Raw genomic sequence first — 288,358 nt, 5'->3', positions numbered from 1 at the left:
TTTTTATTTGAATATAAAGTGATTCTAATAAATTTTAATTTAAAGTTTTTATCTTTAAAAAAATGTTTATGATTTTTTAAGACATTAACAACTAACAATCATGTTCAATGTTCCATGCACAACAATAATAAATAAACTGTAATATTAAATGATAATCTATAAATTTTTAAATTAAAATAAAAATTATAAAAAATTATCGTAAAAATACAAATTTAAAATATATATTAAAATTATTAAACATTCATATTCTATCATTTTAGTTATTTTTAAATGTCATAAATATTCTATAATAACATATACTTAAATTACTTATAATATTTTTTACAACCAATTTTTCATAATTGACATAGCACCAAAGATAGCTTTAGTCTTGACTTCAAATCCAAAATCCATATTTATTATTACTTTAAATTAAAATTTTGATTTTTTCTATTTCAATTATGTAAAATTAAGAAAAAATTAAATTAGTTAATTAGTGAATGTAAAATGAAATAGATATTTAAATTATAGAAAACTAATAAATAAATAAATGATGTGAATCTATTTTTTAGAAAATATAGTTAGAATATGTTTGATGACAAGAATGTGTCACCTCAATAAATATATTAGTTATTTTTATATGGTAAGGTTCACTACACTCAACCATGCCTTTTCACATGACAAAACAAAATTTAAATTCATAAGACTTTATAACATATAATCTAAATTTTTATATAATTATTTTAAATTAAGTAAATGAATTGATTTACCTAATAAACAAAAATAAATCTTTAACAATTCAATTAAAAATTATAATACTATATAGGTGAAACCTAAATGGCAATATTCGATAATCTATAAATAAAAATGAAATAATCTTAACATAACAAAAATAAAAAATGGCTAAGTTTTTTCAATTTTTTATTTACAAATTAAATAAGTTATTTTTTCTAATAGTTTATAATTAAAATAGTTAATTTTCATTGTTTAATTAAATAAATTATTTTTTGATTATTTTAATTAAGATAATATTGATTGAAAAAATTAATCATTATATTTACATCAAACAAATAAAAATATTTGATGACCACATGGGTTTGGATCTGCACTCAAAAGCTATATGTCCATACTTCTGATAGTTATGACAATATCCTTCAAATCTTTGAGTGTTCATGGTCTTATTTTTGCATTCATGTGCTTGATGACCTTGTTTGTTGCACTTATGACAGTGACCCATGCTCTTTTGCTTAACATTCTGATTTACTGTCTTGCTCCTACATACATTTGCAGTGTGTCCTTTCTTACCACAATTATGACAAGTAGGTTTGGAATTCTTACCTTTGTTACTCCTTTCTTCAACACTTTTGGATGACTTTACTTCTTCAGTACTTGTGTATCCCAGTCTAGATGTATCATTGTTGGATCTAGGGGTTCTCAATAATTGTTCAAAGTGTTTGGTGGCTTCACTAGGTTTATTAAAACTTTCAGCAAATTCCTTCTCCCTTTTTACGTCATTATTCAATTACTCATTTTGCAACTTCAATGTTGTTATCTCAATGTCCTTGACATTCAATTCATAGTTGGCATTCATCATTTGACCAAAAGTATCCAATTTCATGTTAGCAATCCTAGTTAGCTCTGATGTTTTTTCTTCTAGTTTGCTAGTCAAAACACTTTTGTCATCTTCATCATGGCTTTTTCTTCTAGACCTTTCTTTTTTTATCTAGTTACCTCACATAGTAGTATGGCTTGTGATTCTTGCTCTAACTTGAGATTTCTGATTTCTTCAGCTTGGACTTTGTTCTTTTCCATTAGATATGCAATTGTTTCATCAAATTCATTAGAGTCTCCATTAGCAAATAGCTTAGTAGTGTCTATCTCTCTGTATTATGTTTCATGCTCCTCAATAGAAATTTCCTTCCTTCTCTTTAAAGATTTCTTTAAGTCTTCTCTTGCTTCATTTAGTTGATGTAGAATGAGTTGTTTTTCAATTCCCTGATTCTCAATGATCTTTTGCAACTTGTAGACTTCCATTTCCAAGATCTTCCCTCAAAGCTACAAAGCTTCACTTTCAGAGAACAAGGCTCTGATGCCAATTTTTGGAATTTACAATAGGAAAGGTAAATTTCTAGGGGGGGGGGGGGGGGGGGGGGGGGTTGAATCAGTGCTTCAAACTTTGACCCATAAAATATTCACCACACATCCATCTCACATGTTCAATAAGTAAATTGAAATACCATGTAAAGCATATACATCTAAATCATGTAAACAAGTAAGCATTCCCACATATATGACACCAGATATGATTACCTAAAAACCCTCCAATGAGAAGGTAAAATAGGGGTGGGGATGACACCCACAAATCTTCACTACCGCAGTAATAAAGTGTATCCAGTGAAGGTTACAATGTTTGATCATGAGACATGATCTACCTTGTGAAAGGCTTGCCCTATTAAAAGCTTATAAAGACTATTAGGTCTTACCCTATTAAAGGATTTTAGAACCCTATTAAAAGTGTGCCTTGGTAAAGGACTTCAACTCATAATAAAGTAAGCATCTTGTTAGAAGATTTCAATACAGCCTGTTAGGACTACTCTGTTAAGAGATTTAACTGATTCACCTGTTAGAATGTCTCATCATTGATCTTGTGGTTAGCACTTTGTTGCTTGATGGCAGATCACCTCTAAACTGATGTATTCTTGATCATTCTTGATCAAATGTCTCTTTGTTGTTCACTATTTCCTTCCTTTGTTCCCCTTTAATTGATTCTGTAATGCAATTTTAATTCATAGCTCCTTAGCCACCATGAATAGTCTACTTGCACATGCAAAATTCTCTCTTCATTCCTTTCATATACTCTAGAAAGTTTAGGGTTTGTCCTCCTTAAGAATACCTAGGTGACTTAGGGTTAGGTATGAATCAATGGTTGTGATTCATCCATTTTTCTGCTTAAACCTTCCCTTTACCTAATTAGATGCATATAATTCATAGGGATTCCAACTTAAGATTCATCCTTATCACCAAAATATCATAATTCAATTTGTAAATTGGTTCAAAAATGGTTTATATAGTAGTTTGTGCCAATACAAACAACTATGACAAAATTGTGTTACTTAACAATTGAAGTCCTTGGTGCTCGACACATACTGACTTCAATACTAACACTCAGCATCTGAATGACTCAACATGAATTGCTTGCTCAACTCCTAAATCACTTGGCATATATTATCTGCTTGACACTTAAGTGACTCGACACTCACTATTGACTCGACATGCTCTAACGTATACATGTTTTTCTTGGCATATACTACTTGTTCCGCATGAACTAAGTAAATGACTTAAGTGTATAAACACTCACTAGTCAAAATCATTATGAGATCAACAAGATTTATGTAGACTATTAAGTTCGTCAATGATTGTTAGGTCAAGCTTTGATTAAAAAGATTTTTATTACAAATTGTTTACAATGATTAGGAAGAAAATAGTAGGGTTTGATCTATATGATTACAACTCACTTTTGTAGGTTTAGATAATTGTTCAGTTCATGTGTTGGTCCTCTAATAAGTTCCCCTTTGTCATTTTCATCCTTAACTTGCTTGGAAACCCTTCAAGTAGTCAATCTTCTCTTCACAACAAACTTAAGCCTTCTGCTCAGATTCACTTATCAACTTCAACAGTATCTGCACAAGCATTCCTTTCTCTTACTTTGCTCTCATACTCTCTTTCTCTTTTCCTCTAGGCCTCCTTAAATAGGTAATTTTGGCTTTTCCATTTTTTAGGATCATCATATATCTTAGGGTTTATGATCTGATTCATCAGGTTCATTGTATCTGTCCATCTTCCTCCTTTTCTAAAAACTTCTCATCCATCAAATTTGATCATAGGTAAGCTGCCTAATCCTCTCCTTGAATTAAATGATCAGACTCATCAATCTTATCTTCAATATGCTTTCCATATCCCAATAAATCAACTGAGTTGGCTAGAAATCATGATTCGTCATATGCATTCAACATACTGTCACTCAACTAGCACTAAGGTCTGACACTCGGTCATCGCTAAATTACTTGGTCATTGTTGAATTCTTAGCTTGACATCAACTATCTTGCTTGGTCAATACCAATGCTTGATCAACACTAAATTTTCTCATCTTGTACTATGGTTTGGTTAACACTGACATCACTCAGCATTCCTTACAATTTTACTCAATTTCTTTGTTAAGATTTACATCAATGATATATCTTGACTTATACTATAAAGACTTGAGAATCAACGTGATATAAACAATCACTTTGTCTCATCAAAGTCTAACTAATCAAATTACCATTGTAGCTTCCTCTTAATAACTCAACCTTTTCTCTAGGTACTTTATTATAAATAACTTCTCAAATCCTTTTCATCAATCAAACATATATGACATTTAGATAAGATAGAAACATGTCTCATCACTAGATTTGACATGAATGACAAAACAACAATTATTCCAATTATGGTTTCCAATAGGTTGAACCAATTTTATTTCAACCAGGACTTCTTCAACTTCCAAATTTTGGATGGTAGGAAATCAATCATGGTTACCCCCTACTCCCTCTCTGATAATCACCCTATCTGTATCCCACTTCAAGAGAATTTTTCTCTAAAAATCAGTGGATAAACACAACAGTAACTTGTATCTTAATGTTTCCTTGTTGAACGATGATGATGTTCAATCAACTATTGAAATTATTAGATGGTTTAATTGTGATATTTCCAAAATTGAAGATCCAATCAAGAAGTGGAATCAAAATGTTAAAACTTAGATCATGGAAAAAAGGAAAGCTAAAGATGCTAGAACACAAGAAGAGGAGTTCCTTACCTCCTTGCAAATTGAGGAGTAGACACTTTAAAATGACCCTAAGAATAATTCCTTACTAGAAAGAAAAACTTGTACTAGGGATGAGTTAAGAAGGTTGCAAAAAAATAGGATTCAAAGCACCAAGGTAAGGTCTAGGGTCAATTGGCTTAACCTAGGGGATTAGGGTTATAAATTCTTTTTCCAAGTGCTCAAAAGTAAAGAAGACAAAATATTTATTGATCACATTTTAGATGAAGGAAATATAATTAGTTTCTAGGAGGAGATATTAAAAGCTTTTGCCTCTTTCTATAGTAACCTTTTTACCTCTCAAGGTAGAGGGAAGAATTATGAAGAGTCTAGAAAGAGCATTAGACTAATCATCCCTAAGAAATTTGACAAGAATGATCCATTGCTATTAGAACTAAGACTAACCACTAATGAGATTATAAATGCCATTAATAAGATGATTTGTGACAAATCCCTTGGGTAGATGGACTACCTATTGAATTCTTCAAGAAAAAACATTGGTCATATTTATGAAGAATTATTGTAGGTGTATGAAGTAGCCATTAGGGACTCCTCTCTTTGATCCATTATTAACACAAGGGTTACCAAACTCATTCCAAATGAGGGAAACAAGACAATGATTAAAAAATGGAGTCCTCTTACCTTACTTAATGTCTCCTACAAAATTTTGGACAAGGTTCTAGCTATTAGAATTGAACAAATTCTCCCTAAGATCATTAACTCCACTCAAACAGGTTTTGTTACAAGAAGATGGATACTTGAAAAATTTATCACTTGTTGGGAGTCCTTGGATTGGGTCTAGATGTCTAGTCAAAACATAGGAATATTTTTAATTGAATATGAAAAGGCCTATGATAGGATTGAATGGAATTTTATCACTCTTATGCTAGATGAACTAGGACTTCCTCTATGTTATATAACATGGTATAGGCATTAATGAATGGAGTAGTTTCTTTGGTGGAAATTAATGGCAAAAGATATGAACAATTTCCTCTATCTAGGTCCATTAGGCAGGATTGTTCCTTAGAACCTTCCTTGTTTGTGATTGCAACAAATTCTCTTCATTATTTTCCTACGGATTCTACCCTATCTCCCAACGTTAGTGGAATCATTATGCTTGATAACAATGAGGTAATTAACATATAATTTGTTGATGACACTAATATTCTCTTTTCCCTAGAAGAAAGGAATATGAACTATCTTATGGATAAGTTGGATAATTTTTTTTAGGCTTCAGGAAGTAGGATCTCCTTATCTAAATCCATTTTTCTAGATTGGGATGAGGAACCTCCTTAGTGGTGTGAAAATTACTTAGTTACTTGGAGTGGTTGTGGTCATATTGTGAGATATCTTGGTGTCCTATTTACTATTAATCTCAACCTTAAAGAGATGTGGGAATGAGTGAAAATCAAAATTGAAAAGAAACTTAATAAATAGAATAACATATATCTTTCACTTGCTGGGAGATTTAAAATATGTGAGAAGGTTCTATCTTCTTACTTAGCCTATTACTCTACTTCCTAGCTTTTCAATTAGAGCCAATTCAACTTTTTGCAAAAAAATATTAGAGACTTTCTTTGGTTTGATGCCAGAGGGAATAAGAAGATGCATGCGATGAACTGGAATTGTTGTGTGAAGAGAAGAGATATTAGGGGTCTTGGGCTTAAAGATCTAAGGATCCAAGGTATTGCCTTGGCTACCAAATGGATTGCCAAAGCCACCAATGTATCTAAACCTTGGAAGGGTATGATTAGGAATAGCTTGTTATAGGCTTTACTAAGGAAAGATAAGGCTTGGAAGGGGCTTAGTCTCTTGGATGTTTTGACTATGGATATTGACTTTAAGGTTGATGTCTCTAATGTCTTTAAGGTGATCTGGAAGAGTTGGAACCACATCAGACCCCTCATCAAGGGAGGATATTTTAGTTTTAGCAACACTCAGGTTTGTGGAAATAGATTCATTTGGTGGAATCTAGAATGCAATGGTAAACCCTTAGCCCTAGTTCAAGGGTGCACTACCAAGAAGTGGGTGAAATTAGGGGCTACAATACTTCAAAGATATCTTTTGCAATGAGAAGATAGTTGAGTGGGAATATATTTGTAACCATTTTAGCCTTCCTATCACCTAAAAGAGAACCCTTTCTCTTATCCAATCCTCTACCTGAAATCTTGATCCTAAGCCTAGCCATTATGATTGTTGCTCTTGTTACCTGGATCTTAAGTGGCTTGATGGATCAATGATTTTCAATGTTCAAACCAATAAATCTAATTCCTTCCTACCTCCTACTTTAATATTCTTAACACCTTAACTCTATTTGGATTATGGAGTTGGACTTTAATAATTGGAGGAATCTTTGGTCCAATTTTTGAAGGAGACCCTTTCAATCAAAGATCCTTTGTTTCTTATGGCATTTCTTTTTGCATAGGCTCCCCTTTAAGAAACTGGATAGTACCCCTAATAATTTCTCTATTTTTCTTGAACTAAAATATGTGAACCATGATTTTTCTTGAATGTGTCTTTGTGAGAGAAATCTGAAATTTATTTGGCCTTACCTTTGGCAACAACATCAATTTTGTGCATATTATTTCTAGACATATTGTTGAAAATAGCAAGTTCTTTAATACTTTTTGGTCTATCTTATCTTCTCATCTTCTTTGGCTCATTTATAAATATAGGAATGATGATTTATTCAATAACAAGGTTAGGTGCCTTACCAAGTCTCTGAGGAGGCTCATTTTCTTGTTGTTGTCTATATAGGGGCCAAAATGCACTTTTACTAATTAATTTAAAAATTATGTATAACAATTTAATGATATTTAATTTATTGAAAAAAACAAACAAATTTTTTATGCATGTGCATTTTGGCCCCTCTATAGCCAAAACCCATTTTCTCTATTATTTTCTTATAGGTTATAACTATATTCAAAATGTCAAAGCACACGTTTCTCAAGTTGTTGAGAGAAGGAAAGGTTGATTGCCTCAAGAAGGAACTTACTAATAGATATACGTCTATGCTAAATAAGGATGAATTTGATATCACTCTAGATGAATTAATCCAGAGACTAAAAAGGGATGGTTTTTGGAGACAAAAAGATGAGACTCATTCCTAGAAGAGAGTTTTTATAATTGATGTACCACTAAACCAGAACTAGGACAAGATAGGTATATTTATAGGAGGCAAAAAGAAACCCCTCCATCCTATTGGGTTGACCTTCAATAGTGGCCCTGGTACCTCATACAACTCTAAACACAACAACAACAATAATCATCAGGGACTTGAACAAGCCCAAGACATAGGTTTTGATTCAGATGATTACCTGGTTGAGTATGATTCTGATGAGGAATGGAAGGGAATCTAGTTGAAACCTATAATAGTTGTTAAATATTTTTGGTTAGGGATGTTTATATTCGACCTTGTTAGAGTAATTAGTTGTTCACACTTATTAATTAAATCACTTTGGTTTAATTAATTAAGTTGCATATTGCTCTTGTTTTCTTAAGCTATCTTGTAGGTGCATATAATTAATATTTTATTAATTATATTGTGCAACCTAGCTTTCTTAGGATTTAGTTTCCCTTTTCGGGTTTTGTGATTCCTTTATAAGGATTCACCTCTTTGTGTTTTTGCATCCTCTTAATGCTATTTTGCTTCTAGCATTTGCATTACTCTCTTGGAGACTAACTCTATGATGCTATTTTGATTTTGTATCATTTGCATTCATAGTTTAGATATTTATTCTTTGCACTAGTTTTTTGGGTTATTAATCTTATCAGAACTCGGCCGCCACTCCGTCGGCGGTGCGAGGGTGGTGGGTTTTTTAATTTTTTGAAAAATTTTTTTATTAAAAAGAAATAATTTTTTCTTGCATCCGGAGGCCCTGGAGGTTTTTTCTCCGTAACTTGAGCATACGGACGTATTTTTTCGATCCGAAAAATGCGTCGGAAAGCTGGTTCTAAGATGGAGATGATGGTATAGCTATTTTTAGTTTTTGGTGTAGTTTAGTTTCCTATTTTGGTAGTCAAAGCCAGATGTTCTATTTTGCCTTCTGGGAGCCATATCTCACTCATTCAGATTCTTATCTAGGCTTGCCAGATATCGTTGGAAAGCTGGTTTTGTGAGTTATTCAGTTGTAGAGGTATTTTATCTAGATTCTACTCCAGGTTCTTTCTCCTTTGATTTTTTCACTTTCGCACTCTGTCGAATTACTTGGATTCTATAGGTCCTGGAATCTCTTCTTCTGTTCTTTTGGCTCACTCTTCTTTCTGACTTCTGAGCATTGTATGCTTCTATTCTGTTGCATTCTTTTTTCTATAAACACACTGAGATAAAGTGCCTACTTTTGCATATCTGGGATTTTGTACACCTTGTGTTTGTTTGTACTCGCACTCAGTTATAAAGTGCCATGGGGGGTCATGATGTTTTTCCATGTTGTGCTCATCCACCTTTGTCAAGTGAATTTTTCTTCCACAACATTAGCCCATGCAGTGTGTCAGTGACACCGCCCTTTATCCTATGTTTGTACTTCTATTGCACTGTTGGTGTTCCTGATTCTTCTTCTTGCAGATGTTTTTGGCATTGCATTTCAGTGTTCCTGTCACCCCTCTCCCTGTTCAGCATTATGGGGGGGTTCACCTGTTGGCTCTATTGCTTCCTTGGTTTGGTTGAGTGATCTACGTATTCAGTTTTTTTTCCTATGTACTAGGCGAATGCAGTGGCTAGGCACCTATGCATTTCGGTGAGATGGTTCATCTACTATATAGACACTCATTCATTCCTACTTTTGGAGGTCACCTCTTCAATTGATCAGCTCTTCAGACTTTGTCTTCTCTACCTAGTCATGCATTATTTCAGTGGGGGTTCCAACAGTTTATTCTGATAGTGTTTGCAGCTTCATGCTTCAGAGATGCTTCATGCTCTTTCTTATTCCTTTCTTTGGGACATTTCCTAGATTGGAGGCTTAGTTTCCTTCATCTAGTTCTTTTTCTTGTATTTGGGTACCTAATCAGGCCTTGTTGCCGGAACCCATCTTTTCTTGCTTTCTTAGTTGTGCTAGGTTAGCTTACCTCCTGAGCTTCGCTTAAGGGGGGGGTGTTAGAGTAATTAGTTGTTCACACTTATTAATTAAATCACTTTGGTTTAATTAATTAAGTTGCCTATTACTCTTGTTTTCTTAAGCTATCTTGTAGGTGCATATAATTAATATTTTATTAATTATATTATGCAACCTAGCTTTTTTAGGATTTAGTTTCCCTTTTTGGGTTTTGTGATTCCTTTATAAGGATTCACCTCTTTGTATTTTATTCATTCACTTATTGGATTATATGAGATATTTCTCTTTTCATGTCCATAAGATGTCTCTGGCTTTTTGGCCTCCATGATTTTTCCTTGCCTCTGTTCTTTGCTTCATCCATGTGACAGGTTTATGCATGCAGGTGTTCTTGGGAGATTAGTTTTTCACCTAATCTAACATACCCGGCTATTGTTCAATAAGTTATTTTTTCTTAGCTTGTAGTGGCAAATTCTAAAAGGCTCCTAGCTCTCTTCATACATTATCTGATGTCTCTTTTTGTTCCCTAGGTAATTAATAGAACAAAAAACTTTCATGTTCAAATTTTAAGTTTTAAAATAGATATTTCAAAAATCTTTCTTTTTAATACATTCCATCTTAAGTAGAAAATTGTAACAATTCTTTTTAATAAGAATATATTTAAAATAAAGAAAAATACAATTTTGTAAAATTTATAATAGAAATATCTATTTCAAAATTAGAAATCTTAGTTATCTTATGAATTCTTTTTAATTTTATTATAAGTTTTAGAAAATTGTAACACTTCCTTTATTGAGAATATAGCAATTATGAAGAAAAATAAATTTTTTAATATTTATTATAGAAATGTGTATTTCAAATTAGAAATTTTAGTTATTTTATGAAATCTTTTTAATTTTATTATAAATTTTGTAAAATTGTATCATGGAAAAAGATTAGTTTGGCTTTGAAGAATGTGAAGATTGTGCATATTTCAAAATGGAAATGATGCATATGACATCACTATTAGAAATCTACTTTGTAATCATTTTCTTTGATCTTGTAAGAATTGTTTATACCTCATCAAAAATTAAGAAAGCATAAGAATAATACATTTAAACAAATCATAATAACATGCCCTATATAAATTGTATTCATTCATTATAATTTAAAATAAAATAAAAACGATGAAAAAAGTAAACCGAGCAAAAACGTAGGAACCACGAAAAAAGTAGTCATTCTCGATAACACATACCAAGCAAAAAAAATTTAAAACCTAGATCTCAGATCCTTATGTTCCTTTCAAACAATCATCAAAATGATTGGTAGCATTGCTCATCTCTCCCTACTAGTAACAAATATGTCATTTTGGTAAACAAAAAGGAGGAAGATATTGCCCAGAAAGAGGTTGCTTTCAACACCCTTGTCAAGATGCATGAAGCCTGAAATAGAGAGATTATCAAAGAGCAAGGAAAAATGAATTTAAACAAGGAAGAAGGATGGCATCAAGTAAGAACTAGAAGGAGTAGGAGGGGAAAGATGAACCTAAAAATGAAAAATGCTTGGCATAAATCAATTAGAGGTAGAGGGAAACATTAGAAAACAAGAGGTTTTTTTTCTTCAATAAAACACTATATGCAAAGAGACAAATTAGGGCTGATGAACATATTGTAACCATAGTAAAACTCGATAAGATGGTATTTCAAGGATACAAATCTATGTTACAATCTTAGAAGTAAAATGTATTCTATTAAGTTATAGGAAACAACAATCTTTACTTGGCATTGACATTAGGGCTCCCACAATAAAATCACATAATTGAAGCATATATATTCCCCCACACAAAATATTAGTTGGTAGGAAGGACATTACTGATAGAGGATCACCTCCATCTAAAGAGAAATTATCTAACTGTAAATTATTTTTTGATATACTAATCATTAGTGATAGGTATGTAGAAGAAAAATAGATAGAATTCTCAGAGCTAGGTGTATATGCATGTTGGAGTGGACCAAGTAAGTATCAAGAAAACTTGTTAAAGAAATTATAAAAGATTTGCAAGTAACAAGTATGTCTAAGTATTTTTTCAAAATCTTCACTGTATATTCATTGTAAAAATAATGAAATTAGGAATAAATTAATTTCAATTTTGAATTTCTTTTTTAAAGGATTCTTAGTTAATTCTCTAGTATAGGAACCAAACTGGAATAATGAAAAAGAAAATCAAGTACCCATCTGGTTTTAATGCAAAAATTTTCCACCAAAAATTAAACATCTCCAAACCCTTGTCAAAATTGGTAAATCTCTTGGTAACTTATTAGGCATTGGTTCAAAATATAATCAAACTAGGAACATCAAATTTTTAATAGAAACAAGGCCAGATCAGGAAAAATTGAAGACTAAATAGTTAATTACAAATAGATCCATATATTAGATAGAATTGACAAACTATGAAGGAGAAATTAAAGGAATCATTAAATCTAATCTAAAGATAGACCATAACATATCTAACATAAAAGAAGCACTAAGCAGTATAAGAAAAAAGAAAAGGAAGGTGGAAGTTCAATTCCATCACCAAATTCAACTCATTGGAGTAATATAACAATTCAGAAAAACAAAAAAAAAAGAGTTATAAATTTTGGCAGACACCAGCAGATGGGAAAGACATCTTTGAAAGAGAAACAAGTAAAGAAAAAAATGGAATAGAGGGATATGTAATCCCCTTAGAAGTAGCAACATTCATAGAAGAACAAGAACAATAAAATAAATCAACACATGAGGAGGAAAGCACAATAGCATAGCATGTTGGGTATAGCTAGAATTGGGAAGAACTTGGGATATTAACATTATAACAATGAAGAGGATAATGAATTAGAAGAGTTGATAATTAAATATTTAATAGAGGAGAGTGAAGATAAGGGAGATTAAACAATTTCAAATAATAACTAGTACTTTATGGATAATCAAGAAGGCTTTAGAACTCCAGAATGTGGCAAAGGAAAAATGAAAATAGGAAGGAAATCTCTAAAGGAATTAGGAGAAGTTGATGGACAAGAAAAGGAGAAAAAAAAGATATTTGAAGTCCTAAAGGTAGGGAAGGGGAAGATCCTTCCTAGTGATCAATGAGGATCACAACATGGAATGCTAAGGGCTAAATGCCCCTAGCAAAATATGGTTGTTAAAACACAACCTTAGCTTATTCGAATTAGATATAACATTGATACAAGAAACTAAATTAAATAAAAAAGAAGCAGATAGATTAGGGAAGAGATTGGGTAGATGGAAAAAGAAATTAAGAGAATCCAATGGGGCTTCAGGAGGAATGGAAATTATCTGGAATATGCGGATAGTAGACATCAAAACTATAAAATCTAATAACAATTGGATGGGAAGTATAGCAACCAACTAAAGACATAACCTCTAGTTAGTGGTTATTAATGTATATGGTGTTGACATTAAGGTCAATCTGTCTATTAGTGACTCAACACTTAATCAAAATGGTTACATTAGTATCAAGCTCTATAGTTACTATCGAGCTTATCACTCACTCTATAGTGTTAACCAAGTGTTTCAGATACTCCTAAGATAATGAGTTAGTTTCTAGTAGTTACCGAGCTACACAATGTTTACTGAGCTTCATAAACCATTTACAGTGCAAACTAAGTGTAGTAGAGGCTACTAAGCTATTCAGTGGAAGTGAAGAAGATCATAGTGTTAACCAAGATATGGTATGTTAACCAAGTTATACTATATCTACTAAGATCGTTGTGTTAACAATATGAATCTAGTGTTGACTGAGTCATGCAGTGTCAATTGAGTGATTCAACAACCACCAAGTTTCTTAGTGTTCACCAAATTACATAGTGTTGATCGAGTTTGAGCTACTTGGAAGTGATTAGTATGGATTGAGCTTCAAATTCAACCATGTGTCAAAGATTTTCGAGCATTGATAGTGTTTGTTGTGTATCAAAACATCATTGAGTTTGTCTTCAAAACTCAAGTTACAATAGTTGGGTCAACTTTGTGAATTATGATGAATTTGGTATTGTAGTTGACTCTAGTAAGTTGTGATTTGGATTGGTATATATATAATGCATTGTATCATATCCAAAGAGAAGAGAAAAAGAATATATGATGAGAAAAAGTGTGAATTAAAGGAGGCTACAAGTAGTATAAGGGACAACAGAGATTTATCTATCACAGTCAAGTGATCATTTCAATACAAGGAATCTCAACCAAAAAATCAAAGTTGTAGATCATAGATCAACCATAGGTTCATCCTAATAGGTGCATCAGTCAAATCCTTTAATAGGATAGACTTAACAATCTTTGTTAGATCTCCTAACTGAGTGCATACTTCATTATATGTTTGTAAATCCTTTAACAAAGTGGACCTCGTAGTCCTTATTGCTCCTAATAGAGAAGATCACTAAAAGTGGTCAATTGTAAGCCTTACCAAGTTAACTTTATACTAAAGTACTAAATCTTGTGGGTTTCATCCTGACCCTAGTTTTACTTTCTATTTGGAAGGTTTCTGGGTCACCATATCTTGAGTCAAAGTGTTATGAATGTTTTATTGCTTTCATTCTTTCATGTATGCAATTAGATCAAAACATTATATGAAGGATTAATTGGTGAAATAAGATAAATTTTTGTTGGTTATTGATTCACCCCTCCCCTCTCAGTAACCTTTCCTACCTTATATTTCCAACAATTGGTATTAGAGAAGTCTGGTTCTCACATCAAAAGTTTAACAACTTTAGATAAAGATTAGAGGCCATGGAGGTATACAAGCTAGATAAAGTTATTATTGACAATGAAAATTTGGATCTAGAATTGGCCATTGGAAAACTCAAGAAAGAAAAGGAGCAACTCTCTCAATCATTTAAAATAAGGAAATATCTTGTAGTATAAATAAATGACAATCTCTATACTAAAGAAAGAATTGAAGACATATGTCTAGAAATAAATTCACATGAAGTTGAAGCATCAATCAGAGACCTATTAGAAAAAAAATTCCAATCTTCAAGAAGAAGTTAGAAAGCTAAAAAGAGAACAAGAAATCCAATCAATCAAATTATGTGAAGTCATGGAAGAAAAAGACAAAGCCAAAGAAGAGATAGAAGAAAAGAATAATGAAATTCAACAACTATCCCTTCAACAAGAAAACTTTATTGATCAACTCACCAATGTAAATTAAGAGCTTATGAATCTAAGATCAGAGAATGAAAAACTAGAGAATCATCTCAGCATGAAAGAATGATGAAATCTCTAGAAATCATGAATCAATGGAATGAACAAAGTTAGTACAGACACAAGGGAAAAGCTGGAGTAGGATACATTGAAGAAGGTGAATTATCTTAGCAAGGAGCTCAAAAGAATAAAAGATAAACTTGCAATTATTGGGGTAAGATAGGTCATACATCAAACAAATGTTGGAGTAATGGTAAAGAAAAATTCAATGGAAAGTGTTATTGTTGCAACAAGCATGGTCATAGAGAAAATGAATTTAAAGAGAAACCTAAGTTTGAAGGTAAATGTCACAATTGTAAGAAACAAGGACACAAATCTTCAAAGTGCAAAACCAAGCAGTGGAACCTTGTAGAACAAATTGTGAAAGCAATATTTGGATTGGATTATAATACATGGTGTAGATGTCATTACTGTGGTGAATATGGGCACATTGGAGCAAATATTGTGAAACATCACATGAGGAAAAGAGATACTACAAAAAGATGTTTTATTTTTGCAAAACTTGGACATCTTCCAAGAATCATATGAACATAGGTAGAATTAAAGATGAAAAGAAAGCCAAATATGACAATATCAAAAAACAAATGAGGCAACAATGGGTACCAAAATCTCTAGAGAATGCAAACTAAGATCATGAAGTGAATGAAACCCAAGTCAATGAGTTGGGTGGCTCAATCATTTAAACTTAGTTCCTTATGGAGATCACTAGAAATATGATTTAGAAGAAGTAATCTAACATTAGTTCCAACCAGCAAGAAGAAATATCCAAATCAGCATTCAAGATGCAAAGGGATCATTGAGAATGATGGAAAGTAGAAGGCCTTACCAAGCTAGGTCAGGTCACAAGACCTTACTGAGCAAGTTTGGGTTACATTTTGTTTTAGGTTACAAACACAGAGTTAGTAGTTCCTACAGTGATGGTGACTCTACTGAGTTGTAGATGTCTCCCAAGCATTAAAGACTAAGTCAAGTGGAGGACAAGCTATCATCAAGAAAGTATGAAGTACAAAACATTAATGGCAATTGGAAAGAGGAAATTCATTAAAAGGAAGAAATCAAATGCATTATCTCACAGTGAATTTCCAGAGCTATTTGTGAAGAGCGAATTCAGAGCCCCCAAGTGATTTAAGTGTTTTTTGTTGAAGAATCCTTGAGTTTTCAAAAACCCTATTGAGAATGGCATCTTCAAGCAGAAAAAAAAAATGTTTTAAAATGTTGGTTCGTGGAGTCAACTACAAGGCACCTAATTTGAAAGTTGAGTCCAACAATTGTAGAGGTGCTCAACCCAACTAGCACATAGTCTCAAATTCCACCAAAGGTATTACTCATGCATGACATCCATTCATTTTACCATTGTTCTATTCAAGAACTTAGAACCTAGAGATGAATGAATTGTATAAAGAATTGTGTGTGGATGGTGCATTAAAACCCCAGCATCAACATTTGGAAACCAAGGGTTTGACCCACATTTCACATATGCCAAGAGATTTCTAGGTCAAATGGATTAGATTTATTCTAATTTGTGTTCATAATGGGCAGTTGTCATTGGACCACCACATTTAGATTACGTAGAAAATGATTCACACAATCATTGGGCTTCTAATGCTAAACAAAGTTAAGACAACCAAAACCCTAGGTTGGGTTGAATTGGCTAAGAGGACTCTTGTCAAGTGGATTGAAAGAGGCATGAAGATGAATGGTGTCACAGATATGGAGATAAAATTTGGTATAACACAAAATATATAGTTCTAGTTGGTTAAACAACATGTTATGTGAAGTTGTCGATCGTGAATACAAGGTTGTGAAGAATAACCTATCCTTCAACAAGAACATGGAGTGAATCAGAGGATCAAAGAATAACCCATGTAAGTTTGGATCTCTTTTGACATGTTTAGTCTTCATTTTTTAGAATTTTTTCCCTTCCAAAGGTACAATAGTATGGAGGAAGGATGTTCCTATTTTATATCAGATCAATGAGTATATAGTAGAAATGGGTGAAGATTTTGATAGCATAATGGATAACTATTTTGAATCATTCAAAGGAAAGATGCATAATAGATTTAGGATCCCTAAGAAAATTTTAGAAGATTACAAGGATGATATCTATTTAATGGTGGACTGTGACAAAGTATATATTCAGGTAGTCAGACCTAGAGTGGCATTGGTTAAGCTTCTAGAGTATGAGGTTAACATTGATAACACTAAGTATATCATAGAGGATTTTTTGAATGAGCTTATGGATCCAAAAGCTACCTATTTTGGTATATATGATGAGGAAAATTAAAGAATTGAGCTTGAGATCAAGCTACCTCAATCGGTGAATAAATGAAAGAAAAGAGTAGAGAAACTACTGAAAGGTACAAAGCAAGAAAATTCACCTCTAATTCTTACCAAGGGAAAAGGTGATGATATAAAATATGATGATGAAGAGGATGAAGCAAAGGATGCCAAATTTAAGGAAGAAGAGCCTCTTGGGTGTATATAAGCAATGTTAGTATGCTAATAGAAACCAAATTTAAATAAAGCTTCTACAAACTAAACAAAATTCATAAACTTCAAGATAGACTAAGATGAGCTCTCAATTGAGAATATGATCCATTAATGGGCTCTCTCAATGAGAAGCTCTCTTGTTGAGTAGCTTTGTCTAAATAGATAGGATGTATGCTCAAGCTTTATGCTTCAAAAAGGGCTTCAAATGGAGTTGGAATTTGGGTGTGAGTGTATGGTTTTGATGTAAAATGGCTTCTTAAAATGGCATTATGACTTTACTTCATGGATTGTGTTGTTTTGAAAAGGGGAAGGATCCAATTTATAGGCAAGAGGCTTGAGGGATTGAGGGCTAAGATGCAAGGATGGGAAAAAGCTCATGGACGGCTCAGATTGCATGAGAGGAGAGCACATGGATTGTGCTTCCTTACAGCCAATCAGGGAGTGACACATGTCATAGGGTGAGAGGATGGAGGAAAGGGGAAGGATGAGTCAACAAAGGAGGATCAAGGGATAAAATCTTCATAAAGACCTCATAATGGCTTGTAAGAGCAATAAAAGGGCTTTGGAAGAGTCATTTATGGCCTAGTGGACTTCATAAAGTTTTATGGTTGGGATATTTTGAAGGAGATGAGAGGAATTTCGACTTGGGCTTGATTAGGAAGATTTTAAGCTTGCTTAGGCTTGTGCAAATGATTAGAGGATGGATTAGGATGGTTTAGGATTAGCTTAGGGATAGGCAAGTGGATGGCATTTAATGAGGGTGGGTGAAGGAGGAGATATTTGTTAACTTTGGCTTGGGTTAGTAAGTCTTAACCCATGTTTAGAGAATGTGACAAGGTTAGGAGGGGATTAGGATTACGTTTAAAGACATCTTCTAGAAGAGTCTAGACTTTGGATGAGGATAAAGACTTTCTAGAATAGTCTAGAACTTCCTAGGATGAGGATGAAGACTTTCTAGAAGAGTCTAGAACTTCTTAGGATGAGGATAAATTAGATTTTTAGGAAATAAATAAAGTTTTATTTATTTCAAGGGTTTGGGTTGAGGAGATATTTATTAAAACTTTCTTAATAAACATGAGGATTAATATTTAATCTTAATTAAATATTTTGAGTTGGGATTAGGGGTAGGAGATGATGGGATTAGCCTTTAATCAAAATTAAAGAAGGATTAGAAGATTTTGGAAGAGGTTAGTGGTCTTAAGGAAATTGGCCAAGTTTTGGGGCAAAAAATAAATTTTTTATTTATTTTGGGTTTTTTGGTCAATTTATTAATTAAATAATTAATAAATAAGGAAATAATGTTTGAATAAGATTTAAATATTTTCGGGAGGGATTCCTTAATTAAATATTTTTAATTAAGATAAAGGGATTTAATGGCATAAAAATAAATTAATTAAATAATTAATTAATTAATTAATAAATGATGATGTCATCAGGGACTTTTCAGAAAATAAAAATACTTTATTTTCTAAAGGTTTTTAGGTGTCTACATTGGGAAGAAAGGTAAGATTATAATAACTAGAGCTGACAAATCCTCTCTTGTTGTATTCACAAGAAGGGAAATCAAGTCCAGGAAGTAGTTGAAGTTAGGTGAAGATGAAGCTAAGCAGATTATCTTCAAAAGAGATGTACCTAAACTTCAAGAAAAACTAAAAAGAATGGAAGATGGATTTGGCATGGAAAATCTCAAATCCCTTAAGTATGAGACCAAGAATGTAGAAGAGAAAAAGAGGATTGAGGATATGCTTATGACAAAATTGGGCAAATGGAAGTACTCACCAGATGAGCTTGCACAACAAATTCCTAATGAACTTCTACAAGTAATTAAAACTAGATGGGAAAGTTCAAAAAATACTTTCAAGGACATCTTTGAAAAAACCTTGAGGCAACTCATGCCAAGTCTTAGCGGGAAGGAAGTGAAGGAATCCTTGAAGAAAAATGAGAAGAAGTTCACTCTCAAATTAAATGCATGTATGATATTGATTAAAGACATTGAATATGTGGTGAAGATAGATACTACTAAGTGGAAAAACATCTATAAGCTGCACCAACCCATTGAATTTGTTGTACATGTTGATGAAAAGGATGAGGAAGATGAGGAAGAAGATGTAGAAATAAAAGATGATGATGCCAATCTAGATTATGCCAATCTAGATGATGAGGAGGAAGAACATGCCAAGCTACTGGAGGAAGCCTTCTAGAGATACAAAGCATTGAGGAAACTGATGTAGAGAAAATTGTAGTAGCAGTCATGGCCTCATTTCCTCACCTTATTTGTGGAAACCACTACTACACCAAGCACCCAACCAAGCTCTGAATTTTTCAACTGAGTGTTATATTGACTAAAGTGTCCAACACTTCATCTATTGAGTAGCAAGGTCCTCCATCATCAGGCTTGACTGAGTAGCATCAAGTTAGTCCTGTTGTTAGTGTCATGTCTACATTTGTTTCTAGTCCATCAATTTCCACAAATGTTTCTATTCCAAGTGCATCCATAGTTAGTACAATGATAGTTGAGAACCACTCAACTTAATACTAAAGTCTTAGAGAAGGGTAAACAAATTGTTCCTACCATTCTGAAAGAAATGGGTAAAAAAAGAAATAGAAGCAATTAATCTAGATGAGGATATAGTTATTCCAAATTGGGACATCTCTACCCTCACCCTTCATCAAATGGATACCATGTGAAAATTACTAAAGAAGAGAGCTAAGTAGCAGAAGCTTAGAGAAGAAAAGAAGAAATAAAATCTAGTTCTTGAAGAAATAAAGAGCATATTTATTGATGCTCTAAGTATTGAGGTTGACACAAAACAACCCATTCTGGACTTGTTAGTAGAAATTATTTAGAAATACAATGAATACTTAAGTGGATAGGATAACCAACTGCAAAGAGCTGAAAGAAAGTTTGAGAATAGAGCATTGGAACAAGTTGCATAAAGAATTGCAATAGATCAAGTAGATTTAGCTACTATTCTTAGTTCATTGGAAACCTCTATTAATAATGTTGTGTCATTATTTGTCAAACTAAGAGATAAATCTATCTTCACAAAAGATATCAAGGATAAACTATCCAAGATAGATGAAGATATGAAGGCAAGTGCACACCAACTATCACTTGGCCCAAGCCATAGTTCTACACATTAAATAAAGATCAAACATTTGAAATATCTGCAGGAAAAATTATTGAAGGAAGAAGCTAGGATCCATGCCATACTTGTAGAAATCTAGGGCATGATTCTTCCAAACATTGATGCATTGCAAAAACACATTGTACATGTAAACACACTCATCCATGATAAAAACTTCACCATAGCTGATCACATGATGGAATTATTAGTAGAAGTTCAAATTGCATTAAATGCAAGTAAGGTATTATAGAAGAATTGGGACAAGACAATGGTACTTATTTTGAAGGTACATTCTGATTTCTTGTCACATTTTGGTATTAACATATAGATATTATATACACCTTTGGCATTTATGTCAAAAAGGGGAGTAGTAATATGTAAAGAGGAAAAAATTATATTATACTCTAGTTGTATGCATATAGGAGAGATATATGTATGGGAGAGTAATATAGTATTATGCAGACACTTGTATGGTTAAGCAAAAAATATCTTTACAAAAGCAATTTTAGAAATTAGAAAAATAGAGTATGTTACTAAGCTATAACTTCAAGAAGTCAAACTGAGTTGAAGACACAAAATGATGGTAAAGGAAGTTTTTGATTTATAGTTTTGAAGTTCAAATTTTTGGTTTGATAAGTGTTTTTGTCACTAATGCCAAAGGGGGAGATTGTTGACATTAAGGTCAATTTATCTATCAGTGACTCAAAACTTAGTCAAAATGGTTACATTGCTACCAAGCTCTACAGTTACTACCAAGCTTATTATTCACTTTGTAGTATTAACTAAGTGTTTCAGATACTCCCGAGCCAAGGAGTCAATTTGCAGTAGTTGCTGAGCTACACAATGTTTACTGAGCGTTAAAAACCATGTACAATGCAAACTGAGTGTAGAAGAGGCTACCAAGATATTTAGTGGAAGTGAAGAAGATCGTAGTGTTAACTAAGCTATGGTATGTTAACCAAGTTATCTTATATCTACTGAGCTCATTGTGTTAACAATATGAATCTAGTGTTGACCAAGCCATGTAGTGTCAACTGAATGATTCAACGACCATCGAGTTTCTTAGTTTTCACCAAGTCACACAGTGCTTCCTAATTTTGAGCTACTTGGAAGTGATTATTATGGGACAAGCTTCAAATTCAAATGAGTGCCAAAGATTACCGAGTGTTGACAATGTTTGTCATGTATCAGAACATCACTGAGTTTGTCTTCAAAATTGAGTTACAACAATTGGGCCGACTTGGTACATTATGATAAAATTGGTATTGTATCTAACTCCAATAGGTTGTGATTTGGATTGGTATATATGTAATGCATTGATTCATATCCAAAGAGAAGAGAAAATTAATATATGATGAGAAGAAGTGTGAATTAAAGAAGGCTACAAGTAGTATAAGGGACAACAAAGATTTATCTATCACATTTAGGTGATCATTGCAATACAAGGAATCTCAACCAACAAATCAAAGTTACAAAGATCAAAGATCAACCACTGGTTCATCCTAATAGGTGCATCAATCAAATTTTTTAACAAGGTAGACTTAACAATCTTTACTAAATCTCCTAACTAAGTGCATACTCCATTGTATGTTTGTAAATACTTTAACAAGATGGACTTCAAAATCCTTATTTCTCCAAATAGAGAAGATCACCATAAGTGGTTAGTTGTAAGCCTTAACAGGTTAACTTTATACTGTAGTACTAAAGCTCGAGGGTATCCTCCCCACCCAAATTTTACTTTTTATCTGGAAGGTTTCTAGGTTACCACATCTTGTGTCAAAGTGTAATGAATGTTTTATTGCTTGCATTCTTTCATACATGCAATTAGATCATAATATTATATGAAGGATTAATTGGTGAAATAAGTTAAAGTTTTATTGTTTCTTGATTCACCCCCTCCCCTCTCAGAAACCTTGACTACCTTATAGTTCCAACATATGGACCTACACAAACAATAGATAAGAAGAAATTATGGGATGAAATTACTATATTCTTGACAAAAAACCCTGGCAATGAAAATATAGTCATTGGAGGAGATTTTAGACATCAATGATAAAATTGGAGGAACCCAAATGATTATTAAAGCAACTATTGATTTTAGGAATTGGGTTGGGGAAAATAAGCTATTAGAGATTCCAACCAACAATGGAATATTTACTTGGAATAACAAAACGTAAGACTTTAACTACATAGCAGAGAAACTAAAAATATTTTTCTTTAAAGGAGATTTAGCAAAGTTGGAGTTAGCAATTTAACCAAATATCCAACATATAGAAGGTTTTGATCACTTTTTAGTTAGAATAGATCTTATTAAATCAAGAAATCAAATAGGAATCCTTTTATGTGTGAAAAATGTGGTTTCTAGATAAAAACCTTTATGGATAACATCTAACAATGGTGGCAAGAATGGAATTTTATAGGATAAAAAATGTATTGCTTTGTTTCAAAACTAAAAATGATCAAAGTTTTTTTTTTAAAATGGAACAAAACACATTTCAGTAACATCTTCAAATAAAAATTGGATATTGAAGAAGAACTTTAAAACTCAAATAAAGAAGTTATTAAAAATGGGATGGATTTAATGGAAAATTTACCAAAGAAAAAGAACTGCTAGCCAAACATGAAGAAATATTAGCAAAAGAAGAGATATTTTGGTGGTATAAATTGAGGGGGAAATGGCTTGTAGAAGGATATAGAAATAACATTTCTTTTCACAATAGCACTTTGCATAACAAAACTATCAATACAATAACTAAAATGAAAGATGGGCCTAGAAATATGGAAGATAACCAATCTAAAATAGCGGAAATATTTATAACTTTTTATGAAAACATACTTAACAATTACAACTCCTCCAACCAAACTTCTTGAGAAAAGATGCTAAGGGTTATCCCCAAAGTGGTTTCAAAAGCTGACAACATAGCTCTTAACAAACCTTTCACCAAAGAGGAAATTAAGACAACCCTCTTCAATCTTAACTCATACAAATCTTTGGGGCTGAATGAGTTTTAGGCATTCTTCTTTCAAAAATGTTGGGATATCCCAAGAGAAGAACTATGGAGGGAAATTGAGGCCTCCATAAATAGAGGATCAATTCTAACTAAAATTAATCATACTTTTCTTGCTTTGATTCCTAAAAAATTAGTAGCAGATTCACCATGTGGCTTTAGACACATTGTGCTTTGTAACACTATCTACAAAATCTATTCAAAAGCATTAGTAAATCCTACTAAAACTATTCTTCCAAGAATTATCTTAGAAGAACAAACTGGTTTTGTGCCAAGAAGATCTATCAAGGATGAGATATCAATATTAAGGAAACTATCCATTCAATAGTCAACAACAAGGAAGCATGCATGTTTATAAAACTAGATATCCACAAAACATATGATGTAGTGGATTGGAGATTCCTATGAAAATCACTAGAAGTGTTTGGTTTTTCTCACCAATGGATTAATGTAATTATCAATTGTATATCAACACCCAAGATTTCTCTTTTAATAAATGGAACCCCTAAAGGATACTTTAATATCTCAAGAGGGATCCAAAAAGCTGATCCAATTTTTCCCTTCGTTTTGATAATTATGGCTGAAGCATTTGGGAGATCAATAAAAAAGGCTCAAGAAGTAGGTAAAATTAGAGGAATCATGGTGGTAGATAAAATTCCAATTATAACTCATTAAAAATTTATGGATGACACCATTCTCCCTGGTGTCAGCTCTAAGGAAGAAACACAATATTTCAAAAAAATCATACTAGAATATACTGTAGCTTGTGGACAGGAAGTAAATGTAGAGAAATTAGAAATCTTCTTCTTGAACACACCAAGAGAAATGGAAGAGTATATATGCAATTAGATGGGTTATAAGAAAGGTACTTCCCCCTGCAAATACCTTGGGATTCACTTAGAAAAAGGTGTAAGGAAGCATAAAGGATGGGACAATATCTTAGACAAAATTGATACATAGACAAAGACATGGAAAGAAAAATGGCTAACTAAAGTGGGTAGAGCTACTAAAATTAAATTGGTTCTATAAGCTATTCCTACTTAGCAATTGTCCCACCTTCCTTTATGTAAAAAGGTAAATACAAAATTGGAAGGTAAACTTAGAAATTTCTTCTAGAGTGGAACAGAAGAAAAAAAGAAACTAGCATTAATAAATTGGGATAAGATTTTTCATTCGAAAGACCAAGGGGGATTAGGAATTAAGAACTTTAGTTGGAAAAATGAGGCATTGGGAGAAAAACTAGTATGGCTCAAAATGTATCAAGAAAGGGAAAACAAATGGGCTAAAATTTTGTATAAAAAATACTTAAATCTGAATGATCCAACATTTTTATTTAGAATCAGGAACCTACCAGTTGGATCATAAACTTGGAATTTCATGGTAGGATGCCAATCGATGAATAGTAAATTTTTCACTTGGGATTTTGGAAGAGGATATGATGCTCTCTTCTAGGAAGATTCTTGGGATGGTCGACCCCCTCTAACTAACACCAATATAACTAAAGAGGTAAAAAATGTGCTTATCAATCTATGGGGTTCAAAGGTTTTAGATAACAAATATCTAAAAAAGGTTAATGGGGTTGACACTTGGGCCTAGAAAATCCTAGAGAATGTAGACATTTCTCCTATAGACAAACAAAATGTGGAAAACATGCTAAAGGATTGATAGGTGAATCATAAAAATAGGGAACATAAACTTATATGGGGAGCTTCCAAAGATGGAATATACAAAGTTAAGTTAGGATATAATATAATTATTAATTCATAGATATAGGAAAACGTCAACTTACCTTTGAAGTTATGCTAGGATGTAGCATGCCTACCTAAGGAAAGCATCTTTCTATGGGTTGCAATGCAAAAAGATTCCTAATAGTGGATAGATTTACAAAAGTGGGATTTGAAGGACCATCTAGATGTTGTCTTTGTAAAGAAAATTCTGAGATAGCTAACCACCTTCTCTATAATTGACCATTCACTCAAGAATGTTGGCATTGGATTTGACATAAACTTTTGTGTTCTTCTCCTCTCCTAGAGGATTTATTTGGCCACCTATTAGGGTGGCCTACTAAGAACAGTGCTAGTGTATATGATAATCTTTGGAATATATCCCTTACAATACTAATGTGGGAAATTTGGAAAGAGATAAATAGGCACATCTTTAATAATTCAGAACTCATATATGTAATCCCTTTTAAACAAGGTTGAAGCAAGTATTACTGAAGTTATGAATAGCTATCTAAGGAAAACAATAAAAGTTGAAGGAACATTCTCTGAATGGGATGTGAATATGAAAAAAAACTGGGATCATCTTATTAACCCCTCATTAATATATGAGAAAAAAGATCAAATAAATAGGAAATTTGTAAATGGGAAGCTCCACTAATAGGATGTATGAAACTGAATTTAAATGGTACATCTAGAGGTAATCTAGGAAAATTAGGAATAAGATGTATTATTAGATGAGAAATAGGAGAGTGGATCCTCAAAAGATCCAAACCTTTGGGGATTGCCACTAACAACATAGAAGAATTAGAAGCCCCTTTGGGAAGGATTACAATTAAATTTAAGTAATAGGATTAAAAAACTAATTATGGAAGGAGATTCCCAAATTATTATTAATGCTATTAGAAAACGTCAAACTTTGAATTGGAGAATTGAAGACGTTTTCAGTTTAATAGACCTATTTGAAGAAATTAGATTTCAACACATATATATCGTGAAGGCAATATAGAGAGTAGATAAGTTAGCAAGTAGAGGAGTTGAAGGTGAGTATTTTATCCTCCAATCTACATGATAAGTTTCTAGTATTAATCAGGTGATGTTAACCCTTTTCTTTTATCAATTATGTCTATCTCTCATAATAAAATAGTCATTAGTGGTCTTTATTTATTAATGAATTATCATTTCTAGGTGACCCCTTACTTAAAAGTACTTTAACATTTATTAAATTTTGATGTGATAGTTATGAGTTGTTAAGCTTGTGAATCTTGAGGTCATTATCTTTTGATGGGAAACATGTTTTAGCCCTTTTCTTTGATTTTGTTTCTAGACTATTATCCAGATCTAGTGTTTATTTATAAGGGTCTCTTAGGCTCTGTAGTTTGGTTCATCTTGTCTTATTTTTTTTAATCTCCCTTTGAGTCTTGATGGAGTTAGACATTTCACTATTTCACTCACTAGAGGTCAAAACTATGGCATTTAGGGTGTATGTTAAGCTTGAACATTAGAATAGGATTCTAAACCCTCTTGATGATTTTTTGAGGTTTACAATTAGCTAGATTATAGGTGAGAAGGCTTTCAACTATGATTACACTTGGCATACCAATAGTTCTATAATTGGTTCCTTTATAGGATTTCTTGCTAGGGAAAACATAGGCAGTGGGGAGATCATTCAACTCTACCATGTGTTTTTGACCTAGCTTGGTTAGTAGGCCTAGAGGAAGTAGTGCTTAACATTGATTAGAAACTAAAAATCTCACTTCTTGAAGTCTATATGGATCATCCTCCTAGTAGCCTTAGGCTTTCCATTGTGGCTACGAGACCTTCTCTATATATTTAGGATAACATCCAATTTTTCTCTGCTTGGCCAAAAATGGAGGCTAGCATTTAGTTCCTACTTCACTAGAGGGGGATTTTAGCAGACCAAGGTAAGGAGTGGTTAATCCATTTTCGCCAGGTGTTTGAGGCCTACATTGAGCTTGGAGTATCTTTTGATGATCTTAACAAATTGAAATTTATATTTCCTAATATGATAAAATCTAGCCAAGAGCAACTAGAATATGTGTTCCCTCTAGGGTCTAAGGCAGATGAATTGGGCAAAGTCACATACATCATTATGGTTTGCTAGAAGAAATTGGAGAAGGCCTATATCTTTTTTCTACTGGAGGCTTCCTATTTTTTGGTCTTCATTTGGTTGTTTTATTGCATCTTTAGGGTTTTGACTATTAACTTTAATGTTGTTCATGTTAATCTTCTGGTTGTCTAGCTAGTTCCTCCCTTTTGTTTCATAGTGGTCATCTTCTTTTTCATTCAGATATATATATATATATAAATCTTACACTTTCAAGGTATTACTCATCTCTTTCCCTCATGAGTTTTTAAGTTTCATGAAATAATTTGCTATAGAAATTACATCTTTAGTTCAGTTTGTAGTAATTATAAATCTTGAAGGAATTCATGTCATACTAAGTTTCTTATACTAAAAAAATTATGATGATCATAGCTTCAAACATTTTAGGTTTAGTTGGTATTCTAGTATGGCTTTTGGCTTTGTCTTTCATTTCCTCTGTTTTAGTTTAGGTTTGGTTTTTTGTGGTCTCTCATTTATCATTTAGGTCTATTTCTTTCTGGTAGGTTCCACTCTCATTTTTCTTTTTGCGTATGTTTCTTCCACTTTCATTTTTTCTTTTCCATTTAGAGAGGTGGTAGCTCTTAGATGCTCACTCTGGGGGCTCTATCTCTTTAGCTAGGTTCAATTGTTTTCCTTTGTTTTTTCTTCTTTTGACCTTTCTTTTTCATCCTTGTTTTGCAGTATAATTAGTTTGTATGTCAATGAATGTAGGTAAGTAGATTTGTATTAGAGTCTATTAGCTAGCTGTAATGAATATCTAGACAAATTTAATTTAATCTAAGCAGTATTCCAAATTTAATCAAACAAATTTAGAATTAGAACAAACACACCTTTAATAAGGTCTTTTAAAGAAAAATTAACTCAATACTAATATAAAGTATAGATTAAACTTTTAGTAGAACGGATTTCAATTTATACCCAAACTTATTTTAGGTCTCTTAAATCTCAAATTTTAAGATATGTTTCTGTACTTTTTAGGATTTAGCAAGAATTGAGCATCTCAGCTTGCCTCTCTACTTTATCTGTATATGTTGTTCTCTAGTTAAATTTAATATCTACTAGAAGAATATTAGTCTTGAAGTAATATAGTGTCTAAATTTTTACATAAAATATACTAACTCTTAAAACAAGTATGTAGTGATTGTGATTACAAAACTTTTGTTTTTTGTCCCTGATCAAAACGCCTAGATTTTCTAAAAGAAGAGTGGAGGATCTAGTCTTCGATATAAGTTCCTATAAACACTAAGGATGAATGGCCTCCTAGAAAAAATATATCAAGCTCTAAAGCATAAAAATAGTTAAAGTAGTTAAAATAATTGTAATATTTTTAAGAACTGGGCTATGCCCCATTGATATTTGTATTTTATATAGGACTTTGGTCTTGGGCTAGACTAGAGGTTTTCTTCTTCATTCTTTCCTACTAGTGCTTGTTTGAATGGAGGTACTCAATATTGTAATTTCTCTAATTTATTAATATAATCTAAAGGCTTTGGTCATTTATCGATAATTTAAAAAAAAAACATACCCTATATAAAATAGGGCAAATCAATCATTATAATATGAATAGAAAGATTTGATACTATCATAATTAGATTTAACAATATAGAATGCTTGAAAGTCTCACTAAATTTGGGTAAATATAAAAGATACATGCACGTTGAAAGTAAGTTTCTCTTAGTGTTGCATGATCTTAACATACCTTTAGTTATCTTTTATGTTATTTAATATTAGTGCATTGTTAATTTTGAGTTGTTTGGATACATTTAGACTATAGTTTTATAATACACAACACTCTTATTTTATTAATATCACAATAAAGTATAATAAAACACGATAATATAATTATATCTTAATAAAAATTTAATATTAATTAGATTATAATAACTTTTTAATTAGAAAGAAAAATACTTATGTTTGTTGGAAATATTCAAGACTATGTTGGGTTACTAAGAGGGGAGGGGTGAATCAATAACCAAAAAAAAACTTTATCAATTACATATCTTAATTGCAGTAATCTAATTACCATTTAGCTCATCATATCTGATTTAAGTGCATGCATGACAAACTGGAAACATAAAACATTCATAACACTTGAACACAATGATTTGGTGACCCAAAAACCTTCCAAATAGAAACTAAGACTGGGGTGGGGATGATACCCAAAAAACTTCAATACTGCAACATAGAGTTGGCCTATTAAGGCTTACATTGATCACTTCTGATGATCTACCTTATTAGGAGCAATTAGGACTGCTAGGTCCACCTTGTTAAAGATTTTACAAACACACAATGAATTATGCATTCTATTCAGAGATTTAAGAAAGACTATTAATTCTACCTTGTGAAAGGATTTTGACTGGTTAACTTGTTAGGATGAAACAATAGATCTCTAACTTACAACTGGATTGCTAATAGAGATTCCTTGATTGTACTGATCACCTTTCTGTGATGAATATGTCTCTACTGCTCCTCTTTTGATATTGTCTTTACAATTCACTCTTTATCTACTACTTAGCTTCAACTATTCACCTTCACATTCTTACATGCTCATTACCTTATATATGGATGTGATACAATACATTATAATATATATATATATATATACATATATATATATATATACATATATATATATATACATATATATACATATATATATATATACATATATATATATATATACCATTCCAAAATTACATAGTTACAAAGTTGGCCATCATACACATTAACACATATATCAAAAAGTCGGCCCAAATGAAGACACTTGGGTTCTGAAGACTAACTTGGTGAAGTTCTGATACTCGATGCCCACTCATGCACTCAGTAGACACAGAAGTTCAATCCATACTGATCACTTCAAAGTAGTCTTGAACTCAGTCTGCACTAGTGACTCAGTAGATACTATGTAACTTGGCATACATTGAATCACTCGGTAAACACATAAGCTCAGTTTACACTAGCTTCACATTATATGAACTACGAACTCAATAGAAACTGCAATGTTTGGTAACAACTGAAATGCTCGAGTTGAACTACTAGACTGAATATGCTCGATTTGAATTATTGGGCTTCACACTAACTAAATACACTTGGTAACCACTGAAATACTTGGTAGCTACTGGTATTAGTCCAAAAAACTCAGTAGCAACTCTAGAGCTTAGTGACTATTGAATTACATGGAAAACACTATAGACTATTCAATGAGCTCGATAGCCATACAAAATCTAAATAAGTGTGTGTCATTAATAAAAAATTTGATTGATATGTCAACAATCTCCCCCTTTGGCATTAGTGACAAAAACACTTATCAGCCAAAATCTTACATACATCACCATGTGATACTAGCTCAGCAGAATATACTATTTTGAGATTTTTTAAAATTTATCATTGTAAGGTATACTATACATTATCTATTATATACATTCTCCTCATAGCATGTTTCTCCCCAATACTATGTGTCTCTTTATATATAGTGTACCATGTGTCTCAATAATAATCTATCCCTATTTGACAGTAATGCCAAATATTTATCTAGAACTTATCTACATGGAGACACCAAAATGAGATAAAAAATTAAAATATACCTTAAGAATAAGTGCCAAGGTTTTATCCCAATTTTCTTGTAAAATATTGCATGCATGTAGAGTAATTTGTACTTCTATAGAGAGTTCTATCATGTGATCTGCAGTAGAGAAGTTGTTGCCATAGATCAAGGTTTTTGAGTAAACAATATATTTCTACATTTTATCCATGATAGAAAGGATCATATTTTGAATATCAGTCAGTGTTGACTAGATCCTTGCTTCTTCTCTTAACAACTTTGCCTACATGTCTGACAAAAAATGATATTCATGTGATGTATAGAGCTTGAACTATGGTCAAGTTGCAACTGTTGAGCACTGGCTTTCAAATCCTCATCGATTTTTGATAGTTTGCGCTTTATTTCCTTTGTGAACTCGAAAACATTGCACAACTTCGCAAAAAGTGATGTCACATTGGTGCAGGAGGTCTCAAGATTGATCAAAATTGATTAAACCTCAACTTGATGAATAGCAATTTGCTAAGCAATGTGCTCCAACACTTTACCATCAAATTTCTTTTCAGCTTTCTCAATTAGCTTGTCTTGTCCACTAGTGTCCTCATTGAACTTTTGGACTACTTTTTCTAATTGAAAAAAAATAGGTTGAGAAGTATCAACCTCAATTCCTATAGCCTTAGATAAAATATTTTTAGCATCATCTATAATCTTATACTCTATCTCTTTCTTCTCTTAATTTTTGTTGATTTTCCTTTTTCTGACGAATTTCACCAAATCATGCATTTGATCTATAAAAAGATTATGATTATCCCATTTGGGGATTTCTATTTCCTCATCTAAGTCTATTTCATCCTCTATGTCCTTTCCTTTACTTAAAAATTTTGTACTCGGTTGAGCCTTAGGTTCAACTGCCCTTGTACTTAATGCTTTTGTGTCTCGAATGGAAACAATAGTTGATATAATAGGACTTATAATGAAAATTGGTATAGTACTAACCAATGGAATACTAATAGGAATTCTTGTTGAATCCAAAAGTGAAGAAGTCATAATTGAAGTATTCAAAATTGTAGTGGACAAAACTGTAGTATCCAAAATTGAAGTACTTATTGTTGAACTCAAAATTGTAGAAGACATTGTATTCATGACTGATGAAATCAACCTGGTAGTTGAAGAAGAGAGAGGTTGTAGCTCAGTAGATGAAGTTGAAGTCACTTTTGTTAATGATACATTGAGCTGAGAGGAGGCAAAGAGTGATCGGACATTTCAAGTGTCTATGGTTATCACAATCAAACTTGCTAAAGCCATGCTTGATATAGCTACTAGTTTTCTTGGAGAGTGAGGAAGTGAGGCAATGACTACTGCAACTATCTTAACTAGGTTAGTCTCCTCATCATCTTGCTTTGCTTCCTTAGTAGCTTCCTCCTCTTTATCTTCTTCATCTTCCTCATTGTCAATATGTGTAGGCTCAGTATAAGTTTCTTCTTCATCATTATCACTGTCATCATCATCATCTTTTATTTCCACTAGTTGTTCACTTGTCTTGTGAAGATGATAGACATTTCTCCAACTGTTTGTGGCATTCTTCACAACATATTCAATGTCCTTCATCAAAACCAAACAAGTATTGAATTTGAGAGTCATTTTGCTTTTATTATCCTTCAATGACTTATTCACCTCAGCATCTGCCATGCTCAGTACCAACTGTCTCAATGTTTGTGCATATATATCCTTGATAGTTTTCTTGGTATTTTCCCATCTTATCCTAATTTTATCTAATAAGATACTGGGAATCTGTGATGCTAGCTGATCAGGTGAGTACTTCCATTGGCCCATTTTATCCATGATGAGGTCTTCAATCTGTTTCTACTCTGCCTCTATTATGGTCTCATATTTGAGAGCTTTGAAGTTGGTTACACTAGCTCCTTTTCTCAATTCCTTCTATCTATGCTCAAATGTGGGTGGAGGTTGGCTAAATATTATATCACCACATTCTTTATCTGCCTTCTTCCTTGTTCTTCTAGTGAAAACTACAATGGATGGCTTAGGTGGCTTAGTGATAATCACCTTGCCTTTCTTCTTCATAGGTTCTTCTTCCTTTTTAGATTCTCGTCATCCTCTAATTCTTCTACATCTTCTCCTTTTCCTTCAGTTAACATGAGAGGTGTGCTAGATTTTAGTTTAGCTATCCTCCTCTTTCCTTTGTTAACTACCTGAGGGAGCTTTATTTCTAGTTCTATGCTTGCCTTCGCTTCATCATAGGTTCCAAAGTATGGTGCCTTTGGATCAACAGGTTCATTAACTAGAGCTTCAATAATATCCTTTGCTTCATCAATATTCACCTCATAAGGAAGAGGTTTTACCCACACAATTCTGGGCTTCACTGCCTAGATGTAAACTCTATCACAATCTATCATAAAGCACACATCATCTTTGTAATCCTCAACTAACTTCTTAGGTATCCTAAACCTATTGTTCATTTTCTCTTTGAACACATCAAAGTAGTTGTCCATAATGCTAATATAGTTCTCTCCCATTTTTGCAATGTATTCATTTATCTAGTATAATATAGGCATATCTTTTCTCCATACTACCGTGCCTTTGGAAGGGAAGAACTTCTCAACATTAAAGAAAAAAAAAGTCAAAAGTGAACTGAATTTACAAGGGTTGTTCTTGGTTGTCTTAATACTTTCCATTTTCTTGTTGAATTGCTTCAACAATAGTTCTGCCAAGTGTTTATCACAACTTTATAAGCTAAGTCCACAACTTCACACAATACACTATTAAGATGGCCTAAACTATATATCTTATGTGCTATAACATGAATCCAAAATTTTAGCTTTTCATCTATCACACTGCTAATTTTCATGCCTCTACCATCCCACTCTACTAGGATTTTCTTTTCCAACTTAACCTGACCTAGGGTTTTAGTCATTTTAGCTTTGGTGAGCATGGGGAGGCCAGTTATCCAATGAATCATTTTCTTTGTAATCACAACTAGTTTTTCAAGCCATAGTTTACCATTATGCACTCAACTTAGAATGCATCTAATCCATTTAAATTGAAAACCTAGAGGCATGTGAGGAATATGTGTTAAACCTTTGTCTTCCAAATGCTTATGCTCAAGTTTAAGAATTCCATTAACACACAATTCACTTAAGGCATCATCCATTTCTAGGGTACCAATTTCTTGAATAGAACACTTGAAATGAGTATGAATATTGTTAATAAGGAGTACCTTGGGAGGGATTTATGATTGAGCTCCGCTTGAGTCAAGGGTTTTTACAATCACGGGCACAAGTTTGAAATCTAACGCTTTCCACTCGACTCCTCAAACCAACATCTCAGACCCTCTCTTCACTTTGATACTACTTGATGCCATTTTACTCAATAAACTATGAGAACCTTGATAACTTGTTGCAAATTTTATTAAAGTCACTTGATCGCACTATAAATCACTTCTTTGTAATAGCACTTAGATTTCATGGTGAGAAATGAATTTGATTTCATGCCTTTTGTTAAATCTTCACCATTAATGCTTGGTACGAAGGTAGCTGAGTTGACATCATGCTTGATAGGCTATCATCCACTATTCTATTGATTACTCAGTGAAGGCTTGGTGACTCAGTAACCATGTTTGTCTTGTTACTCCCGACCTTGCTTCTAACCTTGCTTGGTACAGTCCATAACCTAACCTTACTAGGTAGAGAAGATAACTCAATGATAAATGATACAATTATTCCTTAGTGATCCTTTTGTATCTTGAATACTAATTTGGATCTTTTTCACCTTTCAATTGGAACTATTTGAATGTGATCTTGATAACGTAGTTCTAGTTCTCCTTTGGAAACCTAATTTAAAATGGTGGAATCACCCACTTCTTGAGTGACATGACCATCATTACTTAAACTAGCATCCTTTGTAGATTTAGAAATCCATTGCTACTTCATCTGCTTTTGAATGTTATTAGCTTTTGCCTTCTTTAATCTTCAATTTTACCTATATTCATGCAATTTTTGGCTAGATGACCAAGTTTGGTACAAGTGAAACATCTTATGGTGGTATCTCTTCTCCTCATGTGATGTTTAACACAATTCATGCCAATGTGTCCAAATTCTCCACAATAATGACATCTACACCAAGTGTTGGTCCCAACCGAATATTGCTTTCACAATTTGCTCTACTGGATTGAATGACTTAGTTTTGCATTCTGATGCCTTATGACCTTGTTTCTTGCACTTGTGACACTTGCCTTCAAATTTTGGTTTCTCTTTGCATTCATTAGCCCTGTGACCTTGTTAACTGCAATTGTAGCATTTTCCATTAAATTTTACTTTACCATTACTCCAACATTTGTTTGATGTAAGACCTAACTTACCATAGTGATTGCAAGTAGGTTTTTGATTCTTTTGAGCACCTTGTTTGGAGGACTCACCTTCCTCTTTGTATCCAATTCCTGCTTTTCCTTTTTGCCTATAGAGGTTTTTCTCATTTAGTTGAACCATGTATGTTTGAGATTTCATCATTCTTTCATTGATTTTCTTCTCAGTTAGGTCATTTCTCAATCTTTCACTAATTTTCTTTTCAGATCTCAGCTCATTTCTTATTCTTTCATTGATTTGTCTTTCTAAATTTGGATCATTCCTTAATCTTTCATTGATCTATCTTTGGCTTATGATTTCCTCATTTGCATTAGAGATTTGATCCATAAGATCTGCATGTTGAAGGGATTGATTCTAGATCTCATTGTTCCTTCCATCCATTTCTTCTTTTATTTTGTTCCTTAGTTCCAAGATTTCACACAACCTTACTAATTGCACTTCTTGTTCTCCTTTCAACTTTCTTACTTCTTCTTGCAGGAAACCATTCTTCTCTAGGAGTTCTTTGATTGCACCATTTGCTTCATCTGAACTGCTTGAAGGGAAAAAGTCTTCAATTCTCTCTTCAATGTAGAGATGGTCATTCATTTGATTTGCAAGTTCCTTTCTTCTTTTCAGGGATTGGGAAAGTTGTTCCTTAACTTTCTTGAGTTGTGTAATGGCCATTTCTAGATCCAACTTTTCATTGTCAATTACCTTATCAAGTTTGAATATTTCCATATCCTTGATCCTTTGATCAAGTTGTTAAAATTTCTCCTAAGAACCACAAAGCTTTGATATCTATTGTTAGAAATATTCAAGACTATGTAGGATTACTGAGAGGGGAGGGGCGAATTAGTAACCAAAAATACTTTATCAATTATAGATCTTAATTGTAGCAATCCAATTACCATTTAGCTCATCATATCTGAGCTAATTGAATGCATGACAAACTAGAATCATAAAACATTCATAACACTTGAACACAATGAATTGATGACCCAAAAACCTTCCAAATAGAAAGCAAAAATGGGGTGGGGATGATACCCACAAAACTTCAATACTGTAGCATAAAGTTGGCCTGTTAAGGCTTACATTGATCACTTCTAATGATCTGCCCTGTTAGGAGCAATTAGGACTGCTAGGTCCACCTTGTTAGAGGTTTTTCAAAAATGCAATGAAGTATGCACTCTATTAAGAGATTTAAGAAAAATTGTTAAGTCTACCTTGTGAAAGGATTTTGACTGGTTCACCTGTTAGGATGAAACAGTAGATCTTTGACTTACAACTGGATCATTGATAGAGATTCCTTGACTATACTGATCACCTTTCTATGATGAATATGTCTCTACTACTACTCTTTTGATATGGTCTTTACAATTCACTCTTTATCGACTGCTTAGCTTCAACTATTCACATTCACATTCTTACACGCTCATTACCTTACATATAGATGTGATACAATACATTACATATATATACCAATCCAAATTACATAGTTACAAAGTCAGCCATCATACAGTTAACACATATATCACAAAGTCAGCCCAAATGAAGACACTTAGGCTCTGAAGACTAGCTTGGTGAAGTTCTAACACTCGGTGCCCACTGTCATTATTCGACATCGTCATGCATTTGGTAGACATAGAAGCTCGGTCCATACTGATCACTTCAAAGTAGTCTTAAACTCGATCTACACTGGTGACTTGGTAGATATTGTGTAACTTGGCATACACTAAATACTTAGTAAACACATAAGCTCGGTTTACACTAGCTTCACATTATATGAACTATGAACTCAGTAGGAACTACAATGCTCGATAACTACTGAAATGTTTGGGTTGAATTGCTAGACTGAATCTGCTCGGTTTGAACTATTGGGCTTCACACTAACTGAATACACTTGATAACCACTTAAATGCTCGATAGCTACTAGAATTAGTCCAAAAAACTTGGTAGCAATTGTAGAGCTCGATGGCTACTGAAATGTTTGGGTTGAATTGCTAGACTGAATCTGCTCGGTTTGAACTATTGGGCTTCACACTAACTGAATACACTTGATAACCACTTAAATGCTCGATAGCTACTAGAATTAGTCCAAAAAACTTGGTAGCAATTGTAGAGCTCGGTGGCTACTGAATTAAATGGAAAACACTGTAGACTATTTAATGAGCTTGGTAGCCATACAAAATATGAATGTGTGTGTCACTAATAACAAACTTGATTGATATGTCAACAATGTTATCTTTCCCATATCCTATCTTGATAAGTATGAGATATTTTTCACATCAAGTCAAATTGTGATATTTCTATAAGGATTTAACTATGTGATTTTTGAGTCAAATTCATTGACTTATATTCATGAGTAGTGGTTTGTTGAACCCCTCTCTCATGTGAATAAATGGAACACTTAGCACTCATTAGATCTAGGTGATTCTCATAAAGGTGAAGCACTAGGACTCCCCAGAAGGTCACCCATCCTAGTACTACTCTACTTTGAGTGTGCTTAATAGCAAAGTTTCCTCAATGGTTAAACCCACTTTGCTTGGAACATGGAGGAAACTCTGTAATTAAGCACACTCGAGCTAGAGTAGTACTGTGATGGGTGGCCTCTCGAGAAGTCCTTGCACTTCACCTTTATGAGCATCACCTAGATCAAATGAGTGCTAAATGTTCCATTCATTCTCATGAAAGATGGTTTCACTCAATCATTATTAATGAAATATGAGTCAATGAATTTGACTCAAAAATCACACACTTAAATCCTTATAGCAATATCATAATATCCTATCTTATTTTTAAAATAATTATATGAATAACTTTAATGAATATAATTGAATTTGTATATTTTTAAAATTAAAACATTAATTTACATTGAGAAAAAATGTTGTGTATCACATCAACAAAAACAAACTATAATTAACTAATTATGGATGACAAAAAAATTATTTCGTGTCTTGTGAAAATCACGTCAATCATAAAAACTAAATAAATCTCATCAACCATGAAAAAATATAAATAAATTATGAACAACAGAATGTTTCGTGTTTTGTAAAGATTATGTCAACCCTTAAAAAATAATGAAATAAATAAATCCTTTGTGTATATATATTTGCAAACTCAAGCTGATGGAGAGCAGCGAAAATCACAAGGAGAAAGAAGGAATCTGTCCAATATTTTCAACATCTGTATTTTTCTTTAGTTAACTTCTTCATTTCTTGATTCTTGCATTACGTAGTAGAAAAGAAAAACAATTTCTTTGAGCTCTGTAGTGCTGAGTTTAATGAATCATTTAAAAGGTTTGATACTTCTAATGTTTGGTTCTAATATAGATTGATTCAGGCTCATTTTAATTATAATTAAGAAATTGGTAAATATTGTTTATATTTATTGGAACTTTGATAAAAGATTTAAACAATTTATTTTATAATAATTTTATGAAGTATATTTAGTAATTGAAAAAACCATTTGTCACATCTTTTTGAGGCCCGCATAGACATTAATTCCATGTATCTTTTCGAGATCAATGATTCAAATCACCACTACATTTTAAATGTTGATTAAAGATATTTCACGTCTCGTTCTACATTTTTTTTGGATTGTGTGATGCTTCCACGGCTTCTTGACTTATAATTTGATGGGGGAATATTGATTACAACAAGTTGAAGCGGAGAAGGCAGCCACTATGCCCACCAGAAGCGTTTAACATATCAAGGGAAAATACTTATTCTATTCTCTAAAAGTTGGGTTCATAGTTGGATAACTATTAGGGGAAGAGATCTAGCAGTCATGTATCTAATTTGGTGTATCTAGATTTCATAGGTTGTATGTTGAATTATGTCAATTTTTTGGGTGTATCTCTTTAGGTGACTTAAGAGTTTAAAGTTAAGGTTTTCACATTTGGACATTTACGGATCTATCTATAGAGATTGCGGTCAAAAAATGTGATTTTAAAACACTTGCCTGACACCCATTGTGTTCAACCCCCAATATTTTCTCACCAAAAAAACATTAAAAACATAACTACTTGTGGTAAAATGTCCTAGTAGGCATTATGAAATGTCTCAACAAGGGAAACGAACCAATAGTTGTTCACGCTAACTTTGTGCACCTACAGTTTGTAATCTGTATGTTCAAATTTGCTAGGTTTTTTTGGTGAACCTCCATAGGTGAGTGAAGAGTTTAAAGCTAACCTTTTAGTTTTCATGCATTTATGGCCCTCTCTATAGAACTTGTAGGCTACTAGGTGGTCTAAAAGTGTCATTTTAAAACGTTTGCCTGGAACCTATTATGTTCACCCCCTAATAGCCACTCACCAAAAAAATTAATACTCTTTGCACAAATGGACCAAGTAACAACCAAGAAAACTAAGAAATGAACAACTATTAGTACACGTGTGATCAACTATCAATACATGTGCTATCATTTTTTGGAGCTTTTTACAAGTGATAACTAGGATTTTTGACATGGCAATCATTCAAACATGGGCGACCATCAACTAAATAAGTTTAGGTTGGTTGAAATGTTAAGGAAAAAATGTCTTTTTTTTACATGTAAGCCCTGTGTTGGTCAAAATTTTGACCAACATAGAGCTTACATGGTAAAAAAAGAAACATTTTTTGATTGTATGTTTTTTGCATGCGTGGGTTCATTTGGGTTTTGTGTGTTTTCACATGGTTTTTTGCAATGCATTGAGGCAAGTTTATCTCTGGTTGGTTTTTGCATTGTTTTCCAGCACGTGTTTTGGGAAGTTTGGACTCTCTAGTAATTTTTGCAATTTTATGTGGTCTATTGGATTTGTTACACTAGAGGCAGGGGCGACAGACATGAATTCTTTGAGCAGGGAACTGGTGTTCCTAATCTTACAGTTTGTGGATGCGGAGAAGTTCAAGTAAACTATACACAAGTAAGCTTATAGAAAACAAAAGATACCCATCTTTCTTTTAATGGATGTTCTTGTGTTTTTATTTTTTGAATCCAATTTTGTTGGCTTCTAATGTTTTGGGTTTGTGGATATTTGTAGATTGGAGCAAGAATTTGGGAATTTTTTCAACATGAAGTACTTTGAGGATCAAGTGCAAATAGGGGATTGGGATGAGGTAGAAAGTTACCTTTCTGGGTTCACCAAGGTGGATGATAATCGATACTCCATGAAAATTTTCTTTGAGATCAGAAAATAGAAATATCTAGAGGCACTTGACAAGTAAGTTTTTTAAGTTCCTTTGTAGATAATTATAGTTTGCATTTGTTTATTAAAATTAATAGTATTAGAACGATGACCTTAATTTTAGTCTTGTAGAAATCTATGCTCCTTGTAAACAATAAATAATTTAGGTGCATAAAAAAAAGTTTGGAAATGTTGTATATTTTTCTAGATGTCTTTGTGGGAACCATATTAAGGATTGCTTAAATTTTGTTTAGTTAGGATTTAGATATCCAAGAATTTTTGAAAGACAACAGTTATGATTGGTTATGGAAAACTAATTCGAGATTGTGTGTGTTTAGACAAGATCGGACTAAGGCTATGGACATACTAGTGAAGGATCTCAAAGTATTTTCTTCTTTCAATGAAGAGCTATTCAAGGAGATTATATAGCTTCTTACTCTAGAGAACTTCAGGTCCCATGTCATTTTTTCAATATTTAATTCTTCATTTTCTCACCTATACTTTAAAATTTTCCATTCCTATAATAAGTTTGAGAAATTGATTGTTTCCTCATAAATACAAATTATGATAGATTATTATGTATTATTGGGAACTAAAATTCTCGTGTAGGGATATACAACTGCATTTTTTTGAAGCCCTTTTTTGACAAAGGCATTCATATTGGAATGATTGACAAGCAAAGTTTAATTTTCTATTTATTTTTTTGGGAGCTTGTATAGGAGTTGTGTTATGTTGAGCACAACATTTAAAGACTGAGATTTGGATTCATCCAGGGAAAATGAGAAGCTATCTAAATATGGGGAGTCCAAGTCTGCAAGAAACGTTATGCTAATGGAACTTAAGAAATTGATAGAGGCCAATCCTCACTTTCATGACAAGCTCCAATTTCATGGCCTCAAAACATCTCGTCTTAGAACTCTCATAAATCAAAGGTATGTTGTAGCTAGCTAACTTGGTTTAGGAATTTGCAATGTTTAAGTTAATGAAAGTGGTGTGAGAAGGTTGAGTAATACTTGTTGAATGTCATATAATATTAAAGTGTTAATGTAAAAAAGGGTTTAGTTAAGGTTATTATATTCTGAAGTTTGGTATTGGATTTTCTATGTTCAGTCTTAATTGGCAGCATCAACTTTGTAAGAACCCTCAACCCAATCCCGATAGAAAGACATTATTTGTAGATCATACATGTGCACCTACTAATGGAACTTGAGCACCAACTCCTTCAAATAACCCTCTTGTTGGGGCACTCCCAAAAGGAGCAACCTTTCCTATTGCTCCCCATGATGTGAATTAGCTGGTACATCACTCATTTAAGTCTTGTATTTTATCAATTCTTTTATAACTTTTTATTTAGTGATTTTTTCATTTTGGTGTTACTGTTAACAAGACAAGTTCCTTTCAATATGATTTCAGTCATTTCAACCCATGGGTGCTTCTTCTGCTAGTTCTTTGGGATGGATGGTGAGTCAAAATCCTTCTGCTCCACACCATGTAGTAGCTCGTGGGCCTGCATCTCTTACACCATCTCAAAATATAGGTGAATTTATTTGACCATATCTTGAGACATGGCTGTTGGAAGCATAAAATATATATACTTTTTAATAAGGAGACACATTTCACAAGCTCAGTGGCATGTGAAAGAATTTTTATTTCTTATGAGTTGTATTGGATAACATTGTCTTTTTTAGATCTTGTAAGAAGTGTAAGATTATTCAATTTTTTTTATTGGATATTCCAATACATAGAAAATTCCATTTTCTAATTTATTTAATTGCATTAGTTGCTATCCTTAAACGGCCTAGAACTCCACATTCAAATGGTCCTATAGTTGATTATCAATCTATTGATTCTGAGCATCTTATGAAACCTCTTCGAATGGGACAATCTGATGAGGTGTGTGTAGAGTATCTTTTCCAGGTTATTCTTTTGCTCTAGCATGTTCACTGATAGTGATACAAAGAATTTCTCTTCTAAATACTGAAACTTAGCATTACTATTTTCTTTTAAGGTGAGCTATCTGGGTGCTCATACCATGTACTCTCAAGATAATCTTCCCAAAACGGTAGCAAAAACCCTCAATCAAGTTTCAAATGTCATGAGCATGGATTTTCATCGTTATCAACAAACAATCTTATTAGGTAATTCCACATGAAGTACAATTCTTCCTTCAATTACGAAGATGTGGCTTTTGTTTTGTAAGTAAAGAATATTTTTTGGTTTTTTTTGGAGATTTTGATTTTTGATTTGATCTATCAATTGGAACAAATGTTGGTGACATTTCAATTTGGGAGGTAGCATCTAGGGAAAAGTTAGCTCAAAGGACCTTTAAAGTTTGGGACATTTCTACCTACTCAATGCCACTGCAGGTAGGCATAGTTTAATAAGCTTGAATTTTGATTTTAATTTTTTAATAAGGAACATGCAAATATATTTAGTATTTACTCAAGAGGATAGTGTTGTGTTTATTTAGGTAATAATTATATATGTTCTTTCTATTATGTTGTCTTAGGTAGCCCTATTAAAAGATCTAGTTGTATTAATGAACCACTGTATCTGGAGCCCAGATGGGCAAGTACTTGGTAAGTGAATTTTTTATTTGTATTCTCAAGGGAAGTGCATAGAAAATATGACCTTAGTGCATATTCACTAAATACCCTTTGTAAATATTATTATGTTTGCTTGGGTCAAGATTCTTTCCATTGATTTATTAATACACTTGCATTAGTCTTGTAGGTGTTGCCTTTTCCAAGCATATTGTCCATATATATTTTTATCAAATCTCAATTACTTATAGTCATTCAGTTTATGTGAGATCAGAGGTAACCTTGCTCTCTATGCTGTAGGTATGGGATGCAATAGCTAGTCGAAAACAATATACATTTGAAGGCCATGAAGCACTTGTACATTCAGTTTGTCCTCACCACAAAGAAAGTATCCAGGTACTTCATTTCTCAAAACATGATGTATTGACATTGCAATTGAATATTTAAGAATATTTGCACCACTACTTGTTTTGGTGTTTGATTTCCACCCAATGTCAATTCATTCGCCATTGCTTTCAGTACTTGATAATGTGGAAGGTAGGATGGTTGTAATTATTTTCTTTGCATACAGTTCATTTTCTATACAACCATTGATGGAAAGATCAAAGCTTGGATGTATGATCTTTTGGGATCTAGGGTTGATTATGATGCCCCTGGGCTATGGTGCACAACAATGGCTTACAAAATATATTGTCACATAAATATATATCTCTCTTAAAGCTGACTCGGAGAAGTGTGCACAAAAAAAGCATTTAGTTCACTAAAAATCCTCTATATTTCATGGTTTCTTCAATCTGCCAAGTGTCTGCCAAATCAAGGTGTTGACACCAAGTCTGGGTTCAAACTCAGTATGCCACATCTATTCTACAATCAAATAAAAAACAAGTATAGTCATGACTAATTTTTCTTAGGGATTGCACATGTTTCAAACTCATATCTAAACTTTAATCTTATTATACTAGTTATTTATTTCCTTTTTTCATTTAGTTTAGGATGGGAGAATAAAGTGCTAGTTGTTGGAGGGGGATAATGCTTCGGTACTTATATTAATTCTAACCTTTAGCTTGAGACGTACAAAGTTTTGCTTGTTTAAGGTACTGCCTCTTTTTTCTTTTCTAATTCTATAAGGGCTTTGTATGTGGCAGGCACTTCTTAATGCCGATCCTTTTGATATTGATGCACAATGGAAGATTGAAGAAATGATTCAATAGATATGAATAATTTTTAAAAAACTTGCTTGAACAATTGCATCCATTGATGTAGCACTATGTGTCATGTTGGAAGAGGCCTAACCCCACATTAAAAGGGAACTGGATAAGAAAACAAACTTTTTTGTATGCATTTGATGAAGATGCCCTAAGTAACCTTAACCTAGCATGAAAAGAGCTAAGAAAGAGCTAGATAGCAAATAACCTTATTCACACTAACATGCAACTACATTCAAAAGACTTTCGTATTTTCATAAGATACAATCCCTTTCAAAAATCTTACTCGAACAATTGCATCCATTGATGTAGCACTACATGTCATGTTGGAAAAGGCCTAACCCCACATTAAAAGGGAACTAGATAAGGAAAAAACTTTGTTGTATGCATTTGACAAAGATAGAAGGTTCACAAAATTTTATAGCATATAATAGTGGGAAATACAAGCAATAGTTTGATTAGCTTTATAGCACTCATCAGTTTCAAGTGGACACAATTTATGGTTGCATCTTCAAAAAGAGTAGGTAAATGGTACAAATGGAAAACAGTGACCTTGGCCATCAATAAGAAGACAAGTGATAATGCAGGCACCCTACCACAAGTTGCCTCCAGTGCTCAAAGTAGAATTACCTTATCCATAAATCCCACCACTCATGCACATATCAAATGTTGCTAAGCCACTATAGAGCACAAGATCAAACCATGACCAATGCCATGAAAATGACTACTAATCAAATCATTGATATAGTGGTCAATGAAATGAATAATTGACATATTCCACTCCATCCAGTCATTAGAGTTGGACAATTTTGGCAAAAGAGAAAATGGTTCACCATGTACCAAAATCAAGAAAACTTACCTCATTTCTTACAATTAGGAGCAATGGGACCTACTGCTTCTCAAGGATAAATGAATGATCAAAGAAGTAACACAATCATCCAAATAACAATTCTAGACATAATTCTAAGCTTTCCAGAAAAAATAAGTTTATAGTAGTTTCTACATTTTCTTATTCTACATCTTTGAGGCCCTTCAAAGTGGAATTTGCCCATGGAATGTATTTGAATGCCCTTATTTTTTTGGTTGTATATAGTATTATCTTTTTTCTCCCTAGTTGTAGCTATTTCAATTCTGGGGTAATTGAATTCCATTTACATTTTGTAATTTTACCATTGTTGTGTAAATGGCATGCTACTATGATTTCATTTACTTTTACACCTCTTTAGTCTTTTCAACATCTCCATAATAAGTGAGAAATATTAAATTAATTTCTCATACCTACCTTCTTGCATGTTGCTCTTTAAATAATACTTGTTCTACATTCTATCTTGTTAACTTTATTACATAGATTAATTTATTCTGTTAGAGTAATTTGACAGAGACATAGATTAATTTATTCTATTAGAGTAATCTGACAGAGACACACTGAAATCTATCTTCATCATTTTGACTATAAACACTAGCCTACAACTATTTCTAAACCTAAGAATCATATAATGTTGATCATAAAGAAGCTTATTGAACTAGAGTGGGGCTTTTTTGGCAGTAACCTGAGAAGGGTTGAGGGCATTTGTACCAAATCTCTTAAGGTAGGTCTCTTCTTGAGTGCTTAGGATGTCAAACTTAGGGCCAAAACCTGCCACATTGTGACCAAGTAGTGCCCTTTAGGACCAATTATTGAGGAGGGTAAGACCTCCTCTTCTAGTGCTAGTTGACCAAGGGGGACATTCCTAAGGTGTACTGCAATAAATTTGACTGCAATGACTAAGCACTTACCATGACACAAACCCTACTCCTTGTGGAGTGCACCTCTATAACCATCATTTCCTGCTTTTCACACCCAATTACAAAGAGGGAATAACTAGCTATTTGAAATGCCTTTTAATATAGCCACTTCCGTTGATTCATGCATTGATATGCTTAGAACTACTAAAACACAAATCATGCAATGTTTTAAGATTGATTGGTCTAGTGTGTTGTGAGATGATGGATCCATCATTAAATGACCTACAAAGCCTCAAGGACTCATCCTTCCATCTCATTTTCGTTAAGTAATACCAGCTGAAGTTGTCAAAAGCCTAGACTAGTATCCTAATTATCTTTCAATTTGCATTTTTCCATGTCATGCAATGGCTAGTCAGAATATGTTGGAGGAAAATGAGTCTAGGATACCAATTATAAAAGAGAGTCAGCTAATGATGACTATCAAACTCAAGATCTAAGACTTGCATTTTCTATGGCAAATGACTCTTGCAAGGATCAACAAGTTGTATAATGCTTGATTGCATTGCTTGTAGAACCATTTTCTTCTTGATTAATGTGCCATAAGCTGTCAATATCTTGAGATTCATTTGATTATGTAAGGTTTTGAAACAAAGACTTTAGAAGTAATATGTTTTAGATTTAGTTGATATAGTTGGGATTGTGAAATAATTGTCTTAGAACTACAACTTTAATATTTGAGGAGAGGCTATAATACATTGTCATTCTCAGAGAATGTTGCTAAGTTTCAAATTTTTTTAATTGCAGTTTTATTTATGGGCAAGTTTCTCCTAAATGCTTTTTGAGTTTGAAAGTTTAAAAAAATAAAATTAGGAATTTGACTTTTCTAACAGCTAAATAAAACATTATTATAGACTAGAATAGGTTATTGTTGTATTGGAATTCTACTTCTGCATTTTGCTAATTAATAGTTAGATGTTGTGGCTTAGCGGTAGCCATTGAGAAGACAAAACATTGAAGGTCACCTTAGGTTAGGATTGTCTTTTCATATGTATCTACATTCAAAGTGAACATTACTTTTTGGCAAAAAGTTGTCAATATTGCTGAACTTAATTTGTTTTTTTTCTAAATTTGCCAATAGAAATAAATGCAGGAGTTGTCATTTTGGATCCATTTCCTATTTGTAAATAAGAAAACTATTATCTCTTTGTATAGTTATTCATGAATACAACACATCAATCTGCGGTTGAGACCCAATTTTCACATGTTCGTCATATGCCTGATGATGAAGCCTTAGCTAATTGTGCTAGTGGTGGTATGTTGGAAACCTTCCCCTTTAATAACCTTCCTTATTATAATAAGGTCGGTTATTATTAACTTAAAGAATTTTTTTAGTTGGCACTTAGATAAATACCTATGGAATATGTGTATCATAATGCTATTATTAATTTTTGTTTTGATCAATATTTAAATAATAAAAACTAAAAATAATTAGATGACATACCGATGGAAAATGTTTTAAGGCACATTGTTTGTTAAATATAACTCAATACAATGGTAATATAACTACATGATACATGTGAAAAGAATGGATAATATCATAATAGGGATACAAATACTCTTGCTTCAGTTTTAGAAGGTTCATTGTTCCATTTTGTGGATATGCATATATGCATGTTATGAGCCTTACTTCAAAGATTGTGGTAATATTTTGCAAGCCTCACGAAAGATGAATCTGAACAAAATCTGAAACAAGTGGATGAATCTAAAAACATCTCAACTCAGCTGATGTGTGGAATGTTTGCATGAAAAATATGTGACTTCTACAAAACAGAAATCTTTAATTACTAGAAAAACATGAAACTGTAGCTATTGGAAGTAATCTCCATGAAGTCCCTTTCCCCAAAATTGGTTAAAAATGCAAACTCTAGTGCTACTAGACAACTTATGTGAAAGTTCATAAAGAGGCAAGATATATTTTGATGTAGGTGTAGACACAAGGTCAAGCCACAATTACCTACTAGATAAGTTTAGATGATGCCTTGGTTGAGGCATAGTTGTCATATGCCTATGCACAACCACATACATCCAAAATCATTAATATATTTCTAAGGCCTAATGGCTTAATTTAACTTATCACTTGTACCTTTATCCATGTGAAAGATGTAATTTTCACATAATTTTAAAAAAAAAATTGAACTAAGAGAATGGTATAAAACACATCGTACGTGACTCTTTTTACATAAAATACAAATAAATATCAATGTAAAAGTTAAGAACCTAGAAAATATCCATTTACCTCTCAAAACTAAAATTAATTAATGAACTAATAATCTGCACCTGAATTGCTTTGACTAGTTTAGTGCTGGGGGTTGCTGTATTTCTAGTCCTTTCCATGCATTTTGAAGTGATCCTTCTATAGGTATAGAATTTTTTTTCTCTGCCACTAAAAATGTTTTTTTAGGAACCAAGATAACATCTTTCCTTAGTACTTTCTTCTAGTGCAAGACATGGGAGGTATTTTGCAAGCTTTATATTGCTCAAGGGTATGTGCAACCTGCCTCAAAATTGGCTCATAGTTTAAGATTGACATTGAAGTTAGCTTGAGATACTTAAGCTTATAAGATTATCATTCAAAAGTAAACCAATCATCTACATCTTTTTTTAACCTATATTACACCAAGTTTACTCTTGTACATAACATTTCGACTGAATCAAAAGTTGACTATCTAATCAACTAAGTATAATTGTTTTCAGTTTCATTCTCAATGTTTATATTCATTATATAAAATTAAATAGCTACAAATTACAACAATTTCCTGACATTTCTGCCACTTGTAACATCCCCAAAACATAGGTTCTAAACAAAGTTTGATCTTGTTAGGATTTCATCCTGTCACACTTTGTGAATCTTCTTTAGTCGTTGTCTTTCTTGGTTCCTTTTATTGAAATCATGGACAACATTTGATCAATAATGCAACAAGAGAGGATCATACTATACAAAACCTTAAATGGTGACATGTCAAATGTGTTATATTTTACAAAGCCTTATCTTTTTACATGTTTTTTAGCATAGTCTTAACTTGGATAAATGATTGTGTGCATTGTGGATAATTGATGTCAAACTTGGGTAGTCCTCGAGTTATGAACCAAATCTACAAACAGGCAGACATTATGGACATATACCACAGATCTATGATAATGATCAATCATTAAAATAGAAATTTGAAGGGTCAAGAGAAACCTTGTATTACATAGCCATGACCATGAAATGCTTTCTTTTTGTTTCTTCTTGTATGATAGTTGTGTGACTTGCTTTACTTCTCTTCTTTACCATTGAAATTGGTTGCCTTTTTCTAATCCATTTTTCAGGGATTTCTAATAGCTCTTGTTTCTGTCAATTTTGTTTATTGTGTTCCAAAGAAATCCATTTTTCCAATCTTTTGTACCAAGGTTCACATACATCTTTTTCAAATTTTCATACTTTTAGATTCTTTCACTTTTTTAATTTAAATTCTTAGATTTCATGGAATGATTTAAATATCTAAATATTTTAGAAGAAATGGGCAAGGCATTGAATATTGAACTCATTAACACTTTTCTTTTTGCAGTTGATGACTGCGAGGCTGATGATAAGTGAATCGATATAGTAGACAACATACAAGACAATGATAATGCTGCATTTGAAGAGAACTATATGACTTCCTCTGCTTTTTATTCATCTCTAGACGTATTTAAAGACACATTTGTGTTCAGGGTGTATATCGATGCAACTGCAACAGTGCAAGATTCTTTCACAAATACAACAAGCTTTCCTGAAGATGAATTTATTCAATCACAAGCATTTTATGTCACTAAAAATTAAATTGTATGGCCTCTTGTTGATGAAAATGCAACATCTGATGATACATATGACACTGTATCTATTGAAGATTTCCTTAACTCAGATGGGGCATGCTTGTTCCTCACAATGCAATAGACAAAGTCTTTAGAATATGGTGTTAATGATGGCAATGACTCAAGCACCTCTGATGAACTTGATGATTTTGACCCATATTTATTTATCAAAAGTTTTTCTGATCTCTCGAAAGTGGTTTCTCCATATCGACCCATATTGTTACCCAAACAAGCAAGGCAAAGGCCACCTATAACCCTTGTACTAGACTTAGATGGTAAGTTACTTTGTCAATTTTTAATGATTCTGTTGTTCATATATCCATGTTGTATGTTATTTCCTATTTGAGCTAAGCTTTTTATATAAATTCTTTTATTTCTACTATTGTCAATAGCTAGATCACTTTCAGTGCTCTCAAGTGCATGTGGTTATTTAGTTTTGTGCACATAACTTTCTTTAGAGGGGTTTTTATTTTATTATTTTGCAAGTCAATATTTTTCATGTTGGTTCAATCTATTATCAATTTATCCATCACTTTCTATTGTGCCAGAATGAAAGTTGTAGTTTCTCTAGGAAATGCCACATTATTCGTTTGTTTTTTTATCACTTTAAAAAATTGTTATTCCTATTCATTTTGTCTTGTGAAGTACTTCTGATAGTAGTGCAATTGCATTATTAATATATTTTATATACATGGTTCATTGCTTTAATTGTTAATAGTGTTATTATAGCATGTTCTCTATCGTAGTAGATAGCAATGAGTTATTTTCTTATTTGCAAAACCATGGGATGATTTGATGACTTACAAATTTCTCATGTTAAATCACATTTTTGAAAACAGTTTTCACTTGTTCTTGTTATTCTGCAGGATAAGGATTCCCTATTCATTCCAATGGGAAGCACCCATATTTGATGCAGGACAAGCATTTGCAATGATGGTTGCTGCTTTTGTCTCACTCATTGAGGTTAGCTTGTCAAATTCCAAATTCCAGTCTTCATATTTAATTGTTTTTGTAGTTGTTGACTACTTTGTTAATTATCCATATGTTGTAAAGTGTATTGATTGTTGTGCTTTGAATTGGCAGTCTAGTGGTTCATTTTATGTTGTGTCAAGGTACGCAAGTTCCACAGCTCCTCCTCCATCTATCCTAAGCTGAGGTATAGGTTGGCAAGTGAGGAGTGGACTTTTTCTTGTTTACTTCTCTCATTCCTATTTTCCTTGTGTCTGGACATTAGCATTATTAGAGGAAGGTTAGGGAGGAGATCTAATAGGTATTTTTGCAAGGAATTGAACTCTTGTTGGACGGGATGTTTGGAACTCTAAATGGGTCCACTATATTAGTGTAAGAGGCCTAGCACTTTCAACTGCTCCTTGGCCCTCATGAATAAGGACTAATTCAGAACTCTAAATTGTGTGTTATCTACATGCAATGAGAATGCTAGTCTTTTGGCATTGACACGAGTTGGAAGTCACAGGGTGCTACAAATAGCAACAGGATTTATGATATTCTTCCATATTCTTGGTGATAATCATCTTCAGTTGGGCTCTCTATTCTCTATAGTATTTGGATATTATATTTTAAACCTGATAATTTACAAAGCTGATTTTGTGCTTTTGTCATTCTAGGCAAATTTGGAGCAATCTTTGCCTCCATTCCAATATCTATTGTTGCTACTTTATATTGCCTTTTCTTTGCTTATGTTGGTATGTATGAGCAACACATATTTCCATTATGCTGCAATGTCAGTCAAGTTTCAACTATTTACTCATTTCACTGTCTTGGTATAATATTAAATCCTCTTTTCAGAAACAACATCCAAATTTAAAAGTAATTAAATAGTTATGGTCCATATAAATTTTGATGCAAGAGATAATATAGATATGTGGAAACTCAGAAATGAAGTGGATTCAGTAGGTTTATGCTTTTTGGAAAATTACATGTAGCAATCTAGTAGCTCTCTTTGCACTGTCCTATTTGCCCTTATGGGTCTGTCAAAAGTACAATAAAAAAAAAATAGTAGCTCTAGCTGAAACTGTAGATTATCAAATTTCATACAATCAAAGAGAAACCTTTTTCAGGGATAATGCACATAGACTAAAAATCTTGAGATTTTATGGCACGAAAGGCAAGATTGGTGTTATATGGTGAAGTATTGTAAGCATTACTACATCATCAATTGGAAAAATGTGTAGAAACACATGGTGATATTCATGAAATATTATCTTTTTTCAGAGTCTTCTTACAATGTCATGTTCATTAGTAGTAGGTAAGAAGATATCACACACAAAGAGTTATCAATTAAGAAGAGGAGTTGTTTTATTTGAAGCCTTTGAAGTTAACATCACCATTCTCAAGAGCAACACCAGATTTTGGGTATGTTCTCTTCTTCTTTCTCTATAAACACTTTTTTATTAGGGAAGCACTAGTTTTTGTCTCTTCTTTCTCATTATGCATGATAATGAGCATCACTTTGTCATATATGGAGAACCCCTTTTTAAAGTCTTTCAATTTTCTAGAATCATATCAGTTATCTCTTCTAATGCATCACACTATACAACAAATGGTTGTGAGAAATTTGGATGGTAATCATAATATAGAGCATAAATTCATTACCTTTGTGAGCTTCTTGAAGACCTCTTGGGAAATGTCACTCCCATGAGAATTTGCACTTTCTAATCATATTAGTTATGGGAGTTTTTGGTTGAGAGTCAAAACCTAACAAACCTCCTACATTAACTATAAAGGCCAAAGCATCCCCTTAACCATGTAAATTCAATTAGTAAGAGGCCAATCCAAAATGGTTTGGATTTTTTATTGATCCACCTGAAAACTTTGAGCACTAATAACAAGGCACAAGTAGAGAAAATTTATAACCCCAACCTAGCACTAGCCCACTTCTTTAAAAATATCCTATTGCTCTAATATTCCAAGAGCTATATTTAAATGCTTTAGATGGTATTGCTATGTTATGTGTAAATCAATATATCATCCAAAAAAAAAATCTTACTTGATTAATGATATCTCTATCTTCCATTTCCCCACTCCCTTGCCTCATTTCCCAATATGAAATCACAAGCTAGGATTTCAGTAGGAAAGTCCAGATTTATAATGGAAGTACTTGATGTAGAGATTTGCAAAAAAGAATGTAAACACAATTTCAGCTCCAACATTAGGTAACCAAAAACTAGAAACATCAAGTATTTGCATTGAGATCCTTTGACTTCATTACATTATCAATCTGCATCCACAAGAAAATGTAAATCAGATTATTTGTTTGATAACTCCCAAGTTGTTAAAAATAATGCATTGAATTTCATGCTTGCATTCATTAGCCTCCTTGGCATCATCAAGTCAAGAAGTGGTTCATCAGTCCAGTCAATATAAGATTCATCATCATTTAGATATTGTGGCATTATTGAGCCAAGTCAATCTTCAGTTAAATTCTCCACTCTAACAAACAAATAATTGGATGCATCAGAATAGTTGAGGAACTTTCTTTGGTAGTCATTACCTACCGTACAGAGACAATCAAATGTGTACAGCAACAACTCAGAATTATAAATTTTTTTGCTTTTATTTTTGTTTGTGTTGTTGACCTTCTTGAGTATGTTGCTTGATTTTTTAATTTGGAACAATTCTATTAATCTCTAACTTTGTAGAAGGCAAACTACTAGGCTTCTTTGCAAACTGGGCTTCAAATGGCCCCTTTTTGCATATTACTTTTTCCAGTAACAGAAGTACAAGGGATGATAATAGCAACATCCACCATAGTAAATGCCATTCCACAATCCCCAAAGTTAGAATAGCTCATCCTCTTTCCATTCCATATGTTGTTTATTGAGCTGTACTTGGGAATTTGTGTTTCTTATCTCCTAAACTTAAAGTAGGAAAGCTTCCCATATTACCTTAAAATTAAAACATAACACATGAAAATATTTTGAAGTTTTTCCTTCTCAAAAGAATAAATCCTGAAATTCTAACTTAAATCTTATTATTTCTAACCAACAGAGAGGACAACATGATCTTAGTGACATAATTTCAGTCATTGTGAAGATTTAATTGATCTAAAAGAGCATTTTGTTTTGAGTCCATTTGTTTGTAGGCTGTTATATTATTTCTAGTCTCGAGTTTTGAATACACACCCTTCTGTTCTCTTTGTAGCTTGCTTTGTCTTTCTGCTTCTGTTTCTAAAGGTACTTTTATTCCTTTCAAGCTAGACTTTCTAGCAAACAAATGGTATCCAAAGTGGCTTAAAACTATTAATAGGACTGTCTCAAAGCTGAAGATAAGCCATTTTTTAAACATTTAGGCTAAGATCATTGACATCTAGGGGTGGCTTCCAATAGATGTCACACAATTCAACTTCATATTCTTAAGTAACTAATTAGTTGAACTGATAAGTGTAGAGGTTATGAATTTTTTTAGGTTATGTGATGTTCAAATATATGTGCATTCTTTCTCAGGTAGTTACTAGGGATTTTGTCCTTGTAAAATTCACAAAGATCAAGGATGCGTTGAATCAGAGTTTAAGGGATCTAGAAGAAATGGTGCCACGGGATTTATCTAGGGAGGTATGTGAGTAAAAAATGATTGCATCTAAATTTATGCATATAATGTACTACATAGAAGTTAGAAACTTAGAACAATGTTTTGATAGTTTAGAGTTGGTTTACTTTAGATGGTATGGATGAGATGTAAAGGTAAAATTCAATTTGTTTGTGAACCTTTAGGCATCATGTCAAATAGCTCACATGATTTACATATATCAAAAGTTTTTTAATGTGATAATTTTTTTGTTGTAGTTTATGTCATTTAGATTAGATTTGAAGTGCATATTAGCTTTTAATTTCATCATGCTATGTGGTATTAGTTAGGCATGGCACTGCTAGCTTATTGAGATCTATTGATATTCATGTTCTTGTATCATTGTTTTCTCAATTCTGTTGAAATGTCAAAACAAAATAGATGTCTATTGTTCTATTATATATAAGACTACAACATATATACCTCTTTTTCTCTTGAGTTAGTTTCTCTGCAAGAAGGGACTACCTCATTTAAATTCTGCATTCAATGGTTCCTCTATTTCTCTACTTAGACTGATAAAATTTGGTTATCTTTTCTTGAGTGCATTTGCAGAGCAGTTTTCTTTGTTTTTTATAGCATCTTTTGAATAATTCTCTACAAATATACATGTTCCCATCTTAGTAATCTTTAGGAAGAGCACTCCATGTTCCCTATATTGGGATAATAATGATAATTTAATTGTTGATGCTTCTTTTACATAATCTTATTTGATAGGATGTTATAGAGGAACACATATGAGCATATACAAAGTTTCTGTTCTTGGTTGTTTACATAATTTAGAGTATCTGTTCCTTTTGTGCTAAATGTTTTATTGTTTATCAATTTAGAACTTTCTCCATGTTGTGGTCTTGTGTTTTTTATTAATAGATTTATCTTTATTCCATCTCTGAAGTATTTGTTGGGGTTAGTAGAGAGTATGAAATGAGTAATTTTCTTAAAATTGTTGTTTGGATGTACTTCTAGACCAAATGGTGTCCAACTCCTAGCTGTGAGTATGGTGTTGACTTCGTAATTGGAAGTAGGTGCTATGATATCACTTGCAAATGTTCACACAACTTTTGCTATAATGTAAGTTCTGTTATATTGTGCTTAGTAATAGTCCTTCTGGCAGGTGATTTACTTTTTCAACAGATTGTTCTTGATTTTAATATATTGTATTGAAACTTAAATAGTCTAAAATTTTGACTAAAACCTCTTGAATGCTCTGAGGAAGCTCATCATCTAGTTGATTGTGAGACAGTAGAAAAATGGATTTTAAAGAACAGTGCAGAATCAGAAAACATGAATTGGTAAGAAATTAAATATTTTATTCCATTTCCTTTTAATACTTGAATGCTAGCTTTGCTAATTATTCCACACTTAATTTGAATTTATTAGGATGATTTCTACTCAGAGTCAATGTGTCTTGTCTTGAGGATCTTAACAAGGTAGTATTAGTCCATCATCAACCCAATACTAGTCTAGTTAAGCTCCTTGAGATAGAAAACACATATGATAAATGTGGTGCTCAATATTATATAAAATATGGATGAAATGTTGTTGGCTACTTAGTGGAGCTTTTATTTCAAAACTGCACTAAGAGATTTTCAATATTAGCTGTCACAAATTTATTGCAAGTTGAATATGCCTACTGGTAGAGACATAAAACTTTATACAATGATAAGTGTGGTGAGATGTGATGCTACAAACATGACACATATGACTAAAAATCATCTAGGAATAGTGGCCAATACATAATAGGATCATAATGGATTGTTCAAAATGTTGATCCTGATGGTATCTATAGACCATTCAATTGAACTATGTATTTGTTGTAGCCTTCCTCCAAGAGGAGGATTCAGTTGAACTATTCGTCTAGGATTCCACATTTTGCATGCATGTCTACCAGGGCAGTTGCAACTTAAACAAATATATTCTCTCAATATATCTATTTTGTGCATATCCAGCAACCATGACTTGTGATGACCACATTACATTTAGGCATCCTGTCAAATAGTTCACATGACTTATCTATGCTTCCATTTTGCAAGCATGTCTCCCAAGGCAAATGCTACTAATTCATCTACACCATCTAAAAAATTCCTTTATGCTTTGATGGATGCCTATAGCTTATCCCAAAGCTCTCATTTAGTAGTTATCAGATGATCAATCAAGAGGAAACAATTGAGAGCTTAGAGTGACACAATTTTAAGATGATCATATGAAATGAAATGGGCGTGTGAGTAGAAAGAAACTAGAAAGACATTGTGTATAGATGAAGGCATCATAGGTTGTTATTTGCAGCATCTAGGCTTGGAACACAAGTTCTAGCCAGATCATTTGGGACGTAGCCCTCAAAACTGTGCTGGTTGTAATTGAGATGTTCAATTCATTAAATGCATTGTCGAAAGATGGAAGCCTTCTTGCCATGCTGATGTACTATATTTTTTTAATAGGTGAGACATGTGATTCTACAGTCACATATTCAGCCCAAGCATGTAACGAGGAAGACACACAAGCTCCCAGTGATAGAAGTACAACATCTTCCTCAACATCTTAATATGGCAGCTTGCTTTAGCTCTAACTGGTCTGTTACATAGCTTCCACATGGTCGGAGATAGATCTGCAAAATTTTGAGGTAAACTTTGTAATCAGTTTAGATTGGAATAATATAAAATCATTGACATTTATTTATATGGAACATGTTGGTAGAACAGAAACTGTTCTCTAGATTACATTTTTTCCACATAGAATAGTTAAAATAAAATTTGATGGTGCAAAGAACAATGGGAAAAATAGTAAAGATTTTTTTCTTGCTGAACAGATGATTTTAGCTAGATCACTAGCTTTGAGTGAATGTGTTGCACCATATAACAAACTTTTGCTTGATGTTTCATATTAACTTCACCAATAAGTAAATGTGTTCAGCATTTTTCAAGACCTTGGCACTTGAACTGCAGTATCTAGTCTAATTCTTTCAAGTTCTTGTACCATATTTTTTTATCCATTCAATTACATGTCATGTGTTTCTGTAGGGATCCAGACTAGTTTAAGCCTTCATCAAGAGAACATGTTCATTTCAAAGGATCAAATGCCCGCAATGTTCACATTTCAGGTATCAGTTATGATTTCTTTCTACTCTCTTTTACATTGATTAATGATATAAATCATTTTTAGGATTGATATGGTTTACATTTTTGTTTTCTAATTGATATGGTTTTCATTTTTGTTTCAGGAAGACTTTTGTATCAACATTTCAGATGATATTTCATAATCTATCTTCTACATTAACTAAGATCACATGTCAATTAAGCCTCTGCAGTTTCTTTTCATCTAGAGACAATTCCAACACTTTGTGAACATTATGTTATGGTAGAAGAAAATAGCAAGGACTCTCTTGGCATCATCTGCAAGGAGCCATGGGGACAATTCAAAGCAATATGCTTCTCCAAGTAGAAATAAAGAAGCCAGTAAAAGAGATGAAGCTTCCTTCTAAGGGGCCAAAACACCTTCCACTCCACATGAATCACACAACTTCTCAACATCAAGGTCTTCCACATACCAATCAAATGAAACTGACCTCTCTGACCTTGTTGATATGGACTATGGTAAAGTGTATGATATGTAAGTGTATGATGGAATAGAGAAAATCTAGAGTACCACTATAACTTATAATATAGAGGGATGGTGATAGTATTTAGTTGGAGGTTGGTTCCAACATTCCATCCATCCCTTTTTGGGTACGTGATGATAATTTTATTTGGTGGTTGTTGTTGAGAAACATAATAGTTCTATTCACATTATATATCAAGTAAATAAATGGCTTGACATTACTTAAACTTTTCATGCTATCCATTTCTTTATATAATCAAAAGGCTTGAATTGTGGCAAAACATTCACCATTAAATGGGGACAATCCCTATGGAAATTAAGTGAATTAGTTGAATTGTGCAATAATAAGTCATGTTATGTGTACCCCATATGTTCAAAACATGAAAATAATTATTTTTATCATATGTTTTATCTTTTGGTGGACCCTATCAACCATGGACTGCCTTCATACAATGTACATGATTTGTCTTAATCATATAACTAATTATATATTCTTCATATTAGTTACTATCAGTGTTTTTCAGGCATTCTATAAAATAGTTCACATGCTTTGCATATGATATGACATTTTGCATGCATCTTGCACTCTCTCTCATCTGGTCGATGATGGATTACGTAGAGTGATCTGAAACCATGATGCTAAAAAACACACAATCAAATCCAAAATGAACTTGCACTACAAATGGATTGTGGAAATCTGATATTGGTAAAAGTGCATGCATGTCTACCAGGACAATCACAACTTAAACATATATTTGTCTTGGTAGACATGCATGCAAAATTAACAATATCAGATTTCCACAATCCATTTGTAGTGCAAGTTCATTTTGAATTTGATTGTGTGTGTTTTTTAGAATCATGGTTTTAGATCACTCTGCGTAATCCATCATCAGCCGGATGAGAGAGTGTAGGATGCATGCAAAATGTCATATCATCGGCAAGGCATGTGAACTATTTTATAGAATGTCTGAAAAAAATGTACACCTAGCTATTGGTGGAAATTTCCACCTTGATTGGTCGAAATTTCCACCAACGTCTAAATTTTTTCCTACCTTTGTTGGTCAAAATTTCCACCAACGCCTAAACCTTTTTCTACCTTTGTTGGTCGAAATTTCCACCAACGCCTAAATTTTTTCCTACCTTTGTTGGTCAAAATTTCCACCAATGCCTAAATCTTTTTCTACCTTTGTTGGTCGAAATTTCCACCTTCATTGGTCAAAATTTTCACCAATGCCTAAATTTTTTTTCTACCTTTGTTGGTCAAAATTTCCACCAACGCCTAAATTTTTTGTACCTTTGTTGGTCAAAATTTCCACCTTCATTGGTCAAAATTTCCACCAATGCCTAAATTTCTTCCTACCTTTGTTGGTCGAAATTTCCACCAACGCCTAAATCTTTTTCTACCTTTGTTGGTCAAAATTTCCACCTTCATTGGTCAAAATTTCAACGAAAATGCCTAAATTTTTTTTCTACCTTTTTTGGTCAAAATTTCCACCAATGCCTAATTTTTTTTCTACCTTTGTTGGTCAAAATTTCAACCTTCATTGGTCAAAATTTTGACCAATTCCTGATTGAACTTAAACAATAGCTTTGGAAGGTTTTCGACCAATAGATTGGTCAAAATTTTGACCAACCAGTGAGTTGGTCAAAATTTTGACCAAAAAAATATCGACCAATGGGTTGGTCAAATTTGGTCAAAATTTTGACTAAGGTCAAAAAATGAACGCAAATGTACTAGTGTAGTGGTGCACAAATGGGTCAATCACTAACTCAAAAAGTAAAAACATGATCAATTATTAGTATATGTGTGATCAACTATGACATCTATTCTCACAAGATTATTAGGCTCTATATAGACTACTGGATCTCTTCCCCTACCACACTAAAGATTTAATCTAATTAATATCATCTATGACCCATAATTAATACACATCCACTAATTATTTTTTCCAAATTGCATTCAGGTGTTATCCTAGTGCTTATGCCTTGATAGGGGTGTCACCTTGCTATATCAAACTTAGGAAATCTAACTATGTTAGTCATCTTGACTTACATGTCTTTGATTCTTACGTTGGATTCCCACATACCTATCTAATATAGATCATATTCATATTCTCATAGTTATACTAGTGAGCATTGTAAGATCTTTTGATGTCCCTAATAAAGCTCAATGATGAAATTAGAGCATCAAATTTATGTGTCCTTGCAATCAAACCTTTGGCATACTAGTTTTCATTTTAAGGATCATCCTAGCTTAGTCTTACTGTTGGATACAATTGTCTAATTGTGTGTTGTCTTTGATGTTACACAAATGTCATATCAGTTGGTAGTCAGTGCTTACTAAGCTCACTTGGTCAGCAAGGCAATTTTCCTTGTCTACTAAGCATTCCTAGAGATTACTTTGCATAGAAAGTGTCTACCAAGCTCACTCGGGCATCAAAGGAAATTATGGCAGAAAGCAGTGTTAACCAAGTTCTCATGGTTAACGAAGGAAAGTTGGTCAAATTCAGTGTTCACCGAGTTCACTCAGTTGCCAAAAGGATTTTGCAAGTTCACAGTGTTAACCAAGCTTTTGTTGGTTAACACGGGAAATCATTTTTGGATCAATGTTTACTGAGTAGGGTTGGCCAATGAAGGATTTTTTTGATTTGAGATATGAAGTTTAATTATTTCAAGTATTGATTCTAGCCAACTAAGGTGATGATTGGTCATTGTAATTTGTAATTGAGCTGACTTGATAATCTAAATGGTATAAATGAAAGGTCAAGTTGATATTTTGATGTATTGAGAGAATGCAAGTATTAGTTGATTAAGAAGGAAAGTGTGAGCAAACTTGAAGGATGATCAGATATCCTTAAGGAGCAGCAAAGTAATATTCAATCGGGAAAGATCTAGCATGAAGTAGAATAGAGATCTATAATCAGCAATTTAATTGCATCTCATTTAGGTCATTCCATTGTTACTTTCTTACCATTGTAGTAGTGATTCCAAAATCTCTTAGTAGATTTGGTTTAATAGCTAGTTGTAAATCCTCTAACAAGGTGACAATTCTATTGAATTGTTTTAAGACCTCTTGCAAGGCCACTCCTTACAGGGTGATTAAATCCTCTAACAAGGTCACACATAACAGTGTGTTTTGTAATCTTTAACCAAGTTGGCTTCTAATAGGGCTCACTTCAGAAGATTGAAAATTAGTAACTAGTTACATTGGTGGTTTTTCCCATATTGGGTTTCCACATTAAATCTGGTGTCTCATGTGTTCTTTTTATTTATTTTATGTTTGCAAGTTAATCACTGTGAATGTTTAAGATCAATAATAAGTAAATCACACTGCTTTTACTGAGTTTTATAATTTTTTGTGTGTTTATCGAATTACAGTAGAAATTAGTTGTATTGTTAACATCCAAGGGATCTAAAACATTTTTTTGGTAACTGATTCACCCCCCCAGTTCCTCCATATATATTTCAAACAATTGGTATCAAAGATTTTGGTGCTTACAGGAAAGGTTTCAAGGACTTAAGCTAAAGATCAGGACGTCTTACAAGAGAGAAATTCCAAGGCTTAACAGAGATAACTTTTTAGCATGGTAGGGTCTCATGAGACTTCATCTAGCTTCCATTGGTGATTTAGGATTAAAATACCTTGATGAAGAATACACAACTCCCACTGGTACACTATCTATTGGAGACATTGCTAAGAAAAAGACTCATAACACCATGATGATAGACATTGCATCTACTCTAAGCTATGAGGAATTTGATGATATCAAGGATTGTAAAACCACCTTTGAAATGTGGAAAAAGCTAAAGGACATCTATGGTGGTGATGACAATGTGAGGAGAGCCAAAGAAAAAAGCCTGAGGACAATTTGATCAGATGACAATGAGAGAAGATGAAAACATTGCCAAATATGTTGAAAGGATCAAAGCAAGTCTCAGTTCAATCAAAGCTTCTAGAGGAGAGATCAAGGAAGAAATTTTTGTAAGTAAAGTTCTTAGAGCATTGCTTCATATCTATGCAATTAGATTATTTTCTATTCAAGATAGAAGATGTGAGACAAATCATAACATAACTTTGGATACCTTAGTAGGAAGATTGATAACCTTTGAGCTAGATAACTTTGACAACTATGTTCTAGCTTCCAAGAATATTGAATCTGCATTTGAGGCTAAGCTTTCACTTAAGGAAAAAGGCAAGAAAATAAAGGACACTCAGTCAGAAAGTGAAGAAGAATCAGAGGAAAGTTTTGATAGTGATCTTGAAGTTGTTGAAGCTCTACTCGTAAGGAAATATTCTAGAGGCAAAGGAAAATACAAAGGTAAAGCTCCCCTAATCTGTTATTCATGTGAAGAAATTGGTCATATTGCTACCAGGTGCCCAAACAAAGAAAGCAAGGATGAAAATAAAAATCACAAGTGCAATGGCAAGAAGGATTTCAAATCATTCAAGGACAAAGGTAAAAAGACATGTTTTATGGCTAAAGATTCTGATAACAGTGAAGATGAAATAGTTTACATTGCTGTGAAAGATGAGTTTGATGATGATGAAGGAGATAAGATGGCACTTATCTCTCATGTGAGCAAAAATGATACATGGATTATAGACAATGGATGTTCACATCATATGACTGGTGACAAAAAAAAGTTTGAACACTTTGAAGACTATGATGGTGGTAGTGTAAGGTTTGGAAACAATGAACCTTGTTGCATAAAAGGGAGAGGTTGAATCTCATTAACCAAAGAACTTGTATGTGACAATGCCTATTGGATTGAAGGACTAAAACATAATCTGTTGAGTGTGGCATAGCTAATCAACATTGAATTCAAGGTGGAATTCATGCATGGGAAGGCAACACTACTGGATGACAAAGGAAAATTGATTGGATTAGACAAACAAAAAAAAGGTAACCTATTTTATCTTGATCTTGGTGAGTGCTCATGTTTTATTGCTCAAGTTGAAGAAATTTGGTTATGGCACAGAAGGTTATGTCACGTAAATTTTGATAACATGGTGAAAATAAGAAAATTCAAGAAAGTAAGAGGCATTCCTAGTTTGAAGAAACCTGATGTTGGTTTATGCAAGAATTGTCAGATTGGCAAAATGGGAAAGACTAGTTTTAAAAGAAAAAACTATCAATCTGAAGATATCTTGGAAATTGTGCATACTAATTTGTGTGGACCTATTGGAATAGAAAGCTATAGTGGAGAAAAATACTTCATTCTTTTTGTTGATGACTACTCTAGAATGATGACTATTATGTATCTAAGAGAGAAGTCAAGAGCATTTGAGAAATTCAAATGGTATTTGGCAAGAGTAGAGAAAGAAATAGGGAAAAGATTGAAATTCTTAAGATCATATAGAGGTGGTGAATTCATCTCCAGTTAATTCAATAACTTTTGCATTGAAAAAGGAATCAAAAGATAGGTATCATCCCCTATAACTCCTGAGCAGAATGGAATAGTTGAAAGGAGGAACAGATCTATCATGGATTGTGCAAGGACTATAATGATTGAAAAGACCATTGCTATCAAATACTGGAAGGAAGCTATTAGCACTGTCGTTCATACCTTAAATTGAGTATAGTTGACGAAGGACTCATATAAAACTCCCTATGAGTTATGGTATGGCTATAAACCCAATGTAAGTTACCTAAAAGTATTTGGAAGTAAATGTTATATCTTGAAAGAATCTAGAAAATTCAAATTTGATGTGAAAGGTGATGAAGGTATATTTTTAGGATATTCTTACAAGAGTAAAACATATAGATGTTTGAATTCGTCTACTTATAAAACCATAGAAAGTGCACATGTGAGAATTAATGAGTTTGCAAAAAAGACTGAAGAAGAAAGCAAAAAGGAACTAGATGATTACATGAGATTTGTTTACATCGAACCAGATATATTGCCAGACACATCTGTCAATAAGGAGACTTCTACTCCCAAGTCTTCCTTAGTCACCGAGTTGGAAGAAGTTCAAACTGAGTCACAAGGACTCGAGTCATATTCTGAAGCTAATCGAGCCAATGCCTACTGACTCTAAGCAACCAAAACTTGAAGTTGAAGTTCAAGAGGATGACAATGCAATTCATTCAAAAGGCAAAGAACCTATATTGGCTAAGTATGTCAGGAGGCATCATGCACTAGATCAAACTATTGGAGATAAATTAGAAGGTACTATGACAAGAAGTAAGCTAAAAGGTACATGTTTACTTGCTGATTTTGAACCTAGAAATGTCAAAGATGCATTGGAAAATGAAAGTTGGATTGAGGATATGAATGAAGAAATAGAGTAAATAGAAAAGAACAAAACCTGGATTCTTGTACCTAGGCCTAAAGACAAAAATGCAATTGGAAAAAAATGGGTATTCAGGAATAAGTTTAATGAAAATGGTAAGATATCAAGAAACAAAGCTAGATTGGTGTGTAAAGGACATTCTCAAGAAGAAGGCATTGATTATGGTGAAACTTTTTCTCCTCTTGTAAGATTAGAAGGTGTTAGGACCTTACTTGCATATGCAGTACATAAAGGATTTAAAGTATATCAGATGGATGTTAAATCTACATTTCTCAATGGTATTTTTGATGAAGAAGTCTACATTGAACAACCATAAGGTTTTGTTGATCCAAACAAAAGGCACATGGTCTACAAATTATACAAAGCATTGTATGGTCTGAAACAAGCTCCTAGAGCATGGTATGAGAGACTACACAACTGCCTTATACAGATTGGTTTCCAAAGAACTAATGATAACGGTAGTTTGTACATCAAGGAAGGACTAGATAACAAGATTGTTTTAGCAAAAATATTTGTAGATGATACTTTATTTATAGGGAATGATGATCTATGCAAAGAATTTTTAGAGAAAAAGAACAAAGAATTTGAAATGTCTATGTTTGGTGAGATTAAGTTCTTTGTTGGTCTTCAAATACAATAGAACAAGAATGGTATCTACATCACTTAGTCTAAATATATCAAGGAGATACTCAAGAAGTTTAGTATGGAAGATTCAAAACCAGTTGTAACCCCCATGTGTACTAGACTAAAGCTTACCAAATATGATGACTCAAAAGAGGTAGATTAGACATTATATAGATCAATGATTGGAAAATTATAGTATGTAGTTCATACAATGCCTGATATTGCTCTTGTAGTTGGTATAGTGGCAAAATTCTCGACAAAACTCCGAGAAAATCATATGATGGCAATCAAAATAATTTTGAGATACTTGAAAGGTACTGAAGATTATGGCTTATGGTATAAACTTGGTGGAAATTTGGACTTAAAAGTGTTTACTGATGTTGATTGGGCAGGAAACATTAATGACAGAAAGAGTACAAGTGGTGGAGCATTCTTTCTTAGTAAAAGATTGGTATCTTGGACAAGTAAAAAGAAAAATTACACATCCCAATCTACAGTAGAAGCAGAATATGTTGCAACATCAGTAAATTGTTCTAATATTGTTTGGTTTAAAAAATTGTTGGAAGGCATGAAGGTTGAGATCAAAGAACCAATTGTCATGTTTTGTGATAATACAAGTGCAATTAACATATCAAAGAATCTAGTGATGCATTCCAAAACCAAGCACATGGCTATAAAATATCACTTTGTCAGAGAATTGGTGCAGGATAAAAAAATCAAATTTGAATATGTCCATATAAAAGAATAGATTGTAGATATATTTACCAAGACATTACCCAAGGATGTATTCTTGTATCTAAGAGGTAAGCTAGGGGTCATTCCTCTATCTGAAGCTCACTAAAATAAAGCTTGAGTGATGCATCAACAAGAACCAAGTTGAAGATCTATCAGTTGATGTAGCATAGTCAAGAGAACATTTTATATGAATCAGTACTCAAGGTACATTGATACTCATTTGGTATGTGTTTTCTTTGGCATGTGTTGTCAAAGAGGGAGAGTTTACTATCATATCTTTCTGAATTTTTTTTTTGAGGAAGAAGCTATGTAATTCTTTCACAGAGGGAGATTACTCCATTAGAGAAGTTTGTTGCATAAAATCTAAGAGGGAGAAAACATTCTATGAGAGAAAGTCTCATTTTCAAATTTCATTGTGCTGTGACATGTTGTGTTGCCATCAATGCCAAAGAGGGAGATTGTTGGATACAATTGTCTAATTGTGTGTTGTCTTTGATGTTACACAAATGTCATATCAGTTGGCAGTTAGTGCTTACCAAGCTCACTTGGTTAGCAAGGCAATTTTTCTTGTCGACCAAGCATTCCTAGAGATTACTCTACATAGACAGTGTCTACTAAGCTCACTTAGAAATTGAAGGAAATTATGGCAGAAAGCAGTGTTAACCGAGTTCTCATGGTTAACAAAGGAAAATTAGTTAGATTCAGTGTTCACTGAGTTGCCAAAAGGATTTTGCAAGTTCATAGTGTTAACCAAGCTTCTGTTGGTTGTGTTTACTGAGTAGGGTCGACCAATGAAGGATTTTGTTGATTTGAGATATGAAGTTTAATTATTTCAAGTATTGATTCTAGCTGACTAAGGTGATGGTTATTGTTCATTGTAATTTGTAATTGAGCCGACTTGATAATCTAAATGGTATAAATGAAAGGTCAAGTTGAGATTCTGATGTATGTGAGAGAATGCAAGTATTGGTTGATTGAGAAGGCAAGTGTGAGCGAACTTGAAGGATAATCAAATATCCTTGAGGAGCAGCAAAGTAATATTCGATTAGGAAGGATCTAACATGAAGAAAAATAGAGATCTTTAATTGGAAATTTAGTTGCATCTCATTCAAGTCATTTCATTGTTACTTTCTTACCATTGTAGCAGTAATTCCAAAATCTCTTAGCAGAGTTGGTTTAACAACTAGTTGTAAATCCTCTAACAAGGTGATAGTTCTATTGAATTGTTTTAAGACCTCTTGTAAGGCCACTCCTTACAGGGTGATTAAATTCTCTAACAAGGTCACACCTAACAATGTGTTTTGTAACCTTTAACCAGGTTGGCTCCTAACAAGGCTCACTTTAGAAGAGTGAAAATCAGTAATAAGTTACATTGGTGGTTTTTCCCATATTGGGTTTCCACGTTAAATCTGGTGTCTCATGTGTTCTTGTTATTTATTTTATGTTTGCAAGTTAACCACTATGAATGTTTAAGATCAGTAATAGGTAAATCACATTGCTTTCACCAAGTTATACCATTTTCTATGTGTTTACCAAATTATAGTAGAAATTAGTTTTATTGTTAACATCCAAGGGATTTGAAATATTTTTGTGGTAACTAATTCACCCCCCTTCTCAATTATTCCATCTATATTTCCAACAGTTGCATCTTGCATACAAAGAGAGCTCTCTCTTCATCTTTCATGTAAACATCAGCTAACTACTTTCATCTTTTCGAACTTCTAGTCCACCATGTCCACTCAATGCTTATTCTATACATGTCATCACAAGGGGTTAATCTCATCATCATATCTAATCTATCCAGGTATCACATTTTAAAATTACAAGTCTATACCATAAAAATGAGAGCTAAGACATGTCTATGAGAGAGATACATCCATGAACATATAAACATAAAACATGAGCATACTTGAGCATACATAACAACATTACATGTAAATTTAAGTGTTGAAACATCTATAGCATGAGAAAGAAAAGAGACAAGTACACAATGCAATTAGTCGAATCCATTATCTCATATATACCATGATGAATCAAATACATGTACAATGTGAGATCCAAAATCTAGATAAATGTCTCAAAATATATATTGGCATATTACAAGGGCATCAAAACCTAGATCTAACCCTAGACCTATGATTGGCTACCTCCCTCATGTGTGGGAGGAGGCAGTGGTGGTGGCACCTAAGTCCTATCCAGTGACTACACCACCCTCTCTAACCTCCTGACTCTCTTAATAGTCTAATAATCCCTATCCCAGAGGCACTACACCTATATATGTTGCAATTTAGTAGGTTACTTGCACTCCATGATGCTTAGACTCTCGTCTAGTTGTGTCACTCTCTTGTCTCAGTTCAGATCACTCTATGTCCACTCGTCTATGAGCTTCTAATTGCGGACCTCTATGATGATTCATGCTTGCTAAAGCTCCCCCTCTAAATCCCTGATTCGCTAATCTCTTAGGTCAACCCTGCCCACCTCAGTTGTTGTCTCTCCACCTATGGCTGCCTAACCAATCTCTCCTCCTCCTCCTCCCTCTCCTCCTCCTCCTCTACCTCCTCCATCTCCACTCTAAACCTGAGAGCTCATCAAACACCCATTTGTAGTATGTCACATCCTCACTGTGAGGCTAAGGGATGAAGCATGAATACTTATATATGTAGGGATACCCACACTCCATCAATTGTACCCTCGATGAGATCACCAAAATATGATCCCAGAACCATATCTACACTAATATAGCCCCACATGCCCATGTTCATCCATCTTGGTAGGCAATCTCATGGAGCTTATGATACTTATCTTCCAAGATTGTTGGCCCCCACGCCATCTGCCTTAGGTGTCCTACCAAGTCCATTACTAGTCATCCCAAGGCCAATGCTAAGCCCTTCTGGCTCCTATCTATGACCAACACCTATGCAACTAAGGAGCATAATATGCAGGCTACAGGGTGTTGATCCTCATACTCATCTATTAACCTTTCCTAGCTCAAATGATGGTCTAAGATAGTGACATCATCAAAAAATGCTTGAACTATAGTTGTCCCCTCTATCAAGGTCTAATCATAGTATACCTATGACACAAACATACTCACATTAGCACTTATGATAATACCCAAAAAAAAGAAAAAATGAAACATCAAAACATGCTCATCACACTCACTGGGTCTCTATGGAAAGGAACTCGAAAGATCAGATACACATCCTCTAGTATGATAGTCTCCTCTATAGTAGGCAGATGGAAGATGTTATGCTCACTATGCCATCTCTTTGTGAGCGCTAACTAAAGGTCATTGTTTGCCTTGATATGAGGCATTTGAAGCAACCACCTTAATCCCATGGTCACCAATGAACTCCTCTACTCATTACTCAAATGTTGCACTAATTGTTGTCCCACCACCTTGGGGGACCTAATGAGTAAAGATGGGAACACATTCTACATTAAAAAAACCAAAAAAATGCATCATTAGCTGTTAAGATATATCACAACAAGATCATAAATGCCCATACTCTACTATACAAGCGCAAAAACTAAACTACATGATCAAAAACATCAAAAAATGCTCAAAAACACACTATGTGATACTCCTTACTAAAGGCAGGTGATACTTTGTGTTGCTTTATACCATGTGATACTTTGCACCAAGCCATGTGACATATGGGTACCCCTTGCACAATATAATTTTCTCTCTAGTAGGCAGATGGAAGATGTTATGCTCACTATGCCATCTCTTTGTGAGCATTGACAAGAGGTCGTGGTTTGCTTGAATATAAGGCATATGAAGCAACCACCCTAACCCCATAGTCACCAATAATCTCCTCTACCTATTACTCAAATGTTGCACTAATCACTGCCCTACCACCTTGGCGGCCCTAATGAGTAAACATGGGAACACTATCTGCATAAAAAAAACCAAGTGAAAATGCATTAGTACCTATTGAGATATATCACAACAAGATCATAAATGCCCACACTCTACTATACAAGTGCGAAAATTGAACAACACAATTGAAAACATCAAAAAATGCTCAAAAACACACTATGTGATACTTCTTACTAAAGGAAGGTGATACTTTGTGTTGTTTTATATCGTGCGATACTTTCTCGAGAACTTGTGTGATACTTTTCTTTTGTGTGATACTTCGCACCAAACCATGTGACATATGGGTACCCCTCACACAATATAAGTTTCTATAGTCATATGATACTTTATTGTATCACACAATAGTTTTTACAACTATAGTGCGATACTTTAAAAGTATCGCACGATATTTTGCACAAAACCTATAAAAACCTACATAAATGGCTAAAAAATTCAACAAAATGATCTAAATAGTGAAAACTTATCGGGGCACCATGGTTGGTAGATTGGTTATGCAACTGATTTCACTCGGTCAGAATCCCTACCTATGCCATTGATATCTCTCTCAAAAGGCTCTAAGCTCTCAAAATCAATAAAAGATAAATGAATTGAAAATGAGCCTTGGACCCCTTAAATAGTCCTTTGACCCAATTTTAACCCAATTTTTAAACTCCTTAGAATTCTATGAAAATTGCACTGCTGGCTACTTTCAATGTCCTAGATCCATTTTTGGGATTGAAATCAAAATCCAAGTTCATCTTGATGGTGAAAATTGTATTTTAAAAATCCACATTTTTCTATGGAGTTAGCTAACTTTTTGGGATCTAATCTTCGAATCTTTATTGGGGCATCACTATTTCATAATATCTTTATCATTTCCATTCTTTTCTATCCTCTCGGATCACTCCATGTCATATCTTTCCATCTTTCTTCTTGCTTTGACCTAACCTTTATGACTTATCTTTCTTGGTCGAATCTAGTCAAACTAGGGCATTCTATCACTTCTTAGTGGTCACTCTTGGATTTTTATTACATATCTATCATCATGGACCTTGCTTTATCTTGATTTGTTCATATCTTGCTCATTTCTACATCTCCTCTACCTCATTTTGATTTTGATCCTGAGGGGGCGGGAATATTTTGTCATCACTATAAATTGCTTGTTTTCTATGGCTATCTATTTCTTAGGAGCATAAGCTTGACCTTTCCATTTTATCTTGATCTATCTACTTTGCTTGATGTTAGTACTCTTCTTGAGTTATGATATCGCCTCTTTCTCCTAGTGTTCAGTATTGTTGCTACCAGGTCATGCATTTAAGACTTGTTATCTCACATTGCATTTCGTTCTTCTAAATCAAATCTCTCTATCTGTTGTTTCCTATTTGGCTTCTTCATTCTTTGACCTAATGTGTTTCCAGATTGATCACACATTAGTCAAAGAGGGGGAAATGTAATCACTCAAAAATGGTCATCTAGACCATTAGCCCTCTTTTCAACAATTTTGCTAAATTATTTAATTGCTTGCCTAGATCAAATCTTTAAAAATCAATTTATTTGATTTTATCCTATAGTGTTACCACTATGTCCTAAGGTCATAGTTAATTAAAAGAAACATGTCCCCATTTAATTAAATAAAAGACTCCTTTCACCCCTTAGCCTAAGTCACACACATAAAGCATTTTTCTCGATTAACAAATAAAATAAAAGACCATTTGTCTCACACAAAGATGCAAAAGTCAACTCTTTCTCATTAATGAAAAAGATCGTGCACATGGATAATACTAAAAGTCAACCCCACCCTTGATCATATGCCTCTAGGTTTTGATCTCTACCATCTATACATCTTTAAAAGGGAGATCTCTCTCGTCATCTAAGGATTTGAATTTGAATTATTGTTATGCTGCAGTTTTTTCTATAGATCTCTTGTGGCATTTTTCGAGAGCTTCTATTCTCTCTCTCATTCTTGCATAGCATCATAGCCTAGTTTCATGTGGCATAGCACAATTTCTCTTTATGCATTAGTATAATGCACTTGGTCTAATTAGAGGAATTGTAACATTTGCATATAGTAAGTATTAGCTTGCATTCTCTTTGTATTTCTATAGTTTAGTGTCATTTGCATAGCATTTTATGGAAATTCTTTAACACTAGTATTCTTGCTCTTGTCTTAGAATCTCCAATTTATTTGATTTTATCCTATAGTTTTACCACTATGTCATAAGTTCATAGTTAATTAAAAGAAACATGTCCCGATTTAATTAAATAAAAGACTCCTTTCACCCCTTTAGCCTAAGTTGCACACATAAAGCATTTTTCTCAATTAACAAATAAAATAAAAGACCATTTGTCTGACACAAAGATGCAAAGGTCAACTCTTTCTCATTAATGAAAAAGATCTTGCACATGGATAATGCTAAAAGTCAACCCCACCCTTGATCATATGTCTCTAGGTTTTGATCTCTACCATCTATACATCTTTAAAAGGGAGATCTCTCTCCTCATCTAAGGATCTGAATTTGAATTATTGTTATGCTGTAGTTTTTTCTATAGGTCTCTTGTGGCATTTGTGGAGAGCTTCTATTCTCTCTCTCATTCTTGCATAGCATCATAGCATAGTTTCATGTGGCATAGCATAGTTTCTCTTTATGTATTAGTATAACACACTTGGTCTAATTAGAGGAATTGTAACATTTTCATATAGTAAGTATTAGCTTGCATTCTCTTTGTATTTCTATAGTTTAGTGTCATTTGCATAGCATTTTATGGAAATTATTTAACACTAGCATTCTTGCTTTTGTCTTAGAATCTCCCATTTCATGATTTATTTGCACGAGGTTGCATTCCTTAGGCTTATATGATAACCATATCATTTCTTATTGTATCCCTTTGCACTCCATGATTAGGGAGGTCTAGGCCGCCATCCAAGCTTTCCAATCTATGGGATACCTTGGATAGAATGGTTTAGAGAAGTGCACAAACTGAGTGTACATAAAGATCCAAGAAAATTTAAGTCTTTTATGTCTCCTCATAGTGCTCGATGATATCCAAGCAAAATATATTACGTAATGAAAATTCTAGAACCAGGACCATAGGGATCATAGATCTATAGCAGTGACTAGATCAAGAAGAACCAGATTCTCCAAAAGAATCCAACATGTAGAAAGTGTTGAATGTAGCAAGGTCTAAGTAGGATAAATAGAAGACAACAGAGACACAACTTCATCAACTCTAACGTCAAAGAGAAGATGTATGTCTTCAAGTGTGGAATCCAAATCCAAAAGATGGGATTCTACAAATAACATAGTGATATCCAGTAGAAATAAATCCCCAAAAGGTGTCAATAGAATAATTAATGATTGAGACTAAATAATCACCATAGTGTTTTGTTGCATGGAAAAGTTGAATGTGTCAAGTGGTAATTGGTTACACTACATGAGCATGGAAAAAGAAGCTTGAGATAAATGGGGACAAATCTCATTCCAATGTTAAGGACATCCACAATATGTGCATGCATGATTTTTGCAAGAAGTGTTAGGGTTTGACACATTTGGAACAGTATATGAATAAATAGTTATATGTAGAAACAAAAGAAGAATACTCAAAGAACACAGATAACACAAAGATTTAACATGGCTCACCCAAAATCTAGTCTATGTCCACCTACATACCTTCAACCTTTCTATTATCCAGCAAAAATGTACACCAACATTGCAATACATTATGCATCTCAACCACTTATAACAACATTTTAGGGCAACCTCTAAAATTGACCATTTTAGGGTTGTACAATGTTCTCAGTTTTCTTTTCCCAAAGAAGTCACCACAACATCAACACCCATTACATGATCAATCGCCACAATATCAACAATCTCCCACTTGGAGACTAATTAGGATCCACACCAAACAATCTCCCACTTGGAGATTGAAATCAGACAACAATGTAGTACGTGCAATTCCCATTGGATAAAAGACTTTGTTGTGTATTACCTCCATGATCATTAGTCAAGAATCCCAATAGAAGTTCAGTAAGAAACCAACTTTTCCTTGGAGACTGCCTTCGTGAACATGTCTACAGGATTTTCACTTGTGTGAATCTTTTCAAGCTGCAATTAGCCATCCTCCAAAATAGAGCTTATAAAATGGTACCTAAGATGTATATGATTTTTCCTTGAATGAAAAGAAAAATTCTTTGCAAAATGAATGCCACTCTGGCTATCACTATATAATGGGCAATCTTTCTTCTTTTGACACAATTCCTCCAAATATTATTGTAACCAAATCATCTCCTTGCTAGCTTTTGTAGCAGCTACATACTCCGCTTCAATGGTTGAAAGTGCATTAACCTTTTGCAGTCTAGAAATCCAATTGACTACAATGAGCTTCCTACAATGAAAACATACCCTTTAGTACTCCTCCTTGTATCAATATCTCCTACTAGATCAAAGTCAACAAATCCACTCAGAGCAGAACTAGATCCTGTGAAACATAATGCTTTTGTAGTAGTACCTTACAAATATTGAAGAATCCATTTGATAATATTCCAATGTTCCATACCCAAATTGCTCATATACCTGTTGGCAACTCCCATTGCATGAGCAATATATATGGTTGTGTGCATACCATTGCATACATTAGACTAGCAATAGTTAATGAAGTCATGTGAATACTAGAGAAGTCAACACAACATCAACACACACTACATGATCAGTCACCACAATATTAACAAGAAGCCATGTCTTTGATAAAATAAAATTCAATTAAATAGACCATACATCTCAAAATATCTTATTGGGAGCTTTTTATGATATCTAGTTTCTGAAAAATGGGTGTTTGATTGTCAAGATATGGCCCCAAAAAGGCCAAAAATACCTATGACTTCAATAGATTATAATTCATGTAAGATTAAAAACATTAGAAGACATAATCCAACCAATGTATCATGCTTGGAATCAACTTTCTAGCAATATCTTGCTTGCCCGATATGGAGTTTGTATAAACAAGTTATGGTTAATAAGCTAGCACCCACTTTTTATAAGAAAATAATCAAAGTATGTGAGGGTTGTCAAATTTAATTGTCAAATTTAAGCCCATTTACACTCATGTGAGACATTGCACTTGCAATCATACCTCCTAAAAAATTGATGCCAACATACTTATCTTTTCTAAATCTTTATATAAAAATTTTTTTTTAATAAACTTCATAAAAAACTTTATTTGATAAAAAAAAGTTTTTGTAATTTTTCATGAGTTTTAAAAAAAATCTATTTCTCAAAAATTGTGCATCCATACCTTCACGTAATAGATGCTAATTTTTTTTCCTAAAAACTTTTGTGAGTGAAAAAAGTCAAATTTTATATCAAAATTTGTACAAATGACCTCCTACATGCAACCACAAGATCTCTTTTCACTCAAAATGCATAGAATAAAAAAGGTATTGCATAGATCAAAAAAGAAAATGCCAAACCCTTGAAGCTTCCAAAAATCTTCAAAACACAAATAGGAAGCATTAGGTTTGAAGCCCTGATACCATGTAGAAGTTGTGAAAACCAACTTCACAGAACCCAAAAAATGCCTGCACTCAAGAAACCTATCATGAGAGAAAAATAGAGATAAACAAAAGAATGGCTCTAAAAACATGAAGATTTTATTATTCAGAGATGAAGATTATAAAATAAAATTGGATCAATCCTTATAAAGGAGATCGAAGAAACCCTAAAGGGATACATTTCATAATTATATTAATTATTAAATACATAATTAAGTTAATCTTAAGAATGAAATAAAAGGTGACTTAATTAAAATAATCAAGTGGACCTTTTACTCTAACAATTCTCGTAGAGGTGAAACATCCAACCTTCTTGGGAGGTCTCCCATCCTGGTAAGTTACTCCATCTCGAGTATGTTTAAATATAGAGTTTTCTCCAAGGTTAAGCACACTTAGCATGTGACCCCATTAGCAAAACCTTAGTAAAGTGTTGTATCTTAAGAAGAATTCAGTATAGAGTCTCTTTAGCCCATCAATTGAAAAGTAGGAGATATTTTCCTAGTAATAATACCAAAATTGACTTGTCAAGGAAAATATCTCTTACTTATAAATTGGTTTTCTAAATGGTCTCTATAATGAATAGTTTATAAGACATACTACTTGGTTGAGGTTTTCAAAGTTGCAATCCTATGTGGGATACATTAGAGGAAACTCCACTATTATGTGTGCTTGAGTTGAAGTAACATTGGGATGGGTGACCTCATAGGAAGGCCCAATGCTTCATTGTTGTGAGAACCACCTAGATGCAATGATTGCGAAGTATTTCATTTATTATCATGAGAGATGGGTTCTTGTAATCCACTAATCGTGAAACATGGGTGAATGAGTTTGACTCCAAAACAACATGGTTGACTATTGATAGTAATATCAAAACTTAAATTTCTATGGTGAATGGTTCATAGGAAACTACAGTTGCTGAAAATTTTGCGAAAGGGCTTGCAAGATAAGTAGGTTTGACCTTTTAGGAAACTTCATAAGTTCAAGTTTGCTTGAGCTAGTATAGTACTAGGATTGCGACCTCTCAAGAAGGCTTGATGCTTCACCTTTGTGAGCATCACTTAGATGCCATCAGTTTAAAGTGTTTCATTTAATCTTATAAGAGACGGGTTCTTTTTATCCAATACTCATGAAACATGGGTCAAAAACTACATAGTTGAATTATGGTAGCACTATCAATGAACATTATGACTTGTTGAGGAAAACATCTCGTACTTATCAATTGATGAGCTAAAAGGGCTCTATAATGAATTATTCATAAGGCATAACACCTTTTGAAGGTTTTACAAATGAGTTTGTAAGCTAAGTGGGCTTAACCTTGGAGGAACTCCATAACTAAGTGCACCTACGTTGGAGTAGTAGTGGGATGGGCGACCTCCTGGGAAGGCCCAATATTTCACCTTTGTGATCATCACCTAGATGCAATGATCTCTACGTGTTTCATTCTCATGAAAGATGGGTTCTTGTTATCCACTATTCATGAAACATGGGTCAATGAGTTTGATTAAAAAATTACATAGTTGAATCTTGATGGCAATATCAAAATTATACTTTTAGAAAACATCTCCTACTAATCAAATTTAACCTTATTCAAATAAATATAATTTTTAAATATTATTAAATAGGTTTCATCAAAGATCAAATATTAGTCATGTGAAACCATTATTATTTCTCCTTTCAATCATCTAATTTTTAAAAAAAAATCTTTCAAATTGAGTTTAATGGATCTCATAATATTTTTAAAATTACATCATAATAAAATGTTTTTAAAAAAAATTATCAATGAAAATATAAATTTAAATAAATAAGTATTTTTAATTTTTAATATAAATTATTAAATATTTTTATTTTCAATTATTTATAATATTTGATATAAATTAAAAACTTTTCCAATATATCATTATGCACATGCCGATTTCACACAGATCCGTAAGTAGATTTTTATGTCTATTTATACTTTTTAAATTAAATTATATAAATATTTATACATTTGCAAATCTAAACCTCTATAAAATATTTACAATACAATTATATTCAAGTTTTTAATCTAATTACAAATTTTTTAATCACGCATCCTTTTTGAGGCCCGCGTAGACAGTTCCATGTATCTTTTCGAGATCAATGATTTAAATCACCACTGCATTTCAAATGTTGATTAAAAATATTTCACGTCTTGTTCTATATTTGTTTTGGATTGCGTGATGCTTCCGCGACTTCCTGACTTGCAATTTGATGGGGAGCCATTGATTACAGCAAGGTGAAGGTGGGTGAGGATTTTATTATAGATTTCTGGGTAACAGGCTTTCACGATTGAATAGTTTTTTCGTTATGTGTTCAAATTTCCAGTAATATTTTTGCCATGGATAATCATTTTTTTCTGGTGAAGTTGGGGTCGAGTTCTGCAAAGACAAATCCTTACTCTCCGGCTCCAGGAAAATTGAAGCCGAAGAAAGTCGTAACAATTCCAGTCAATTTCGTAGATTCTAAGACTGCCAAATCCAGAGAGGCGCCAGCTATGGAAAAATTAGGAAGCATGTGAATGATGAAGCCGTTGTGGAGTGGATTAGACGAGATGAGGAGGAGGAGCGGCTCAAATTACGGAGTGGATGGAATGGCCAAGGTTCCCAAAATCCCCCTAAACAACTTTACCCAAAGGGAGGGCTATGCCCACGCCCACGGGAAGCATTTAACACATGAATGGTAAGCACTTTAAAGGAGACCACTCCTTAATCGTTTATGTTCTAAAATAGTCTATCACATATGTACTAATAGTTGATCATTTTTAGCTTTTTCTTTTCTTGCTGATTGGTCCATTTGTGCAAAAAAGTAATTTTTTTTTGTAAGTGGCGAACATAAGGTTCAGAGGGAGCATTTTAAGTAGTGGAAAGGTTAGCTTTAAGCTCTTCACTCACCTACGGAGGTTCACCAAAAAAATCAGCAAACTTCGATGTATGGATTAAGAGTTCTAGGTGCCTAAAGTTAGCTTGAGCAACTACTGGGTTGTCTCCCCTAATCTGTTCTTTAAAAGTTGTAAAGCCTCTTCTAAGGAACAAGGGTTCGTAGTTGGATAACAACTAGGGGAAGAGATCGAGTAGCTTCTTACATTAACTTTTTGAATTTAGATCTCCTAAATCATAAGTCAAATTATGTCGATTTCTTAGGTGTACCTCTATAGGTACTCAAGAGCTTAAAGCTAAGGTTTCGGTGTTCGGGCATTTGCAGAGCTATGGTCAAAAAGTGTCATTTTAAAACACTCGCCTAACACCTGTTATATTCACCGTCCAATAGTCGCTCCCCAAAAATACTACTTGCAGTAAAATGTCCTAATAGTCATCATAAAATGTCCCAATAGTGGTGCACAAATTGGTCGATCACCAACCCAACATGTTAAAAAATGATCGATTGTTAGTACATATGTACTCAGCTATTGAAGATATCACGATTATTAGACTCAGTATAATCTACTAAATCTCTTCCCCTACCAAAAAAACAAAATCCCCTTCGTATGCTTTTTTATTTTAATTGTTTTTTTTTTCATTTTTCTGACTACATAGCCATTGCCAAAGACTTACTCTAATTAATACACATCCAATAATTATTTAAAAATATATGATAAAAAAACTATTTTAAAATGTTCTCTTAATTAGTATCTAGTCAATCTAGCTACACCTACTCTCTGGTGCTTTTATGAAAGTCTTATTATTGCTATCTTCAATGATTATCCCCATTTCACGTGGTGGGCAACGTGCTTTTATTTAATTATATTATATTTTATTTTCTCCCATGATCTATATTACGATCACCCATTTACTGTATTTCAGTTGCATTATTTCTTCATCGCCGCGATACCTTCTTCAACGCAGTTTGAACGTCACATACTCAGGTATTTCACTTCCTCTTTCTATCATTTTGTTCATTTATCTGTAAGACTAGGCGGGCCGGATATAATGAAAGAATCGCAGTATATCTTCGGTCTCAAATATGAATTGTCAAAGCTGAATTATTGAGAGATATCAAATTTTTACCATTCGCTATAATTGTTATCATAGATTTTTGCATTTGATCGTGTGTTTTTAGCAATTGGATCACACTTTTTTTTTGGTTATACATTTCGTTTTATTATGAATCATAGAATATGATTGGAAATAAACATAATCAAATCCAAAAATCCATGATAACAAAATTAACTTATCTTTTCGATCTTAATTTATACCTAGAATGGCCAAGGGATCAGGAGCAAAAGATCTGGTATCTGGAATGGGAGGAGGAATTGAAAAAACACAAATACTTTCTGCTGTTCAAGAGTAACCTCTTCTCTTCTCTACTCAATTTGCTTCAGTTTATTTACTCTTTCAGATATTCTTCACTTTAAACAGCAATTCAGAAAAAGATTCTTTTTCTATATTATTATTCGATTTGGACTCGGACATTGTCTTACGAACCTGGCTGAGCAACATTAGACGTTTGCAAATTTTCGTTATCTGATTTATTGTTCTATGACGGATATTTTGGTTTAAACTGCATTTTGTTTTCTCAAAATAAAGTTATGGGAGTGATAAGAAAACTAAACAAGGAAAAGCTTTAAAAGATTAAAAATTAACAATAACAAAAGTTTTGAAGTTTTATTTAATTTTTTATTTTCATGAGAATAAAAATACTATTTATTTGTTTAGAAACAGTAAGGTAAATATTATTTATTTTTAAAAGTTACATTGTACAAGACTGTCCAATGTATGTAAATTTTTTTATCTAGTCTTTATCCTTTTTCGGTGTTTCTTTTATTTTTGACTTGATTGCCTTTAAATTATCTATACATTCAGGTGGTTTATTTATTACATTTTTCTTGTAAATGAATTTCTAATAAGATTTGACAATGCTAGGTTTAGATTGATGTAAATGATTTGATTGTGTACAATCTCTTTGCGTTAATGTTTTGAAACACCAGGTGATACAAACTATTGCACATAATCAAATACAAAAAAAACTATATGAATCTATTTTTTTATTTTTTAAATAGCCTTCCAAAAAAAACTCCAAGGATAATGTAACAACCTGTTTTTATTAAAATGTATTCAATATATTTAATTTGCTTCATTTTTAATGTGTTTAATTGTGTATCTAAATGAAAATACAATATATTTTAACTATTTTTAAATGAAATTATAAATTATTTATTATTTTTTGGGTTGTAATATTATATTAGATTAGTTAATAATATTAGGTTATTGCCAAATAGTAAATCAAGTTTATAACTATTTTAATTTTAATTTATTATATAGTACAATTTAGAATAGTAAAAATGAGAAGAATATTATAAGTTGTAATTTTTATTTCCTACACGTGTTAGAAGCATAAATGTTATTATATACCAATATAAATTATTTTTTAAAATTATATTATAGTATAAGACATGTATATAGATGTAAAAATGCATAGAGGAAAATTTTAATAATCAAACAAGTGCCATGTAGTGGCATGTGCTTGCCATTAGAATGTATTGTAATAGAAATAATATTTGATATTATAATAATGAATATGTATAGGAAATTGAAGTTTAAAAAGATTAGATATATAATACAATTATTAATTTTTATTATGTACTATAGAATATTTTAGTATTCTAATATGTATTATAAAATAATATAATAGAAAATAACTTTGTATGTTGAACATCATTTTTATCATATATTATGCATTATGTATAGTAAAATATTAAAGAAAATGTAATATATAACTTGCTAATTATTATTTTTCATCAACAATTTAAAAAAATAAAAAATTTAATGGTAATATTTTAAATTTTAAATGATAATTCAAATTTTAAATTAGGATGCTTGTATTTCAATTTTACTATTATATTTTTTTTAAATATGAATATAAAATTTAATTTAAAAAAAAAAAAACTATGAAATAAACATTTTTAAAATTTTACATTGTGTTTTCAAAAATATTTATATACATTAGAACAATAACTTACTTCACACTTGGGATGTTTATAGGGAAAATAATAGAAGATATATTTTATCTATTAGTTTCTTAATAGTAGTTTGTGAATGTATCTATATTAATTTGCGAAATTCATGCCGTTAAAAAAGAAATATGGTGGGAGCTCCGAGAAAAGAGGTCTTATAAGACAAAATGAATTCAACCAATTAGAATGGAGATAAATATTTTTTCATAATATATTATATTGATTAAAAATATGAAAAATTTAAAAAAATTGAAACAAGGTAAAAATGCTTGCATATAATTAGTTGATACATTTCACTAATGAGACATAGTGAATGCAATAATCATTATGAATTAGTCTAATACATTTTGCATACATTATGTTGTAATATCATGATATATAATAAAATTTCTACACCATTCTATTCCTTTATTTAATTATAATAGCTATTTCAATATCTATTCTAACTGAATTTTAGATAATTATTTGTATTTAGTTGTTTAATTTAGATTTATAAATAATAAAAAGTTTCTCTTTAAACAAAGTTATAATATCTATATATACCCATCTTTATGTCCATACAATTATTTTTTGAAATATATAAAATTGTTTAACATAAATATGACTTATCATCATATATTACACAACTCAATCATTTCCTATGTACTGGATATACAATAGTCTCTCGCTATCTCCATTTCTACCTACATATCTCTTTATTCTCTCCTTCATTTCTGTCCCTATCTTCATCTATCATATCCAATCAAAAGCATCAAAGCTGGATATAGGATTTTAACAAATGAGATAAGAGAAAACTGGTTGTAAAACTTATCATAGTATTCTTGGTTCGATAAAACAAACTACCTGTGTTTGACTTTGAAGTAAATTCCCGTGTGTTTGGTTACTTCCCATTCTGACATATTTACAATACCTATGAGTGCTGGGCAGACCAAATTAACTGTAAATTAGTATCGAAAAGGGATTAATTCAGACATGCATAAAAATGGTTTGTATCATGTCTTGTTGAGTGCAAGGCTCTGACACTTTAAGGGATAAGGCCGGGATCGTGTTCCAGGTGATTTTGATGGCATGGATGTCCCTCAGTCCTTGGTTCTAAGTCGAAGAGATTTCAGGCACCAGTGGGTGGTCTCTAAAATGTCTATATAGTGACCTCAACTGATTGGTAGCTCACAAGCTTCGTCCTGATCCTGAATTGTTGACAGGTCTGAACACTCCATTAGAAAAAATAAAAATGGTTTGGATAAGTATACCCTGCACAAGGAATAGTATTTGCAAATGTTTTTCTTTAATAAGCCTCCTGATCTATAAACTCGGTCATTGAAATCCATGCACAAAACTCAATACACAGACCTCTCGATCATTTAAATTCATGCAAAAAACAGAGGCTACAGCTCTCACCTGCATGAGGCGACAGAAGCCCTAAATGCCACCTGGTGTTCTCTCAGTCCTTAATGTAGGGAACTGGGAGCTATTTTTTTTATCCCTTTGTTGTTGGGTTGCTCGCCATAGCTCCAGGAATGATAAACTCGAGGCAACACACAAGGGTGATAAACAATAGATGTCAACAGTACTTAAGTCCTGCAAGAATAACCTCTATAAACGTGCCTTCTCTACCATTGATAGTTGTAATTGCTACCTCTATGACCGTCTGCAGACTAAATGAGAGTGTGCCAAAATTGTTTTGTATAAATTTTGCATCTTTTGGACGACGAACATTAATAAATAATGGAGAATATACAATTTATGAAAGCAATCTCCGCCACGCAGCAACGAATGAGAACTTAAACGTTTATTAGGATTCCTTAGTTTATAGAATGTCATGGCATTCTGCACAATTATATTGCTTTAAAATACAAATTAGAATAGAATACAATATAGTGGCTTCTTTCCTTGGAAAAATATGACGTAAAGAACAAGGGTGGGATAGCAACGGTAGGCGTGCAGGCATACAATTTCTACATAACAAACGACTAAAATCCCGTTCACGATGACCATGATGAAGTTAGTAGTACCGGTTCTTAGGGTAAGAACAAATTCTATTGTTTATATCTGTATTTAATTATATAATTTCCTTTATTTTTGAAATTGTCAAGAACATATATTTTGCGAGAACATTGTTACTTGGTAATAAAGTGTTTCAATTTTTGAACCTGTTAATCCTTTGGTTATGTGTGAAATACATCCTATTTTAATCATTGGAATGGTCATTTTATCTCTGAGTTCTTGAGAGTTTCTGAATCTTCATATCTTTGGCTCGTTCCCAACTCCACCCAGCACTTGAAATTTTCAAAATCCGACTTCTGAGCCCCAAGTTATTACAGGTTAATGGAAAGACCCAAATTACGTGTTTTCAAGTTTATCATTAACCATTAACCTCTCAAATAGGTTAATGATAACTTTTAAATTGCGCATTTTGGAGTAGGTTAATTAACCTCTCCAAAAACACGTATTTTTTAACCTCTCAAATAAGTTAATGGTAACTTTCAAATTGCGCAGTTTTGGAATAGGTCTCCAAAAATGAGTATTTCTTAACCTCTTCGAGACGGTCATTAACCTGTTTGAAATTCCAAATCAAATGGTTTGAAATAAAAAAAAGAGAGGCTGGCTGAGAAAGTTATCTTCACTAAACGTAACATCAAAAGGTGACACAATTTTCTTAGCACATTCATTACACTAGAAGCATCACTGTACCCTCATGATGTTTTAAACCGGTTGGTCACATGTAAGTTTTAAAACAAAGTGGCAGTTTTGATCTAATGACATTATCAAAGAGGAGAAATATCTTATCTGCCACCTTTCTAAGAGATAACGCACTCATAGGAGAGGCAGCTCTCAGTGTATAAGCCATATGAGCCTTCAATCCATAGAACTACTAAAGCAAGTGGCTTAACTATATCAGAATCATGCTGGAAAATATCAAATCGTTTGCTTCTTATGAGGATTTTAACCTACGAAGAGCCTTCTTGGGTTGAAGAAGAGCTATTTTTCACATTATTTACATCTCAAGCTGCTGTTCAATTACATGGGCACGTACATAAGTAAACTGGAATAAAGCCGATAAATGCAGACCGTTCTCTTCATGAAGTGTAGGTGGGAGTTTGGTAAGCTATATATAGCCACAGTGTATACATGAGTATCATTGGTATGATCATGTTGTTAGTTCATAGCTCTCAGCTTCATGCTAAGAATTTGAAATATTGACATGGCTTAGCAGCAATGTATACATATATAGCAACTTACAAACTTACCAACTCTGTAAAACAAATACGGGCTGTGATACGCATGTAACCCGAGAGCATTGTATTCCCCACGTGAGCACTTGATATGCTCATGCCACCACAACTGAGCTTGAGGAGTATGCAAGTTTATCATCAACCTCATACCAGGGATGTAAAGCATGGAGACAAACCTATTATACTTGTGTAGATGCCTTTAGCCGATTAAGACACAGGCTGCGAATAGAGGGAATGTGCAAACATGGATGTATAAAGGCATTATTCCATTTTACAATTTTAAACTATACCTTATCGGGATAAGAACAGTGGACTTGCGGTTCAAATGAGTATGGAAAGTGGGTAAAAGTAAAAGTGATACCAAATTCTTTTATTATTTTGATGGGCGACTGCATGAAGGCATGGAGCAATGGGAGGATATGGAATGACATACACAAAGTGCGTGAATGGGAATCTATTTGAGTAAAGAAGTAGTTTTGTCCAAAAATACGACAACCTTGAATCGAATAGGATTCTAATTGTTCATTTCTAGATTCATGGACAAGTTGCAAAGGATGTAAACAGTACCCAAGATCGCTCCTGACTTGTTTGAGATAATGCCAAAATAAAAGGGCAATGAAAATGAATAGAACATATAGAGTGATAGCAAAGTGTTCGACAAAATGAAATACTCATTCCTTACTTGTAGCTCTGAAAGCTTCACTCTTTAGGTTATTCAAATTCAGATCAACATCCTTACCTTCTTCGGCAATCAACAATCTACATATAGGCTGGAGCATCATTAACGTCATGCAGATTTGTGAGTAAATTATAGTCCAGGCATGATCAAATTATTGTGAATGTTTGATACAAGACATGGTAATCTTTAGTCCAATGTAATAGATCTTTTGGTTGAATAATTGGTTTGTTACTTTGAAGCTAGAAATAAAGAGTGTGGTGCGAGGTTGAAGGTGTCTAGCATATTTGATAAAGAAAGATTGATAATCAATCGTGAATTACAAGTATCAGAGGCTGGATTATGCTCCTATTTTAAGAAGTACACTTCCAGATATCGATGATACCATTTTAGGAAGTGTCTGCCTTCAAGACTTCTGGTCATCTCTTGTGAATGAAGAAAGGACCCCATTAGCCAAAAAGATATTAGAAAGTGGCTTAGCTTGAGCAAGCGGACATCCCATTTCAACACAGTGCCCAGACTTGGTATTAGAGTGCATGAAGGCTTATCATCCAAATACTAGAGAAGTTATTTCATCGAACAATAAAGTAATTGTCCATCTAGATCATGCCTCTATTGCTAGTGTTTTTCGATTGTCTACCCGGATGCAATATGCCAGCATCGATCTGAGAACTGCCAAAGAGTATTTTATTGCAAATCAAAGTCAATGTCTAACCACCATTCCCAGGTCATGGTTCTCGCAACCAAGAAAAGGGAAATCTCAATTAGGCAAATCCATTCATAGGTCATTGTTAAAAGAAGATGTGGCAAACATGGTGACCCTATTAAGCAGGATCGTTGGTCTTCGGGATTTGCACGAGTTTGAAGGTTGGATGTTCTTGTTTATCAACATGATCTGTGAAGGAAAACATCATATTGATTGAGCTGAAATTATCAGCGACTCACTACATAGACAACTCATGGGACTTCAAGAAAATGACTATTTTTATATGACTTCATATCTTTTTTATGCTATCACAAGCACCAAAAGTTGGCCAGGACTTAACGGGCAGGGTGTTTATGATGATATGACCATCATTTATAATCATCTTCCTCAAATTCAGTATGATAATATCTTGCACCATTTTAGAAGAGTGAATGACGCATTCACAATGCTAACTGTAAGGGAAATTCAAGGGAACATTGGACTCAGAATTTCACCGGAAGCAGAGATGAAAGTACAAAAATATGGAAGTGTTTTCATACAATTCTTGAAGTTTACTATATTAGGTTAGCTGCCTATGATGGGTGTCCGTTAATGCTGCCTAGATTTGTTGATGATAAACTGGTCTTAATTGAAATGTGCAAGTAGATTAGTCAAATCAATAAACTTTGAAGGAATAGGAGGATAGATGAAATACCTTTTCCTATCGGCATTGGATATTATAGTTGTGATACTGCATCAGATGCCAGGAACATTGAAAGATCTATTGCCACAATAAATTTGCATCCATACACGATGTGTTTCCCTTATGACAGTAAGAGCTATGCAGTGACTAGGTTAAAGTTAAATCCTAGTCTTAGTCACTTCCCGGCTCTAGAAGACTTTTGGGAAGATTGTGAAAATGATTTCGAAGTCAAGAAGAGAGATTGGATGTGGCTTATAGTACGACAAGTGATAGACTTCAAGTTGGACATTGATGTGACGGGTGTTGATGATGATGAGGTTTCTTTGGTTAATCCTTACTATTATGAGAAAATTGAATTGCTAGATATCCCTCCTATTGATTGGTCAATTCCAGAGTTAAAAAGCTTGAAGGAGAGGACTGCCTTTGGTCTTAAAAGGACAAGAGACTGTGTCAATAAAGTCAAGACAGAAAGGGTAACTACTGAATTCCAAAGTAGGGAGAGAAGAGGCAATCGAGGAGAATCATCTCGAATGGCATTAAAGGAAACTTCTGGTGAGAAAATGTAGCAATTAGATGCAAGTGTTCTAGATCAAGATGAAAATTTAAATCATATGGCTAAGTTTACAGTCAAAAAGAGAAGGACAAAGATGAAAAGTAAATCTACTAGATCAAATTAGGAAGGAAATGAGCCTAATATGAAGGATCAAGGAACTCCCCAAACTGTTGAACCACACATTCCCATTACATCTTCTCATGATGTAGCACTCCCTCATTTGAGTCTCTCTCCTCCTTAGATATCATTAATAGACATCACACAGCTGGATAATCAATTATCTAATTCAGAAGATTTAATGATGATTGCTGAAAATATAATAGGCGATATACAAGTTTCAAATATTACGCATTCATGGTTCCAGAATAGTCTTCAGAAGAAAAAGAAAGTTGTTTAAATGATCCCACCTCCATTTGATGTGATCTCTAGTTTCCTTCAGAAACCTCCTAAGGTGAAAAAGACCAAGGTGATGTCTAGGTTAGCTATTAATAAAACCTCAAGCAACCTATGCGTAGAATTAGCCAAGCTTATAATTGAAAAGAGTGTTGATGAAGCATCCGAATCAGATTTCATTCTAGATAAGGTTGATCTTGGTCCTTCTAATGTCGAAAGAGATTTTCAAAATTTTGAAGTGACTGTTGCCCAAATGTTGCAAAGGGCGAAGAAAGAGAAAAGAACCAAGGAGCAACTCAAGGAACAAGTTCAGATGTTGGTATCATATATTAATTCAATCAACGATCCCTCTAATGCCAAAGCAGTGGTTACTTCACCGGTTCTAATAGGTCCTGATGGTATTTTAAATCATACTGTTGTTGGAAGAATAAACAAATACAAGTCACATAGCATGATGATCGAAGCTTGGATAAATAGGATGATGGAGGATGCTTGAAAACTTATAATTGGAGTGAAGGAGATATATGGAAAAGCCATCGAACAGATATAGGAAATTTCTAAAGAGCTGGAAAATAGCAAGGAACATAAATCCACTTAGCAAAAAGTGGTTGATGAATTAAAAGAAATAGCCAAGTTAGATACAAGCGTCTTACTTCTTGAAAAAATTATTGCTGATCCAAGCGACAACCAAACACATATCTAGAGTAAAAGTGTTGGTTGGAAGATGATAAACATCAGCAAAGGGATTGCCGAGTTTGAAAAGTTAATAACTTCTTGGGAGCAACTAAAAATGAAAGTTACAGATGAATTAATCTCTACTATTATAGGTGGGGTGGCAGAACGTGATCTTCAACATATTGATTGCTAGTTTCTCCTTGATTCCTTTAGTGTTCAGATTCATTCAGAAATAGAGAATTGTGTATCAGATGCTAAAACTATGATGAAGCTCATCCTAGTTGCAGTCACTCTGGGAGATTGTAACATTTCAGTCTATCGACAAGAGTCAAAAGAGATTCAAGATAGATACTTCACAGCCAAACTCAAGATGGAAAATGTGTTCATTCCGAACTATGAATCAATGATGATAATCCTAGATGTTTACAAGGCTTTCCGGGATAGATCAATCGTGTCCGAATAGATAGAGTTATTAGCTAGAAGATCAATGATTGAATATGTATACATTCTTAGGAATTCTAGCGGAAAGTTTTGTTTTCGGAAGTCTTCCTTGTATAGGTTAATTTTCTTGAGGTTAATTAACCTCCCCAAAATCACGTATTTTGGAGGTGGTTATTAACCATGAAGAGGTAGTTATTAACCTTTATGTCCATATAAGGAATCATTTTTGCTTTGTAAAGGGATTTTTTTGGTTTTAAAAATAAGGGAACACTATGCTGAAATTTTGATCTAGAGATAAAATTTTGGAAAGTATATACACTTTTTATCTCTGAAATAAAAAAATCTCTATTATCTTCTTGGTGCAAGGAAATGAAATGAGATGTGCTTTGGGTTTCTTATTTTAAAATCAAAATTGTTATCTGCTATAGTAAACATTCTCATGGTATTGTGTGAGTGTTTATGAATAATAAATGTGTTTGGTAATACTAGTTGCTTTCAAGCATAGTTCTTGATAACCTTTGTTATCGTTCTTGTTTACCCAAGAAGGTTGTGAGGGTGTGTGGTGCATTCGTCCTGAATGGCTTTCTCTTGATCTTTGAAGTTTTAGATTCTTTATTTGAAAACCCTTTAAAAATTATATCATATGAGGGAGCTGCCCCTCTAAACATAGAGGAAGGCCGCATATCAAGGGCCAATCCAACTGTTGTGAACAATTTGCCACACACTCCGTTGGACAAATTCTACTATGACAAATCTGCTTACCAACAAACATGTAAGACATTAATGACAAGATATAACTGTACAGTATAGATATTAATGAAAATAAATTATAATCTAGTACTTGCATATCAATATTAGAAATATTTAAGAAACAAACTTAAGAATTACCATTCATAATATGCTAACTCTTACATTTTCCTATTTTCAAATTTATATGAGAAATTTTCAATAAAACTAGCGATTTAAAAAGACTTTTATTATACCATATATTTAATATTTATAATTTATGATTTCATAATATGTTTTGTTTAACATATATATATAATTTGTATAAAATTATATATATGTATATGTATATGTATATGTATACATATACATACATATACATATACATATACATATACATATACATATACATATACATATACATATATATATATATATATATATATATATATATATATATATATATAGAAAACTTTTGTAAATAAAAAATCATAGTTTTAACTCTATATATATATATATATACAAAAAAGTTTTTTTTTTTTGGATGGGTAAGAAGCTAAAGCCAAAATTTATTATCATGTGTTGTGATTAATTATTATTATTGTTTTTAAGTGTGAGTAGATTCAAACCCAAAACCTCTTTAATAAGAGGCTCACAATTTACCATTGTGTTGTAGGCTCTTGCCTTATATACAAAAAAGTTTTAACATAGTATCTCTTATAATTTAATCAAAATTACTTATTAGAAATTTTATATATATATATATATATATATGTTAAGTATTTTAAATTGAGATGATATTTATCATTATTTATTGGTATATGATTTTAAATTATAATTACCTTTATCATAGGTTTTATATATTATAGATTATAAATATAAATATTTATTATTATTTTAATTAAATTAAGACAAATTGTCTATTCTATTTGAAAAATATATATAACATGAAATTAAACCATATTTTTAAATTATGGTTTAATTTGAAATAAATTATTCTAAAATATAATTTTGAAATTATGAATTCTCTTTGCAAATCATTAACTTGTCTAAATCATGTATTTCATTTCTTTGTGAGTGTTTCTAAAATATTTTTGTCGAGTCTTTTATGTTTCAATCTTTCCCATTCCTTTATGATAGTTTTATATATTCACATCTCAACTTTCAAAACTCTAAAATATTTGCAACAAAATATTATGTCAATTCTTCGTCAATTAACTAAAAGTCAAGAAAATGGTTATTCTTGAACCACATTCTAATTACTATCATCTTTAATTTGTTTGTGTATTTTAATTGAATATCAACTATTTTCAAAGACATTGAGTTTCTTAAATCTATAATTATATTTCTTTCATCTCTCTTCTCAAAAGGTCTTATTACAAAAAAAACAATTAATACAAATTTAACTAATATGTGACCATACAATTCATCATATGACACAATTTAGTTCATCTAAATAACTTCTAACCCATTCAAATGTTCTAATATATGCTTATTCAAAAAAATATTCAAATTAAAAAAGTTAGTTAAAATATAATATTTCTTATTACTATTATTTTTATTAATTAAATGTTTTCTCTCCACCTTTAAAATTATAATTACTATTTTTATGCATAAAGGTCTTTAACAAGATCAAATTCAAATATATCTTTAAAATTTTTAATTACAAATTTTAGATATATTTTTATTCATTAAATGTTTACTCTCTATCTTCAAATTTCAATTGCAAAATTTAAAAATATTTTTATTCATCATATGTTTATGAACATGGAGATAAAATATTTTTCTCGTTAAAAATTATTAAGAATTATTAGAGGACATATGCTCTATATTCAAATATATCATTTCAATAATTTGATTCAATATTGTAATCCTTTATCCACATAGTAGCCCAAAATCTTACCATATTTTCAAGTAATGGCATCTTAACCTTTTGATTGTTTGTGCTACTAAACCTAGTTGAATAGGAACACTCTTCTATGACAGTAAAAATGGTATCTTATCTATTGTTAAGTACACCATTAAGGTTTTACTCAAAAATTATCCCAAAATCCTACAGACCATAGGTAGGAACTTTGGTGCTTGGGCCCCTTGTTGAACACCCCAAATGATGGATAAAACATTTTCCTTGCTTAAAAATGTGACCTTGGTTGTAGGAGAAAACTAATACGAAGAATAACAAAGTATTTCAGTTGAACCTCATAAAACTCTAATTTAATGGGTTTTTATTGAAATATATTAATTTATAATATTTTTTATAGGTGTTAAATTAATGAAGTTTTATAAGAATTATATTTATGTAAAAATTTTATTTTATTTTTGTGTGTGTGTATATATATTCATAGTCTTTTATTTTTTCTTATTTTTAGATCTATACATCTCATTCTATTTTTATTATATAAATATTTGTGACAATAAACTATATAATATCAATTGTAACTTCTCTTGTAAATCAAGAATTTTGAGCTTTGAAGTCAAGGTGTTGTGGTATCCCAAGATCATTCAATTTTTGTTATTCAACTAGAGAGACTTTTAGATGATGTTCAGTATTGGTTTAATCATGTCCTCATTTGTAAATGCATGGGCTTGCATCTTTCACTACATGTGTTATAATCTTGAGTGCACATCATCTAGAATCTTGAAGGAGACATGGAGTTACTTTTGGTGACTAATAACTATTTCCTGGTAACCTTTTCTTGCATGTTAGATAAGGATAATGCTTTTGAAGGAGGCCCTTATTTCTTCAACCAAGTGGGACTCTTTATCAAACCTTAGCATATTGGCTTCAACTCTATTGAGGAGCTCCCATCTTGAGTACATGTGTGGGTTCAATTGTCGAGACTTTTTTTAGGGATCTAGAGGGAAGAAATTATTGACTCAATCTCGTTGCTTTTTGAAAAACTTGTGGGTTCAGTCACACAAACTCAAGATCAAAAGATAATATCTTATGCATATATTTGATTAGAAGTTGATTTAAATAATCCTTTACTAGACTCTATGGGAATTTTTTGGGGAAAATCTTCCTAGATCCAATAGCTAGGTTACAAGACTCTAGCATTAAGGAGCAAAAAAAATCTTGAATATGGTCACTAACAATGGAGGTGTCCCAGAAATTTTTTTTATCCATTGGAAGCTTTTGATCCTCCTCACTTTGCTTTTTGGGAGGATAATAGAAAGGCTCATATGTCTAGTAGGATAGTACATAAGGAAGGCTTTATTCATGTTAACTACCCTTAGAATAAGGGAAAAGGAAAGAAGAAAACCTAGATGGATAGACACAATGAGGGCACTTCTAATAGGTTTGATGTTCTATATGAGTTGGTTCAAGAGGAAGGAATTCCAATTCAAAATTCTTTTAGGGATAAAGTTGTGAGGTGCATGATGAGGATACAAAGAGGATTGAGCTTTATCTTAGAGGACCAATAGGATAGACTGGTGGCTGCGAAGTTGCCTACTCAAGTTCATGATATTAGGGATCTCAGTGGGTCTCAGGTTCTAGAGGTTGCACTAGGATTGGCTTTTGTTCCTCCTTCTACTAAAGTGGCCTCATATTCTTTGAAGAGTAACAGAGCCTCTCCTATCTTAGGCTTGCAACATAAGCCCCTTAAAAAGAAGACTTTAGACAAGCCTTCATGGAGTGGATGGAAGACTAATTAGGAGAAGGTGAAGATAATTGGTGATACCTTGGTTGAGTTGAGGTTTGTGAAGATAATTGATACCCATTTCTCTCAACCCCATAAATGATTATTTTAACATGGTTTATAAGGGGGTTGAAAAACATCCTTGGACAAAAGATTTTTCATAGATTAATTGAATATCACTCTATTTATATAGTTTTAATCCAAGAAACCAAGCTTATAGTGGATGATTTGGTCAATTGTGTCCCTCGTATCTGGCCCCATGGCCTTTGGCAAGGGGTGGGTACTCATAGCAATTTGAGAGGGTTGTTTTCTTCTAAGACTCAGGGTTACCCCCTTGTGGTGGATTTCTAGCCAATTTTCCATCTCTTTGGTTGCTTTTAGGCAATATTCTAATATTTATGCTCATGTTGATCTCTTTGGTAAGTCCCATCTTTGGGGTCACATCAATCTTTTTCAGTCCTTGGATCTTTTCTACCTTGGATAATGGCTGGTGATTTTAATGGTGTTACTAGTTTGGAGGGAAAATGAGGTGGGTCAGTTAGGTTGGACCCTTCTTCAAATCTTCTTGGAGATAATATTGATCTCCTGAATTGCATTGATGTGAAGTCAATTAATGTTTTTTTTACATGGAATAATAGGAGTGGTGTTGAGGCTATTTCAGAAAACCTCGATAGATTTTTTTCTCCTACTAACAAGTGAATGAAATTTTTTCTATCAATTCAAACATTTTTTAATCTAGGGGCTCTAAGCATTGCTCCATCAAGTTTTCTACCACCTCCTACAAGATATCCAAAATCTATCATTCAAATTCCAATTGATGTGGTTGCATGATTGGTCTCTATAGGATCTGATGGTTGATTGGTGGTATGAAGGGATGTATGCCCATGGAAAGGCTATGTATACTTTTGGGAAGGGTTAGAACGTGTGAAATACAAGCCCAAGAGGTGCAATAAATAATGTTTCAAGAATCTACATGCTCAAAATTTGGCATCTCAGTACAAGTTGAATAGTGTCACTTGTCAGATTTAGTAACAAGGGACAACTTTTGATCTTAATTGAGATGAGTCCCTTTCATTTAAGGACTTGGAATATTAGGAGGTGTTTGAGGATATATTTTGGAAGGAAAAGTATTGAATTGATTGGATTCATGAAAGACATAGAAATACAACTTTTTTCCGTAACTTTGTCAAGGCTTGAAGGCAGGGTAATTCAGTTTCTCTCATCTTTTCTAAGTGGCTCATATCTTCTATAAGGAAGCAATTTACGTGGAAGATGAAAATTACTTTTTGAATTTGTTCACTAAGTGATATCTTGAAACTATGGTGGAAGAGAGGGTCATTCTGATGCTCCATATTGCTCCCAAAATTGGAGGAAGTTGTGTTTCATATGAGAAAAGGTGAGGCTCCTATATCGGATGGGGTTTCCACTTGATTTATTTCCATAAATTTTTAGAGATTATAAAATTTGATATTTTAGAAGTGCCTTGGGAATCTCATAGGAATAAAAAATACTAATGTCTATGAATCCTACCTTCTTAGCTCTCATTCCTAAGGAGGGGGCTAATAGTATGAATCAATTTAGATCTATTTCTTTATGTACAATGTGATCTACAAATTATTACTAAATTAATTGTTGAAAGACTCAAGACATTCCTTTGTGAATTGATCGTTGAGGAGTGGTGTGTTGGTAGAAGATAGATTTTGGATGATGTTGTGCTAGTGATGGAGGCTATTAATTCTATGGACACCTCTCAGGAGAAAGTTGTGTTTAGTATAATTGATATGGCTAAAGCTTATGATTGGGTGAACTAGGATTTCCTATTGAGTTTTGTATTGGCCTTTTGCTTTAGACAAGAATGAGAAAATTGGACCTTCTCAATCATGTGAATCCTACCCCTTTTTAGTTCTAGTTAATTTGGGGAACCTTTTGAGTTATTTATCGCTTCTTGGGGAATTTAGAAAGAGGGCCCTTTATTCCCATATTCATTTATTATCATGTCTAAGGGACTTGGGAGATTTCTTTAATTCTCAGGATCTAGGAAGGGTCTTATTTAGGGATGGAATTGAAGTAATACCCTACCTCCCTATTCTCATCTTTAATTTGTGGATGAAACTAGTTTGATGGGAATAGCCAAGATCAATGAGGTGGTGAATTTTAGGAGAGCCTTGGACATCTATTTGAAAGCCTAAGGTTAGAAAATTACTGAAGATAAATCTTTGATCTATTTATTTATAACTCCTTGGGATATTCACAATAGGATTACTAGAATTCCCATGTTTGATATTGGTTTTCTTCTCCTATTGTACCATGGTACTCCCTTAATTTTGTGATCTTAGTGTAGAGCTTTTTGACAAGGAATTTTGGAATTTTTTGAAGTAGGGTTACTTACAAGTGGCTATCTTCTACTAGAGAGTTAGTATCTTGAATGATATGGTGCATATTCTTCCCATTTATAGGTGTTTTGGGTAGGTTCCCTGCTCTAGATTGGTGCTAGATTTTAATGATCTTTCTTGATAACTTCTTTTGTATGGTAGTCTTTCAAAGTGGAGTTTTGTCAAATGGGAGTTTGTTTGAAGATTGAAGCATGTTGGGGATCTTGGTCTTTGGTCTATTTCTTTGGTTAACGAGGCCTTGGTGGCTAATTTTTGTTGCAGGTGGTGAATTGATCAAGATTAGGTTAGGGCAAAGATTCTAACCTACATATATCTCCTTAGTGTTGATAACCATGAGGTGAAAAATATTGATTTATTGGGTAGAGGTTCTTATATTTGGTAAACTCTTAAGAAGGGAGTTTAACTTAGTAAGGATGGAATTTTATTGATTTTTAATAAAGATTTTGAAGCTCCTTTTCAATAGGACTCTTGGGATAGTCACCTTCCTATTCTTTCCATCTTCCCTTATCTTCAGTCTCTTCACAATATTTTTACTGATACTAAGTGGGTTAAGATGGAGAATTTTAAAATTATTTTTTGTGTAGGTCAATAGAGGTGACGTGTTGGAAGGATCCACATGAGTGACCCCTAGGTGACTCTTTTGAGGATAGTATTAAATTGCACAAAATCTTGGAGGGAATGTTATGCATTTCCCTTAAAGAGAGAGACATGTTGGCTTGGGCCCCAACCCAAAACAAAAATTTACTATTGTTAAAAGTTATATTGTGCTAGATACGCAAATACATGGTTTGACAGATGTGTCTTGGTCAAATAAGGTATGTAATATCTCTTCGTAGACAAAATGTATTTTTTTCTTATGGTTGGTGCTTAGAGGAAATTCCTCACATGGGAGAATCTTCACAAGAGAGGTTATTAAGGTCCCTATATTTATTCTCATTGTTTTCATAGTGAGGAATGAGGTTCCATTTTTTTCAATGTCCTTTATCTAGTGAGATCTAGCATAGGTGGTGGGAAGCATGGAAACATGCATGTATTACTACTACCTCCTTAATAGGATTTTGGGAGAGTTTGAATTGACCTCCTAAGAAGAATCTTTTCTCTAAGTCACTTGGGCTATCAGGCATGCCTTTATTATGTAGAACCTATACTTGGAAATAAATGTAGTTTTTTACAACTCCATATTAGGAAGTCTTCAGTTGTGGAAAAAGATAGTTAACAAACTTTAGAAGACTACCTCTACAAAGTGTGATATGTTTGAAAATTTTATTTCTAGTAATTATGCTATTGTTTAGAATTTGAAACTGGGGGGCACTATAGTAGGTTGTGTTGTTGGAAAAAGATCCCAACATGTTCAGTAGTGGATGTGCAAGGACAGGAAGTGGATACCTCCTCCTAGGTGGGTCTTAATCTAATTAACACACATGGATCCTCTAATTGAAATCTAGGACATGTTGGTATTGGCAGTATAGGTAGAGGGGATGATAGGGGCGATATTTTCTTCTTCTTTTTTAATAAAGGACAACACTCTAATAATTTTATGGAGGCTCTTGTTATTATGATTGGTGTTGCGAGATGATGCTCTTTAGGATGGAGGAGGATTATTTGTGAGTCAAATTATTAGATTGTTTTTCATATGTTGAACAAGTAGAGTTTGGATAATGTTAGTTGGCAACTACCCAACTTTGCAATCAATTTTTTTCTAAGTCTATGTGTTCTTTGGCTTTTGTCTGTTTTTCATATCTTTAGAGCTTGATTGTTTGACAAGGTGGGATTTTGAGACTATTGATGGTTGGTATATTGGAGGAAGGGATAGTTTACCATCTGACTATCTTGAGATCTTAGAAAGGTAAATGTTGGAGGATAAGAATATGTAGTGTTGTTAGTGGTTTTTTGGGTAATCTATTTTGTTTATGTCTTGATGGCCCAGTAGTATTTTCTTTGTATCTCTATTTTGAATGAATAAATCTTTATCCCCTTTTTCCAAAAAAAAAAAAATTACTTTCAAAACTTTTACCTTTAAATTTAGAATGTCACCCTTGAGTTCGTAAGAAAATAGTTGTTAAATGCATAACTTTCCAATAGTTCAGCAATTTGAGATTTTTTTTGTCAAATTACTATTAATTATTAAATTTCCACATTATTTTTTTTCTTATATCAAATGAATTCTCTATCAATATTCTTGAAAGATCCATCAAAGCATGATAAGTGATAGAATTACCATTGTTTAAATGAGCATTAATGTTAATCGAATCAAACCTTTGCAAGTCATCATGAGTAATGTTGTCAATTCCATTAATCATTATGCTAGTCATATAGACACGACCTCTCTTTATTTTTAAATCTATTCTTTGTCAATCATTACTAAATTTCTGCTCCTCCCTCTCTTAAAGTGTTTTTCAATCATCAACACCCATATAATTATTAATAGATAAGTTTAATCCCAATCTATTATTAGAAATAATTTCCTTAGTAATAGATCTAATTTGAGCATAGTCCCAATACTCTTGATTGTAATAGTGTAGAGCTTCATTAGAAAAATAAATTGTTTGCATTATTACCTTCCCTATTTGTATGCACTAGATCTTGGACTAAAGGATGTTCTTAACAATTTTTTTACTTTTGTTCACCATATTCTTGATATATCATGGTCCATTAATGTCCCCTTGGAGAATCTACACAACCAACTTAGAATAACATTATTTATACTTTTAATAATACACTAATTAGTTGTAGCATTGATATAATTATTAGTACAATCACCTAAGTTTTTGGCATATCCCTCAGTAACATATTATTAGGTTTCCTTATGACTCCTCCAATGCCTACCATCCTATGGTTCCCTTTGGAAAAACCATCAAAATTGCATTCCACCTAGCCTCCATTAGATGTATGTATGTATGTATGTGTGTGTGTGTGTGTGTGTGTACACACACACACACATACATATACATATATATACATATGTACATATATATATTAATGAATACATATACATATATGTATATGTATATAAATATATATGTGCATATGTGTGTGTGTGTATATATGTATGTATGTATACATACATATGTATATATGTCTATACACACACACACACACACACACACACACACACACACACACACACACACACACACACACACACACACACACACACATATATATGCACATGTGCATATATATATATATGTGTGTGTGTGTGTGTGTGTGTGTGTGTGTGTGTGTGTGTGTGTGTACATATATGTATGTATGTATGTACATACACATATGTATATGTACATATACATATACATATACATATACATATAGTATGTACAATATATATATATATATATATATATATATATATGATTAACCTAATTCTGTATAGTTCATTTTTAATCACCCAAATATGTTTAATTTGAAGCTCCTTATATGTAGGCATCACTTTTGAATAACCATGACCTCCAATATTTACATTTTCTTGTATTTGATGTTTTATACTTAAGACCATTTCTATGTTGTTTCTCTTCTAGTTACAAAAGATTATATTGTTCCTTTCTTTCATTAGCTTCAATTCAACAAAAAGGGAGCATTTGTCATATTTTAGTTTGAACTATTCAAGATAATGCTTATGATTTCTATGTCTTACACTAGATTGTATCTATGATATTGTCTTAAGTTTTCAAATTCAATTTTAAAACTATTTTACATATGGAATATTCTATAATATTACTCTAACCCATCGATCAATGCATAAAGGTTTCAAAATGTGTTTAAAGGGTTATTTATATAAAGAAAACAATAATTAAGTATAAGAATAAGAATTTATCATCAAAGCATCCAATTAAGAATTAGGACGGCAAATCAAAGACATATGTCACACCAACCATAAGCTCAATTAAAAACTATAATCTATCTATATCAACATCCAACTCCATTATTTATTTATTTTGATTTTATTGAATGAGCTAGGGGTTTGACTACAAGAAATGAATTTAATATCTCCTTCATTTTTTAACAAAATGTTTGAAAGGTACTTACAACAACTTAATTTAATTTATATTAATAAAAAATGTGAAAAATTATTTAGTAGGCAAATTAAAGGTATGTTTTTAGTCAAGATAAAACTATACCAAAAGCTATTTGACCTAGATTAGATCATAGGCAAAACATTGTCCCACTTCATTAGAATTGAAGGGTGGTCGAAGGGAGGAAGAGTGAGGTCATTCTTTCAACCCTTTTTCATGGTTCAAAAGACTTCTACTTGTGGAATATGGTGGTAGATCATTGAAACCTCTATTTTTGAATTAAAAGTAGCCAAAACTAGGGGGGTGGCCCTTAAATAGTCAAATTGGCGAACTACCAACAAATTACTAACAACCAAAACTACCCCCTACCACTTAAAATATAGAAACATAGTTCAGAAACTTAACTAAAAGAGTATCAACAGGCATGACATACATACTACCTATATTAGAACTGAAAAAGCTAGGGAAACATAAAAACAAAGACATAAAAGCCTTAAACCTAGCGAAGTTCAACAACCAACAGAAAAACAACATGAAAAACCAGAAGGAGAGAACCCTTAAGGCTTCTTAGCCTCCTTCCTCCCTAGGAAGATATTAACCCAATCTTCTGCCAAGAGGTCAAGCAACATTTTGGAGTCCTCCTTTGGTAGGTCACCCTCCTGATCTTTAAGTAGGTGAAGCATGGTAGCAGCTGCATGTGTCACCTTGATAGTAAACTTTGTCAAAAGGTGCATTCTTTCTTCCAGCACATGAATTCTTTCCCACACATCATTTCCAGCCATCTTCTTGATCTCCACAGTGACCTCCTACTTGTCGCAAAGAAAGTTGTCTGCCTACACCATAGTAACATCTTGCACAATCAAGGGGTTAGCATTATCCTTGGAGAAACCCTAACAGGGGAGGAAATCATTATAGGGGAGGGCACTCTATCCATAGTTTTAGGGAACTGGTCCTGGGTTAAGTCCACACACCCCACCCAAATGTTGGCTCAGACATGTGTCATCTCCTTCTTCTCCTTAATCCCTTCTCCCGAGCTAGATCATGAGGAATTTGAAACCTCCTCTTCCTCCTCCTCCATTTTCCCTTCACCAAAATTTGACACCTTCTCTTTCATCCTTTGTTTAATAGGATAGCTCATATCCTTTGAATCTGAAAACTCCTCTTGCGAGGCCCCAACTCTCAATTTTCTTTTAGCATTGGATTTTGCAATCCTCCCTAACCTCCTCCTACCCCCTCTCCCCTCGTCCTCTGATTCCTCCAATTATTTCTCTTTCCCTTTATCCAGTCTCCCTTTTTTTCTTGAGGGGGTGGGCTTCAACTCAACAGGGGACTCGCTAGGCAATGGTTGTGGGGTAGGGGCTCTAGGACCCATGATCTTAAGGGGGATCAATTGGGGCCAGGGGTTGGGATGGGCAAGAATATCAATCTCAATAATCCTAAGGGGACCAAAGCAAGGTGAAATTGATATAGCTAGAACATCAACCCTTGATGCAAAATGGTAAAATTGACATCCTTCCTCATTTTTTCTTTTACATCAGTAACTGTGTCCACTAAATCATGCAACAGAAAGAACGAAATGGAAATAAAGTCATGGTGACAAAAATGGTTTATGAGGGGAAAGTGGTAGTAATAACAGACACCATACCTTCCTTCTAGAGTTATGTACTTCATCAACATCAAACAAACCTCATTCCATGGCTTGGGGAGCTTCTCTCACATCAATCCACCTCTATGTCAAATATGTTCCTCCCCATCCAAGAAAAAGCATTGCAGACTCGCTTCATCAGCCACCCTTCTCACCTTCTTCCATTTCCTTCCCCTCATAGACAATCTTGTCGCTAAAGAGATTACTTCCTCAGAGATATGAAACGAGATGCCATTAATCGTAACTCTTCAGCCCTCCCAGGAATTAACAAACTATAAGGAACAATTTTCAACATACCCATTTAATGCCTCCATAAACAGAATGAAACCACCTTCCTTCAGTATGTACCACACTAGTGAGTTACTAGAATTCTCCTCTATCATGGGAGGCTTGATTTGCAAAAGGTCGCCACCGATCTTTGCAATTTTCCCTAAAACTCTCTTCTCCTTCGAAACCCAGAAGCACTTCCTAAGAATGACTTCACACTTAGGAAAAAAAATAATAACCCTTAAGCAAACATAAAGGCCATTATTGTTAATAATAATAGTAGCATCCCTTGTAGAAATTAATGTCACATGTCAACCGCCTCTATCTCTCCCCCAATCTTTTCCATCATTCCCAATACTCTCAAACCATTTAAAATTTGAACTTTTACTCATTCCAGTGTACAAGAACACACATAAGAAAATCATTAAAACACCTTGCATCTCAAACTTCAAAAAAAATTCTTTTTTGGGCCATGCAAATTTATTATCGCAAGTACCTTTTCCATTACTACTTTCCATCTATCCTTCATAACTTTTTCCTTTCCACCTACTTGGCAATAGGTCACAAAAAATTAAAATAATTCTCCAACTAGGATTCATCATGCTTGATTTCTTGGTTCACTAAATCTCTTACCAAATTTGGCAAGGCACTAAATTCCCGCCAACATATTAGTCCCTTCACATTTAGGTCTCTATTATATAAATGAAATTGACAAAAGAGTCAATCCAAAGAATAATCTAATGATAGCATTTTGTTGGAAGTTGTGTTATATATTGAGTTAAACTACTAGCTCTTCATCTAAGTATTTATTCAAAATTTTAGTTAGTATTTACCTATTACATCACAACACTCAAAGTTAATATTGCATTGATTTTAAAGCAAGCCATGATCTACCACAATCAATTTAATCTAATTATATCTCATTTTGTTTAGTTGTTTCTCACCCCCATTGATTTGTCTAGAGTTTTTATTGTAATAGTTTATTTCCTACATATGAACTTCATAGGTTGTTCTTTCTTAATTTTTGTGAAGTGGTAATTTCACACCCATAGTTTTGAATAGATTTTTCATTCTTTTAAAAATATGATAGCTATGATTTTATTATCAATTCAAAAATCCAATTACCTTGTGTAAACCTATTTGTCTTACATGGAGGTTTTATCATGCTTCTATGTGGTATCTACCTAGTTCTCTCCATCTTTCTCTCCACCTCTATCTTCATCTCTATTTTTATCAACTTTAAACTAAACATACTAATGTCAAGAACTTGGTGCTTTGTGTCTCCATTTATATATATTTACATCATGCTTACCAATAAAAACCATCATGAATGATTCTTATTCGGATTTTTTTAATAATATTCTTAGAATCATTTTTTTTAAAATATAGATCAAATTTATTTTAGTAAATTCTACCTAGAAGTGTGCCTTATTAGTAATTGAAGACTCTAATGTAGTCACACTAGATAAAGTACAATGATATAATTATACATATAAATGGATCACTAAACACAAACTGAATTTGATATTTGTAGTGAACCTGCTCAAATCTAATCTTAAAATGATGATAAAGAATTGCTCAATGACAACTCCAAATGATCAGCAAATCGGTGTCTCTTATTTCAACACAATGATCCAATACAATGCTCATCCATAAGACAAGACTCTTGGCATTGACAAGATTCAAATATATGATATGTTGGTATGAAAATGCACTGCTACAGTTGTAACTAAAAGTTATGAAATGATGGACTATATGCAATGAAACCTAGTTGGTTTGAAGCTCCCTTGTGAATAGATGAAGAAGCAACCCTTTATTCAGATAAGTACAATAATACATTAGCTATTGTACTCAAATATTTTTTCTCAATGTAGTACAAATAGAAGACATCTTCCTCCCAACTGCAATAATTCAATTGATCTTTCACACCCTCAAAATTGTGTACCAATTGAGAGTTTTTGTTCTCAAAGGCCAATTTTGACTACTGTAGAAACCCTAGGCTCCACAATGCACATCAACAAATATCAACAATAAATCTAGATGATAGACAATGAGCCCTCAATGCCTATTTATTCTTTTTTCTCAATAGGTCAGCCTCCTTCTTGAACTTTTCTTAAGTCACCTTCTAGAAGGAATATTATTTTATTAATTGTTTCTCTGCTTCCAACAACCTCTAGAACATTATTTTATTAAGTGAATTTATAAAATATTTAATAATTCAAGTCACTTTATTTAATTAATTAAATATAAAGTTACCTTTTAATATTTATTTATTTGATAACTTTATAAATAATTAAATCCTCCAAAATGGGGACATTACAATCTGCCCCTCCTAAAATTGCTTGGCCTCAAGCAATCTCAATGCTAGATGCTGCAAAATCACTTCTCCCTCCCAAGTAGCATCTTCAACAGGTAAATCTTTCCACTTAACCAGATACTCTCTAATTAATCTCCTTTGAAGCTGCTTCTCTCTATTATCCAGAATGGATTTTGGCACTAAGATCAATTTCCCCTCATCATCCAAGGGAGGTAATATTGCAGAAGGCACCACATTCTGACCCAATGCCTTTTTGAGGCGTGATACATGAAACACATTGTGCACTCTACTATTTGCAGGAAGCTCCAACTCATAAGCTACCTCACCAACTCACCTGATGATCCTGAATGGTCCATAATAATGTGGCTTGAGTTTCTCTACACCACTCTTCTTAAGAGTGGACTGCCTATATGGATGCAACATGAGGTAAACCATATCAACTACCTCAAAACTACACTCAGTCCTCTTCCTTTTTGCATACTGCTTTTGTTGGTTCTGAGCTCTAGCAATGTTGTCCCTGAGACTAGCAACTATATCCTTACTCTCCTGTAATAGTTCACCTGCATGGGGTACCTGGCTATCTCCCAACAACAAATCTAAGAAACTAGGTGCCTCATAATCATAAAGTGCCATTAAGGGTGCAATTTGTATAGTCATATGGTATGTAGTATTGTAGAAATACTCACAAAGATATATCCATCTGACCCAAGCTTGCTGGGCTGATCTGCCACATAATTCCTCAAATACCCTTCCACCCATTTGTTCACAATCTCTATCTAACCATTAGTCTATGGGTGATAACTAGTGCCAAGTGTAAGCTCTATGACACACAACTAGAATATCTCCTGCCAGAAGTGACTCATGAAGCGGATGTCCTATCACTCACAATGTTTTGAGGCAAACCATGTAATCTAAAAACCTCCCTGAAGAAGACCTATGCCACCTGAGCTGCTGAGTATGTAGTAGCGATAGGGAAGAAGTGAGCATATTTTGTCAACCTATCCACCACCACATAGATACAATTGTGTCCTTAGGCCTTGGGCAAGCTCGTGATAAAATCCATGGAGATGCACTCCCACTTCCTGTCAGGAATAGGAAGTGGTTGTTGGAGCCCTGTTGGATAAGTGTGCTCTTGTTTGTTCTATTGGCAAACAAGACACTCATGCACATACTAGAAAACATCAGCCTTAAGCCCCTTCCACATGATCCACTGCCATACTAAGTTGTAAGTCTTGAAATACCCGGGATGGCCTTCTATAGGTGAATCATGGAGTGCTCTCAAAATCAACTGCTTCACTTTCGATCCTGGGACTAAGTAAATCCTATTCTTATAAATGATCAGATCATCTACAAGAGTGTACTTGGTGTCAATCGTTGTTCCCTCTACTATATCAGAGGCCCATGTGTCTCTGGCATATTTTGGTACATCAATGTCGCCAATCCTTTGATATCTGAATCATAGAAGTGAGGTGTGGCCTGCAGGATAAAGCATTTGCAACAACATTCTATGTCCCCTTAACATATGTGATATCAAAATCATAGGCCTATAACTTACTCACCCACTTCTACTGATGATCATTTAGGTCTCGTTGTCCCAAAAAGTGCCTCAAACTGTTATGATCAGTTTTAATACAAAATTTGTTGCCCACATGATAATGTCTGAATTTGGCCAAGGCATGCATGATGGCCAACATCTCCTTATCATATATGCTGAATGATCTCTCAGGCCCTCTGAGTTTCCTGCTCTCATAAGCTATAGGATGCTTCTCTTGCATGAGTACAACACCAACTCCCTCTCTAGAAGCATCACATTGAAGCTCAAATGGCTCCATAAAATTAGGCAATGCTAATAAATGGCATGTAGTCATTATTTCCTTGAACCACATAAAACAGTCATGTGCCTCCTGAGTCCACACAAATGCCCCTTTCTTCAGCAAATATGTCATGGGTGTTGCATGTCGTCAGTAGCCACTGACAAACTTGCGATAGAATCCACATAGACCAAGGAACCCCCTCAACTATGTATGGTTCTCTAGTGGTGGCCAATCAACAATAGCATGGATCTTTTTAGGATCCATCTACACTCCCTTTGCACTAATGATGTGTCCAAGATACAACAGCTCTATTATTCCCAACCCACATTTGGACTCCTTGGCATACAAGGAGTCCCTCTATAAAATGCTCAATATTGTCTCCAAGTGCTCTAAATGTTCCTGCCATGTCCTACTATAGATCAAAATATCATCAAAGAACACCAACAGAAATTTTCTCAACTAATGGTGGAAGACCTTGTTCATAGTGGACTGAAAGGTGGCAAGTGCATTAGTCAAACCAAAGGGCATGACTACAAACTCGAAGTGCCCATAATGATATCTGAAACTAGTTTTCTCAATAACCTTCTCTCGAACTCTGATCTAGTGATAGCTTGATCTCAAATCATTTTTTGTGAAATAACAAGCCCCATGCAATTCATCTATCAACTCATTGATGCGTGGGATGGGATACCTATTCTTTATAGTTCTCTTATTCAACACCCTGTAATCAATACACATATGTAGAGTGCTATCCTTCTTTTTTACCAAAACAACAGAAGACGCAAAAGGTGACTTACTTGGTCAAATGTGTCCCATTGCTAGCAACTCCTTGATGGTCCTGTCGATCTCATCTTTGAGTCATTTTGGGTGCTGGTATGGTGTAATCATGATAGGCTTAGTGCCTTCCTCTAGCTCAATAATGTGCTCAATGCCTCTTTCTAGTGGCCTGCCTGGTGGAATCTCATTGAATACCTTCTCATACTTGATTCTCAATTTCTGAATATCTAGATGATATTCAGCCTTATGCTACTCCTCCTAGGTAGGCATCAAGGCATTTATTGTCGCCCACTCTATATTATTATGCCTAGCTAATCTCTCCAACTGCCTAAATGAGATAGTCCTAACATCACCATTACGGATAGCCTTCAGCACATGAGTCCTGTGATCCACCTTGAATTGTATCTCCATATCCTCCAGTCTCAAGGTAACCTCCTTCAAAGAATGTAGCCATTGCATCCCAATTACTATGTCCATGTCACCCATGTTGACCACATGATAGTCTACCTTGAACTCATAGTTGTTCAAGCCCAAAGGTAAATCTCGCACCATCCTATCACAATGAAGAGTATATCCATCAGCTACCTTGACTCTCAATCCCTCAAACTCTTCAGTAATGAGTCCATGCCTCTCCAAAAATTGTGCATCAATGAAATTATGCGTGGCACCTATATCCAATAGAGTAATAACCTTCTATCCCACTAAGACTCCCCAAAGTTTGAAAGATCCCTCTTTTTGAATACTAGACAGATGTGCCTCCTATAAATGTAGATCTGGAGCCTCTTTTTTGTCAGCACTATCTACCTCCTATTCACCCTCTGCCTCATTAGGATCCTCATCATGGTGCTCTGAGTTGTCTAAATCTGAACCCTCGTAATAAGCCCACATCACCCAGTTAGCCTTCCCCTTAGGCCTCATACAATAGTCATGACCAAACTCATAGGGACCTTTGCAAAAGAAACATAGCTTCTTCCTACACAAGTCAATAAGCATTTCCTTATCCAAAGGTGCAGCTGAATTGCCTTTCGAGTTACTAACCTTCTTTTTACCCTTGTTGAATTCCCCTTTGTTATCTCTAAATGATGAAGAACCATTCAAACTAAACCAGTTTGCTGGAGCTACAAGTTCCATACTGTTGGCTTTCTTCATGGATTCCTATAATATAGGAGGATCAAAGGCCTTTACCGAGCCCTTGAGTCGTTCAGTTAATCCCTCTGTGAATAAAATGACTAGCCTTCATTTTGAAATGTCAGGCACCATCACTGCAAGCTCCTAGAAGTCATTGATGAATTGTTCTAAGCCCCTTGACTGTCTCAACTGGGCTAACTCCTAAAAATAAACTTCGAGATTTTTTTTATCAAACCTTTCTATCAATCTATCCATGAACTCCTGATGAGTGGTTATCTAATTGTGTTGCAATGTGATCATGTCATGTGTCCACTAGTCATGAGTTGCTCCATCTAAGTGTAAAGTGGTATACTTGAGTGCTTCAAATTCTATCATAGTCTTCAGAGATAGGAAAGTATCCACATTATGAATCCAGGCACGAGCAGTCATTTTCCCACTACCATCAAATGTGGGTAATGCCAACTTGTTGGTGACCTATTGCAACTCACTATGTTTGTCTACCTACTTCTGCCTAGCAACTCTATAGTTAAGGTACCTATCAAATGTCCATCCGTCCAGTACATATGTTGGTAATGAATCCCACTCATTCCTCACTTGTTGGAGTTCATCTACAATATTTGTTGCCATAGCATCAAGTGTGAGTGTTGGAGTTTCTTCCCTGAATGTAGGACGTGTGGGTCTATTAGCTATTCCAGACCATGTCCTATGTTGTGATCCTACTATGCTCCAATAATCTTGTTCATTATTATGATTATTTATCCTATTTTCCCCAATCAAATGTTGCATCATAACCATAATTTCTTGTGTACTTGCCTCTATTGACTGTAGAAGCCTATCCTAATGTTGTAAAGCCTCATCATCTCGCATCATTCTGGATGGGCTTTGAGAGTCTCTCTCAGCCATGTTCTTAGTTGTGTTGGTTCCCTATGTAAATAGAGCCTTTTGTTTTTTTACTTTTGTAAACTAAATTGAATGGTGGCTGCATAAAACCTATCAGGCTGGCAGGAAACTGGTTTGATACCACTGTAGTGAACTTGCTCAAATCTGATCTTAAAATGATGATAAAGAATTGCTCAATGACAACTACAAATGATCAACAAATCAATGTCTCTTATTTCAACACACTAATCCAATGCAATGCTCATCCATAAGAAAAGACTCTTGGCATTAACAAGAAATTCAAATATATGATATGCTGGTATGAAAATGCACTCCTACAACTGTAACTAAAAGTTATGAAATGATGGACTATATGCAATGAAACTTGGTTGGCTTGAAGCTCCCTTGTGAATAGATTAAGAAGCAACCCTTTATTCAGATAAGTACAATAATACATCATCTATTGCACTCGAATATTTTTTCTCAATGTAGCACAAATAGAAGACTGAAGTATCTTTCTCCCAACTGCAATAATTCAAGTGATCTTTCACACCCTCAAAATTGTGTACCAATTGAGAGTTTTCATTCTTAATGGCCAATTGTGATTACTATAGAAATCCTAGGCTCCACAATGCACATCAACAAATATCAACAATAAATCTGGATGATAGACAATGAGCCCTCAATGCCTATTTATTCTTTTTCCTCAATAGGTCGGCCTCCTTCTTGAACTTTTCTTAAGTCACCTTCTAGAAGGAATATTATTTTATTAATTGTTTCTCCGCTTCTTCCAGCAACCTCTAGAACATTATTTTATTAAGTGACTTTATAAAATATTTTATAATTCAAGTCACTTTATTAAATTAATTAAATATAAAGTTACCTTTTAATATTTATTTATTTGATAACTTTATAAATAATTAACTCCTCCAAAACGGGGACATTACAATATTTAAACCAACTGAACCCTACAAGAATTTTGTTAACTATTCATGAATGGGAGGAGATTGGCCTTATTAAATGCTAGTTGGAAAATAAGGAATATATACTATTTATGAAAGTGGGGAGGTTGACATTACTACACCCTAGTTGGTCAAATGGTTTAGTCATAGGTTGCGAGGATAAATTTATTTGTCATACTTATAATAGAAGTGACTTTACTAAGTGGTTTTATTCAAATTTTATGTTGTTATTTTGAAGTCTATAGAATTTTTTTTTTTAATGATGTGAACTAAAAATTTGCAGGTATGAAAAGTATCACACGTATGATGGTGATGATGAGATAAGAAAAGCTGAATGCATAGACATGGTACACATTTAATAAATTTTGTTTTATTTATTTCTTACTTTAATTTATTTCCAATTTCAAAAGTAATTATTGTATAAATGTTTATTCTTGTATTTTTATTATGAATTTTTCATATTAAACTTGTTAAACATGTTATGGAGAAGAGATAAAATGAGAGGTTGTATCCATGAATTGGGGTGAAATAGCACAAACAATTTCATGTCAAATTTATATTTTATAAGGACTATGAATCAAGAACAACTAAAATCAATAAAAATATTCTAATTTTTTAATCACCATTAAAATTCTTTAATGTGATTATAGGAGCCTTCAAAATCACATGATCACATTATTGTTGACCTATAATTGATTCATTATTGTTGACCTATAATTGGTTCATAGTAACTATGAGCCCATGACGAAATCCTAATAATGGATTATCAATTATTAGAAAAATGAACACACCCTAGATGAAACTCAAAAGCACACAATTCTTTATAAAATAAAACAACACAAAATAAAATCCACCATCACATAGATGTGTCCAACCTTGAAAAAACTAATTAAATATTAAATAGTGAAAAAATGTTGAATGGTAAGAATTAGTCACGTCAAATTTTAGTACATAGTACTCTTCAAAAGAGGCAAATCCTTGTATTGGTAATCTACATTGGAAGAAAGAATTTACAATCATATTTAGATTCTTAATTTTTCAAAAAAATCTTCAAATTATGATAATGAAAAGTATGAAGAATTTGTGGTTCTTTCAAGGATAAAATTCAAAATCGTGAGATTGAGTGTAGTCAATAACTAAAGAAAAATTAGAATTGGCTTTAGTGAGGATGAGAAAAATTAGAATTGGCTTTAGTGAGGATGAGAAGCAATTAAAGTAGAAGACAAGGTAAAGAAATGAATGTTATGTTAAGAAATTGATGAAAATGTTGATGAGCTTGAAAGAATTGAAAGAAACGTCCATTAGGATAAAAAATTAAAAAACATAAAAACAAATCCTAGTACTTTAATAGCTCACGCCACCAAATACTAACATACCATAATGGAACATAATCTAGTCTACACTTTAGATACTCGAAATATTTTCTAGTGCTTGCGGATTTCTTGGGAATATTGTTCACCATTTTATATAAATCTCTCTACAAATGCCATAGATTCTACTAATTTCATCGAACTCTAGCCACAAGTAATTTGGGAATAAGATTTAAATTTAGAAAACAAGGTAGCCAAATAAGATATAATCACGATTCCATTCGACAAGCATGAAGTATTTTTCATAAATGGAATACTAATGCTCTCAATTGTTGACATCATAGAGAGTGGCCCACTGGGGTGTAGGCCTTAGTTGTTGGTTCTATAGAGATGATGCTCTTTTGTTTCACCATATGGTCTTCCGTTTCAAACTACATTGTTACAAAATTCTTATAAAAAATAAATAAAATATAGACAAATTACAAATTGAATCTCATTTATTATTTTTCTTAATTTAGATTTTTTTATTTTAAAGAAAGGTCAAATTTTGAAGATACTATTTGTAGTACTCAAATCAATTTTTAATTGTTTTATTTCAATTATAACTTGAAATTACAAAAAGATGTGTCAAATAAGAATTAAAATAAATATTTATATTTAAAATGAAATCTAAAAGATAAGATAAGATAATTTTATTAATGTCCAACAAAAGATCACAGCATAGGTCTATGGGACTAGAAGCTTACACCAAGAAGAAAGCAAACAAACAGAGCACCAAACGGTGTCCACAAAAGAACAAGCACAACAAATGAAGAAGAAAGTAGGAGACATCACATAAAATATTAGGTATCCGTCCTCACAAGGAAAAAGTCCAACAACAACTGATCTGTGTGGCTACCAGAGGCCCTGTGATGAAGTAGAGTGCTACGAGAGGAGTGTCGTTGGCAAAGAGGTCCCCTACGAGGTCTCATAGATTTGGAATGGCTCGTGTTAGGGAAATTGTATGGTCACTTCACACCCTGATCCGGAGCTAAGGGCGAGAAGGTTGTAATAAGTTGTGTCTGGGTCTGACTCCTGGGAAATGATAGCTGTAAAGTATGGTCACAAAGTTGTAAGGACTCACAGAGATAGAGCACAAAGCAACATTGATCTATATACCTGAAAAAATCTGAGAGGGATCTGCAATCTCTAAACAGACAATAAAATCTCCCTCTAATCTCGTAGTATATGGGGCATCTGAAAAGGAAATGGATCTCAAATTCTACCTTTGCTAAGGTACAAAGTGTACACACCCGATCCTCTCTAGCAATATGGTGATCGACCTAGATTCGGAGCCTGTACAAGCCCACCCTGAAGGAGCCAAGGGAGATACGTAGGGCATGTGTCTAGTATCTGTGTAAGTACTCAGGGTGTACAATAATCCCATCCTGAATATCTAAGAAGTGCTTGGCGTAGAAAGCCATCCTTGGAGGATCCACCCAGGTCTGTATGATATACTGCCTATAAATGTCAAGTCTGACATGCTTGTTCAACTCTTTTTGAGAGGGGAGTAGATGAGCAATAGCATCCAATGAGAACTGGTAGGGAGGGAGATGGTTAATGTCAATCCCAACTAAACTCAACAGGATAGTAGCCTGAGCATACCAACAGTGGGCTCTAGTGGTTGGATCGGAGTCTGCAAAATCAACTAAGGAGTAGCAGGCTAAGTAAGGGTATTTGTGTTGGCCTTCAGTCAAGTCTACAAAGCCACAAAGACAGTGGAGAAACTAGATTAGGTAAAAAATGGCTACAAGCCTGAATGGGTGAGCTCCAAACTCAACCAAAATAATACTTTCGAGGGTAGATCTATGACATCTGATAATCCGATAGAGGAGTAGAGTCTGGGTATGCTCAATCATGGCCCAATCTAAGTCTAAAAGGGAAGGACCCCAAACCATCGAACCATAAAGCATTGTGGGTCTTACTAATGAATCCAGGAGGGATAGCTTAGACAATATGTTGTGAAAGTGGTGTCTAAAGCATTGTCTCTCAAGCATGGCAAGGGAACCCAATCCTTTATTGATCCGACGCTAAACAGTTGATCTCAAGCTGAAACAAGATCTAGAAAACTTAACCCCAAGGTATGTGTAAGATGATGTAATCTCAACTTCCCAACCCTGGAAGTGAAAATGGAGATGTGAGGTCTTTAGACCATTGAAGACCATAACACAAGTCTTCTCAAGGTTCACGGCCAGCTGTCTCATGTCACAAAAAGATGCAAGTCTATCCAAAAGCCTCTAAAGACCCTCAAGAGAAGAAGCAAGAAGAACCACATCATTAGCAAAGAGAAGGATGTAGATCAAAACCTGGTATAGATGACAACCATCACCCAGAAGCTAGGAGTCACTGAGAAAAGCCTCGAGCTCATCAATGTAGAACCCGAACAAAGTGGGAAAGAGAGGGTGGGAAAGAGAGGGCAACCTTGCTTCACCCCAATGGTGCTCTGGATAGGATCAAAGAGGCCCTCTATGGTCCTGAGTCTACCAATCACTATCTCATATAACCTCATGATAGCCATCAGTAAGATCTCAAAAATACCAATATCTCCCAATCTCTAAAAAAGGGCCGCTCTGGGGATGGAATCAAAAGCCTTACAAAAATCCACAAAACAATAGTAGACTTTCTTTGAGTGGCATCGAGCCTCCTCAATAATAGTCCATAGTGTAAAGATATGATCCATTGTCTGGTAGTTTTCCCTGAATCTTGGTTGACCCTTAGCTCTACAATTACTCATGTCAACCTCACTGGATAAAATATTACTCAATGTTGTAGCATAAAGTTTGGCAAATGTATGCCCAATCATGATGATCCTATAGTTTATGGGATCAGAGGCTAGCCTAGACTTATGGATCGGGTGAATTATGTGTCTTGACCATGAGTCGAAAAAACCAAAGCAAACCAATCTATTAAAGAGTGTATAGAGATAAGAGCCCAGGATTGTGGTACCAAGCTTGAAGAGCTCAACCTGAAAACCCTTCTCATCGATCGCCTTGCTACATCTCATAAGTATGATGGCCTCGTAAATGCTAGAGGTGGAGAATAAGTGGCAGTGGGGGAGTGGGCTAGGAAGGGGAGCAAGTTGATCGAGGATGTCATACAATGTAGAGACATTGGAGGCAAGGAGGCAAAGGTCAGGTAAAAAAAAAGACTATAATTTTCATTAAAATTGAAAGGGTAAAATTATTAGAAATTAACAAAATAAAAATAACAATTACATACAAATATTACCAACATTAGAAATTAATAAATCACATAGAAGAGGGCACAAGACACAAAGATTTAACAGGGTTCACCCAATCTTTGGGCTATGTCCAACAACGACAAGTCCAATATTCTTATTATTGAGGGATTACAACCTAATCACAATTTATAATCCCTTACAACTCAATATTGTTGCAAGAAGCTACAATCTCATCATACATCATGAAACCCCTAACCCTAAGCCATTTTATACAAGTTTTTTTTTCACTTACAAAATTAGAGCTAGAATAAGTGTACCAATTAAAAAATATAGCTCAGGACGCCTTTTACAATAGTAGATTCATTTTTGGCTTTGGGGGTGCTGCCCCTTGACCCCTAGAACATGGGGATGTTGCTTCGAAATGCCCATAGTAAAATCTAGAGGGAAACCACATCGAATGAAGTGGGGAAAAATTAACCTCCGAGTCTAATTAGGCTCCATATAACAACAAAAATGTTAATAAATAAAATACCACAACCTCATTAAATGTGTGAATCATAGCTCTCTTAGGCCTATGACTTTGTGTTGCTAGCTTAGCATAAAGGAGTCATACTAATTAGATAAAGCGCATGTCCTATGAATATGGATGCATAATGAAAACTCTAATGCATATTATCTACTTTAAGAATTGTTGCCTTTGGAAATCTTGTTAATCCTTCTTAATATGTGGTTCCAAAGGCATTGAATTTAATTAATTTTCCCTTTTCTTGTATGATCTTAACTTCATTTGATGTTTGTGTTTTAGGGATGAATATTTCTTCCCCTTCTCAAAAATTTTCCAAAGTCTTGAGGAATTCATTGTCTTTTTCCTAACTAATTTCCCAAAACCCTCAAGACCATCAAAATACAAAGGTTTTGGAGATCTTGACTAGCCCTCAAAATGATTAGTACTTTTAAAGCTATTTTTCTCTATAGTGATTGGTGAAACCTTTGGAAAATAGCCTTTTGCATTTTTTTTCATATAAATTCATTGTAGATGGGTCTTAAATTTAGAGAAGGGAGATCTAATTTAACAATGTCCTCAAGAGAAGCACGAGAAGCACCCATAACATTTTGGGCCTCTCATGCATTGACATAATGAGAGGCTCAACCCCAATTCACGGTGTGAGTCTTTCAATTAAGGTTGAAGCACCTTGCATACAAGTCATTATTTTGCATTATGGAATGGTGTGTTTTATTGATAAACACTTGAAAGAACCTTTTTCATAATATATTGGTTTACATCATCTTTTGTTGCCCACTTTCAAGGTGCCTTAATAAGAGAGCCTTTGGAGATGTATTTTACAATGCACACTATGATAGCTTTAATATAAACAAGAGCTTTGGGAGAGCTTGAGTCCCTGCCTTTGTAGGGGTTAGGTATAAGATCGATGTTGAGATTCCTAAGAAACTTGTCACATCATTGAAGATAGACATCAAACACACACAATTTAATTGGAAAGTTTTGTTGTAGCATTTGAGCCTTGCATGTTGATCATAATGGATCTAGATAAAATCTCTAATAGAATAGCCCCTTATATTCTTGGAATAGGTAAATGTTCTAAGAGTTTGGAAATAGTGTTGTTGGAATACATTTTTCTAAAATTTGTGGAATATGGGCAAATGTATAAAGTAATCATATAATATATTGTGAAAATATAAGCAGACTCTTCATTAGCTAATTGGGACAAAGAGTTGTTTTGAAACATTTGATCAATAGAAATTTAAAAGAAAAGAGATTGAGGTTCTTAACTCTTTACCTTTTTGTTTCATGATTTTAATGTAATTAATTTTTTCCTCACATTTAATTTATATAATCTAACATATCATTTTTCAATGTTTGTTAATCTATAATTATGATTATCATATTATGCTAAATTATATAATAGATAATAGAGTTTTATAATAAAAGAAATATAGAAAAAATACTGTTATAAAATTATAATTTTTTTAATAAATAAAAAAATCTATGCATAAATCTATTTATTTATTTTCAATCAAATTAAATAAATAAATTTATACTAAATATTAATGTGTTTTAAATAATATATGCAATATATGTATTTTTTACCATTTGATATTTTGGTAGGCTCAATTTTGAATTTTGTAGTGATATAATTTATAGATGAATACATTCATGATAAAATTAGTTTATTATATTATTGAATCAAGCTAAGAAAGCTTAGATTTATATGTATTACAATTTGACTTTTTATATTATAATGATATTTATTTAAAATTAGCAATTATTAAATGTCTTGCATATGACACCTATTGCAAATCTTGTAGATAATATATCAATTATAATATTTTAATTTATGAAATTTAATAATAATGTAGAATTTAAGCGAATGAGAAAAAAGGAGAGAGTTTGAAACATGATCTACAATAAAATCTATTAAATTTAGAAAAGTTATTGTTAACAAATAACTAACCATAGTTTTTAATTTAGTCAATAGGCAATATGTGAGAACTTTGTTCCCGTGAAATTACTTTTTTGGCTGGAAAATTGTTAGCCTTTGAATGGAAAACTGTTAGCCCTTGTCGTTAATTATTTTTCAACCAATTTTATCTCACTCCAACTTTAACTTTAATTTATAAATTAATTTATCTATACTTTTAACTCTTATTTTTTTCTAATTATTTAGAAAATTTGTTAGTTCTTATCTCCATTTTAACTCATGCTTTTCTTTCTTTTTATTTAATTTTGATTTTTAAAATTAATTGAAATTTTCATTTTTTAATTATTTTAATTAGTTTAGTTTTTTAACCTTAAATATTAATTTTTAGTTGAGCCAATAGAATATTTGTAGGAAGAGTTCCTATTTTTTTACTATATTTTTTCAAAAAATATTTCTCATATTAAGTTTTGAAGATTGTTAAAAATAATTATTTTATTCATACATTTATCGAAAGTGCAAATGTGAGAATTAATGAGAAATTCAAGATAGAAGAGAGAATATTTGATTACAATTCAAATGATGTTGTTGTTACTAAACCAAGGAATGATGAAGTATTTCTTGAGACTAATAATGATTTGCAAAATGAAGGAGAGCTGAGGTAGGAACAAAGTTCAAAACTTTTAGTAGAGCCAAGAGTTGAGATAGCAACTCCTACTTTAGGAAAGAATATGATAAAGAATCACCCATCTGAGCAAATCATCGAAAGCAGAGATAAAGGTGTGATGACAAGAAGAAAAGTCAATGAAAAACTATGTTTGATATCTCAAGTTGAACATAAGAATGCAGATGAAGCATGTAAAGATGATTATTGGAAAGAAGCTATGAAAGAGGAATTGGATCATATAGTAAAGAATGAGACATGGGAATTGGTCGCCAGACCAACAGACAAAAATGAGATAGGAACTAAATGGGTATTCAGGAACAAGATGAATGAGCAAGGAGAAGTTGTAAGGAATAAGGCAAGATTGGTATGTAAAGGTTACTCACAACAAGAACAAATAAACTACAATGAGACCTATGCTCCAGTGGCTAGAATAGAAGTAGTAAGATTATTCTTAGCCTATGCAACACAAAAGAAATTAAAAGTATATCAAATGGATGTTAAGTCAACATTTTTGAATGAAAAACTTAAAGAAGAGGTATACATTGAGCAGCTTGAAGGTTGTCCTTTGACAAATGATAAGGACATAGTATGCAGACTGAAGAAACCATTGTATGGTTTGAAGCAAGCACCCAAAACTTGGTATGCAAGTTTGGACAAGCATTTGACAAAGCTTGGATATAGAAAAGGTATGGCAGATAGTAATCTCTATTGGAAAGAAATTAATGATGGTTTGATGATTTTGGTCATATTTGTTGATGATATCATATTTGGAGGAAATGATGAGGAAAGTGAAAAGTTTGTTAAAGAGATGAAGAAAGAATTTGAGATGAGTATTAAATAGGAGAAATGAAATATTTTCTAGGATTACAGATTGTATAGAATAAAAAGGAATCTTTTTTTCTCAGACTAAGTACTTGAAGGATTTACTGAAAAGATTTGGTTTAGAAACATGTAAACCCATTGGAACACCTATGGTAACTTGACACAAGTTATCTACAAAGGATGAGACACCTATTGTTGAGTAGAAGAACTATAGATCTATGATCAAAGGTTTGCAATATTAGACTCCCACAAGGCTAGATATAGAAAATGAAGTTGGAATTGCTGCAAGATTCTAAGCTGATCCCAGAGAAGCACACTATGCAATAGTCAAATGGACATTTAGATATCTGAAAGGAACATCAAAGTTCAAATTGTGGTATGAAAGATCTAATGATTTTACTCTAAGTGCTTATACTGATGCTGATTGGGTAGGTAGTATGGATGTCAGAAAGAGCACCAATGGTGGAGCCTTCTTTCTTAGAGGAAGATTGGTTTCTTGGCTGAGCAAGAAGCATGATTGTACATCACAAAGTATAGCGGAAGTCGAATATGTTGTAGTAGCAAAAAAGTGTAATCAAGTTGTTTGGATGACGAAAATGTTGAAGGGTATAAGGATAGAAATCAATGAACTTGTTATCATACATTGTGACAACACAAGCATGTTAAATATGTCTAAGAATCCAGTATTGCATTCGAGGACTAAACACATTTCTATTAAGTATCACATGTTGAGAGAGAAAGTTGTAGAAAAGGAAATTAGATTGGAGTATGTGAGCACTAAAGAGTAGATCACAGATATATTCACTAAGCCTCTTCTCAATGAGACTTTTGAGTATTTATGAGTTATGCTAGGGGTTATGCCCCTTCCTACATCAGAGTAGATGATGCAAGAGTGCATCAATCTAGTGTAACAAAGCACAATTGTTTATTTGGACTGAATGTTTATGCTTCCTATATGGGGGAGTATCTGTAATGGACAGAGTCATCTAGGACTCTTGTTGGATGTTGTTTTTGAACAATGTCTTTGGACACTTGAGCTAAGTAAGAATCAATAGTTGCAGAGTTTGAGGCAGTGAAGTTGGTTGCTGAAACCTTTGACATTGATGTCAATGGGGGAGAAGTTTAGCATGAAAAACATGTTTGGGAGAAGTACTGCATTATGAGAAGATCATAAGGAAGAACATCATGGGGGAGAAGCAAGAAAGAACAAGTACAACTTGTTCGGGAGAAGAAAATAGTTGAGAAGAAATGATCGATGAAGAGGATTTGAAAAGAAGGATGAACAATCTTTTGTTGGTATTCTTGGAACTAGATTGTTTTCATCTATGTTGCGATCAATTCCAAAGGGGGAGATTGTTGAGAGATTGTTGGAAGCATGAATGTTGATGATATTCCTATTGGGGAGTATTATAGATATGTTACATTCATGACTAAGTTTGTCATTGATGTCAACATAGCAGTTTTATGTGGTATCTGACAGAAGACAACAAAAATATCAAGTTAGTATGGACAACTAGTTGAGTATTCTCACTGTTCAAGGTTATGAGAGATACGTTCAAGTATCTAGTATATGTAGTTAATGTTAGATGAAGAAATGATAAGTCTAGAAGAAGTTATGTAGGTTTTGGTGATGTTTGTTCTGAGATAGAGTTTACAGAGGTATGCTCTGGTAAACTTGTTATATCTCTTAGCAGAATTGTTATTCTAAGAATCGAAGAAGAGGATGTGTAGAAGACATGTTGGTGATGACATGGCTAAGTTTGGTCATCATAATATTGTGTGTACGAAAAATTATTCAAGTTGAAAGGTAGAAGATTAATGTTATCGCTAAGTGTAACTTGTTCTTAATGTTGTCCTATAATGATTAATTGAGAAGGTCTAATAGCCAACTTAGGGAATTGTTTTATGGACTTGGTATAAAGGAAGGATATTTTCCTTTATCATGATATGGATGAATATCTGAGAAGTGATTGTAAGCAGCAGAGAGAGCGAAATGCGAAGTTGAGCAGAGCAGAGTGGAAGTAAAGGAAACTTCATTGTTGAGGTTTTGCTGAGTGATCTGAGGTTTGATATTTGGATCTAAGGTTTGTGACCTAGTCTACAAGGTCTGAAAATGTTTGGTTTAATAGATAGATCAAAGGAAAGAAGAACATAATAGTAAATTGCATGTTTGAGCAGTGAGCTCTTCTTGTAGTTGAAATTGCATGTTTGGGTAGTGGGCTCTTCTTGCATACATTGTATTATGACTCTTAATAGGGTTGGAATCTCCTAACAGGGACTCTATGTACTAAATGTTGTAATAGACTCCTAACAGTGTCCATCCTCTAATAAAGAATATTTATATTAGTACATCATCTTGTACGCATCATTCCCACTGAGATTTTTCCTCTAATCAAGGGTTTCCCTAGTTAACATGTCTGGTGTAATTGTCTATGTGCATCTTATTATGGTTGCTATTTACTTTGGTTGAGTGGTTAAGTTTGTTTAAAGAAGATATATGTTTTAATTGTTGGATAATTGATTCACACCCCCCCTCTCAATTATCTTAGTGGACTATTGTTTCTAACAATGTGTGTGTGTGTGTGTGTGTGCGTGCATATGTATATGCATCCATACACACACTCATGCATGCATGCATAAATATACATACATATGTATATGGGTTGTACCTCAACATGATAGATTAAAAAATTTGATGGTATGTAAGGGTTAGTTGCATAACTTGAGATGAAAAAGGCCAATGAATATGAGCATTGCCATAGAAACTTAGATTTGACACCAACAACAAGGCAAAATTGAAAGCATTGGCAAAAGAACTATGGATGTGCAAAGAGAAATAATTAGATCACATAGATATCAAGGGGCTTCTTTGTAATGCATAAACACAAGAGAGGGAGATCTTGAATTGAAAACTAAAATTGTTGATACAAAAAATATGGGAATTCTCAAATAAAATGGAGACTTCTTGATTGCCCTTGTATTTTGGGAGTTGAATGAAGCTCATAATTTTTGGAAAATATAGAGGTCACTCAAGATGAGGTCAAGGTGGCGGACTCTAACCAAATGATATAGTCGAGTCTTTTTGACATTTTAGTAAATGACATGTTAGGGGACACAAGATGAGGTGTAGGTTGTGACCAAATGACATAGTCTAGTCTTTTTGACAGTTTAGCAAAAGATATATTGAGGGACCCTTAATGAGGTGGAGATGGTGGACTCCAACCAAATGACATGAATAAGTCTTGCTGAAATTTTAGCAAAGAATACATTGACGGACCCAAGATGAGGTGAAGGTGGTGGACTCCAACCAAATGACATGGTTGGGTCTTGTATGTTTTAGCAAAGGATACACTGAGGGTGTATGTGAATGTTGATTGACAAGTTTTTTGTGTTAATTGGCATCAGTAGGATTGGGCTTCAACAACATCTTGGGATTGTCATCATATAGAAAATAGGAGGAAATTTTTATTAAAACTACCAAGAGATGGAGAATTTTTTGATCCAACAATGTGGTCATTGGTAAGCTAGACAAGAGAATTGAAAAAAAATGCATTAAAATGGCATTTGGTTGGGTCTTATCAACAAGCTAGCACCAAGGCTACAAAAAAAAGAGGACAACAAATGATCATCTTGATCAATCTTGAGATTATTCATATTGAACTTGGGGTTCAATGGGAACTATAACTTTAGGTTGGACTATTAGGAGAACAAGAAATATGGCTGAGAGAATTGAGATGGATGAAGAGGTGGTTAAGGTATTTGATGTGACCACCTAAAAGAGGGGATGGAATGAAATAATATGAAATATTTAAATGGTGTTCACTAGATAGTTTATGAGACTAATAACAAACTCACTCTTAAGTCATCTTCATTTTCTTTTCAATATCAAGCCTCCTATTGGTTTTGACAAGGAATTTGGTCATCTAGGTAATCTTTTCTTCCTCACATAGTTGCTGTGTATTGTCAACCTTCAATGTATTTTTGTATTGACAACAAATATCCTCATAAGTTGTACATCCCATGATGAAGTGTCATTCTGTATCTACCACTAACTTACTGCAAAATATGCAAGTTCTTTCTTCCCAAAATTCCTTGAGTATCTTTCATCTCCTAGATTTACACCTAAGATGATGTGATCTCATCCTCAATTGTGAAACAACCCACCTTGTTTTCCCTTTAATAAAATCCTTGAATATGTTTTTTGACCATGTTCCTTATCTAGGAACATGGTCACTAGACAATTTATGGGACTAGGAACAAACCACTCTTAATCCATCTGAACATTCTTGTTAATTTTGACAAGCAAGTTGGTCATATGGGTAATATTTTCTTCCTCAAATGCTTGGTGTGTATTGTCAACCTTCAATTCATTTTAATATTAACTACAAATATCCTCATAAGTTGTCTATTTCGTGATGAAGTGTCATTCCATTTTTATCACTCCCTTATTGCAAAATATGTGGATTATTTCTTCCCAAATTTCCTTGAGTATCTTCCATCTACTAGTATTACACCTAAGATGATGTGATATCATCCTCAATTGTAAAACTAACTACCTTGCTTTCCCTTTTATAACAACCCTTAACATGTTCTTTTACCATGTTACTTATCTAGGTAATTTTGTTGTCATTGAATATATTTTACACCCAAATTGCTTTGTCCACATGACAATTTTGAATTTTTCAAACACCCAGCTTTTCACTTATTCATTGAATATAAAAACAAATAGGGCAATTCTTTTGATTATCCTACAAAATGAAGAAGGATGCCGTAATCAATATATGATTGAATGACTTGGGCAAGAAGGCATATTCTTGATGGAGAGTATATGAACTAGACTTCTCCAACCTAGTGTAGTATGTGGGAGAAACATTATGGGGAATAAGGTTCAAGTGGTTTCTTTTGTGAAGGGATTACTACAATGTGGTAATGGAGGTCATCCCTTCCTTTGTTAGGCCAATGACAAGTTTGATTGTCTGAATATTCAATGTCAATGTAGTTCATAAAGGAAAGGAAATGAAGAGAACATGTAGGTTGATTAAGGAATTAGAAATTGTAATCTCGAAGATTGTGTTGCTCCTTTAGGAAACAATGGAGACTTGTTCTCATAGATAGGATGCATGAATACAAAGTGTGTGTACACAATAAACATAACTTGAACTATTATCAATTTGACTATATGAATTTTATTTTTTCCATTCAATAAGTTTAGTGTGGATTTTTAAATATATAAATAGAACAAGTTCATAACTCTAATTAATGAATTGTTTAATAAGTGTCTTGAAATAAAGGGGAAAAAATCATGCAATATTTGATAACAATTAAAGTCAAGTTTAGATTTTAGATTTATAAATAGAAATTTTACTTTAAATTTCGTTCATGAAAGATATTGCAAAGAAAATATTAAGAATCAATAAATCAACAATCATCTATGTGAAAACTCATGTCCTCTATGTAAAACCTTGTTTGTTCCTTCTATTGTTTCCTTCTACCTTCCCTATATAACTTTATTTTTTAATGTTAATTAAATTGACTACTTTATTTCTAATATTAGTTTAATTTACCTATAAGAAAGAATACTTTAATTTAATTTATTAAAAAAAAAATTTAAAAATTACCTCCACCATTTAGAATCACTAAATGATTAAAGATGATTTTTTTTTAAAGATTTAAAAAAAAAATCACTCAAGATAACAACCCAAATAAGAATGATGGTCATTGTTTAATATTTATAATGTAGGGATTGTCTTCTTGCAAAGTATTGGTTGTTAGAAGATGATCATATCAAACTGAAGAAAATGTTTTTCTATACGCTCACCTTTATTGTCTTCAATTGTTAGTCAACTACAATAATTGTTAGTAATATTTGCCTATATGTAGGCAAAGAACTAACGTTCCTAATTGTCACATACAATCAATTTTTATATTCAGAATTAGCGGACTTCTAAAGTTAAAAATATTTTTATTTTAAGATTAACTTTCAATCACAAATTACTCTTTTTTTATTGACTAGTATCAATTATAGTTCAACATTCAAGCCGTGAGAATTAGCAGCTCAATAGAAAATAGAATCAGACATCAATTGACTCCAACAAGTGATTGGATATCCTATAAATTTTCTTAGTGGGGCAATCAAAGTACTTAAATGAATCATTTTAATTTGATCAAACCAAATTAAATTTGAAAGCCTCACAATAGTTCTTATCAAACTTGTCCAAGCTTGAAAGACATAGTGACTACTGGTGTGAGAGGTTTTTGTTGAGCTAAAAGAAAAAAACAAAAAAAAAAAATTAAAGATAAAATTTAAACTATGCCTGATAATGAATGCAAAGAGTAGACAAAAAATTATAGTTGTTCATGTAGGATGCCTAGACTACGTCCACTCTTCAAGCATGGGAGAAATCTCTTATTTAGAATAATACAGATTACAATAATCAGTGACAACATGAAGATTGATTTTACATATTCTTTTCTTCATACCCAGTAGAAGACAAAAGGGCAAGGTAGAGGAAGAGACGACATTGATTGACTGCACCATCAAAGTCTTTACATCTTCCATATTCCAAAACCATTATAATCTCCCACTTGAATTCCAATCAGAGTTGCACAGAGATATTCCCTACTTGGAATGCTCATGGCTATGTCGTTGGCGAGAGAAGCTCTATAGAATTCAAACTTCTCTTGGGATACAACTCATTTGTTAACATATTAGTCGAATTTACCTTAGTGTCAATCTTCTCTAACAGTAATTGTCCCTCTTCAAGAGCATGATGAATGAAATGAAATCCGATTTCTATATGCTTTGTGCGACTATGGAAAGCTTATTTTTTATCCAAATGAATGGCACGCCTACTATCACAAAATAGAGTGAAGTGAGATTGCTTATACCTCGACTCTTCAACAATCATTGTAACCATATCATCTCTTTAGCTCCCTCAGTGAGAGAAATGTACTTAGCTTTAGTAGAGGAAAGATAAATAACTCATTGCTTACGAGAAGTCTAGCTTATTGTTGCCATTGCAAATTTAAACACATAGCTTGTAGTAGATCGCCTTTTGTCTAAAACTTCGGCCATATCAAAATCAACATAGCCACAAATATGAGGAGTCTTACTAGTAAAACATAAAACATGAGAGGAAGGGCCTTTCAAAAATCGAAGAATCCATTGAACTTCTTGCCAATGAGTTTTTCCTGTGTTACTCATAAAACCACTCACAACTCCCAATGCATGAGCAATGTCTAGACGTGTGCTAACCATTGCATACATCAAAATCCCAGCAATTGAAGAATAAGGAACACCATCCATGTCCTATTTTTCTTCTAGAGTGGAAGGATACATCTTAAAAGACAAGCGAAAATTATCAGCCAATGGAGTAGCAACTGATTTTGCATTTGACATATTAAACTTCTCTAAAACTTTTAAAATGTATTTTTCTTGAGATGATCTTATTTCTTGTTTATGTCTATCTCGGTATGGCCATCCCAAGAATCCTCTTTGATGCCCCTAAACCTTTCATGGAAAAATGAAGAGCCAAATGTGTTTTCAAGTCATGGACAACTCGCACACTATTCCTAGCAACTAACATGCCATCCATATAAAGTAGCCAAGTGGAAGCCTCTTGTAATAAACACATGGATCTGATTCGCAGCGAGTAAATTTGTCTAAGTCATGAGGTTATCAAATTTCAAGTACCATTGTTGGGGAGCTTACTGTGGCCCATAAAAACCCCTCTTTAACTTGCGATATAAATGCTCCAGCGCAAGTTTAATGAATCCTTCTGGCTGGCTCCATATATAACTCCTCTTCAATATCACCATGTAGAAATGTTGTTTTTACATCAAGTTGCTTAAGCTCAAGGTCCCAAGTTGCCGCTATGCTCAAAACCAACGAATTGTCTGCATTTTTACACCTGAAGAGCAAATTTCATTAAAATCAACACCATTTTGTTGAGCAAAACCCTTCACCACTAATTTGACCCTGTATCTTTTTCGTCCTCAATCTTCCTATTTTATCTAGTAAACCCACTTGTTTTTCAGAACTTTTCGATTTGGTGGAAGTGGTACCAAATCCCATGTATGATTGGCATTTAAAGGCTCCAATTCGTCTTTCATGACATACATCCATTACATCGAATTAACATCATTGCAGGAATTTTTAAAAGTTTGAGGCTCTGCCTAATCAGAACAAAACAAAAATAACAATTCATAATCATCAAATTTGTCAGGACTTTTTCTGTCTCTAGTAGATCTTTCTAGTTGTACATTATGTTCATGTGTTGGACACTGAACTTAAGTAAGATTCTTTGTATTTCCAAAAGAAAATTCATTGACAATACTCAGTTCAATAGCTTGAGTTTGTATTGGAGGATCGAGTTGGACACCATCGGTCCCTTGTTTCATGTTTTGATGATCGGTGTTGCGTGTTGAAGTACCAGAATTCTTGTGCTTGTGAATTAAATTGTCCCCCAAAGCTTGTCGTGGAGCAGGAATTCCAATGGGCACGTGAGGCGGAATAGGCACTGCAGGCTGATGTGGAGAAGTGCATGGTGACTGCATTTGTATGACATCTTCTTGTTGTGGTGCTGGTTGACAGCCCAATATGGATGTAGCACGGGAAGGGACTGGGAAGTGCGGAGTGAACATACCACTTCCATTTCTAGGTAGCGAGGGATGGAGCGCAGGGGATATTTCACCCAGCGACTTCTCCAAAATGTGGCTACCCGCAAGGAGAGATTGTGCAGAACTTGGTTGATTGCGCAGTCCAGTCACCAAGTTATCAGATGCATTTGATGAAGGCAGTAGGGAAAACAAGACGTTGAGTGCTCTATACAAGTCGCCGCCCAACATAGAAACATTGCGGGTGGGAATTGGGGACTGCCACCTGGTCTCATTGCCAAATTGAGGACAAGGGAGTAGGGTAAATAGAGGGAATTGTCCCTCAGAAATAGTGATGGTCTTTGAATAGAACTCCCAGGAATGGGGAGAGTATGTTGGTGTATTGCAGGAGTTGGGGAGAATGACATAGTGGGAGCAAAGCTAACAGATTTGGTGTAGGATATAGTGTTGGGTGTAATGAGTTTGGGTCATTAAATTGAATTTAAAATAATCAGGAGAAGTGATAGTCAATTTTTGCAAACCTGACAGACTTTTAATTAAATATAACATCCTAATTGTAAATCACCTTATGAGCAATCAGATTCGAGAATAAAAAATCGAATTGATCTTCAACGTACCCCAAAAATATCAATCTCTTGGATTTAAAATATAATTTAGTTCTCTGCTCCTTAAGAATGTGAATATGAGCATCACAACCAAAAACATGCAAATGAGAAAATGAAATTCTTTTATTAGTCCACCTCTCTTTCGGAATGTCAAAATCAAGAAAGGAAGGAGCACGATTAATCAAATAAACTGCGGTATTGCATGGCTTTACCCAAAATTATTTTCCCAAACCACCATTGGAGAGCATACGTTGAGCTCTCTCCAAAATAGTCTAATTCAACCTCTCAGTTGTACCATTTTCTTGAGGTGTATAGGGGATTGTTTTAATCCTTTGAATCCATGATTTGCACAAAAACTATAAAACTCCGAAGAGTAAAACTCACCACCATTGTCTATTAGTAGCTATTTAATTTTCTTCCCAATTTGATTTTCAATCATAGCTTTAAAATTTTTTAATTTCGAAAATACTTCTGATTTCTTATTCACTATGTAAATCCATACTTTGTGAGTGCAATCATCAAGAAAAGTAACAAAGTAATTTGCACCACCAATTGAAGTTACCTCTGTAGGACCGAAAACAATGGAATGCACAAGCTCTACTAGAGAAGATTTCTTCTCATGCCCGTCCTTACGAAGCTGGTTCAATTTTGTTTGCCATACAGACAATCTTCACATAAGTCCAAATCAATTGATTTAAGACTTAGAAGCTGATCTCTTTGAAGCATTACTTCAAGACCCTTTTTACTCATGTGACCGAGCATCTTATGCCAAAGTTTAGCATTACTATCCGCAACCACCATGATTGCTCCCACTTCATCATTGCACTCTAAAATATATATAGACTTCCTGATTTCTTTCATTTTGCCAAAACTAATTACCTATTCGATACTTTCTAAGAATCAAGATCAAAATTAAAATTGCATCCTTCTGTATACAACTAACTCACATAAATTAGATTATGCTTAAGTGCAAGACCATGTATAACATCTTTCAAAAGCCATTTACTTTCATTTTTCGGTGACAATAAAATATCCCCTTTGTCGACAATGTCACATTCTTTGTTAGCTCCAAGAAAAACTTTACCAAACATACCTTCATTGTAATTTGTGAAAGCACTCTGACACGGAGTAGCATGAAAGAATGCACCAAAATCAAGAACCCACAAACTTGCATTTATGTCACCAGCTACAAGTACCAAAACTCCACCATCTTTAACCATTGCAATATGTACACCATCATTCATCACTTTATTTTGAGCCATTTTGTAGTTCCAGCATTGCTTCTTTGTGTGTCTAGTTTACCACAAAACCAAAAAGTGTCATTACTCACTCTTGATCTTGAATGATGAGAAAAATCTCACTCTTCCATTGTTGTTATTTTTGCCTTGTTCCCAACTTCTACCTCGATTTCTTGTGCTCATAGCTATGAGGGCATCACCAAAGAAAGATCCTTGGTTCTTCCTTCGCATGACTTCACTAAGAAGTGTGGCTACATCTTCATCGAATTTCAGCTTATTCTTGACTACTACTGAAGTGCTCATAGTCATTACTACCCCTTCCCAAATGTTTAGAAATGAACATAACAATAAAATGGCTTTTATTTCATCATCTAAAGGTATACCAACTAAAACCAGTTAAGTAACTAATGTATTGAACTCGTTTAGATGATTAGACATCACTCCCCCTTATTTCATTTTCAGACTATATAACTTCTTCATAATAAAAACTTTATTTGATGCTAAAGGTATCTCATATAACGGAAATAATTTCTCAACCAGCTCTCTTGTTGTCTTCTCCCCTGAAACATTAAATAATACATTTCTTGAGTGCGAGAAAAACCATTCCCCTTGCTTTCAAACATATTTTGTCCCAGTCCTCATCCAACATAGAACTTTTTCTTTTTTCTTTACCAAGCAATGCAAGTTGTGAATCCCTCTCGATAAACAATGACTCAATCTGCACTTTCCATAGCCCAATTTTTTTTTCAGATAATTTTTCAATTTTCCACTTATCTGCTTCATCCGTGACCCCAAAAAATAATCGAGCCAAAAAAAAATAGAAAACGAAATTAAAAATAAAATTTAAACTATGCCAGACAATGAATGCAAAGAGTAGATTTAGATTTATAGTGGTTCGTCCATAATGCATGGACTACATCCACTCTTCAAGGGAGAAATCTCTTATCTAGAATACTACAGGGTACAATAATCAGTGGTAGCGTCAAGATTATTTTTACATATTATTTTCTTCGTACCCAGTGGAAGACAAAAGGGCAAGGTAGAGGAAGAGACGACTTTGATTGGATTGCACCAGCAGAGCCGTTACATCTTCCATATTCCAAAACCGTCACAATTTTTGCTCAGAGGAACACATAGTATGACAACAAGATGCGGTTATACTACATGGCAAGCCTGTTTTCTATAACAAATCTAAATGCAAACAGTCAGAAAAATGGCTCTTTTTATGTCGCAGCCATAAGGAGTCATTTCCCGTACCATTGCAAGTATCTGAAATCTCTAGAATTGTATACAAATACCTTTCATGGTTGTGTCATTTATTCTCAGCTTATAGAGTGCTCGTAGCTTGCCTAACTAATTTTCTTTTGACAAAAATCTCACCAGAAGTTTGATTTTTTTCAATTTCAAATCATTAAAGCATAATTTTTAATTTCATTAACTTATGGTCTATCCAAACAAACAAATTGGTCTGAAGAAACAGTATTGGTTTCTTATGTATGCCTGTAACAAATCATTTAGCAAGTCGATTTAGGATTTTACCGTTCATGGCGTTCAAATGGGAGGAGGGTTATTATCCATCGGGGTTATTAGGTTTTCCAGATTCAAATTTTGCATTCTTGACAATAAGATTTGTTGTCTGCCCAATAAATCTTTAAAAAAAAAATACATTTGTAAGTTATTGAAGCCATGTGACGGGTTCCCTGATTGTTGCTTCTTGTTCTTTGAAAGGTGGGGTTGAAATGTATGCAGACGTGGACGAAATAGGCAGTGCTTAATTTGACAAATGTTATAGGAAGTGGGTTAATTTTCTTGTTTAAATTTCCTCTCATAAAGTATATCTTCAAAATGTTTGGACGACGTCTTTTTGCTCTTATGTCACCAACCCAAATTTTTCTGCACTTTTTTAAATAATTTGAATACTGTATCATATCGGGAAAGCTTACAGATAGGTCACAAAGGTGGTTTTATTTAGAATTAGTTATTAAGTTTACACTCCAATCCACTTGATGTTGAATAATTTTGTAAATATTTGTGTATAGTCTTCTTTAATTATTATGTAAGTAAAAAAATTCAAAATTTACAATTGATTTTTTATAAAAAAATTAACAAAAGGTATAAAAAGCCTATAAATTTATTAATATTAAAGAAGTGTTTACATCGTAATTCATAGTAGCTATCGAATCTTTACAACTTTAGTCCAAAACACGAACTAGGCACACCAATCAACCACTATGACTGACCATGAGTTGCATTTTGTAGAGATGAGTGTACAGCTGATTAATCACAAAGATTTACCAAGATGTCAATACCAAGACGCACCAAAAGCCAACCCCAATGTAGTAGTATATATACAACCTTGTCATGCCTAGATGGATGAATGATGAAGTAAAAAGGTGTCTTCCTGATCAACAGTATGAAAAAGAGCAAGGAATAAAACTCAATTTTCAGAATTAGGAACAATATTCACCAGACCTTTATCAATTGTCATATTTTCCATGTAGTCAACCAATCTATTACCTTCTCTATATGTGTGAGAAATCACATAAGAGCAAAACTTGTCCAACAATGACCAATACTTTTGAAGAATATAATGTAATTTCCAATTCTGACATGATATATGTTGAACATCTTGAATTATGAGTTGAGAATCCCTCTCAATATGGATCTTCGAAAAACCCAACCGAATTGCCATTTGAATACCATTAAGAAAAGCGAATGCTTTAGCTTGATTATTAGTGCCTAGCCTAATTGGAATAGCATTAGCCTGAATTAACTTTCCTTGAAAGTTTCTAAAACATATTCCATCCCTCGAAAGGCCTAGATTACTCCTCGAGGTCCCATCAAAATTCAATTTAACCAATGGAAATGTAGGAGTGCGCCATCTGACCCCCTTTCTATTCACTTTTACCTTATTAACAGTATGGTGAAATGATGGTATTCTTAGTTTAAGGACGTCATTATCCCATCTCAATTCTCAAGGAAATATTGGAAGATAATGAATTTAATGATTCCACAATTGAAGAAACCAACCTTTTCTGAAACACCTAGATAGTAGAAGCAACCTTTGAAAAAATTATTTTGTCTCTCCCACCAAATAGACCAAATGAAAATGGATGGTATAATGACCAATAGATTAACAAATAGAGAATCTATGTATTGAGTTGGCCAAGATTGCAAAAAATCCCAAAGCTTAGAGGGGATGGGAGAGTAATAGTGTAATTTATCAAAAATATAGCACTAGCAATCATATGCAAATGGGAAAAGTAAGAATAAATGATCAACATCCTCAAGAGCATCACCACAAAAAAACACATTTAATATGATCAGAAATTTTCAGTTTCCATAACCTATTACCTATTAACACGTGATGCTTTACTGCCAACCAAGTAAATGTGTTGGCCCTTGGCGAAATTTCATTACTCTAACAGAACTTATAAGCCCTTTGCAAACCAAGTTGGTGATCATGAGCTTGGAGAGCTTTAACTAGCTTTGACTGAATATTGGCCAGATTTAGAAGGAAGCCAAACAACTCTATCTGATTGTGCTGAAAGGAAAATAATTATGTTATTCAAGGTGCTTTTGAGTAAAGATTTAGAGACATGATCAATAGGAAGGAGATCAAGATCCTTCCAATAAACCTTACTTGAAATAATATCCACACGATCAATATAATGAACTAATTTACTGCCCCAGATTTCAGAAACTAATTCATGAATTTCAAGGAATCAATTTTCGTGAATTAATGGAACAAATCCATTCGAAGCATCCAGCAAAAACAACACATCTTCACCAGTATGCACTTCCCATGATATGTAGTCTGTAATTAGGTGATAGGAAGACATCATGAACTCCCACATCTCAAACCCTTTTGGAGGATTGGCAACTATGAACATTCCAATGGGGTCCATGGAATCCAAATACTTAGCGTTTACTGTATAGTTGCCACACCAATTTAGCACCAAATGCTAGATTTCTTTTTGCAATATCATGAAGGCCTGATCCTCCACAATATTTATTAAGAGCCATCCTCAAAAGAAATATTAATGGAATCTATTTTTTACCATCCAAATTGTTGTTCCAAAGAAAGTTTCTAATAACCTTTTCAATCTCTTTTATGATTGATTTAGGGGCCTTCAAAACAACAAAGAAATAATTCAGGATGGATGCAAGAACTGATTTTATCAAAGTTAATCTCCCAACAAATGATAACCATCTGAATTTCCAGCTAGAGATTCTTGCATTTAACCTTGAAATAATTCCATACCAATATTGCTTCTTATTAGGTCCCTGAAATAGAGGTATGCCTAAATATGAGTTAGGCAATTTAGCATCATTGAACTCGATACATTTTAATATTGCCTCCTTGACTTTAGGTTTGTATTGAAGAAGAATACTGAAGATTTTTGGGGATTGACTTGTTGATTCGAGGCGGATTCATAAAGAATAAGCACCTTTTTGACTCGGTGAATCTCCTCAACGGAAGCTTTACAAAAAAGAAGCTTGTCATCAGCAAAGAGGGAGTGTGTAGCTGCAATACCTGAGTTTAGTAATGAAATGCCTTGTCAGAATGAAATAAGATTTTATTTTATTTAATAAATAATAATCAAGACAAAATTCTCTCTCTCTCTCCATAAAATATCTATTTTGTATTTTTTCTATTAAATAATTTCTATATGTGAACTAATGATATCAGTTAGAAAATCATTACACTATTATTTTAAACTTTATATTGCTTATATCAATTAACAAAATAATACTAATTCTCAATAATTACAAAAAGCTAGCATTTCTTTACAACTCTACAATTTATTTTTCAAAATTGATGTCTCTCAACTTTCTTTACATAAATTTGACTAAATATAGGTATGCGAGTACTAATTCAGTTGCATACACAAATATTCAGGTTGTCTTAATGTAACTATAGTTGACCAATTCACTCATAAAATTGTACTCTTTGTTAAGATGTAAGAAATGCTTGTGATCTTTATAATATTGGCATTTGTTAGTTGTAATTTTTTCTACTACTCAATATATCTTAAAAATAAAAATATTGCATCTGCCTCTTGTTAACACTAAGAAGGTAGGGAATCCAGCTCAACTAGAGCTCTTCTTATTCAATTGTTCCCATAGTATGTATGCCTATTGAGAACACAGAATAATAAATTTGTAGAACTTAACATTATCTTTTAGATGTGGAGTAATCTTTAAAAAAAAAAGTTCACTCATTTCCATTTCTTTTAAGCTTGTTGACACTAGCTCTTTGATTGAGATATACTCCCCATTGACATAGATATCACATGTTACATGTTCATATTATAATTGTGAACCGTCATGTGATTAAGTGGGCACAGTTCAGATTAATTTTTTTTAAAGGTTAATAGTAGAATTCTTGACTTGGTTTCATGACTTGAGTTCCATTGTTTGCAGGCAAATAAATATTATGACTTATCAACTAGTTTCTATGAGTATGGATGGGGGGAATCCTTTCATTTTGCAAACAGGTTATACATTTTTTGCTCTAATTTTGGATTTCCTTATGGTCCGAGGATTCTTCTTCAGCATTAATGTTTTATTTTAAAATACTATTATGTTCTTTTTGAATTCCACTAGTTCAAACTTCTAATCAATTGTAGAATCATGTCAAATGGTGGAGATTAATGCTTTTAACAATGCAGATGGAAAGGGGAATCTCTTCGAGAAAGTATGAAGCGCTATGAACATTTTCTTGCTCTCCAGCTTTGTTTAAAGCCTGGAATGAAGGTTACGTAACAACCCAATTTATGTTGTTTTTATTATTTATAATATTTTAATGGATTTTAAAATTTCAATTTATAATTCATGCTGTAATTACAGGTATTAGATGTTGGATGTGGAATTGGAGGGCCATTGAGAGAAATTTCTAGATTCAGGTAGACATTCTAAATGCATTGGTGATAGCATCTTAGACATTTTTTATTGGTAGGAGAGGTTTTAAAATTCTTAAATCTGAAAGTTAGAATAGAATTTGCAAATTTCAATTAAGTTTCAATTCTATAATTATTTTGTTGACTTCTAGGGCTTATATATAGAAAACACACTCTATGTAGTAGATCTTATTGATCTCATTCAACTTTATTAACTTATAATTCTAAAATATTAAAAATAAAAACATATCACTTGACCTTATGTAATACGAATGGCACATGTGCATTACAATCAATGATATATTGTTAGAAAGTTAAAAAGCTAATCTATTGATATATGAAAATTAAAATGTAAGTTTTGAAGTAAATACATCCGACTCTTTAAAAAAAAAAAAAAAAACAAAATAAAAATAATTTGATATAATCTTGAAGGTAAAAAAATATGACTCTTAAATAAATACACCTATTCATTAGTGGTAAAATTCAAATCACCTCTATCAAAAAAATAATAATACTCTTATAGATAACTTTTGTTTTTCTCAAGAAATAAAACAGAGACTTTATATTGATGATCAAAGAAATATATATATATATATATATTCAGCCTCGCCAAGTTGTCAGGATTCGTAAGTGCGTGGAAAAGTCTCTCCACCTTCATGCAATTGGACTTCGTTATGTGCATGAGCAGGTCAAAGCTCCACTTGTAGTACTGGCATGGATTTTAGGTGCAAATGTAGCTGATTTCCATTCAAATGCAGCTTTACATTTACCAATTACATTTGTCTATCTCTGCTGTATTTGCAAGAAGCCCATGAAGCCCATTCTGCGCATATGTAATAATGAGTGCATTCCACAAGACTGTCTTGTTGAGACATTTCTATCAAATAACTGATGGGTTTTATATATGCTCCCACATTTAGCAAACATGTCTGTCAAGCTATTCCAAACTACAACATCTGACAACGATCCTACTTCAAGTACTTTTTCTCTGATCTTGTATCCATTTCCAAAGCTCTTATTCAGAATCAATGGCTCCAGCAAAAATCACAAAAACTTTCTTCTCGTTCCCATCCTCAACAACAATTGTTCTAGTAGCTTCAAATGCCCAGTCAGGCCCTCTAATAAGATCAACCAAAACTCCATAGTCAGAAATTGGAATTCCTTATTGTGTTTGTATTAGATGTGTCTTTGGTGGGATTTTGGGGTTCACCTTTAGTTTTACAAACACCGCAAATGTGCAAAGGACATTTGATTCAACAGAAAACAGAACAGCAACTACGATAAAACATAACACATGCATAAACCTACACAAACCAATCATTAACTGTTACAGCAGACACAGCAATAGAAAACAGAACAAATACTAAGAAATAACAGAATACTCACAGAAGTTTATGTGGACAAATCAAATTACATGATTCACCAATATATGGCTATGTCCACAAGACAATTAACAGTTACATCAGATACGGAGCCTTTTCTCATCTCTTATACTTTACTCTCCAAATATGAAGAGATAGCAAGTAAACGGTAAACCAACATGCAGGAGAAGAGTAACAGTTCAGTGACCATGTAAAGTTGGACTTCACATGTTTAAATATCTCCCACTTGAAGTCCAAACCATTACTGCAATTAATTATGCTCACAGGAATCCCCCACTTTTCTAAGCTTATTGCCACATCTCCAAGGCCATGAGAAGCTTTCTAGAACTCCAGCTTCTCTTTTGTGACAACCTTTAGAAGTGTATCGGGAGGATTCTAATTAGTATGTAACTTTTCCAGCTTCATCTTGCCCTCTTCAAGGACACTCGAGATGAAATGATATTGACCACCTATGTTCTTTAGTGGGAGAGAAATGCTGCATTTTTGGCCGAACAAATAGCCACTATTGCTATCACTAATCAAAGTGAAAACTTGTTTTTACAACCCAATTCATCCAGTGGCAGTAAACACTACAACCATCACATTTCTTGAACTCCTTCAGTGAGTGCAAAGTTTTCCGCTTCACTAGTAGAGAGTACTACAACTTGTTGCAATAGAGGAACCCAATTGATTATTGCCCCTGCAAATGTGATTTCATAGCCAGTGGTAGATCACCTATTGTCCAAGTCACCAGTCATACTGAAATCAACAAAGCCTTGCAGCTGAGCCTCTTTCCTTTAAATTTATAAACATGGTGTGGAGTGCCATTCAAAGTATTAAAAATCCACTTCACTGCTTGTCAATGAGTCTTACCAGGATTTCTCATATACCTATTGACCACTCCAAGCGCATGAGCAATGCCGGGTTTTGTTCAGACCATCATGGGCATAAGGCTCCCAACAGCAAAGGAGTAAGGAACTCCCTTCATATATTATTTTTCTTCTTATGTCTTCGGGAAAAACTTGGAGGATAATCTGAAATGATCAGCCAGAGGTGTGCTTACAACCTTAGAACCCTTCATCCTAAACCAGTGTAACCCAGGTACATGCACCTAGGTCAAAAACCCCACACACCGGGTGCACATACATCCCCAATGCGGGTACGTCGCGCACCCGAGTACCCCCACCGTGGCAAAAAGGCAGGCGCACCAGTCAGAGCACACGGGCAGGACGCAGGGACGAGGGTGCAAGGGTGTGGGCATGGGTGCACCCAGGGTGCGCAAGGTGCAATCGGCGCCTTGACTGAAAAGTTTTAAAAAATTACTTTTTGGCAATTGTTTTTATTATTTTTAAAGCAAGGGAACCCGAATTGGGTGTGGGTCCCACAAGATCCATTTCAAGGTTTAATAAGGCCAATACACTTCATTTTCATTTCACATTTCCATTTCATTATTTTGGAGCAGTAAGGAACAAAGTGAGCAAAAGAGGTTGAAGGAGTTTGTGAGAGCTTAGTGGGTGATTTTGCAAGAGATTGCAAGATCAAGAGGAGCAAGAAGATTTGATTTGGCATGTGTCTCATTAAGTTCAAAGTAAGTCTTTTTTTAATTTTACATTTTCTTTTTGTTTTAGAAATCAACTTATACTTAGTATTTATTTTCAGCTTTGCATTTAAAAATTGATTTTCGAATTTTTCATTCTTAAATCTTGTTGATAGTAGATAGTTGATAGTTCTATGATTTTAATATTAATTTTTTGTTATTAAAATAGGCTGAAATGTATTTAGCTTGCTTTTTTTTTATTCCTAAATTTTTAAGTAAGTTGAAACTAGTTTGTTTTAATGTTTTTAAAATGATTATTAATTAGTTGGGCTGAAATGTATCATGATTCATAATCATTTTTATTTTGTGAAATGCAGTTTTATAAATGGCATCTAGATCCATTCAAAGTGTAGAAGACATAGAAATTAATGAGAGCAGTATATCTAATTATGAGCTTGAGCCTAAGGGAAGTGATCATGAGGCTAATATAGATGGCTAATCTAAGAAAGAACCTCCTTATGTTGCATCATAGGTGCCTTCTATTGATTGCCCTTCATAGATTTTGGTAGAGTTTGCTAGCGGCCCTTATGATCCAAAGTTCCCTCTAAAACAATTTGCTATGAGAATTACACGCTCTACACCTATAGGTTGTGGCACATGGAAATAAAGTATAATATTTGTGGCGGAGAATGGTTTGGCAACATTACAAGAGATATTGCACACCTTTTTTGGATTGGTTATGGTGTGACCTCATGCGTATTCTTGGCAAATCCTAAGAATGTGAAATATAGAATTGAAGTGAACAAACTATGGGTCATTTATGATGATATTGAAGTTCCAGTGCATAGATCTTTGGCTGTTAGGCAATAGGTACAAATATGCATTAGTTACAAGGGCAATGAGATACATCTACTCGCATCTTGCATCAAAGAGAAGGGACTATGTCACCTACACCATCCTTTTCCTCACACACAGTTCAGCAGAGGATAGTAGCAGGGGAGAATGGAAAGCAACTTAAAGTTGTAGTGGTAGTAACCCCATTGCACATTTATTTGACATTCACACAAGGGAGCATTTAGATGATGTTATTGGTGATTTGTTCTTTTCTAATGGCATCCCTACGCATGTGGCTTGATCTCCCTATTTTGTAAGAATAATGTCCATGGCAATGAAAGAGGTAGAGCTATCATATGTACCACCAAGTGACCACAAGTTGAGGACCACAGTATTGGATAGGGCCTATGACAAGGTTGGGATCTTGATGGAGCAGATGAAGGCATGTTGGATAGATTTAGGTTGTAAAATTATCATAGATGGGTGGATGAACATTAGTCATTGTCCACTCATCAACATTATAGTCACATGCACCGAGGGCCCATACTTTTTTAGGAAAATTAATTGTTTAGGGCATCATAAAGATGCTTATTTTTCAACTTTATGTGTTTAGGGAAACCATTGAGGAGGTTGGGCCACAAAATGTGGTCCAAGTTGTGACAGATGCAACACATGTGCAAAGCTACAACGAGGCTTATTGAAGCATCCTATAGCCATATTTGGTAGACTCCATGTTGTGTGCATGCCATGGAAAATGCACTCAAAGACATGGGAAAAATTGACTGAATTAGATGGGTGGTTAATGATGGGAGAGAGGTGCACATGTTTTTTTGCAATCACCATACATCACATGCACTTTTCAGGAGCTTCGCAAAGAAACAATTCCTGAAACTAGTTGAGACTAGATACCCCTCATATTATATTCTCTTAGAGAGAATAACTGAGTTGCAAAAGCCATTGCAACTCATGGTTATGACACAAGAATGAAATTGATGGCATAAGTCCAAATCAGAGTAGGGGAAGAGGGTAAATGAGACATTGAAGAGTGATTAGTTTTGCATTGATGCAAAATAAAGTCTTCATCATTACTCTAGTGTTTCAGGTGATTAGATAGGGAGATTCAAATTTACCTAGCCTTGGAGAGGTTTATGAGTGCATTGATTCCATGCTTGGGTAGATAAGGGTTGTGCGTGAGAGAAGCTCCACTCTAGCATTCTATACAAAGCACATTGAGCCTATCATTCACCATAGGTGGGAGAAGATGAACACTCCTTTGCACATAGCTACCTATGCATTGAACCCAAAGTGGTACATGCCTAGGCCTGGTAGAGTCACACCACTTCAGGATGATGAGGTGAAGAATGGGTTCTTTCGATGCATTGTCAAGATGTATGATACTGAGACTACTAGGGAGATTCGCACCGAGTGGTCCAAATTTGCTAGTCTTTCAGGTAATTCTTAAATCTTGATTCAATGTTCTAAACTCTTTATAATAATAAGTTCTTTTAATTGTTACTCATAAGTTATAATTTATTTTAATATTATGTTGTAAACTTGTAACTTGTAGGATATATGGATAATGCAAAGGTGGATCTCAAAACTATGGCACAAAAGAATCCTATTTTGTGTTAGAAATGTCATGGGTCATAGAAGTCAAAGATCACCTCACTAGCCATCCAACTACTTTCTCAGGTTTGTAGTTCCACCCCTTTATAATATTAACTTTAAGTGTTTTGCTAAACTGATATATGATTCATTCATTCAATGATTTATCATTTATCGTTTGTCACAAATTGTATGAACATTTGTTTGTAAGTTGTAACTTTCAAGTTTGTTATCTTAGGTTTCTAGCTCCTCAACTATAGAGAGGAACTAGTCCACTTATAGCTTCATCCACTTTTATTAAGAGGAATAGACTTACCTCTAAGAGAGTTGAGAAGTTTGTTGCTATACATGGTTTTTTGTGGCTCAAAGATCGCAAGACACACGAGTACAAGGAAAGCCTAGCAACACGATGGGATATGGAGCTTGAGGATCCAACTCAAATTGATGAGGATGACGATGCAACAAAATCTAATGTAGGGCTAGTTAGTGTTCCTTCATAGGATCAAGATCTTACCCACGAGGAGTCTAGTAGTTCTAGTGATGAGGACTTCGGTATAGGGGATGATTAGAGAGCACTTGGGATGATTACATTCTCATTATTGACATTTTGTCATTCGTTGATTGTACTCACTTTGATATGGCTATGATACATTATTTCATTTCACTGTGTAAGAATTTGGCTTAGGCCAAAATTCACCCAAGAACTAAAGAACTCAACACAAGCACACAGTAGACCAAAATAGACAGAGTATGATCAAAATGATGATATTCATTCAATAATTGAATTTAGAGTACACTAGGAGTGCCTGAATATAAAGGCCTTAGGAGAGCTTCTAGAATGCATAGAAGTCAGCATCATGATATGTCATACAACCAGACACATGTCCACCAGATATGGGTTATCCTCCATTAAGCACGGGATTAAGTGAGATGATGTGAGGATAAGCCTACAATGGTGTGACATGCAAATCAGTGGTGTAAACAACATGTGCTAAATGAGGAGTGTGGATAATTGTGTTGTCATCATGACAACTCAGTGAATGATGCATACTCCTATGTTGTAGACACCATGTGCATAATTAGAGTTGTGTAACTCAATGAGAGTACACAAACTCCTAAGTGTCTCACCTAAAATAATAATAAAATAATACAAAATAATTAAATAATGCATTAACCTAAGTAAAATTTAAGTAAGTGTAATAAGTAAATACTTATTTACACCAACACCCCCCTTAAGTGCAACTTAGGGGAATTCCCTTAAGCTTACGAAATCTAGGATGAAATGCAATATGGGTCCCAGCTACTAGGCCATGTTAGGTACCCATGTACATAATGATATGCAATCTCCCATAAAGCGGGGAAAGAGGGAAAACCTCATGGGAAAAACCCTCCCCCAAAAAGAGAGATAAATAAGGATGCATAGATGGATGGAGTAATCAAGACCCCCCCACTATGACATACATCAAATATATACATAAGAGAATAATGAGAAGAGGAAGAGAGATAGGATGAGCCTCCCCCCCCCTCCCCCAAAGAAGAATTTCGAATAGTGACTGCTCCGATGAAGAAGCTGATCCAAGATTGCAGAATGGTGTTCCTCCCCTTAGCAAGAAACAATGCCAAGGGTACAAATGAGATGCTTCCGCTATGTGTGGAAAGAATCCCATGAATAAGTGATGTCTCTGAAACTTTCTCAACTAGCTGAAAAACCTGTCTCAAAGAACTGTCTGTCTCTGCAATTGATGAAGAACCCTACTACAACTGCTGATCATAAGTATCCACAATCACTTCAACCTGTGATGATTGATCATGTAGAGAATGAACAAGAGAGTCTGGAACCCTCATGACAATTGAAGAAGGTAATTTTGCATCAAGAAGAAGAGGCAGATCATGAATACCGTCCCCCAAATCTCTCACTGAACCTGTATCTGGAAGACTGTATGTACCTTGTTGTTCTGGAAATATCACTATGGCGATGTATGCATGCGGACTGAACTGATGAAGTGACCTCTCATTGTATCTATTGATAGAACTCCATATGTTTGAATCTGTTGAAGCACTATTGCTGAAATCACTTTCAGTATCCACACTGTATGATGTGCGAAGAGGAGTAGAGGACAAGCTTGGAGAACTTTCCTCAAAATGTACATCCTTCTTCACAAATATCTGATGTGTCTCTGGATCTAGAAGTCTGTATGCCTTCACATTGTCTTCGTAACCAATGAAGGTACAAGGCCAAGATGACTGTGCCTTACATCCCTTGGAAGATCTCTTTGCCTATGTAGGACAACTAAAGACTCTGAAGTGTGTCACAATAGGTTTTCTGCCGCACCATGCCTCAAAAGGAGTTTTTCCATCTAAGGCTAGACAAGGAGAATGATTAAGAATGTGAGTGGCACTTGAGATTGCTTCAACTTCTAATGATGGATCTAGAGACTTGGCATGAATCATTCAACTTGCCATAGACTTAAGAGTTCTCATCCTCAAAGCTGCAACATCTGTCTTATGCGGACTAAATGCTGATGGAGTCTGAAGAGCAATTCCCTCATGTTTGCAAAAGTCCTTAAGTCTTATGTTCACATCCATTTTCCAATTATCCATTCGGAGTACTTTGATGGCCTTTTTGGATTTTTGTTCTACATGAGCCTTGAAGTCTAAAAACTTGTCCAACACTTCATTCTTATTTTGAAGAAAATAGACCCAAGTGAACCTTGAAGAGTCATCAACTAAGGTAAGTATATAGCGACCCTGGCTGAATGCAAAAGGACTTGCTAATACCATGTGACCCATTTGTAGAACACCAATTTCTCTTGAATACTTCCCTCTTTGTAACTTCCCCTCTAGATGCATATCCACTGAATCTGTTGAACATTCACCCTTAGAAAAGTTTATTTGAGGTAGACCTTTCACCATTTGGTATGTGCAAAGTTGCTGAAGATAGCGATAGTCAAGATGACCATACCGCTCATTCCATAATTGCATGTTTGAATTTGATTGTGATAACAAGGCTTTTGAAGAAGACTTGGGTACAAAGTGAAAGAAAGAGTACAACCTCTTGTGATCATCCACTTTCCCACCTGCAACCAAGGAATCATCTTTAAGACTGTGCACTTTTACTGAATCTGGAAGGAACTCAACTCTATCTCCATCTCCAAGGTGAGTGATTTGGTAGATTGATAGGAGATTTGAACTTAGGTTTGGAACATAGAGAACCTCTTGAAACTCTCCATTTTTCATTTCCACATTTTCTTTTCCTTCAACTTCCATTTTTCTATCATTCCCCATGAAGATGTGTGGTACCTTTGAGTGATTCAATGAAGAAAAATCCTCATGTGAAGAACCCATATGATATGAGGCACCTGAGTCAAATATCTATTCCTTTGAAGAGTTTGCATTTTCCATGAATGCTTACCCTTTGCCCTTTGAATCTAAAGAAGATCCCTTCTCCTTATAAGAATTAGGCAATGGAACATTATGTTTCTTCATGATGTTGGTTAATTCATCAATCTTTTTAAGATAGCACTCATGCTCTTCATGACCTAATTTTTTGCAATAAGCACACTTCTTCTTCTCCTTATTGTTGTCCTCTTTCTTTTTGGAATTCGAGGACTTGCCTTGTTGATTGGATTGTGGTGTTGTCTTTTCTGCATCCTCTGATTTTTCCTTCTTCCATTTCTTCTTACCCTTTCCTTTGTTTGAAGACTGTTCGACTAAATTTTGAGAACCCTCATTGACCACCAATTCTTTGGACTGAGGTGATTTGAGAATCCCCATTGGTTTCAACTTCTTTTCTTCATCATCCAACAGTTTAGCATATTCATCAAAAGTGACTTTCTTGTAGGCAGTCCCTAAGGTTGTCTTTGAGGTGTTAAAAGAAGATACAAATGTGGAATATTCTTATGGCAGCTTGTTATGGATGAGATAGATCAGTATGTCATCTTTGATAGAACTTCCACAATCAGTAAGCTTTGTCCTTAGTTCATTCACCTTGATGATGAAATCCTTGATTGAGTCATATGACTTAGGATCTAAGGATACAAGCTCATCTTCAATTTTGAAAACATCCTCTTCAAACACTTTACCATAAAGGCTTTTGAGGGTCTCCCAAGCTTCCTTGGATGTAGTACATTTCTTAATTTGATACATGATCTTATCATCTACCCCCAAACATATATCACCTAGGGCTTTCCTATCCATGGATACCCAATTTGAAATATCACTTGCAAAAACATTATCACCTGTTGGTTTAGGAAGAGTACCATCTACAAATTGTGAAACTCCATTATGCATTAAGTGATACAACATTTTGATTGACCACAAAGCATAGTGATGAGGAGTTAATTTAAGAAACTTAAACTTGCCCATAATGCAGAAAATGAAAGAAATGTGTAGAAAAGAGAGAACACAACACCAAGAATACCCCCCTTTTCACTAAATCAAGAAACCCCCCCAAAATAGATGCTTTGAGAACTTTATCAGTAGTGCGATTACAATGGGCCACTTGCTAATTTTGGCCTTTGTGGACTTTTGATTTTGCTTGTTACAACTTCTTAATAGAGTACAAATCTGAAACTTTACAATGTGCTACAATACTAAAGCATTACAAAGTAAAGAAAGGCCCTATTGCTGAAAGTAAAAATTTTGTCCACACAACTCTATAATCTGATACCAGATCTGGAAAGTAGACAAAAAAATATGCACTTTCAAAAAAAAATGAAACTTAATTTCGACTCTAGATGTGCCCGTATGGAGCATTTGAAGTTGCAAAATGCAAGATTATCCAGGTACAATCGCCAAAAAAATGCAAATTTTGAACAATCCATGCACCAAAACTAGAAACTAGCTACACCACTGAAAAATTTAGAAAATTCTACCCAATTTCAAAAAAATTGCACCTGATTTGGAGTCCGGATGTCTGAGTTATAGCCTCTCAAAGTCATTGCAAAAACCAAAATGAATCTGGAGAGGGGTTGCATCTGTGAATCATGGGGTTAAATTTGATGGTCATAAGGCCGTCATAGTATTTCAAATTTTCCCTAGAATGACGTCTAAATGAGCATCAAATTTAATCCAAGGGAATGAGTGACATTAGCAAAACTTCAGCCAATGATGACATCAGCAGCTTGCGTGTCGTACGGATTCGTACGAAAAAACCACATGGCCAGGTGGTCGATGACGTGTGCTGACTTGGCTATGATTCAGATGATGATGTAGATTTTCTATGTCACTAGGCTACTGACTTGGGCGGGTGAGCTGGCAAGTGTCAAAGTGTGCTGTAGCAGCGCGACACGTGTCTAGCGAGGATTAGAGAATTTTTTGTCCACGTGGTCTACTGTGATGCGACCGCGTGGCAGCAAGAAAGCAAGTTGCAGAGGTGCCAAATTATTTATGCAAACCCCAGAGCTAGATTTTTAAAATGCAACGCCAAAATCTCGGGGTTATTATCCCACATTGGTGGGAGGTTGGATGAGCGCACTTTAAATTAGATGCCACACTCACGCTGTAAAAAATGTGTAGAAGGGTATTCTGCTTCGGTCGTCAGTTATTGTCACCAGAATTTGGATTCTGTCACTGGTGGTGTGCGTATATGCTACTTTAGTATGTTAGAAACATTAAATTAAAACAATCAAAAGCATTTACATACTAGTTTAACATAACTTTATGAAAGACAAAGTGAAGTCCTCAAATGAGAATATGAGCCATGGATAGGCTCTCTCAATGAGGATGATCACTTGATGTAGAGGTGTGTCTAATAGCTAAGATGGCTTGATTATGTATGTATGCTCAAATGCTCAAATGGGCTTCAATGGAAGATTTTTGATAGATTTTGGTGAATGGATTTGATGTAAAAATGGCTTCTCAAAATGGAATTATGGCTTTACTTTCTAAATTGTCTTCAAATGGCTTGGGAGAGGATTCCTTAAATAGGCAAAGGGCTTGAGGGATCAAGGGCTAGGATGCAAGGATGGGAAAAAGCTTATGGAAGGTTTAGATTGAATGAGAGGAGAGCACATGGATTGTGCTTCCTTATAGCCAATCAGAGAATGACACATGTCACAGAGTCATTGGTTAGAGCAAGAGGGGTTGAGGGGTCAACAAAGGAGGCTCAAAGCTCATAAAGACCCTCATAATGGCTTGTAAGAGCAATGAATGAGCTTGTAAGAGTCATTTATGGCTTTGTGGGCTTCATAAAGTTTTATGGTTGGGATATTTGTGAGAGAGTTGAGATATTTTGACTTGGGTTGGATTAAGAAAGTCTTAAGCTTGACTTAGGAATGTTTAAATGATTAAGGCTTGGATTAGGCTTGGGTTAAGATTAGATTAGGCTTGTTAGAGATGGGCAAGTGGATGGCATTTAATGAGGGTGGGTGAAGGAGGAGATATTTGTTGGCTTTGGCTTGGGTTAGCAAGTCTTAACCCATGTTTAGAGAATGTGACAAGGTTAGGGGGGGGATTAGGATTAGGGTCAAAGATAAGGATTGACATCTTCTAGAAGAGTCTAGGCTTTGGATGAGGATGAAGACTTTCTAGAAAAGTCTAGAACTTCCTAGGACGAGGATAAATAAGGTTTTTAGGAAATAATTAAAGTTTTATTTATTTCAAGGGTTTGGGTTGAGGAGATATTTATTAAAATGTTTTTAATAAACATGAGGATTAATATTTAATCTTAATTAAATATTTTGAGTCGGGATTAGGGGTAGGAAATGATGGGATTAGCCTTTAATCAAAATTAAAGAAGGATTAGAAGATTTTGGAAGAGGTTAGTGGTCTTAAGGAAATTGGCCAAGTTTTGGGCAAAAAAAAAATTTATTTATTTATTTTGAAATTTTTGGTCAATTTATTAATTAAATAATTAATAAATAAGAAAATAATGTTTAAATAAGATTTAAACATTTTTGGGAGGGATTCTTTTATTAAATATTTTTAATTAAGATAAAGGATTTAATGACATAAAAATTAATTAATTAATTAATTAAATAATTAATTAATAAATGATGATGTCATCAGGGACTTTTTCAGAAAATAAAAATACTTTATTTTTTAAAGGATTTTTAGGTGTCTACATTTTGCCCCTCTTTGACATAGTGTTGAGACAACACTATTTCAAAGAAGTTTGAACGGAGATGACACAAGGAAGATGTTTTAGCAACAAAGTTGCCCTAGTCTCGGATAAGAAGAGGAGAGACTAGACTGCATGATGCCCCCTCAAGAAGGCGGCAGGGAGAGAAAACGAGGCTCAACAATTTTTTGAAAAATACAAGAATCTGGGATGAGCAAGGAGACTCAGATTGGCAAAGACAAGGGGTTGAATTAGCTCAAACTCTCACTATAGGAGAATGATAAAGGGAGAATCAGAGGCACAAGAGGAAGAAAGCTTAAGACTTTAGGGAAGGTGGAGGATGAAGGAGTGGAGCACTATAAAAAAGAATCCAGGATAGGGAGAAGGATGAGGGGATTATAAAAGCTGATGCAATAGGATTTCAAAGAGTTAGATTGGTAGAAGATGGGTTTCGAAGATCCCTAAGACTAGGATTGTGGATCTCGAAAGATGAGGCTTGGTGGATTGATTGGATTGGTGGATCCCTAAGACTAGGATTGTGGATCCCTAAAGCTAAAAGTGAAGATTGATTCAAAGAGATATTGATGCATAAGCTGGGGTAGGAGAGATAGATGTTGGATATGGATGGGGGATAATGGAGATGAAGGGAATCCATTGAAGCTTTTTGAGTAGGGGGATACTTCAAAGAGAAGTACCACCCTGTAGTTGAGCACTAGATTTGCTATAGGACTATTGGTTAATTGCCAAGGTTACCAAGAACATCAAGGCTATGTCACCAACCGTCCAGAGGTCTAACAGACTGACTCGAAACAAACACACAAGGATTGCCCCAACATCACACATGAAACTTGGAGGAAACAGCGTGGAACTGACACTGGGTAACCCACAAGCAAAAAAGAAACAAACGAAAGACCTGATCAATACCTTACGCTTAGATTGCCCCATTCATAGCACACCATGATATGGAAAATCATGGCAACCATGAGGAGGGAACAAGGAGATTGCTTGGAAAAGATACTTCAAGACCCAAAAGGGAAGATTCCAAATCAAAAGAAAGTGAAAATTCAAAAGAGAACCGTTTGCCAACGAGATGGGTAGGAAGAGGTAGTAACGAACCAAGATCAGACATGAGGAAAGCTATATCCTGCAAGGATCTATCAGAGAGCACCTAAGCTAGTGGATTTGGATTAGTGATGCACTTGGCAAGTTGAACTAAGAAGGATAACACTTTGGTGACAGGAGATCTAGCTAAAGGATGCATTTGGAATAGCTAACCAAGGGTTGTGCAATGTGTGCAAGATGCTGATCAAGAATGAACTGACACGAAAGCTGGATAGATACAATGGTACTAAGCTAAAGAGGATGTACAAGCTGACAGACCAAGATATGTTACAAATGTACAAGGTTGTTTTGGACAAGATTGGATATACAAGGTATGATACAAGCATTGGATACAAGATTCTTTACAAGTTGTACAGGAGCTCCAGATGGCTCAAGTTGGTGCAAGATGCAAAAGCTAAGGATGAGGTGATAGCGAAAGATATGGATTTTGCAGGATGCATCCAATGATGATGATAGATGTGCAACCAAGGATGGGGACAATGCTAAGGTTGGTGGTAGCTGAGCTGATAGATGGCGCTAGAGTAAATGGCTAATGAGAGGATGACATTAGATTTGCAGGAGGATAGCCTAGAGCGAGATACCAATGACAAGGGAGGATGGACAAGACAAGATCTCCAAGGAATACAGTGCCCCCAGTCAAAAGATGACATGCAGAAGGAGCTCTTACGATGGATGTGATAGGATTGAAACTAGGATGGAAAAGCTAAAGCCGCTAGGGAGATGGATGATAGCTGGGATGATGGGGTGAGGTTGCAGAAGATAAGTGGATATTGATAGATAAAAGCTAGAGGATGAAAGATAGGTGGATAAATTGGAAGATGTAGCTAGATGGCAAGATGTGACCAAAAGCATGAGGATGATAGGCTAAGTTGGGGATGGTTGGATTACACATGACGCTTGTTTGCCAAGTTTCCATCATGGTACTTGTCCAAGGTGCCTGAATTGCCAAGTTTTCACCAATGGACACTTTCTTTTTCTTTTTCTTATTTGAATTTTTGACTTTGGACTTAGCTGGAATGATTTTGGCTTTCTTCAGCTATTTTTGGCTTTTCTTTTGGGGATTTTTCACTGGCTATTGGAATGTTCAATTTTGTTGCTAGCTGTTGGTACATCGGATATGTGATTTATGCAATAGATCGGATTAGATGGGATTGATGGTAGGAGATGGAGGGATGAAAAGGATGGAAAGGAGCATGAGATGGGGATGCTTGCAGGATCAACATTGGCACATGTTGGGACGGGTGTGAAAAGAGCATATGGGGGATAAATGGTAGATGCGGGCTTGATGGAGGATTTGTGGAAGCGCGCTTGGGGATGTAGGCACCCAAGATGGAGTTAGGAGATGGGGGACACAAATCACTGGATGGGGGATTAGCAATGGTGGATGCCATTATGCATTGGGTTTCAACTTTTTTCTTTGGGATCCACATGGTTTTGGATTTTCTTTTCATAGGCTTTTGCATTGTTTTGCATTCTTTGATTGGATTTTTCCTTTAGACATATGATTGCCTAGGATGTGGATTTTTAGCTTTATGCATTTTGAAGTTGGCATTCACATTGCTGTGGTAAGCTTTGGGAAGATGGTTAGGAGAAGCTTTGTTAGATGGAGAGGATATGGAAGAGCGTGTAGGGGGATGATGATGGATGATGTGCCCTGATATGTGCCTTTGTTGATCTTGCATAGAAATGGAGGGAATAGGATTTTTATGATGGCTGATAGGAGGATGGAGGATGGTAGATTTTGGGACATGGGGACCCAAAATGGATTTAGCGGATGAAGGGGGGATATGGTAGGTTGTTTTGGGTTGCAAAGATGGTGGAGGGTGGATGACATAAGATTTCTTGAAGGAGTGATGGGAGGCTGGCATGGTGGGCTTGGAGATAGGCTTGGTTTGGGGATGGCGTGTACCAACACTTTTAGATGGTGAGCCTTTGGATACATATCCAAGACCATGAAATCCTGGATTCTTTTGTGCAATAATAGGCTTTCTGGTTCCTTGACCTTGATAATGCCATTGATTGAGCATTTGAACGAGCTGAGGAAACTTTTTGCTTGTGGAAAATGGTAGAAGTGCTTTATTAGATGTACTGCAACGGGGAGATACTATTCTTAATTCTTCTACTGAGAGGGGGCCACCATGGATGAATGTAAGTAAACCAAGAGGGTAGATTATAGCTGGTGGAATAGCTTGGATAGGTGGTAAGATGGAAGCATGGAGCAGAGGAGATGGTAGGATAGGATCTTGATTTAGCTGATGGGATGAAAAGATATCCTGCAGTAGAGGAGGTATGGCTTGAGATTTTGGAGATGGAGGGGATGGTGACTGCACTATGGATGGAAGACATGGTACGATGATATCTTCGTTTATGCTTTGGGGGATGTCATCATGCTTTTAGGCAGGATCTTGATAGGATTGGATTGGAGTGGATGGTGTGATAGGAGGTGAAGGGATGGATTCTTCAAAGGTAGTGGATGGATAGATGGGAGACTCGGTAGTGGAGATGGGTGAGCAGAAGATGGATGCATAAGGGTCATTGCAAGAGATTTGGGAAATGCTTGGGGGTGATGTGGATAGGATTTGGAGGGATTTGATAGGTGGTGGTATTTTGATGCTTGTGGGAAGTGGAAGGATTTTAAGCAATTTGATGGATGGTATGGGGATGATAGCTATGGAAGATGGAGGTGATGTTATAGATGTGGAAGCTTCATCACTGACTACTTCACATGGTTGGATTAGATGACATGGCTTATCGACCATTGGAGGCAGATTTTCTTGTATTTCCTCTAGGAGATTCCTGGGAGACTCATGTGTCAGAGGTGGAGGTGGTGGATTGACAGGAATAGCTAGTGTGATGGGGGTGGAAGATTGGAAGCTTGGTTGATTGGATGATGGAGGAGAAGCTGGGATATGAGATGGCATGACTAGATAGTTTAGAGGAATGCTTGGATTTTGGGGGATGGTTGGCAGAAGTCATCTAAGCCTCTCAAGATACCATCATAGTCAACAAGATTTTCATCATCATTGGAATAGGATGTAGCGAGAGAAAGGACAATGTGACCAAACTCATCATGATAGGGTTGGGATTTCATGTTTTGATGATGAGTTGGATTGGGATGGGGTCTTGCATATGGATGAAAACGAAAGCTCATGGTTGGATTTGGATTAAGTGCAGATTTTGGATTGGCTGATGAAATATTTCCTAGGGAGAGTCAAAGCTACATGACAGACCTAAGGAGGATTGGCTGGAGATTTTTGGCTTTCCTGTGGATGGAAGACTTCAAGGGTATGCTATCAAAAAGAGAGAGTTTTTCTTTCCTATGTGCAGGATTGGTGGCTTTTGGTGTCAACTTGAGGATAGACCAATGATCCTTTAGGGAAAACATGAGATTGACCACTTGTGGATCTCAACCTTTAGCTTAAGGTGATGAGGGATAAAGTGACAAGGCTAGATTACCCTAGACAAAGCTATGTCAAAGGGATAACCTTGGGGAGATTGAGGGATTTGGATAGATTGATTGGATAGCAAACTCTGGTAGAGTAACAACAATTCTTTAAAGGCTTGGGTAATTTTGGATTGGGTTGCTAGTTGGCTGGGGGGATGATTTGGATGGACTTTGGATTTGGGATTGTTCTAAAGCAAAGAACTAGATAGATTCGGTTGTGGCGAGGGAGCTTGGATGATTTTTTAATGAGGTAGTGACTACGCTAAGTATGCCTTGAGCTGGGAGATTTTTTCTTTTTTGAGATTTTGACCAAAGTTGGAAAATATTCATTCAAAAGCTGTGAACAAACAAGCAGACAAAAGTTTGGAGCAAGCACGTCAAACACACCAACATCCTAGGAAGCTTTCTACAAGGATGAAATTTGGTTTAGCTAGGGAGTCCTCGATATATGCAAGGTACGTGAGGCCCAAATATGTAGATGAAACCAAAACAATGTCACACAGACGAGAGGAGCGGTAACCCACTCCTCCTCTTTCACTTCTCAAGGGTATAAAGTTCCTTGAGGCTTAGCTCGAGTGACAGAATTTTGATCTCAAGAGAGGTGTCTTTGGATTCACCTCCTGATCTTTATACTCTGTCGAAATGCTGGAGTTGAGGTCATCCCAAGGGGTGATGAAATCCCCAAGAAGGCCTCCTATAAGCTAAGACAATATTTTGGATCCTAATCTTATGCACCCAAGATGCCCTCAAAAGACGACAAGGGGAGAGAAGACTGGGATGATCTTGGGCTAAAAGACATAGTTCTTTTCCAACTGACACTTTAAGTTTTTTGATCTAGACCTTTTCAAAACACATGTGATTTAAGATGCAAAGGTTCAATTCCAATTTGAAATGCACCAACAAAAGAGAAGTGATTGAAGAATGAACACACCAAGAAGATTTAGGGTCAACAAAAAGTAAACTCATGCACTCGGAGGCCCTCATCGTCAAGTATCAATTGATTTTCTTTAAGGCATTCAAGATTGGGTGTGAGTTTGTTTTAAGCCCAAAAAAAAGATGTGTGTAAAGCTTGATTTCAAGCGCGTGCCCGAAGGCCCTCCACGTCAAGATTTGTTCAATTTTTATGCCCAAATGAAGTGTTAGCGAGACTAATGTGCATTCAAGAAATTTTTTATCTTAGAAAAACCAATAAAAACCCAAGTGAGTGGAATTTGATTTTTTTGGATCACTTAACGCCTTCTTAGGTAGACCCATTCCCATATATGGCGTTGATATTGCAACCAATGGTTAGAATGATGGGTGATTAAAGAGGATGAGTCCAACAATAAATTTACTCAAAGTGTCTTTATTTGTTTTTATAACTTAGAAAGTTTCTAAAATGTGGATTCTTTTTATGCCCCAAAAGATGATTATTTGATCTATGGCATTCAAGATTGGATTTGTTGTTTTAATCATGCATTCATAAAAAATAAAAATAAAATTGATTTTAATCCATGGCACTCAAGAGTGATTTTAGCAACATGCATTCAAAGACAAGTGATTAAACATTCAAGTTTTTTCCTTTGAGCATTCAAGATTGAGATTTTGCGTGTTGTTTTAAGAACTTTGAAGTGCTTTATTTTAACCTTAGATCATTCAAGATTGTTTTGGACTCAAAAGTGAAAATGACTCTTTGGACTTTGGTTTTCATTCAAGATTTCGTGTTCTAGTTTGCATGTTTTAAGCCTAAAAAAAATGATATTCCTAGATTGTTTTGATGCAATAAAAATCTAGGAAACATTCAAGATTTTGCAACAAGACATTTGTTTGGAACAAATAACAAATCTTTTAGGACAATTTTGGCAACCATTTAGGACTCTTAGTTTTCATGAGATTTTTAAAAGAAATTTAAAAATATTTGCAAATGAGGTTCATTTTATCCTTGATTGATGCTTTGAGTTTGATTTAGATTTTAGTGTGCACTTAGTGTTGATTTTGAACCTTTTAAAATGGAAACTTGAAATTCTTTTTAAATTCCCAAAAATAAAGTGTTCCTAACTTTGCATGAATGCATCTAAAACCTTGATGTTGTAAGGATGCAAATGATTGGATTGTTTTAGTTTCACTTGTTAAAAGATTTTTTATTTTTTTTTGCAAATTTTTAGTTTTTAATGGATTTAAGTATGATTTGGGGGTTCATTTTAAGCACTTAAAAAAAAAAGTGTGTATGATTTTGCTTCCTTAAAAAAAAAAAGCCAAGATCCCTCAAGAAGAAGAAGAAGAAGTAGATGGAATAGAAGAAGAATATAGACAAGAAGAGGAAGAAGAATTCCAAGTGCTCCGTCCACCTATAAGCTCGAAAAATCTGCAAACACTATGAGATAGACTATGAATTCCTTTGTCTTCTTCATGCTCATGTGGACCTACAAAACCAATTTATACAATCTTACCAATCACAAAAATAAGCAAAATTAGCCAAAATTAGCAAATGACATACAAAACTTGACTAAAAAAGCTAATGAAGAAGACCCATGCGGGGTCCCATCGGACGTGCCAAAATGTATATGCTACTTTAGTATGTTAGAAACACTAAATTAAAATAATCAAAAGCATTTGCATACTAATTTAATATAACTTCATGAGAGACAAAGTGAAGTCCTCAAATGAGAATATGAGCCATGGAGAGGCTCTCTCAATGAGGATGATCACTTGATGTAGAGGTGTGTCTAATAGCTAAGATGGCTTGATTATGTATGTATGCTCAAATGCTCAAATGGGCTTCAACGGAGGATTTTTGATAGATTTTGGTGAATGGATTTGATGTAAAAATGGCTTCTCAAAATGACATTATGACTTTACTTTCTAGATTGTCTTAAAATGGCTAGGGAGAGGATTCCTTAAATAGGCAAAGGGCTTGAGAGATCAAGGGCTAGGATACAATGATGAGAAAAAGTTTATGTAAGGTTTAGATTGAATGAGAGGAGAGCACATGGATTGTGCTTCCTTACAGCCAATCAGGGAGTGACACATGTCACAGAGTCATTGGTTAGAGCAAGAGGGGTTGAGGGGTCAACAAAAGAGGCCTAAAGCTCATAAAGACCCTCATAATGGCTTGTAAGAGCAATGAATGAGCTTGTAAGAGTCATTTATGGCTTTATGGGCTTCATAAAGTTTTATGGTTGGGATAGTTGTGAGAGAGTTGAGATATTTTGATTTGGGTTGGATTAAGAAAGTCTTAAACTTGACTTAGGAATGTGCAAATGATTAAGGCTTAGATTAGGCTTGGGTTAAGATTAGATTAGGCTTGTTAGAGATGGGCAAGTGGATGGCATTTAATGAGGGTGGGTGAAGGAGGAGATATTTGTTGGCTTTGGCTTGAGTTAGCAAGTCTTAACCCATGTTTAGGGAATGTGACAAGGTTAGGGGGGGATTAGGATTAGGGTCAAAGATAAGGATTGACATCTTCTAGAAGAGTCTAGGCTTTGGATGAGGATGAAGACTTTCTAAAAGAGTCTAGAACTTCCTAGGATGACGATAAATAAGGTTTTTAGGAAATAAATAAAATTTTATTTATTTCAAGGGTTTGGGTTGAGGAGATATTTATTAAAATATTTTTAATAAACATGAAGATTAATATTTAATCTTAATTAAATATTTTGAGAGGGGATTAGGGGTAGGAAATGATGGGATTAGCCTTTAATCGAAATTAAAGAAGGATTAGAAGATTTTGGAAGAGGTTAGTGGTCTTAAAAAAATTGGCCAAGTTTTGGGCAAAAAATAAATAAATTAATTATTTTGGAATTTTTGGTCAATTTATTAATTAAATAATTAATAAATAAGGAAATAATGTTTAAATAAGATTTAAACATTTTTGGGAGGGATTCCTTAATTAAATATTTTTAATTAAGATAAAGGGATTTAATGACATAAAAATAAATTAATTAATTAAATAATTAATTAATCAATAAATGATGATGTCATCAGGGATTTTTTCAGAAAATAAAAATACTTTATTTTCTAAAAGATTTTTAGGTGTCTACAGTGTGCAGGGCCTCGGCCGAATTTAGGGTAACCCTTTGGCCACCAGATTACGCAGAGGTTACAACCAATTTTGAATTGCAGAGGCTAAAAATTATAGTGCCGTCGGATACGTTGTGGCCCACAGAATTAAATAAAGCCCTGAATTGCAAATCAGGGCCTCTAGGTTCTGATTTGCAAAATAAATTTTCCTCACGATCAAATTTCACCTAATATAGTCGAGTTTATAGTCGATCTTCACCGAATCGATGCTCCGGATGCAACGGAGAGGTTAGATCTGGCTCTAGACGCTCCCAATTTTTGTGAATTCTCTAAATTTGTGTCAAGGTGCTGAAGCATGAACGGTCTCGAACGGTTATGTGATGAGAATCTCCCTCAACTCTGATACCATGTAAGAATTTGGCTTAGGCCAGAATTCACCCAAGAACTAAAGAACTCAACGCAAGCACACAGTAGACCAAAATAGACAGAGTATTATCAGAATGACGATATTCATTCAATAACTGGATTTAGAGTACACTAGGAGTGCCTAAATATAAAGGCCTCAGGAGAGCTTCTAGAATGCATAGAAGTGAGCATCATGATATGTCATACAACCAAGCACATGTCCACCACATATGAGTTATCCTCCATTATGCACGGTATTAAGTGCAATGATGTGAGGATAAGCCTACAATGGTGTGGCATGCAAATCAGTGGTGTAGACAACATGTGCTAAATGAGGAGTGCGAATAACTGTGTTGTCATCATGACAGCTTAGTGAATGATGCATACTCTTGTGTTGTAGACACCATGTGCATAATTAGAGTTGTGTATGTCAATGAGAGTACACAAACGCCTAAGTGTCTCACCTAAAATAATAATAAAATAATGAAAAATAATTAAATAATGCATTAACCTAAGTAAAACTTAAGTAAGTGTAATAAGTAAATACTTATTTACACCAACACACTATTTCATGCTACTTGTCTCATTGTCATCATGAGCATCTTTATGATAGATGATATTCATAATTAAATGATGAATTTTGAATCTTTCATCTTTGTCATATGATAAATTGATAGTCAATGGTTAACTTACATGGTACTATGTGTAGTTTATATTTTAATTTTTCATTATCATTATTATTTTTAAAAGTTTTAGTATTTTACTAAGTTCAATGGTCATTGGTAATGGTTATGAAGTTTCAAGTTTCAAGTTTGAACTTATGGTTCGTGAATCACATTTCAATTTTCTATATTCAAGTATATTTGATATGTTATATTGAAGTATCATTTCATAATTAGCCTTTTCAGTCATATATATATATATATATATATATATATATATATATATATATATATATATACCTCCCCCCCCTTTGCACCCCTGTCGTCCCCAAATTGTGGCCCTTTCTTCCCACACCTGAAACTCGTCCTAACATCCCCCACACTGTTGTACCCCCATATCGATGTCACACTGTCCTAAACCTATCCAACCTTGTCAATCTACTTTTTTGTGACAATTTCAATTCTCTTTTCTACCTATCTCTTCTTGTCACTCCAAGAATTTTCTTGGCAACCCCCAAATCCTTCATCCATAATTTGTTAGCGGAACAAAATTCATGCTATTTTTGGTCCCTAATATATCATCAACATAAAGTAACATCAACACAAATTCACCATTCTCCAAAAACTTGTCATTAACACATTTATCAAACTCACACTTGGAGAAATTTTCCTTAGCCATGAAGGAATCAAAATCAAGGTACCATTTTTGTGTTATCGAGAAATAATAATACATGTTAAGTTTTCATTAATGTCGTTAATGTTGTCAGTGATAACCTAAGGGTAGGTAGTTACATGTTGTGACAATTTGTCTCGTACCCCTTTAGGTCTATATATGTGCTTCTCTTAGATGGGAAATCATATCATATGATTTGAGTTGTTACTGTTATGTCATATTGTTGTCATACGTTGTAAATAGTTGATGAATCAATACAAAAGCATTGAGTGTTCTTTGGCATACCATGTTCTTTCACATTTTGTAATACTATTACCGAATGCATTAAACTTGTTACCCCACAGGGGAAAACATCTGGAGTAGTTGCCAATACAAACTCTGGAAGTGACAGAGTATTGATGGCGGAGGATCCATAATGTGCCAGCTAGTAGATGACAGTGTGAGTAGTAGACGAGAGCAAGAGGATAGACACCAAGAACTTTTTGAAGGTGAATGGGCATTGACCTTAAAATTTGTAGCATTGTTGTAAGCCTCGATCAAAACTCACATAAAGAGGGAAGCCACACGAGAAGAGGTGTTGAAAAGTGTTGTGTGGGGTGCCCTTGGAGTAAGTCCTACAATGGACTAGTGATGTGCCATCTCCCTCGACTGTTGGCACAAACTTTTCTTGATATCCAGAACCACCGTGAAGAGGCCAATTGTAATAACCTTGTCTGGTTATAGCTTAAATAAAACATCAATATCTTTCATTAATCAACAATCTAGCATTTTTTCAAACACTTGGCAATTATTCCTTGTTATGGCTGAAACAGTGATCATATTTTTGTTTAGAATGTAACTGGGAACTTTTAAGAATCTTCAAATCTTCTAATGGGTTAAATTCATATAACTAGATGTAATGCCAATTCCCTACTTATTTAATTTTAAACTTCACATTCATATCGACATTAGAAAGATGATAAACAGTTGAATGAACAAGTCCTCTTCAATTATTGTCTTAACATAGATTGCAATTACTAAAAACTATACAACTATATGTGAACCTGGAAATTATTGTCACAATTAGCCTCAAGGTTCTCCACCAATTTGCAGGTCTGAAATGTATTGCTACAGCAATCCCAAGATGATGCCAAACAATGACTGTGCTAGCTTCAACAACAATAAGAGATCGATTTCAACGATACTCTTACCTCATCCATACCTACTGCACCCATATCTTGGACGAATGTGCCTACCACATCATCACATCCCTCATCCCCAACCATGGAAGCAAACTCACCACCAACCATAATATGTAATTGTGCAAGGTGTGGGGCTAGTGTCGATTGTACCTACTCTAACTCCACGATAACCTCATCCAGCTATGACTATGATTGTGACTCTTGAAGAACCAATTCAGTACACTAAAGAGATTCCACAGTCACCTCAAGCTCCTGGTTGAGCTCAACCACCTCCTCCTCTTTCCCTAACAATGTCGCATAACAAGTGTTATCCCACTCTAGAAGGTAATCCCTGTCAGCAACTAACTGAGAATAATTATGCTTCAAGATCCTAATAGCCTCTCAAAGCACATGAACCTCTACTAGGGAAAGACTACTATCACCATGTTCATTTGACACAGGAGCACCCAAACTAGATGTAGCTAACATCTGATGGATAGCATCATAATGCTCAAAAGTTGAAGAAATGTCACTATCACTCACCTTAAGCTAACAAGTCACAAGATGCCTCTGTAACCCCTGCCTTCTATGCAAGATCTCTATCCTACTAACTACATTGTGATAGGAAACTGAATCAGAATTGACCACCACAAAATTTCTCATACATGTGCTATCATCCTCGCACAACTCTACATCTGAGATACAACTACTATGTACCTCAACCAACTCCCCATCTAAAGAAATGGAAGCCCTTGTAGTATCAGCTTCCACCTCAATAGTAAGATCTTATGAACATCAATCCTAGGACCCATCCAAACCTCTTTGGAATCATCACCTATTATTTGACAAGGGCCCAATGCAACTCATAGCATCATCAAATGGATCACCAAATGTGTCCATACTATCTACATCCACATCTCCCAATAAAGCCTCAACTATTGACATCTGACTCTGCACACATGACTCAACGTCAAGTTGTGAATCAATAATACTAGAGCATGAGCCCATGTCTACTAACTCCACTATAACACCCAGATCACCAACATCACAGATGGGTGATTCCATACATGCCTCAGTCCTACCTAAGGAAGCAACTGCCTCTTGCACTAGACCAACACTACGATAATTGACATATAAGTATCCAATAACAACTCCCTGCTTGAGAAAGTCTGAACACTCAGTGACAACTACAACATTAGTTACCTTTGAACTAATTGTAGTGACTACTTTGGGAGGCTCAACCTATTGAAGCTCAGTGTTGTTGTCCACCAAGGGAACTGACACATCCACATGTCCTTGTAAAATAAGTCCATCATCAACACTATAGACAGGACTAGTAGGTGTTGTATTAAATATAGGCACATCTACATCATGAACACATGTCAGGGTAAACTCAAGCTTCCTTCCTTGCAACCTCAATGTTGACCTTCTAAACATGGAAACCATATACCTTGTTGCCCTCTCAATTATCTCTAGATCAGACAAGCTATCTGCCAACCTCTGTTGATGAAGCTTAAGTTTCTCCATAGTCTCCTGCAAAGCATTCATTTTCATGCTAACTTCATCATTACTCCATTGACTTTGAGAACTACCATTCCTCCTGTGTCTGTCCATGGCTAGAAACAACAAGAGTGTTGATCACTCCAATCACTACTGCAAATCTAAAATAAATAAAAATTTCCTACCCCACAAGATGGTAGGAAACCACTCTCATACCATTGTAATAACCCTTTTTGGTTATAGCTTTAAAAAAATATCAATTTCTTTCATTAATCAACAATCTAGCATTTTGTCAAACACTTGGCAATCATTCCTTGGTATGGTTGAAACAATGATCTTAGTTTTGTTTAGAATGTAACTGGGAACTTTTAAGAATCTTCAAATCTTGTAATGGGTTAAATTCATATAACTAGATGTAATGACAATTCCCTACTTATTTAATTTTAAACTTCACATTCATATTGACATTAGAACGATGATAAACAGGTGAATGAACAAGTCCTCTTCAATTATTGTCTTACAATAGTTTGCAATTACTAAACACCATACAACTATGTGTGAACCTAGAAATGATTGTCACAATTAGCCTCAAGCTTCTCCACCAATTTATAGGTTTGAAATGTATTGCTACATCAGCCCCAAAATGATGCCAAATAGTGAATGTGTTGCCTTCAACAGCAGTGATGTAAATACCCAAAATTTTGAAGAATCTAATAGCCAATAGTAGAGGAATTATGCATTCATTGGGTATAGAATTTTTAGACCACTGATAATGTCAACCAATATATTGGGTGCCAAAATCTTATGCTAGAAGCATCTACAAACTGGTTCAAATGCCTAGAAATAATGTGGACAAATACCAACAGTAGTATCATAAACTCCCCCCCATTCTCCTCCCAAAATGTTAATGCCAAGGCAAGGTTATGTTGTAACAGTAATTCCTTGTTGCCAAACTTTGTGACCATAGACTCCCAAATATGTAGATATGAACAAGCTCCACACTAATATATAAACGCCCAATCATGCATACAAAGCCAACACTCAAAGACCAAATATGCAAGTATTTAAAACTCAAAATGGAGACTCCTTAATTGCAAATTAAATTGCTATTAACTCGTAACACCAATAATGTCCTCCTAGCAACACCAAATATAGAAGGGAGGCCAATCAAATTCTAAACTCAACTTAGTTTACTATATTTCAGCAATAGACTAAAGAACAACTCAATCTTCAGAAACCTTAGATCAACCCCTATACTTCAGCAAGGACAGAAAAATTAGAACCTCAGGAAAGCCACAAATGCAACAAAAGAAAATAAATATTCAAGTGTGCTTTTTCCAAAGAGATGAGCTTATATTTATAACGTTTTTTTAATAAAAAGTTTCCAAAAGAACTCAACTTTTGAAACTATGAAAGTTTCCCAAAAGAACTCAGTTCTTGAAATTTTCTAACACAACTTCACTTTAAATATTTGATACTTGCCATAAGCATATAATAAATGTCCCCTTTTGATGATGGCTTGACCCTCAACTTAAGTGAAATTATAAAGTTAAATTATCACTTTATAATAAGCCATTTAATAATTTAATAATAATTTGGCCACTAAAAATATAATAACTCCCAAACTACTCATCATTTAAATATGTTGTCTGCAGTAGGAGTTATACCTATTATTTCTCCATGTAACCAAATGCACATTCCAAAAATAGAAAGGGTTCATCTCAATCAACACCCAACTTACCACAAATAGTAAGTACACAAATCTAAGCCCAAATGATGTCCAATCTAAGCCAAACAAACACCAACCTATAGCTTACTAAATTGTGGAACAGACAAGACCCCCCCCAACCAAGCCATTGCCTCAGAAGACCCTCTTTTCACAATAAGTAGCCTATGAGGATTGAAATGATAGGCTAATCTTTGAAACTCCAATGCTGGAAAAATTGGGGACATTAAACCAATCATGAAAATAAATGGCAACAAATACTCCAAGCTTACGAAGAAAATAGATGCCAATGAAACAATTGTATAGAAAAATAGGAATGGGAAAAAACTAGACATAGACAATCCAATAATTAATGTCCAACTTCCCAAACAAAGACAGAAATAGAAAAGAACACGGATGATTGTGTGGCCATTCAGAGGGCCTTGATACTTCAATGACACAAAGAACATATGAGAAGAATGAGGAGACTTGTGAAAGGACTATGAGAAGGGTTGGTAGAACCACGATGATGCCGCAATGGGTGGAGAAGTCAGGAGAAAATGGTATGACTGAGGAACATTGTCACAAAGGGAACAATGATAACTTGATAGAAAAGACCTAGAACAAATTAGGAAATGCTTAACCCTTACACCATGCACTGAGGGTAGGGAATCACAAAGGAACGAAGAGGAAGAGGTCAAGATAGGGATATCAAGGATACTAGTGCAGCTACGAGTGTTGGAGGAATACTAGGACATGGTAGTCAACACAACACATTAGGGTCTAACCCATCCATCTCCAGAACTCAACCAACCAGGAGTAATAAAAATATAACCATGCCATCACAAAAGCAGAAGCTACCAAAATTTCTTGGTGGTGGGAAGGAGGATCTTGTTAGAAATTGTCATACATGTGAGACAATTTGGTTGGCAAATAAAGTAATCAACAAGGCTAAATGGGTCCAATAGTTTCTAGCAACCCTGTGTGGAGCTACCATTGATTGGTACTCTGATATGGGAAAAACAAAGATAAATACATGGGATAATTTGAGAAAAGAATTTTAGAATGAATTCCACTTGCTTTGGGATGAGATAGTAGCATAAATCTATAGTATGAAGCAAGGAAAGAAGGAAACAATGAAAGTGTACAACTAAAGGCTCAAAGAATTGATGTGGAAGATGGATAACTAGCTAGTTGATGGTTTGAAGAAGAGATGGTTTGTTGAGGGATTGAAGCCTTCCTTAAGGGAAGAAAAAAAAAAAGTACCCCCACATCGTACATTGACACACCTACGGTAGGGCCATCAATCTAGAGAGTGAAGATAAAACCTCCAAGACAAAGGACAAGTCATCTTTGGGTAGCGACAACTCATCCAAGGAGAGTAGTAGTTGAGTCATGTAAGAAGGTACAAGCCTTCCACAAAGATACAGAGTGAATGAGGAAGGAGTTTAAGGAAATGAAGGGGGGTTCAAGCAAGACCGATGAAGTAGAAATGTGGTTCATTGATTGCAAGGAGAAGGGGCACACAAAGGGATCTTGTCTAAAAAAAGTATTTTGTGATATTTGCCAAGTTATGTGTCATTACATTAAGGAATGGTCATGTAATATGAAAATAAGGAGCCAATAAGTGATTTTCACACAACAACAACCATCCACATCAGAAGAAGCAAGTTCCTATCAGCTGACGCACAATAGTACATCATTTAGCAAGTTTCAAAATAGCTAGCATAAAGGGAAAGGTGACATAACAATAGTAATAAGAACTAGAGCCAGATACAACCCATGCAAAGGAATGGGTAATGATCCAGTGTCGGGCATATAACTAGTGGATCACTTTGCCAAAGATTGACAAAAGGAAGCCACACAACAAAATTTGTGTCGATGGCGTGACACTGAGGACCATATAGATGCCAACTGCCCAAAAACTTGATGCCAACAATATGAACATCGAAGGGAGTGAAGTATTAATAGTAACTCAAGAAAAAGTAAAGCAATCCACATGCCCCAACTTCTATAATGTTCCAATCCTAGCAATTAAAGCAAAATGAGGTGTACAGATTAGAGGGAGGAGCGTAGGATGTTCTGGAGGCTATATGGTTCAGCAAAGAGGTCATATGGTTGGGTTTGGGTGTCCCTATGGAAGCAACAGAGAGGTTGTACAAGTGATTTGGAAATCCATACGATATTAGGGAGTTTTTGTATGGACTATGTCCATATGGTAGTGATTTGGAGCCGTGGGAAGGTGAAGAGTAATTGAATACAATAGTGTAGCAATTTGGTATGGGTTGGAGGAGGAGGTCATACAGTTGTTATGCAGGGAGCCATATAGTAATTAGGGAATGTTGTCTAGTGTCAAGACACAACATGGATGATGGAAGGTGTCCATACAGTGAGGATGGAAGGGTGTATGGAGCTGAGAGATCCTAAAGGGTGACAGGTACAGTGGGGAAGAGTGACAGAACAAATACTAATGGAAGTTAAATATGCACATAAACAAAATCCAACACAAGCAATTGTACTTTAATGGAGAGTATGAATATTTTTCTAATAAAAATATGGATCAAATTTTCCAGATTTGAACCAAGAAATACAAAAATAGAATAGGGTGACGGTTGAAGCCCACCGAAATCAGAGAAAGCCAAGTACGGAAGATCTTTCACTTCCAAAATGGTGAACAATACTAAAATCCAAAAGGAATGCACAATAAAAAGAGAAAATCCAAATCGCCTACCAACTACTACCTACATGCTGTGCTTAAATACCCTTCAGAGGAACTTCCCAAAGGTTTACAAAGATAGCCGACAACCACACCTACAAAAACAATTAAATAAAAAATGGGTCTGAGATATTAAATCAATCAACCCATTAACAAAGGTTTTATTATTTATTTATTTTATGATAGGAGCATTACAATCCTCCCATCTAAAACTTTTCTTGTCCTCAAGAAAATGCAATGTCTAATGTTGCAGAATGTGTTCATCTTCCCAAATCACATTGTCTAATGACAAGTGTTTCCAACATACTAAGTCTTCCTTCAAAGTACAATTCCACAGGGTCTTCTCACGTACATCAATGATCTTAGTCAGCTCCAATATGAGCTTCCCTTCTTCATTAAGTGGTAGACAGTCTACAGTTACCATGATGTTTAGTCCCATAGCTTTCTTCAAGCAAGAGACATGAAAAATGTTATGAATGTGGCTTCCTTCTGGAAGTTCCAGCTCCTAGGAAACTTCATTGATGCAGCAACCTACGTGATAAGGGCCATAAAACCATGGCTTCAATTTTTTTTCCCTTTTGCCTTCAATGAGGATTGTCAGTATGGCTGGAATCTGAGATAGACCAAGTCTCCCACTTTGAAATTTCTCTCGATTCGATATCTATCGGTGTACATCTTTTGTTGGTTCTATGCCCTTTGTAGGTTCTCTTTCAAGCATCTTAGGATGTCTTGCCCTTCCTAAAGCTAGTCCTTCACCCTTGGTGTGTGACTGTCACCCAGCACCATGTTGATAAATGAAAGGGGTTCATAACCATATAGTGCTTTGAAGAGTGGCATCCCAATGGACATGTGATAAGTGGTATTGTAATAGTATTTCCCTAAATGCATCCATTTGACCCATGCTTGTTGTTGTGCTAAAATGTAGTTTCAGAGGTAGCCTTCTAGCTACTTGTTCACAATCTTCGTTTGTCTATTTGTTTAAGGGTGATAGCTCATACTTGGAAACAATTTTGTTCCTACCAATCAAAACAATTTTGTCTAGAAAATACTAATAAACCACCCATCTCTATCACTGACAATGTTTTAGGGTAATCCATGCAGACAAAAAAATTCTCTGAAAAATAAGTCCGCTACCTGCCTGGCTTGAAAGTCTAAGGGGATGGAAAAGAAGTGTGTATAATTTGTCAGCTTGTCCACCACCACAAAGATACAATCCTTCCCATTTACTTTAGGAAGTCTAGTGATGAAGTCCATAGAGATGCTTCCCCACTTCCATTCTGGTATAGGCAAGGGCTATAGTAACCCAACAGATAAACTGTGTTCGGATTTGTTTTGTTGGTAGACTACACATTCCCGTACATACTGCAATACATCTCCTTTAAGTCCCTTCCATGGAAAAATCTCCCTGAGATGTCTATATTTTTTGAGAAACCTTGGGTGCCCTACCAAGGGTGAGTCATGTATATCCTTTAGGATTTTCTACTTCATTTTGGATTCAGGCACCAAGTATGTTTGACCCTTATAGTGAATGATGTCATCCACCACCTTGTATTGGTCATCCTGAGTGTCACCATCCATTAAATTACATGCAAATGTGTCTTTGGAATATTCCACCAAAAGCGCGCTTTCCAGTCAACTGAGATCTAAGATAGTAAATAGATGGTAGGTTTTCTTGACAGGGCATTTGCAACCACATTGTTCTTCCCCTTCACATATTCAATATCAAAATCAAAAGCCTAAATCTTACTTACCCATTTTTTTTGCCTTTTGTTTAGATCTTGTTGCTCTAGAAAATATCTCAAACTATTATATTTAGTACAAACAACAAACTTGGCACCTACTAGATATTGTCGGAATTTGGTTAGTGCATACATGATGGCCAACATTTCTTTGTCATAAATGGAATATAAACGCTCCACTTTTGTAAGATTTCAACTCTCATAGGCTATAGGGTGTCTATCTTGCATTAATAACATGCCAATTCCCTCTCCAGATGCATCACACTCTAGAATGAATGGTTGTGTGAAATCGAGTAAGGCGAGAACAGGGCAAGTGCTCATTGCTTCTTTGAACTTATCAAAAGTTTTTTGTGCTCTTTCATTCCATTGGAAGGAGCCTTTCTTAGTTAGATTTGTTAATGGTGCACTAAGCTGAGAGAAACTTCTTATAAACCTCTGGTAGTAACTGCACAAACCTAAGAACCCTCGCAACTCACATAGTGATTTTGGTGAGGGCCAATCCAGGATAGCTTGAATCTTCTCTTGGTGGACCTGCACTCCATATTTGCTAACAACGTGCCCTAGGTATAATAATTTTTTCATTCCAGATTCACACTTGGATTGCTTGGTAAACAAGGATTGAGCCTTCATGATCCCTAGGATTTCATTCAAGTGTTTCAGGTGCTCTTTCCAAGTTTTGTTGTAAATAAGGGTATCATCAAAGAATACTAGCAAGTACTTACACAGTTGTTTTTTGAAGATGTGATTCATGCAAGACTGAAAAGTAGCTAGTGTGTTTGTTAATCTGAATGGCATGACTAGGAACTCATAATGCCCATAGTGACAACAGAAAACCATCTTCTCCATGTCTTTTTTCCACATTCAGATCTGATGGTACCCAAAATGAAGATCTATTTTAGAAAAATAAATCACCCTATGTAGCTCATCCAACAATTCATCAATCTTGGGAATAGGGTATCTTTTTTTTATTGTCTTATTATTTAGTGTACGATAGTCCACACACATGTGCAGTCCCATCCTTTTTTTACCAAAACCACTAATGATGCAAAAGGGCTAAAGATGAGATGGATCCATCCTTTCTCAAGCAGTTCCTGAATCATCTTCTCAATCTCATCTTTGAATTTCTTGGGATGATGGTAAGGCCCAGTGATAATTGGTTTGGAATTAGCTTCCAACTCAATGGTATGTTCAAACCCATGATGGGGGGGGGGGGGGGTAACGCCAGGAGGAATGTCTATAAAAACTTTATCATGGGTCCTCAAAATATTTTGAAGGTCATCGTCCTAGTGAGGGATCAATTGTCCTTTTATAGGTTCTATAGAAATAAAACAATGTGCAGCCTATGCAATGTCATCATGCCAAAAAATTGTCTTGATCTGCTATGCTAAAACTTCCTTTGGTCCTTCATTGGCCATTCCATGGAGAACAATCTTCTTCCCATCAACAAAAAAAGTGAAGTCCATCCATTTAAAATTCTAAGTGTCTCCATCCACTGTATGCCCAGGATAGCCAATATCATCCAAGTCCACTAAAAAGAAATACTCTATCATAGTGTGGTTAGCCATGGTGATACTCAGTTGGGAAACAAGGTGTGTACATGGAAAAAGTGTCCCTCCAATGACCTTGACTTGGAATCCTACATGCATCTCAGTAGGTAGACCTCTTCATTTCACCAAAGATGAGTTTATGAAATTTAGAGTGGCTTTGCTATCGAGCATCATCATGACCCTTTTTCCTTGAAGGGTTCCCCATACACAAAATACCACACCTCAGGCTCCCGACTAAGGAAATGGTTCCTCCATGCCATCCCAATGCTACAATTCTCTCCATACGGTTCAAACTAACCATTTTGGTGTCCTCATGGGGATGGTTTTATTCTGTTGGTAGATCCTCCTGATCATCCTCATCATCAAATATGACTTCAATGTAGTATATTTTTCCTTTACCAAGGCATTTGTACCCAGGCTCCCATGGTCCTTTACAATTGAAGCATAATTTCTTCCTTCATAACTCCTATCTATTGGCTTCATCCAACAAAGGTTTCTTCGATAGAGGTTTTTTATCTTTGTCCTTTGAAAATATTGGTGATTTGGAGTTAGAGTAACCTCGAGAGGATAATGTCAATGATGATGCCATGCTTCGTGCCTTTTTTATAGCCTCCAAAAGAGTGGCATGATTGAAACCTTTTACCCAACCCCACAATGGTTCCATCAGGCCATCCATGAAGAGCACTATCCATCTCCTTTCAAAAATGTCCATGACCAAAATAGAGAGTTCCTAAAATTTTGCAATGTATTGGTCGATCGATCCAATTTGCCTCAATTGTGCTAATTCCTTTAAATTAAGTTTTGGATCTTTACCATCAAATTGATCTATCAATCTTTCATTGAATTCCACATAAGTATTTATTTGGTATGCCCTAGTGTGATGGTGCCATGATGCCACCATTCATGTGCCACTCCCTCCAAGTATAGTGTTGCAAATTTGATTGCTTCTTCTTTTGGCATTGGATTATGTCAGAAGTAAGTGTCAGCCTTTATTACCCATGCTTGAGCAAATATGGTCCTAGATCCATCAAATGGTGATAAATTTACCTTACTCAACTTTCTTCTAAGATCATCATTAAGATATCCTCAAATTTTGCCTCTAGAATATCTCATTGTCAGTTATGCATAATCTTTGTAGGATATATCCTTGTCCAAATTTGTATTCTTCTAGTCTTCTCTCAAATGTCCTTTAACTTCCTCAAAGTTTGTATGCTTTCCTCCATGTGGTACTTCCATTCATGGAGGGAAAAATGACATGGAAGGTCGAGAGCGTACTAGATGAGGGTTTGCCTTACCCAACACCGAGTTCGCACTATGATCATTTTGTTTATCAGATATTTTATTAGCTACCAATTTCTTGAGAGTTTCTTCCATAAGTCACTAAATATTATTGATCTGTGCCTAATTCCTTGAAAGATCTCTTAGTAGTGTCATGAGTTCAGTAGCAGTGGGTTCTTGTTCCACCATTCTATCAACTGAATGGGATCTTCTTCTCTTCTGGCAAGAAACTCTCATTCATTGTCCATAGACTAGCATGATGATTGGCTTTGATACCACTATAATGTTCCAATCCCAACAATTAAAGAAGTTGGTGTAAGGAATAGAGGGACGAGTGTAGAATTTTTTAGAGGCTATACGGTTCAACAAAGAGGTCGTATGGTTAGGTCTAGGTGTCCATATGGAAGCAACAAAGAAGTTGTATAGATGCAATGGAGAGGCCATATGGTTGATTTGGGAAGCCATACAGTATTAGGGAGTTTTTGTCTGTATGGTAGTGATATAGAGTCATGGGAAGGTGAAGTGTAATGTCGTATGATAGTGCAACAATGTGGTATAGGCTAGAGGAGGAGGCCATATGGTTGTTGTGGAGGGAGCCATATAGTAATTAGGGAATGTCGTACAATGTCAAGACACAACGTGGATGATAGAAGGTGTCTATATGGTGAGGAACAAAGGGTGTATGGAGTTGAGAGATCTTGAAGGGTGACAGGTATGGTGGGGAAGAGTGACAGAACAAATACTAATCGAAGTTAAATGTGCACACATATTAAATTCAACACAAGCAATTGCACTTCAATTGAGAGTATGAATATTTGCTAATAAAAATATTGATTAGATTTACCAAATTTGAACCAAGAAATACACAGACGGAATAGGGTGAAGGTTGAAACCCACTGAAATCAGAGAAAGCCAAGTAGGGAAGACCTTTTACTTTCGAAATGGTGAACAATACTGAACTCCAATAGGAATCTGCAGTGCAAAGAAATAATCAAAATCACCTACCAACTACTACCTACATGTACTTAAATACCCTTAGGAGGAACTCCTGAGGGTTTACAAAGATAGCCGACAATCACACCTACGGAAACAATTAAATAAAAAATAGGTCCAAGATATACTAAATCAATCGGCCCATTAACAAAGGTTTGATTAATTATTTATTTTATGATGGGAACATTAAAACCTCTATACCAAGAAGCTAGGGTACAAGAAGCCAAGGAGGAGATTGAAAAAGAAATGAGGGCACAGAAGTAAACGCATGAGATGGCTGGCACTTCGGGTCAAATAGAAGATGAACAAAATATATTAAGGCAAATATTATACATGGAGGTACCTATCAAATTCCAAGACGTTCACACTATGCACTAGTTCCAAACAATATTGTTAAGTAGCTTCTCCATACCAACCAACAACATATGACATGCAGATGTTCCTAGTGGATCTGCAATAATTCCAATGTTGCAGTAAACAATGGCTGAGACCCAACAGTTATATGAACGAGCATCCTCAAGACCATTCTCATGTATACTATTGTGTATGGTGGATCAAAGGTAAATGTACTTCCTAAAGAGATGTGGAAGGAATTGGGGAAACCAACCCTTTGGCTACCAACTTTTAATCTACTAGGTGTTGACTAGTATAGAATTGAACCACTCACAACACTCATGGTGTAACAAGTCACAATAGGCACACAACCATCTGTCTTGAACTTTCTTGTAATCACTTTGAAGAAGAAAGGATACAATGTCATTCTAAGGAGGGAGTGGCTTTTTGCAGTGAGGGTAACTCATTACTAGAAAATGAATACTCTTTTAATGGAGAGTAGAGAGTACAAGTTCATCATTGATCTCTAAACCTAGATGGTGAGCAAAGAACTTGAATCTTCCTCTGAGTTTGAGTTAGATGGAGATAATGGTCGAGTGGACAAAAGGTGGAATGGAGCTAAATGACGAAGGTATCCTAGAACTTCAAGCATGTTTGGAGTATGAAATTGATTGAATGAATGAATTCTTCCATTGGAAATTGGAAGATTATAAACTATTCCACAACTACATGCTCAAGGTGGAGGATGTAGGACAAGGGTTTGAGAGAGACTTGTTCTCACTAGAGTACGGGGCATATAAGAAAGAGGAGGCCAGCATGAACAAGACCCTAGCCCACAAGTTTTATATGAAGAAACCAATGAAGTATGGAGGATCCTCCCAATAGATGATAGATCTAGGAGATAGGAAAACCTATGCAACATATTGGTAGGAGGTGAATCAAATCCAATGTTGAAGGATGAAACATTCAAGATCTTTTTGGAATATAAGGATGTATTTGCATTGACCTACAAAGACCTAAAGGGAGTACCTCCAAATTTGTGCATACATTGCATTCTACCAGTACTTGGAGTTGTACCCATATAGAAGAGGCCCTTCAAAATGAATAAGAATTATGCTGCCAAAGTGAATGAGGAGATTGAGCATATGCTAGAGGTGGTATCATCTTCAAGGTTCAAATGAGTGAATGGATGCCTCCCACTATGATATCATTGGAGGAGGCTAGTTAAATTTTAATTTGCATAGACTTTGAGTGCCTCAATGTCGTCACTATCAAAAATCCCTTCCTCATACCATATACCGATACCATCTTGGAGGAGGTTATTTGACATGAAATCTACTCATGTATGAATGGGTTCTCAGGATATAAGAAGATATCCATTGAGGAGGAGGACAAGTTGAAAAAAACCTTTATGGTGGAAGACAAAGTATACACATATAATTAAATGCCCTTCGATCTCTACAATGCACCTACAACTTTCCAATCCTACACATCTTTGACAAAATATCCATAGGAAATTACAAAGCCTTCCATGATGACTAGTCAATATATAGTGGGCAAGACACACATCTTGCAACCCTTCAAGAATGCATGGAGAGGTTTTTGAGAGCAAGGTTGGTACTCAACCCGAAGAAATGCATGTCAATGGTACCACAAGGGAAGTTGTTGGAGCATATCACATGAAAAGAAAAATTAAAAACAAACCCCAACAACATTAGGGTGATCATGGAGATGGAGCCAGCCATAGACATCATAGGGGTGAAATCATTTCCTAGCCACATTGGTTATTACCAACAATTTATAAAGAATTTTGTTCAAGTCTCCTACCCATTGGACAGATTGACATGAAAAGTAGAACCCTACACTTGGGGAACCAAACAAGGTGCAACTTTTGAAGAGTTCAAAAAATATTGGTCAAAAAACCTATTCTAGCATATCCGAATTGGGACAAAGAGTTTCATGTCGATGTGGATGGTTCTAATTTTACCATTGAAAAAACCTTGGCTTAGGTTGGAAACCACGGCTTAGACCACCCTATTTCTTTTTCCAATAGACTATTGTTGAGGGAAAATAAATATTATAGCATGATATAGAGAGAGGCTCTTAGGATGGTATATGTAGTTCAAAAGTTTAGGCACTACATTTTGGTGACCTTGTTGGCGTTCTATGGGGACCACCAAGCATTGATATATTTAGTCAACCTATAATCCAAGGCAAAGTAAGTAGATGGTTGTTATTGTTGTACGAGTTCACATTCACCATTATAGTGCAATTAGTGATGAGCCATGTAATTGTCGACAAGCTTTCTTGCATCAAGCCTAGTGAACCAATTGAGGAGGTGAATGATGATTTACCTAATGCCCATTTTGTTTCACATTTCTGTACTACCAGCGTGGTACACAAGCATTGATGAGTACCTATCCACATCTCATTTTTAAAGGGATATGCCATCTAGGGATAGGAGAAAATTTATGCACAAGAGAACTATCCAATTGATCAATGGGCTTCTATATAAAATGGGACTGAACTAGGTGCTCTGGAGGTGCGTCATGGAGGAAGTAGTTGCTAGTGTCCTTTGGGAGGTGCATGAAGGTCTGACTGGAAAACATATGGGGTTAGACACTACCACAAGCAAAGTGCTACTCACAGGCCTTTGGTGGCCCACATTATATAATGATGTCCAGTAGTGTGTTGTAGGGTGTGATACAATTCAGAGAGCAAGAAAACAATTGAAGTCAAGAGACTTTGTGCCTCTAAACCCTTCTCACACACAGGAACTCTTTGAACATTGAAGCTTGGACTTTACTGAACCCCTAAAGGTGAGTCAAGTGTCGATAGATAGTAATAGCAACCAATTATTTAACAAAGTGGATCGAAGCAATGGCTCTTCCTGATAATTCAGCATTAGGTATGACCAAATTTATCTAGGAAGAAATTATAACAAAGTATGCTATTCCTATCCAATTAAGGAGTTACAAAGAGACCATTTTGTGAACCACATCATCAAGTTGTTGACTATAGAATTCAAGACTTTTCATTCTTTGTTAAGTCCATACTACCCCATAGTCAATGAACAAGTCGAGGCAATAAAAATGATATTGGTATTAGTTATTTACAAATCAAATGGAGTAGAACAAGGTTGGGAGGAAAAGTTGTCTTTATTATTCTAGGCATATTGTACTACCTATAAGGTGACAATTAGTAAGATACCCTTCCACCTAATATTAGTATGCCTAGGAAGTCATTGCACCAATGGAATTTGTGGGACCAAGTCTTAGAATAGCAATTGAAAACAAGTTGGCCGATATGGAGAGTCCGAGGGAATGTTTGTATGCATTCAATAAGCTTGATGAGTATCAAATGATGGTATAATGGGCAATGGATGTAGCTTAGCAGCAGTGGAAGGCATGGCATGATAAGCACCTAAGGAGAATGAGAGTTCAACCTGGCCAACTAGTGCAAAACTATAATGACTAGAACAAGATCAAACAAGATAAATTCAAAGTTACATGGTTGGGCCTTATAAAGTCAAGGAGGTGGCTAAGAATGGGGCAATCAAGTTATAGACCCTCGATGGAAAAATCCCAAAGGCAGTGAACGGGTCAAAACTAAAAACATATCATGAGAGGTGTCAAAATGACCCGGTGTAGAGCCAAAGGCCCATCGGACAATAAGTGAATTATTTTTTTTAAATATAAAAAAAAGTCTAATATGAAAAACACCGTACAACAAGAACACTGTACGAGTAGCAACAACTGTGTGTAGTGGACCTATCAACATCATCAGTTGCCTTTCCACCATATGGCCTTCATCAATGATGGCTTCTCTCAAATGTCGTATGGTGATTCGTCAACAAATATATTAACATGGTGAGAGTAGGTGGTGAAGGCGTATAAATAAGAGAATGCCTGAGGGAAGTAACAAAACACCACCCCATAGAGACCATGCATGGTGAGGAAGATAATCGCCTATACGAAAGGTGAGCTTGAAAGACATTGCATGAGGAGGCCATAAAGGCAATAGGAGGTTCCACACAAAACTACACAAAGCCAAGGAAAAGATGCATGGTGAAGTACCGATGGGAGCCACACTGGAGCAAAAATACAAATAGTGTTGTAGGGGTTTTTTGTCCATAAAACATTTACTATCAACATCTAATATAATTGGGAGTATGTGCGCAAGTGGTTTTGAGAAGGACAAGGTAAACAATGAGTGAAGGTCAAAGAAGCAAAGAAGAGCCACAATAATGGGTATCAAGATCATAAACAAGTAGAGGTTGGAAGGAAAATAAAATACAACAAAGGAAAAGTATAGTAAGGGCAATAGAACTATGTGGCCACAACTAAGGGATTGATCAACTAGAGGTGTTCTTACAACCTTAGCACCCTTCATCCTAATCTTGTCCAAGACCTTGTCAATCTAATTTTTTGAGACAATTTCAATTTTCTTTCCTGCCTATCTTTTCTTGTCACTACAAGAATTTTCTCAGTAACCCCTAATCCTTTAATTATACTTTGTTAGCTAAACAAAATTCATTCTAGTTCTGGTCCCTAACACATCATCAACATAAAGTAATAGCAACACAAATTCACCATTCTCCAAAAACTTCTCATCAGCACATGGATCAAACTCACACTTGGAGAAATTTCTCTTAGCCATAAAGGAATCAAAATCAAGGTACCATTTTTATAGAGCTCATTTGAATCCATACGAACTTCATTTCAATGTGCAATCTAAATTTTGATGTCCTTTCTCAAAACTTTTTTGAGTTGGCATAATGGTAAAATACTTGTACTCTTGAAAGAAAGGTCACAAATTCAAATATTGTAGGGGTAGGGTATGTACACCTCACATTTGAGGCACAGTTATATTCTTCATGTATACTGGGAGTATAGAGAGTCCCATTTATAGTAAGCCATCCGTAGGCCCAAAAAAAGATTTCCTGATATTCTGGGCTATAAAATAATTTCTTTTCTTTTCTTTGATTGTTGCATATTTAGGTCTTCTAGATCACCATGTAAAAATGTGGTCTTTAAATCAAGTTGCTCCAATCCAAAAGATCCAATGGCTAATCCCAACATTGCTTGAATAGTAGTCATTTTTACTACCAGTGATTTTTTGGTCAAACCAACACTGTTATGTTGATCAAATCCTTTCACCACTAATGAGGCTCTTTATCATTTCTTTCCATCATCTTCTTCTTTCAACTTGTATACCAACTTGTTTTCCAAAGCTTTACGACTTGGAGGAAGACCAAATTGATGGGTGATTTTTCATCAATTGACCCATTTCTTCTCTCATGGCATCCATCATGATCCAATATTCACAATCTGAGGCATCACAAGCTTCTTCTGAAGTGGTAGATTCTACTTGATCAAAAATCAAAAAATGATGAATAATCTTTTTTAGGCTGGATTTCATTCTTTGATCAACCCATGAAATTAAGGAATTAAACCAATGTAATTCCTAAAACAATAGTTTGCATTTGACTTGCATGGGGTGAGCAATTTAGATTTGGTGGTGGCATATTTTTTGTTAACTGCTCATGTATTAGTCATGGTAGACTTTACAATGACTATTGTGTTGGATTCATTATTGTTGATGTTGGAATAGAGAGCTCTACTCATGAATTGGCATTGATAACTTTGTAGATGAGGTGGCCAATGGGTTTTCTACATAGGAATTAAAGTAACAACTTGTGACATATGTGAAGACCCCTGAGCTAGGTTAGGAAGGTCATTTAGGGGCAGCACACACTTTTCATTAGATGGCATTGAATGATTAGAATTTGATTGTGACATATTTGGAAATTGAGTTGGATTGTACCATTATAGCCCCTGAAGATGCCATCCATTGGAACAAACACTTTTGAAAATATCCTTTGTCCTTGCAAAATGAACATTATTTTCTTACTGAAGATTACATCATGACTTTTTGTAGCATGTTTAGCAACTGGATCCCACAACCTATAACTATAATTTTCTTCTATATAACCAATAAAAATACATCATTTTGACTTAACATCAAGCTTCTTTCATTTTTCTTGTGGGGTTTGAACATAGGCTTTACATTCAAACACTCATAGACAACAATATGCAATTCTCCTTCCTTGCCACTTTCCACAATTTTGAAATCCAACCGAGAGGAAGGGCTTGTATTAATCAAATAGACAATTGTATTAACAACTATGTTACCCCAGGTTTTCGGGACACGGGGACACGAGGACAGGGAAACAAGTTTTTGGGATGGATTTTTTTTCTCGGAGCAAGGGATGGTAGTGGGAACAGCTATATAAAAAGTAGGGAAATTTTAAATATTCATATAAAAACATGGATAATGCATGCTCATATAAATTATAGAACCTTAACATATAATGTTTGTGTTAAATAATTTAACTTTAGAGTTCACATGAGAGTGGAAATCAAACAAATTATCAAAACTAAAATAATAATTTTATGGGACAGCCAAGGGAAAGGTTTCCAGAAGTTTTCAAGTTTTCAAGATGGGGGGATGTGGGGACAGGGTCAATTTTTGCCGGAAATGCATCCCTAGGTAACATAGATTGACAACCTCCACCCAATATTGTCTTCCCAAGTCAATGTTGTAGAGCCTATGATGCCCTCTCCAAAATTTTTCCATTCAACCTCTTTATTGTACCATTCTCTTGAGAGGTGAAGGAAACAATTATAATTTTTTGAATACCATTATTTGCAAAATATTGATCAAATTTTATAGAACAAAACCTACCATCATTGTCAATTTTTAAGTACCTAATTTTATTGTTGGTTTGGTTTTCAACAAATGCCTTGAAAATATTAAATTTGCAAAAACTTTAGACTTTCTATTTAACATATAAACTCAAAACTTTTCTTATGTGATCATCTAAAAAAGTAACAAAACAATCTGATCCATCGATTGGAGTTACCTCTAGGGGACCAAAAACATCTACATGTAATCGCTCCAACTTATGGTGCCCAAATTTTCCAAATTTTGGCATCCATTTTTTAGAATAGAAAAAGGCAGCTTGATTTCAAAAACTGAGAATAGGTGGACTTGGATGAGATTGTGAATGGAAATTTTGAGATTGTGCTCCTTGTACAGGTGTAGAAGGAGAGAAAAGAGTCCAAAATAAAAAAGAACTAATGGAAATGATCTTCATAACTATTAAAATATTGGTACCTAAATATACCAAAGGAGAAAACCTTTAGTAGTACAAGATGATGCTAATGTCATAGAAATTGAAGAAAAATTTATATGTAAGGCATGTTCAGAATTGATTCAAATTGCAGCCAGTGAAAAGGTTTTAGGTGCAACTCTTATTGTATTTCTTGCACCAATATTGAAACAATGGAAGACAAAGATTTCTCACCATAAAAATAAAGGATGAAGGAAAAAAATGGAAACTGATTCGTATTGCACTAGACACAGAAAGAAATAAAGAAATATGATTACAGTGAGAAAATAAACCATAGGAATATCCAAAGATAAAAATTGGAAGTGATGCCAGTCTTACATGTACACAGAGATAAAATAATCATGGGGACTATACTATATGAAAACTACAAACTTTAATATACAAACCGGCCCATCATAATTTACTCATGTCCTTATTCAGGAAGATTCCTTGATGAGGAATTTATCACCAAAATTAGCTACTCCTCAGCCTGGGATATCTTTGAAGGGTGATAGATCTCCATCTATTATACTGCTAGAAGCATGTGGTGGAGATTTACAAATGGACAAGTTTAACATTGGTCAACATTCTGTTCATAATATATATGAATTTTTCTCTGCTTCATCTCTAGATTCTGGTTCTATTTTATATGGCACAATCTTGTCTCTCCCAGAATAGGTTTTCATCTACCATATCTAGTGTCATAGATTTATCAACAAATGTGAATTTAACAACTTCACAAACTATAGGGAAGCAAAGAACAGAAAATCAAACTAATATTGTTGGACTTCAAAATTTATATATGTACAGAATAAATTACAAGCCTTCCAAAACTATCAGAGTGTTGGAGTTTGACGAGAATAACCAAAATAATATTCAAATGATGGAAACTATAGGTTGAGTCTCTTCATGTGACAAATACAGAAGTCAAGAAATCAAGTTTGCATGCAGATGTGTCATAGAGATGCTTGAGTTATAAACACTTGGAAATAGTCAGACATGCTATCAATGAAGGAAGAGTAACACTATGAAAAGAAATAGATTTATATTAGAGAATATCAAATGTATTTGAGATGAGAAATCTATTTGAAATATACATCAATGCTGGAGTCAGTGTGTGGTAACCATTCAACATAATCATTTGATGGAAGAGTGTTTTACTACATAGATTAAATGATTAATGCACACAGACAATGAACAAGAATAGCAGGACTCCTATTATTCGCATATGCCAAGAGATTACATTATGCTCATGATAAGATAAGATGATTTACAATGATCCCAGACGGGGTATAAATACTACTCACTGAACCTTCCCAAAGGGGTCTGTCGACTACATAATAATCCTAATCTACCCATTGGCTAAAAAATACAAAATCTCCAATGGCATAACCCAGTCGGCTATAGAATGCAAAATCTACCGACAACATCATCCCCCCCAAAAAGAAAAGTCATCTCTTGATGACTAACAAAATAGGAGACAACCAACATACAACAAAACAAAAAATACTAGAGAGAAGGTGGTGCCCCTAAAGAATGTTGCTATCGACGCAACTCATAGACTTGCTTTGTCCAGATGCTCAAATCCTTTTGTATTCATGAATTAACCTCTATGGCCTCCTTCAAAAGAAGTGCCACATCCATAGCCTGCGTCCTAGCTAATTGCAACTCATGTTCGGTTGTATCCTTATCCTACATAGCCACTTCCTTATCTCTCAAAAAAGCTTCCCACTCAGCTACCCATGTTGCATGCTAACTAGCCAAGTCCACCGCTAACTTCTCTCTAGCCTCCCTCTCAACTGCCAGAGATATCTTGGTTGCAATCTTGTCCACTACCATGTCTACCTCCACGTGCCTGTGAGCATAATAAACCTCCTTATACAATCCCACAATCTCATGCGCCAGCTTCTCTAGTGGAGTGTTGCAGGGCCCCAACTCTGGCTTGGTGGCCCACTTTTCCAACATCTTCAGTGTCTCAACCACTGGCCAACCCCTCTCCCCAAAACATGAACAAAAATGATGTGGAAAAATCCTCCTGATGTAGGCTCGAATCAAATACTACTCTCTCTTTCGAGTCATAGCCTACAATGCCACATTGTGTCCCTTCTGAATCATAGCCTTCATAGTCTTGAGATAGTCCTTGCACCTATCCTCATCTGACCCATAATCCTTGTTTAAAAAATCCTTCCATCATCCATTCTACATCACTATTCTCTTCCTCATCTATGGGAACCATGCCCACATCTAGTTCAGCCTCCTCTACTCTTGGCACAACCTCGGCCTAAATAGGAGACAACCCACATACAACAACAAAAAAATACTAGAGAGAAGGTGGTGCCCCTGAAGAATGTTGCTATCGACACAAATCATACACCTACTCCGTCTGAAAGCTCAAATATTTTTGTATCTATGAATTAACCTCTACATCCTCCTTCAGAAGAAGAGCTACATCCATAGCCTGTGTCTTGGCTAACTGCAACTCATGTTTTGTTGCATCCTTATCCCACACAGTTGCTTCCTTATCCCTCAACAAAGCTACCTGCTCAACTGCCCATGTTGCCTACTAACTGGCCAAGTCCATCACTAACTTCTCTCTAGCCTCCCTCTCAACTACCAGAGATCTCTCGGTTGCAATCTTGTCTGCTACCCTATCTGCTTCTGCATTCCTGAAAGCATAAGAAACCTCCTTATATAGTCCCACAATCTCATGCACCAACTTCTCTAGTGAAGTGTTGTGGGGCCCCAACTTTGGCTCAGTGGCCCAATCTACCAACATCTCTAGTGTCTCAATCGCTGGCCAACCCCTCGCCTCAAAGCATGAATGGAACCATTGCGGACCAATCCCCCTGATGCAGGCTCAAACCAAATGCCACTCTCTCTGCCAACTCATAGCCTACAATGCCACATTGTGTCCCTTCTGAATCATAGCCTTCATAGTCCTAAGATAGTCCCTACACCTATCCCAATTTGACCCATAATCCTTCTTTGAAAAACCCTCAATCGTGCATTCTGCATCACTATTCTCTTCCTCATCTGTAGGAACCATGCCCACATCTAGTGCAACCTCCTCTGCTCTTGGTGCAACCTTGGCTTATAGCACCCCCACCTCCTGAGGCTCTAGTACTATAGATGATACTCATAGATGTCTAGGGGACTAAATGGATAGACCAACCTTGATAGGTATGAGTCAAAACTATTGTGTTAAGAAAGCATTAGCTCTATCCATCACCTCTAGTTGCTCTGATTGTGCAGGCTCCATGCTCTCCTCTTGCTGTGCGGACTAGGCTAACTAGACTGTCTATACTAGCTCGGTGAATGCTAACAAGGAAGATGAAATGGTGATGACTACATCATAGTCAATCACATCCAAGCGAACCTAGGGCTCAGGCTCTAGTGCTGGCAACTCTACCCTCTGTGAGATTGGCTCCACTAGTGCAACTGGAACAACATCTACCATAGTCATGGAGAAAGTAACACCAGGAGTAGTTGTCAATGCGACAACATCTGTCATCAATGGGACACCCTTAGCAACTACCCGTGGGACATCTGCTACCACTGGTGGGGTCATCACGATCGATGCATGATGCTAACCAAAAGGAGGAATGTGTGAATTGGAAGAAGACAAGTGCGCCGAAGTTAACAACTATGGCAAGGTGAAAAATGTGGGCTCACTATCTGCTGGTTCGCTGCCAACCTCTATGAAAGTAATCTCTTCCTCATACTCCGCCCTGCTACTCTTTGAAGTCTCCTCTCATCTGCTACTAGTGTCCCTGTGAGCTACCTACAATCCCTGAAATACCTTCTTCTATCTTGTTGTTGTCCCACCCATGTCTAGATGTCTCCAATAAAATATTGGAGACTCTCCCTGTGCCAACTTTCCTTGAGGTGGTGCCTCAAAATCATCCATGGGTATCTAATTAACCGCTTCCTTGAGAAACAAGCCAATTGCATGATGTGGTATAAAGAATGTGCAATGTTGGAGTGTCATGAACTCCTCCATCCTGTCAGCAAGAACAGTAGCCCAATCATACACCATGTAGTTCATGATGCCATTCATGAATACTATCTATGGAAATGCTATATCTAAAGCTTGAGTTGCCCCTGTCAGCTTGCTCTTGATAACGTCCATAATGCACCTCTAGTGGCCTTCCCAAATAAGATCCTACCAAAGCCCTCTACATTTAGATCCCTTGATCACTAACTCCATCTCGTTGGGTGTAAGATTGCAGCCCACTAATCAAATCCAGTGTTCCTTCCATTCTTGAGAGAGCTTGTGATTCTTTATTTCCACCTTCTTACCTCTCGAACTTGGAATGCCAAAAGCCCTCATGAAATCCCTATGCTTAAAAGAAATTGTCATCCAATGCTTTTTATAAAAAAATGTGCTTGTTCTGTTCTGCCAATTATATGCTTCTATCATGGTCTACAAAACTAATTCAAATAATTGGATAGAAAAAATTGGAAGCTGGATGGCCCAATGCGCCTGTGCCCGTATCAAAATTTTCTTAACTAGGTCGGCATCCAAAGTTTCCTGCCACCACTTCTGGCATTTGTTTCCATTGAGTCCCTCAAACTAGATAGTGAGATGAGTGAGTTTTTCCCTGACTTTTTGTTTCTTACTATTGGAGACGGATGGCCTTGCAACTCGGATTCCAGGAGCTAAAACCCTTGCATTCTTCTCCATACTACTCTTCAACTGGTTCTTCCACTTTCATTTCCTTGTCAATTCCATAATAACAGCTTCTCTTCTCATTTTATAATATAGGGTCCCTGTCGGTTTTACCTTCCTATGAAGAATATGCCTTAATAATATATTACCCCGTCACTTGCTTCTTTCCTGATGATTCTCTACAACACTGCAAATGATATTAACTCCTTCGTGTTTTCCTGATGTTGAATTTGGTGCATGATGAGAACTCCAATTGTTGGAAGAAATACTCTACTTCCAAACTCACAACCACCCTTGTGGAAGAACTAATGGATTTCTTGGATCACCTACAATATCACGGCAACCAGCAGGGCTATTGTTCTCAAAGCTAAAGATGCAACAGTTCCCACAATAACTTTGATAAACTTCACTAAGGGCGGGTGCTATCTCCTTTATACCACCGGTCCTTACAATCCAATAAGAGTCTACAGAAGAAAAGGAAAAGAAATGCAGGAGGTGAGAAACTAATACCCGTGAAAAGTGAGAACTAATACCCACAAAAGAACTGAAAAAGTCTATGGAAGAAGAATAGCCATAGAGGGGAAACACCTGTAGGGAGAAAGATACCCATGGGGAGAGAAAAAAAAAGTCCGTAGGGAGAAAGACACTGTGGGGAGAAAAAAAGCCCACAGATGAGGAAAGAGAAAGCCTATGGGGAAATGAAAGTCAAGAAAAGCAATAAAGGTCGTGGGTGAAGAAACAAAGAGCTGGTGGACACAAAGCTACAACCTGTGGGGAAGCAACAACCCACAAACATAGAGCAACAACCCGTGGAGAAGCAAGGCACCCATGAAAAAGAAAGGGAAACACGATGCCCACGGAAAGAAAAGCTTAACTACCACAGAGACAACTTAGCCACGGGGATTAAACCAAGCTATCTACTGAAGGATTAAGGACATCCGCAGGGGCCACAAGGATCATCCGCGGGGAGAAATACTTCAAATTTGTAGTTGACTAGTCTTGGTTGGGGAGACTCTTCACCTAGCCAATTGGTGACTCTCCATCTGACACTACTCATTTTTAGAAACCATTTGAACCATCTATTCAACTTTAGTAGCAATTCATGAGGCTAGTTTTTTAGGTACTCAAACAATTATTCATAGGCATTTGAACCATCTATCAACCATTGCAAATTCTAAATATTAAACTCAACACATAATATTGGATATTTACCCAGTAATAACACTTCATGGTAGGATCACTTGCATGCTTTTTTCCCATGTTTAAAAAAAAAAAAAATTATTAACAACAATACAACTCAACTCTGACTGAGAAAAATTACAACTTAGCTTTTCACCTCGACTTTGCCATCTTGCAACGACGAGGGAATTTGGCCTTTGCTATTCTGTGATGCCAAAGGCATGTTTCTGGCATGATATATCTTCAACTTTGACCCATTCACTACCTGAGGTACCTCTTTCCCGTCCAGGGTTCATAGTTTTATTGCTCCATTGTTGTCTACCTCCCAGATTTGGTATGGTCTGATCCATCTAACCTTAAACTTTCTTAGTTTGATTTCATTTTGACTATCCCACTTCAGTACCAACTACCTCGGCTGAAACCTATTGAGTTTGAGATGCTTATCATGCCATGCCTTACGTCTATTCTATGTCACCTTTGTGGCCCATTGTGCCAACAATTACTTCTCCTCAAGCTTATTCAAATTATGCAACCACTCCTGTAAGCTTTCCATGTCACCTAGCTTATTTTCTAGTGCTATTCTCAAGCTTAGTATCATGAACTCCATCGATACCACTACCTCTTGTTCGAATATTAATTGGAATGGTGTATGCCCTATTGTCACCTTGTACATTGTATGGTATGCCCATCGAGTAGAAGGTAGCTTTTCCTCCCAATACTCACCTTCAACTACACAAGACTTGTAAATAATTGATACCAAAATTGTATTGGTAGCCTTAGCTTGTTCTTTAGCTCTCAGGTAGTACGGGCTCGATAATGAATGATAAATTTTGAATTCAGTGGTGAGCAATCAGATGACATAGTTAACAAAAATTTCACCCCTGTCACTTGTTAACTATAATGGAATTCCATACCTGGTAATGATCTGCTCATAAATAAACCTTGTTGTGCTAACGATCAAGTTATCTGGTAGTGCACGTGCCTCCACCCACTTTGTCAGGTACTCCATTGCGACAATAATGTACCAACACCATCTAGTCCTGCTCACCTTCAAGGGTCCAATGAAATCCAATCTCCACTATTCAAAGAGTTCCTATGTGTGTGAGGGTTGAGTAGCATAAAGTCTCTCTTCAGTGGCTTCCCGGCCCTTTGGCAAGTGTCACAACCAATGATCCATTCCCATGCATGGTTATACACTGTCAACCACCACAATCCTGCTAGTAGTATCTTCCTCACTATGGTGATAGGTCCCATATGTCTACCTATTGGTCCCTCATGTGCTTCCTTTCGTACTTTAGGTATTTCTTCCTCCAACACACGTCGTCTAATAATATGATCCGGTCCCATCTTGTAGAGCAATTTGTTGATCAACTGGAAGGTACAACTCCTGATTATCAACTTGCAACTTTTTTTTTTGGCATTTCACTAGGAAAATGTCCTATCAACAGGTATTCTCCAATGCTCTTGTACCATTCCAGCAGTACTGCAATCTAAAACAACTATGTGTCAAGAAAGTCATCGTGCACCCTATCTGCGAGTTCCCTTGTTTTGATTCTCGACAGATGGTCAGTGCTGACATGCTTCTTCCCCTGTCGTACAATGATTTTGAAGGTAAACTCTTGCAATAGAAGCAACCATCTATTGATTCTTCCTTGAATGACAGGTTTATTAACAAGGTACAACAAAGCTTGATGGTCCACATAGAACACAAATGGTGTCGCTAGCAAGTAGTGTCAAAACTTTTGTACTGCATACACCATGCCCAATGCTTCCTATTCCATGGTGATGTAGTTCTATTCTACTTTAGATAATAGTTGATTGGAAAAGTATATTGGGTGATCCAAGCTGTGGTTACCTATCTGCACCAAGGTTGCTCCAATCGCATAGTTGGATGCATCGACATGAACATGAAATTCCTTATCCCAATCCAAATATGCCAAGATGGGTGTCGTAGCCAATCATACCTTCAGTGCTTTAAATGCCTGATCATGTTCCTTCTCCCATCTGAATGATTCTTCCTTGCAGGTTAACCTATCTAGCAAATATGACACCTTGGCAAAAAAATTGATAAACCTTATACAATAGCCTATATGCCCAAGGAAATATTTTACCTCTGTCACATTAGCGGATGGATGCATTTCCAGGATGACTCTAACTTTGTTCGGGTCGGTCTTCAATCCTTCTTTACAGATGATGTGTCCAAACAGTCTTCCCTAGGGAACCATAAATCTACACTTCTTGGGGTTCAAAGCTAGCCATGCCCTTTGACATCTTTCCATACATTCATCGAGTGCTGCTAGATGTCTGTCCTCTGCACTGAATACATACCAATCGTCGAGGAATGGTTTGAATTGCCGATGGACATCTTGTCAAAGATATGCAATATGATTTTTGGAAGGTGGCAGGCGCATTGTACAAGGTGAATGGCATCCGATTGTATGCATACACCCCATCCTTGATGACAAACGTTGTCTTCAACTTGTCCTTCTCTACTATAGAGATCTGATTATATGTGGAGAACCCATCCATAAAGGAGTAAATTTCATGTCCGATGACCTCCTCCAAGATGCTATATGTAAATGGAATTAGAAAGGGATCCTTGATCGTAAATGCATTAAGACATCTGAAATCCAAACAAATCTGGATTTGGGTGGTGTCCTTCTTCAGTGAGATAACTATAGGTGACACCCATTCACTTGTCTACACCTTGAAAATAATTTTGGCTTCCAGCATTCGGTTGATTTCCTCTGTAACTTGTGTCGTATAGTTCTTATTCATTCTGTAGGGTCGTTTCTGTACCGGCACTACTAATTCAACCAGTGGGATGCGGTGCACACACAACTCCGGAGGTATTCCCTTCAGATCCTTGTATGTCCATGCAAATACATCCTTATATTCCAAGAATATCTTGAGTGTTGCTGCTTTCAATACTGGATCCTAGTTATCTCCCACCAATATGTTTCTTGGTTCAACTTCATCTCCCAAATTCATAGTTTGTAGTGTGGCTTCATTATACTTGATTGTTTCCTCCTCACTGAATGTATGTGTAGGTGTGACATCCAACAAGGCATCCCCCTCCTTTATCTCGATGAATTCTCTTGGGAATTCATCTCCCCTCGGACCTTCCTCCCATTGTCAGTACATTGCAGCTCTAGAACAATTTGTAATCCTCTATTTGCCAGTGGTAGAAATCGTTGACCAAATCCAAATGGTCATCTGTTGATCCTCCTTCCAACCGCAAGACTCCCTCCTAATCCAATTCCATATGCTACCTCCCTTCATCTTCCTCTTCAGAATCCAATGCCAAAGCTTCTTCTCCCACCATCTGAGTGTGCAAATCAATGACAAATTTTCTCCCTTTGCTTTCTAGTGATAAAGTGTTTCTCTTCTAGTTGTTTTTAACTCTGGCTTGAATAAGCCATCTGCAGCCCAGAATGGCATCATATCCTTTTCTCTTTAGTGGGATGATGAAAAAGTCAAGTAAGAAAGGTTGTGTGCCAATTGTTACCGGTTGTGCCATCAGAACCCCGAGAGGTTTTATGCCATGTTGGTCTGTTGTCAACAACTGAAATGTAGGTGGCCATAGCGTTAGTTGTCCCAACTTCCTCCAAGTATCCTCGAGTAAGACATTTACGATAGACCTGCTATCAACAATTGTGTCCATCAGCACACTTTTGAGAATCCCCATCTCGATGACCGCTAGATGCCGTCCAGATGCAAGTGTTAGCAACATTGGGTCTTCTCCACTAGCGGCAATTTCCATCCCTCTTTCGGGTTCTCTTGGTACCTTAGGAACTGGCACAATATTTGTTAGAGTGGACCAGAGCTAAGGCATCATAAGAAGCAAATCATTTATCTTGATCGGTACCTCTGTTTATAAAATCTAACGTATTATGTTTTGTTCTACGACATTCCTTGCTGAGGTGCCAGTGGTGTCTTTCAGCTGAGAGTTCTCTGCTTGTGATGCCTTTTCAATCTCTGCCCTCACTTCCCCCACTTTCCTCTTTTCTTCTATTGGGTTCAGGTACACTTTTCTTGCCTCCACATAATTGTGAGAACCTTCTCTTCATTCGTCCTAACAGTGATCAATTTTACTCCAAATTTTGGGTACTTGGCATCTTCATGATCACCTAGTCCGCACCATCCACATAACAATTTTGGTGTGGTTGTTGTTTGGCACTCTCGAGAAAAGTGACCCCACAAATTATAGGCTCGACATTGAAAAATTGATCATCCATTCGCATCATACTGAATTTGACTCCTCCTGCCATTATTATTGTTATTATTTGCATTGTTGTTGTTTTGCCCACATCTATTATTCTTGTATCCTCTGGATGTGGCACCCTCTATGCTTGTATTCCCACTCCCTCCAGATGTGAAAGCCTCCTGTGCCAGGAACACCTATTGAGGGCCTCTAGTTTTCATGTTGAAGGGGCATTCTTTTGTGGAATGTCCCATGATCTGACAAATGTCACACAATTGGTTTTTTGGACAGGAGCCATTTGTGTGAATAAGATAAGATGATTTACAATTATCCTAGACAAGGTATAAATACTACCCGCTGAACCTTCCCGAAGGGGTCCATCGGCTACATAATAATCCTAATCTACCCGTCGGCTACAAAATATAAAATCTCTGATGGCATAACCCAGTTGGCTATAGAATGAAAAATCTATAGACGAAAAAGAGCTTGAGAAATACCATCAACAAGAATAAAAATCATTAGGGCCCATTTGGCAATAGGAATACAAGCAGAATAGGCATATGTAAATTCTTAAAATTTTGAATTCTTTGTTTGGATGCACTAAATCAGAATTAGAATATGAGATAAACTAGGAATACGTATTCCAATTTTTGCCCAAAAATGAGGTCTTGCAATTCCACCCAAATAGTTTGAATTGGAATACATATTCGTATTCTAGTTTTATTTATTTTAGAAAACATAAATTTTTGGGTTCATGAATTCCCCATCAAATTCTGGCTAAACCAAATAGAGAATAGGAATATATACCCCCATTTTCTATTCTAGAATAGCTATTCCTATTTCCCTATTCCTATTCCTGTAGCCAAACAAACCCTTAATGGCATGTGCTAGGAGTCGAGCAATGGAGCCTCGATGAATTCATCCTAAGACTGTGTCATGGAACTATCAAGCCTTTTGCAGAAGCCATTTTATTATTATTAAAGTAGTAGTGTAAGGTCAAAAATAATAGTGTTAAAGAGATTACAATATTTTATCATGAAGTGGTGTCATTTTGAAATAATAAGGAAGATATGTAATTAAGAAAGGGTAATATATAAAACAATGATTTGTTTAAATCAGAAGGGTGTGACTTGTTTATAAAGAAATGACTTTTGAAATTGAAAAGTCATATTCCTCTTAAGTATGAAGATATAAATAGAAGAAGTTTTATGAAACAAAAAAGACATATCCGAACATTTTATATTCTCAATAAGTATTTTATATGACTTGTATAGAGGGATAAGGGCTATATTATGACTTTGTAATATAAATTCGATTATTTTATTTTAATAATAAAATAAAATGTTCTTTGTCTATTATTAAACGTGTGGAGATTTAAACTGCAGCCGAATTGTCCTTTGTAATTATTTTCTAGAATTCTGTATACAATTTAAATATCAAATAAGTGGACATGATCATTTAGCATTTTAAATTTGATCATCGCAGATATTGTGAAATATTAAATCATTTATGTATCTATGTCCATTTTGTCTCCCTACAGGAGTTAAAATTCAATCTAGACTAATTTAAGACTGCATATATATTTGATCTGTCACATCTTGATTATTTAATTGTTGACAGTTCAGGTGCTTAAGAACTTTATGAAGTTGTACGGGAAAATTTACTGAAGTTGACTATATTGCTCAAATGAGTAGAGGCACTAGCCTTTTTATTATTTAAGTCATAAAATCTATATATTCCTTCTACAAGCATCAAATTAATTATTATTCAATTATACAAAACATTCAACCATTATCCAGCATCTAGTTTTCATTTTAATTGAGTTTGAGGACCTTGCTAGCTGGAGAACTTGAGAAGTTTAAATTTGCTATAGAAAAGCCTTGAACCATATAGTTGGCGTTTGAGGTGAAGGTTTACCCGCCTAGGTGTAGCAGAGCCTGAAGTACAGGGGGATCAAGAAGAAGTATTCCTGTTCATTGGTCAGAACTAATTAGGAAGTCCTATCAAAGAAGTGGCAAGCTCTTGGATTTCCAATCTGCTATTTTGGGAACCAACACCAACAATCATATCTTCTTGTCATGTCCCTTAGCAAAGGAGTTGATTGAGCCAATTCTCCTCTATTTTTCATAGATATAATACTTGGAAAACTCTAAATTAATTTCAAACCTAGAAGTTGATTCATTATATGTAATATTTCAAGGCCATTTTGGCTCATATAATCAAGCCTCTTATGCCAAAATTGTGTGCTACTGTCGATAACTACCATTGCTGCTTTCACTTCAACTAGCTCTCTAGCACAAACTTGATTGGTAGTGCCTTACTATTAACAAGGCTCCTATTGTCACTTTCCATATACTTGAGTCAAAAGTGATACTTTATCCATGAGCATCTAATTGTCCAACTAAAATCAAACTTATTTAGAGTTGAGAGACATGTTTGACATCTTGTAGCAGTCAACTATTTCCATTTTCCAATTTCAACAAAAAATTGTTTTGCCAACATCACAAGCTTCACTACCACTAAGATAAACCTTATCAAAATTACTAGTTTGATAATTTTTGAAGCATTTCCCTCATGAAATAGCATGAAAGAAGTTGTGGAATCAAGCATCCAAAGATTCCAAACATCTATTATAGCCTCTCCAGCAATTAGAAAAAGAGCACTTGCATCTTCTTCATTTTTTCTATTCTAGGATGTCCATTTTGCCAAAAATGGATGCCAAAGTAGGCATGTTTCGAACCAGTCCAATTTTTCCATGGATTCAAATAGGGCCCAATCTATGGTAGGTTGGTTTGGACCAAGAAATAGGTCAGTCAAACCTGGGCAGACCTATTATCCAAGAGTTTGATTGTGCAAGGAGTTGGAAGATTGATTTTTGGATCTTCTTCAAGTGTTTGTGCCTCAATCCTATACCTTTGAAAACTTACAATGAGTAGAAGAGGTAAGTTCTTGTTCTATCTTCTTTTGTTTTTGTTTAAGTTTTTATTTTTTTATTTCTCTTTCTTGCCCATAAAATCTATCAATTTCTTTCCTAAATTTTTCATTCTCCTTCTTTTATTTTTATATTAAATATGTATACTATTTCTTGTCATAAGAAAAGGAACTATAATGGAATTTACCTCTTACTTAGTAGGCAATACTGAACAAAGATAGAACCCCACCCCACTCTAATTATCCTTTGTGGAAGTATGCTGATATTGTAAGACCCCTTCTAGGAGGTGTTGCCTAAAATGTCAAGGTTGTGATGTAGAAAGAAATAGTTCATATTACCATGTGACAAGCCATTTGTGTGGAGTCCCTGAAAGAGGAGTCACAAAATGCCTTGGAGAAAAGGTGCACATATACCAAATGCAATAGTATTAAAATATATTACAAAGCATGAGGTGGCACAGGAGAGAAGAACATAGGCAAAATGTAGCCATTACTAGTAAAAGTTAAAAAAGAAAAGAAAAGGGAATGTAACCCCCCTCTAAAAATGTTGTGATAGAGGACCCCCTTTATACTACCTCAACTACCCTTGATACTGAAAGTGAAGCACCCCTTACACACAAAATAAAGGGACCAACAAAAGCTGCATTTCAAAATCAAAGTTGACAACATTGCCAACATTGATGTGGAAAGATGCTTGTTTACAAATGGGCTTCCTTTTAGTGTTGTTCACTCTTTGTATTGGAAGATGTTGAAAAGTGCCAATTAAGCTCCAAGAGGTCAATGGTATTGATGATCAATTGAAGCCCATAAATGATTCATGGATTGTGACATGAGTATCAATTGTTTCATATGGGTGGAAAGATGCAAGAAATTGTCGCTTGATCCTATCTTGGCAATGTCCCCTAAAGGGACAATCTTTTTGAAAATTGTGGATTGCGAGGGGAAAGTAAAAGATGGGTCATTTATTGCTAATATTCTCATCTCTTCCATTAAACAAGTGGGTGCTAGAAACATTTCCCAAGTCATAATGGACAACACAAAGAATTGTGAATGTAACCCCCCACTACAAATGTTGTGATAGAGGACCCCCATTTATACTACCTCAATTGACCTTGGTACTAATATTGAAGCACCCCTTGCACACAAAAAAAAGGGACCACTAAAATTTGCATTCAAAATCAAAGTTGAAAACATTGCCAACATTGATGTGGCAAGATACTTGTTTGCAAATGGGCTTCCTTTTAGTGTTGTTCACTCTCCATATTGGAAGATATTGAAAAGTGTCAATCAAGCTCCAAGAGGTCAAGGGTATTGATGATCAATTGTGGCCCAAAAAGGGTTCATGGATTGTGAGAGGGGTATCAATTGTTTCATATGGGTGGAAAGATACAAGAAATTGTCTCTTGATCACTATCTTGGCAGTGTTCCCTACAGGGGAAATCTTTCTGAAATCCGTCGATTGCAAGGGGAAACTAAAAGGTGGGTCATTTATTGCTAATATTCTCATCTCTTCCATTAAACAAGTGGGTGCTAGAAACATTGTCCAAGTCATAACGGACAATGCAAAGAATTGTAGAGTTCCCAGATTGCTGGTTGAAGAGCAATATCAACATATCTTTTGGACACCTTCTGCGATCCATTCGCAAAATCGTATGCTACAAAAAATTAGGAACAAAATTGGGTGGATCAAAGAGGTGTATGTAGACACTGAGGACATCTAGATGTTCTTCACCAACCACCACATGACTCAAGGAATATTTATAAATTTCTCATGTTTAGAACTACTGATGCTAAGTGAACTTGAACTCAAGTTAGTAATTCAATTTTTTTTATAAATGTATGTTACAATTTCTGACTTTCATATTTGTTGATGTTAGTTTTGTACCACTACATAACATATACTTGATATCTAATATCAAACACTCAACCCTCTCTTGAAAAGTAAATACCAATGAAGAACATGAGAAAAACTTAACATTCCTTACACCTGTGGATACTAACTTAGTTATATTAATGTGATTTGTTGTTTAATCACATAGGCGGGATTACGTTGTTCATTCAAGGATGTTGGACTTTTGTTATGATGGTGATGATTCTAGCTTTGCAATGTATACTAGTGCCAAATGATGTTGATGGTGATGATGGAGGGAATGTCCACCAGCAATGCTTCTAATTTTCAAACTTTCTCTGAGAATGAATTCCAACTACTACACTACTTGCTACTTTACTTCTACTCCTATGAATGGAAAGATTAGCAAATGGACGGTTCGTAGATGCACTGATTCAAGGGAAAAAAGACTAGATTACCACGCAAGGCTTCCTAACCAGCTGCTAGGATGCTAGTTGCCTAGTTTATAGATCCTTATCAACATCCATTAATATCACCATGCAACTATCCATCTATTCTTACTTTTTCTTAACAACTTTCTTGAAAAGAAATCTATTTTAACAACTTTAATGTAATTTAACTCTAACTGTTAGAAGTAAAAACCATGCAATAACACCAAGTGTTCTTAATCACCATGCAAATCACAACAATGATAAAGAGAAGCAATTTTGGTATTATCTAAAGCAACAAAATTATTCAACCCTTTAACTTTAACTATTGGAAGTAGAAACCATGCAATAACACCAAGTGTTCTTAATCACCATGCAATTTACAACAATGATAAGAGAAGCAATTTTGGTATTATCTTAAGCAACAATTTTCTTCAACCCTTTAACTTTAATTATTGGAAGTAGAAACCATGCAATAACACCAAGTGTTCTTGATCACCATGCAAGTCACAACAATGATAAGAGAAGAAATTTTGGTATTATTTGAAGCAACAATTTTCCTCAACCCCTTACAAATGAGAGCAAATGGTCTTATATAGAGGCCAAAATTACAACCAACGGTAGAGATTAAGAAGCAAAATCAATGATCTAGATTGAATTCTAGAAACCCTAATTAGGTTTGCCACCCCATTAATCAATAAGAAGATGCCACCTTATCAATGGACCAATGAAAAAAAAAGGAAAATTGGAAACCAATGAGAAGGCATCAAAATGATAGCCAATCAGAATCAAAACCTATCCTACCCAAGAAGAAACGATAATTTGCCACTTGGGCTTACATCAAATGATCCTCTAATATAATTCTACCCTTTTCTTTCATCTTCTTAGTCAAGGCAATGAACTTGGCTAGCCTATTTTTGACTTCCTTCATGGGAGGGCAAGGCATGTGCTTCATCTTGAGCTGAGTTGAATTCATCATGTTGCTTGCTGCTTACAAAGTCTTCTCATGATCCTTCTCATATTCTTTCACATATCTGCTAAAGGCATTGAGGGAGGCAAAGGTGACCAAATGTTTCTTCTTGATGGCAAGCTTCCCCAACTGATCCAATTTCAACCCAAACTCTGTCTCATTGATGCTCTTTTTGATAAGTTCAAAATCAAGTGCAACCCCAACATTGCTCATCATGGTTGAAATGGAAGTGTCGGCGCTTGGGCTGTATTGTATAATCTCATTCTGTATCTCTTCAAGTATCCTTAATCTGATGGTCAAGGCAACATACCAAGAATCCACCATACTCATTCCTCCATCCACCAACTTGGTTCTCTCTAAATACCTCTTTGGTAGCCAAATAAATGCCCATAGCCTGGGAATGGCTAAGTCCTTGACTAGAAGGAAATCCTTCCATTCCCCTTGAAATGTTCTAAATTTTTCTCTAGTAGCCACTAATGACCTAAATGTCAAGATAAAGGAAGGTAAGAAATTTCACCCATCTTGAATTACATCATTGATCCAATCTTTGATTTTGTGCAGGTGAGTTGATATCTCTTCTATGTTGCTCCCACTATCTTGCGGAAGGGTTGCTTGATGCAATTTTTCGGTAGGTTGGCAATCTCTCCAATACTTGTTTTTGGCCTCCAACTTCACAATCCTCTTGTTTCCCTTCCTCAACCTTTCTCTAATTGAAACCATGCCTTCTTGGATCTCCTCACACTCCATGACATCTGTGATTCTTCCCAAGTTATGATCTATTATCTCATACTCCTGGGCTATAATCTCATCCACTACCTTGCTAACCTTTGGTATAGCAATTTGAACCTTTCAATGACCCTCATCATCAATCCTGATTACTTTTGCCACCATTTTTGCAATTTGTCTCTATTTCTCACTATCTTCCTTTTCCACTAACCCTTAAATATCTTCAACTATTCGGATAGTCACTACCTCACCTCTTGGCATAAGCATTTTCCTTAACCATGGTTGTGCAGTGCATCTCCCCAAATATGAATTTGGTTCGACTAGCAAAGCTTCACCAACAGCCTCAAGCACTTGGTTTATTTCTTCAATATCAAGTGGCCTATCCTCTTCTTCAATAGTGACTATCACATCATCTCCATGTGGGTTCTCTGAGAGAGGAGAGAATACAGTGTTGTCATTGTAACCACTTGATTATGGATTAGAGCTCACCTTTACCGAGACCCTTTGTCCACTCATATTAACCTCTCGGCTCCTAGCCTCAATTATGCTCTCTCTTGATAGTGTTGCATTCTATCTCTTTGCTAGAGGCTCCTGATGTTCTTTACTTTTCTCAACCTCCAAATTTCTCTTCTTACTCTTAACTACTCTTTTTTGTCGGCTACTGCCCCCACCTTTTTGTTCGACTAACTCCACTGGACCTTCTTTCTCTGGTTTCATCCTCTCATAAGTAAGGCATACCTTTTGGCTTTGTAATTGCCTTAAATCTCATTGTACCATGACTCAGTGTGTAGATCAACTGTCCTTGTAGGAAGAATCCTAATGATCATCCCAATCCACTTGACCCAACTTTGTTCCATCCACTATATCATAATCTTCTCTTAGCATGTTTTCATCATCTTCCATTTGATTAGGAATATCAAGGCCTCTCCATCTAATTTCCCTCATCATGCCCACTAACAATCTTGAGAAAGCTAGCTTCCTCACATGAAAGTCATCCTGTGCATTGGCCCAAAAATATTCTATAGTACGAATATGTTTGAATGTGTTTTTGTGAGATGCCTTGATAAGACCATTAGGATCAAATCCCTATCTTTCTCTATAACATCATAGATGATACCATTCTAACTCCTTCGCAACTCCAAAGGCAATAATATTGGGACAAGTATCATTGCCTATTCCAAATGAGAAGGTAATCCCTATCTCACCTTTAAGTTTCATTATTTTGTCATAATGCTCAAGTTGCCTAGCCAACTCCATCAAAATTATCTTTTCGGGTGGGTACCTTGGAAGTCTCTTGGGACAAACTGTGCTTCTTGGTACTCTAATATATGTGAATTGTGGAAATTGGATGAACCAACTCCCATACTTCTTAACTATTGCCTCCGCTTCCGATGAGAGCCTCCTAGTAGTTTTCCCTTGTAATATCCTTACCATCTTCATGGCAAAGGCATCATAAAACATCTCATCATATTTGGTGTTGTGCAAATGAAGCTTTGGATAGCACTTATGCACCAAAAATTGCCCCAACCTCCTGCCAATCACTCCTAAGGTCTTAAGTCTAGAATGTTCATATAGTCTTGCAATCAGATAGAAAAGATAGGATCCCATGTAGAATTTCTTTTGATTTTGCACTGTCCTAAGTTGCAACTCTAAATTTTCACTTATAATCCTAGCCCAATAAAATTTTCTCTTTCTATTTTCAATCTCATCAATAAAATAGTACATCCAGTTCTCAAATTACATACCTTGATCCATGCCCATGATTTGACGAAGAAGCACAATAAGATCACCATATTTTGATTTGAGATCTGACCTGGTGAGCTTTGACGACTTGATAACTCCCTTCTTGCCTTTGTATAACCAATTCTACTTTAGATGAATGAAGTAAGCCTCCTAATTATCTTAAAATAACTTGGTTGCCTGATCCATCATTATCATTGTCATGCCTTTATGCTAGGGAACAATGAATACCTCTTCGACCACTTGTTCGCTAATGTTAGCCAACACTCTTCCCTTCATCAAAAATGATGGACTTAGTCACAATATCAAACTGGGATGCACACTCCATTACCAATTTTGGATAAGGCAAGGTAGGAAGGAAAGCCACCACATGTCCAATTCTTCTCTTGTAGATCTTCTTTGCTATGGGGGTTTGTACTTCCTTCAATCTATCCTTTAACTGTACCATGTTCATAGTGCCGATATTGGTATCACTTATTTGCCTCACTTTTGAGAAGAAGGTGGTCTTAGCCATCATGTCTTCCTTGTCTTTTTTGGTATTCATTCCCTTTGGATTCTTGTTCGCACTAGCATCTACCATCCTAAACACTTATTTTTACCCCTTTCTTCTAAATGATATGGACTACACTTATCAATCTCCAACCTTCTTTCTATTGATGGAATATAGCTTATTTCTACCTCTCCAAATCCTATCTCTACACTTATCAATCTCCAAACTTAAATCCTAGAGTGGTCTAACTTACTTTTGCCTCTCCAAGTGTCCTATCATGAAATCTACACTTATATCTCCAAACTTCAATCTATCAATGGAAATGATAACGTGGTGGATGAGTAGTGCAAGAAGAAGATAAGGGAAATGAACCAAGAAAGAACAAGGAATAAAATCCACCTTTAAAACCAATATTCACCTCTAAAAATGAATGAGAATCTTACCTCAAATCTACCTTTACCAATAATCAGGCCTCTTCAAGTTCAGATCATATCTCAAAAATTTCAATCTGTACTAGCCCCAATAGGCTATAACTTCTTCAAACACCAAAAAAAAAATCTTTCTACTTCAGTTGTTTGACATTTCATCAAACACTTTGCAAGCAAGCTTTGATACCACTGTAGTATCCCCTCAAGGAACTAATATTCAAATGTAATTCTTTTGGTATTAGTAGTGCAAAGACATGGAAACAAGATGTAACAATGATGCCAAAAAAATTTATTCTAAATTATTATAGAAAAATCATATGCTGATGAAGTACAATGATAATAGTGATGCCTGAGAATGGAAATGAATCAAGCATAGACACTTTAGCACGACATCCTGCATGCATACTGTAGCAATCAAAGTTTATTCTCCAATTTAAGCACAAAATGGAACTCCTGAATTGAAGCTCTCCCAAATACCAAATTCAATGGATATTTCACCACCTCAAATGGTTGTAACATTGAAGAGTTGACGTTCTCCAATGGTTGGCTAAAATCAGAAACCTTAGTTTCTTCTCTCAACTTGATATCAAATGCAATTCACAAAATCGAATGATAAATAATGAAGCTCTCACCTATTTTTATACTTTTCCTTGACCCTCATAGAAGGAAATAAAATATTGAATAATTGTATTCTCTAGAAGTTTCCCCCTTCCAATAATTAATGCACTTTCTAGAAGCTTCTCTCTCGCAATACAATAATTAAATAAAATATTTAATAATTGCATTCTCTAGAAGTTTCCCCCTCCCAACAATTAATGCACTTCTTAGAAGCTACTCCCTTGAAATACAATAATTAATTGTGCTTCTAGAAAATTAAAATATAAAGGCTAAGAACTTCATTGATATGCTAAAAAGATGGGGACATTACAGTCCACCCTCCCTAAAATTGCTTGTCCTCAAGCAACTTTAAGTCCAGATGCTGAAAAATCTCCTCATTCTCCCATGTCGCATCCTCAACTGGTAGGTCCTTCCATTTCACCCAATACTCCCTTATAGTGCACCGCCTCAAGTTCCTTTCCCTAAAATCAATGATAGCCTCTAGCACCAATATCAATTTTCCCTCATCATCCAAGGGAAGTAATACTACAAAAAGCACCACATTCTGACCCAATGTCTTTTTGAGGTGTGACACATGAAACACATTGTGCACTCTACTATCTGCAGAAAGCTCCAACTCATAAGCCACCTCACCAACTCACCTGACGACCCTAAATGGTCCATAATGGTGTGGCTTAGCTGCAACATGAGGTAGACCATATCATCTACCTCAAAACTACACTCAGTCCTCTTTTGGTCTACATACTGCTTTTGCTAGTTCTAAGATCTAGCAATGTTGTCCCTGAGAGTAGCAACTATATCCTTACTCTTGTGTAATAGTTCACCTACATGGGGTGCCCGACTGTCACCCAACAAAAAATCTAAGAAAATGGGTGCCTCATAAACATAAAGTTCCATGAAGGGTGTCATTTGTATAGTCATATGGTATGTAGTATTCTAGCAATACTCACAGAGATATATCCATCTGACCCAAGCTCGCTGCTGAGTTGCCACATAATTCCTCAAATACCCTTCCACCCATTTGTTTAGAATCTTTGTTTGACCATCAGTCTATGGGTGATAACTAGTGCTAGGTGTAAGCTTAGTGCCACACAACCGGAATACCTCCTATCAAAAGTGACTCATGAAGTGGTTGTCCCTGTCACTCACAATGTTCTGAGGAAAACCATGTAATCTGAAAACCTCCTTAAAGAAGACCTTTTCCACCTAATCTATTGAGTATGTAGTAGTGATAGGGAATAAGTGAGCATATTTTGTTAGCCTATCCACCACCACATAGATACTATTGTACCCCTAGGCCTTGGGCAAGCCTGTGATAAAATCCATGGAGATGCACTCCCACTTCCTGTCAAGAATAGGAAGTGGTTGTAGGAACCTTGCTGGATAAGTGTGCTCTTGTTTTTTTTGTTGGAAAATAAGACACTCACACACATACTGCAAAACATCAGCCTTAAGCCCCTTCCAAGTGAACTGCTCCTAAACTAACCTATAAGTCTTGAAATACCCAGGATGGCCTGTTGTAGGTGAATCATGGAGTGCTCTCAAAATCAACTGCTTCACTTTTGATCCTATGACTAAGTAAATCATGTTCTTGTAAATGATCAAATCATCTACAAGAGTGTAACTGATGTCAATCGTTGTTCCCTCCACTATTTCAGAGGCCCAGGTGTCTCTAGCATATTCTTCTACAATCAAGTGTCGCCAATCCTTTGATATTTGAATCATAGAAGTGAAGTGTGGCCTACGAGATAAAGCATCTGCAACAACATTTTGTGTCCCCTTAACATATGTGATATCAAAATCATAGGCCTATAACTTACTCACCCACTTCTGCTAGCAATCATTTAAGTCTCGTTGTCCCAAAAAGTGCCTCAAACTATTATGATCAGTTTTAATACAAAATTTTCTACCCACAAGATACTGTCTGAATTTGGCCAAGGCATGCATGATGGCCAACATCTCCTTATTATATATGTTGAATGATCTCTTAGACCCTCTAAGTTTCATGCTCTCATAAGCTATAGGATGCTTCTCTTTCACAAGTATAGCACCAACTCCCTCTTTAGAAGCATCACATTGAAGCTCAACGGCTTCCTGAGATCAGACAATGCTAATACTGGGCATGTAGTCATTATTTCCTTGAACTACATGAAATAGTCTTGTGCCTCCTGAGTCCACACAAATGCCCCTTTCTTTCGTAAATCTATCATAGGTGTTGCGTGTTGTGAGTAGCCACTAACAAACCTGCAATAGAATCCACATAGACCAAGGAACCCCATCTATAAAATGCTCAATACTATTTCCAAGTGTTCTAAATGTTCTTGCCAAGTCCTACTATAGATCAAAATATCATCAAAGAACACTAGCACAAATTTCCTCAACTGATGGTGAAAGAACTTGTTCATAGTGGACTAAAAAGTGGCAGGTGCATTAGTCAAACCAGAAGGCATGATTATAAACTCGAAGTGCCCACAATGACATCTAAAAGCAATTTTCTCAATATCCTACTCTCGAACTCTAATCTGGTGATAGCCTGATCTCAAATCAATTTTTGTGAAATAAAAAGCCCCATGCAATTCCTCTATCAACTCATCGATGCGTGGGATGGCATACCTATTCTTTATAGTTCTCTTATTCAACACCCTATAATCAATACACATCCATAGAGTACCATCCTTCTTTTTTACCAAAATAGCAAAAGACACAAAAGGTGACTTACTTGGTCGAATGTGTCCCATTGTTAGCAACTCCTTGATGGTCCTCTCGATCTGATGATATGGTGTGATCATGATAGGTTTAGCACCTTCCTCCAGCTTGATAATGTGCTTAATGCCTCTATCTGGTGGCCTGCCTGGTGGAATCTTGCTGAATACCTTCTCATACTTGATTCTCAATTTTTGAATATCTAGATGATATTCAGTCTTATGCTGCTCCTCTTGGGTAGGCATCAAGGTGCATATTGACACCCACTCTATATCATCATTCTTGGCTAATCTCTCCATCCGCCTAAATGAGATAGTCCTAACATCACCATTACAGATAGCCTTCAGCACATGAGTCCTACCATCCACCTCAAATCGTATATCCATATCATTCGGTCTTAGGGTAACCTCCTCCAAAGAATGTAGCCATTGCATCCCAAGTACTATGTCCATGTCACCCATGTTGACCACATGATAGTCCACCTTGAACTCATAGTTATTTAGGGGCAAAGGTAGATCTTGCACCATCCTATCACAACAAAGAGTATATCCATTAGCTACCTTGACTCTCAATCCCTCAAACTCCTTAGTAATGAGTCCACGCCTCTGCACAATATGCATGACACCTATATCCAACAAAGTAATAACCTTCTGTCTAGACAAGACTCCCCGAAGTCTAAAAGATCCCTCTCTCTGAATACTAGATAGATGTGCCTCCTATAAATGTAGCTCTGGAGTCTCTTTTTTCTCAACACTATCTACCTCTTATTCACCCTCTATCTCATTAGGATCCTCATCATGGTGCTTTGAGCTATCTGAGTCCAAACCCTCATAATAAGCCCACATCACCAGGTTAGCCTTCTCCTTAGGCCTCATAGGATAGTCATGACCAAACTCATGGGGACCTTTGCAAAAGAAGCATAGCTTCTTCTTACGCAAGTCATTAAGTGTCACCTTATCCAAAGGTGCAGCTAACTTGCCTTTTGAGTCACTAACCTTCTCTTTACACTTGTTGAATCCCCCTTTGTTATCTCTAAATGATGAAGAACCCTTCGAACTAAACCGGTTTGCTAGAGCTGCAAGTTCCATACTACGGGCTTTCTTCATGGCTTCCTATAATGTAGGAGGATCAAAGGCCTTTACCCACCCCTTGAGTGGTTCAGTCAATCCCTCTGTGAATAAAATGACTAGCCTCCATTCTAAAATTTCAGGCACCATCACTTCAAGCTTCTGGAAGTCATTGATAAATTGTTCTAAGCCTCCTGACTATCTCAACTAGGCTAATATATATGTTTAAGTTGTGATTGTCTAGGTAGGCATGCATGCAAAATCAACAATATCAAATTTCCACAATCCATTTGTAATGTAAGTTCATTTTGGATTTGATTGTGTGTGTTTTAGCATCATCATTTCAGATCACTCTCCGTAATCCATCATTAGCCGGATGAGAGAGTGCAGGATGCATGCAAAATCTCATATCATACGCAAGGCATGTGAACTATTTTATAGAATGCCTGAAAAAATATCAATAGTAACTAATATGCTTCTTCATTAATATGCCCGATACAATAAGAAAACTTGGCAACTATGCACAGTAAGTTATATGCTAAAAGGAAATCATTTAGGAGATATAGAATTTGAACAACCATATGTTAAGATTCTACAATTTGTATCACTTTCCTGAGTCTGACAGTTGAGAATAAGTTCATCATCCTCCCTACAGTATGTTCCAATGGCCTGCACATCCACAAAAGTTCCAGCATCTTGAATTTGTAGAATATGAATTGTTTGGTAGCGGATGGACATGATTGACAATAAATCATCATATAAAAATACTCCCATGTGAAGCATGAATAGCAAAGGAAATGAATATGGGTGATAGGGAAGAGAATTCAATAATAGAGGCTCTTAACTTTAGTCACTCTCCAAGTCAGCTCGCCAAGTCACTCCCACCTAGTCACCTCAGTGAGTTGACTATTTCAGTCAGCTCACCAAATCTACTATTCAAGTACGCATGTCAGGTCGGCTCGCCAAGCCAGCCCACCAAGTCATGTCACCAAGTTGATTATTTAAGTATGCTCACAAAGTTGACTCTTTAAGTTTGCTCATCAAGTCACCCCACCAAAGTTCCTCATCAAGGTCAATCTTTAAGTCCACTCACCAAGTCAGCTCACCAAGTCGCTGCACCAAGTCAACTCACCATCTCGCCTCACCAAGTGGACTTCCTAAGTTGGCTCACCAACTTGCCCCACCAAGTCAACTGTTCAAGTATACTCACCAAGTTGACTCTTTGAGTTCGATCATCAAGTCACCCCACCAAAGTGCCTCATCAAGGTCAATCTTCAAGTCCACTCATCGAGCTTTCTCACCAAGTTAGCTTGCCATGTCGCGTCTCTAAGTGGCCTCGCTAAGTCGGCTCGCCAACTTGCCCTGCCAAGTTGCCACTTTAAGCCCACTCACCATGTTAGATCGTCAGGCTAGCTCCCCAAGTCAACTCACCAAGCTGACAATTGAAGTACGCTTACCAAGTTGACTCTCTAAGTTCGCTCACCAAGTTTGCCCCCTAGACCAACTCTCCAAGTCAGCTCACCAAGTCACCCCCACTTGCCCCACCAACTTGCCACTTTAAGTCAACTCACCATGTTAGCTCATCAGGCTGACTCCCCTAGTCAGATCGCCAAGCTGACAATTCAAGTACGCTCACCAAGTCGACTCTTTATGTTCGCTCACCAAGTCTGCCCCCTAGGTCAACTCACCAAGTCACAAACTTATCTTATCTTGTGTAAACATGGTTGTTAAGTTTTGTTTTGCCAAGTCTTGTACTTGTGCTTATCTAGCATTGTAGGAGATGTTCATACTCTTGACTAACTTATTTGGGCCTAGAATGACCAAAAAAAACAATTCCAAACTCCTTTTTCCAATCGCTTTCTAAACTAGTTGTATATTTCTTTGCAGCCCTTTTTGTAATTAGCCCTCCTATGTAGGTTTTTGATCATTATCTTGCAAACTTTCTTAACAACCTACAAGACAAACAACAATTTAGGATACCCATTTGGACTTTGTAAAGGGTTTTGGTGGTTTGGACCTTTGATACTGCCTGTAAAACACATTTCCCAAAAATAAGGGTTTTGTGGCTTTACAAAGATCTTTGTTGTATCCAGCAATGCTTTTGACCACTAATGTCAATAAGTCATAATATAAGTAACAATTATGAAGCTATCTGTTACTGATACTAACTCAAATAAAAACCAATGCACCAGAGAAGACCTATGAAGTATACTTAAGAGTGCCCTCAGCTATTTTTAATACATTTGAGGACATAGAGGAATAGAAAAAGAAGCATAAAATAGATATCTTCGCTACTACTCATAATAAATAGAAGACATACTCAGCCATGGTTGCATGATATAATCACAATGTTACACCCATTAATAAATAGTATGAAATGCTTGCTATAACAATAATTAATATAGTCTTAATCAAAAACAATAATTAATGTTGCCTCAAAATAACCAATATTTAAGAGAATTATATGAGAGCGTCTAAAAGCAGAATGATTTTTCACCACCCACACCGCCCAATTAGCAAAAGGAAATTCAATGTAATAATGTGATCAAATGTATATAGAATGGAAATCTCTCCAGACTAAAGGCAGGCTTACGGGTTACAACAAAAAGAACCTAATGCCCACACTTATTCTCAATATGGTAGAATGAGTTGCAATCAACTATGTCACTCTGATAATAAAACTTCCTGGAACAGACTAAATTACTCAGAAGTTTCACAGACATCAGATTCGGTAGTTGTATAACTATTATTTAAAAGGAAAAGCTTATAATGCTCCAACAACAAAATTTACAATATCTTCATATTGATTGGTATCCATGTACATTTAAATGAAGCATAGAAAATGAAATTGGTACATATAAGAACTTCTAAAGCTAAAATGTATACATTGAGCACCAATATAATTCTAACAACCAATTCCAATGGCACACCCCCAACATCACTTGAGGAAAGGAAACAAACAATTAAGTACGCATACATCACAGACTTAGGAATTAAATTGCAATACAATAGTCCAATAGAAGAAAAACCATGCACTGAGTCATGTCAAGGAACCTAGAAATTCCTTGTGGCAGTGGCAACGCAGCAAATACAACATTCAATTGATTTGAGAATCCATTTGCTGAAGGGTTCACTGGCTGGCCTTGACTCTAATTTGTTTGATACTGTGGTACATGTTGTGACCTTTTCTACTCCTGATTCTTGGGCTTGTCACCTGAAGGTGAACTTCCTAGCAGTCTTTGAGAAGCACTAGATGAAGGCTGGGCCTTTTTTGCTTGATGATAACAATTGTTTTGCCTGTGTTGAGGATATCTGTTTAGGTAGGAACCATTTGTCACTGTCGCCCACTACTGAAGTTTTTGGAAAACTTCTTCTACAGGAGGAGGTGGAAAAGGCATCTTTTGGTGCCTATATCGACAATCATCTCCATTCGGACAGATACCATGTTTATACCTATTAAACAATAAAATTAAACATTCATTTAGTACTATTACCATTTAGGTTCCAAATATATGACAAAAAAATCTTAATCACTAGCATGAATGTAAGAAATATTCTTGATCTATGATTGGAATCATAGCACAATCAAAGAACAAAATGGTAATTCAATATATTGTACACAATTATTTCTTAATCAATCCTTTCTTATAATTATCTCTAACAAAATAGGATAAGCCATATTCTTCAACAAGACACTAGCAGAAAACTGATATAAAATTTAACGAAATACTCAAAATAAATTATCAGCACATCTAATGATTTGCTGGTAAAAGCTATGAGTGCTAATCAGAAAACGTGCTACCACACAGCCAGTTTATTGAGTATAGAAAAAAAGTTTAGATTAGAAGATAAGATTGTTTGAACAGAGCTATATCAATTTAGGTCCATAGTTTACAAACACATAAAGTTCTTGCTGGAGGTGTGATTTTTCCTGCCAGAGACTCATGGATCAAATCAGTGGAAGAAATTCAGAGTTTTCTCAGTGGGAATCAACAAATTTTTCCAACTTATCTCATGGTAAATAGCACCACAAATCTGCAAAAAAAACAATTTTCTGGTTCTTTTCATATTTGCCAAATGTAAACGAAACAAGTCGAATTCACTGATGACTGCTTGGAGATGTAGTTTGAAAACTTGATCAATGGTTGGTGTGCATTTGTATTTAAGTTTCCTCTCATTTACATTGTTTAGATACGAGACCCTAAAAATTGAAAATGTTGTTGTTAAACCGCTTCTTTCCAAATATCTTATATTGTTGAGCATTTTTTTAGCTTTATTGTGCAAGCTTTTCTCAAATATTCAATATTCAAATGAATGAAAAATGTGCTTGTGTGCTTCTGGGGAAAAAGGTAATGTCTAGATTCTACAGCATAGCAATGCAAGATGGTGCAAAAAGGACTCTCTACAGAAACCTGCCATACCAAGTGCAATCCAGGGCACAGTAACCTATAGTTAAATCAAGATCCTTATGAGAGAAGGTATCATCAATTCAAATATAACCTTGACCAAATTATTGGTGAGATCTAATGTATCCAAGTGTATGGTTATAGATGCTAAAAAATTACCAAATTTATCTACAAAAATAATTGGATCCTTATTTAATATTAGAAAACACATCATGTAAATAGTGTGTACAATGAAATGTGATGGAATCATAGATGAGAGGAAACTCCATCTTTTGTACCTACAATTTCTAATGATTTCATTTACAAATAAAATAGTTGTCTCCTTAATCATTTAATTACAAACCCTAATTTGGTTTACACTTCAATCCTCATATCAATACCAATATCCTTATGTCTCCTAGTAATTATGGACAATATTTACCACAAACTTTTGCTTTAGAAAACATCTTAAGGATAAAGGCATTGTGTATGGGCCTCCATTTGTTGCTCTTTCATCTCCAAAAGAAACCATGTCACAATCTTCCTTCCTATGCATTTACCAGGCTTATTTTGCCATTCATTTCTAGTCGGATTCACTGTCAACCTGCCTAGGGCTTGTTGGTAAAATTCACAAACTGAATGTTTTTAGCTCCAACCTTTTGCATTGTAAAGTACAACGATTCTACTTCTTTTTCCCAAGGTTTCATCAATTTTCAGCCGTCGAAAATAGAGATAGACTATATTTTGTAAAAACTGCCAAGCTATGAAGGAAAACTGGTAGCATTCAATGACCTTGAAGAAAATACATATGAGGCTCAATAAAATGCAATCAAAACCTATGCAAAACAAAGCTAACACATATTACTAACCCCTATTTACAAAGAAATTTTAGAACTAATGACTGTTCACATGATTGAAGGTTACAAACAACATGAAATCTGTCAAAAACTTAGCTTTGGCATTCAATCTTGTGCAATAACTTGCTTCCAACCCATACAACTACCTTTTGAAAAGGCTTTTATATGTTTTAGTGATCATTCCAACTTTTAGAAGGGCAGAGATAACTTTTATATGAAAGCCCACCAAGTTGCACAAAGTTGCAACATTGCAATTTTTCATTTTTTGCAAAGTTGACATCTTCATGACAATTTTTGGCTTCCTTGCCACAAATGGATGTAAAATGCATGTTTAAGACTTCTCCAATCATATTCTACCTATCTCTATGTTTTTTGCCATGTTTTTGCTATTTCACCACCTTTGACTGCCTAGGAAGATCTTTGAGGTTTTGACAAGGAAAATGCTTCCAAGATGCAACATAAACCAAAATAGGAAATCAATACAAAATCATACTCTTATTTGTTCCATATTTATTGTAGAATCTATACCACGACTACATCTACTACTTCCAGTACTAAAACATATGCATCATATCTTTCCATGTTTCTCCAGTTGTAGTCTCAACCTTTTAATCATATTTTTGAAATACTTCATAACATCACTGGCCATTGAAACTTGAAGATTTAATAATAGAAAATCTCTTTGGTCTCGTATATCCACATCTCTAACATATTTGAGTATTATTTGTATATTCCATTATTCCTTTGAGTTTCTCTGCTGACTGAAGATATTATATCATATTATTCCTACCATGGAAACAAGGGAGATGAATGAAATTTTCTATTGTTATTGGTCATCCTTATGTGTTTTCCTTTATTTCTACTATTACTTTATAAAAACTTCCAATATATTCTTCTTATCTTTTAATACTTAAGGAAGCACACATATACCTATGGAGCATTGACTCCTGTAATATTAGTTTTGTCAACTTTTCAAGGAATCTAGTCAAAGGTAGGAAATCTAAGAAAGAATATTTTTGTTAGAATATCTATTGCAATTCTTCTACTAGTACAAGTAAAGTGAGTTTTATGCTCTCACCTGTAATAATTGTCTAGCACATTATAGTTACAATGATGTGGCTCCAAGCATGGAAAGGGAGAAGTTTCTAACCCATGTTATCAAGAGCATAAAATATCATATCATAAATGAAGAACATAAGGAAGGTGCAAATGATCATCTCAAAAATCCAATTGCAATAGATAATGTTGAATATGAGGAGCTACAACAACTTGATTTGGTAAACAATGTAGAGGTTGTACATGTCTTGGGAAAGACCATACTAAGACTGCCAATATGAAGATATTTTTTTCAGGAATACTTATTTATGAATATCATTTTCTTCATGACAACTATCAATCCACTATTTCTACCTGGAAGGTACCACCAGATCATCTACTTCAAGTTGGAATTGTATATGAAATCAAGAGTTTAGTGTAGAATATTATGTAATACTAAAATAAATGGTTTGAAGATGGACACGATAGATATTTCAAATTGTATCTTTGAGTCTTCAAGTAATAATTTTCTACTAAGAAATTTTATTTCTTAGAAAAAAAAACTACAACATGCAAACATAGAAGGATGATCTTACCTCTTTAATACTCTAAAGCCTACTCCCTTTGTATCTTGGAACCCCTTGTGTGTATGAATCAGTAAATCCCCATACCACCTTTGTCCTTTAGTTGGATACAATGAAGCCAAGAAGTAGGGGATGACCTTTCTTCTTGCCCCCTTTGGCCTGAATAAAATACCTAAACAATTAAGTTCGTTCATTGTAGCAGTTTTTGGAGGGCAATCAAAATGATGAAATGTAGACATGGTTGGCAAAGAGAATTTTACTGGTGACTTGGATGCAGCCAATCATGGAAAGAAATCAAAGTCTAGCTCACAAGTTTGCCTCTGAACTTGGTCATGAATCATTTTCAAACATCTTCAAGAGACTCTAATAAAAAAGGGTATACCAAGCTATCTGGTAATCAAGCCATGCTTACGCAGCATTTTAAGGTATCCAATGGGGATGTGAGTTAGGGCAGATCATAATAAATTCAGTTTAATGAATTGCAAGCTTGGATCCTGAGATAGTGCAGAAATGTTGTCGAATATCTAAGGTATGTATTACTTCATCAGCTAAATTTTAAATAAATGTGTTATAATCAGAACATTGGGAATTAGGCACTGTAGCATTACCAAGAAATGAGATACGATGGACAGGTTTGGAAGAGAGAGCATGTTCAAAAAGATAGCCAAGAGCATCAGCTGCTAAAAAAAAAAAGGAATGACTTGGTAAGCAATATTGGCAGATAGAGTTTTTGTGAGTGGCATTGGAGGGGCAAGGTTCTGTTGACAAAAAATCTGGCATTATCATCAATGAGCGTGATCTAAAATTTTGATAGTAAAATTGGAAGTGTGTTGTCATTCTCAAGAGCTTCTTTCAACGCAAATCTTATGGTTCATAAAAAGTCCATTTTCAACTATTGATGATTGATAGTAACAGTAATGTTCCTTGACAAAAAAATTGGGCATTAGCTTCAATGGAGGGATAAGGTCCCATTGACAAAAATACTTGGCATTAGCATCAATGAAGAAGCAAAATGATAAAGGGGGCAGAAAAACCAAAGCAAATAAATGATAACCGATTAAAAGAGAATAGGAGATTATAAAAAGAAAAATCAAAGAACAGGAAAAGTGGTAAAATACTAAAACATGATATGGTGGGGAAATAATAAGGAGATTGCTATGTTGCAAATAATACACTGGAACAAAATGTAAAAATAAATAACAGAAACATAAACTAACAAGATTGAGATTACAAAATGGATATAAAGATTGGGATTACATGATGGAGATATAGATGATTTCTCCTTTTAGTTCACTATACATGCACAATAAATGATTTCTTCTCTTCATATCCTCTTCATAACATTTTTTACAACATTTACCATTCTTTTAACATATTTTATATTCCCACTCTTCCTCAATTGGTTATCAGCTGTTTCCTTAGGTTTTTGTGGTTCCACCACTCATTTAGCATCTTGTGTATACATATGGCTTTTTTTGGCAACCTTTTTATCACAGTCTTTTCATAATGATAGATTACAAAGTGTGAGGCAAAATTTGATAGTAAATTTTCAAGTGCACGGTTACTTTCCATCTATTACCATTTTTGGCTTTCTTAATAGAGGGCTTTCCATACCCAAGTCATTTTTGCAACCTCATTCAGAATTACAAGTCTAAGATAATCTCTTCAGCTAAGAGTGAGAGATTTAACAAAAGCAATTCTACCAACGTTGTCCTTTTAAGCTTTAGAGCCTAAGAGTTAAGGATTCAAATGTACCCATTTCACAAAAGTTTACCTTTTAGACTAAGGGCCTAAGAGTAAAGGATTGAAAAGCACGAGCCATTCTGCCAAATTTTCCTAGGGCATGATCCCAACCTCATCCCTTATTGCATTGAGGGCCTCATATGTGATATTTGACCTCTACTGAGCTCATTCCCAACCATTTGACTTCAGTAACAAGAAAAGGCCTTTTGACATCTATTACCAAGAATAATAAACCTTGTTGAACAGTTCACCTATGTACTTACCATATACCCACTTCCATCTCAAATTCATAGGCTACGCTGAGAAGATAATGGGTGCAAAACTACTGAACAGTTATCTAATTCATACTATTAAGATCTTGTCAGAATAATAGCGAAATCGAACTCAAAATATCAAATTGTGAATTGGAAACAAATTTCAAGAACCATATTTTAAAAAGACCAAAAGCAAAGTTACCTCAAGATATAAAGATTCAAAAACTTCTATCAAGATGTTTATGGAAGAAAAATTAACAAGGAATCTAAATAGCAATCAACTCATTTTTTAATAGAGACCCTCAATCAACAAAAGAACAAAAGAAAAAATAAAGCAAACTTCTAACACAACTAACTCCTCTTTGAAAAACAACATCTTTTTCAAGCAAAGAAGACCATGAAGTACTCTTTAGCCATAATGGACATGTCAGCAGAGCCCAATGGCTTCCTGTATTTTCCTAATCAGGCTTTACAAAGCTTGAGCCATCAAAATAATTGGGCATGAGCATCTTTATGTAAAACCCCATTGCCATTCTGGGATCCAAATTTGTACTCCACAATCTAATTTGGAAGTGGAAGCCTAACCCTGATAGACTTACTAGGGGATTTCTACAGAGTTGAAAGCTGGAGATCACTACTTAATATATAGGCATGATATATTTGAAAAGAAAAAATCATTAAAAAATATAATTATTTTTATCTCTCGAATGAAAGATTACCATAAACTACACCTCAGGCATTATTGGTAACAACAGGCTTTTAAAATATTAGATGCTCAATGCACTACCATGAACCTATAGGTAAATGCTATTTTCCTGAGAAATTAGAGCCTTTTGTGTACAGATTCCAAAAGAAAATGAATTTTGCTCAAGCTAAGCATTTTTATATAGAACACAGTTACCATTCTAGCCAGGAAGTTTGGCAGGGCCACATTTTTCCCAGTACGGTGTTTCAGGAACCTCCACTATCATCTCTCAAAACCTTAACAGTATTCTGTGTACCAGATTCCTTCATTGATGGCATAGGCTTTCACGATGAGAGTATTGCCTCTCTTCACTAGAGATTAGCTAAACTAAAATGGCAGAGGATGATACATGGATATGCAATAGGAAAGATACATGGATTTACATACACTGATGTTAAGTAAATTCAAGCTACAAGTGTGCTTGTGTCCATAATTTCTATCAGATTTGGAACACTGTTCCACATTTTCAACATATAGCACATTCAAAATAAGGATTGAATATTAGACCATAAATAGTCATTGTTAGAAATAGGGAATACTTGGGGGTGAATTAGTACTCTGCTAACTTTTGCCCAACTATAGATATCGTTAACAATCTCTATACATGCATATCACACAAACCCTTGATCCATCAATTGAATGCTACTAGAGCACATTTTTTGTGTATTATAAACTTGCATATATTAAACATGTGTAAAATAAGAACCATATGTAAAACCTCCTAAAAAGCAAGTGTTAAGTTATTGTGGCACTTTTTAGATGTGTTTACACATGCAAATTGTTTTGAAAAGCACATCATTATCAACTTTAGTTATAAAAGACTCCAAAGTGTCAATTTTGAATGCATATACATGTGTGTTTCTCATTTAAAACCCCATCTTAGTAACTAAGAAGACTAAGTGTCAATTTTACATACAAAAACAAAGGCAAAGTGCTTCAAAAAGCATGCCTTTATGACTTTATACCATGCATTTTGAACTCTAAAGGTAAAGCGGTGATTTTGGAGCAAATTTGTGTGTATTGCTTCAACAAAAATGCATCATTATTCCTTGCATAGCATTGTTTGGATGCAAACAGCTTGGGCGATGATATTGATTGCATTTGCATGGTTTCAATACTAGCATTTTGGTGAATACAAACCGTCTAGGGCATTTTAGGGCCAAAAATACAAGCAATTTCACACAAATTGTGATGCAACCATTGCATGAGTTCTAAACAAGATCATAGGCATTGTACTATTTACACATACAAGATATCCAAACCAAAGCATCAAATTATACGATAAACACAACATACAATTGCATATAATTTTTGAGAACTTTAGAAGAAAACTTCACCCTACTTTAAATTTTCAGAACAATAACTTCAAGCTATAGATAGGGAGCTGGAAAGTACCATTTGGATCTCGCAAGCGGCTGGACAAGATGCATATAGAACAAAACAAAAAATGTATGAGAAAGAAAAGTCCTACCAACCTCTTTATTTAAAGTAATTTGAGATAGCAGGAGAAATTAATGATGATTATAGTATTTTGAATAGAATGTTATGCAGCTACCTTAAAAGTGATATTTCATTGCATAAATCTTCCATGTTCTGCTCTGTCAAGTCTTGCTCTAGTAAAATCTTGACTGCAACTTTTGTTCCTTTCCATATGCCTCGAAAAACTTCCCCAAATGAGCCTACATGCAAAAGGAATTCCACATCAAAATTCTAACATTGTAGTTTACAAGCAGAAACACTTATCAAATCAAGGTTGATTAGTTTGAGAAAGCAACCAGGGGACTCCAAATAACAAACTCGCCTTTATGTAGAATATGTTACCATTTAATTAACAGTGTACTATGGTTCCACCAATGTCAAAAACCTTATGGCTTTGGTTGTAACCAATCCTTAAAAAATTATATTAACACAACTCATTTAAAAGTTTTCTTATGCAACCCAGATTGGTGGATGACACACCTCGAGAGCAGATGCAAAAAGAGAGAATGGATGGAATTGAGTCCATCAATAGGAATAACTCTATGGAGCAAAATATGTGTCTGTGGAAAGAAATGATTGCTGCTACTAAGAGGGGGATGCAATGTTGTTTAAGAGGTAAGCTAGATATGCAAGATGTTAACAAAATATTGCGAGATCCTATTTATTATAGATGCAATCCTATCCACCATCACCATGTTAGATCTAAATACAAGATATATCCAACATATGATTTTGCATGCCCATATATGGATAGCATTGAAGGTGTGACACATGCTCTCCATTCAAGTGAGTACCATGATCGGAATGAACAATATTATAGGGTCTTAGAAGACATGGGTTTGCGAAAAGTGCATGTGTGGGATTTTAGCCATTTGAATTTTGTTTATACTCTCTAGAGCAAGCAAAAACTATAGTGGTTTGTAGATAATGAAAAAGTGGAGGGTTGGGACGATCCTCGCTTCCCAACAGTGCAAGGAACATTGCGAAGGGGATTGACAGTAGAGGCCTTAAAGCAATTTATTCTATCACAAGTTTAAATGTTGGACTTTTTCTTTGGAACACCTTTTTTTTCACTTAATTTTCTATAGTTTCCATACAGATTCTTATAACCTATACCAATTAAAATTATAAATCTAAGTTTTCTTTGGCACTTTTGTTTCAAGGAGCATCAAAAAATCAAAAAATCTAAATCTAATGGAGTGGGACAGACTTTGGACAATGAATAAAAAAATCATTGACCCTGTCTGTCCTAGACACGCTGCTCTTTTTGAAAATTGTGTTCTACTATGCTTAACAAATGGGCCTGAAGAACCTTTTGTCAAAATTCTGGCTAGGCATAAAAAGTATGAAGATGTTGGCAAGAAAGCAACTACATACACAAAACACATTTGGTTGGAGAGTGCTGATGCTGCTCTTTTCTCAGAAGGTGAAGAGGTAACACTGATGGATTCGGGTAATGCCATAATAAAAAATATTGAGAAGGACTCAAAGGGTATTATTGTACGGCTTCATGACATGCTCCATCTTGAAGGATCAGTCAAAACAACAAAGCTAAAGCTAACTTGGATACCAGAGATTTCAGAGCTTGTCAACTTGTCACTTGTTGAAGTTGAGCATTTGATTACTAAAAAGAAGGTATATTTTTCACTGACTCAAAACCTTTATGGTCAATAACGAATGAATTTACATATGTTTCTGTACATTGTGTTGGTATTTTACATTGATGTCCAAATATGAGTCTCATTGCAAGCTGTTGATATGGTTTTCAGCAGCCTATTCGAACAAAGATGTCCAATTTGGCTCTGTGTCACATACACACTGGTAGGGGAGCTCTCATAACTATCAATGTTCTGAATTATTTTGTATGGGAAGGTATCCGCAGAACATATACCGGTGAACATTTGAGAATTTATACTTCAAGCAATTGTACAAGAGTGTATTCTAATAATATATGAAAGTCCTGAAATTCAAAATTAAAATGCCTATTTTGTGTGACTTCAGGACGTATTCCCACCATTTCATTCTCTATGAAATAGTCTGTAGATTGTTGTTCAGTGGAGAATGAAGAAGTAAACTGGTTCAATTTAATAGCATATTTAATGTGGTTAGAGTTATGTTACCTTGTAAACAGAGCCGAATCCCCCTTCTCCAAGCTTGTTATCATCATGAAAATTTCTAGTTGCAGCCTTTATATTTTCCAACTTGAGAAAAATTCCATGCTCCTTACCAACAGCAGAGTACACCTCTATATCAGGATTCTCTGCTGATTGATGCATGGGAAAAATATTACACATTTTGTATAGAGAAGATTTTATTTTACAAGAAAAAATAAATGAAATTTTTTCTCCCTTATTTCCTTTTCGAGTGAGTAGCTCTTATATAATCAACTAGCCAGAATTTTCGTTGACATTTGAACGAATATTTACCGAAAAACAATCACCTCAAAAGTACCTTTCCTTAATGCCGCAGACTTGAATCTTCTTCTGAATCCAAATAGGCATAGCAATAACATCAAAAAGAAGCCCCCAAGAATACCCAAAACTATACCCACTTTGTTTGAAGACTTTCCTACACAGGAGATCAATTCAAGTGTTTAGTCATTAAAAAAAAAACCTAAACAAAACCCTATTCTGGTCAGTTAAAAACATCAAGACATAATTAAAACATCGATGGTTGGAATCAATACTTCATGATAAGTTCTCATTCTCATTAAATCTAAAGATGAATCATGAGTATGATTCAAAACTTCTATTGAATCTTAAAATATGATGCAAAACTTCGATGCTAAAAATGCACATACAAAATGATTCATAAATATATATACGTTACATTTCATAGATTGTAAGATGGGAAGGTATCCGCAAAACATATTTTTGATCACTGTTCTGCCATAGCTCTTTTATTAAGTCATGACCAAACTCTGAATAAGTCTCTCTATTTGAAGTGGCGTCTTGATGTCCAGATGGGTTCCGCTCAGGTTGCCAAAGACATTCAAACATGGTTATGATCGAAGAAAACATATTAAAAGAAAAGGCCTAGTTAGATACTCATAGTAGCATTATCAATATTGTTCAAGTCGGATCAATCCTCTAATCTCTGATGTGCCGAACTTTCCAACTATTGCCTTGAGATTAAGCATTCGAAAGACTAGATATGAAGCTCATGTTTGGCATAACGATGTAGAGTGTGCATAACAATGAAATAGGGCTCGGATTTTTACATTTTCAAAACAATATGAAGCCCGTGTTGGTCAAAATTTCAACCAACTCTTAGTGTTGGTCAAAATTTTGACCAACACGGGCATGGATTTTTTTAAAAACACATTTTTTCTTTCCTATTTCGACCAATTTGACCTCATTTTAATAGATGGTCAAAAAATTTGGTCTAAAAATGGGGTCAAATGTACTAGTGGTGGGTAATGCCAACTTGTTGGTGACCTGTTGCAACTCATTGTGTTTATCTACCTGCTTCTGCCTGGCAGCTCTATAGTTCAAGTCCCTGTCAAATGTCCATCCATCCTGTACATATGCTGGTAATGAATCCCACTCATTTCTCACTTGTCAGATTTCATCTGCAATATCTGTTACCATAGCATCAAGTGTGAGTGTTGGAGTTTCTTCCTTGAATGTAGGATGTATGGGTCTGTCAGCTGTCCTAGATCGAGTCCTATGTTGTGATCCTATTATGCTCCTGTTATCCTGGTCATTATTATGATTATTTCTCCTATTTTCCCCAATCAAATGTTGCATCATAGCCATCATTGCTTGTGTACTTGCCTCTATTGACTTTAGAAGCCTATCCTAACATTGTAAAGCCTCATCATCTCTCATAATTCTGGGGGGACTTTGAGAATGTCTATCATCCATGTTCTCAGCTATGCTAGTTCCCTATGTAAATAGAGTCATTTTGTTTTTTCTTTTGTAAACTAAATTGAATGGTGACTGCATAAACCATGTCAGGCTTGTAGGAATTTACTCTGATACCATTGTACTAACCCCAACAGGCTATAACTTCTTCAAACATTTTTTAAAAAAAAATCTTTATACTTTAGTTGTTTGACATTTTGTCAAACACTTTGCAAGCAAGCTTTGATACCACTGTAGTATCCCCTCAAGGAACTAATATTAAAATGCAATTCTTTTGGTATTAGTAGTGCAAATATATGGAAATGAGATGTAACAATGATGCCAAAAATTTTGATTCTAAATTATTACAGCAAAATCATATGCTGATGAAGTACAATGATAATGGTGATGCCTAAGAATGGAAATGAATCAAGCATAGACACTGTAGCGTGGCATCCTGCATGCATACTATAGTAATCAAAGTTTATTCTCCAATTTAAGCACAAAATAGAACTCCTAAATTGAAACTCTCCCAAATACCAAATTCAATGGATATTTCACCACCTTAAATGGTTGCAACACTGAAGTGTTGACGTTCTCGAATGGCTAGCTGAAATCGAAAACCTTAGTTTCTTCTCCCAACTTGATATCAAATGCAATTCACAAAATTGAATGATAAACAATGAAGCTCTCACCTCTTTTTATACTTTTCCTTGACCCTCGTAGAAGGAAATAAATTATTTAATAATTGCATTCTCTAGAAGTTTCCCCCTTCCAATAATTAATGCACTTGCTAGAAGCTTCTCTCTTGCAATACAATAATTAAATAAAATATTTAATAATTGCATTCTCTAGAAGTTTTCCCCTCCCAATAATTAATGCACTTGCTAGAAGCTTCTCCCTTGCAATACAATAATTAATTGTGCTTCTAGAAAATTAAAATGTAAAGGCTAAGAACTCCACTGATATGCTCAAAAGATGGGGACATTACACAATCCTCCTCCAAAATATGATGCCCTAGCAAATGAATTGCTTGCAAAATCTCCCCTAAATCAAAATTTTGAATTCCCAAAAATCGCCCACACTTGCCAAAAATTAGACCTTAAATTGCTTTGCCTTTTTACCAAATAAAAATCGCCATAGTTGAAGAAGAAAATCGCAGCCCTAGGAGGAAAAATCAAATCCCAAAATTGTTGCCAATCCCGTAAAAAATTAGGCTTTCCCTTTCAAATTTGACCCAAGGCAGAAATCACCTGACTTGCAAAAATCAGATCTGGTCCTCCAAAATCACCTTAGGGCAAAAATCACCCATCCAAGGAAGAAGAAAATCGTTTCTAAAATGTAAAATCAAATCCCCAAAAATTACCTTAGTAGGAAATTTGCCTCTTTAGAAGAAAATCGCTCAATCTTGCAAGAGGAGGTGGAAAGAATGAATGAGGAAATAAGAGGGGGGAAACACCTTATATCCTCCAGTTGATCTCCAGAGTGAGCCGACCTGCCTAGAGGGAAACAAAATTTAAGTTAGACTTCCAAAAATGGCCCAAAATTAAATGAACATTAAAATAATTAAGTCCCATAGTGAAATTGGCCCATTTAATTGCCAGTTTAATCTAGAATTGCAAAATAGAAACAATGTAAGCCTAGGAGATGTCAAAATTTTTATTTAACCACATTTTGGTAATTAAAATATCATTAAAATTGAATCTAACAAGCCAAAATCAATTTCCAATTTCAAATTACCAATTTTCTTTAACATTTCTAAAATCCTCTAGGCAAAATTTCAACCAAATTAATGAGATATTGCAATTTAATCCAATTTCAAATTCATAATACAATTTCGATTTTTCAACAAAATAAATCATTTTCCTGGCAATCAAAATTCAAACTCTAAATCCAATTTCACTATTAGAAATCCTTTTCACCGAAAAAACTAAAGATTTTCCAAAATGACTAAATCTAACAAATTCACTTTGAAAATGCTCAAGCTCATTCAATTATATCAAATTTTCAAAATCCATCTGAGTCCAAAATTTGCAAATTTGTCCTGTCAGATATTATTTTAACCATCAAAAAAATGTTGTTGAATTTTTCTTGCCTAAGGACGAAATTATATGTTCTAGAAAATCAAGTTTTGCAGTAGGTGAAAACAAATCAAATCCCTCCTGGCCCGAAGGCATCCAAGGTATAAAAATTGTCAATTCAAAAAACCTCTAGACCACTTCAAATTTGCTAAGGCAATCATAAAATTTCCAACACCGTGAAAATTGCCAAGGCTTGCCTGAAAAAGGGGGTCCTCCAAAAACTTTGGGCGATGGTGTGAAAATCTCACAACAATATTTTGATTGCGTAATGTGTATTCTATTATGATTTATGTATCTAATAGTTATATTTTTTTGGCTCTAATTATCTAGGTTGTTGAGACTCATTTTGCATCAAATTTAATCATCTTGAGACAACTTGTGCAAGTGTAGGCACTTTGCATTATGGTAATTAGCAACGATTGGGCTATATGGAGGCAAAGCAATAGTGAGAGGGCAACCAAAATAAAGCAAAGGATATTGGATGACTCATGGTGGAAATGTGTGGAATATTTCATTAAGTTCATCGAGCCCATTATGACCATGCTTAGGTACACTAACATGAATAGACTCAATGCTTGAGAAGGTCAAGAAATTTGTAAATGAAAAAGAGCTAGATCCCCAAGAGACCTTCTTCAAACAATTGCAAGACATGATTGTAGAATGATGGGAAAAAATGACCACTTCTCCGCATTAGTTTGCCTATGCATTATCGCCCAAATACTATAGATCCCAATATACTAATCTACTAGGAAGGTTGTCACCCTATAGAGACTTAGAAGTGTATGATGGGTACAAGGTAGCATTTGAAAGATTATTTCCTAATGATGATGTGCAAGATTTGATTATGCATGAGTTCATAGAGTTTGTAAATGCAAGAGGCCTAAGTAGTGATGCTCTTCGTCATTGGTTTAGGAAGGATGCTCATAGTTGGTGGTACCTCCATGGCCAAAGAGTCCAAATGTTACAGCCCCTTGCAATCAAAATTATAATATAAGATTAATAATTTTATTTTTATTGTTTACTTTGTCTTGCCTTCATAGGTGCTATTTCATCTACATCAAAAAGAAATTGGAGCACATATCTTTATTCACTCAATGACGTGCAATACATTGCAAACAGAAAGAGCGGAGTACTTGGTATTCGTGCATTACAACTTGCATCTTATCCCACCGAAGAGTAAAGAATACAATGAAGGGGAGATGAAGAGATGGGATATAAATGCAGAGCTTGTGGACTTGGATGCTTCCACTTCTCAGCTTGCACTTGATGAATTTGAAGATTTTGAGGCCAATACTATTATTGGTGTAGCTGATACCATTGGCCTTAGCTCTATTAGTGGGACAACTAATGCCAATGAAGAAGATGAAGAGAAGAATATCACTAAATCTTTAGTCCATTGGTTGAACTTCAAACAATGATACTTGAACTAATTCTATGTTTTAATTTTAATTTTTTGAATATTTGAAGTTGAACTTGAAGGATATGATGGTATGATCATGATTCATGATGCTATGACTACAAATTTACAAGTGCTTTAATTTTAAATGTTTTTATGATACCATGTGACATTATAATCTTAACTCATGCTTCTAGGCTGCATAAATATGTATATGTGCTCGTGTGTAATTTTTACATGTTTTTGTACTAACTAACCCAAATGAACCCAAACCCCTTTTTAAAATTTTGCCCTAATGGTGAGCCAGTCCTTTGTACTCAAACTTAGAACCAGACCCAAACCAGCATCCTCGGTTGTATTTATCTCATGTACATTGGACTGATTTTCAGCTCATGTTCTTTGGACTGATTTTCAGCCTTCTTAAAAGATTAGTATATTTTCTTGATGTGGCCGTCTTTGACACAACACTAGGAATTATTATTTCTACCTCTTGAATTTAACCTCTTGTTCGCCTTTGATTTTCTAATAGGATACCCCACTCATTCTTGCGATCTTCCCCCATTGCCTCTTATCAAAGCTTCTCTTGATGACGTACTTTGATTCTTCCTTCTCATGTCCGAATAGTTCTTACAATATCATCACACTTAACACACTTCCCTTCTTTCCGGACACCAAGTTGCTGACAGCCATAACAACTCCATCCCTATCGAGTAGAGACAACAATAGCAAAATGGCCTTGATTTATCATCCAATTTTATACTCAAAAAATCTAAGTGGCTGATCAATGTATTTATTCTTAAATGGTTTGACAAATTACCGCCTTCTTTTATCTTCAAGTTGTCCAATTTGTTGATTAGACAAACTTTATTTGATGCAGAAGCCATGTTATTTAGGTTATTTTTTCCCACAATCTGTTTGTTTGTTTCTCTGTGACAACATTGAATAACACATTACTGGATAGAGAGACTTGTTGTTGCTGCTGCCTTCTTGTCTAATTTCTCCCAGTCTTTATCAGACATTACAGCTGGCTTCTTTGCTTTGCCTTCCATCATAATCGAATGATCTCTTTGAACCAACAACACTTCCATTTGCAATTTCCACCTTTCTGAAGTACTGGTCCAAGAATTTTTCAGTAAACTACATATCTATGTCCTTCATTTCTACTCAAATTCATTCAACTTTAAAACCAATTATTGAGTGATTTTAAAAACAGGAAAACAGGAGGAGAACTAAGAAATCATAGAACACACAAAATTTTGCATGAAAATATTGAATTACATGGTTCACCAATGTATGGCTACATCCACAAGAAAAGAAAAGCAATATCTTTTATTAACTGTTACAACAGAAACAGAGCCTTTTCTCATCTCTTATAGAAATTTTTTTTACTTCTCAATTATGAAGAGATGATTAATGGTTCAGTGCTGTTGGACTTTACACATTTAACAGATTCTCTGCTTCCATGTATCACTTGGGATTTAAGAGTCTTCTTGCACTTATGGAACTGCAAATGTGTGTAAGGATCCTGCTTTAATGTCTCATGAACTTGTTATTGGGTTTTTTGACTCTTCGCTTATTCTTTGCTCCCTTTTGTTTTATGTCGAGTGACAGCTCATACGAACCAACTAGCCTCAAACCTAAAGGTTCTAATTTGTTCGATTGCTATATCAGCTAAGCTATTGGCCCCTTCATGACCAATCCATTATCAGAATGGGATGCGACTTATGTTCAACGCAACTCTAAAGCCACACACCAAGTGTTTGTGGCTCCTATCTTGGTTCTTATACCATTTGTTGAGATACAACTCATATAGACCAATTAGGAATCAAACCTAAAACCTTCCATTTGCTGCTAGAGTGCTCTACCAATTGAACTACTGACCCCTTTGTGGTCAGTTCATTGTCAGTCTGAGCGGGGCTTTTTTCCAACCTTGCAGAATAGAAAAACAGTGCAGCGTTGGACTTCTGGACATCTTGAGCAAATCACACAAATTTAACATACAAAGTTTTGCTTCATAGTACGAGAAAAAATTAGGAAGAAAAATCATAAAAAGTATACTACATAATCATTAGACTCTTAACAATACAGTACAAAAATCACAGCCTCACCAGTTTGTTTCTTTAACAAGTTATTCTGTGCCTTACTTTTAGTGGTTACTGTTAGATATTCATTGGATAAAACTTACATACATTATGGTTAATTTTCTTAAAAGCATGCAAAACATTTATACTCTGATTGGAGAATTATATAACCTTATTACCATGTGACTTTGTCTGCAGCTGCACTTCGATAACAGGCCTGAACAATAATGCTTACCAAATAGCAAGAGGAATAGTAAGTTCCCCTTAGAAATAGTCTTATTTGGACACACAATATCATGAAATGCATGCTTCTGATTTAATTATCAATTGAAAATGTCTTCCTTTTGTCCTTCAATGTATATCTACCATGTAATTATAATAATGTGATATTAATGCACGTACAACCTTATATTGACTAGAATGTGCTGGAAAATAAAGCGGTTCTGTTTTCTATCCATTCAATAATTGGTGCACCCTACCAACTTGCTCAAGTTTTTCATTTTCAGGAACTGAACAGGCTCTGTGGAGTCGATAGAACCTGTGACTTTGTAAAGGTAAACAATTTCTCCTATGGTTTATGTAGAGACTATTAATGTATTAGTTTCATCACAGATTAGAGTTTCAAGTCAACTTAATTCTAGTTTGGTGAGAAAAAGATATATACACACATCGACATTGAAGTGCTTGAAGATTGCTCATTACCAGTTAACTGCTTTCTCTAAACATTTGTTATGAAAGTATATTTCTTCGAGAATTGATTTGTGATATATAACTTGTAGGGAGATTTCATGAAGATGCCTTTTGCAAATGATTCTTTTGATGCGATATATGCAATTGAGGCTACTTGTCATGCCCCAGATTTGGTAAGTATGCAAGATTTATCTATTGATTAAGATGTGCAAATTTGCATTTCTGCTATTTATGCTTCATCATGAAATGTGTTTTGTAACTGACTGAGAAGTTGACATTAGTGTCTGGTTACTTGTTATAGTATTTTACATTTGACTAGTATGCCTTATTCTCCATACTCACAAACTTTATGTAACCGGTGAGTAAGGTTGACTGCTATAAAGAGATAAGAAGAGTACTTAAGCCCGGTCAACTATTTGCAGCATATGAGTGGTGTATGACTGACTCTTTTGATCCAAAGAATGAAGAACACCAAAAGATTAAGGTTTGGACCCGCCCAAATGAAGTTTGTCTGTGTATTAAATTATGGCAGAATCATTTAGAGTTCGAGCATTGTACTTCACAAGAAACTAGTATCTCTGATTTTTGTTGTCATAATTATTTAATGACAGGCAGAGATTGAACTTGGGGATGGGTTGTCTGACATCCGTACCACAAGTCAGTGTCTAGAAGCTCTAAAATCTGCTGGATTTGAGGTAATATTTATGATACTTATTCCATAAGCATTAGCATAATTGGTACAAATACCAGATCGTTACTGTAGACAATAAAAACTGGTTGATTAGGACATTTAGCGATCCCTGATTTAGGTGCTCCATTTCAATTTGTTTAAATTATTTTGTCCAATGTAGGTTGATGCTTTTTAGTGTAACATTGAAACCCAAAGTGTCATATTTGGTTGGCATGTTCATTCTTATAGCCTTAAATTCATTGACTGTAATTTTTAAAAAACTCTATGTTGAGACTTATTTTTCAGATGCATGACGAGGAAGGATTTCTAAATTGAAAAGTTTTATGAGAATTCCTAGGCTCAACAACTATGTCTTTTCCAGGGTTTATAGCATCTCTTCTTTTTAGTTTATCCAAGTGACAAAGTATGAGAAGGGTAAACTTTAGCAACAGCTATTGCTTTTGTTATTATTGGATTGGTCATTATTTTTCTTATCTTATATGTATGTTTATTTTACACTAATTCCTTTCCATGTACCTTTTTATATTGATTTAAGAAAAAAGATCACACATAAGGGTGCATCTATAGCTAACTACTTAACATCTAGAGCCATACTAACAAAAAGGTTCACATTCATTCTTAAACATATTAAATTGTACATCAGCATAGCCACCAGGGTAGAATCCAAGAGAAATCCCAATTAGCTCCAATGGACATGCTTAGCCATCAAAGCTAGCCTCCAAGAGCAATCCAAAAAATTTCCACTATTCAAAAGGGTGACAAGAATCATAGTCCATCTTGCAAAAAGCTTTTCCCAAACCCATACACAGGCTTTCTGAAGAGCATAGAGAATAGCCCAAGTTTCCATCTGTTGGCGCTCAAAATTGCATTCTCATTTTGAGCATCTATTTGAAATTGAGTTGCATATTGAAAATTTTGAGAAATTAAGCCCCATAAATGCACGTGTACCTGGCTATACCTTTGATGCCCCTGAGGTGTTTAATGTTTCTAACACTTTTCATTTAGTATGTCTATGTGTTCCATGAAGTTAAATTGACATTTCGAGCCATTTCATGAAGTCCCATTTTGAACAAGTTTCAAATCTACATTTTCACTTAAGTATCAAACAGCGACAGGAAGCTATGTTTGCAAGTGAATATCTTGCACCCAGAAATGTGTTGTGACCCGCCGCTTTGGGATTGTTTAGTGTCCATACCAAAGAACCTATGTTTCAGATTTTGAGTCGTTTCGAATCTATTTGACTAGGTTTTGAATCCCTTAAAGTTGGTCAGTTACTGTTTTCATGCTTTTTGCAATTAATTCTGAATTCTGAAAAGCCCTGTTTGACGAGTTGTAATTTTGACCCAGTTGATCCAAATGCTAAAATTCTTTTTGCACTACATTTTTGAGGTCAGAGACATGCTATTTTTAAATTTTGAGCTTATGACGAATCTGTTTGATCAGTTTTCGAATGTGATTCCAAATGAAATTTCTAAAATTTTACCGATGTTAGCATTTGCAAATTGATCAGTACCCTTGTTCGGGACGTTATAACTTGAGATCCGAGTTTGCTTAGATCAAATGGATTGTACCAATGTGTTGTCCATTAAAAATATTTTAAGTGTGCCAGTTTGCAAGTCATGAGGAATCCATTCACACACTTTCTCAGGTCAATTCCATTCATAAAAAATGTTTTCTGTTAGTGTTTCCTATTTACAAATTCTGAGTAGCTCACTTTGACCGCTTTCCATTTGCGTCATGTTATTCGTCATGAGCCCAAATCACAAATTCATACTCTCCCCATGACAGTGAACCAATGCCCTGAGTTTCATTTTCCCAAGTGTCAGTTTGCCCAATTTTCAAGGCCAAATCCAAACCTAGTTTATTGTTTTCTAACATGTTTATCTCCATGTGTTTTTATGTGAGAAACTTTGACAGTCAATATCTTTTGACCCAGAATTTTTCATGAGATGAGATTTGACAGGTTGCAAAAGTGTGGAACAGAGAATCAGTGAGCCAGTTTTCAGAGTATGATCAAGTGATTTGGTTAGTTTTTAGGGCCAGTCAACGGACCTCCTAGCGCAAAAGTGACAGTTTGCAGATAAGTGACAAAATGAGCTTTAATTGATAGCTCAGTGATCGAATTTGATTCTAGTCAGTTCGAGATGATTGATAGATCAGTTCAGCATTTCAGTTGTCCGAAAATGAATTTTTTTTACCTGAACCCACTTTAGGGTTTGGCTGATTTCATCAAATCGATTAATACCATGGATATCAAGGTTATGCTACTGGTCTTAATGTTTGCATTTGTTAAACATCTTGATATGTTTATATCTAAAGAAGGTGTATGGGTTATGCACAATGTGAATAGTAAAGAAATGGATCAGTGCCGCACTAGTAAATTTTGATGTAGCAGAGGTAACAGTGGATGAGCACTCTTGAGAAGTTCCCATTGCTCACTCGAGATGAGGCGATTACACGGATTTACTCTTTTCCAATAGATGACCTTACAAAGGGGACAGAGTAACAAGTCAAAGTTATTGGTGGTGGAAGATTTATCTACTCGAAAGGTGTATAAAAGCTTTTACTTGCAGTACATCTGTAGAAGTTATTGTATTTCATTTGAATCTCAAATAGTTATTTTATGACTTCTCATTGTGCCTACCAATATGATGTTAATCATAAAAATATGTGCTACATTTTTAATATACCCTCTCTGCAAAATATGTTCGTAAGCTCATATAAGATGGATCATTTGGATGTGCATGGTGAATTCTTTCATCTCACAATTAGAAAGAGGATGTTGGAGATTTTGTTGGCAATCGAGTGTGACTATAAAGCAAGATGTAGCTAAACACAAAGAAGCCTCAACCTTAATATGGGGAATTCATACAAAGCAAGAGAGCACACGCATAAGAAAACAAAGACACTCACAATTTCAAGGAATTCGAGCAGTCCATGCCTGAAGCTCACACATTAGATAAAATCCAAGTTAGGCAATCAAAAGAGATGGAGGTAGTGATGCATCAGTTGATGACTTTGGCACAGAATACAGCTAAATTGTATCATGAATTTCGTGCCTTAGACAGATATGAACAAAGCAACAACAGCAATATAAAAAGAAAGCCACGTCAATGAAGAAAAACACTATTAAAAGCAACTCAGATGCATTAAAGAGGAAGCATGAACAGTTGCTCACGCAGGGATATGGAGGGGTGTATTTCCCTTGTAGCAAAAATGTCCATGCAAGCAATAAATAAGAAAGATCCAAGAACCAGCAGGGGAGCACGCCATTTTTAAACAAAAAATGCCCAAAATAATGATGACTCAGTCGTATGAAGAGTAGTCCATGATTGAGAAGGGGCAGTCGGCTAAGCAAAAAGATAAAGAAGAGACTCAGGCTGGAAAAAAAGAAGCTATGAGCGATGAATAGAGCTCCACGCGCAAGCAAATCAAAAGTCGTGGTCAGAGATGAAAGACCCATGCATGTAGAAAAAAGCAATCTCCAACGCAAAGCACAGAGAAGAGGTCGACCCACGAACCAAAGCGAATCTTCATGCCACTATGAGCAATCAGTGGCAGCAACAAAGGCAAGTAAACCTCACATTCGGCATAGAGGAGAGCTCACATAAAAGCGAGCCCATAGGAGAGAGGCATATATCAACAGCAGAAGGCATGATGGGGCAGGACATATTGATATTGCCATGTCAAAGAAAAAATTTATCAATAGAATCATTTATAAAGTGTGTTGAGGAGGAAAAGGAAAGGCATCAAAAAATTATTCACCAAGCTCAAGATGCAGCGTTGACCTAGCCCCACGTGAAGCAGACCCCATCTCATGCCAAGCAAGTTGAAACAACCCCATGTGATAAGAGCAAGTCGTGGATTAGAAGCCAAAGATCATCACACATACATGTCAATCAAAGGCAGCATCAATGCAACAACCCACACATGGAAGAACAGGGAGTTTTAAAGAAAAACAAGTAGTGACTAGTAGATCATGAAAGAGCCCCACATAGGGCATAACACTCTAAAAAAGTAGAGAAGTCCACGATAGGAAAGGAGCTTCCAGCAGTCTAAACAAGAAGATGATTGGGAGCCATGTTAAGCAACCCACAGCATGCAAACAAGGGAGGCATCCATCTACAAAGACCACGTGAAGTCTATGCTGAATAAAAGCTACTAGTACACAAGAAAAGTTCAATCCTAAACTTTGTGCATAGCCGTAAGCAAGAGGACACAAAGACCATGTGATTAGAATCCAAAGCTACTGATTACCAAAGTTGCTCACGCATTAAAGAAAGGAAGCAGCCCACACATAAACCAAGGAGGAAATCAGCGCATCAGAAGAACACATCCATAGGTGCCAAGCTGAAAGCAATTATGTTGTCGAATAAGGAGCCCCTCACATTGTCTGTTGAGTTTGAAAGAAGTTTGGAAAATGCCTGGGCAGAGAAATGCAAGGAAAAATAGGCAAGCCTTGGAACTGTGAAAAAGATAGCATTATCAAATTCAAAGAAAGAACCTACGCAGAGAAGAATAAGGGAAGTCGCCAAAAGGGACTATTCAAACATATTTATCCCAAATTGCCCATATGGTGAGCTTTTTTGCTATTTAAAAACTATTGCACACAATAAGATTAATGTCTTAAAGACATGGGCTTTTTGGAAGCTGTGTGATGTGTGGTGGATTCTGTGGGTCCTAGTTGCCAAGAACAGATGTAAAATTTTGAAGGATTATGCATGCACAAAATGGTGACATCATCATAATTCAAAATGCACCGAAAAAGTCTCAAAATCTGACAGTTGCTACTTTGCTATCCGAAAAATCCAAGGTTTTTCGGCTAGCGACATAGTGACCTACTGGAAAACCTCAAAATCTAGCAGATAGTCATGGGTCCCGTGTGGCGGTGATGTGACAGAGTTAGCAAACCAAAAATTGACAAGTAGCAGTCGGACAGTGAATGCAGTGATAAGATGATGACATGCAATGATTGATCCAACCATGAGATGCCACGTGACACATATTCCAAGGCAAGATGTGACGTGGTGATTAGTTTGCAACGATGAACCAGATCATGCCACATGGCAGATCCAACGGATGTTGCTATGTCGCTAAGGCGAAGTTGCATTCCAGTTAACATAGCGACATAGTGACCATGACATGGCGTGCTGAAATGGTGGCGAGTATGACCAATAACATGGTGACATGTGGCACCCAGCTCTACAGGTTAGAACCAATCAAAACTCGCCACGTGTCAAGGATGGTCAAACTAGCTTTGACTCGGATTGAAAGGTTGGGAAATTTCAAAGGTCTCAAATAAAAAAAAATTTTTCTCAAAGTTTTCACGTGCAAGGGCAGATTTTTTAAATAAAATTTAACTTATCATATAGTTTGAAACTATATATAAGGATAATTTTTTGCATTTTTTTAATGAGAAGCTCTGATTGAGAAGCTGAACTTTAGAAGGCCATAATAGGGGCATTTTTTATCCAAAATAGGCGTTCCAATATACCACCGGAACCAGGAAGATTCAAATTTTCCATTTTTGAAGTTAGTTTGTGCACAAGTATTCATCGGTTCGTGCTATAGGCCAGTTTGTTTTTCCCAGGGCATTAGTGGCAGAACAAGCAAATTTGATCATTGAGCATCAGAGTTTGTTAGAGGGCAGATTTGAAGACCTTTTAAAACTTGAATGTGGTAAAAATAAGCTGGAAAAGATTATTTTGCATTTTGGGGGTCACATTGAACTGATTTTCACTTTTTACCATGCATTTACTTTGACATTAAAAATCGGTTACTTTCTTTCATGATCAAATTTTTGAGATATTTGATGCACTTGGTGGCCAAAATGAAGGGATTTGATTCTGACAATTGAAGAGAGAGACTAGAGAGAGGCTTTTTCTGCTACTTGGGAAGGAATTATGAAGGGACACTTGTCATCTCCTGATCAAATTTGAGATTTTCTTCTTCCTATATCTATCTCTTTCTTTCTCTTTGTATAGGTTCCAGTCTTTTGGAGAAAATTTGCACACTACTATGATACCAAGGGTTTTGGTTCTAGTCTTGATACATTGCCAATACTGAGACACCATATTTTTCAGCATAATTCTCTCACATGAATAGAAGTAGGAAGGAATATACAGATAGCTCAGATCTATTAAATTGTTTCATGTTTTGATTCCATGCATATGAATGTATTAATTTCAAGGAAATAAATATAAAGAGCAGCAGATGATTGAGTTTCATTTTAAGTCTTGTCTCCTTTATTAGTACCCTTTAATGTTTTATGATCTTTGATAGAGAACTTATGTTGTAGTTGCAGTCCCTTAAGGCTATATGTTATTTCATTGTTGCCTATAACCCAAAGGGTTATGTAAATGCTTCAGGGAAATCAACAGGGTTGTAAGGTTACTGATGGGGATATCATGTAAGAATGAGGTTTAGATTGAGCATAGATGTCTATTTACAAGTTAAATAGATAGATCAAATATCTAAAGATACACATATGTCTCAGATATTCATATCTGTGTTTGTGATTCATGGATTTGCCCAATGGTTAAGGCACTGATCGGTTACAGGATCATTAGATCTTATTATTGCATATGAGGGGTCTGTTGAAATCAACATTATTAATCAAACGTGTTTTACCCTTTTATGTTGAAGAGCTATCAAAGTTTAACCCTCACTCAGCTTGTGCATTCCATAGAGTTGTAATTTGCTACTGCACTTCTTTTTTACTGCATAAGTCATTCAAAGATTTAGGGGTTTTCATCTACTTAATAGATTAAGGGATATGTTTTTGCACTGGTACCATATCAATTGAATCTGAGGTCCACCCGCCTAGGTTTTGCAAAGCCTAAAGTGAAGAAGGGTCAAAGCCTTATAGTTGGCCCAATGCCTAAAATGATGTGTTGAAGACGGGAGTTAGCTGCCCCTAGATATGTCATATTCTCATTGGGATAATTGAAAACCCTCCAGTGTTTTCAAACACCAACACCATCTAATTGTTAGAATAAGTATTTAAGGAAGTAGAAAAGAAAAACTAAATAGAGCTTAAATTTCCACAACTAGTACCACCAATTCCTGTTAGACTTGGATTACCCCTTGAAGACCCATCTGTATTGATTTTAAGGAAATCATTTGGAGGGGGAAGACCACTAACCTAAATGGTTCACTTTCTTGACTTACTAAACTCTGGGACCAAACCTGTTTTGTGAATAAAGAGAAAATGATTGATCCAAGTGATTAGCACTGAGGAGATCCAAAGAAGTAAGAGGATCCTCATCACATAATTTAGCCTAACTAGTCTCCTTTAACATACCCCTTATTTATGTGATACTGGAACAACTTCCTTTAGCACATTTTGTAACATGTGGCAATTTCTTTACAACCAGACTTACCAAAGGATAAAAGAGGGTCATGTATCCAAAGTAGCCTAAAGAAAAGAAGTTGTAGTAGGGTGTCTACCCATACTACTCCCAAATTCAATCAAGAGGCATAATGAACAAGGTGATCTACTAATGCCTCCTTACTAGTGCAACAAACACAAATGGAAGGCCCATAAAAACTCTTTTATGGATATTCTCTGAGGTGAGGCAATTATTTTGACTCAAGAAGCATAGCAATAAATCACACTTAGGCCAACCAAACTTTCCAAATTCTTTTACATCTAGGTAATTCAAAATATCTTCCTTTCTACAGCTCCAAAAAATGATAACCAAGCCTAGAAGCATGCTCACCTTTAAGCATGATAACCAAGCAAAAATATTCACATCTTCCAAAACACTATATAGTCTATCTGCCAAAATTGAAGTGCTTCCCTATTGTCTAAAAATGTTATGTAGGCCAAACTTTAAAATCCTTCCAACCATGGAGAAAGGATATTCTAGAGGAGTGACAATACTTAAAAGTTAGCCACCTTGGACCACTCAACATCCAAGAAGATATAATGAAAGGGCTGAAGATGAGGAAAAGAAGAGATAATGGAAGGATGATTATCCTATTGTGTCCATTTGGCCCTTTGTGGTTTTTGAGATTTCTTTGTAATTCTAATGTCGGTCCCCTGGAGTTCCTCGTGTTCCAATTGAGAAGCAATGAGTTTGGCTAGGCCTACAACAAATATTTTTTTCCAACCCTTGAGCATTTTAGCTTTGAGTCTTTCCCAATAGAACTATGAACTTGGGTAAAAGTATTGAGTTAGAAGCCCTTCTAAAAAGGTAGTATGAAAAAACACAGAATTCAAAATCCAGTGTAACAATCACAAAATCATTCATCTCTAGAGAAATGAGTAGAAATCATTAGGGTTGAGAATATTCAAAACTAGAGAAAGCATGAATAAACATGAGAGTCCACTAAGGGAGAGTTCCTCAATCTCAACTCATCAATACATAAAAATTGAAAATGTGAGAAATTGGTGAAGTACTGAGAAAATGACACTGTCAAGGAAATCCTTTAAAGTTCCAAAACCTGCCCAACATCACAAATTACGTAGTGTCACAGAAAGACAAGAAAATCTGAGAAATCTGTCAATGTATTCTAAAAGTGCCAACGTCACAAATTACCAATGATATGGAAAAAATTTAAGCTAGTAAGAACCCTCACCCACCATGAGTGCAAAAACAAGAGTGACATGGAAATGATTTGGACCTTCAAAACCTCTCAACAATGTGAAATTCTCTCATCAATGAAATATTCAAAGTCTGAGACTACTTTCTTTATATGTAGTTGTTCTTTAGTCACCAAAAAAAGATGCAACATGGTCTTTCAAGCTTTAACTTTGCATATGTGGAAAAGTATGTGTATTGGATATAATTGGAAGGCCTTTGAGTAACCAAGAAAGAAGGATTTTAGGCAAAACCAACTCTTCAAATGATGGAGAAACTCAAAAATGGAATTTTCTGGGAGCATTACATATGGAGGATGACAGGAAACACTTGGGACATCAAATGGGCATTTGAGCTCAAAATGTGTGTTTTTATGATGGAAGAATCCAAAAATGGGTTTTTGGAGGGTAATAATATGTGTGGAAAAAAAGCTTTTAGCGTTAAAAATGCATGGAAAATGGGCAGCATAACATCTACTTATAATGAATTATTATGTTTTTATGATAAGAAAGCATGCAAGCAACCACCATCATGAGTTTTTTGTTATATGGCAGCAATATAATAAGCATGCATTAAGTGCATGCAAGCATGAAAGTGAGCTTTTTGGATACAAAAGCATGTTGCAAAATCAGCTTGCTTTCCTTGGTAATTTTATTCAAGAACTTCTTTTTAAATCCCAACTGCATATGCAAGCAAGATGAAACACTTGCATCTCCAACTTGGACAAATAAGACAAAAGATAGGAGCACATCTCATAAACAAAACAAATGTAAATTGGAAAATGAAATGAAGATATTTGCAAACAAAAATAAAAGAACAAACATATATACAACTTTGCCCTATGAAATTCACAAGAAATCTTACCTCTTGTCCACAAAAAGCAAAGGAAGAAGTCTTTTTTAATCTCGATGGAAAATCTAAAACAAATCCAAGAAGGATTTGAAATGATTGAAGCAAAGAGACATATAGATTTCTAATCTTGACTCAATCCTCTAAAATGAATTCATTTTAGAATCAAGATTCATTGCTTGCCAAGTGTGGGAAGTTGGAGAATCAAAATGCACAAAAATAACAACCATATTGACTAAAACAAATGTCATGCAATGACAATTAAAAATGGCATCTAGGGCATTAAAAACAACTTGAAAAGAATGATAGACAAGCTACAAATGATAAATAATACCCAAGAACTCACCTTTGATAGCAAACGTTTGGATTTGATAAAAGAAAATGGCAAAAAATGGGAAGTTTTTTGGCAAAAAAAGCCCTAAACAGGCTATTTTGAACACAAATCGTTGTGTTTTTGCTCTCAAAATTGCTGCCAAATGACAATGCATAAAAAATACTGAAGTATGAGGAGAGATACATTTTTTACAAACAAGAATACATTCAAATGGCCAAAGAAATCACTGTGAGCGAAAACATGTGTTTTGGTTAAGAAAACATGTTTTTTATTTTTAAAAATCATCACTTATTTCTTTTCAATACCAAAGGTAAGTTAAAATGAGTCAAAATGCACTTTTTCATGTCAATAACATGTGTCATTGAGTCAAAAATGGTCATCATATGCATTTTATGCCCAAACGCAAGGTAAAACAAGTCAAAAATGGGTTTCTCAACTTCAAAAGCATGTACTTTTGGGCATAAAATCACCACCACCTTAAGTGATTTTGGTTAAAAAACACTTTTTGGAGGGGTAATAATGTATTTTTGAATACCAATAACACATATTTGGTCTTTTAAAACATAAAAAACACATAGCATATGTGTTATTGGGTTCAAATAGCCTCACTTTTGTACTTTTAAGTCATAACACAAGCTAAATTACATTAGAAATAGGGTTTTTAAGATGCATGTGCATGTGTTATTGAGTTCAAATTTCCCACTATAAGCCTTTAGGTGATAAAAATGTTAATAATAATAAGATTTCAATATGCATTTGCATATAGAAAACCCACTTGCACATGTTAAATGACATACTTTTTACTTAGCATATGTATTGCATATAAAATCCACTTGTATGCATTTATGACTTAGATTTTTATGGGTAGTGGGTTTCTAGACTTGGATTTTTATGGGTAGTGAGTTTTTAGATTTAAATTTTTATGAGTAGCAGGTTTTTAGGAAGTGATTTTCATCAAATGATATGCAATTAGTAATAAAAGCCCCACTTAATTGCATTAAAAGTGTCTCATGTAATTATTTTGAATATGTAACTATACTTTTCAATAAAGTAATGTGAAAATAGACTTAAAAGGCCATTTTCATTAAAACATTAAAAACTATGGTCAAATCAAATCAGAATGAGTTGAAATTTGAAAATGGGGGTCAAAAACCACCTTATATATTAATAATAATTTTATTTTAGACAATTGCCAATGCAAAACCCATTTCTAGAGGATTTTTAATAAATGTGTTGTCAGCCTAAGAAACCCCACCTTTTCCTTCATAACTTGAGCTAGACAACTCTATTTGATACCTAAGATAGTTCAAAATGAGTAGGATTCTGAGGGATATTAACCTAAGGGAAAACAACATCAAAATAACAAGAAAGGTAAAAATTAAGAATAAACCTGAATATTGAAAAAAATCAAGTGCTTGCAGCCAAAGAAGAAAAACTTGTTCTGACAAGCATTTGCAGGGATTAAGTTGATGGAAGCCTTCAAAAAGAGCACACAAACAAGGCTTCATAAAGTACAATTCAAATATGACAAACTATCTTTATGACACTTTATTAATGTGCTAAAACAAAGAGGATACACATACAAATCCATGAGAAAAATGTGTATTGTTGCTTCAATTTTTTGATGCCAAAATTGAGGACAACATCATCATGTTTCAAACTTTCATGAAGTACATTTTCATTTTCTAATTTAGTAATTTAGTGCAATGATTTTCATTAGAATCATGAACCTAATAAATGATCAAGTATTACTATATTTAAATTTTCAATGTTTCTCTTTGGCATTACTATGAGTATGAAATGATTTAGTTTTGCAATTATCTATACTTATCTTATTATATGTGTGTGTGTGTGTGTGTTTGTGTGTGTGTGTGTGCGCGCACACACAAACCCATACGAATCATAATAAAAAAAAGAAAAATCACGTACCCCATGTACCAGGTTATCGTATTCAAACCAGTCCCCAAATCCAAATCGGTAACTTGGGTGATCATAGATGGTGAATCTAATGAGAACAAAAGGAGTACAAAAATTGATGACAAATTACAGCTTTCTTGCATTCCAAATAGACCCGTGAGGATCCACAAGGTTGAGTATAGACCCTGCACAACCCAATGCAAATTCGGGTGGACTGAGCAAGGGCCCATGCAGACCCATGAGAACCCACCATCCAACTTATAAAGTGGGCCTAAAAAGATTTAAAATTCTTTTTTTGATTTTTTTTTCTAACCCTAAAACAACCCAATGAAGCCTCCAAACACACATATATTTCACATTTGCTCTCTCCATCTTGCCAGTTTGAATTGAATTGTATTCTACTTGTAGCTGCCAAAAATCCAACAGATGATTATTTTTATAATTCCTATGATGATTGATGAACACTTTGATGATTGATGAGCATGGAACATTAAATCATGTTTCGAACTTTCATGAACTACATTTTTATTTTGTAATTCAACAATTTAGTGTAATGATTTTCATTAGAATCGTAGACATAGATCAATGATCAAGTATTATTGTATTTAAAATTTTAATGTTTATTTTTGGTGTTTCTATGAGTATGAAATGATTTAGTTTTACTATTATGTATATTTCTCTTTTTTTTGTATAAGTAATGCATATATGTTTATATGTATACACACAAACCCATACAAAACATAATGAAAAAAAATCACAAACCCACATACTAGGTTCTTATGTCCAAACCTGGACCAATATCTTAGGTGATCAAAGATGATCAATCTAATGAGAACATAGGGTGTACAAAATTGTTGACAAATTATAGCTTTCTTGCATTCAAAAGTGTTTAACCCCTACAAAAATTTTTTGGTTAAAAAGAGTCATAATATCCTTGAGGATAAATCTTGGCCTACTATCTTCAAAATTGAACCATATGTGGATGAAAAGTTCTATAATGTGGTATCGATGGATGCATGTCATGTTTTGTTGGGTAGATCTTGACAATACGATATAGATATGATCTATTAATAGAGAAGACTTATGAGGTTCAACATGACCAAGAGAAAAACACTCTTAAAACCATGGAAAGAGAGAGGAACGTTTGAAGAAGTTATTAAAATAATGTTTTATTATTTATATAATGCTCAATTGTACTTTATTATAATTTTAGGTGATAAGATTGTCTATAATCTTATTTGCAGATTCTTAGAAACTTTCTTATTGTATAAATATTGTAAGCTTATTTATTGATGTCTTGGCTCATTGTTGATACATAAAATAATTTGCCAATTACTTGTGTAATATTGTACTAGAGCCTCTCTTTTTTTTTTGATAAATTTATAATTTCTCAAATAAATGAAATTTGTGTCTAATTTTTTTCAAAAATAGGTCTGATTTGTTTGTAGAAAATCTGCCAAACCCAACTAGGATTTTTCTTTTGAAAAATCTTTGCAAAATCATGGGCAAGGAAATCGTGGGTTTTAGCTATTTTCTCTCTACAAATCCCTTCCTTTCCTAGTTGTTTGTTTGGTCTGCCACTTATTTTGATTGCTGGGAAAACTAGTTATGCAACTCACGCATTATTTTCAAATGGAATTTTCTACTTTCTTTGGTTGCATTTTTTACCTTTACATGGCTCCATTTTGCAAACATTTTTTTCCTACGATTTTTTTCTTGTCGATCGTGTCTTCTATTTGAGTACTATTTTTGTGCCTCAGACCCATGTTCATTTTCATGCGTCATCCACCTTTCCCAACTCACATGACACCATAAAAACTCCCTGCAAATCGTGGCCTTCATTTTTTTGGGGCATTTAGACCCTTCTTTGGTATTTTTCAAAGTTGTATAGGGTTTTAACAACCCTCTAATGTTGATTTGTGGCCAACATTTTTCTATTCCACCATTTGTTACAAATCAAACCAGTAATTTTTGAGTTTCTAAAAAACAACTAGGATTTCATGTGAAACTCTCAAATTATTAGTCATTTTGGAAACTATTGTAGACAATTGGTGGGTTTTTTGAGATCTCATATGGGTCGTCGTCAAAATTTTCTAGGTATTTTGATTTTTATGCCTTTGATTTCCATGTTGATGGAATTTCATTTTGATTTCAAATTCTTTCTAGGTTTTTTGAGATTTCTCATGGGTCTCATCTAATTTTTTTGGTCTTCAAAAATTCTCTCTTGAAATTCATGCCTCAATTTTTGTGCCAATAATATTAAAATCTATATGTGTCTCAATGCATTCAAATTCGTGCATATAATTTATGCAATCAACATCTTCACAGTATCTTGTTTTTTGTGTCTCAAAAAATGTGAAGATGACTTCATTGACCAACATCATGTTGGAAGCTAGTCAATGTTTCAATGGCAGAAACTACAACACTTGAAAGCATCGTATTATGGCCATTTTTTAATATTGTTGCCTTGATAAGATCATCTTGGGCACCCTTTTGTTGGCAATTTGGCTAGGTTAGATATTTTGATGTTGTCATTTATAGCAACATATCAGTCATATGAAGTGGGCAAAACATGAAGATGAAGATATGATAGTTATACTTAGAAAATTATCTAAGCGTTGTGCAGTTTATTAGGCAGAACAAATAGAGTTTTGATTGGCGAGCTTCATAGGCATAATATAGATACATATTGAGTTAGGTATGGCTACTTGAGATTGTGATGATGATGTATGCGAGTGTGCAGGACTATACAGATTGTATGGACTAAGTTATGATAATTTTACCAGTTATAGCAATGTACACACAGAACAAAGCATAATGAGGAAATGGATATTTTGGGTTAAGGGATTATTTTGTTTACCAAAATAATTACTTAATTAATTAGGGATGACATCTTAGATGTTAACCCTAAGTGGGAAAAAGTTAATTTTGTATTTTTGTAAAGTGTATAAAGGCATGAAGGTCGACTGGGCAGATATTTGTAAATTATCAAGGTATAAAGGAAGATTACTACATGCTAAGTTATGTGTAAGTTGTGTGAGATGTATTATAATGTTTTGTGATGTGAATTTTGACGTATGATCAAAGAAATGTGAATTTTGTGATAAGCAACAAAGGCAATATCCGATAGAAGATATCAACAACAGTGTAAATAGGTTTTTGTATCTATCTCTTTGTATTGAAGAACAATATCGTACATTGCATATTTGGCCAGTGGGCTTATCTTGGATACATTTTGTAATTGTGTATATCAAATCCTAATGAGGTTGAGGCTTCTAACAAGGCCTAGTCCTCGAACAAGGATCAAGACACTATACGGATGTAATAGACTCCTAATAGGGTCAATATCTTTCACAAGATACTTTTGATTAGTGGATCATTTTGTGGGTACCATCCCCATTGAGGTTTTCCCTTGGCTAGGGTTTACCTAGTTAACAAAATATGTTGTTATAGTTACTGTATTGCATGGTTATGTTTATTGTTCAGCATAGTTAGTTTTCTTTCTTATGCAAGTTATAAAGTTGTTACAAATATCCAATTTTGGGTGAAAGTTTGTAAATATAGATTCACCCACCCACACCACCCCCCCCCCCCCCCCCCCCCCCCCCTCAGTATTTCCTATCGCTAACACCTTCAACATCCAACTATAGCGGATCTTGATCAAGTGAAGTTTGATGAGTGCAATTGTGAAGTTTTCATGCTCATTAAACTTTTTGTTACAAATGATCAGCTTCCACAGGTCCCCTCTAGGAAATCAGCTGCTGAAATTTTGGGAGCATTTGAAAGGCTTGCATGAAACCTCTAATAAAACTCATGCATATTTTTTAAAGAATCATCTTTTCTCCATCATAATGGATGAGATAATGTCCTTATAGGATCATCTAACGAAGATTAAGGATGTTTGTGGTCAATTGGAGGAGATTGGTCAGAAGATGGAGGAAGAAGACATGGTGATTATCACTTTGAAGAGTCTTCCAAGGTCTTATGAGAATTTTGTTGAAACTCTCAACATTACTTCCATGAATGTTGATCTAAAGTATTTAGGCTTCTATACCAAATTTTTGCAACAGGACCATTGGAAACAATAGTTTGGTACTGGTTCTTCTTCATCTTCTACACAGCAACCTTTTGCAACACACTCAACTGAAAAAAAGGGAAAGGTCAGCCTTCACAACAAAAAGGCTCAGATCAACCTTGGGATAGTTCTAAGGAAAAGAACATGTAGTATAATTACTATCATAAATATAGTCACATGAAGAAGAATTGTAGTCACTTATTGGCTTCTAAATAAAAGAAGCAAGGAGGGTCTCATCAGAAAGCACATGTTACCGAGCACACTAAGTAGAAAGATTGTCTTTTACACCTTCGTGGCTAAAATCTCCACAAATCATGTGAAGTTTTCTACCTGGTACATTGACTCAAGTGCTTCATGTCACTTTACTCATCGACATAACTGGTTCATAGACTTCTCTCCATTCACTGACTCAATTATTTTCAGAGAAGAATATACAATTGTCGGTAAGGACATTGTTTAGGTACATTCTATTGGGAGGGATCTCATATTACTCATTATGTACTATGATTCTGGCATGGAACTAAATCTTCTCTCAGTTAGTCAGATCATGCTAAATTATCCTCAGTTGGATGTTGTCTTCATCTCACACAAGTGTTTGATTGTTGATTGGGAGACCTATTGTACTGTAGTTGTTGGCATTGAGGACCATGGTCTTTTATGACTTGTGGGTATCGGTGATTCTCTAAAGTTAACCATGGAAGCCAAAAGTTCTTCCATCACCAGTCTTTGGCATTAGCAGTATGGGCACTTAGATGTGCACTCTCTCAGTTGGCTTAGGAGGGACTTGTAGATGGTTTTCCTGATATCCAAACTCGGCAGCATGCTGTTTGCAAAGCTTGTCAGGATGGGAAGAAACATAGATGGTGACTCATGGCGAGCCTCTAAGGTACTTCAGTTGGTTCATGTTGATATTTGTGAGCCAATGCAAACACCTTCTATTACTAATTGCAAGTATTTCTTGCTTTTTGTTGATGATTTCAGTTGTAAAATGTGGGTGTAATTTCTTAGACAAAAATCAGATACTTATATTGTATTTCAAAAGTTCAAGGACTTGGTAGAAAAAGAGTTAGGTTATTTTGATTTTAGTCATAAAATGTGGGTGTCTTTCTTAGACAAAAAATCATATGCTTATATTGTATTTCAAAAGTTTAAGGCCTTGGTAGAAAAAGAGTTTGGTTATTGTATAATCACTCTTAGATCAAATAATAGGGGGCACTGCATTCTCCAACTTTTGTGATACACATGATATAAAATGTCAATTAACCACACTCCTCAAAAAAATGGTGTTGTAGAATGGCGCAATCATACAATTGTTGAGATGGCCCATGCAATGGTACAACACAAGAGTGTTCCTAATAAGTTTTGGACAAAAGCAATTTTCACTATAGTCTATCTCCTTAATAGGTCCACTACACAAGTTGTTAAGGGAAAGACTCTAGAAGAAGCTTGGGCTGGTCACAAACCTAGGATTAGTCATCTCAAAATCTTTGGCTCTTCAGCTTATGCATGGATCCAAATGCCAAGTGCTCCAAGTTGGATTCCAAGAGTCAAAAGCTTATGTCCACAGGGTATATTAACAATAATAAGGCTTATTGATTGATAGATGTAGACATTGATCATCTTTTCATCAGTAGGGATGTTGTCTTAAAAAAACATGTGGATCTTTTCACCCATCCTCATCTATGCATAATTCTGAGGATTAGCCTTTGAAGGCTTCTTATTTGGGTGTCCATATTTTGCTAGGTCTACCTAATGGGAGAGATGATGTAGCTTCTGAGTTTGAAGATGCTCAACCTAAGTTTCCTCTAAATGATGGTAATCTTCAACCTGTTGAACCTATTCCAAATCCAGTACTAGTTCTTGCTCCTACATCCAATGTTAGTTCTTCTACTCTTCAACCTAAATGGTGGGATAAGACCATTGGTGATCTTCATCATGACGAGCTTATTAAGGGTAGATCATCCAAAAATAAGAGAGAAATAGCAGCATTAAATTAATTTTGCACTCATGGCCAATATTCAAAGTGTTTATGAGCCTCAAACATATTCAGAGGCTAAAGGGATTCCTAAGTGAGAAAAGGTTGTCGAAGTTGAATTTTAGAGTCTTCAAAAGAATCACACTTGGGACCTTTTTTATCTTCCTTTAGGGAAGAAGCCCATTAGCTTCAAATGGGTGTATAAGGTCAAATAAAAAGTTGACAAAACCCTTGGCAAGTATAAGACTCGTCTCATTGCTAGGGGGTTCTCACAAAAGGAAGGAATTGATTATGAGGAGACTTTTTCTCCTATAGCCAAGATGAATACCATTCGACTTGTCCTTGCCTTAGTAGCCTAGTTTGGTTGAAAATTTCATCAAATGGATGTTAAGAGTGCTTTTATCAAGGTTGAATTAAAGGAAGAAGTTTATATGACTCAGCCTCTAGGGTTGAAGGTTGTCGATCAAGAACAAAAGGTGTGCAAATTGGTGAAAGCACTCTATGGCCTATAACAAGCTCCTCGAGCTTAGTACATCAAGATTGATAAGTACCTCACAAATCATGGCTATCAAAGATTGCCATGTAATCCTAATTTGTCTGTCAAATAGGTTGGTAATGAGATTTTGTTGGTTCTTGTCTATGTTGTTGACCTGATCATTGCTAGAAAAATGGAATAGTTGATTGGTGAGCTCAAATAGAGTTTGTGCAACTCATTTGACATGATAGATTTGGGACTTCTCCATTATTGTTTAGGTGTTGAGGTTTGGCAGATAGAGAATAGTATCTTCATCTCCTAGTCCAAGTATGCTCAAAGTCTTTTGGATAAGTTTTGAATGCAGGATTGCAAACTTGGCTCCACACCCATGGAAGAAAAGCGCTTAAGTTTTCAACTAAGTTCAATTCACCTGTAGTAGACAAATCTTTGTTCAAGCAACTAGTGGGTAGTCTCATCTATCTCACTGCCACTAGACTTAAGCTTAGTTTTGCAGTGAGCTACATTTCATGCTTTATGACAACCCTTGAGGTTGATCATTGGGTAGCAATGAAGTGTGTGCTATGTTATATGATGGGAGCTTTTCATTTTGGACTATTGTACACTCAGAGTCAAGATCCTAGATTTCTTGGTTATACAAATTTAGATTGGGTAGGTTCAATTGATGACAGAAAATTAACATCTAGGTATGTGTTCAGTTTGGGATCTAGTAGAGTGACATGGACTAGTAAGAAGTGACAAGTTGTGACTCTCTCCTCAATAGAAGTAGAGTACCGTGGAGCTGTTAAGGTAGCTTGTGAAGCAATTTGGCTTTCATGGATACTTGCGGATATGCAAATATCTCAAGTTGGTCCAACTCCTCTATTTTGTCATAATTAAGGAGTTATCAAGAACTTGAAGTTACTGCTAGAAGAAGGGAATGAGAATAATACCAAGACATCGCAAGCTCATGTAGAAGTAGAAAAATTGATAGGTGATTCGAAAGTTTAGGTTGAAGAAGAAAAGAAAATAGAAGAAGAAGACAAAAATCAGCTTAAGCTCAAGGAGGAAAACTTGAGGCTCAAATTGTTTCACTTAGAAAGATAAATATTTGACACAATAGAATCATGTGAAGATAAATCAAATGAATTCCATGTCCTTGGACAACATCATTGCCTCATAAAATTTGTGAACTAACAAAGGTGGAGTTGGTCTTGAAGAAGGTCAAAGAACTAAGTCTAGAAGAAAAGAATAGTAGAAGACAAATGTTAACAAAAAAAGGATCAATTCAACATCAGAAACCAAAACTAATGCTTTCAAGAAGCCTCCTATCTCAAGACAAGCACATATGGACAAGTTTTAAAATTCTATTGAAAATGTTTGCAGGAAATGATTTTAGACTTATGAGAAAGAATTTTTTTTGCTACTCCAAGGAATTACAACGTTGTATTATAAATGTATCAACTTTGGTCAAACTACAAAAGCTTGTAGGGGAAATAATGATAATAGGTGATTTCAATGCTAGAACAATGAACAACCAAACTCTCAATCTCAAGGAGAGTTACAAGGAAAGAAAAGACTTGGTTTGGCTACAAGAAGAAGGGACTCAAAAATAGGAAAGATCATCGCAAGATAGCACAGGAAAGGTTAACCACTTTGGTGCTGAATTACTAGGCTTATGTTGCCTATATAACATGGTCATATGCAATGGTATGGAAAAGTGGCCTAAGTTAGGTGGAATCACACGCAAAAGACACAATAGGAAAAGTGTTGTGGATTATGTCATATGGTCACAAGACTATATCACAAAGATAATTAACTTTGAAATAGAGGAATGCCCCATGGAGTTAAAGTTTGACCATAACCCCATCTCGACAAGGGTAGCCACCCACATTAAGGATCAACATAATGTCTCAAAACCTCTATAGAAGAAGAAGATGCTCCTGACCAACAAAATTTTAATGACACAAGAAAACCATAGTATATTCCAAGACTCTCTTTTACGACTGTCTAAAGTTTAGAGAAAGTATCTTAAGTCTAATAAACAACATTCTATGGACAAGGATAATCTTGTTCTTACTATCATTAAAGCACTGGAGGAGTGTAAAAGATCTAAGGCCACAAGAGAAGACAATAACACTTTTTCGGCCAATCTTTGGTTTGACGAGGAGTGCAAAATGGCAAAAAGGAGTTGGAAAAAGAACATGAATAGAGAAAGTGGAAAGGAATATGATCAGCTGATTAAAAAGAAGAAAGAGGAGTATGTGAACATGAGAAGGATCGAGTTGATTAATCTTGGTAAAAGAAGCCCTAAAATGTTTTGGAAAGAGCTTTAGCGGAGAAAAGCATAGATAGAGAACAATATCACGGGAATCAAATGGCTAGAATATGCCAAAAACCTCTACGAGTGTGATGTGGAAGAACATAGAACCATGGTAACTGAGACTATAGGTGACTTATTCAAACAGAAGGATATTATTCAAGGCAAAAGGAGGTTAGCTACGGGTAAAGCTCAAGATATAGATGGGCTACAAGATGAATATTTAAAGTGGGGTGCTGAAACCCTGACACCACACATCACTAAGATTTTCAACAGTGTCAATAGAGAAGGCTTCCCTATAAATTGGACAAGTGTGGTGATTCCACTCCACAAAAGCAGAGACATAAACAACCCTTTTAATTACCGAACTATCATGATCAATCCACTCTTTGGAAATTTAGTTGGTAGCATGGTAGAATGGAAAATCAATAAATGGGCTAAAATAGAAGGCAAAAGAGCAAAAGGGAAAGCAGGCTTTAGACTGAAGCACTCTACTATAGATCATGACATCATTCTCAGATATTTGATAAAGAAAATTTGGGACACTTAGGGAGCCAAGGCTTTATGTTGTTTCGTGGACTCAAAAAAGCATTTGACACAGTGCCATGTAACAAACTTTGGGACAGAATGGAAGAGTTGGAAATTCCTTAAGAACTTAGGTCTGTTGTTCACAAATTGTATGAGCAAGTCAAAGCTAAAATCAGAATGATGGAAGAGCTATCAGAAGATTTTGGTAGCAACATCAGGGTTAAACAAGGGTGTCCACTATCTCCAACATTATTCAGGCTTTATATTGACAAGCTAGAAGAATGGATAAACAAGACAAATGGTAAGGGGGTACAGGTGGCTCACTTTGTGATAAGATTGCTCTTATATGCAAATGATCTCATCATACTTGCTAGAATGGCTAAAGGTCTGAAAGAACACTTGAAAGCTCTAGAAAGTTTTTCCATAAGGTGGGAATGCAAGTGAACACTAGCAAAATCAAAGTTATGATCTTCCTGCTGAAAACGAATAGGGGTATACAAGATGTGTTCCTCTTTGCGGGTAACCCTTTTGAGATTGTGGAAGAGTACAAATACTTGTGCATAGATTTTCATCACAAACTCAATTGGGATACATGCAAATCAAAAAGGATTCAAGGGCGCTAGAAGGAATTATATTCTCTACAAAACAGGTGTAGGAACACAAAATTATGGGATTGGATGACCATGAAAACTCTTTTTGGTTTGCTAGTCACTCTGGTTATTCTATACGGATGTGAAGTTTGGGGCGGTAGTATGTCTAAACAAAAATGGCGACAGGTAGAAAGAATTCAAAAACACTTCATCACATACAATCTTAAAGTCAAGACCATGGTATTGTATGAGATCTTATTGGCTGAGATGGGTTCCTTTCCATTAGAAGCCATCACATTGATCCGGATGCTAAGCTATCTAAAGAAAATCCAAGGCCTAGAAACACATCACAGGCCCAAGCTAGTCGTAGATGAAAAAATTATCAGGCAGAAAAGCACATGGATGAAGCAAAATGACAAATGGATGCAAAAATGGGATATCAACATCCATACTTGCTCGAATAATATTAAAGAAATAAAGAAGTTTGTCATGGAATTTTTTTGCAATATTCTATGGACAAGGCACATGGGGCAAAAAAAATCTAATTAAATTAAAGAATTTAACCCCACTTCTAATCATGAGGAACAGGCCTATATAAGAGCACCTATTAATTGGAGAGCAAAAAATCTAATAGCACAACTCATAATTACTTCACACTGGTTGCGATGTGAAACTGGTAGATGGCAAGTTCCAAAGAAAGAGTGGGCAAACAGAATGTGTTTATTCTATAATATAGGAGTGGTAGAGACGGAGTAACACTTTATCAAAGATTTCCTAGCATACAGTAACATCAAATCTGGTTATACAGAGATATTACACATCAGGGACTTGAACTACTTATTCGAGGAGGATCAAGTGGAGAGAATAGTGGCTCTGATTATCAAACTTCAGTAAAGGAGAGCCAAGTTAACCAAAACTCTGTAGAGTCAACTAAATACATCTTTGACAAATTATTTTAGAGATTTCAGTAGCCCAACTTCCGAAGGCCATAACTCTTGAACTGTTGCTCTGATTGGCTATTATAACCACTTTTTGGAAACACCAACTGCTGATCTATAGGCTCAGAACTGCGCAAGCACCCTTCCGTCAAGTTTTTAGACCTCAGTGGAGCACTCTAAGGCCTCCAACAATAAGCCTAAATATTTTTTTGCAAATTTTTCCACCAAAAATCCACAATATGTTCTCTGATACTTAAGCTAGAGCAATGAGATATTTATGGCAGGCTTATAACTCTAAAATGAACCTTCTTGTAGAAAATGAGAACATTCCAAGCTCATATGACAAACTTACTAAAAATAACAAGTTCCCATAAATAGTAACCACCCTATCAACTAGTCCTTATTAAAATAGAAAAGACTAAAAATAAAATATTTTTGTGTGATGCAAGGTTGCTCTTACACCTAGGATGCTCCTGCATTAGACACCCAAGGTAATTTGAGAAGTGACTTCATCACGTCTCAAGTGTTCAGAGGAAAACCAAGTTAGTTTATCTCCTCCTTCGCTAGCCATGATGAATCCTCTACTAGCCTCCCTTTCCATTTGACCAAATCTTTCTCATAAGTTTTGTTCTTGGTACTTTTTTCAATACGACTATCCAATATCTCCTCAATCTCCTTTGTAGCCAAACTAGCTACTGGAATACTCCACTACGCTTCTGCAACTTCATCTCCATCACCTCCTTCATAATACTCTGTCAAATCTGAAATATTAAATATTGATGAAATATTCAATTCAGCAGGTAACTGCACTTCATAAGCATTTTCAAAATCATGCCTTTTTATTATCTTGCACAGTCCAAACTTTTGCATCTTCAGCTTATTATATGTACCCACTAGAATATGCTCTTTTTTGAAATGAACCATGACTTCATCTCCAATCTAAAATTCCTTATACCTCCTTTTCACATCTACCTTAGCCTTATACTATGTATTAATCTTTATAATGTACTTTCTCACCTCCTCATGGATGTTCTTCAAATGTTCAGCAAATTCTTCTGCTTCAGCACTACTTATCTCTCCTTTATCCAACTGCCTCAATTTAGAAGCATTTCTGAGACTACTCCCATATACAATCTAGAATGGTGATTTACCAGTACTCCTATTGACCAAATTATTATATACAAATTTTTCCTTTGGTAAAATCATATCCCATCCTTTTGTCTTGTCTCCAACCAAACATCTCAGCAAGTTTCCGAAACTGTGATTCACAACTTTTGTCTATCCATCAGTCTATGGATGATGTGATGAACTGAACTTCAAATCTGTCTTCAACATCTTCCACAATGAACACCAAAAATACCCAACAAATTTGGTATCTCGATCTGAAACTATACTCTTTGGCAAACCATGCAGTCTCATCACTTCTCTGAAAAACAACTCTACCACATGAACAACATCACTAGTCTTCTTGTAGGGAATACAATGTGTCATCTTTGAAAACCTGTCAACCACCACAAAAATAGAATCATGCCCTCGTTTCCTCCTTGGTAATCCAAGAACAAAATCCATGTTGACATCCTCCCACAGCTTCTCTGGTACAGGTAATGGCTAATACAACCTTGTATTCTGCTTTACACCTTTCGCCATCTGACATACTCTACAACTTTGTAAAAACTTCTTCACATCTTGCTGCAACTATGGCCAGTAATAATTCTCAACAACCAAAGCAATGGTCTTATCTCTGCCAAAATGTCCAGCCAATCCTCGACTATGCTTCTTCTTGATGAGATTCTCTCTCATTGAACTTCTTGGAATGCACAACTGGCTTCCTTTGAACAACATACTATCCTCAATCATGAAATCCAATCACTTTGTCCTGTCAAGTGTAATAGGTTCTGTACGAGCCTACCACGCTTCACCAAAATCAGGATCATCTAGATACAAAGTATTGAGTTCCTTGAACCCAACCACCTTTATCTGCATTTATGTTAGCAAAAGTTGTCTTCTATTAAGAGCATCTACAACTTTGTTAGACTTCCCACTCCTATGTTTCAAAACAAATGTATAACTTTGCAAAAACTCAACACACTTCAAATGCCTTTGGTTTAGTTTTCCTTAACTATTCAAATATTGCAAAGCTTGATGATCGGTATACAAAACAAACTCCTTAGGAAGAAGATAATGTCTCTACTTCTTCAATGCTTGAACTATAGCATAAAATTCTTGATCGTCAACAAAATATTTTCTTTTTACATCATTCAATTTCTCACTAAAATAAGCAACAAATCTACCTTCTTGGCTCATAATAGCCCCTATTGCAGTACCACTAGCATCACAGTCTACTTGAAACACCTTGTTAAAATCTGGAAGTGTTAAAACAAGTTTCTCAATAACTTTCTATTTCAACAGATTAAAACTCTTATTTTCTCCTACAGTCCACTTAAACTCTTTCCTATCCCGTCTCATTGTTTTAGTCAGGGGTCCACAAATATTGCTAAAACCTCTTATGAGCTTTCTATAACAACTAGCTAGTCCATGAAAAGATCTTAGCTTTGTCGCACTCCTTGGAGTAGGCCATTCAAGGATAGCCTTCACTTTCTCTGAGTCCATTTTTAGACCTTCTGCCAAGACTACAAATTCTAGGTATACCAACTCCTTTACAAAATTGTACTTCTTTAGGTTTATCAACAACTTTTCTTCCTTCAACTTATCAAACACCTTGCAAATATGAATCAAATGCTCCTCCAATGTCTTACTAAAGATCAAAATATCATCTAGGTAAGTAATGACAAACTTACTTAGAAACTCCTTCAGTACCTCATTCATTGAGCCTCATGAAAGTGATTGGTGCATTGGTTAGCCCAAAAAGCATGACTAACCACTCATATAGTCCTTTTGTCTTGAAAGTAGTCTTCCACTCATCACCTTCTCTAATACAAATCTGATGGCACCCACTCTTCATATCTATCTTTATGAAATACTTAGTTCCACTCAAATAGTCCATAATATCATCCATCCTTGGCAATGGAAATATGTGGTTGATTGTGATCTTGTTGATAGCATGAGAATCTGTGCACATCCTTCATTCTCCATTCTTTTTTGGTGCCAATACTACTGGTACAACACATGGACTTGGACTCTTTTGAATCAACCCCTTCTACAACAACTCATGAACTTGCATGTTCAACTCTTCACTTTCTGTTAGTGTCATTCTATGCGTTGCCTTGTTTGGAAAACTAGCTCGTTGAACCAAATCCATCTGGTGACTGATCTTCCTCATTAGGGGCAATCCATCAAGTACATTATCTAATACAATATTAGAAATCTTCTGCAAGTACTTCCTCTACTTCTTCTTTACTATCTTTTGGAATTATAGAAAAACACACATGCTCACGCTTCATACCTTTGAGAAACTCTTTTCCATCAACAAAACATATTTTGGTTGCACTACATACCTTTTCTTCTTTCTCCTTCAACGGCTTCAACTTATGTTTCACTCCATCCTTGGTCAGAGTGTAGGTATTTGCTCGCCCATCATGTACAACATGCTTGTCAAACTGCCACAGCCTCCCCAACAACATATGACATATGTCCATAGGTATGATACCACATAGTACCTCATCCTAGTAGCTTCCAATCTTGAACTTCATTGAGCACTGCTTGTTGACCATGACCTTATGGTCATCTTGCACCCAAGCAATACGGTAAGGACATGGGTGTTTTTGTCTCTTTAGGTTCAACTTTGTGACCATCATTTCTAACACCAGATTGTCAATACTCCCACCATCAATGATCACATCACAACACTTATCCTCACATCTGCACCTTGAGCAAAACAAGCTCCTCCTTTGATCAGGTTCATTCTCACCACTTAGTAGGACTCTTCTGTTAACTAGGACTTCTCCTCTTTCAGCATCTTTAGAATTTGATGATCTAACATCTTCATCAACATGTGCAACTCTGGCCTGGCCTTCTATTATTTGATCTATCCTTCCTTGATGCTATGTGCATTCAAATGCTCTATACCCTTCTCCAAAGTGAAAAGATTTCCCACAGAAGCCTCATCTTCCAGATCCCTTTCCTCTACCTCTTCCTCTCTGATCTCTATTGTTCTGATCATGGAAACGATTTGGAATTGTTTCCCCTTTAGTTTTGATAGCTACTTCTAGCCTCATCCTTGTTCTTCTAATCATCGTTACAGCCTCCATAAGATCATTTGCCAGATCTTCCACCGTGACCTCTTCCGCTATTCTTGTTGTGAAACTTCTTGTTCAGTTTCTCCTCAACTCATAGGGAAAACTAGTATGCCTCCTCAATACTGTTCATTCGAACCAAACTCAGCTCATCCCAAATACTTGGCCTTAACCCATTAAGATAATAGGCCTCTTTCTCCTTATCAACATCTACATGGCCGATTCTAATGAGAACTCGGTAGAACTCTTCGATATACTCTTGAACAAATTTTTCCACTTGCTTCAACCCTCACATTTTCTTCAATAGATCAAGCTCATAATCTATAGGAATGAATTATCACTTCAGTTTAGCTATCATCTGATCCCATCTGGTTGTTTTGTCCTTTCCCTTTCTATTTTGCTCCAACTGAACCTCTTGCCACCAAATCTTTGCATGTCCCTTCAGTTTCACCTTTGCAAACTTGACCCTATTAGGATCATCAATATCTTCATACTCAAAGTACTCCTCTAGTTCATTGATCCAATCGATCAGCTCCTCTAGGTTACATTTTTCCAAAAATGTGGTAACCTCAAACTTGGGTATTTTTCCAATCTTGGAGATGGTCCTAAAAAGCCTCTCTTCCTCTTGGTTTAGAACTACCTCTGCTTCGGCATTTTCTTCTCCTTTGTCCTCATCCTTTCTTTTATCTCTTACGAGAAGATTTATTCCTCTATGCATTTGTTCTTCCAATGCTTGCATTTGTCTTTGGAGGGCTAGGAAACCCTCAGGTGTAACACCTACAGCTCTTCCGCCACGCTCTCTTCGTGGAGGCATTTTCATACTTCTGTTGAAACCTTAGTGTAAACTGCCTCACAATTGGCAATTTGCAAACCATGGTCCTGGTGCGAACTACCTCATAGTCAGTCATCTATCCACACACTCAAGAACTCTAGCTCTAATACCACTTGATGAAGGGTGCTCCCCTTAAAACCATAAACTCATAATAGAAACAAAGAAACAACAGCAAATGCAAGAACAAAATATGGACTTCTTATTTGCATCGCAAATGCGGACTTACAAAATTCACAATTACAATATGCTGACCCACATGAGCACCTTCATTATAGTAATCTGCAAGACTAAGCTACAAACTATCACCTAGAGTTGTCCTAGACAATGTTTGGGCCTTTCTTAAATAAGAATTTTTATGCCTCTTGATAAGGTTCTAGATGTTCAAACTTAATACTTAGAGCTGACAGACCTTACCAATACATATAGAGTCAGCTAAATACATTTTTGACAAATTATTTTTAGAAATTTCAGTAGCCCAACTTTCGAAAGCCATAACTCTCTGTAAGAATTTGGCTTAGGCCAGAATTCACCGAAGAACTAAAGAACTCAACACAAGCACACAGTAGACCAAAATAGACAGAGTATGATCAGAATGATGATATTCATTCAATAACTGGTTGAGATTACACTAGGAGTGCCTGAATATAAAGGCCTCAGGAGAGCTTCTAGAATGCATAGAAGTTAGCATCATGATATGTCATACCACCAGACACATGTCCACCAGATATGGGTTATCTTCCATTAAACACGGGATTAAGTGCAATGATGTGAGGATAAGCCTACAATGGTGTAGCACGCAAATCAATGGTGTACACAACATGTGCTAAATGAGGAGTGCCGATAACTATGTTGTTATCATGACAACTCAATGAATGATGCATACTCCTATGTTGTAGACACCATGTGCATAATTAGAGTTGTGTAACTCAATGAGAGTTCACAAACTCCTAAGTGTCTCACCTAAAATAATAATAAAATAATGCAAAATAATTAAATAATGCATTAACCTAAGTAAACTTAAGTAAGTGTAATAAGTAAATACTTATTTACACCAACACCCCCCCTTAAGTGCAACTTAGGGGAATGCCCTTAAGCTTATGAAATCTAGGATGCAATTCAAGATGGGTCCTAGCTACTAGGCCATGTTAGGTACCCATGTACATAATGATATGCAATCTCCCATAAAGCGGAGAAAGAGAGAAAACCTCATGGGAAAAACCCTCCCCAAAAAAGAGAGATAAATAGAGATGCATGGATGGATGGAGTAATCAAGACCCCCCCCCCCCCCCCCCATTACGACATACATCCAGTATATACCTAAGAGAATGATGAGAAGAGGTAGAGAGATAGGAAAGAACTGTCTATCTCTGCAACTAATAAAGAATGTACCCTGCTGCAACTGCTGATCATAAGTATCCACAATCACTTCAACCTGTGAGGATTGATCATGTAGAGAATGAACAAGAGAGTTAGATGGAACCCTCATAACAATTGAAGAAGTTATTTTTGCATCAAGAAGAAGAGGTAGATCATCAATATTGTCCCCCAAATCTCTCACTGAACCTGTATCTGGAAGACTAGATGTACCCTACTATTCTAGACCTATCACTATGGCGATGTATGCATCTGGACTGAACTGATGAAGTGACCTCTCACTGTAACTGTCAATAGAACCCCATGTGTTTGTATCTGTTGAAGCACTATCGCTGAAATCACTATTAGTATCCACACTATATGATGTGCGGAGAGGAGTAGAGGACAAGCTAGGTGAACTTTCCTCAAAATGTACATCCTTCTCCACAAATATCTGATGTGTCTCAGGATCTAGAAATATGTATGCCTTCATACCGTCTTCATAGCCAATGAAAGTACAAGGCTAAGATGATTGTGCCTTGCATCCCCTAGAAGATAGCTTTGCCCATACAGGACAATGGAAGACTCTGAAGTGTGTCACAATAGGTTTTCTATTGCACCATGCCTCAAAAGTAGTTTTGCCATCTAAGGTTGGATGAGGAGAATGATTAAGAATGTGAGTGGCACTTGAAATTGCTTCGACTTCTAATGATGGATCAAGAGACTTGGCATGAATCATGCAACTTGCCATAGACTTAAGAGTTTAAATCCTCAATGCTGCAACATCTGTCTTATGCGGACTGAATGTTGAAGGAATCTTAAGATCAATGCCCTCATGTCTATAAAAGTCCTTAAGTCTTCTGTTCACATCCATGTTTCCATTGTCCATGCGGAGTACTTTGATGGCCTTTCTAGATTTCCATTCAACATGAGCCTTGAAGTCTATAAATTTGTCCAACACTTCACCCTTACTATGCAGAAAGTAGACCCAAGTGAACCTTGAAAAGTCATCAACTAAGGTAAGTATGTAGCGACCCTAGCTGAATGCAAAAGGACCTGCTAATACCATGTGAAGCATTTGTAGAACATCAGTTTCTCTTGAAGACTTCTCTCTTTGTAACTTCCCCTCTGGGTGCATATCCACTGAATTTGTTGAACACTCACCCTTAGAAAAGTTGATTTGAGGTAGACCTTTCACCATGTGGTATGTGCAAAGTTGCTAAAGATAGCGGTAGTCAAGATGACCATACCGCTCATGCCATAATTGAATGTTTGAATTGGATTGAGATAACAAGGCCTTTGAAGGAGACTTGGGGGTATGTGCAGGATCATGGTGTGCCAAAAAGTGGCAATCTGAAAAATTTGTAGTTTTGAAATATCTCAAACCATTTCAAAACCTATTCCAACTTTTTGTCCACCCATCTTGATACTGAATGAAAAAAAACAATATCTTTACAAGGTCTACTATAATTTTTGATACCAAACCTATATGGTCAACTTTAAAAACATCCTAAAAATGTGCTTTTGGCCTGTTTTTATGTGATTTTTTCTTCAAACATGTAGCTAATGACTTTTTTTCATCAAAATTTGATGAAATGAAAAGGGTTTCTTAAGAATGTTCTTATCTTTCCATAAATGTAAGGTTTTTCAAATTATGAGTTTAGTAAGTAATTATTACTTATTTTCTAATGGAGTTACGTATAAAGTGTTGACTAACACACTACTTGAAAAATGACTATAACTTTCAAATGGTACAACATTTTTAAATCCAAAAGATGCATCACATTCTATGTTTCTTCTACTATAAGGAAAAACAATGAAAATTTTAATTTTATGGAGTTTTGAATTAGTCAAGGTGGTCAGACACGGGAGTTTTTTTATTCCAAAAATACTAAAGTCAAAAATTAATTAATTATTATTTATTTAGAATAAAAATACTCAAAAATATGTGTCACATACAGACATGAGTCTACTACTTATATCTAGAATATTATATTAAAAAATTATCATTTGATTTTGATTAAGGTGGTCAGACATACGTCTACTTCTTATTTTTGTTTTGAAAATTTTGTAATATTGCATTAAAATTAATAATATTGACCAATTAATTTTAATTTTTTTGAGATAAGTCCTAGTATTTTAGAAACTAGATTCAATTTGCTAGAGATTCTTTTCTCTCAAATTTTTGATATAAAGTTAATAATAAGTAGAAAATTGCACATCAAGTTGACATAACCCTATTTTTTTCATTTTTTATTGCCACTTAAGGGCATAGTTTGGTTGACCATGATCCTACACATACCCTTGGGTACAAAATGAGAGAAAGAGTACAACCTCTTGTGATCATTCACTTTCCCTATTGCAACCAAGGAATCATCTTTAAGACTGTGCACTTTTACTGAGTCTGGAAGGAACTCAACTCTATGTCCATCTCCAAGGTGAGTGATTTGGTAGATTGAGAAAAGATTTGAACTTAGATTTGGAACATAGAGAACCTCTTGAAACTCTCCATTTTCCATTTCCATGTTTCCTTTTCCTTCAACTTCCATTTTGCTATCATTTCCCATGAAGATATGTGGTACCTTGGACTGCTTCATTGAAGAGAAATCCTCCTTTGAAGAACCCATATGATATGAGGCACCTGAGTCAAATATCCATTCCTCTGAAGAGTTTGAATTAGCCATGAGTTCTTGCCCTTTGCCCTTGGAATCTGAAGATGATCCTTTATCCTTGTAAGCATTAGGCAATGGAACATTATGTTTCTTCATGATGTTGGTCAATTCATCAATATTTTTGAGATAACACTCATGCTCTTCATGACCTGTTTTCTTGCAATAAGCACCCTTCTTCTTCTCCTTATTATTGTCCCCTTTCTTGTTGGAATTTGAGGACTTGCCTTGTTGATTGGATTGTGGTGATGTCTTTTTTGCATGCTCAAATTTGTCTTTCTTCCACTTCTTCTTACCCGTTCCTTTATTTGAAGATTGTCCAACTGAATATTGAGAACCCTCATTGTTGGCCACCAATGCTTTGGACTGAGGTGATTTGAGAATCCCCATTGATTTCAACTTCTTTTCTTCATCATCCAACAGTTTAACATATTCATCAAAAGTCACTTTCCTGTAGGTAGACCCTAAGGTAGTCTTTGAGGTGTTAAAAGAATATACAAATGTGGAATATTCTAATGGCAGCTTGTTATTGATGAGATAGATCAGTCTGTCATCTTTGATAGAACTCCCACAATCAGTAAGCTTTGTCCTTAATTCATTCACCTTGATGATGAAATCATGTATTAAGACATATGACTTAGGATCTAAGGATACAAGCTCATCTTCGATTTTGAACACATCCTCTTTAGAAACTTTACCATAAAGGCTTTCGAGGGTATCCCAAGCTTCCTTGGATGTAGTACATTTCTTGATTTGATACATGATCTTATCATCTACCCCCAAACATATATCACCTAGGGCTTTCCTATCCATTGCTACCTAATTAGAAATTTCACTTGTTGATACATTATCACCTGCTGGTTTAGGAAGAGTACCATCTACATATTGTGAAACTCCATTATGCATTAAGTGATACAACATTTTGATTGACCACGAAGCATAGTTATGAGGAGTTAATTTAGGAAACTTAAAGTTTTCCATAATGTAAAAAATGAAAGAAACGTGCAAAAAAGAGAGAACACAACACCAAGAACACCCCCCTTTTCACTAAATCAAGAAACCCCCCCAAAATAGATGCTTTGGGCACTTTATCAGTAGTGCAATTACAATGGGCCACTTGCCAATTTTGGCCTTCATGGACTTTTAATTACTCTTGTTACAACTTCTATATGGAGTACAAATCTAAAACTTTGCAAAGTGCTACAATTCTGAAGCATTACAAAGCAAAGAAAGCCCCTTTTGCTAAAAGTGACACTTTTTTCCACACAACACTACAATATGATATCAGATTTGGAAAGTAGACAAAAAAATATGCACTTTCAAAAAAAATAGAACCTGTTTTCGACTCCAGATGTGCCCGTACGGAGCATTTGAAGTTGCAAAATGTAGGATTATCCAGGTACAGTCGCCAAAAAATGCAAATTTTGAACAATCCATGCACCAAAACTAGGAAATAACTATACCACTAAAAAAATAGAAAATTTTACCCAATTTCAAAAAAAATTGCACCTGATTTGGAGTCCGGATGTGCGAGTTATGGCCTCCTGAAGTCGGACTGCAAAAACCAAAATGAATCTGGAGAGGGGTTGCATCAACGAATCATGGGGTTAAATTTGACAGTCATACAACCGTTGTAACAGTTATAATTTGCCTATTTTGACATCTAAATGAGCGTCAAATTTAAGCTCATTAAGGAGATGACGTTAGCGAAGTCCATGGCTAGGATGACATCAGCAGTGTACGGATCGTACAAAAATGATGATGTGTCTTGCTGACGTAGGCCACACATAAGCACTGAGTCACTGCTGATTTGTTTGGGTGACTCAGCTACGAATTCACTACATTGGTAGGCTGACTGTGATCTATGTCTGTAGTGGACGTGGCTGGGCAGGTCTGACATGTGTGTCTGCATCATTACTGATTGGGCAGTCCAGTCACTGCTAACTGGGTCGGGCGCTGTAGCAAACTGTGGATGTGGATCTCTGTGTGTGCACTAGCTAGTGCAAATGTGGAGTAATTGGAGGTTGATGCATGTCGCTGAAATGATTTATTGCCATCACTGGAGACTAGGCGCCTTTGCCAGACTGTTCTTTGCACTTGCCAGAGTTGTGAGTATTTAATCCCACATCGGGAGTGTGGGAATCCTCCACTTGATTTATAAGCGCCAACCCACAGATCAAAACCAAAAGTGATTGGAATGGACGCTACTATCAGATATTTGTGGTCGTGCTGGTGGATAGTGTTCATTGAAAATCAGATGGTCCTGGCGCTAATTAAATCAGAATTTTAGTGAATAATCTGTAGCACGCGGATTATTGTAGAGTTGTTTGCCCAGTTAATAAATAATTTCCCCAATTGCAAATCGGGGCCTCTGAGGTGTGATTTGCAAAAAAAATTTCCTCATGATTAGCTTTCACCAAATATAGGCAAATTTATAGCCGATCTTCATCGAATCGATGCTTCGGATGCAACGATGAGGTCAGATCTGGCTCTAGATGCTCCCAATTTCTACGGATCCTCTAGATTTGTGTCGAGGTGCTGAAACATGAACGATCTCAAATGACAACGTGATGAGAATCTCCCTCAACTCTAATACCATGTAAGAATTTGGCTTAGGCCAGAATTCACCCAAGAACTAAAGAACTCAACACAAGCACACAGTAGACCAAAATAGATAGAGTATGATTAGAATGACGATATTCATTCAATGACTGGTTGAGAGTACACTAGGAGTGTCTGAATATAAAGGCCTCAGGAGAGCTTCTAGAATGCATAGAAGTTAGCATCATGATATGTCATACAACCAGGCACATGTCCACCATAAATGGGTTATCCTCTATTAAGCACGGGATTAAGTGCGATGATATGAGGATAAGCCTACAATGGTGTAGCACGCAAATTAGTGGTGTAGACAACATGTGCTAAATGAGGAGTGCTGATAACTATGTTTTCATCATGACAACTCCATGAATGATGCATACTCCTATGTTGTAGACACCATGTGCATAATTAGAGTTGCATAACTCAATGAGAGTTCACAAACTCCTAAGTGTCTCACCTAAAATAATAATAAAATAATGCAAAATAATTAAATAATCCATTAACCTAAGTAAACTTAAGTAAGTGTAATAAGTAAATACTTATTTACACCAACACTCTCGAACTGTTGCTCCGATTGGCTATTATAACCACTCTTAGAAAATGCCAGCTCCTGATCTATAGGCTCAAATCCATGCAAGTGCCCTTTTGTCGAGTTTTCGGACCTCATCTAGGCACTCTAAGGCCTCCAACAGTGAGCATGAAGATTTTTCTAGAATTTTTTTTCCACTAAAAATTTGCAATAACTTCTCTGATACTTAAGTTGAAGCAATGAGATTTTTATAGCAGGCTTATAACTCTAAAATGAACCTTCCTGTAGAAAATGAGAACATTCCAAGCTCATATGACAAACTAACTAAAAATAGCAAGTTCCCATAAATAGTAACCACCCTATCTACCAGTCCTTATTAAAATAGAAAAGACTGAAAAGAAAATATTTTTGTGGGATGCAAGATTGCTCTTACACCCTAGATGCTCCTACATCAACTTATCTTGAACTATTAATATCTTGTATGTAGAAGGTATGAGACAATCAATTTCTTAAAAGCCAATTGTGTGACCAAGGATAGAGTTTCATTTTTTATTTAGATTGTTGTGAAATTAGAAAAGATGGTAAAAGTAGTGTCAATGCAATAAGGGCTACTAACAATCTATACATTCTTGATGACATCAAAGGGGAGAAGTTGGGAGCAATTGCACTCCATTATTGAATTGTTGGTTTGGACTCAGAGGGAGTTTTCATTGTCATATTGATTGAGCCCCATATGTTGGTGAAATAGTAGAGATAGGGTAAATAGGTAAATTCACACCTCCCTTTTCACAATCGCACATTTAGAAGGAAGATGTCCCACTAGGCTCAAGTGGAGAATCAAGTACTAGGTGGGACAATGATCCTTCACTAAATCTATAATGATGAAAATGGAAATGATGGGAAAATATAATGTAAATAATAATTTAGGCAAATTACTAAAAATTTGGAAATAACTGACTGATACAAATTGACAAAAAGCTAAAATGTATAGTAACAAAAACCAAAATGCAAATCTCACCCGTGGCTGAAATTTGGGAACATAATGTAGGGTACAAAACAAGTTTGGCATTTTGTACCTAGGTACAAGATATTTTAGCATTTTGTACCTAGTGTTTTTTACTAAATTTTTTGAGGATTTTCCAATAGTTTCCAATCTTTCTATATGTTGTTTAGCAAATTCATAACCTATTCATGGACATAGGAAAATGGGGAAAAGGTTGTCTAAAGGGGTTTACCTTGGTTAAACCACGGTTTAGGAATCAACCTTAAAAATAAAGTAAAATTGCATAAAGTATGTAAAAAGGTGAATGTTTGATTCACCTTGCATAAACCTATTAGAATGGTCAAGATTGTTGTTACACCAAAAGATTGACCTTTCAATGCTCGATACAACCAATAGTATTGTAGAACCATAGGAGGTGGTTATGCCATGTTGTGAACCGTGTAAGGGATGTTAGCCTGCTCTCAACAATCCCCCTCCCAACATCACTCCCTACGGCTTGCATAGATTCGAACATGTGACCAAGCTCTAATACCACTTGTTAGAATGGCTATGGTTTTCATTGCATCGAAAGATCTATCTGTTAATGTTTGATACAAGCAATTGTCTTATAGAACCATAGGAGGTGGTTAAGCCATGTTGTGAACCCCGCGAGAGACACTGGCACACTGCCAACAAAACTCTCATGGATAGATGTAAAAATGGCTCATACCCATGAAGATGCTTGAATGTACTTGAAATCAAGGAGTTGACCTTGGAATGTAATAGAGAATCAAGGATGCCCTCACAAATGCATAGATTTATGAAAGCCACTCCTACATATTGAATGTAGATATGCTTGATAATTGCTTGCAATGATGGAGAAAGAATGTAAATGGAAGGATCTTCTTACTTAATCGAGAATTTTGCTACTTGGCCATCATAGGAGAGAAACTTGCTTCAATTGGAAAAGATTGCCTTTGACTTGAATGATCTTGAAGAATTGGAAAACCTTGGTCTTGGATGCTTGCCTTCAAATCTTGAATCAAAATGCTCAATTTCTCTTGATTGCTTGAAACTTGTTAGCTCGATTGCAAAGTTGTAGATCATGAATGTATATTAATAAATGAATGTCAAAATGAGGAGAGGTAAGGTACTTTTACACTCAATCCATCATTTTGGGATTCAAAATTAATCTAGGCTGACCACAAGATCATTTTTCATGCTAATGCCCCAACATAGAGCCCCGAGTCAAATCTGGGCCACAGTCCTTGGGGACATAACACCGTTGTGGCCAAATTTTGTGTAGGGTTTCAGGATAGGTGAAAAGATGCAGGGAGCAGTGGGGGGGGGGGGGGAATAATAGGTTGTCAAGATCAAGCATAATGAACATTCGAAATCATCAAAATGTGATCTAATAGGTTCTAATAATGCATCCAATTGTGGGAGCTAACTCTTTAGGACAACACAAGCCCCATTTCAATTATGTAGGTTGGTCTTAGTCATTGATGTCAAAGAGGGAGATATAAGTTAGGGTGCAGGCTGTTTTATTTCAAAGAAGTTTTTGTTTCAGAAGGAGTTGCCATCAAAAGACAAAGGGGGATATTGTTGAATATGTTGTCATTGATGTCAAAGGTTGATGATCAAGGTTGTATAAATTTCGAAGGATTACTCAAAATAATAAAGAAATGGAATGAGTTGCTTGGTTGTCTACTTGAGCTGCATGGTTGTGTGGTTGACACACTCCGTCACTTGCATGAACTACTTGGTTGAGTGCTTGAGCTAGTTGGCAGTCTGGTTGAGCTACTTGGTTGGGTGCTTGAGCTGGTTGACTAGCTTAAGCTACCTAGGTGTCTGCTCGTTTGCCAAGTCAAATGGTGATATCAATGAATATTAAAAAGGGTCAAGCTCTTTGAAATTTAAAAGTGGTGGCTTCAAGTTTATGAAGGTAAGTGTAATTATGGTTTCATTGCATAATCACTCCATATACTCATCACTACTTGCCATTTTCTTTGGGAATAAATTTATTAATCTATTTTGAATGGTCGACTTCAGGCATAAATATTCTTTTAACAACTCTTGTAACATGACAAATTTACTATTCTTAGTAACATGGCTACCTGTGTAATGCCTGAAATTAATTTATAGTGCGATGACTATTTTCTGGTCCTTGAGGTATAATACGGAAGGAAACTTGTGTTAGAAGATAGATGATATTTGACTGAGATGCATTACTCTAATATGGAAGAAACCTTGTGTTTGAAGATAGACAATATTTGACTGGGATGCATTACTCTCTATCGCATGTGGTGGAGCTGTTTTTGTTGGAAAGTCATTGTGGGTTGATGTTTTTAATTGCTGTACTTTGTCATTGTTATGGAGAGGTGTGTATCATACAAATTGTGTCAAGACTGGTAATGCAAGTACAGTTAATTCTGAAAAATACTGAACGTGGTTTCCCGGATATCAACAATGCTAGTTTATTCTTATAAGAGCAGGGAACTGTGAAAGGATACAATGAGAATCATATCGTATTTTAGAAATAAAAGGGAAAAGGGAGAATTGCATAGAGACTGTATTTTTGGTTTTTGAAAGTTATTGCTGCTCAAGACCAAGTTGCGACTGCTTGTGGCGAGAGGAATGCACATAACTTAAAGAAGAGGATATTATCGAGTCAATCCTTAGTAATATTAGGGATATACGAAGCCAAGTATGATGAAGAAAAACGCAATAATGGCAGTCTAAGCTTATCAAAAACCGCTTTCTTCTGTGCTATAAAAACACAATATTATGTCTTTGTTGTTCATATACTTGTGGTGCTTCATGCGGGTTATCACATAAAGTGCCGTTATAGAATTCTGATGTTTATTTTCTTGGTTCAGATCTGCTGACTATTGTCAGATTGAATAAATAAGGTATTGAGGATATTGGTTTATACTAAGTGTGATATCGGTTTTCACTTTTTGTAAAGGAAGATTGAAGGCGCTGTGCCTATGAGGAAAAGATTCATGTGGAAACAGAAATTGTCATATCAGGTTCAGTGTGTTTTTGAGTTGATGGTCTAGACTCTAATTTAAGTGGTCCTTCAGCATAACAGAGTTAGTGCTTCAAGGAGGGTTGGTGTCTCCAGTGAGTTCGTGCTCACTTGTCTATTTTGGGTTGGTGCCCATTTCGCTAAAGTTATTGTATGCCATGAATTTTCACCGGAAAGGGTGTTCCACGAGAAATTTGGTTTTTGCATCTTGATGATTGATCTCGTTATGTTTTGTATGGTTTTCTGATTTTAAAAGTTCAAAATACGATTCACCATCCCCTCCCCCTCTCAATAATTTCTGTGTGCTCTTCAATGGTGACACGTATTTATCCTGTAACTATAATATTGTTTACTGGTGAATATTAGTTTCATTCTCTGGCTTATTGTCAGGGGAAAAAGATTAACTATTGTCATATAAAACTTACTGTGTTTTGTTAAGGAGGTTTACATTTATGCTCTTGCAGGTTCTATTTGAAGAAGACCGTGCACTCTTATCACCATTGCCATGGTATTTACCGTTAGATACAAGTCATTTTTCTCTCAGTAGTTTTCGTCTAACATCCCTTGGTCGCTTTCTGACAAGAAATATGGTAGGTTAAACATCTGATTCTTTCTATGATAGTTTTATTGACTTTCGTTTAATACACACAGGCACATAGATGCCCTCTACTAATTTTGATTTTTGGTTTGTAATTCTTTACAGGTCAGGATGCTTGAACTTTTGAGAATAGCGCCAGAGGGAAGCCAAAGAGTATCTGCATTTCTGGAGAAAGCTGCAGAAGGACTCGTCAGTGGAGGCAGGTTAGCTTTAATGATAAAATATTGGACATAAATGTAGCATTGCTTGTGTGCAACTATCACCATAAAGTATTCAGTAAGATGTTCTCAAAGCTCAAAAAGTTATTTGAGAAAAAATCTCAATAGATAATGTGGAAATAAGAATACGAAGCATTTCACAAGGAACATTTCATATGGTTGGAAATTAGTAACTATAAGTGTAACAGAATTGAAGTCGGATAGTTTCAGTGGAAAATCAGATGATATTTAAGAACAAGAAGATTTCCACAATTCAAATTTTCTATGTTCTTGGCACTCTTCCTTAATCTTCTTTCTTTCCTCTCTTATCCCTTCCCCCCATCTGCTACTGCTCTTACTTTTTTATGATGCTCTCTTTCTCCTATTCTGGTGATGGATCACAGAATATGATCCAAAATGTCGATGCAAAAATAATCACACAATTGAATCCAAAAGCATAATATTTGACAGATATTTGATATTAGGACATGGCGATTTGGAATCCAATTCAATTATCACAATGAATTGCCCAATTTTTCTAGACTAATTATACAAAAGTCTTCAAGGATCCAAGCCTTAAATGATAAAAACTTTATAATGAACTATTTTAATTTTTACTTTGTAGCAATACAAAGGAAGCTGCAGAGTAGATGAAACTTGAAACAATTTGAAATTTTGACAGTGTCTGTGATTCCAGATGGCATATATGGTCTTGATATTGATACAAGTGAAAAATTAGGAAAAACTGGAAATATACAACGAACTTTATCAAATCATAACTTTGATTTCCGCAATATATCCACAGGCATGAACTGGAATAATCTTGAACTTTATCAAATCATAACTTTGATCTCCGCAATATATCCACGGGCATGAACTGGAATAATCTTTGATCAAACTTTTAGAAAGATAGTTTCCCTACTTGCCAAAGATAGTGTGAAAACCATTCAGTGTTGTGTCATAGAATGTGGGTCCTTGGTTTTTTATACCAAGAACTGAAGACGTGCCTAACATTGTGAACTGACTCCAAAATGTTAAATGCTTCGGAGGCATATCAAGATTGAATTGAGAAAGTCCAAAACGATCAAATTTGGATAAATATGTTTCCAAAATAAGAACTACTCTTCAAGAAAATCTTCAAGTTTGGCGAGAGAAGAAAGATAACAGTTTTGAGCAAAAGGTTAAAGCATAGATGTACTCCCAAAACAATCGATTTCAGTGTCCTGAAAATTGAACAGCCTAACATTTCTGGGCTGGTCAAATAAGAGATAAATTATTTAGATTGATTGAAAAGGCGCAAAACACTTACCTGTAACAGTTATATTCTTAATATTACGATCTATGTTATGCATTTTTATGTGATATCTTCTTTCTTGCTACCGCATATCTTGAAAGTTGAAAGTATATATATCATGGGGATATGTATTTCAATTATTCTTACCTATCCCCATTGTGGGCCAATACTAACCTATGATCTTATGCTTTGACATTCATTTACATAGTCTCCCATGTAGATGCAGGAAAGAAAAAACGGAGCATATAAAGATTCCGGTTGAGTTGTGTATACGTTAAATCCCTCGAGGACTATTAGAAAAAGCTTGAACTATGCAGTCTACGCATGAAATACATTGGAAAATAGTTAACTAACACTGAAGAATAAAGGTAAAAAGGCAAAAAGAAAAGAATTAACACTCTCGTGTCAGCGAAATCGCATTGAATGAATACTGAAGGTACCTGGGATCAAAAGAAGACACGGAAAATACCTTACAACTGCGGAAATCTCTTTTCCTGCTGAAAGATGTTGAAGCTGGATGAAAACAAGACCGAATGACATCATATCCTGATAGTGTAGGTATAGATTTCTGTAAGGAGTGTGAAGCGGGTAATCTTGTTCTACACAAGATCAGTCTGACCTTTTGACGGATTGACTAATTCCATTCGAGTTCTTCCACCATTAAATGCCCCTCAACCAGCTCCTTTATCACCTTCCCTTTTTTCAGAGAGTGCAGGTTCTTCAATTGTGTGGAAACCAGGTATGAGAGCGGGTTCTAGTGATTAGCAGAGAGGCACAACGTTTTTGGAAGAGAGAAATAATGCATTTAGAATTTCAGAGCAACTGCATGCAATTTTAGGGACTTACAATATTTGATATTTTTTTCTGAGACAGTTATCCCAGGAAAAGATATTTAAATTTGTTTGTCCTCCCACTTTTACCCATTCGCTATTTTCGGCAAAGCGACATGATGCTATTTGCTTATTTCTGTTGATTGGAATTTGATACGGACTAGCCAGAATGATAAGCTAACCTCGTATTCTACTCAAAACACACAAATACACACGTTACAAGGGATGTGGTTGCAGCCATTGATAAGAATTCCTTGCCCGATTTCGAACTAGAGCTAGAATTGACAAGTAACTGCCTTTAAGAGATATAACTGTTATTCCTTGACGAGAAAACCTCTCATTCCAAACATGCACTGAAATGAAGAGTTTTGGAGTTAAATTTATTGATTTATGTTTTATATTTATCGTGAGAATTATTTAGCACTGGTTTGTTTGGCATGGGAATAGGAATTGAGAATTAGGAATTGTTATTGTAGGATAGGAATTTGTTCTCTTTGTTTGGTTACACAAAATAGAAATTGGAATTGGAATTACAGATGAACAATGTCGATGGAGCAGAGAAGCACGGGTGTGGTGGCTTTACTAGATATTTATCCGAGCACACAAAAAATGGAGGTGATCGACTCCCTAGCCTGACTGTAATGATTTGGATCATGGGCCCATCTTCACATGTTGCCATCAGACATCCAGGCAGACATTGTCTATGTACATCCGAGGCATCCACTCTCACTTGAAGGGTTCATCTGTTCAAAGTGACATTCACTGTTCAAAACAAACCGATTTGAGATTTGAGGTCAACATTCAAACATTGAGTGACTACGACATCCAGCCCGAGCAATCCATGATTGGTCTCGACGGTGAACACATCTCATCCACAAGTATCCAATCTTCTGTGAGCCTGCCATCATCACGCAACAGCAGCAACATCGAGATTTCAGCACCAAGACCGACTTCCTCGGCCTCTTCGTCAACCATCTCGTCGTGAAACAAGCTCCTAAAGCTCACCCCAGGTCAAAGCAGATTCAAAATTTTATCAAATTTGGGAAAGTTAAAATGAGAATTGGAATTAAAATAGACACATGCTCATTTTCAAGCTAAAATGGGAATACGCATTTTGATTCTCAATTCCGATTTGGTGCACCAAACAAAGAATTAAAAACAAATTATAATTTTCAATTCATATTCTGAAAGAATTCCAACAACCAGATGAGCCCTTAGCATCTATGTGAATGGAATATTTAGTATTCATTGCATCTAGGGGATGCTCATAAGTGAAGCATTGGGCTTTCTCGGGAGAATCTTCTAAAAAGGGCTAACATTATGCACTCAAGGAATACTAAAATGGTTGGGAAAAGTAGCTAAATGATGAACCACCACCTCATGAGTAGTTGAAGTTGTGAAGGCACCAAAGGAAAAGCAAGTTGAGTAGTATGAGTAGGTGGTAGTGACTCTCAAATGGAATTTCATGGAGTGATAGAGGCAAGACACATCAAAGATGAACCAAGCACATTTGAAGCAATAACTTGACAAGATTAATCATCCTAAGAGGATTAATCAACCCAACAACTAGAGGCATGAATAGTCAAGTAACCTTCATTGACAGTGTTTCACTTCTTTCATTGTGTCGCAATGACTTTACATTGGGAGATTTGACAATTAGCGACTAGGTGGTTGATGGAAAAGCATTATTTATTTTTGAACCCTCATATTGAAGCGATGTAGCCCAAGGTCTATCTTTCACCCTCAAAACTACATCTTTGTGAAGTGGCTTAGAGATATCGATGTCCACCAAGATGCAAGAAAAGTTGAGTGGCCCATGTAAGAAAGGGTAGAGTCAGTTTCAAGAACCTTCCAAAAAAACTAGTCTATGGCTTCATAGAAAGAATCCTCCCAAATTATAAAGGTAGATTTAGAAGCCAAACCGACACAAGTTAAATATTTGAAGGTTTAGATGAAGGATTGAAAGAAATAGACCAAGTCTTGACCAAAAGAAAGTGTTCACCTCACACTTGTGTCCTATCGTCAAGCACAAAATCCCATTCCTTTGAAGACTCAAAAGATGCAATGAAGTAACCCACATCACGAGGGAAAGTCTCAATATAGCCCTTAATTGTAGTCCTCCAATAATCTAAGACTCATTTGTTAAGATTGGGGAGAGAAGGCCAAAAATTGTTGAATTTGTAAACCGTGCCTTACACAAATAAAAATATCCATTATTCAATATCTTGACCATAAATCACCAACAAGGAAGATTTGGCACAAGTGAGGGTCCAACATTCAAAAAGGATTGTGGATGACCAATATATGTAGTTAGCTTAGCAACACTAGGAAAAAGGGAATTTGAGGAGCCAATAAGTTGTAGAGGGGCATGAAACACTTTCAACAAACTACATTATCCCCAAGAGCATTAACAAGTGGTATGTTTAAAATCCTCTAAAACACAAGAAATTGTGTTGTCCTCTAAAACTAGAGTCAATATGAAGGTAATCCCAACCAATTGAGAAGACAAAATCAAAGAAACACAATTGCATGATTTAATGAGGCTTGAGGTGTGGAGAGAAGGAGGTTTGGAGGCATTCTTAGGTTTGGAGGATTCCATTTCTCTACAAAAATATCTTCCACAAGCACATCATTGGCCTAAATTGTGGATATATCAACAAGAATAAAGGGTGGGAGTGGAGATTTTCAACTGAAATTAGTAATCATTAGGGGAGTAACAATGTAGTGTGAGATTGTTACAACACAATCTACAGGATTAAAAGGTTTTATCCATGAGATATTCTAATGTATTCATTGAAAAAGAAAGAGAGAATAATTGTTTCAAGATTGCTAAACTAAATGAAATAAAACAAGTTCAATAATCTCGTACAATTACTCTATTATTTCCTGACATATTTTATAGGCGTTTAGTTTTTACATATTTATCAAAGTATATAAAAGACAAGTTTCTTGTGAATTATACAAAGTAAAATACTAATAAGCACATCTCCTTCAAATTAATCACTTTGATAAAACGTGCTAACAAGATAGAATATATATACAGATACATGAAAGGCTAATTAAGGAAAAAGCTAAAAAGTAGAAATGTTAAGCTTTTGAAGTTCCTAAAAGTACGATTATACTTACTACAAATTACCCATCTAAAAATAAGACTCCTTAATTTAGAGGAACATGACATCTAAAGTTATTTGAAACTTGCTCCACCCCCCCTTCCCCGCACATACACACATAACAAACAAGCAAAAATAATTTAAAAACTTGCAGAAGTCCAATTCTAAATGAAGACCAACTAATCAAGAACATATGGTGAGAAATCCTAATCCAACTATACTTCTACTTAATTACCTTCATTGCATTTTGTTGAGGGGTACGTGTATGAGAAACATCATTAAACATTATTCAGAATATTTATGGAAATTCTAATGTTGCTCATAAAATCATGATAAAATGAGTGACATGATACTTGTGAAAATATTGAAAATGGTTGAAAGCAATTTACTACTCAACTATATAACTCTTGAAGATATCACTTGATTAAAAAAATTAGAGATCATCTCCTAGATTGTTGTATCATTTTCTCTCAAATGATCTTGAAAGTTTTTCTAATATTTTTAAAGCTCCCTTTTAGGTTTTGAGAATTAATCAATCTTTCATGCCATTCCATGGTCACAAACCTCGCAAAGCTACTGACATGTCTATCAATTATCATAATTTGTAAGCACTTAAGTGGTGTACAATTTCATGATCATTTAGCACCTACCTTAGTGTGTTTTCCTTATAGCATACATAATATGACTTCATGATTAAACTTAGAATTTGAATATGGGGCCTCTATTAATTCAATCTTGTATAAAATCAGGTTAAACCCTTATTTCTAAGTGTGCTTATCTATTTTTCCTCCAATCTGATAATTCATCTCATCACCTAGACCCTATATTACTATTTGTGGCCTTGGTGTTCTATCCCAACCTAGAAACTAGGTATGCATCCTCTTATTGCTTAGGACCTATGGTCTATATTTTGGCCCTAATTGGGTGGTACATAATGTTATTAACATTGCGTACCCTAAGCATTGAGTCCACATATAAACTAGGTACCCATCTCATTGATTTAGTGGAAGATTAAGATTTATAGTTAGTTCTCTCAATTCTATCTCACAATTTAGTATAAAAGAAAGGTTCATACTTCATTTTAAGGATGGAAAGATAGTTTCAAGGTTGAACCCCCAATTTAAAGACATCTTGGGTAAAAGTACAAATTTATGTTGCAGTAAAGGACATTCAGGGGGTTTTGTCCAAAGAGATTCCAACCGAAAGGGGCTCCATTCGAAAGGGTTTTGGTCAAATGACATTGTGTCAAACAACATCAATGTGGTGTGGACACGACATAAATGGTTCAGGTAGAAAGGATTCAGGTAGACTAGTTTTGACCAAGCTTGCAATTCAAACAATCATTTATCGTGAGGCTAATGGCTCAATTGCTCCTACAACCATGTCTAGTTGACCTAAGGGGGTTTGGGCAAACTTGGTTCAACCGAACTAGGCTCGATCGAACCTCCTTCTAGATGAAACTATTGAAGTGGCATCCTATGTGGCAGCCACACAAGCCAAAATAAAAAAATTATAAACTTCTCATTTCTATGGCTCATTTCTCTATCAAAGCTCTACTTCCTTCAAAAACTAAAAATATCCTTTTATAGATCTCAAATTCAAGATTGTGGTCATATAAATTTCATAGTGTTTTGATTAGTTATATTATGTTATAAATGAGATAAATATTGCAAGTAGGTCTTTTAACATTCGAGAAGATGCTACTTCAAAAAAGGAAAAAAATAGTAAATATCAGCAAAATTAAAAATTTATATGTAGCATTAAAGCAAATAGTCTTCTTCAAGAATATGTAATTTATTTTTAAAAAGGTTTAGATTTGATAGGGAAAGTTTGATGGGAATTTGATTTTTATTGATTTCTAATAAGTTTGACTTTGAGTGCTTATACGAAAGAAAATATACATCGAAAACTAATATTTCCTTTTTGTCATTAGTTATACATGTCATCTATAACATATTTTGAAATCACACCAAAAAAAGATCATTTGCATATATTTGTTTGGTGTGAACTAAATCACATATTTTCCACATTTTTCAACAATAAAAAAATGGACTTCAATTTTTTAAATGCACAAATTATTACTTAGTTTTTTTTTAAAAAATTATAGGCATAAACTTCATCCAATTTTATACATTTCACTAGTTTACATCATATTCAAAGTCAAAAAATAGATATCACTTTTATGTCATTAAAGTTGAATAGTTTGCTTGTTGTCGTCATTTTCCTTTATAGAAGTGTGACATAGGTTTGTATTTTTGCCCTCTCATTGAAGAAAGGACATGTGAATCAAGGATGCATCAATTTTCTATCAATTATTTCAATCATTCAAGCATCTCAAAATCAAGATGAGGATACAAAAAGATTATAACGATGATTAGGAGATTATCAACTGATGATTGACTTGTATCCTTCCTCTTAGGATTGGGTATCATTTCTAATTATCTTCAAACCTACATACTTATGCTTCAAACATATACTAGGTGCATGCTCTCACATATTGATTGAATTTTTATAAAGGGTTTACTCTATCACGCATCTAAGATAGATCTATACATTAGATTTAAACACTTTAAGCTCATAATAATTTAGACATACTCTATATACGTAAGCACTACACACTTTGTTATATTGGCTATTAGCAGAGGTGAGAATCACAAAATGACAGGGTTGGCCAAGGAAGACCCTTATATAGCCATTTAGACACATAATCCTTAGATTCACAGGTGCAAAAGACCTCAAAATCAACTAGAGAAACTTTAACGTAAGTTTTATTCTAAGATTACCATTCTACAATTCATCCCAGCTAAAACCCTAGTTGTAGAACATTGTCATGCCCAAAACTTAGGGCAAAAAATACACCAATTTTTTATTTAAAGTTAATAAATACAATGTTTAGCACATACTACATTGAATATGTTACATGAAATTGAAAAAAAAAGGTTTGAAATGAGTTTTGATTGAATTTCATAATGATGTAGATTCAACATCTCAAACATACTACACCATTACAGAACCTTAGGTTCTAGGGCTACAAGAACACCTAGTTTGGGTTACACAATTTGGTTTGATTAAACTCTAGTTAAAGTCTGACATCATATTCGAGAAGGCATTAGGGTTTTATAGTTCTTGGGTTAAAGTTGAATTAATATGTTCAACTAATTGCATAAGATACATTATGTTTGACATGATTCCAAATATTCATTTCATTATGTCGGACAATTCCCTAGGTGAACAAAAAAAAATTGAATCTTTAAGGAATTTGTACCTATCACCTTGATACTTGTCTCGATTATAATCATAACCCATTTAAAACTAATTAAAACATTAAATATTCATTATTTAATCATTTATAATATTCATTTCATTTTAAAACACATTCTTATACCACTATCAGGTTATTTACATAAGACCCTTTCAATAACACTTCAAAATTATAACTTTGGCAATTTGAATTAATTGAACTTGTAATTAAATACATAAAAACATTATAAAATATTATTTAAATACTTTCCTAATAAAATTATATATTTTCACATAATATTCCAACATGATATCCTACCATCATCAAATTATAGCAACATGAAATACAGAGTGATTTCCTAACATTATAGCTTCTACACTATTGTCTATTGTCAAATATTAAATTATCATTAGCAACTTTCAATTTAAAAAAATTGTGATTATAATTAATTACATAATTCCTAATATATATTTCATCACATATATTAATTACCAAAGAAAGCATAATTATCATTAGTTCCTACTTAACTATTCCTATCACTACACATTACTAGCTAATTCTACTTAACCCAAACTTCTACTACCTACCTCTTAAACCCTCACTAAAAAGTCTACCAAACCATCATATAAAATTCATTAAACAACTATTTTTTTTCCTTTTATTACATAATATCCTCAAAACCACTAAAATATATTTACTTTTTTCTAACTATGAACTAATTACCAAATCCTTATTAATTTACAGTTAAACCCTACTAAACTACCTAACTATCCTACCCAAACCACTTAGAAAGTGGCTACCCCTTTTCCCATCCAAGCTATGCACAACAGGTTTCAAAATAAACCTATGACTAGGGAGAAGGTGGATTTTTCCAGGTAGAAGAAGTCAATAAAGAACACAAATCATATGCCTCTTCCAAGACTACCAAACCACATAAACTTCCATTTCTTTCTCTCCTTATTTCCCCAAAAAAAACTCAGTTTTGCAATGAAAAACAAGGACCCATAACACCTTGCTTCCTCCCTCTTCTCAACATGAGAATAGACTATGCACTAATTTGGAGTCCAACTAAGCCCTTCCCCCATACATGGCCACTTTTGCCCTATCTGAGGGTGAGTAATGTCAAAACTCCCTTCACATTTTTTCCAACAAAAACAAAGAGAAAAAAAACACATGAAACAAAGCAAGTAAAAACCCACAATATCGATCCCTCACATGATACAAAACACAAACATGCTGCAATATGCAAGAAATTTGCACATAATAGCAATGAACAAAACAACACAACCATGGCAATGGAGAGCCTACCTTCACAAAGGTTATGGAAAGAATGAGTTTTGAGATGGGTTAAATCCTCTCTTGCAATTCCAAACTTGACTTCTCTAAATGTAGAGAACAGGTGAACAACCCTCAACTCTTCCAAGGGACTCTGATAGCCTCTAAGCTTGCCTACCCAAAATAACAATAATTCTAATCTTGACTTTAACCTTCCTATGGTCTTCCCACTTGTCACTATCTTAAAGTAAACCTCTTAGGAAGAGTTTAAACTTGGGTAACCTCATGGAGATGATCGATTTTCACATAAAAGGAAAATTGAGATATTTTTGGGGTCATAAATGTTGCTAGGAAGTTCTAGAAGGGTAGAAAAGGTTCCCAACCCATACACATACCACTTGGGCACTTCAATTAGTACATTAATTTTTGGCTTCTGGGATCAATTTATGACTTATACAAGTGGCTTAAAATATTTGATTTTCAAAACCCTAAGGATGTAATCTTTCCACTAAACCCTAATTAAGGGAAACTAATTTAGGTTACTAACTAAATTAGTCTTAGGTTAACAAGTTACTTTTCCAACCCTAATTGACATGTCGGTACACATGCATATAACGAGTGCCAAGTGACACCATAAGATTTATTTTTACATAACATTCGACATGTCACAAAATACAAAATGATACAAATACATTCAAATTATTATACAAATTAAACACTTGACAACAAGGTTCAAATCACTTTATTGGATTCAACCTTAGTCTTACAGTTTGCACATAGGGTCAGTTACTGATTCTCTGATTAATTCCATGGTTAATTATCCTGCAAACTAAATTTGAATATTAGTAGTTTGATAACATCACATTCATATATTTAAACCAAATTTGCATAATGACATTTGATCAAAACATTAAAACTTTCATTTAGATAACCTTTCTGATTTGTGCAGACATATTTAATCATCACTAATTGCATAATCAATATAACATAACATATTCATCAATTCGAATTAAAATACCAGAATAATCATCATTAGGCATGCATATACCTAAACATCATCAATAGAGAATATTGAACCATAATTCGCATCATCATCATCATAAGGTGAAACACCTCATAGCATCGTTAGTACAAATCAATGTTTAAACAATCAAACAATGTAATAAATCTCAAATCACAAGGTATCAAAATGTGAACGTATCACCTGATCTCAATTTTCATTAGGGCACCTAAACCATAAAATATTAATTCATATCCATCATCAAATCATCTAAGTCTATAACTTTCCATCACCTAGTTATGCAGATGTATCCTTAGAAAACACACGTAATATTTATGATTTAAACCATAATTTCAAGAAACCAAATAACTCATCCTGATACAAAAGTATAACCTCTTGTACACAATACCCTAAAAACCTTAACACATCATAATGTACTTATAATATTTAAAATTACACTACTTAAGGGATTTTATAATCTTTGTCTTCGAATTTCTAATGATTCATAAGAGGGTAAGTATTAAATAATATTATTGCAACAATCATCAAATCATTATACGCAAGATAGTCAAAATTATCATAATATCCTCTACATGGTTTCAAGACATAACCATGACAATAACATTACATTATCATGCTCATATATCCATTCAAATCTCCTATAAAGGGTTTGACAAGAAATTCATATTTAAATAAGTGCATATGAGGAGGGTTCTTACATCCTCTGCCACTAGCCTTTGACTTCCTCCTAGAAATCACACAAGAAAGACATTCATCCCAAGACAGACCTTGTCTGGACTTATTCACAAAATTTAGTTTGATTCAAAAGAATGATTTATATTTCACATATACACTCAAATATAATAACATATTTACCTAATTCCCCTTACTAAAAGAAAAGTTCAACCCATAACTTCGACATTGGTATGCTCACTAGGGTCAAACACACACACACACACACACACACACACAACATTCTAAACTAGTACGAATATTCTTATAAAGTCTCTCATAATAATACCATAAGGTGTTTTGAATTTCCATATACTCACTCATCAAGGTAACAGTTGTATGAGACTCCCTCAAATAGGGTCTCCTAAAAATGCACTTGGATCTTTATTCAAGGTTAATCACTTTTTCTCTAGAGTTTCCATTGTGTATCACTTATTGATAGGACACTAAACAAGTACATTGCTACACATGCACCTTTTGCATCTAAAAGTCCATTAGGTTAACTTGTAAACTTAACTAGTTTATATTGGGGTGCAACCCATTACTCATAATAGTCAACAAATATTCACTAGTTCTACTATAGTAGTTTTGGGAGAGGATGGGGTGCAAATAGCTTCACTAAGAAGCTCATACCCTAATGCTATACCTCCACTTGATTGTTAGGAATCCATTTGGTAGGCCTATCATATGTCACTTGCCAACGTAATTCACAAGAAGGTGCCTCAAAATTTAAATTCAGAAATCAAAGATGAAATATTCAACGCAAAAGTATAAAATAAAGAAATCAAGAGTGTCCATTAAAGTAAAATTTTAATCATCAAATAAAAACATTTCCTAGAGGCAAAATAGAATCATAAACAAAAAATTTGGCTAAGTAGCCCCACATCACATTGTTGGCAAGAAGAAAAGAACATTAAAATACTGAAATTTGAAATTAGACAAATAAGAAAATAAATCCAATTGCTTACAAAATTTACATTACTGACATAATGTAGTCATACCAAAGTCACTGAGGGAAAGAAGGAATGTTAGGTCTTTCAAATGCATTGCAGGGGTCTTGAATTGACATAAGATGGTGGGATAAAGACCATATTGCTCAAATTATGATTGATCTTGCATACTAAAAACATAGCTATCTTCATTGACATCACCTAACAGTTAGGGTTTACTGTACTAAGGGGTGTGTCTAGACTAGAAACCCATCATAGCGTGCAAATGTGAGGATAACCAAAATGAGTTTCCTTCTATCCTTTTTTTGTTATAGGGGTCTCCTTTCAAAGAATATAAACATGTGGAAACATCAATGTTAGTAGAGTTATACTCTAAGTTGCAGTTATAATACCAAATCTCTTATCCTCAATTCACTATAATTACATACTGGGGCATCTACTTGCAATCTTTCTTAGGTAAAATTCACCACAATATACAAGTTGAAGTTGTGCTAACAAACTCACCAAAGCTAGTATGATCTTATATACTTATAGATCCTTGTCCTATATTACTTCCTTGGTTACAAAAATTATAAATATCATTAGAGAATGCACTGAATGTTGTTTCTCTTATCAATAATCCATATTTCACGTCCCCTATTCATAAACGACTCATGAATTCATCCTTAAAGTGCAAGTTTGCAACTAGGTAGGTGTAAAACCATTGAAAGGATGATGTCAATGTTTACTTATCCACTCTTACAACTATCTCCTCACCAAGGTATAGGTTGTCATCACTTTTCCTATCATGCCTCATGGCTTGTAATCCCCTTATCACTTAACTCTAAATCTTGAACCTTTATTTCACTAGCACCAACCACATTTCCATCATCATCAAAGATTTTCACTTTTGTGTTCTAAAATTCAATCTTATGACCTATATTATTCAATTGAGCAACACTCAATAGATTATATCTTAGTCCTTGCACCCAATATGCATCATCACATTGTATTTTTCATTAAGCATCAATGGTCCTCTACCTTTCACTAGACATGGAATATCATTCCCTAGATTAATAGTTTCACCATCACATTCTTCAAATTTTTTAACCTTACTAAGATCATTGATCATATGATGTAAGAAACCACTATCAGTGATCCAAGTATCATTTTTACTAACATGTGAAACAAATATTTTCTTCTTCATACCTTCCCTCATTAGGTTCTTCTTTAATAGAAACATAAACCACTTCTACTCCATCCTTCTCATCATCAATATTTGACTCGATGTGCTCTTCCTCATCAGTATATCATGATTTCTTCCCTTTTCCTTTGTAGCCTTTTCTCTTCATGTACTTGTGATCTTTCTTATTATTTATGTATTTCTTATCATCCATGTACTTATTAGGGCATCTAGCTCTAGGTCACCTCATTTTAAGAAATGCTTCAATCCCAACTATATCATTGTTTGATTCTAACTCACTTTCAGCATTACCACTCTTGTCTTTCTTTGAACTACCAATGGTTAGTAAAGTCTTGAAAGAGTTCCCAAGTGTAGGAATACTATTATCATAATTTCTTAATTGAAATGCAACCAACTATCCAACTAAACCATCAAAGTAAGAGCATTACCAGGCATACCTCTAACTTCCTAAATTGAAAAAACATTTATACCATAGATAGGTAAGAGTGTTTTGAGAACTTTACTTATAATTTTATTTTCACTGATGACTCCTCAAGTAGCTTTGATTGCACTCACAACTTTCTTGATCCAGTTCAGATATTGTGCAACATTTTCAGCTCCCTTCATTCCCATGTCATCATATTTTCTTCTTAAACTTTCTAACTTAGCTCTCAATAAATTCTCATCTCCACCATGTACAAGTTCCAACTTGTCCCACATCTCTTTATTATTCATGTAGTTCTTTCTATCATCAAATTCTAGATCGTTCAGGGTAGATGCAATTTCATCATGTTATTGCATTTTATTTTCTGTTTCATTTCATCCACAATCATAGGACCAACAAGAGCAACATATGCATTGCCTATCCAATTTAAAGCATGATCTCTAACTCCAAATAAGTGTAGCTTCATTATGTTTTTTCATGAGAAGTCCTACTTGTTCAGCTTAGATTTCTCTCTCTTGTACAATATTTTTAGATCTTTCTAGTTCAAGTCCCTTTAAATTATTTCCTTCAAGCACTTGGCTCTATCCATTTATCCCATTGGCCTTAAACATAATTTAGCATCAAATTAAACTTCATAAACTTTCACAAAACTAACTCGACAACCTTACTCAAAATTTTAATTCACACTTATGATCCTTTTACTTCAAGTTGTTAACTGATTGTTTATAACTATACCAAATACCAGAGTAACTATTTATCTTATACCAAGTATTAGAGTAACTATTTAGCCTACACTGAGTTGCAACATGAAATATGCTTTGGAAAACATAAGCAATCACACAATTGAACATAGAATTTAATGTGGAAACCTTGTAAAGGAAAAAATCACTTGAGACTGACAACCCAAATAATTCACTTTTTTGAAGTGAGCTTTGTTAGGAGCCAACATTGTAAAAGGATTACATGCACATTTTCAGTGTGACCTGATTAGAGGATTTTAACCAAAGATCATCTGGACTTTATCACTACTTGACATTTCTAAAGAGTGCCCTACTTTAAAAGACTTACAAACATCACTAATCGATGTTACCATGTAGGATTTCATAGACTTGTTAGGTCCACTTGGTTAAGATATTTTCTTTGCTTAATGGAAAAAAAGTAGCATTCAAATGGTCTCTTTAGGTTTATCACTACCTTATTAGCTTATATCACTTCTTCACTTGGACTCCATCCTTTCAATATTTGTCTGGCTAATTCACACTCTTTCTCTTTGCACTTTCCTTTGCTTGATCTTCATACCTCTATTCTACTTGGTTCACCTTGTTCTTCTTCCTTCAAATTCAATTGTAATTCACAATTAGCATTCAAATAGGAACCAAAAATAGTTTCAATCATCTCCTTAAATAGTTAACTTTAGCCTTCAAGATCCTTTTAGATTTTTCTGCTAAATAACGATCACAAATCTCAGATTCATTGTATTTAGACACTCAAAAAATAGAACTTTCATAAACTTTGTGCTCATCTTTATCTTTCTTAAATTTCCTTCATTAGATTTTCATTATATTTTTCCAATCACAAATCTTGTCACAAAATTTGTCTTTAGCCTTTGAAATTCTCAAACATTCTTTATTTTCATTACAAGTCGACCTCAAATCTCATCTTTTTTAATTTTTTCTTCTAGCTCATAGTTGGTGAACATTGCAACTTCACTCGCGTAACACTACACTTGATTAACACTAGAATCACTTGGTTAACACTTAACTATATTCGTACTTTGTTAGGCACTTAGTTAATACTTTAGTAGCTCAAGGAATATTATATTCCTTCTTTCATTTGATGTAAGTGGTATAGCTTGGTGAATACATGAACTTCATTATAACTTTACATGATTGCAAAATAATCAAACCAACATTACACTATCAAGGTTGAACTCATTCAAGTGCCCATTGAATACCAATACTTATCAACTTTTTCATCATCATACTTTCTTCAAATCCTCTTCATTAATCAAATGGTATGGCACTATACTATATTAGCATAATGTCTAACCAACTAAGGCTTGACATTAATGACAACATAATAACTTATATGACTATTTTACATACAATAATAACATTCTCAATTACATTGTCAGTTGGGGATAGCATATGTATTTATATAGAACATATTTCTAGATTTTAATTTGAGTTTGTGGATGTATGCATGATGGTAAAGCATGAAAATAGAGTAAGATATGTGAAGGATAATAGTGAAGGAAGAGGAAAATTGATGAGAGGAACAAGTAGTTAGTATTGCAGAAGAAGGTTGGCAGAAGATTCTTAATCAAATTTGCTACAAATAGATGTTATTGTTCTCTTAAATAGAACTAACTTCATGCATATGTAGATGTAGTTGTATTAGACCACTTTTATTTCTAAGACTATTTCATAATTAGTTCTTTTGTATCAAGGGAGCTAGCTCATTGATGGTGATCCTTCTCTCTATTGTGAGAACCCCGATGGTGAGCTCTTGTAAAACTCACTCTACCTAGTGTTTATTTTCATGAGAATTAGACTCTTCATGGTTTTTCCCAACTTTTGAATTATACATAATTTTAGTGTTCATGGTGTATAATGTTTATGTGATTTCATGACCATAAGTTTTCTTTATTTATCTAAATGGTTTATGGTTGCTTCAAATTAATTAAGCTTGAGAAAAATATTTTATGATAATTGATTCAGCCCCCTCTCTATTATCCAGACAATTCAACAATTGGTATCAGAGCATGGTGCCTTGCAATTAGAGCTTAATTTCTTGAGGGTGATCTTGACAGTTTGAATAGACCGAAAGAGATTATTACTTGGATGAAAATTTGAAGATAGTTTTGGATGATATGGAATGCACTAAATTTGAAAATGAGGAATTAAAAGAAAACATCAATGAAGCTAAAACTTTTATCTCCGAGCGAAGGGAGAAAATTTGGAAATTAAAAGAAAGACACAAAGAGGTTAATCAAGAGCCAAAGGAATCAAAGGAAAATTACTATGAATAAAAAATTATGATTAAATGATTTCAAAGAGATTGAAGAATTTCTCAAAGAAAACATCAAGAAGAAAATGAAAGAATGGAAGAAAACCAAAGATCTCAAAGCTACTATTAAGAAGAAAATAGAAGGAAATTAGAAATTGAATTAAGAATTAAGGAAGGTGAATCAAAAGAAACAACTTGTGAGAGTAGCATGATTTTGGATTAATGTGTTTCCCTACAAAAAATTCACATGGATAAGTAAGGACTCAAGCTCTTTGGTGAAAGTTCAAATCAGAATATCAAGGGTAAAGACAAGGAAGTCAAGTTGAGGTAAATATTGAAGTAACAAGAAAGGTCTAGAATTTAGGATCACCTACAAAAAAATTCTAGCCAGGAAACAAAATTCTCAAATTTACTTATTAGTAGTGATCATTATTTTCTATGCAAAAAATTTGGACATAAGGCTACATAGTGTAAAAGATATAAGGAACAAAGTATTCAATATTTTAGCTATCACAAGTTTGGTCACAAGGAAAACTAGTGAAAATGTTAATTATCTAATCATGTTAAGATGAATGGGAAGAATAACATTTTTCATGTTAATTTTTATTTATGTTATAATTATGATCACAAAGCTAGTTGATACAGATCTAGGGTTCAATCACTAAGGTGAATACAAATAAATATTAGATGTTATAAATGTCGTCAAGCCAAAAAAAAATTTTATAGGTAAGTGGCCAAAGCCTAGATTATTTATCATTTTTATTATTATTATTGTTAAGGTTCATTATTGTGAGAATTTTTCTTAGGAAAAAATTCACCCAAGATCAAAGAACTCAAACACAAGCACAATAGTATACCGGAAGAGAGTATGATCAGAATATTGATATGTATTCAGTTCAATGTCAAAATACACTAGAAATGCCTATATATAAAGGCCTCTGAGATGCATCTAGAATGCATTGGAATTAGCAACATGATAAGTCATACAACCAGGCGCATGTCCACCAGATGTGACTTATCCTCCATTAAGCACATGAGTAAGTGCGATGATGAGAGGATAAGCCTACAAAGGTGTAACATGAAAATTAATGTTGTAGACACCATGTGCTAAATTAGGAGTGCAAATAACTATGGTGTCTACATGACAATTCAGTTAATGATGCAAACTCTAGTGTTTTAGACACCATGTGCTAAATTAGATTTGCTTACTTCTATGTTGTCAACATGACAACTCATGAAAGTATGCAAACTCCTAAGTGTCTCACAAAATAAATAATAAAATAATGCATTAACCTAAGTAAACTTAAGTAAGTGTAAATAGTAAATACATATTTACAACAACACCCCCCTTAAGTGCAACTTAGGGGAATGCCCCTAAGCTTACGAAAACTAGGATGAAATGCATGATGGGTCTCGGCTACTAGGCCATGTTAGGTACCCATGTACATAATGAAAATGAAATCTCTCATTAAGCAGAGAAAGAGGGAAAACCTCATGGGAAAGCCCCCCCCCAAAAATGAAGAATACCGACCCATGATTGTTGCTCCAAGATAGAAGTTGGTCCATGAGTGTAGAATGATGTTCCTCCCCTTTGGAAGAAACAATGCCAAAGGTACAATCCTGAAGATGTATGGTGGTCTTGGAACCTACTCTAGTGTCCTTATGTCGATGTTGATGGTCACCCCTTCCAACACTACTACAAAGAATGAATGCAGATGTGGCAAGGATGTAGGTAGAACCTATCCCAATGAACCAACAATCTCCTCAACTAATAAAGAGATCTTCGATAACTATTGTTCATAAGGATCCACAATCACGTCAACTTATGAAGATCGATCATGTAGAGAATGGACATGAGGGTTGGAGTGAGCCCTTGCAACAACTATAGAAGGATCATCTTCATCAAAGAGAAGATGTAATCATCAATGATGTCTCCCAAGTTTTCTATGTGTGACTCCACGAACAAACCTACAATGTGTGCCATGTAGTCATCCATTGTTGCTAGAGATGGAAGACAAGGTGTACCTTGCTATGCTGGACATATCATTGTGGCAATGTATGCATGTGGACTATATTGATTTCATGACCTCTTACTGCAACTATCGAATCTATTGAAGCACTATCATTGGTGTCACTATCTGTTTCCACAATGTATGAAGTGGGAAGAGGATTGGAGGATAAGCTAGGTGAACTTTCCTTGAAGTGTACATCCTTCTCCACAAAGATCTCATGAGTCTCAGGATCCATAAGTTTGTATGCCTTAACATCATCTTTATATTTGATGAAAGTACAAGGCCGAGGTGATGGTGCCTTGCATCTCCTAGAAGATATGTTTGCCCATGCAGGACAACTGAAGACTCTGAAGTGACTCACAAATGGTTTTCTGTCATACCATGCCTCAAAAGGAGTTTTCCCATCTAGGGCATTATGAGGAGATATGTTAAGTATGTGAGTAGCACTACTGATAGCTTTGACTTCAAGTGTTGGATCAAGAGACTTGGCTTTAATCATGCAACTTGCCATGGACTTAAGAGTTCTAATCCTCATAGTTGTAACATCTATCTTGTATGGATTGAATTTTGGTGAATTTTGAAGATCAATTCCCTCAAGTCTGCAAAAGTCTTTAAGTCTTATGTCTACATATTTTCTTTCATTGTCCATCCGAAGAACCTTAATGGCTTTCCAAGATTTCTATTCAACATGAATCTTGAAGGCTTGAAGCTTGTTCAACACTTTATTCTTGTGATGAATAAAATAGACCCATGTGAAGTGTGAAAATTCATCAACAAAAGTAAGGATGTAGCGACCCTAGCTGACTGAAGTCATTGCAAAAGGACCTGCTAAAACCATGTGAACCAACTGAAGAACCACTGGTGCTCTTGAAAAGTTTCCTTTATCATACTTCTCCTTGAGATGCATATTCACTAAACATGATGAACACTCACCCTTAGAAAAGTTGATGTTAGGTAGACCTTTGACCATGTGTTTGGAGCAAAATTGCTGAAGATAGCAAAAGGAAAGATGACCAAACCAATCATGCCATAATTTGGTTTGTGAATTAGATTGAGTTAACAAGGCATGTGAAGGAGACTTAGGCACAAAGTGGGAGAAGGAATAAAGCCTCTTGTCATGATTGACTTTCCCCACTGCAACCAATGAATCATCTTTTAGACTTCACATCATTATTGAATCTGGAAGGAACTCAACTTTATTTCCATCTCTAAGTTGAGTGATTTGGTAAATTGAGAGGAGATTAAAGATAAGCTTTGGAACATAGAGAACGTCTCTAAATTCTCAATTTTCCATTTCCACATGTCCTTTTCCTTCAACTTCCATTTTTGTATCATCTCCCACAAAGATGTGTGGTACCTATGACTGCTTCAATGAAGAAAAGTCTCCTTTTGAAGAACCCATATGATATGAGGCACTTGAGTGAAGAATCCATTCCGAAGAAGAACTTGTATTTACCATAAGTGCTTGCCCTTTTCCCTTTGAAGTGGTTGGAGTTGAATCCTTGGAAGTACTTGGCACTTGAATTTTGTTCTTCTTGAGTAGGTTTTCCAACTCATCGATTCTCTTAGTCTTGCAATGATGCTCATCATGATTTGGCTTTTTGTAATATGCACAAAAAAGTTTGTCCTTCTTTTCATTACTTCCCTTCTTGTTGGAAGAAGAATTACCTTGTTGTGAGGAGGATTGTTGTGTCTTAGATTGTGATTTTTTCTTCCACTGCTTCTTCTTCTTCTTGTTATAACTTCTTCCTCCTTCATTTGATTGGTTCTCACCACTAGCCACCAATGCTTTAGTCTTTGATGACGTGAGAAGTCCCAGATCTATCAAGTGAGATTGTTCAAGAATCAACATTTTTGTAAAAGCATCAAATGTAGGCTTTTGGAAAGCACTTCCCATGGTTAACCTGTGAGTATTATAACTCGAAAAAAAGGAAGCATACTCTAAAGGTATAATCTTTAGGATGTGAGAAATCAACTTTCCATCCTTCATGGGATTTCCACAATCTTTAAGTAGTGCCTTATACTCATTGGCTTTTTTGATGTAATCTTGAATTGTGTCAAAGTTCTTTGGATCCAATAGAAGTAGATCATCCTCAATCTGAAAATCATTTTCCTCATTCACCTTACCATACAATGATTCAAGTTTGTCCCATGCAGGTTTGGATTCCTTAAAACTGGAAATGTGGAAGAAGAGATCTCTATGTACACAATTCCTGATAATTCCTAAAGCATGTTGATCTTTAGTTTTACAATCAACAAGTTTTGTAGCATCAGTGGGTTTGGTAATTGTACCATCAACATAAAGACTTAAACCTTTTTCCATTAATCTACTCCATGCAATATCTTTCCATGTAGAATAATTATGTGAAGTTATAAGTGGACATTTAGGTGAACCCATGATTTAGAATATGAAAAACAGCACAAGAGAGACACAAGAACACAATACACACCCCCCCTTTTCACTCAATCAAAAGACTCCCCCCCCCCCCCAAAAACAAAAGATGCTTTTGGCACTTTATATGTAGTGCATGTACAATAGGCCACTTGTTAAAAAGTACAAAGTGGACTTCTGATTTTTGTTATTTACAACTACCTTTTGAGGCCTAAGTCTAGAACTAAGCACTGTAGCTCAGATGTACAACAATTTTGAAAAGTAATCAAAGCATTACAATGCAAAAAAGGCCCTAAGTCTACAAGTGATATTTTTGTCCACACAACCCTATAATTGGATTGTAGATCTGGAAAGTAGATAAAAAAATAACGCACTTTCAAAAAAAATAAAACCTAAAAATGTGTCCAAATGAGCCCGTACGAAGCGTTTGAAGTTGTAAAATGTAGGATTGAATAGGTATAGTCGCCAAAAGACACATTTTTTGTAAAAATCTTGCACAAAAACTAGAAAAGAACACTACCACTACAAAATTTAAGAAATTCTACCCAAAATCAAAAAAATTGCACCTAATTTGGAGTCTAGATGACTGAGTTATTGCTTCTCAAAGTCGGGCTGCCAAATCAAAACTACAACTGGAGAGTTGCAAGCTTAAATTTGATGGTCTAACAGTCATCATTGTAGTTAGAAAATTCTTGGGAATGATGGTCAGACAACCATCAAATTTAACTTCATGTCTAGTTGATGTTAGCAAAAACAGTCACCTTGGGTGATGTGTCATGTCCGTACAATACGCACTGTACAGAAAAGGCACTCGTGGTGGTACAGATGGACAAATGGCACTGAATGGATTGTATGGTTGTCCATGGTGGTAGTACAATCTACTATCTTCATGACTGACATGTCTTAGGTGACATGGGTGGTAGGGTTTGTGAGTTGTCAATCCACATGGCTGAGTATCCAACATGGCACTCGCTTCCATGGAGGGTCTATAAGAAAACACTGTTTGTCAACAAAATGAAGCACCTCATGGTCAGAGCATTACTAACTATTGCACCGCATGGAGTGTAGCTTATCTACCATGTATCTGCAGGAAATGGGCATTTTTAGAATGTTTTTGCGATGCCAGGAAATGCTTTCGCGCTACCTTCGGCAACCATAATCCTTGCTGTCGGTGGTGTATTAAAGACACTAAAATTTTGGAAAATAATCCCACATCAATGGGTGAAAGGAGCTTAGCAATGTTAAAAAACAAAGCACTGCAGTGAGAAAAATAAAGAGCTCCACCAGAGTATTGTGGATGTCGGCGATGTGTGATCCATAGTCGGAAAGTGGCTTGTGTGCTAGGAAATTGTGTGCTTGGATGGAAATTTGGTATCCACTATGTGTGCAATAAAATTCTGCGTAGTAATGGAATATTCCTGCAATAAAAGATTATCACAAGGTACAAGGCCGGGGTGTGACTGCCTGATACCTGTACAAAAAAAATTCTCTACAACTTGGCTAAAAAAATTTCAAAATTTATATCTAAAAAAGTATAGAGAATAATAAAAATATTGATCTGAAAAATAATTAATTAGATCTACAAATGACTATACCAGTGTTGCAAATTGGGGCCTTCAAGTGCCAATTTGCAAAAAAAAATTTCCTCACGATCGACTTTGGCCTAGGCTGGCTAATTTTTACCGAATCGATGTTCTGGACACAATGGTGAGGTCTGTTCTAGCTCTAGATGCTCCCAATTTCTTTGGTACTCTAGATCTAAGCTGAGGTGGTGAAGCACAAATGGTCTTGAATGGCTATGTGAAGAGCGATTCTCCAAGCTCTAATACCATGTAAGAATTTTCTTTAGGGAAAAATTCACCCAAGATCAAAGAACTCAAACTCAAACACAATAGTAGACCAGAAGAGAGTATGATCAAAATATCAATATGTATTTGATTCAATGTCAAAGTACACTAGGAGTGCCTGTATATAAAGGCCTCTGAGATCCATCTAGAATGCATAGGAATTAGCAACATGATAAGTCATACAACCAGGCACATGTCCACAAGATATGGGTTATCCTCCATTAAGCACAGGAGTAAGTGTGATGATGAGAGGATAAGCCTACAAAGGTGTAGCATGCAAATTAATGCTGTAGACACCATGTGCTAAATTAGAGTTTCTTACTTCTATGTTGTCAACATGACAACTCATGAAAGTACACAAACTCCTAAGTGTCCCACAAAATAAATAATAAAATAATGCATTAACCTAAGTAACTTAAGTAAGTGTAAATAGTAAATATGTATTTACACCAACAATTATTATTATGTGTTAATATCAAGTAGATTCAACCCCAATACTTCTCTGATGAGAGAATCACACTTTTTATCGATGCGTTGTAGGCTCTTGCCTATAATCAAGCCAAATATTATACTAACACTTAGAGATTATTATTTTATCCAAAAAAAATTGGAAATAAAATGTACAATAGAGAATCATATGAATATGATAAGACAACCATGGTATGGAAGAAGAAGGAATAAGTGATGAGAGCTTATTAGTGGCATTGAATCCCAATACTTTCTCTTCTAAAATTTGAGCACATTGTCTTGGATCTAGAGGATTTTTATAATGAATAATCTTTTGATTCCCCCTTTATAAAGTGTTGTATGTTGTATCTAGTGCATCTTTGATATGATTTAATTGGACAAGTATGTTGATTTTTCTCCAATTGATTGAAAGGTGATTTATGATTTCTAGTTTCATCGATATATTATTTTGGTGGAAAAAGTAATTATAAGTAATTAAGGATAAAATGATATAAAAAAATTAAATGATTTTTCTTTATTAATAAAGAAAGAAATGAAGAGTTTACAAAACTATTGAGGGTTCTAAGAAGCTAGGTCAATTGTGACAATGAAATTTATATTAATTTTTGGTGAATCTAGTGACATTGTTTTGTAGAGTTAAAGGGAGTATAATTGGAAGAATTTGATCTTGAGAAGATAAGGAAAATGAAAGTAGACTTGAAGGCTAATGAGTTGTAATGTATCTAAACATTAAGCCTTTCTAGAAAATGGTATTTACTTGATTTCATGAATGTCCTTATTGTGGCCTTTTTCCTTTGATGGAAAAAAAAGGGGATAAAAAAGTAAAAATGGGTTGCTTATCTCAATGGAGTTTTTTTGGATGTTTTGGTTGTTTGAAGGTTTTGGAGTTATTCTATTTTTTGTTGTTATGTCATCAATGCCAAAGGAGGACATTGTTGAGATTTTTTAAAACATTTTTGGCATTATTGTCATTGATGTTGAAACCCCATGGTTTGAATGGTTGTTCTTTAGAGGATGTACAATATTGACATATATTCTATACAATATGTTATGGTGGTAAATTATATGTTCCAAATATGATAGTATGCTTTTTTGGTACATTGGTGGAAGACAACTAATGAATAATATTTAAGCTTAGAATGTTTATCATCTAATGTGGTATTTAGAGCTCATTCCAAATATCCTTTCTATCTGGACATTCATATAATATGATAGAAATTTTTGGTATGTTACTTGTATTCAATTTTGGATAGATTCTATTTAGTTTTATCCTTTGATTGATATAAATCTAATGGTGATCAAAACTTGGTCTTGGTTGTTTCTTTTCCATTGGCTTTAGAATATATCTCATATTTTTTAAAGTTATCCATCCATCACTAATTATGTTATGTAATTTTCTTGTCCTATGTCTAGCCTATTATGGGTGCCATGGTAATATGGTATAAAGATCCCTATGTAAACCTAAAAGATAGGTCTAGTACTAGCATGCTAAACCTTACTAAATATCTCAAGATTTCTTTTTGTACTCAATCTACATATTTTTCTAGGAAAACTTATTTGAATTGTTCCACAGTATGTATTCATATAGAAATACTTTTGGTTTCAAATATAATGGGTGGATGTATGCATGATGGTGAAGTATTTGAGAATATTACAAGGGGTGAAGGATAATAATGAAGGCTGAAGAAAGCTAGTGATGGGATAAGTATTTAGTACTAGAGAAGAAGGTTGAAAAAAATTCCTAATTGGATATGTTGAAAACATATGTTGTTATGCTCCTAACCAAAACTAGCCTTGTGCATATGTAGATGTGGTTTTATTAGTTCACTTTTTTCAATGAGACTATTATGTAATCAATTAATTTTGTATCATGGTAGTTATCCCATTGATAGTGAGCCTCACCTAGAGTGAGCACCTCGACAATGAGACCTGGTGACAATCAACTTAACCACTATTTTTTCCCCAAGAATTATCTTCTCCATGGTTTTTATCATCTTGGTTTTCGATGTAAATTCTATTTTTCATGATGTGCTTCCATGTTCATATGTATTTTAAATATATCATTTATTTATGATTTCTCTAGATTAAGTTTAAGAAAAAAAAATGATAATTGATCTCCCCCACCTTAGTTGTTTGAAATCTTCAACATAATTTTCTACATATGAATGGCTATGTTAATAATGTTGAAAAACCAAAGATTGGTGTTTACCTTGTTTGAGATAATCCCAGACCCATGAAAAAACTTGTGGTTGTTGTTAAGGGTTGTAATAAAATAACTTCCTTTCAAACTCTTAACAAGTCAATTATAACTTTGAGGAAAATTAAAGATGATTTTGGAGTTTATTAA

At 34.9% G+C, this 288,358-nt stretch overlaps 1 protein-coding gene and 1 pseudogene across 1 annotated transcript; both read left to right on the top strand.

The window, feature by feature from the left end:
• Positions 1 to 40,311: 40,311 nt before the first annotated feature.
• On the top strand, positions 40,312 to 51,174 carry LOC149563838 (protein TOPLESS-RELATED PROTEIN 2-like; annotated as a pseudogene).
• A 28,296-nt stretch (positions 51,175 to 79,470) lies between these two features.
• On the top strand, positions 79,471 to 264,059 carry LOC149563837 (cycloartenol-C-24-methyltransferase-like). Its single transcript, XM_089828251.1, has 13 exons — positions 79,471 to 79,556; positions 109,425 to 109,488; positions 133,485 to 133,558; positions 133,733 to 133,817; positions 133,911 to 133,966; positions 221,494 to 221,548; positions 221,802 to 221,849; positions 222,075 to 222,158; positions 222,353 to 222,469; positions 222,597 to 222,680; positions 261,914 to 262,039; positions 262,153 to 262,250; positions 263,975 to 264,059. Exons 1-13 carry the CDS (start codon positions 79,471 to 79,473, stop codon positions 264,057 to 264,059), a joined length of 1,062 nt encoding a protein of 353 aa, XP_089684377.1.
• The last annotated feature ends 24,299 nt before the right edge of the window (positions 264,060 to 288,358 follow it).

This window comes from Cupressus sempervirens, chromosome 4 (genome assembly GCF_028749045.1).
Source record: "Cupressus sempervirens isolate cs-2001-9-10 chromosome 4, ASM2874904v1, whole genome shotgun sequence".
NCBI lineage: Eukaryota > Viridiplantae > Streptophyta > Pinopsida > Cupressales > Cupressaceae > Cupressus > Cupressus sempervirens.
This window is presented reverse-complemented; position numbering and strand designations above follow the sequence as displayed.

What these genes read in the sequence shown, in the direction of transcription:
- LOC149563837 (XM_089828251.1), top strand. Translation starts at nt 79,471, where the DNA reads ATGGCCAAGGGATCAGGAGCAAAAGATCTGGTATCTGGAATGGGAGGA. An exon ending in GAACCTGTGACTTTGTAAAG is followed by an intron (nt 221,850 to 222,074) that starts GTAAACAATTTC and finishes TATAACTTGTAG; the next exon opens with GGAGATTTCATGAAGATGCC. An exon ending in GGACTCGTCAGTGGAGGCAG is followed by an intron (nt 262,251 to 263,974) that starts GTTAGCTTTAAT and finishes TGAATACTGAAG; the next exon opens with GTACCTGGGATCAAAAGAAG.